The following is a 284,527-nucleotide window of genomic DNA, read 5'->3' as shown; positions in this document are numbered from 1 at the left end:
ACAGAGGAACAAGTTCCAAATGAAGGAACAATATAAAACCCCAAGAGAAGAACTAAGTGAACTGAAGAGAGGCAATATACCTGAGAAAGAGTTCAGCGTAATGATCATAAAGATACTCAAAGAACTCAGGAGATGAGTAGATGCACAGTGCAAGAAGCTAGAGATTTTTAACAAAGAGTTAGAAAATAAAAAGAACAACCAAACAGAGATAAAGAATACAATAACTGAAATAAAAAATAAACTAGGAGGGCTCATCAACTAAATGATACAGAGGAACAAGGGTCAGTGAGCTGGAAGGCAGTGTAGCAGAAATCAATGATGCTGAACAGAAAAAGAAAAAATATTGAAAAGAAATGAGGACAGGGAGTTCCCTGGTGGTCTAGTGGTTAGGATTCAGCACTTTCACTGCTGTGGCCCTGCAAGCTGTGTGGCAAGCCGAAGTAAAAAAAAAAAAGAGAGAAATGAGGACAGTTTAAGACACCCCCCTGACACAACATCAAGCACACTAATATACACATTACAAGGGTTCCAGAAGGAGAAGAGAGAGACAGAAAGGGGCTGAGAATATAACTGAAAACATTATACCTAAATACTACCCTAACCTGGGAAAGGAAACAGACATCCAATTCCAGGAAGTGCAGAGAGTCCTATACATGATGAACCCAAAGAGGAACACACCAAAACACATTGTAATTAAACTGGCAAAAGTTAAAAATAAAAAGAGAATATTAAAAACAGCAAGGGGAATGAGGAGACAAGATGGTGGAGCAGAAGACCTTGAGCTCACCTCCTCTCAGGAGAACACAAAGTTCACAACAAACTGATAAACAACCATCAATAAAAAAAAAAAAAAGACTGGAAGCTACCAAAAAAGATATTCTACATCTAAAGACATAAAGAAGGAACTCAATGAGATGACAGGAAGGGTTCATTCATGATACAACCAAATCCCACACCCTCAGGTGGCTGACCCACAAACTGGAGAATAATTAGATCACAGAAGTTCTCCCATAGGAAGGAGAGTTCTGAGCCCCACATCAGGCTTTCCAGCCTGGAGATCTGCCATCAGGAGGAGGAGCCTCCAGAGCATTTGGCTTAGAGGACCAGTGGGGCTTGATGGCAGGAGCTCCAGAGGACTGGGGGAAACAGTGACTCCACTCTTGGAGGGTGCACAGAAGGTCTCATGCGCACCAGGACCAAGGGCAAAAGCAGTGACTTCATAGGAGCCTGGGTTAGACCTAGCTGCTGGTCTTGGAGGGTCTACTGCAGAGGCAGAAAGGCAGGTGTGGCTGACGTTGGGGAGAAGGACAATGGTGGGAGGGAGAGGTATCAGGGAGTATTCATTGGCGTGAGTCTCCTGGAGGCTGACATTTTGGCACCAAGACCTGGCCCCACCCAAAAGCCTGTAGGCTCCAGTGCCAGGACGCCTCAAGCCAAACAACCAATAGGGCAGGAACACAGCCCCATCCATCATCAGATTGACTTCCTAAAGACTTCCTGAGCACACAGCCACCTCCAGACACACCACTTTACATGGCCCTGCCCACTAGAGGCTCAAGACCCAGCTCTACCACCAGTGAGTAGGCACCAGACCCTCCCACCAGGAAGCCTGCACAAGCGTCTAAGCCAGCATCACCCACCAAGGGGTAGACACCAAGAAAACTAATATCCAGCAGCCTTCAGAACCAAGTCCTCTAGCACAGGTCAGAACCTACTCTGGGACCAGCTGGTCTCTGGCCCTTGGGTGATGACAGGGGAGTGTACTGCAGAAACACATAAGATATCCCCTACAGAGGGCCATTTCACCAAGGTTGAGAAACATAACTAACCTTCCAAATACAAAATACAAATAAAAATAGAAATTTACAAATACAAATACAAATAGAAATTTAGACAAAGTGAAACAGCAGAGGAATATGTTCCAGAAGAAGAAACAAGATAAAACCCCAGAAGAACAACTAAGTGATGCAGAGATAGGCAATCTGCATGAGAAAGAGTTTACAGTGTTGATTGTACAGATGATCCAAGAACTCAGAAAAAGAATGGATGCACAGAGTGAGAAGTTACAAGAAGTTTTTAACAAAGAGTTAGAAAATATAAACAACAACAAACCAGAGTTGAAGAATGCAATGAAAGAAACGGAAAATATACTAGAAGGAGTCAACAGCAGCATAAAAGAGGCAGAAGAACAGATAAGTGAGCTGGAAGACAGAGTGCTGGAAATCACCACTGTGTAACAGAATAAAGAAAAAAGAATGAAAATAAATGAGGACAGTTTAAGAGACCTCTGGGACAACATCAAATGCAGCAACATTCATGTTATAGTGGTCCCAGAAGAAGAAGGGAGAGAAAAGGCCTGAGAAAATATTTGAAGAGATAATAGCTGAAAAATTCCCTAACATGGGAAAGGAAACAGTCACCCAAGTCCAGGAAATGCAGAGAGTCCCATACAGGATTAACCCAATGACGAACAAGCTGAGACACACTAATTGAATTGACAAAAGTTAAAGATAAAGAGAAAATATTAAAGGCAACAAGGGAGGACTTCCCTGGTGGCACAGTGGTTAAGAATCTGCCTGCCAATGCAGGAGACACAGGTTCAATCCCTGGTCCAGGAAGATCCCATATGCTGCGGAGCAACTAAGCCTATGTGCAACAACTACTGAGCCTGTGCTCTAGAGCCCGTGAGCCACAACTACTGAGCCCACATGCCACAGCTACTGAAGCGAACGCGCCTAGAGCCCGTGCTCCACAAGAGAAGCCACCGCAGTGAGAAGCCCGCGCACCGCCATGAAGAGTAGCCCCCCCTCACCACAACTAGAGAAAGCCCATGCGCAGCAAAGAAGACCCAATGCAGCCAAAAATTTTAAAAATTAAAAATAAATAGAAGAAAAAATTTTTTTAAACAGAAAATTAAAAAAACAACAACAACAAAAAAGGCAACAAGGGAAAAGTAACAAATAATATACAAGGGAAATCCCAAAAGGTTATCAGTTGATTTTTCAGCAGAAACCCTGAGGGCCAGAAGGGAGTGTCATGATATACTTAAGGTGATGAAAGGGAAAAATCTACAACCAAGAATACTCTACCAAGCAAGGCTCTCATTCAGATTCGACAGACAAATCAAAAGCTTCACACACAAGCAAATGCTAAAATAATTCAGCACCACCAAACCAGCTTTACAACAAATGCTGAAGGAACTTTTCTACATGGAAAAGAAAAGGCCACAACTAGAAACCAGAAAATTACAAAATGAGAAAGCTCACTGGTAAAGGCAACCACTGGTAGAGGTAGGAAATCATCCACACAAAAATACGATATCAAAGCCAATAATCTTGAGAGGAGGAGATTAAAAATGCAGGATATTTGAAATGCAATTGAATATAAGAGATCAGCAACTTAAAACAATCATGTACATACGTAGACGGCTATATAAAAGCCATATGGTAACCAAAAATTAAAAATCTATAATAGATATACACAGAAAAATGAATCCAAACACAACACTAAAGATAGTCATCAAATTGCAAGAAGAGAACAAAAGAGGAAAGGAAGAAAAAAGACCCACAAAAACAAATCCAAAACAGTTAACAAAATGGCAATAAGAACATACATATTGATAATTAACTTAAATGTAAATGGGTTAAATGTTCCAACCAAAAGACATAGACTAGCTGAATGGATGTCATCTATAGAACCCTTTACCCTATATTGAGGTACCTAAAAAAACAAATCAGTAAAGTATTTTTATCACTCTAAGACCCACGAGAAACAGCATCTATTCCACACAGTGCTGTATAAATGCTCGCAAATTCTTATTCTTTGGATATACTTTAAACTCAATGCAGATTACTCCTTCTGCTATAACAATATGTACAATTACCTAATAAGTATTTCATATAATACCTTTTTGTTTTGAACTATAGTCATATCACACCATCTCTTAGAACTGATTACAACTAGAAATGAATAGTCTTAGTTTCTATGTATTAACATTTTACTGGTTTGTATTTCAGAAGATAACCTTTTCCTGACTTTGGCCCCAGTCTCTGACTATAAAAGAACTGTCATAACAGACAAGGTAGAATGGAGTTGTATATTACTGTTGTGGTCCTATAGCAAGTCAACCAAACCTAAACCCAAAGTACAAATGTAAAAAACAAAAGTACAACTATAAGCATGTGTTTGCCAAGTCTTATAAAATGGTTGCAAATAAATAAACATCTTTCAGAAGATATTCCAGTAGAGTACAAAGTACAAACAAAACACATAAAATTAGAATTCTCCTGTATGTAAAGTGAATATACCAATTATATAAATGTTAAACATTCAATCCATAATAATTTGGTTTATCTTTTTCAGATTTAGGAGGGTTTTTGTGGCATTCATTTAGTAGACAATGTATCTTTAAAAGGATGTCTAACAAACTATGAACCGATGGCTTATTTTCTGTATTTTTTTACATTCTTATAACAAGCAAAGATATTAAAGATTATTCAACCAAAAATGAATAAATAAATAAAAGCACCAAGGGAAAAGCGACACATTATGTACATGGAACTCCCATAAGGCTATCAACTGATTTTTCAGAAGAATCTCTGCAGGCCAGAAGGGAGAAGCACATTATATTTAAGGTGAAGAAAGTAAAAAAGCTTCAACCAAGAACAGTCTACCCAGCAAGGCTCTTATTCCGATTTGATGGAGAGATAAACAGCTTCACAAACAAGCAAAAGCTAACGGAGTTCAGTACCACCAAACCAGCTTTACAAGAAATGTTAAAGGAACTTCTCTAAGCAAAAAACAAAAAAGGACACAAAAAGAAACATGAAAATAATGAAAGCAAAAAGGCCACCAGTAAAGGCAAGCATAAAGAATAGGAAGGAAATCATCCATGCACAAATCTAGTAGGAAGTTTAGAAGACAAAAGTAGTAAAACCATCTATATCCATAATAAGCAGTTAAGAAATTCAGAAAACAATTAGATGGAAAATATAACGTCAAAAACAGTAATCATGGGGGGAGGAAAGTACAAATACAGGATTGTTAAAAGGTATTTGAAATTAAGAGATAAGCAACTTAAGGGTTTCCCTGGTGGCACAGTGGTTAAGAATCCACCTGCCAATGTAGGGGACACAAATTCGAGCCCTGGTCCAGGAAGATCCCACATGCTGCGGAGCAACTAAGCCCATGTGCCACAACTACTGAGCCTGTGCTCTAGAGTCCGTGAGCCACAACTACTGAGCCCACGTGCTACAACTACTGAACTTGCGCGCCTAGAGCCCGTGCTCTGCAACAAGGGAAGCCACCGCAATGAGAAGCCCGCGCACTGCAACAAAGAGTAGCTCCCACTTGCCGCAGCTAGAGAAAGCCGGCGTGCAGCAATGAAGACCCAACGCAATTGAAAATAAATGAATAAATAAATAAAAAGAGATAAGCAACTTAAAACAATTTATATATATATACACTCACACACATATATACATATATATATTTTTTTACCTCATGTTATCCACAAACCAAAAATCTATAGTAGATTCACACACAAAGAAGAAAAAAAAATCCAAGTGTAATACTAAAGATAGTCATCAAATCACTGGGGAGAACAAAAGAAGAAGAAAAGACCTATAAAAACAACCCTAAAATGATTAACAAAATGGCAATACAAACATACTTATGAATAACTACTTTAAATGTAAAGGGACAAAAGGCTCCAATCAACATACAGAGTGGCCAAATGGATACAAAAACAAGACTCGTATACATGCTGCCTACAAGACACTCATTTCAAATCTAAAGACACACACAGACTGAAAGTTTGGGGGTGGAAAAAGGTATTCCTTGCAAATGGAAATCAAAAGCAAGCCAGGGTAGCAATACTGACATCAGACAAAATAGACTTTATGACAAAGACTGTTAGAAGACAAAGGACATTACATAATGATCAAGGGATAAATCCAAGAAGATGTAACAATTGTAAATATATATGCACCAACACAGGAGCACCTAAATACATAAAACACATATTAACAGACATACAACAGAAATTGACAGTAACACAATAACAGTAGAGTCCTTAATACCCCACTTACATTAATGGACAGATCATCCAGACAGAAAATCAATACAGAAGCACTGATTTAAATGACACATTACATCAGTTGGACTTAACAGATATGTATAGAACATTCCATCCAAAAGCCCCAGAATACACATTCTACAAGGCCAGCATCACCTGAATAGCATAACCAGACAAAGCTATCACACAAAAAATATTACAGGCCAATAACTCTTATGAACCTAGATGCAAAAGTTCTCAACAAAATATTAGCAAACTGAATCCAACAGTACAACAAAATGATCATAAACTATGATCAAGTGGGATTTATCCCACAGATGCAAGGATTTCTCAATATCTGCAAATAGATCAATGTGATACACATTTACAAACTGAAGAATAAAAACCATATGATCATCTCAATAGATGCAGAAAAACTTTTTGATAAATTCACCATCCATTTATGATAAAACCTCTCCAAAAAGTGGGCATGGAGGGAACATATCTCAACAAAATAAAGGCCATATATGCCAAACTCAGAGCTAACTAACATCATACTTGAAGGTGAAAAACTGAAAGCATTTTCTCTAAGATCAGGAGCAAGACAACACTTCCCACTATCACCAATTTTATTCAACATAGTACTGGGAAGTCCTAGCCAAGGCAATCAGACAAGAAAAAGAAATAAAAGGGATCCAAATTGGAAGAGAAGTAGTAAAACTGTCACTTTTTGCAGATGACATACTATACATACCTTGAACACATTACGTAATTATCTTTTTTTCGTGGTTAGAATAATTAAGTTCTAGTCTATTAGCAAGATTGTTGATTATAATACAATAATGTTGTCAATACAATCCATTAGATCACCAGGGCTTATTTACTACTCATAAATTCTGACCTTTAAACTTCATTTCTATTCAGTTTCCACATCAACCAACATGCTTTAGCAACACTGAATTTTATTCAGCTCCTCAAATAAGTTCAACTTTACAAATGCAGTTACCTTTGTTGAGCTTTTCCCCTCCGTTTCCTCCCGTTCATTGGAAGAGTTTCCTTTATTTTTCAGATCTGAGTCCATCTTGCAGGAAACCTTCCTTAAAATCTCATGTCAGAGTTAAGCCCTTCTCTGACGTTTTCTCAAAAAGGACCTAATACTGCTCCTTTCATAACACTTATGGTTTTGTATGTCAGTTGCTAGCTTAGTGTCTTTCTCCTTCACTTGTGAACTCCATGAGGACTGAGACTGTGCCCACCTTCCTCATGGGTGTAGCAATAGCCTGTCATGCCTGATACATGAGTGAGGTCCTGTGATGTTCCATAAATATTTGCTGAGGTAATAAGTAAAAGGAGGAGAACAGGAGGGCTGGAGATACAGATATGAAATGAATTATCACCCAGGAGGTTCAATGTAGAGAGGCAGAAACTTTAGAAATATGAGAAGCAACAAAGGGGGAAAACAATGGAGAAGAGCAGTAACAGAAGATAAAGAAAAGTCAAAACAATTTTGTGTGACAAAAGCACAGAGTTTATAACAGGAGAAGCAACAGATGCAACTACTGCTGGTTATCCCTTCACATTCCTCATACACATACACACACACACACACACACACACACACAGCACAAACACAGATGCTTCCTTGGACATAGTTACTAAAAAGGTTGAATTACTGTGGGATCTATGCTCATCATTGAACAATGGAATTACAGACATTTAAGGACGTTATTCAGAATTTTCAGTTCTTTTAATTAAAATGTTTATGTACTTACATTATTAAACTAATATTCTTTAGAAGACTCAGAAAAAATTAAAAAGGAGAAGCAATGAATAAGTATGAAAAAACATAAGAGAAAATCTGCCTGTAATGTAGAAGGACTGACTTAGGAACTCACAGGTTTCTTGGTTGGATGGTGGGTTTAACATAATACACACCCATTAACTCACCACCCAACCTGAGAGCTAGATCATTGAAAATGACTTATATTTACTTCTGTCCTTCTTCCCTATCATTTACCATGCTTCCCAACACCTGATGCTACCACTACCCTGAATCTTGTGTTTTCTCCATTAATTTTTTAAAATATAATTTTAGCACACACATTTATTTATAAAACACGTATTTTTTACTTATATTATTTGTCCCTTAAATCTTAACACTCCCACCTACCTTCAACACACTGAGGGCCAGGGCCAAAGTGAAGGAAATGAGGAGGGATCTAGATCAGAAAATGAGTGAGGAGGCACTCACTCTCAGGGTTGTACAAGTGCAGGGCTGCTTACCCATTAGAAAAGGTAGGCACAATGCTTAGACCTTGCAAAACTTTTAGAGACCCATAGCAATAGTTTAAGGCTAATCTCTATTAAAATCAGAGGAAAATGAACAGCATAATAATAATGAGTAAATAATAATGAATCAGCTTGGATTATATATGCCTATATATTAACCCAGTGGTAAACATAATTTTAAATATTTTTTGTGAAAGAAGGAGCCCAAGAAGGCAAAAGAGCCTGGGCCTCACAAAAGTCATAATGTGGCCCTGGAAACCTGCACAAACATACTGATCTAATTGTTTATATTAATCTAAAGTCTACCTGAAGGTATCACACTCCCTGACTTTGGACTATACTACAAAGCTATTTTAATGAAAACAGCATGGTACTGGCACAAAAACAGACACATAGCCCAAAGGAACTAAATAGAGAGCCCAGAACAAAACAATGCACATGGTCAATTAATCTACAACAAAGGAGGCAAAATTGTACACTGGGGAAAGACAGTCTCTTTAGTAACAGATGCTGGGAAAGCTAGACAGCTACATGTAAAAGAATGAAATTAGAACTTTTTCTCATACCAAATACAAAAAAAGACTCAAAATGGTTAAAGATCTAAATGTAAGAGAAGAAACCATAAAATGCCTCAAAGAAAATATAGGCAGAATACTCTTTGGCATAAGTCATAAAAAATTTTTTTGGATCTCTCCCCTCAAGCAAAGGAAACAAAAGGAAAAATAAACAAATGGAACTTAATTAAACTTAAAAGACTTCCACAGCAATGGAAATCATTGACAAAACAAAAACATAACCTACTAAATGGGAGAAAATATTTGCAAATGATATGACAGATAAGGGGTTAACAGGCAAAATATATTAACAGCTCATACAACTCAATAACAAAATAACACACAACAAAACTGAAGAATGTGCAGAAGATCTGAATAGACATTTTTCCAAAGAAGACATATGGGTGGACAACAGGCACATAAATAAGATGCTCAGTGCTGCTAATCATCAAGGAAATGCAAATCTAAACCACAATGAGATATCAGCTCACACCTGTCAGAATGGCTATCATCAAAAAGAACACAAATAACAAATATGTTGGTGAGGATATGCAGAAAAGAGAATTCTTATACACTGTTGGTGGGAATGTAAATTGGTGCAAACACTATGGAAAACAGTATGAAGTTTCCTCAGAAAACTAAAAATAGAACTAACATGATCCAGCAATTCCACTCCTGGTTATATCTCCAAATAAAACAAAAATACTAGTTCTAAAAGATATGTGTATCCCAATATTCACAGCAGCATTACATATAATACCCAAGATATGGAAGCAACAGCAACATCAACGTCCATCAGCAGATTAATGGATAAAGAAGATATGGAATATTACGCAGCCATAAAAAAGAATAAAATTTTGCCATTTGCACAACATGGATGGACCTGGAGAGTATTATGCTTAGAAAAATAAGTCAGACAGAAAAAGATAAATACTGTATGTTATGATTTATATGTGGAATCTAAAAAAGAAAACAAACAAATGGATATAACAAAACAGAAAGAGACTCAGAGATATAGAGAACTAGTGGTTACAAGTGGCCAGAGTGAAGGGGGAAGGAGGAAGGTAACGGTAGGGGATTCAAAGGTACACACTAATATGAATGAAATAAATGAGATACAAGGATATATTGTATAGAGCAGGGAATATATCCAATATTTTATAACTTTAAATGGAGTATAATCTATAAAAATATTGCATCACTATGTTGTATACCTGAAATTAATATGATATTGTAAATCAACTATACTTTCATAATGATAATAAACAAAATCTATCTAAACCATGGAAATATATAATTATATGAGAATCACTATGATTCTTTAAAAATGCATGTGCAAACTCCCAAAGAGTCTTTATTCCCATTTTTAGTAATCCTTAGTTCCTTCAACTGTTTTTCATGGGAAATGATTTTTAATTTCTTATCTATACTCCTTACTCTCCCCAGAACACTGTTTCAGAACCAAATGAAACACTCCAAAATCTGGTTGATGATCACAGAATGAAACTGGATACTCTTATTTCCTGTCCCAGAAGCAATTCTATTTTTTCATTTGTTTGCTTTGGTAATTCAATCCACTTCATCATTTAATCATCCCTTCAAGAAATATATTTTAAGTCTTTATTACGAGTACCATGACATTTCTGCAGCAGAGTACAAAGAACAATGTTTTTAGGAGTAGGAGAAAAAATTCTCTGTATTTGGAGGAGCTGGGAAATAATATTAAGAAAATGATTACAGAATCTGGAAATAAAGATTTGGAAGTCATCAGCAATCAAGTGGTATTTAAAATCACAAAAGCATGTTAAATAAACTAAGAAATAAATGAGAGATAGAACGTGGAAAACAACTTAAACAAACACAGTATTTTACGTTTCAGATAATGTGTATAGAAAATACACATACAAATAATGAAAGCAGAAAGAAGGAAACATAAAAATAGAATCATATTGTGAATACTACTTTGGGACACACTTTAAAAATAAATTAGCAATACATCATAAACAATTAGACCGTAGAGCAAGTCACTGCAGTCAGTTCACAAGGAGCACCTCATACATCCAGTTAATATTGGAGAGTTTCCTAAGAAGTTATTTATATTCCCTGAAAACTTATTTTATATATTTTTTCCTGTGGCTGCCTTGGTGAAGATATATTATGACTACAATGGGTAACTGGTAAGCATCATGCCTTCTGAAGAATTCCCAGGTTTTGATTTGACAGATTATACTTTTTCTTTAGAACAAAGCCAGACACATCATTTTGGCCTCTGACAGCACTGACTTTGTAAAATTCATTTTGTCATCATGTTACACAATTCATTGAGAGACATTAATAATTAACAAATGTATGAAATTATTGCAATTATTAAAAAGATGTTTTCCATAACCCAATAAATTGGATATAAGAAATACAGTATTAATGAATGAATTAACTATTGCCTAGAGCATAGTTCAGAGAAGAAATTTTTGTTTTAAACCATACTGTCAGTATCAAGAGTTCCAAGAATAGAGGGAAAACAAAACAAAACAAAACCACATTCATGTCTCCAAAGATCAAGCACACTGTGGATCCCGGAGCACTGAGTGGAAAAAACCAAGACCTGAGTTTAGGAAGGAGCCAGTAGAGAAGGTTTCAGGACATTGGGCCCAAAGCATCCTTAGATGGTGGAATGAGAACAGGGGTCTTAATATGACAAATTCTCTGGTCTACAGTCTGATTATTTTTGGTGATGGCATAGATATCACAAAGATTTAAGGGAACATATGAACAAATGTCTCTTCCCACCACTGCACAAGTTCCCCCTCTTGAAGCCAGAATCATGTCCAATGCCTGATGATTATAGAGCACCACTTGCTGGAGTTTCTGTAATTCTCTGGTGATGAAGTTGTTGGCTCTGGTAAGACTATTCACAGTCTTGGTTATTTCCCAGAGCACAGCATGAAAAATGAGGGTGTTTTGGAAAACTTCCTGAGTGATCCACACAGCAGCAGCTCTAGGCAAAAAGGTTGTCCATACATATTCTGCTGAAGTAGTCATCTTTTCAATTTACTCCCAATCACTGAGCCTCTTGTTCCAAGGCTTCCTGAGAACCAGGTGAGAAACAAATGTCACAGCCTCCTTCTGGGGTTGGGATTCTGCACCTAGATTTATAGCTGTAACACATATTTATAGACCTTTTGGATCATCTAGTGTCTAGAAAACTTAAATCAGAGGTAATAGAGTAGTTAAGATGCGAAAAGAAGGCAGTCTGGTTAAAGATTTGATAAGGAATAATTTGATTATCTAAATAACAGGATCCAGTCCAGTTAGCAGATAGATATCAGCAGGGACATCTACCACAAATAAAATATGTCTCACTAGAGGCTGTTCAAGGCTAGTGAAAATAATTGTCCATTGGATTTGCATCTTGGCACTTACATGAAACTCCCTGACAGAAAAGTTGTCCCATCCAATTGGGAAGAAAAAATTTAACAGGTTGTTCTTTGCAAGAGACAGTCCCAAGTGTCCCTGGTAAAATTATTCTTAGAATCATCTGGGTGTACAAGATGTATATAATAAGGCAAAGAATAAGTATTTTTGTCTCCCATTGTAATAGCATAGGTATTTGTATTGGTGGCAAAGAAAATGTGATTGCACATGCATATATCCATGAAAGAGCATGGTCACAGTGGAAGTATACATTGCCCTTTGTGAAAACTATTGAGATTGAAAGAGTTTCCTTTTGAAGTATAAAGCAAAAAGCAAAGGGCCCACGAGTGGTAACACGTATTTAACAATATTAATTTTTTAAATCCAAGAGCACGAGATATCGTTCCATTTCTTTGTATTATCTTCAATTTCCTTCATCAATGTTTTATAGTTTTCAGAGTATAGGTATTTCACCTCCTTCATTAAGTTTATTCCTAGGTATTTCACTCTTTTGGATGTGATTTTTTTTTCACCTTTATTGGAGTGTAAATGCTTTACAATGTTGTTAGTTTCTGCCACACAACAAAGTGAATCAGCTATATGTATACGTATATCCCCATATCCTCTCCCTCTTGCGTCTCCCTCCTACCCTCCCTATCCCACCCCTCTAGGTGGTCACAAAGCACCGAGCTGATCTCCCTGTGCTATGCAGCAGCTTCCCACTAGCCATCCATTTTACATTTGGTAGTATATATATATCAGTGCTATTCTCTCACTTCATCCCAGCTTCCCCTTCTCCCCCGTGCCCTCAAGTCCATTCTCTACGTCTTGTCTCTATTTCTGCCCTGCCACTAGGTTCATCAGTACAGTTTTTTTAAATATCATACATATACGCTAGCGTACGGTATCTGTTTTTCTCTTTCTGACTTACTTCACTCTGTATGACAGATTCTAGGTCCATCCACCTCACTACAAATAACTCAATTTTGTTTCTTTTTATGGCTGAGTAATATTCCATTGTATGTATGTGCCACATCTTCTTTATCCATGCATCTGTTGATGGACATTTAGGTTGCTTCTATGTCCTGGCAATTGTAAATAGTGCTGCAATGAACATTGTGGTACATGTATCTTTTTGAATTATGGTTTTCTCAGGGTATATTCCCAGTAGTGGGATTGCTGGGTCATATGGTAGTTCTATATTTAGTTTTTTTAAGGAACCTCCATACCGTTCTCCATAGCAGCTGTATCAATTTACATTCCCACCAGCAGTGCAGGAGGTTGGATGTGATTTTAAACAGGATTGCTTTTTCACTTTCTCTTTCTTGACCCATAATTACATCCATTTTAAACTGGTAGTCATTTAAGTTCAAACACATTCTAAAATACCTACTTTTTTATTCCCCTCCCCCTCATTTTGTTTTTGATATCATATTTTCCATCTTCATGCTTATCCCTTTACTATTTCTTGTGGTTATAGCTGCTTTTACAAATTTTTGTTTTTTAATCTACAGGTTTAAGTGATCTTCAATTCTTACTATATAGTTGTCTTTCCTGTTAGGATTTTCCCTTTCCTATAGATTCTTATTTCTTTTCCATTTAGTTAGAAGGGCCTTCAACATTTCTTTTAGGGTAGGTCTAGTGTTGCTGAATTATTTTAGTTTTTGCTTGTCTAAGAATTTCCTTATCTCTCCTTCTATTCTAAAAGACAATCTTGCTGGGTAGAGAATCTGGACTGCAGGATTTTCCCTTACAGCACTTGGAATATATCATGCCATTCCCTTCTAGCTGGCAAAGTTTCTGCAGAGAAATCAGCTGATAACAGGGGTTCCCTTGTATATGACTCTTACTCTGTTGCTGCCTTTAGAATTCCCTCTTTAACTACTGTCATTTTAATTATGATATGTCTTGGTGTGGGTCTGTTTGGGTTCATCTTGTTTGGGACCCTCTGTGCTTCCTATAACTGGATATCTGTTTTCTTCCTCAGGTTTGGGTTGTTTTCAGTCACAATTTCTTCAAATACATTTTCAATCTACTTCTCTCTCTTCTTCTGGAACCGCTATAATGTGAATGTTGGCACACAGTGATATCCCAGAAATCTCATAGATTTCTTACATTTTTTTATTTCAATTTTTTTCTGTTGTTCTGATTGGGAGATCTCCATTATTCTATCTTCTAGATCACTTGTGTTCTTCTGTATCACTTAGTCTGCTATTCCTTCCATCTGGTGTGTTTTTTATCTCAGACAGTGAATTATCTATTTTTGATTGGGTCTTTTTTATACTTCCTAGTACCTTATTGAAATGATCAATGTTTAGATCAATCATTTTCCCTTATTCAGTTAACATTTTTACTACCAATTTTTGAAATCTTTATCTGGTAAATTGTTTCTGTTTCATTATTTATTTTTTCCTGGAGTTGTCTCTTGCTCTTTGAGAGTAGTTCCTCTGCTTTTTATTTTGCTTAATATTCTCTGCTTCTATGAATTTAGGTGAAACAGCTACCTACTGTGGTCTTGAAGGGGGATTCTTTTGTGGAAGAATTTCTGTGTAGACTGAATATGTTCAGTGCCTTTGGTGCAGAGCTGGATTTGAAATGGACATCAGTTGCATTTCCTCAGGATGTGCTGGCAGCTATCACCTTGGTAGAGGTGGACCTGGAGATGAAGGAGCTACAGCCTGCACAGGGTGTAACATGGGGCTTCCTCTCTGCTCAGTGGCCATAGCACCCTTTCAGGGGTGGGGTGTGATCTCAAGTTGCTGGTTTGGAAGCCCTTGGGGTCAGTCTTGAGCTGGCTCTGTCCCCTTTAAGTGTATGTTTTTCCTTCTCCCTGATCCAGGACTTTGCCCCAAAGGAAGGAAATGCTGAAGTAAGTGGGGTTCATGTACCTACTGAAGTCCTATGCTCTGCCTTTGTAGGCGTCTGTGTCCCCATGCAGACACAGCCCACAGTCACATTTTTCCCAGTCACGGCTACCCCACATCTAGTGCCATGCTGTGGTGTGGAGTAGGGTGGAGCATTCACTTGGCTTGAGCCGGGGCACACAATGGGGCAGTCACGAGAAACCTGGCAGCTGCACTGCTGTCAGAAGTCTGGGCTGCTTGTGCGGAACCACTTGAGTAAGGGCCAAAAAAGGCTGCCACCTACCCACTTCTGCCCTGGGAACGGGCGGCCTCTGCATTCCAAGGTTGAGTTTTTTCCCTGGTCCTGGCAGCCCCAGGTTCAGTGCCACTGTGTGAAGTGAAGTGAGTGGGGTCAGGGTGTTCATTCCGACAGGGGCTGAGGAGTATGGCAAGGCAGTCATGGAAACACAGCAGCTACTAGGGCAGACCTCTCTCTACCCTTCATGGGGGCAAGTCAGCACCCATGCTCTCTTCACAAGTGGAACTGAGGTTTCTCCAGCCTTTTTATCTGTTGCACTAGTTCTGCAACCAGCCAATGGGGCTCATCCCCTAAGCATAGGACCTCAGGATAATGATGCCAAGTCTGTACCTCAACATTCTCACTCCCCAGGGTGGATGTCCACCTGTGCACTCTCCCTTTTCCTCTGAATCCCCTCCCAGAAGCCCAGGTCCCAACCTGATCACTTTTCTTCCCAACCTACCTGACTACTTGGGTATTTTTCTTACAGCCTTGGTTGTACAGGAGTCTTTCTGCTAGTTTCCAGTTAGGTTTCAGTGAGAATTGTTCCACATGTAGATGAATTTCTGATGTGTTCATTGGGAGCGGTGAGCTCCACATCCTCCTACTCTACTATCTTGATCTCTCCCAGGATATAGTTTCATGGTAGAACCAAGAATTGGTTGAATTGGATATGTAAACAATATAGCTGGGTTCACAAGTTTGAGGGTTCAAAAATATTCCCCCAAAATTGTATCCCAAATTACATCAAATCCAAATCTCTATTTGACTAAACTAACAAAAATCTTGGATCTCTTTCCCCTGGCAAGCAAATCTCTTTCCCCTCCTCTGGCAAGCAAATTTCCCCCTCAAATATGACCCCAAACCCCAGGGGTACCATTAGTGATTAGCAATCTCTTCTAATGCTCTCAATATTCACTAGTGGTACCAGAATGCAGTTGAATCCCCAGCAGAGTCAGCAAAGTCCACAATTGCTGCCATATTACTGGAAGCTCTTCCCTAAGTCCATCCCTACCACTTCCCTGGTGGCCACTCTTTGAGTTAAGCTTCTGACTTGATTGCCCTTTATACTCTACCTGGCCATGCTGAAGATTCCTCAGGATCCTCTACAATGGGGGCCACCCTAAATCCCCATCCACTACGAATTCTCTACATTGACACTTCCAGATCTTTATTGGTGGATGTTTACCCTGGATCCTAAAGTACTCAATACCATCAATTATAGGAAATGTCATAATGTCTAGAAACGTATAAGAGGTTTTCCCCTTGGCTTAGTGAAGGAAGTTTCCTTGAATTCCATCTTCTGTTTTGCATTCCTACATGAAGCTGAGATGGAATTTACACTAGAGGGTCCGTTAAGCAAGACTTAAGTGGAAAGAAGAGATGGAAAGAATTAATTTTTTGAGTCCCTACTTCAAGTTAGGCCCTGAAATTATCTCCTTTGATCAAGACAATAAAAAGTGGTAAGATGAAAAACTGAAAGATGAAATGAGTAACCCAAGATCACACAGTTAGAAAGTAGTGAGAAAAGAGTCTAAGTCCACTTTCCATGTAAATACATCACTTTAGGGGACTAATGACAATAGCTCTCTCTTAACTGGACAAATTAGCCCAAATTTTCATATCCCTGTCATCTGTGACAGTAATGCCATGCGATAATTTCCTCAGAACTTCATGTTTTCTGAAGTGACTAGGATGGAGGTATGATCAGATAGCAGAAATAGGAAAAACTCAGTGTTCACAGGAGAAGAAGAGGATGCTCTTCCTTTCTACCTCCTCTGGCAAGCAAAGCCCTACTGGCTACAGCTGGGCACCGCCCTGAGAGGTAGGGAGAGAAGTCCACTGAAGGCAGGATCCGATGCCTCTGTGTCTTACCCTGGTGTGATATTGTGATTTATAATAAGAAACGTATATTTGATCTTTGTCCCAGTTCCTGACACAGGGTTCCTCAAACCCTTATAAACTCCCAAGTTAAAAGAGTGGCAGGAGCATCTTTTGTTCTCATGAGGCAACTCTGGGTGGGCCCCTGGATGGCTCCTGGGTGTGGGCTGGTCACCAGAAAGACAAAGCCATGGTTAAAAGTTTGGTATTTTCAGCCCCTCCCACCCCATCATTCTTCAGAGAGGGGAGAGAGATTGGAAACGGAGTTAATAATAGATAACACCTATGTGAGAAAGCCTCCATGAAATCCCAATAGCGTGGGGTTTGGAGAGCTTCCAGGTTGGTGAACACATATACCTTGGAGGGTGATATACACGAACTCTATGGGGAAGCTCCTGCACTCAGAACCCACCCAGACCTCATCCTATGTATCTCTTCATCTGACTGTTTATCTTTATCATATACTTCTAAAAAAACTGCTAAACATTAGTGAGTGTTCCCTGAGTTCTGTGAGCTGCTTTAGCAAATTAATCAAAACCAAGGGTGGGGGATTGTGGTAGGTTCCAATTTGTAGCCAAGTTAGAATTTGCGGGTAACCTGGGAACCTACTACTTGCAAATGGCATCTGAATCTGGGGGCAGTCTCATGGGACTGAGCCCTTACCCTGTGGAATGTGGCACTATATCCAGGTAGATAAGTGTCAGAATTGAGTTAAAATGTAGGACAACCGGCTGGTGTTGCAGAATTGCTTGGTGAGAGGTAAAACCCCCATGCATCTGGTGCTGAAACCAAGGAAGACTGGATTTATACTAAAACACCTGGGATATCTGATTTTTCTTATTCTTCTCCTCCTCTTTTTGCAGGGTTCAGGGTAGGTTGCCCCAAGATGTGCCCCTCTCACATGAAGATTATTTTAAACTGAAAACAAGCAAGGCCCAAAAGACTCAGGAAGAACTTCTGAACACCTCCCTAACTGCCTGAAAGAATTTAAGATAGATGATCTGTTCTAGGAAGGAGCTATCACCATAAAGAGCTATAGTATACTATGAACTAGGCATGGTAGACAGGGAGGAACTTAGCAAGGCAGGTTTGATCCAAGTCCTCTCTGTGTCCCACTGTCTCTAGATGGCCCAGCAAACATTTACTTAACAAAAATTAACTCTTCGTCTTCCTGTGAATTGCCTTACTTCCCTTTGAAGTTCCAGTCCCCTACCTCCTTCTCCTTAGTACAGTATGATATATAAATATACCTCATCTTGCCTTATTGTCTCTGGAATTCCTCATGATTATGTTAATTCTTCATACCTATGTACTAACTTTGATTTTCTCCTGTTATTGTCTCATGGCATTTAAATTAGTTGGCAGCCAAAAGAACGAAGACCGGACGAGGAGAAATATTGTCCTCCCCCACCCTTTCTTTGTTGGCAAGTGTCTCCCACCAGATTTCAGAAGAAGCTAACAGAGTCCCATAAAAGACATTTTCTCTTAGCTAAAGATGAGCCACTTGAAAGGAAAGGATCAGGGGTAATGTCAGGCAGGAGAAACTCAGTGATCTCAGCTGCCCTCGTCTCTGTAATCAATGGATAGAGATGGAGTGGCCCACTCCTCAGGATTTTCAGTTGAAGCTGAAAGTAGGGCTGAAATTCAGGTGAAGCAAGTTAGATACCCAGACTACAAAATTTAAACACTCCCTCACTCTCAACTTCCTTTGTGCCCTAGGCTTCTCTCCTGCCTCACCCTAGTTCCAGTCCTGGATGGAACCCTGGATGGGTCACTGGCTCTCTGTACTATCACTGCAGAGATCTGGATGAATTCCTTTTCCCTCAGTTTATTCAGAATAAGTCTTGAATTTTTCAAAGAGAACTTAAATTAGGAAACTGGCAGTTAAAAAAGGAAACAGGAAAGCAAAGAGAAAACATTTTACAAAAAACATTTACTAATCACTTAACAAACATTTATGTTAAAAACAAACATTTTTGGGACTTGACATAAGACTGAGAAATGAAACCAAAAGTCTGTTCTCAGCATTGGGAGTTGACCTGAGTAACAGGAAGCAGCTATGTGGTGAAATAAACTTGTTTGTGAATCTGATTTTGAGCCCATGGGATTGCTTTAACCCCTTAATTAATTTATACATTTCCTGAAATCTTAACCATATACAGAAAGTGTTCTCACACTGTGAGAGAATCTGAGGTGGTCAGACACAGACTCTATGATCTCTAGATCCACAGCATAGCAATAGAGAAGAGACAGGCACTGATACAAGGCCCAGCATAAGAATGTAAAAAAAACAAAAACAAAAAATCCACTCATATAGAAATACTCAGGTTCAAATTAAACACTGAAAGGAACACTGCAGCTGAAGACCCTCCACTTGATGTCTCTTGTTCTGAAAGATTTGATCTTCAAACAAATTATGTGCTGGGGAGAAAAGAATTCATATTTGAATATCTGTTTCAGGCCAAGCACTGGGTGAGATTAACCTATCTCGTTTTATCCTCATTAATGTTATGTGAGGTACATAGTGTGACGGGCACAAATTCATTCCACCACTCAGCTGCTTCTCCTTACTTAAGTGGTCCCCCACACCCAAGACTTAAGTAAATATAGCTACTAACTACTGGATCATGGACTCAAACTGAAGCCGCAAAACAGGTTTTGGGACTCAGTAAAGCATACCGTTCTTTTGCCTTGGCACAGAAAGAATTCAGTGACGGGCAGAGCAACAGAAAAGAGAGTTTATTAGTATAGGATGCTTGTGAGAGATACAAACGGGCAGGCAAGAGAGTGCTGCCCTGAGAGCTAAGTGGGCTACAACTTTATAATCAAAGGAACTTTATAATCACCTTTCCCCTACATTCCCTGTCTTGGGATGTGTAGGGGAGCATATCCTAAGAGTCATTAACTTGCCGACTTCAACCAGCAGGATGTAGGTCTCATTTCTTCACTATTGCCTTATTGTTTTGAGGTATGTGTTTCGCTTTTATTGCTAAGCAGGCATGCTCGGTTTCAAGATGTTCAGATTGTTGCCTGGTTTCAAGATGCTCTGATTGTTTTCTTGAGTGATAACTGACTTATGGTGGTCTCCCAAAGCTCCCTCTCTATCTACGATCCCCTTGTGGGATTTGTGAACTAGCTGTTTAATTATCCTACTCTATCCCTAACAAAACCTGTCTCAGACATTGAAACTTCATAATTGAAAACACCTATGCTCCTACTTTGAAGGAAAAGAAAAAGGTAAGCCTTGTTGGAAGGACACCATGCCAGCCCTCCTCATACCTTCTTGGTGTCTCATGTTAACTTACTGAAATACCTATTAATATCCTCAAATATAACTGAGGAAACAACCTGAGACAGATATGCTAATCTCCTTATTCAATCATCACACATTTTGTTCATCTATATATTTTATGCACTATGTCTGGAACTAGGAATATAAAGATAAATAAGACAGATCCCCCCAGGACTTCCCTGGTGGCTCAATGGTTAAGAATCCACCTGCCCAATGCAGGAGACACGGGTTCAAGCCCTGGTCCAGGAAGAGCCCACATGCCACAGAGCAACTAAGCCCGTGTGCCACAACTACTGAGCCTGCAAGCCACAACTACTGAGCCCTCGTGCCACAACTACTGAAGCCCACAAGCCTAGAGCCCATGCTTTCCAACAAAGAGAAGCCACTGCAATGAGAAGCTTGCACACTGCAACGAAGAGTAGCCCCGCACACCGCAACTAGAGAAAAGCCCGCACGCATCAACGAAGACCCAGCACAGCCAAAAATAAATAAAGACAGATCTCCCCCGCACCTGGGAGGAGCACAGGGAGGTGGGATGTATGAGGTTTGGGGGATGGGAGAAATAATATAGACAAGCAATAGCTACAGTGTAGCACATTGTGATAGGAGCATTATAAGAGTGGAATTAAGTATTCTGAGAACACAGCACAGAAGAGCTCAGTATAGGTCTGTGGACAAAGAATGTTGCCACAGTAAACAAAGAATGTTGTGACCATCCAGCCAGTAGCCACTGCAGCCACCCCCAACTGTGCACTCTGAAGGGATTCAGGATGGAGAAAAGCAGGATACTGGCCCTAGATAGTTAAGGTGCATATCAAAGATATTATTTCAGTGAGCCCAGACTCTTGAATCTTCCCATACATAGAAAAACACAAAATTCATTAACTTGAGATGTCTGGTTTTTCTTTAATTAACAGTAATCTTGATGTTTCAACTACATGGTCTTTGTTGCAAAAACTCCTATATATCCTGGCTCCTCCCTTACCTCTCCAGAGCAGCCCCTTAGAGTTATCGAAGACATTGCGTCCTGGGCTTAAGTCCTCAGTTTTATCCGCCAAATAAAACATAACTCTCAACTTTTAGGTTGTAATTTTTTTTTTTTTTAGTCGACAACAGTTAATTCAAGAAAAAAAGGTCTAAAAAAAAAAAAAAGAAAAAAAGGTCTTTTATGGGAAATAAAAAAATAAGTTTAATTAGCACTGGGAGCATGCTTCTCTTTGTCCTTGGGTGACTTAGGAACTAGAACAATAAAGCAGTTAAAGCCTTTTCGTAGGAAAAACTCTAATGTGCCCACATCTCCTCCCCAATTCTTTCCCTTTCCTGTTCTCCTATGTTCATTACCTGGTGCTTACCCCATCTCATCATTGATACGCACACACATTAGTCTTCTATCCACAGTAATATTAACACCCAGCAAACACAATATATAAATAATAAATAAATAAGCAAGCAAGCAAGCAAGCCAGTATTCCTTTAAATCAGCTGAATTTTTTAAAAGATAAAAACCAAAACAAAAGTGAAACCAGTTTTTCACTTCCTGTTTGGAGGATAAAATAAGGCCCTTTTACCACAGAGGGAACTGAAGTCTAGGCTGAAGATTCAGTTAGCAAACTACCAGACTCAGGGAAGGAATCTACTCTACTTTCTCTCTAATATCGTTGGAGCAACCTGAAGACAGGAACTTGGCCTCAAGGAAATAGGTAGGTGAAGGAAAAGGAGAGAAATGGGGTAGACAGAGAGATACAACAACATACTCAGAGACTAAAATAGAAACAGGAATTGATGAAAATAGGCACGGGAACAGCCAGAGACACAGGCAGATTAAGGCATGCTAAGAACACAAATATGAATCTAACATTCTCATTGCTCCAATAAACTGCTCCAAATCTGGGGGAAAGGGAGTACATTATTGAAACAATTAAACAATTTGGTAATTTCTATTGTCAAATAAAAATAAACCTAGATTTAGGTTAAAAGAGACTTTATTTGAAAGAATTATTGCAATAAGGGGAAAGAGACTATTGTAATAGAGAAAACAATCCAAACATAAAGCTGCAAGCATCTCAAAGGCCAGGCAGAAAGGAATTTTCTTTTATGGGAAGGAGTCAACAAGAACACAGTATAGTGGAAGTGGGATACTCAGGGAATGTTTTATTCTTAGGAGGGATCATTAAGGAAGAGTTGTATGCTGGGTCAGGAGGAGGGTGGGTCAAAGTTCGAGGGACTGCAGAAAGGAGATAAGCTTAACTAATGTTTAGTTTCAAGCACTTTTCAACTGAACAGTGGGGGAAAAACAGCTCAGCTAATCTTTTATGAGGCAAAGAATGGGAATTTAAAGGGTCTGTGTCTGCCTCACTGTAAGTAAAAAAGGGAGACATGGGTGAGTCTTATCTAAGTTATATGGTGGTTCTTTGAGGCAAGCTGTTTTTCAGAATACAAAAGGATGAATGGATTCCTTTAACCATCACTGCTTTCCAGGAGTAAAGGACTCAGGAAAAGTTTAACACTTATTATGATTCATGTAAGTAACAGGTGGTACGGTAAACACAGAGAAGTACTGACTCAACCTGCAAGATAATGGAAGGCTTCACAAATAAGGAGAAACTTGAATTGGGTAGGAGTATAGCATACTGGGAAGCATTCATGTAATATAATATAGGGGAGGAAAAAATTTCCCTTCTTCCCTTCTAGATTATTTGGCTTGTCTGATAATTGAATTGATTTAAGACAGATTAATAAGTGAAAAAAAATTTAATTATATATCTATGGGAGCCCACCAAAACATGAAGACTCAAAAGCAGTCAGACAATCTAGCCTTATAAAACATCCTGAGATAAGAAAGAGGGGGTAGGGATGTGGTGCTTCAATGGGGAGGAAGACAATAGACCAGAAGATGAGAAGAGCAAATGTTTGGCAAACATTTTGAAACAATGTTTGAAACAAGTGTTTTCAATGCCATGCAGATAAGTCTTTCTGATATAAAAAGATATCTCTGGTAATAGCTCTCTTTCTGGTAGAGGATCTCTACATAAATTCTTTTAGGCAGATAAGGGAGAGGTAAAAAGCTTTTCCTAAGGCTGCTGAGTCTTAAGTGCATTCTGCCAAAACAATCCCCATGACAAAGTGACACATCATGCAGTGGTGTATTCTGCTCTCCCTCAAAAAACAGAGTTAAGAAAACTAAGAGCTTGAGGAAAGATGACAGAGTGTAGTTTCTACGGGAAGAAAGTGAACTAGAAGGTAAGAAAAAGAAAAAGAGTAGTTTTAAAAGGAATTACGTTGACTGTTGCCAGACAAGAGGTCTTGAATGCCAGGGCCAAGTAATATGATGATACAACAAACCAATTATAACATATGTGTAAATAACACAATTTGTTGATTTGTTTAACCTTTAAACTGTTTACCCTTTATTCTAAGAGTGTAATAATATTGAAACCGTGCACCTCAGATTAGGACTTGAACCCACGTGCTGGGACTCGAACCCAGCCAAAACCCAGACTTGGACTTGAACCCACACGGCTGGCACTCGAACTGGGCCAAAACCAAGATTGGGACTTGAACCCACATGGCCAAGACTCGAACCTGGCCAAAACCCACAGTTTTCCAACTGAGATCACGTGCCTGGTTTCAGGATTTAATGAAGCTTAGGTTCTTGATGTCTCATCACAGAAAGAATTCAGTGAGAGACAAAGTGATAGGTAAGAAGTGGTTTTATTTAGAGAGAAACACACTGCACAGAGTGTGGGCCATCTCAGAAGGTGAGAGTGGCCTTGGGAGAAACACACTGCACAGACAGAATATGGGCCATCTCAGAAGGTGAGAAAGGCACCAGGGTATGGGGTTGTCAGTTTTTATAGGGGTGGGTAATTTCATAGGCTAATGAGTGGGAGGAGTATTCCAGCTATTTTAGGAAGGGGAGGGAATTTCTAGGAATTGGGCCACCACCCACTTTTTGATCCTTATGGTTGGTCTTGGAACTGTCATGGCGCCTGTGGGTGTGTCATTTAGCTTGCTGATGTGAGCGTATACTGAGGCTCAAGTTCTAGTGGAAGTCGACTTGTCCACCATCTTGGACCCACTTGGTTCTAATCAGTTTATGTCATGTCCTCGGGCTATATCATTCTTTCAAAGGTTGTGCCCTGACTCCTTCCCTCCTGTTTCAATATTTCCGGGCTTCCTGGACAAGATGGCAGAGTAGAAGGGACCTTGAGCTCACCTACTCACAGGAGCACATCAAAAATCACAACTGCTGAACAACCATCAATAAAAAAGACTGGGACCTACCTAAAAAGATATTCTACATCCGAAGACATAAAGAAGGAACCCAATGAGACAGTAGGAGGGGCAAACTCGTGATCTAATCAAGTCCCATACACCCCCCCCCCAACCCGAGAATAATTATATCGCAGGAGTTCTCCCACAGGAGTGAGAGTTCTGAGCCCCATGTCAGCCTTCACAGCCTGTGGGTCTGGCATCGGGAGGAGGAGCCCCCAGAGCATTTGGCTTTGAAGGCCAGCGGGGCAGCTCCACAGGACTTGGGGAAACAGAGACTCCACTCTTGGAGAGTGCACACAAGGTCTTGTCCACACCGGGACCAAGGACAAAAGCAGTGACTTCATAGGAGCCTGAGCCAGACCTACCTGCTGCTCTTGGAGGGTCTCCTGCAGAGGCGAGGGCTGCAGTGCCTCAGTCTGGGGACAAGGACACTGGTAGCAGAAGTATTGGGTAGTATTCATTTGTATGAGATCTCCTGGAGGCTAATATTTTGGCACCAAGACCTGGCCCCACCCAAAAGCCTGTAGGCTCCAGTGCTGGAATGCCTCAGGCTAAACAATCAACAGGACAGAACACAGCCCCACCCATCACCAGACAGGCTGTAAAGACTTCCTGAGTCCACAGCTGCCTCTACACATGCCCTTAGACATGGTCCTGCCCACCAGAGGGTGTGGAAAGAAAGGAACCCTCCTACACTGTTGGTGGGAATGCAAATTGGTGCAGCCACTATGGAGAACAGTACGGAGGCTCCTTAAAAAACTAAAAATAGAGTTACCATATGATCCAGCACTCCCATTCCTGGGCACATATCCATAGAAGACTCTAATTCAAAAAGATACATGCACCCCAACGTAAACAGCAGCACTATTTACAATAGCCAGGACATGGAAGGAACCTAAATGTCCATCCACAGATGAATGGATAAAGAAGATGTGAGATAGACAGATAAATAGATAGATAGATATATGTATATTACTCAGCCATAAAAGATAATGAAATAATGCCATTTGCAGCAACATGAATGGAACTAGAGATTATTATACTAAGTGACGTAAGCCAGACAAAGACAATACCATGTGATATCGCTTGTAAGTGGAATCTAAAAAAAAGATACAAATGAACTTATATATCAATACAAAACAGAAATAGACCCACAGACATAGAAAACAAACCATGGTTACCAAGGGAAAAGGTGGGGGTGATAAATTAGGAGTTTGGGATTAATATATACACACTAATATATATAAAATAAGGGACTTCCCTGGTGGTGCAGCGGCTAGGAATCTGCCTGCCAATGCGGGGGACACGCGTTCGATCCCTGGTCCGGGAAGATCTCACATGCCACGGAGCAACTAAGCCTGTGTGCCACAACTAGTGAGCCTGCACTCTAGAGCCCGTGAGCCACAACTACTGAAGTCCGCATGCCTAGAGCCTATGCTCTGCAACAAGAGAAGCCACCACAATGAGAAGCCCACGCACCATGACGAAGAGTAGCTCCAGCTCGCCACAACCAGAGAAAGGCCGCATGCGGCAACGAAGACCCAACGCAGCTAAAAATGAATAAAGAAATTTATTTTTAAAAATACATAAATAAATAAAATAGATAACCAACAAGGACCTACTGTATAGCACAGGGGACTATACTCGGTATTTTGCAATAACTTATAAGGAGATAGAATGTGAAAAAGCATAGACACATATATAAGTGAATCACTTTGCTGTACATCTGAAACTAACACAACATTGTAAATCAACTATACTTCAATTAAAAAAGAAAAAGAAAAAAGAAAGAAAAAAAGAAAATAGAGCATTTTGAGGACATATATAAACAGAGTTATTATTATTAATAGTAGCATGAGGAATATTATTATTTCTGTACAACTTTTTTTTTTAAGATTTATTTTATTTATTTATTTATTTACTTTTTGTCTGCATTGGGTCTTTTGTTGCTGCGCGCGGGCTTTCTCTAGTTGCGGCAAGCAGGGGCTACTCTTTGTTGCAGTGTGAGGGCTTCTCATTGCGGTGGCTTCTCTTGTTGCGGAGCACAGGCTCTAGGCACACAGGCTTCAGTAGTTGTGGCACAAGGGCTTCAGTAGTTGTGGTTTGCGGGCTCTAGAGCGCAGACTCAGTAGTTGTGGCTCACGGGCTGAGTTGTTGCCCCGTGGCATGTGGGATCTTCCCGGACCAGGGCTCAAACCTGTGTCCCCTGCATTGGCAGGTGGATTCCTAACCACTGTGCCACCACTGTGCCACCCTGTACAACATTTGATGTATATTTTCTTTAGAAACAATCAGGTCACATGCGGCTCTGAGATATGTTCTTCTATTGTTTCTTTGATAATATTTCTCCAATATTCTTTCTGATCCCTCCTCTGGAAACCATATTACAGTCAGTCCCATGTTGGCAGCACTTCTGGATCTAGCCTACATGTCTCCTTTCTAGCTCTTTACAGCCCTTTTCATTTCTTTATCCTTTGAAGCTAAATTCTGAAAAGCCCCTCAGTTGAACATTCTAGCAAAGTAGTTGAACCTTCAGGTGTATTCATTCAAATACTGAAAGGGAAAGAATACTTCAGTTGAAAACTAGGAAGCAAAAAGTCTCAAGTGAGTTATCTTCATGTCCAGGGCAACAGGAAGGGCAATTTTTTTTTTTTACACTCTCACCTTTTCTCCACTAAAAATGTCTCCTTAGAATAGTGTTTTTTCAAAATGTGACTGAAAACTTAGCAGTGTTTATAAAGTGAAAGTTGGATTGTTTATAAAAAATGATAGTTCCTGAGCAATAAGCTAGACATTCCATGTCAGATTCTCTGTGAGTGCAGCTGGGAATCCACATTTTTAATATGTCCTCTAGTTATCATCATGCAAAATAAAGACTGAGAACAACCACTTTGAAATATTAACTCATACTTTAAATTCTAAATCAGTTTAAAACCAAGTCCAGTTCAATCAGTAAGACGAGTGAGGACATTTCAATCCTCAACACCCCCATTAATTCGCTGAAAGTTTTGCCTTGCTTTGACTAGATCCCTGCCTTCTTTAAATCTAGGCCCATTACTTGGTATTCAAATAGACCAAACTATAAGCTACAAGTAGAAACCATTGTCAAAATCTTTCCAGCACAGCAAAGTACAGGCAAATAATCTATCTCCAGCACACAAGTCCTTTTCTGTAAGCAACAGTAAAGCTGATGAGAACTAAGGAACATTTTCTTGCTTCTGCTCATCCTTCTTCCTACCACTCATGTCTCTACCTCTTTCTCATTTATACAACCCCACCATCAGCTCTGAGGCACACAAAGCTACAAAGAACGGCTTGTTGACTTTGGAAACCATCAGAACAAGTGCCTTATACACAATGCTCAGATATACACACTATTTTATATGTACTTTTCTTAGAGAATAAGTCAGTGAAAAGACAAAACATGGTCTTGAACAAGGATGTAAGTCTGTGACTGTTAATAGATCCTTGCTGGAACTGACAAAGTTGACTTTCTATGTGACTTTAAAGGATTTCTTCCCAGACACTCTAGCCTGGGATGGGAAAAGGGGATTCTGGTACACTCCTTAACTGTAAACATGACTTCTTCCTGAGGAAAATACTAGTGTGTTGGGACCTACCTACACCTAATAAAGGGTTTTGCATTATTCTTCAGAAGAAATCATCTTATCAGACTTCATAAATACCAGGGACTACATCTTTAGCAAGGACTAAATATATGGATTGATTTCCACATTACACTTTGTCTAGTCAATATAAAACTTTACTTCTACCATTCTGCTTGGTGATCAAAGGTTGTGTCCACTGGTTGGGTATAAACCAATGCTCCCAAATCACTGGTAGATCATCTCCTACTGTGAGGATGTATCAATAGTCTGCCAGCTCCCTTCATGGAAGGTCATCTTACAGAATGTCTTCTGACACATTCAGCTCCTACCCAGTGCCCAATAGAGCTTACTCATGTGGAGTCCAGAATGAGAAGAGCCTGACAGTGTAACAGGACACAATGACTCCCTAGCTCCCAGTGCCAGATCTGAACTATCTCCAGATAGTCCAGTGGAGACAATCATCATTGAGGAGTCTACCCTCCTCCCTATGTGCCTTTATCTGTGCCCTTGAACTGACACCCATGAGAATTCCAGGTCAGTAGGCTTAATCCTAAGTCTTAGAAAAAGCAACTTCAGCTTCTGTCCTACCTTTTTGGTTCCTTCCTAACCGATCTGGAGGTCAATAGCTATGGAATTTCAAAGGCAGAAGAGGCCTTCTTTGGGTCACAATTTCTCACATCTTCTAGAGGGAAAGGTAACCCCATTTTGAGACAAGAAAATAACAGAACGGGCTTCCCTGGTGGCGCAGTGGTTGAGAGTCTGCCTGCCAATGCAGGGGACACAGGTTCGAGCCCTGGTCTGGGAAGATCCCACATGCCGCGGTGCGGCTAGGCCCGTGAGCCACAACTACTGAGCCTGCGCGTCTGGAGCCTGTGCTCCGCAATGGAGGCCGCGACAGTGAGAAGCCCGCGCACCGCGATGAAGAGTGGCCCCCGCTCGCCGCAACTGGAGAAAGCCCTCACACAGAAACGAAGACCCAACACAGCCAAAAATAAATAAATTAATTAATTAAATTAAAAAAAATTTAAAGAAAATAACAGAACTTGCTAAAACATTAGCAGAAAAGAGACACTGCATCTCGCTTAACTTTCAGTCTACAACAAAATGATTAAAGTCATTCTCCATGGTGCAGCAACTTCCATAGCTAATATCTCCTATTATCTCATGGCAGAAGTAACAGGAGATGGAAAACTACCTCCCAAAGTTAACCTACTGGATCAGTGTCCCTGATGACAGCTGTGGTATGTAGTTTTAAGTTAAAAAAAAAAAAGGCATGGACTTAATTTAGGCCTTTCTGTCTTGATCATTTCTTTCATTCCCCAATGTAAGCTTTTCAGTCTTTATTGTAACTTGATATGTGGTCATCACAATCCTATATTTATGCTCCCTGGAGTGGCTGGTCTACCATACTACTTTCAGTTTTCATGGTCTCCTAGAGATAAGTGCTCCTGTATATTGGGAGCTTCTCTTTTTCCTACGTTTTCCTTCCCAGTCCTATAGGATTCTCTGGTCCTCTGGCCTTTTTCATCTAATTCAAGCAGACTTTGTCTCTTCATTTTTGGGGGGTTTTTGTTTCTTGGGGTTTTTTTCCCCTGCTACACTTGCCAGTTATCTGCTTACTTTGGTTCCTAGGCCAATCTTAACTAGAAATCATCTCTGAAAATTTGCCTCTACCACCTGGAATAGGCGTAGGCACCAAATGAATTCCATGTACAGAATAGCCCAGTTACAATTCCCGAGCCATTTAAACCCCAAGTCTCTCCTACCAACTAGATTTCAGATTAGGAGCGATAAAGGATGTGTTGAAGGTTATATGTATCTCCAGGTAACAGCCACACCTACACATTTGGATGGGATACACTGTTTAGGGCTATGCTTCTCTCTTAATTCCTTCTGGCACTCCACCTTGTCACACTGAAAAATTCCCTGGAACCTAATCTGCATATGTATTCCCTCTAATTTCTCTGATTTAGTTCTTCAAGTCCCCACTAACAGCTCCCCTCTCCAGATTTTCCTAAGCTGTGAGGCATGCTGTTATCACTAGTAGAATCAGATTCTCCCTTGGCTTGGTGGTGGCAAACTCCTTTAGGTCCTCCTCCCCCTCAGTGGGATTTACCTCATTGAGTCCCAATCCCTCTGGGCACTGAGATTGTGGTTCCACAGGGGCTTCAAAAAAATTAAAAGATAGGAGGAGTTAACATTTATTGAGCCCTTAGTATAGGTCAAATACTGTGCTAAGCACTTTACACAGTTTGTCACTTGGCACAAATATGAGGGTAGCGCCATGATTCAAGCCCTGTGTAATGCCCTCCCCTTTCTTCAAGCCTATGACAAAGTTGACGGAATTTTTCAGATGCATCAAGGTCACACACCAGTTGATTTTATGTTAACCAGAGGATAATCGGGGGTGGGGTGGGGGAGGCTTGACTTTATCAGGTGAAAGCCCTTAAAGAGAGACTGAGCCTTTTTTAAGGTGAGATACTTTTCCCTCCTACTGGCTTGAGAAGTAAGCTGCCATGTTGAGAGAGGGCTTATGGAGATGGCCATGTGGCAAGGAACTGTGGACAGTCTTTAGGAGCTGACAGCAGCCCCAAATGAGAGCCAGGAAGAAAATGGGACCTTGGTCCTACAACCCCAAGGAGACGAATTCTGCCAACATGTATAAGCTTGAAAGCAGCTTTTCTCCAGTTGAGACTCTAGATGAGCATACAGTTGAGTCAACACCTGGATTGTTGCCTTTTGATACCTTGAGAGAGGACCCAGCTAAGCCATGCCAGACTCCTGACAGAAACTGTGATGTAACATGTGTGTTGTTTTAGATATACTAAGTTTGTGGTAATCTATTATAAACAATATAAAAATAACACAGATTTTAGTACCTAGAAGTGGTACTGTAAGCAGATAGGGTAAGGGTTCCCTGGGAAAAGAGAACCAAGCATGGCTTCTTGACAGAAGAGAAGCCATTTTTGACCTAAGCCATTTTGTGATCTAAGCCTGGCCACAATGCTTGCCCTTGACAGGTCTCAGTAATTAATGATCTTAAGGGAACAAAAGAATGCAGAAATCAATGACTGTTATCAAGCAAGAGAAGTAACAATAGCAAAGATAATATACCAGTTGTAAAGACTCCCAGTTCTCTTACAATGGTAAAGATTAGCCTGAAGAGCTCAACCACTAGATCAACTGGAACCTAAGGGATGATGATGTTGACCTTTTCTGACCCTCATGACTTCAATCAACTAAAGCTTGGGCTCTGTCAATCTCCCAATACCCTTCATGAATATGCATGTACCATTAGCTTAAAACTTCCCCAATTTTGCTTTTCGGGAGACACTGCTTTAGGAAAGATCCCCAGTGTTGTCCTTACTTGCTGGAGGTAATAAACCCTTCCTTCTCCCATGCTTTGGCTTGGTGTGTCTTTCAACTGGACACCAACCAAAAGGCAAGCCATTTTCAGGTTACAGTACCTAAAACCAAGGGAACAGCTTGGGAATCAGACAAGTGAGCAGAGGCTAGGAGAATTAAATCCTATGACCTGATTCCTCATAGACAGTGTCTGTTCATTTTTCTATGAATGGGCCTTATTTTCTTGTTTTTTTGTATGCTTTTAAATTTTTCTGTGGAAAACTGTACCTTTTGACTATTATAAGGTGATAACTCTGGAAATCATATTCTTCTTCATGCTCAGGGATTGTTTTCATTGGTTGCTATGGGTTTTGTTCTTTAGTACTTTCCTACTTTTTTCTGTAAAGACTGTATTTGTGGTGTGTGGTCTCTGAAGTGCATTCCTTTAGCTTAGAGTCAGCTCATATGTTGATAGAGATTTTCTTGAATACCCGGAGGGGGAAAGAAAATAAAAACTTTGCATATTGGTTCATTCCTCCAATGCCTACAAAAGCCCTTTACAACTCTGCATTAGCCTTTCTGCTTACCCTGAGCCTAAGGATCAGTTAGAGGTAAAAGCTTTAGTCTCTCAAGAATTTTCTGAGCATATATTCTGCCCAGAGTTTGCACATGACTTTCTAAATTGCTATACAAAGGGAGTTTTTTAATGTTCTACTTCACACAAAATCTCTCACCAGACTTTCCTCCCAGGTTTACAGCATGTCTATTATTTGTCTGAACCTTAATATCTTCCCCCAGACAGTAGGGATTGTTCATTAACCTTTCTTGTTTGCAAGAAATGCCCTCCACTTGACTGCTTTTCGGCCCTGAAGAAGTTCTCTGCTAGGAGAAACAAAAACAAAACTGCCTTTTATTTGTCCTTCAGATAGCCCCCAGAGAGCTCCAAACAGACAAACACAATTCTTTGAGAACAAGGTCAGCTCTTCTCCCTTTGGAAGCAGGGACCAGGGTCTCACATTGAAGATATGCACTGATATCTTCACGACCTCTGTCAAGCTGGGGATGGGATGGTCCAAAGACAAGTAAAAATGACACAACATTCCCCTACCATTCTTTTTATCATTATATAATGTCCTTCTTTGTTTTTCTTTATGGATTTTATTTTGTCTGATATGAGTATTACTACCCCTGCTTTCTTGTCATTTCTACTTGCATGAAATATCTTTATACATCCCCTCACTTTCTGTGTGTGTCTTTCACCCTGCAGTGAGTCTCTCTCTTGTAGTTCTTGTTTTTTTATCCAATCTGTCACACTGTCTTTTGATCAGAGCATTTAGTCCATTGACATTTAAAGTAATTACCAATAGGTATGCACTTATTGCCATTTTAAAACTTGTTTACCACTTGTGTTTGTAGTTCTTCTTTGTTCATTTCTTCTTATTTTTGTTTCCGTTTTGTGGTTTGATGGTTTTCTTTTGTAGTATGCTTAAATTTCTTTCTTTCTGTTTTTCGTGACTCTACTGTGTGTTTTTCCCCTACCATTTTTAAGTTGCCCTTTTCTTCAGTACTCATTTGGTAGCTATAAACCTTTTTCATTTTCCAGAGTTTCAGCAAAGTTGATTCTGATGGTTCATCTCTTGCTTATTCATTGTATCAGCAAAATGATGAGCCTTGGAGATATTTATCCCTTCCTACTTGCTGACGTGACTCCCATATAATTTATCTTTCATAATGGCTGTGCTTAATAACTGCCTAACAAAATTCCTGAGCAATTAACATTTGGTTCTCATGAGCCAGTATAGGCTAGTTCCAGCATATCATGAAATATATGGTCAATAAAGGCATAACAGAGGTTTACAGAGATCTCTGAGAAAGCACTGAGAGGGTGTCTGTAGGAAAGGTCCCCCAACCCAGCCAAGATGAGGTGACCCATGATGGAGATTTATTCCTTTCTAAAAATGCTCTTGGATTCTTTTCTAACTCTGTTATCAACTATTTTCCCCTTTTGCAGCTAAACCATTTCTGATCTTGATGATAGCTTCTCACAGAATATTGACCCTCATCCACTCTCTCAGTTATCAGAGCTTCTAAAGATTTTAGGCACTTTTTAGCAGGCAAAGTGATAAAAGACTGCACTGTTGCTATATGATAAATGTCAAATGATACCCTAAACCAATCTTTTGTGGAAGAAAATACAAGCACAAAAATTTTGTAGGCTTTATTATAATGTTAGACATGCATAATTATAGTTATAATTAGGGTCATAGTATGTAAAAACATACTTACCAAGCAAAAATGTTTATTTCCAGGAACTTAAAAGAAAATTAGTAAGATAAAATTAAAATTCTGTTGCAAAAATGAAATCAAGACAAAATCTATAATACATTGCAACATTTCCTTATGAGGAAAACTTTTCTACCCTTGCTGAAGCACTACTGACTTTAAAGGGGAAAAAAAGTATTGTTTCTGAAAAATGAGAGAGACAAAGAAATAAAACTGAAAGCCTTTTCACAGCACTGGGTAAGAGAGAAGGAGGGGGTGACCCTGACAGCTCGGTGATTTCCAGGGATTATATGTGTGATGCCCCACCCAGGGGCACATACAGACATAAAACAACCAATTTTATAAACAGGAGTCCTCTTTGTATGATAATTTTTAAATTTAAGTCATTATTAAACACATAATTAAAGGTCCTTGAGCCTTAACAAGATAATAACAAATGTTAAAACAAGGTGAAACCACTTTTTTTTACTTCGAGGCCTTACTTTAAAATCAGGCCCTCTGCCACACAGGAAGCAAAAGCCTCGACTAAAAGTTGTGAGCCATAACTCTAAGAGACTCAAGGAAAGAATCCACTTTATATCCACATATCTCTGGAGTGACCTGAAAATGGGACCTTGGCCTGAAGCATTCAAGTGGTTGAGAAGGAAGGGAAATGGAAGAGAAAGAGGTATAAAAACTGACACAGAGACTGAAAAAGAAACAGTGATGAAAAAGTCAAAAGAAGCCGAGATTAAAACAGAGACACAAGGATAGACTGAAGACTTGTTAAGGATGAAATACATATTTGACATGGTCATTGGTCCATAACAGCTACAAATATGAGAAGAAAGTACATGATCTAAACAGATAATTAATGAACAGTTAGAAAATCTATGTAATATATATATAAGCACAAGGTACTACTGATAGCACAGAAAAGAAAGCTACTAACTCAACCTAGAAGAGAAAAGGAAGGGTTCATAAATAAGGATAAACTTGAACTAGGGCAGAAGGAATATAGAGCCCATGGTAGAAAAGGTGGAGAAAGGCTCATGTAATGTAATATTTAGAGTCTAGAAATGCCATAAAAATGAAGGAAGATGGCAGAATGTGACTTCTAAGGGAGAGAGTGAGGTAAGTACTAGGAAAAGGAAAAGGAGTGGTTGTGAAAGGAACTTTAGAGTATGATTGTTGTTAAATTGTTGAATGTCAGGGTAAGTCATTTTAATTTTATCACAAGGCAATGTAGAGTTTTCAAAGTTTTGTAAACAAGGCAATAAATAATTTAAATTTGGATGTCAGTAGGATGACTCTGGATGCAATGTGGAAAAGGAAATAAAAGAGAGAAAAAAAAATTATTGAATACACCAGAGCAGAAAGATGAGGACCCAAAAGCCATGTGGGTATAGAATAGGTAACAGATTCAAGAGCAAACTGATACAGGTGATTAAATAGGATTACCTATGCCTGATATATAGTAGATGCCCAGCAAGAAATGAAAAATTATAGATGGAAAACTAAGAAATAAGTTGTCCAGGGGCTTCCCTGGTGGCGCAGTGGTTGAGAATCTGCCTGCCAATGCAGGGGACACGGGTTCGAGCCCTGGTCTGGGAAGATCCCACATGCTGCGGAGCAACTAGGCCCGCGAGCCACAACTACTGAGCCTGCGCGTCTGGAGCCTGTGCTCCGCAACGGGAGAGGCCACGACAGTGAGAGGCCCGCGCACCGCGATGAAGAGTGGCCCCCACTCGCCGCAACTGGAGAAAGCCCTCACACAGAAACGAAGACCCAACACACCCAAAAATAAATAAATAAATAAATTTAAAAAAAAAGAAATAAGTTGTCCAGAAAACAAATGTGCCCATATTACCATACCCTCATTCTAACTGGGGGATATATATAGCCCTAAAGGGGAATCTGGATAGAAGTCTGAAGCCAGAATTGAAAATGAATCTCTAACTAGAGTGAGCAATATTCCTACACATAGCAGTTAATCCAATAAGACCAAATACCAACAACAAGTCCAAAGTGAAAGAACTGGATCACAGATAGAAAGTGGGCACCATAACCATACAATCTCTAACAGAAACAAGAGAAACAACCAAGAAAAGCCTCAAATACTTCCATGATCAGCACCAGAACTATGACATGATTCCAGTGTCAATTTCTCAAAAAGGCATTCCCTAACCACTTAATCCAAAGTGGCCACATTCCCTCTGAAGTTGCTCTCAGTGAAATCACTCTTTTCACTTCCTTCATAGCATGAATCACAGGCAAATTATCTTGTGTACTTATTTATTTATGTGGGAATTTTCTGTCTACCCTACCCTGTATGAGCAAGTACCATGTCTCTCTTATTCAGCAGACAATCCATATACCTAAAACACTACCTAGCACAAGTTAAGTCTTGGTAAACACTGTGAAATAAATGTTTGAACATCTTTGTTTTATTTTTGCTAACTCTGGTCTATGATACTTAAGTGTATCAGACTAGCCTAGATGATGATAAACACAAGAAAGTACAAAAGGGTTTCACTGGTCTTAATGATCAGTAAGATGAAGACAGCATACCAAGAAAAGGTTATTTAACTTGGTAACTAGAGCTTGAAGGACAGGATTGTGAAAAGCAGTTTTAGAGAAGATAGAAATAGAAGACATACGGCACAATGTTAACTTATGAAGAAATAGGACAGTGAATGTTCATTAGTTCATTTAGCCATCATATAGTCATGTTTACTAAGATAATGTTTCAACTTTTTAGAAATATTATAGTGAAGAAAAATTACAGTGAATGAGGAGATAAAATCAGGCCTCATCTATTTTGAATAGGAATACCTGAGCATGTTTGGAGGCTGCTGTGTAACAACCAGGCAAACAAGATAGATGCAAGGTGTGCAAGAAAGGATAAGTGAGAGTGCGAGAAAGGAAGGTGGATGGAGCTTCTGCATTCTTCAGAGAATGAAGAAATGAAGTCATCAAGTGAGTATTAGGGGAGCTCCAATTATAGCATTCTTTATTCCACCTCCTAGACTACTCTTCTGTTTCTCCTTCCTCCTAGACTGATGCAGGACCCTCTCTGACTCTGTCTTATTCATGCCTGTAACCCCACTTTCTAGCAAAACACCTGGCACAAAGTCTATGATATATTCATGGGTTTAAATTGGATGGGAAATTTTGAGAATATGATGTCTGATTGTAGGAAGATAAAGAGAGAAAGAAGTCAAAGATGATTGAGACACTAGAAAAATTAGAATAGGATGAGTGTGATGGGAAAACAAAAGAAGAGGTTTAGAAATCAAGTGATGAGTGCAATTTGGGACACCCTGTTTTGATCCACCTTCATGGGGAGTTCTGGCTGGTGAAGACCACATCTCTGTCCTAGGCTGATGACTAGATTGGCTCTCCAAATGCATATCTTCATGCCTTCACCCCAGGTATTCAACTTTCTTCTCCTCTCTCCTCAACTATCCACCAACAATCCCCAAACACGTGGCTGTCCCCTGCCCAGATGAGCAATTCCTTTGTGCCCAGCTTAAGGATTTTCTACAAACCATTAGAAACACAATGACAACAATGTTGTGAGCAGTGTTCTACATGTGGACATTAGGTTGGGTTGTTAATAATATTGTTCAAGTGCTGTTTATATTTACTAATTTTTTGCTAGTGTGCTTTATCAGGTACTAAAAAACTTACTAAGCATTCTAAAGTAATTGTGGATTGTTAATTTCATCAAGTAATTTTGTAAATTGTTTTTTTTAATAAATAATTTTTAAAGCTGTTCTAAGTTTATGCAAAATTGAGCATAAGGTACAGAGATTTCCCATATATCTCCTGCACCCACACGTGCGTGGTCTCCCCCATGATCAATATCCCCCACCAAAGTGGTACATTTGTTACAATTGATGAACCTACATTGACATATCAACATCACCCAAAGTACATAGTTTACATTGGGATTCACTCTTGGTCTTGGCCATTCTACGAGATTTGAAAAAATGTCTAATGAAATGTAACTAACCTTAAAATATACAGAATAGTTTCACTGCCCTAAAAATCCTCTGTGCTCCGCTTACTCATCCATTCCTCCATCTACCCCCTGGCAACCACTCATCTTTCTGCTATCCCCATAGTTTTGTCTTTTCCAGAATGCTATACACTTCAAATCATATAGTATGTAGCCTTTTCAGTCTGACTTTTTACACTAAGTAATATGCATTAAGTTTCCTCCGTGTCTTCTCATTTCCTTTTATTTCATTTCTTTCTTTTCAGTTCTTCTTAGAACTGAATAATATTTCATCGTCTAGATGTACCACAGTTTATTTATCCATTCACCTACTGAAGAACATCTTGGCCTCTTCCATGCTTTCGAAATTATGAATAAAGCTAATATAAAGATCTGTGTGCAGGTTTTTGTGAGGACATAAATTTTCAAATCATTTGAGTGTCAAGGGAGAGCACAATTGCTCTTTGTATGGTAAAACTCTCTTTAGTTTTGTTAAAATCAACCAACTATCTTCCACTGTGGCTTTACCATTTTGAATTACTTGCAGCAATACATGAGAGTTCTTTTTGATCCACTCCTTGCCAGCATTTGGTGTTTTCAGTGATCTGGATTTTGGCCTTTCTGCTGGTGTACAGGCATACCTCATTTTATTGCACTTCATTTTATTGTGCTTCCCAGATACTATGTATTTTACAAACCGTAGGTTTGTGGCAACCCTGCATCAAGCAAGTCTATCAGCACCATTTTTCCAACAGCTTTTGCTCACTTCATATCTCTGTGTCAAATTTTGATAATCCTCGCAATATTTCAAACTTTTTCATTGCTATTATATTTGTTATGGTGATCTTTGATCAGTGATCTTTGATGTTACTATTGTAAATATTCTGGGGTGCCACAAACTGGGCCCAGATAAAAGAGCAAACTTAACTAATTGCTGAAATAGCAACAAAGGACTTAGAATATTGTGTAAACTTACTTGTTAAAGAGGAGGCAGGGTTTAAGAAGATTGACTCCAATTTTGAAATAAGTTCTACTGTGGGTAAAGTGCTATCAAACAACACGGTATGCTACTGAGAAATCATTCGTGAAAGGAAGAATCCATCAGTATAGCAAACTTTGTTGTTTTCTTATTTTAAGAAATTGCCACAGCCACCCCAACCTGAGCAGCCACCATCCTGATCAGTCAGCAGCCATCAACATCAAGACAAGACCATCCACCAGGAAAAAGATTATGACTTCCTAAAGAATCAGATGATATTTAGCATTTTTTAGCAATATTTTTTAATTAAGCTATGTACATTGATTTTTTAGACATAATGCTATTGCACACCTAATAGACTATGGTATAGTGTAAACATAAATTTGTTTTTGTTTTGTTTTGGCTGCATTGGGTCTTCGTTGCTGCGCGTGGACTTTCTCCAGTTGCAGCAAGCAGGGGCTATTCTCTGTTGCACCGTGCAGGCTTCTTCTCATTGTGTTGGCTTCTCTTGTTGCAGATCCTGGGCTCTAGGTGCACAGGCTTCAGTAGTTGCAGCACGCAGGCTCAGGAGTTGCAGCATGTGGGCCCTAGAGCATGCCGGCTTCAGTAGTCGTGGCGCGTGGGCTCTAGAGCACAGGCTCAGTAGTTGTGGCGCACGGGCTTAGTTGCTCCGCGGAATGTGGGATCTTCCTGGACCAGGGCTCTAACCTGTGCCCCCTGCGTTGGCAGGTGGATTCTTAACCACTGCGCCACGAGGGAAGTCCCCATAAGTTTTATATACACCGGGAAACCAAAAAAAATCATGTGACTAGCTTTACTGTGGTCTGGAATGAAACGTGCAATATTTCGGAAGTATGCCTGTATACTGGTATCTCATTGTTGCTTTTTTTTTTCTTTTAAGATGTTAGCTATGAGTTTTTCTTTTTTTTTTTTTTAATTTATTTATTTATTTATTTATTTTTGGCTGTGTTGGGTCTTCGTTTCTGTGCGAGGGCTTTCTCTAGTTGCGGCAAGCAGGGGCCACTCTTCATCGCGGTGCGCGGGCCTCTCATCATCGTGGCCTCTCTTGTTGTGGAGCACAGGCTCCAGACGCACAGGCTCAGTAATTGTGGCTCACGGGCCTAGTTGCTCCACGGCATGTGGGATCTTCCCAGACCAGGGCTTGAACCCGTGTCTCCTACACTAGCAGGCAGATTCTCAACCACTGCGCCATCAGGGAAGCCCGCTTTTTTTTTAAAATATTTATTTATTTGGCTGTGTGAGGTCTTAGTTGCAGCACACAGGATCTTCGTTGCAGCATACGGGATCCTTCACTGTGGCGTGTGGGCTCTTTGTTGTGGTGTGCGGGCTTCTCTCTAGTTGTGGCATGTGGGCTCCAGAGCATGCAGGCTCAGTAGTTGCAGTATGTGAGCTTAGTAGCCCCGCAGCACGTGGGATCTTAGTTCCCCAATCAGGGATCGAACCCAAGTCCCCTGCATTGGAAGGCGGATTCTTAACCACTGGACCACCAGAGAAGTCCCCGTCTCATTGTTGCTTTAATTCATATTTTCCTAATGACATATGATGTGGAACATCTTTTCATATGCTTATTTGCCACTGTATATCTTTATTGAGATGTCTGTTAAGGTCTTTGGCCCAATTTTAATAGGGTTCGTCTTTTTTGTTGTTGTTGTTGAGTTTTAAACGTTCTTTGGATATTTATGACAACAGCCTTTTATCAGATTTTGCAAATGTTTTCCCCAATCTGTGCCTTGTCTTTTCATTTTCTTCACAACTTCTCTTGCAGAGGAGAAATTTTACATTGCTACTAATGTAGTCCAGTGTATCTATTCTTTCTTTCATGGACCATGTCTTTGGAGTTATCTCTCAAATATCATTGCCATACCCCAGGTCATCTAGGTTTCTCCAGTATTCTTCAAAGAGTTTTCTAGTTTTGCATTTTACATTCTGGTCTATGATCCATTTTAAGTTAATTTTTGTGAAGGATGCAACACTGTGTCTAGATTCATTTTTTCTCATGTGGATGTCCAATTGTTCCAGCACCATTTCTTCAAAAAACCATCTTGCTCCATTCTATTGCCTTTGCTCATTTTTCAAAGTTCAGTTGACTATCTTTATGTGGCTCTTCTTCTGGGCTCTCTCTTTTGTTCCATTTGTTTTTTTGTATACTCTTTCACCAATCCATAATATCTTGATCACTGTTTCTTTATATTTAAGTCTAGAAGTCCAGAGGTGTTAGTCCTCCGATTTTGTCCTCTTTTTTTTTTTAATCATGAAAGAACTTATTATAATGGTAGCTTTTGGAACCATGTTTTTTTATTTTTATTTTATATTGGAGTATAGTTGATTAACAATGTTGTGTTAGTTTCAGGTGTACAGCAAAGTGATTTGGTTATACATATACATGTACCTATTCTTTTTCTAATTCTTTTTCCATTTAGGTTATCACAGAATACTGAGCAGAATTCAGTGTGCTGTACAGTAGATCCTTGTTGGTTATCTATTTTAAATGTACCAGTGTGTACGTGTGGTGTCCATTGTTAACTTCTCCTTTTTCATTCCTAATTTTATTGATTTGAGCCCTCTCCCCTTTTTTCCTGATTAGTCTGGCAAAAGGTTTATCAATTTTGTTTATCTTTTCAAAGAACCAGCTTTTAGTTTCATTGATCTTTTCTGTTGTTTTCTTCATTTCTATTTATTTCTGCTCTGATCTTTATGATTTCTTTCTTTTTATTCACTTTGGGTTTTGTTCTTCTTTCTCTAGTTGCTTTAGGTGTAAGGTTAGGTTGTTTATTTGTGATTTTTCTGGTTTCCTGAGGTAAGATTGTATTGCTATAAACTTCCCTCTCAGAACTGCTTTTGCCACATCCTATAGGTTTTGGAATGTCATGCTTTCATTATCCTTTTTCTCTAGGTATTTTTTGATTTCCTCTTTGATTTCTTCAGTGAACCATCGGTTGTTTAGTAGCATATTGTTTAGCCTCCACGTGTTTGTGTTTTTAGTTTTTTTTTTTTTCTTGTAGTTGATTTCTAATCTCAGAGCATTGTGGTTGGAAAAAATGCTTGATATGATTTCAGTTTTCTTAAATTTACTGAGGCTCACTTTGTGGGCCAGCATGTGATCATTCGTGGAGAATGTTCCATGTGCACTTGAGAAGAATATGTATTCTGCTGCTTTCGGATGGAATGCCCTATAAATGTCTATTAAGTCTATCTGGTCTAATGTGTCATTTAAGGTCTGTGTTTCTTATTGATCTTCTGTCTGGATGATTTGTCCATTGATCAAAGTGGGGTGTTAACATCCCCCACTGTTATTGCGTTACTGTCAATTTCTCCTTTTATGGCTGTTAGTATTCGACTGGGATGCTCCTATGTTGGGTGCATTTATATTTACAATTGATATATCTTCTTCTTGGATTGATCATTGATCATTATGTAGTGTCCTTTGTTTCTTGTAACCGTCTTCATTTTAAACTCTATTTTGTCTGATATGAGAATTGCTACTCCAGCTTTCTTTTGATTTCCAGTTGCATGGAATACCATTTTCCATCACCTCACTTTCAGTCTGTATGTGTCTCTAGATCTGAAGTGGGTCTCTTATAGACAGTATATATACCGGTCTTGTTTTTGTATCCATTCAGCCAGTCTATGTCTTTTGGTCAGAGCATTTAATCAGTTTACATTTAAGGTAATTATCGATATGTATGTTCCTACTGTCATTTTGTAAATTGTTTTGGATTTGTTTTTGTAGGTGTTTTTTCTTCCCTTCCTCTTTTGTTCTCTTCTCTTTTGATTTGATGACTAACTTTAGTGTTGTGTTGGGATTCCTTTTTCTTTTTTGTGTGTTTATCTATTGTAGATTTTTGGTTTGCTGTTACTATGAGGTTCTAATATAGCAGCATATATAAACAAGATTGTTTTAAGTTGCTGGTCTTTTAATTTCAAATGCATTTCCAATATCCTGCATTTGTGCTCTCTTCTTCCCACAATTGCTGGTTTTGATATCGTATTTGTGTGCAGATGATTTCCTGCCTTTACTGTATGTTTGCCAGTAAGCATTTCCATTCATAACTTTCTTGTTTCTAGTACTGGCCTTTTCATTTCCACTTAGAGTAGTTTCTTTAGCATTTGTTGCAAAGCTGGTCCGGTGGTGCTGAATTCTTTTAGCTTCTGCTTGTCTGTAAAGCTCTTGATTTCTCCACTGAATCTAAACGAGCACCTTTCTGGGTAGAGTATTCCTGGTTGTGGGTTATTCCCTTTCATCACTTTAAATATATATTGTCACTCCCTTTTGGCCTGAATAGTTACTGCTGAGAAATCAGCTGATAACTTTATAGAAGTTCCCTGGTATGTTATTTGTCGCTTTTCCCTTGTTCCTTTTCATATCTTTTTGTCTTTAATTTTTGTCAGTTTGATTACTATGTGTTTCAGCATGTTCCTCCTTGGGTTTATCCTGCATGGGACTCTCTGTGCTTCCTGGACTTGGGTGATTGTTTCCTTTCCTATGTTAGGGAAGTTTCAGCTGTTATCTCTTCAGATATTTTCTCAGGTCCTTTCTCTCTCTCTTCTCCTTCAGGGACCCCTATAATGCACATGTTGGTGCATTTAATGTTGTCCCAGAGATCTTTTAGACTGTCTTCATTTCTTTTCATTCCTTTTTCTTTATTCTGTTCCATGGCAGTGATTTCCACCATTCTCTATTTCAGCTGACTTATCCATTCTTCTGCCTCAGTTACTCTGCTATTGATACCTTCTAGTGTATTTTTCATTTCAGTTATTGTATTGTTCATCTCTGTTTGTTCTTTAGTTCTTCTAGGTCTTTGCTTAACATTTCTTGCACTTTCTCGATCTGTTCCTCCATTCTTTTTCTGAGATATCATCTTCACTACCATTACTCTGAATTCTTTTTCCAGTAGATTGCCTATCTCCACTTCACTTAGTTGTTTTTCTGGGGTTTTATCTTGTTCCTTCATCTGGACATATTTCTCTGCTGTCTCATTTTATCTAACTTTCTGTGATTGCATTTTCCATTCCGCAGGCTGCAGGATTGTAGTTCTTCTGGCTTCTGCTGGCTTCCCTCTGATGGATGAGGCTGAATAAGAGGCTTGTGCAGGCTTCCTGTTGTGAGGGACTGGTTCCTGCCCACTGGTGGGTGGAGTTGGGTCTTGTCCCCCTGGTGAGTCAGACTGAGTCAAGGGGTGTCTTTAGCGAGCAGCTGTGGGGCTATGTTCCTGCCCTGTTGGTTGTTTGACCTGAGGCATTCCAGCACTGGAGCCTACAGGCTGTTGGGTGGGGCCAGGTCTTGGTAAGAAAACGGTGGCCTCTGAGAGGGCTCACGCCAATGAGTACTCACCGGAACTGCCACTACCAGTGTCTTTGTCCCCACAGTGAGCCACAGCCACTCCCTGCCTCTGCATGAGATCCTCCAATACTAGCAGGTAGGTCTGGCCCAGTTTCTTATGAGGTCACAGCTTTTTTCCCTGGGTCCTGGTGCACATGGGACCTTGTGTGCACCCTCCAAGAGTGGAGTTTCTGTTTCCCCCAGTTATGTGGAATTCCTGCAATCAAACCCCACTGTCCTTCAAAGACAGTGTCTCTGGGGTTCCTCCTTCCATTGCCAGACCCCCAGGCTCGGAAGCCTGACATGGGGCTCAGGACTTTCATTCCTGTGGGAGAACTTCTGTGATATAATTATTTTCCAGTGTGTGGGTCACCCACCCAGCGGATATAGGGTTTGATTTTATCATGATTGCACCCTCCTACCACCTGTTTGTGGCTTCTTGTCTTTGTCTTCTTCTTTGTCTTTGTAGGGTATCTTTTTTGGTAGGTTCCAACGGTTTTGTTTGTTTTTTGTCAATGTTTGTTCAACAGTTAGTTGTGTTTGTTCTTTTAAGAAGGGGTGAGCTCACATCCTTCTACTCTGCCATCTTGCAACTTCCTGAAACCACCTCTTTTATCAGAAACATGGATTCCAAAGGAGATGGGTTCTCACAGGAATGGAGGATGAAGATACACAAGGAGTTTTAGTAGTATATTAACTTTAAGCAGTAGACAAGGTGAGAGTAGATTTTGGCACTTTGTTTCATTTTGTTTTCTGTTTCTTTTAACATGCCCCCATCACTGGGGGCATGGGAGGGTCATGGCAGGGCAGGGCCCCAATTTTGTTCTTCTCCTTCAATGTTGTGTTGGCTGTTCTAGGTCTTTTGCCTCTCCATATAAACTTTAGATTCAGTTTGTCAATATCTTCAAAACAACTTGCTAAGATTTTGATTGAGATTGCATTAAATCTACAGAGAAAGGTGGGATAAACTGATATCTTGACAATAGTGAGTCTTCCCTTTGATGAGCATAGAATATCTCCCCAGTTATTTAATTTTCTTTGATTTCTTTCATCAGAGTCGTCTAGTTTTCCTCATACAGATCTTGTACATATTTTGTTAAATATACACCTAAGTATTTAACTTTAGGGGTGCTAATGTAAAAGGCATTGTGTTTTACCTTTTTGTACTAATCTTAGTATCCTGTAACTTGGTATAATTACTTATTAGTTCCAGGGATTTTGTTGCTGTTGACTCTCTGGATTTTCTTCAGACAGTAATGTCCCCTGCAAATAGTTTTATTTCTTCCTTCCCAATCTATATATGTTTAACTTCATTTTCTTATCTTAATTCATTAGCTAGAACCTCCAGTAAGATGCTTAACAGGAGTTGTGAGAGGGGACATCCTTGACTGTTCCTGAATTTAGGGGGAAAGCTCCTAGTGTCTCACCATTAAGATTTTTGTAGGTATGCTTTATCAATTTGAGGAAGTTCCCCTCTATTTCTAGTTTGCCAGGAGTTTTGATAATGAATGAGTGTTAGATTTCATCAAACACTTTTTCTCCACCTATTTATTGGACCATGTTATTTCTCTTCTTTAGCTTGTTGATGTGATGTATTACATTAATTGATGTTCAAATTCTGAACCAGCCTTGCATACCTGAGATAAACCCCAACTGGTTGTGGTATAGAATTCCTTTTATACACTGTTGGATTTTTTTCATATGTGCATGAGAAATATTAGCTATCAGTTTTTGATCTGACTTGTCTGGTTTTGGTATTTGGGTAACACTAACCACATCAAATGAGTCAAGAAGTACTCCCTCTGCTTCTATTCTCTGAAAGATACAACTAATCCAAATTCTTTTTTTTTTCTATCCAAATTGGTTTTGCTATTAATAGTAAAGTCTATTTACATATGGGTTGCAAACCGTATAGATACAAAAATTATAAAAATAAACCAGTAGATATTTAAAGGCAAATGCAAAGTTTGCACATTAGGTCATTAAAGATTTTGTATATTTTTTTACACTGTAAGTTATTATAAACTAGATATATTAAGCAAAACAAAAAAACACGATGCAAACTGGCAAATATTATATGCCATCATTTGTTTTTAAAATGAGAGATATAGACAGATGCCCTTAGATATGCATAGAATACCTCTGGAAGAATGCTTAAACTGCTATCAATGGCTGCCTAAGGGACTGGATAAGGGCTGGTAAGGAAACTCACTTTTCATTAAATAGCCTTTGGTACAATTTAAAAAAATTAGAATCCTATTAATGTACAAATTTGTTTAAAATTTTTGATTAGTAAATATACTTAAGACTAAACCCCTTAATACATGGATTTAACATAAAATTACTTTGTTATATGACACAAAGAAATGATTTTTTAAATTTTGGGAAATATTTTCCATAAAAGGTATTTACAAAATTGAAAAATGAGTGAAAAATGCTGATGCAGTATATATTACAGTGACATTTTAAGGAAGAATTTCATTTTTAAGTATGAAATATTTCAGGGAATATATGAAAACTACCAGCTGCCTACAGTGGCCAAGGTTAGCCTTTTTTTCTTTCCTAAGAAAAAAGGCTTGTGTGAGTATTTAGGAGGCTTGAAATTGTCACTTGAAGAAAAAAACTGAAATCCCTTACAGTGAGTTTTAGGCCTACATGATAGAGAAATCAAGATTAATTTAAAGTCAGCCATTAATATGCTACTCATCTGCATGTTATTCAAGAAAAGAAAAATATGCTTATATACAGGAATGGTTAATTTTTTATTTACTGTTGCCTTAGAAAAAATGACTACCAGAGATGATATTATTCCTAATTTTTTGAGGACCTTTTAACATTCCTGGAGCTGACTATTTGGAAATGTGCTTGTTCCAAAGTGCGGAAGTACAAAGACATTGGCATCATGTAAATCAGTTTTATTTGCTATTCCATGTGTCAGAATTGATGAGTATACTAGAGAAAGCAGGTCATCTCTTATGGTTTCTGAAATGGCTTAACAAAATGTGTAAGATTGGGGAAAAATAGGTGATCCAGCTTTCTCCTTTTGGATTTAGGCTACATACTGGTAGAGGAAGAGGGAGCATGACACTATTAGTTGGGATAGTGGGAAAAACGTAATGAGTATATAGGTTGTATACCCATCCCAGAAAGCACATGAACAATAACAGATCATGCTACTCAGAACAGTTAATGTCTGGGCCATCACCTTTATGATACAAGTGAGAAGCCAGGCTAGAGAAACACAATCCTGAGCTACGTTTTAGTCATGTTTTCCAAGGCAACACAAACCCACTTTTAAAGAGCATTATAGTACTTCATGGGTAGTGCAAGTACCTTGTAATAAGACAATATGAATTCTGACCTTCTGTCCCTTATATCACTGTTACCAATTCACTTCACTTTCAATAAGCATTCATAACCTATACTCACAAAATATGTATACATAAGCATACATACTGAAATATATTCTTGCTATTTCTTTTAACATCTTTATTGGAGTATAATTGCTTTACAATGTTGTGTTAGTTTCTGCTGTATAAAAAAGTGAATCAGCTATACATACACATATATCCCCATATCCCCTCCCTCCTGCGACTGCCTCCCACCCCTCTAGGTGGTCACAAAGCACCGAGCTGATCTCCCCGTGCGATGCAGCTGCTTCCCACTAGCTATCTATTTTACATTTGGTAGTGTATATATGTCAACGCCACTCTCTCACATCGTCCCATCTTACCCTTCCCCCTCCCCATGTCTTCAAGTCCATTCTCTATATCTGCTTCTTTATTTTGAACAAATTTATCTATTAGGTCAGTTAAGACTAAATAAAAATAAGTTGTGTTTTTTTTGTTTGTTTTGTTTTACCTTTATTTGTTCCTTCTCCAAAGCTCTTCCTTTCTTTATATAGATCTAAGTTTCTGATGTCTGTGAAAGTATTTCTACTTTACTTCTGAAGAATAATTTTTCAGGGTACACAACTCTAAGTCAGTGGATTTTTTCTCTCAACACTTTAAATATTTCACTCCAGTCTCTTCTTGCTTGCATGGTTTCTAAGGAGAACTCAGATACATTTTTTATCTTTGCTTCTCTATAGGTGAGGTCTTCATTTTTCTGGCAAATTTTTAACTTTTCTGTCTTCAATTTTCAGCAGTATGAATATGATAAGCTTTGGTGAGGTCTGGGGGTGGGGCATTTATCCTTCTTGGTGTTCTGGTTCCTGGATCTATGACAAATTTGGCAAACTTCTTAGTCATTATTGCTTCAAATATTTCTTCTGTTCTTTTCTTTCTTCGCCTTTTGGTATTCTCATTATGCATATGTTATACCTTCCAGAGTGATCTCACAGTTCTTGGATACTCTGGTGGGTTTTTTTGTTTGGTTTTTTTTTTAGTCTTCTTTTCTCTTTGCTTTCAAGTTTTGGAAGTTTCTACTGAAGTACTCCCAAGCCCAGAGAATCTTTCCTTGGCTGTTGCCAGTCTACTAATGAACCTAGCAAGAGCAATCTTCATTTCTCTTGCTGCGTTTCTAACTCTGGCATGTCTACTTTATTCTTTCTTAGAATTTCCAACTCTCTGCTTACAATGTCCATCTTTTCTTGCATGAATTCAACTACATCCATTAGAGGCCTTAGGATAGTAACCATAGTTGTTTTAAATTCCCAATCTGATAATTCTAATATTCCTGCCATGTCTGAGTCTTGGTCTGATGCTTGCTCTATCTCCTCAAACTGGTTTTTTCTGTTTTGTCTTCTTGTATGCCTTATAATTTTTCTTGACAGACATGATGTACTGGGTAAAGGAAACTGCTGTAAACAGGTCATTAATAATGTGGTGATGAGGTATAGGGGAGGGGAAATGTGCTATAATCCAGTGATTGGGTCTCAGTCTTTTAGTGAGCCTGTGTCTCTGTACTGTGAACTTCAGAAATGCTTCTCCTAGCTTTATTACCCCCGTGGGTGGGAGATGATGGCTAGAGTGGTCTGGAGTTCGGTATTTCCCTTCTCCCTCATGGAAGGCTACAGTAGGCTGTACTTGGGTATTTTCTTTTCCCCATGTGGAATGCTAGAATAAACGGGAGTTGGGTATTTCACTTTCCCCAGGTTGGTTCAACGCTGAAAAAAATCCTAATAGTTTACAGTCTGAAAATATAGTTTCTCTCAGGACAGGCCTTATTAAGAAAAACAAAATGCTCTGAACTATTTCAAAATGGTTACTTTCCCCCTCCCTCTGCACAAGTGGATTTTTCTCCAGTATTCACTGTGAGAACCTGGTCAACCTCCTGGAGATAAAGTAAAGGTATGGAGAGCCTCTATTACAGGGTCCTCTTGGAGTTTCAGACACTCAGACTTGTCCACAGAGCCCCCAGCAATTTGTCAATTACAGTTTAGGTTTTCCTACGTCATGGAGGTTTCTCCTCATAAGTTTCACCTCCAGTAAGTCATGATTCTCTACATTTGCCTATCTGTCTCTACAATTTGGGGGGCAGCAGTTTGCCTTGTGACTTCATTTATCTGTCATATCTAAGAAGAGTTGTTGGTTTTTCAGTTTGTACAGCATTTTAGTTGTTGTTAGGATGGAGTGTTGACTTCCAAGCTTCTTACATGCCAGACTGGAAACTGGATGACTTGCTTTTTACTTTGAGGCCATGTTATTAGATGATATTCATGTAGACTGTTACATCTTCTTTGTGAAAAACCTTTGTCATTACAACTTAAGAACTTGTGTTACAGGAAGCTTTTCAAGTTAATTTCTACTTCTCTAATATTAATATAACTAGCTACTCTAGCTTTCTTTTGGTGTCTGAATTTTCCCATCCTTTACTTTCACACATCCTCTATCCTTATGTTTTAGATATGTTAGTTTTGTCAATAGCAACAAAAGTTGGATTTTCTTTATTAATTCATTCCAATAATCTTTGTCTTTTACTGAAACATGCAGTGCACTTATACTTAATATGATTAGTGATATCTTTGTGTTTGCAATCTTACTACGTGATTTCTACTTGAACCGCAAGGTTTGTGTTCTTTTTTCCTGGCTTGCCAACTTTCATATTAATGAAGTATTTAATAAATAATTAGATTATCTTCTTAGACCTGTTTATATTTACAAAAAATTTAATGGAAAGTACAGAGTTGCATATACTCCCAGCCCATACATTTTATTAACATCTTTCTTTAGTGTTGCACATTTGTTACAAATGATGAAATAATACTGATACTCCATTATTAACTAAAGGCTCACTCTTGTTTTGTACAGTCTATGGGTTTTGACAAATGTATAACGATATGATAAAACTTTACACATTATTAAAAAAAAGTTTCACTAACCCTGAAAATGCTGTCTCCACCTATTCTCCCCTGCCTCTCTCCAACCCCTGACAGCCACTGATCTTTTTACAGTCTCCATAATTTTGGCTTGCACAATGTCATATACTTGGTTTATTTATTTTATACATAGTAATTTGTACCTCTTAATTCCTTATCCCTATCTTGCCCCTCCACCTATTGGTAACCATTAGTTTATTCTCTACATCTATGAGTATGTTTCTTTTTGTTATATACATTAGTTTGTTTTATTTTTTGGATTTCAGGTGTAAGTGATAACATGCAGCATTTGATTTTCTCTGTCTGACTTATTTCACTAAACATGTTACCCTCCAGGTCCATCCATGTTGTTGCAAATAGCAAATTTGATTATTTTTTACGGCTGAGTAGTATTCCATCGTGTGTGTGTGAGCGTGTGTGTGTGTGTATACGTGAAACATCTTTTCCATTCATCTGTTGATGGACACTTAGGTTGCTTCCACATCTTGGCAACTGTAAATAATGCTACTACGAACACCAGGGTGCATGTATTTTTTAAAAAGTGTTTCCATTGTCTTCAGCTATATACTGAAGAGTGGAATTGCTAGATAAGGGTAATTCTGTTTTTAGTTTTTTGAGAAATCTCCATACTGTTTTCCACAGTGGCTTCACCAAGTTACATTCCCACCAACTGTGTACACAGGATCCCTTTTCTCCACATCCTTGCCAACATTTGTTATTTGTGTTCCTTTCAATGACAGCCAATCTGACAGGTGTGAAGTTTTGATTTGCATTTCCCTGATGATTAACAATGTTGAGCATCTTTTAATGTGCTGGTTGGCCATCTTTACGCCTTCTACGAAAAAATGTCTATTCAGGTCTTCTGCGTATTTTTTCATACGTTTTTCTGGTTTTTCTGATGTTGAGTTTGTATGAATTACTTACATATTTTGAATATTAACCCCTTATTGGTCATATCATTTGCAAATATTTTCTCCCATTCAGTAGGTTGTCTTTCATTTTGTTGATGGCTTTCTTTGCTTTGCAAAAGCTTTTGAGTTTAATTAGATTCCTTGGTTTATTTTTGCTTTGGTTTCCTTAGCCTTAGGAAATATTGCTACAATTTATGTCAAAGACTGTTCCTCCTATGTTTTCCTCTAGGAATTTTATGGTTTCTGGTCTTGCATTTAGGTCTTTAATCCTTTTGAGTTTATTATATATATGGTGTGAGAAAAATTTCTAATTTCATTCTTTTACAAATAGCTCTCCAGTTTTCCCAGCAGCACTTACTGAAGAGACTGTCTTTTCTGCATTGTATATTCTTGCCTCCTTTGTCAAAGATTACTTGACCACAAGTGTGTGGGTTTATTTCTGAGCTCTCTATTCTATTCCACCAATCTATGTGTGTGCTTTAGTGCCAGTACAATACTGTTTTGATTACTGTAGCTTTGTAGTATGGTCTGAAGTCAGGGACTCTGATACCTCCAGCTCTCTTCTTTTTGCCCAAGACTGTTTTAGCTATTCAGGGTCTTTTTTTGTAAATATAAGGTATAAATGTGTGTTGATTTGATACATTTACATACCATAACATGATTACCACTGAAGAGTTAACTAAAGCATCTGTCATGTCACATCATCATCATTTCATTATTGGGGTCAAAACAATTTCGATCTAGAATCTTAGCAACTTTGAAGTTTATAATACAGTATTGCTGTTTATAATATGCTAAGCATTAGATATTCAGGGTTTATTTATCTAATGATTACAGGTTTGAACCCTTAAACAATGTCTCCCCAATTGCCACACTCACCAGCCCCTGGTAAACACCATTCTACTCAAAATTTTTACATGTTTGGCTTTCTTAGATTCTACCTACAAATGATATCCTACAATATTTGTCTTTGTCTGATTTATCTTAGGATAATGCCCTCAAGGTCCATCCATGTTGTCACAAATGGAAAGATTTCATTCTTTCTCATGGAGATAGATAGATGGATAGAGATAGGTAGATAGATAGATATCTTTATTATCCATTCAGCAGTTGACTGACACTTAGGCTATTTCAACATCTTGGTTACTATGAATAATGCTGTCATAAACATGGGAGTGCATATATCCTTCAATATCTTGTTTTCACTTGTTAGATATATACCCAGAAATGGAGTTACTAGATAATATGATAGTTCTTTTATAAATTTTTGAGGAACCTCCATACTCTTTCCCATAGTGGCTGAAACAATTTACATTCACATCAACACTGGGATTCCCTTTTCTCCACATCCTCACAAACACTTGTTATCTCTTGTCTTCTTGATGAAAGCCATTCTACTGAGAGTGAGGTAATAGCTCATTGTGGTCTTGATTTGCATTTCTCTGATGACCATTAGTGTTGAGCATCATTTCATATATCTGTTGGCCATCTGACTGTCTTCTTTGGAAAAAAATGTCTATTTAGCTTCTCTGCTCATTTTTTCAACTGAAATTTTTAGGGGTTTGTTATTCAGTTGAACGAGTTTTTATATATTTTTATTAGCAGGTCCTTATTCAATATTTGGATGGCAAATATTTTCTCCCTTTCTGAAGGTTACCTTGCATTTTTTTTAATTATTTCTTTTACTGTGTAAAACATTTTAGTTTGATGTAGTCCTACATGTTGACTTCAGCTTTTGTTGCTTAAGTTTTGATGTCATATCCAAAAAATCATTGCAAAGAACAATGTCAAGGAGATTCTTTACTATGTTTACTTTTTTGAGTTTTACGTTATCAGGTTTTCTCTTTAAGTCTTTAATCGATTTTGAATTAATTTTTGTGAGTGGTGTAAGATAAGGGCCTAATTTCTTTATCCAGTTTTTCCAGCATCATTTGTTGGAGAGACAATCCATTCCCCACTGAGTATTCATGGCTCCCTTGTCAAATATAAATTGACCACACATACAGAGTATTCTTTCTGGGCTCTCTGCTCTGTTTCATTAGTCTATGTGTCTATTTATATGCCAGTACTATACTGTTTTAATTATTACAGATTTATAACATAGTTGGAAGTAAGGAATTGTGATGCCTCTGGCTTTGTTATTCTTTATCAAGATTGCTTTGGGTAATGGGGATATTTTGTGATTCTGTACATATTTTAGGATTGTTTTTGACTATTTTGGTGAAAAAACGTCATTAGAATTATAATAAGGATTATGTTGAATCTATAGATGGCTTTGTGAGGTATATACATTTTAACAATGTTAACACTTCCAATTCATGAACATGAGATATCTTTCCATTTATCTGTGTCTTTCAATTTATTTCATCATTGTCTTTCCGAGTTTTCTGTAGCTTACTGAGTTTTCTTAAAACAGCTACTTTGAAGGGCGTGAGCCACTGCTATCAGCATGGACACCAGAGGCGGGCATGAAACGCTAAGGCTGCTGCTGCAGCCACCAAGAACACTGTGTGCAAGCACAGGTCACTATCCACACCTCCCCTCCCGGGAGCCTGCGCAGCCCACCAGTGCCAGGATCCCGTGATCCAGGGACAACTTCCCCGGGAAAACACACAGCGCACCTCAGGCTGTTACAACGTCACTCCAGCCTCTGCCGCTGCAGGATCGCCCTGCATTCCGTACCCCTCCCTCTCTCAGGCCTGAGTGAGCCAGAGCCCCATAATCGCTGCTACTTTAACCCCGTCCTGTCTGAGCAAAGAACAGATGCCCTCAGGTGACCTACACGCTTAGGCAGGGCCAGATCCAAAGCTGAACCCCAGGAGCGTGTGAACAACAAAGAGAAAGGGAAATCTCCCCCAGCAGCCTCAGAAGCAGCGGATCAAATCTCCACAATCAACATCTGTGGAATACCTGAATACACAACGAATCATCCCCAAATTGAGGCGGTGGACTTCAGGAGCAACGATATATATATATTTTTCCTTTTTCGCTTTTTGTGAGTGTGTATGTGTATGATTCTTTGTGTGATTTTGCCTGTATAGCTTTGCTTTTACCATTTGTCCTAGGGTTCTGCCTGTCCGTTCTTGGGTTTTTATTTGTTTGTTTTTTAGTATAGTTTTTAGCGCTTGTTATCATTGGTGGATTTGTTTTTTGGTTTGGTTGCTCTCTTTCTTTCTTTCCTTTTATTTTTCTTTATTACTTTAAAAAATTATGTTAATAATTCTTTTTTAGTTTTTATTTTAATAACTTTCTTTTCTTTTCCTTCTTTCCTTCTTTCCTTCTTTATTTCTCCCCTTTCTTCTGAGCCACGTGGCTGACAGGGTCTTGGTGCTCCGGCCGTGTGTCAGGCCAGTGCCTCTGAAGTGGGAGAGCCAAGTTCAGGACATTGGTCCACCAGAGACCTCCCGGCTCCACATAATATCAAATGGCGAAAGCTCTCCCAGAGATCTCCAGTTCAATACTAAGCCCCAGCTCCACACACGACCAGCAAGCTACAGTGCTGGACACCCTATGCCAAACAACTAGCAAGACATGAACACAACCCCACCCATTAGCAGAGAGGCTGCCTAAAATCATAATAAGGTCACACACAGCCCAAAATACACCATCAGACATGGACCTGCCCACCAGACAGACAAGATCCAGCCTCATCCACCAGAACACAGGCACTAGTCCCCTACACCAGGAAGCCTACACAACCCACTGGACTAACCTTAGCCACTGGGGGCAGACACCAAAAACAACAGGAAATATGAACCTGCAGCCTGTGAAAAGGAACTCCAAACACAGTAAGTTAAGCAAAATGAGAAGACAGAGAAACACACAGCAGATGAAGGAGCAAGGTAAAAACCCACCAGACCAAACAAATAAAGAGGAAATAGGCAGTCTACCTGAAAAAGAATTCAGAGTAAGGACAGTAAAGATGATCCAAAATCTTGGAAATAGAATGGAGAAAATACAAGAAATGTATAACAAGGACCTAGAAGAACTAATGAGCAAACAAACAATGATGAACAACACAATAAATGAAATTAAAAATTCTCTAGAAGGCATCAATAGCAGAATAACTGAGACAGAAGAACAGATAAGTGACCTGGAAGATAAAACAGTGGCAATAACTACCACAGAACAAAGAAAAAAGAATGAAAAGAAGTGAGGACAGTCTCAGAGACCTCTGGGACAACATTAAAAGCACCAACATTCGAATTATAGGGGTCCAGAAGAAAAAGAGAAAAAGAAAGGGACTGAGAAAACATTTGAAGAGATTATAGTTGAAAACTTCCCTAACATGGGAAAGGAAATAGTTAATCAAGTCCAAGAAGCGCAGAGAGTACCATACAGGATAAAACCAAGGAGAAACACACCAAGACACATATTAATCAAACTATCAAAAATTAAACACAAAGAAAAAATATTAAAAGCAGCAGGGAAAAACAACAAATAATATACAAGGGAATCCCCATAAGGTTAACAGCTGATCTCTGTAAGCCATGCAAATGGAAATCAAAAGAAAGCTGGAGTAACAATTCTTGTATCAGACAAAATAGGCTTTAAGATAAAGACTATTACAAGAGACAAAGAAGGACACTATATAACGATCAAGGGATCGATCCAAGAAGAAGATATAACAATTGTAAATATTTATGCACCCAACACAGGAGCACCTCAATACATAAGGCAAATGCTAACAGCCATAAAAGGGGAATCGACAGTAACACAAATCATAGTATAGGGGACTTTAACATCCCACTTTCACCAGTGGACAGATCATCCAAAGTGAAAATAAATAAGGAAACACAAGCTTTAAATGATACATTAAACAAGATGGACTTAATTGATATTTATAGGACATTCTACCCAGAAACAACAGAATACACGTTCTTCTCAAGGGCTCATGGAACATTCTCCAGGATAGATCATATCTTGGGTCACAAATCAAGCCTTGGTAAATTTAAGAAAATTGAAATCGTATCAAGTATCTTTTCCGACCACAATGCTCTGAGACTAGATATCAATTACAAGGAAAAATCTGTAAAAAATACAAACACACGAAGGCTAAACAATACACTACTTAATAACCAAAAAATCACTGAAGAAATCAAAGAGGAAATCAAATATAACTAGAAACAAATGACAATGAAAACATGACGACCCAAAACCTATGGGATACAGCAAAAGCAGTTCTAAGAGGGAAGTTTATAGCAATACAATCCTACCTCAAGAAACAAGAAACATCTCAAATAAACAACCTAACTTTACACCTAAAGCAATTAGAGAAAGAAGAACAAAAAAACACCGAAGTTAGCAGAAGGAAAGAAATCATACAAGATCAGATCAAAAAGAAATGAAAAAGAAATGAAGGAAACAATAGCAAAGGTAAATAAAACTAAAAACTGGTTCTTTGAGAAGAAAAACAAAACTGATAAACCATCAGCCAGACTCATCAAGAAAAAAAGGGAGAAGACTCAAATCAATAGAATTAGAAATGAAAAAGGAGAAGTAACCACTGACACTGCAGAAATACAAAGGATCGTGAGAGATTACTACAAGCAACTATATGCCAATAAAATGGACAACCTGGAAGAAATGGACAAATTCTTAGAAAAGCACAACCTTCCAAGACTGAACCAGGAAGAAACGAAAATATGAACAGACCAATCACAAGGACTGAAATTCAGACTGTGTTTAAAAATCTTCAAACAAACAAAAGCCCAGGACCACATGGCTTCACAGGCAAATTCTATCAAACATTTAGAGAAGAGCTAACACCTATCCTTCTCAAACTCTTCCAAAATATAGCAGAGGGAGGAACACTCCCAAACTCATTCTATGAGGCCACCATCACCCTGATACCAAAACCAGAAAAAGATATCACAAAGAAAGAAAACTACAGGCCAATATTACTGATGAACATAGATGCAAAAATCCTCAACAAAATACTAGCAAACAGAATCCAACAGCGCACTAAAAGAATCATAGACCATGAGCAAGTGGGGTTTATCCCAGGAATGCAAGGATTCTTCAATATACACAAACCAATCAACGTGATACACCATATTAACAAATTGAAGGATAAAAACCATATGATCATCTCAATAGATGCAGAAGAAGCTTTCGACAAAATTCAACACCCATTTATGATAAAAACCCTCCAGAAAGTAGGCATAGCGGGAACTTGCCTCAACATAATAAAAGCCATATATGACAAACCCACAGCCAACAACGTCCTCAATGGTGAAAAACTGAAACCACTTCCACTAAGATCAGGGACAAGACAAGGATGCCCACTCTCACCACTATTATTCAACATAGTTTTGACAGTTTTAGCCACAACAATCAGAGAAGAAAAAGAAATAAAAGGAATCCAAATAGGAAAAGAAGTAAAGCTGTCACTGTTTACAGATGATATGATATGATACACAGACAATCCTAAAGACGCTACCAGAAAACTACTAGAGCTAATCAATGAATTTGGTAAAGTAGCAGGATACACAATTAATGCACAGAAATCCCTTGCATTCCTATACACTAATGATAAAAAATCTGAAAGAGAAATTAAGGAAACACTCCCATTTACCACTGCAACAAAAAGAATAAAATACCGAGGAATAAACCTACTTAAGGAGACAAAAGACCTGTATGCAGAAAACTATAAGACACTAATGAAAGAAATTAAAGATGATACAAACTGATGGAGAGATATACCATGTTCTTAGATTGGAAGAATCAACATTGTGAAAATGACTATACTACCCAAAGCAATCTACATATTCAATGCCATCCCTATCAAACTACCACTGGCATTTTTCACAGAACTAGAACAAAAAATTGCACAATTTGTATGGAAACACAAAAGACCCCGAATAGCCAAAGCAATCTTGAGAAAGAAAAATGGAGCTGGAGGAATCAGGCTCCCAGACTTCAGACTGTACTACAAAGCTACATTAATCAAGAGAGTATGGTACTGGCACAAAAACAGAAATATAGATCAATGGAACAGGATAGAAAGCCCAGAGATAAACCCATGCACATATGGTCACCTTATTTTTGATAAAGGAGGCAAGAATATACAATAGAGAAAAGACAGTCTCTTCAATAAGTGGTGCTGGGAAAACTGGACGGCTACATATAAAAGAATGAAATTAGAACACTCCCTAACACCATACACAAAAATAAACGCAAAATGGATTAAAGACCTAAATGTAAGGCCAGACACTATAAAACTCTTAGAGGAAAACATAGGCAGAACACTTTATGACATAAATCACAGCAAGATCCTTTTTGACCCACCTCCTAGAGAAATGGAAATAAAAACTAAAATAAACAAATGGCACCTAATGAAACTTAAAAGCTTTTGCACAGCAAAGGAAAACATAAACAAGATGAAAAGACAACTCTCAGAATAGGAGAAAATATTTACAAATGAAGCAACTGACAAAGAATTAATCTCCAAAATATACAAGCAGCTCATGCAGCTCAATATTAAAAAAACAAACAACCCAATCCAAAAATGGGCAGAAGACCTAAATAGACATTTCTCCAAAGAAGATATACAGATTTCCAACAAACACATGAAAAGATGCTCAACATCACTAATCATTAGAGAAATACAAGTCAAAACTACAATGAGGTATCACCTCACACCGGTCAGAGTAGCCATCATCAAAAAATCTACAAACAATAAATCCTGGAGAGGGTGTGGGGAAAAGCGAACCCTCTTGAACTGTTGGTGGGAATGTAAAGTGATACAGCCACTATGGAGAACAGTATGGAGGTTACTTAAAAACTAAAAATAGAACTACCATATGACCCAGCAATCCCACTACTGGGCGTATACCCTGAGAAAACCATAATTCAAAAAGAATCATGTACCACAATGTTCACTGCAGCACTATTTACAATAGCCAGGACATGGAAGCAACCTAAATGTTCATCGACAGATGAATGGATAAAGAAGATGTGGGACATATATACAATGGAATATTACTCAGCCATAAAAAGAAACAAAATTGAGTTATTTGTAGTGAGGTGGATGGACCTAGAGTCTGTCATACAGAGTGAAATAAGTCAGAAAGAGAAAAACAAATACCATATGCTAACACATATATATGGAATCTAAAAAAAAAAAAAAATGGTTCTGATGAACCTAGTTGCAGGGCAGGAATAAACAGGTAGACATAGAAAATGGACTTGAGGACATGGGGTGGGAGGGTGAAGCTGGGGCGAAGTGAGAGTAGCATGGACATACATACACTACCGAATGTAAAATAGTCCGTTGGTGGGAAGCAGCTGCATAGCACAGGGAGATTGGCTCAGTGCTTTGCGATGACCTAGAGGGGTGGGATAGGGAGGATGGGAGGGAGGCTCAAGAGGGAGGGGATATGGGGACATGTGTATGCATGTGGCTGATTCGCTCTGTTGTGCAAGAGAAACTAACATAGTATTGTGAAGCAATTATACTCCAATAAAGATCTTTTTAAAAATATAAATAAATAAATAAATCTAATTTTTAAAAAAAGTTGGCTTGGGGTCCAATCGACAATTGCTTTTCACCATCATCATTAAATCGCTGATTGAACACTTGCTGAGCTCCCTGTACAGGCTCCCAGGACATTGCTTCATGAAGGCATCAGTAGAAGAGGATGCCGTTATTTCAGAGTAAAGAAGAAAGCTTGTTTTTCTATTTACAATAGTTCTGACACCAAAGCAATTATCCTAGTCCCAAAATCTCTCAAAGCCAGTGGGCACCAAGGGTTGGGAGGTAGATGTAGCCTGGCCCAATGCAAGCATAAGGAGGTGAATTTTCTGTAAAGAATTTTAAAATAGTAATAAAACTAACTAAAAGTCAATCTGATTTTTATCACATTGCATGCTAAACAGTGTTAGTGATATAATAACCCTCAAAGAAAAATCTTTTGTTGGTCTAAGTTCTAAACAATTGATATGGTTACTGTTGCATTAAAATAAAATACATGTAAGCTTCAAACTATCACTTTTTAAAACTAATCCACTAAAACATTTTATTCCACATGCAAGTTAATTTGGAAAACTATCAGTTACATAGTCAGATTCGGCCACATGTATTATTTTTCATAGTATTGATAAATTCATAACAATTTGTGATCTTTCAAGCTCACTTGAGGCACATTTTGTACCTCCAACCCTTGTGGTAGAACACAGCCCTGCTTCTAAAACTATAAATTTAAAATGAACAGTCCTAGTTGTATGAGATTTTTCTTTCCTGAGTTGTTTTTGTTTTAAGGTGAAGTTTCAGATGAGATCAACCAGACACAAAAGTATCTACAAACAGCCAGAATATGCCTTGAACAACATACAGTAAGACACCAAGGTTTAAAATGGTTCCTTGAACATCATTCCTCAAAAATTGTAGAGAAAGCCATTAACTATGCACCAACAAAATGTAAAGAAACTGACATAGACAAAAAGAATTAAGTTTGAATACTGTCAGGAGAACAAACAAGAGATGATGATCCTGAAGCAGGAGACAGATGGGACCCCAGGGGCAAATGGTCAAAGTTCATTCCCTGTGGACCAATACTCCAAGACGGAAATAACAAGACAATTGAGAGAGGAGGCTGGGCCCTGCCCAGATAGAAGGTAAGAGACCACATATTTCTCATTCTCGGCGTCAGGAGACCTCTCCGACTACATATGCACAGAAAGGCTCCTTGGAGGCCGAAAGGGGAGTGATGCTAACTGATGCCAACTGATGCTCACTAACCATAGGCCTCTTCGGTAGAATCTATCTTGGTTAAGAGATGCGTGTGCATACACGGGAAGATCCCGAGATACACCCAATATGGACTCTGAACCAGACAAACCAAAATGATTGGCCATAGGAAACACAGAAGAAATGCCCCATAAAAGTGATTTAAACTGCCACAAGGGCGTGGCTCTCTGAGCCCACCCGTGTGTCTATCCACATGTACTGTACTTCTTTTTTTCCTAATAAATACTTTACTTGTTTCACTACTTTCCATCTTTGTGGAAATTCTTTTTCTGCAAAGCCATAGGGCCAGGGCCTTGTAACTGACCACTGGTCTAGTGGCTAGGATTCGGCGCTCTCACCACCGCGACCCGACCTCAATCACTGGCCGGTAACTGAAACCCTGCTTCAAGCCGCTGCAGGCCGAGGCCACCCTAGATCAGCCTCACATAACCAAAAAAATAAATACGAACAATGTTTGACGCTGTACATTTTGACCAAATGGACATTCCTTTTCTAAAGCAATAGGTCAAATAACACCAGTGTCAATGTTCATTTTCTCTGACTTTTGCAAAGAAGAAAATCTTCCCAAGTTTTACCAGTAGAAATTTATGATGAATTTTCTGATGACGATGTTACAGTGAAATGTGGAGATAACTGAAAGCTGCAAGAATCGATCCCAAAGAAACAAGACACAGACAGTATTGTAATTTCTGGAATTTATTGTGAAGTGTGGTTTGTATAAATTTCTGCCAACATATCCATATGTTTAAGACTTTTCCTATTTGCATGTATGTTGCTTCAGACAAAAGAAACTTTTCAAAATTAAAATTAGCAAGAGGTGTTCTCTGGTCACCTAAGAGGAAGACAGAATGACAAATCTAAATATGCTTTCTAACAAACATGAATATGTGTCTAGGGCTTCTGTAACAAAGTGTCACAAACAGAGCAGAAATTTACTGTCTTGTAGTTCTGAAGGCTAGAAGTCCAAAATCAACCTGTCAGCTAGGCCATGCATTCTCTGAAGGATCTAGGGAAGAATCTGTTCCATATCTTGCTCTTAGCTTCTGATGTTTGCCAGAAATCCTTGGCTTGCAACTAGGCAACTCTGATCTCTGCCTTCCCGGTCACATGGCATTCTGTGTGTCTCTGTCTCTCCACAGGTGTTCTTTTTATAAGGCCATCAGAAACTTTGGATTAGGCACCCACCCTAATCCAGTATGACCTCATCTTAACTAATTACATCTGCAAGGACCCTATTTCCAAATAAAGTCACATCATGAGGTACTGGGTGAGGGAGATGCAGGCTATATGGGGGTGGGGTAGGTCTTAGCATATCTTTTTTGTGTGGGGGACATATCTGAATCCGTAACAAAGAGCAATTTTGACTAGATCATTGCAAATCGGCAGACACTAAGGCTCAAAACCAGAAACTATAATGTTACTGTTCATTACTTTAACACATAAACGCATAGGTATGGTTTTCCCGTTTTAAAATAAAAAAACACACTGATGTAATTTAAAAGTATTAGCCCATTATTTTTCCTTGGAGTGTGGTAATTCTTCTTGAACCGGGATGATTATATGTACTTTCTGAACTAAAAATGCCACCTGCCATATCAGTAAACAAAGGATGTTGCAGCCATCAGCCACTACAGCCACCCCGGACAGCACACCCTGAGGAGACTCAGGATGAGAAAACACAGGATACTGGTCCCAAATAGCTGAGGTGCAGATCAAAAGAATGATTTCAGTGAGCCCAGATTCTTGCATCGTCTCATACATAGAAAAGCGCTAAATTCCTTAACCTGAGATGTCTGGTTTTCTTTTATGAACAGTAGTTTTTTGATGCTCCAACTACCTGGTCTTTGCTGCAAAAACTCCTATGTATCCTGGTCCCCACGCCACCCCACCCCCACCCCTTGCCTCTTCAGAGCAGCCTCTCAAAGTTATCTGAGCTGCTGTGTCCCCGGCTTAAGTCCTCAGTTTTGTCTGACAAATAAAACATAACTCTCAACTTTTATGTTGTGCTTTTTTTCAGTCAACAACTTAAACCAAAGAAAATTTTCACCACCTGCGTTTCTTTCATATCATTGTTAGCCCACTCATTTCACCATTACTACTGAAAACAATATTCTTTTAAAAATGATACGCTCAGGGTGTGGGACGCGCCGCGCCTCAGGGAGGGCAGGGCAGCCAGCCTGAGGGACCAGGACCCCGCCAGGCACTTTCCCCTCAGGTACTCACTTTTCTAGCCGACACCAGGCGGACCTTGCCAGCGCCCTACCGGCCACAAGACGAATGACGCAGCACCAGAGAAACCAGACAGCCGGGTCACTCCACACCAGGGGGCGCCTGGTTCCCCGGCCGACAGGGAGCGTTCCCGGAGGCCAAACCCCACCAGGCTCGCTTCCCCTGGAAGAAGTCAACGCCCCTTCCCCGCCCTCCCCCAGGCTGCCAACAAGGCAGGCTCTGATACACATGCGCAAACACGTCCACCACGCACCAAAGTATGGCGCATGCGTCCTCTAAGCTCCGCCTCTCCGCCGCGTCTACCCTGGAGTTTCCAGTTCCGGCCTCACAGAGGCTGGAAGAAGTTGGGAACATGCGGCTGTCGGTCGCCGCTGCCATCTCTCACGGCCGCGTATTCCGCCGCCTGGGCCTTGGTCCCGAGTCCCGCATCCACCTGCTGCAGAACTTGCTCACGGGGCTGGTGCGACACGAACGCATCGAGGCGTCATGGGCACGCGTGGATGAGCTGAGGGGCTACGCGGAGAAGGTGAGGGGCGGGACCCTCTTGTTCCTCTCGCCGGTCTGGCTTGGGGAGGCGGGATCCGGCTGGAGTTGGGGAAGAATTGGGACCGCCCTGGTAAGCTGTGCCCGAAGGCTGATTCCCCTAATACAGTGAGCTGAACCTACTCCTCCGGCCCCTCTCATTGAAGACTGGTTAGGGCTGCGGAGTTAGAGGTTGCCTGAATTGGCGAGATGCTTTGCTAGTGTATGAAATGAGTAGATTGAAGTCCGGCATTTAAGGAGTAAGATTGACGGCCTCCTCTCTTGCTGGGGTTGGGTCAGTGATGTTATGTCCTCACAGCTCATCGACTGTGGGAAGCTGGGAGACACCAACGAACGAGCCATGCGCATGGCTGACTTCTGGCTCACGGTGAGTGCATCCTGTCTGCCTCCCAAATCTCATCCTTTGCTCCCTAAGTGGGAGGGGGTTGTTAGAGGAAAGGGAACTGGGCAGAATTAAGATAAGGCACAGGCTTATGGACAAATGTGAACTAAATTAGAGATCTGTGTCCTAAGTTGAATTCAGTGTGAATCTCAATCTGCACAACTGCCTGTAACTGATCCACTCTGTGTAATTTTGACTCTACCACATCAGCGGGTGAGGGAAGGGGTGTGTGTGTGTGTGTGTGTGTGTGTGTGTGTGTGTGTGTGTGTGTGTGTGGACCCTACCTTTGGGAGTGCTGAAAGTTAAATGTCTCTGCGGTGGTGCCTGACTCTGCTGTCTCCTGGATAACTCTCCCCTTCCAGGAGAAAGACTTGATCCCAAAGCTGTTTCACGTACTGGTCCCTCGGTACCAAGGTCAGAATGGGGGCTACACGAGAATGCTGCAGATCCCAAATCGGAATAAGCAGGATCGGGCCAAGATGGCAGTGATCGAGTATAAAGGGAACTGCCTCCCACCCCTGCCCCTTCCTCACAGAGACAGCAACCTCACACTCCTAAACCAGCTGCTTCAGGGGCTGCGGAAGGATCAGGAAGCAAGCACCCACAGCTCCCACACAGTTCAAACACCAGAGATTTAACTGGAGCCAAAGGGTATGTGGCCCTCATCAGTGCCCATGATCCACAGGCCTTGGGAGCTCTTTTAATCTCTAAGAAGAACTGGAGCTTGAGTTGTAAAATGAACTGTCTGATTGGAGCCCAAAACCTTCTGGGAGCCAGATAACCCTCTCTTTGCACAATAGATAAAATTCATTGTATGAATATATGTAAACTGATTTTTTTTCCCCTCCCCTTGGGATTTCTGGAGAATGAGAACTAGCCACATGCTTGGTCTGTGTGGGATAGTAAATTCATGGTGTATGTTTCTGATTCTTAAATCTGGGTTGGGTTGGGTTAGCACAGTTTTGTTTTTTTTAATGCTAGATTATATGAGGTATATATCCTGTAATTCCAAACTAGCCCCCAGAGGTGATTGAGTTTTGATATCTAGCATAGAGACTGAGCCCCAGGGATTTCTTAGAGAAGGATTACCACCTGACAGGGATGGGAGGGTGAACATCTAGAAGCGAACTTTCTGTAATAATCTGGTACTCTAGGAACCTACAAGGTTCCATTCCTCTGTTTCTGGACAGGATCACATATTACCCTTAAGTGTTCACCTCAAGCCCCGAATAGGCCTCAGAGGAGAGGACCTGAGAACTCAGATGTACGACCACCCTGGCCAAGGGAGTGGAAGTGTTCAGCAGAGGATGTTGACTCCAGGATAAGCTCCTTCCTCTTGGGGTGGGAGTGGAAGGGTGAAGGAGAGGGTTGAAGTGGGAGGAAGATTAGGAAGTTAAACCTGTGGGAATTTCCTGGAAGTTTTCAATCTGGGCCTCTCCGGGAACTCGGAAAAAGGAAATCCGGCTTAAGAATGGTCAGGGCATGTGAAAAGTAGGAAGTTCCTTTATGTGCACTAGTTACTGTGAAGCCAGACTTGGCCCAGGCAGGCTGCCCATCCCTCACACTCAGGCTTGACAGGGGTGATAGTCGTGGGAGGACTTGGAGCCATCATCCCTGCATGAGCACGTGACAGCAGGGCCTAGCAAATCCCATCTTTCTAGTAAAGTGGAAAAAACAGATTTTTATCTTAGGTCAGACCTACAGAGGGTGTTTGGCCCACCAAACCCATCCACTGTCTGAGATAATGAGGGTGTGGGTGGAGGGGTCACTGGTCTAGCAGACAGATATTAGCTTCAGTGACAGAGCTATTCTGGTACTATTTCAGTACAGCTGCCCTAGTCTGAGACTCATCTGCTCCCAACAGGGATCTCATCTCTTTTACTCTACTCCAGTTGGTCTTTCACACTATTGCCAGAAAGCTCTTTCTGACATTATATTTTGAGTGACATATAGTAGACACTCAAAACATTTATTGAATAAACCTACAACTCTGAATGCTTCTCTAAAAAAATTTGCCCTCTTTCTGTCTTTTTGGTACGAACATTCACCTCAGCCAGATGTCTTGGAGTCATCCTTGACTTCTAGAGAAAGCTCTTTCCTTAAAATTAAAACCACATCTTTAAGTAACGATTAACAGGTGAGTTATGGCTGGACTCTCACAGCTTTTCCTCCTGGCGCCCAGAAATATAACTTCCTTTGGGGCTTTCAGTAGTTCCCTAAGTGCTTATTCAGCATCTGCTAGTACCCAGCATCATTTTAGGCACTAGGGATATACCAGTTTAACAAGTGGCAGCCATGTGTCGGGCCCTGGGCTAGATACTGGGATATAGAAATGAGAAGAAACAGGCTTTGCCATCAAGGAGCTCACAGTCTAATGGGCCACTTCTACTGCCACAGTGGTCTCAAGAGACACTGCATCCCCTTTAATATTTTGGAGCACATGAATCCTAGAACGTTTACTAAAGGCTCAGGGATTAACACAAGGGAAATAAACAACAATGTAGCAGTTTTACTAATCTGGCCTATAAATGGTAACTCTTCACCTAAATTGGTGGAATATGCCCCCAAGTCCACCCAGGCAGCTCTTTAATAAATTCCAAACTTCCAAGAGAGACCTGGATACACTGAAATTCCCTCTTACTTTCAAAGGTTCACTGTTCAGGCCCCAGTTCTTCACTACAAGGTTCACAGTTATGCCCATTCCCCTCAAAATGTAACAAATTTCCTCTAGCCTCAATAGATCAATGACACACTGTAAGCCCAAGATCTAGAGGAGACACAATTACAAAAGTCAGAGACTGTTTCCTTACACTCATCTTCGGCAGTCAAATTAGCACATCATGTGGATTTTATCAATCTGCAGACACCTCTCCCTAGTCTGAGATCCAAGACATCCCTATCCTGGATTACTGCAACAGCCTCCTAACTTGCCTTCCTCCCCACTGCAGCCATGGTGATAGGAATCTGCTGTCTTAATTCTCTGCTTGATGGTCTCCAGTGGCTCTTCTCTTCCTGTAGGGATAGAGTCCAGATTCCTTACCATGACTCCCCTCGGTGAGTAGGCACCTGCTCGTTGCTCCAACTTCTTCCCTTGCCTCTAATTTTATGCTCCAGAGGCTTGGAAGGCCTTATTTTGACTGTTTCCCTATGCAGGTCTCTCCCTAACACCTTCTGTTCATCTACTACCCAGAAAACCCTCCCCCTTTTACCTACCTGCCTTGTACACAAACTTTTGGCATCTCCTGGGTGACTGCTCTGACCATTTCCACACCTAAGTTCATTACTTTGTGACTGGAGGTGCCACTATGGTATTCCCATAACGCACTGGATTTACCACATTGCATTACAATTCCCTGCAGTGGGTTAATTCCCAAACATCCACCCCAGATTAGTCTAAGGCAGTCCTACTTCCATCCCCTAGCTATTGATGGATTCAGGGATGGACAGGCCTTAAATAATTTGAGGCAATGAGAATCCAGGCTCTACTCTGCTAGATAAGAGTAAGATTGCTTGTTATTCTGATAAACACAGGGAACTGGCTCTAGGCTGAAGATGACACTTAGAGTGGCAGGTCAGAACAACTAAAAGATACTATATAGTAAGAATCTTTAGTGACTACTCCCATTTGTGCCTGAGTTTTCTGTTAATTGCTACTGAAAGTAATCTGGTAAATTATTTTGTACTGTTGAATCTTTAGGCTAGTGTTTCCCCAAATTTTTTTTACTATGACCCACAGATCAAAAAACACATCAGAACACGAAATTGACATGTATATATATAACTGAAACAAAAGCATCACAAAACATTATTTATTTGTACAAATATCATGTGCACTGATATTGTCTACTCTTTTCTAGTTTACTCTTTTAAAATGATGGTCCCAATTCACTAAGTTGATTTTACAACTCACTAATGTTTTACAACCTTCTCTGAGAAACACTGATCTAAACCAGCATTACAGTGATTCACCATTACCTTTGCTGGATAAAATCCAGGCTTCTATCATGGCACAAAGGCCACCTATGGCCTGGTCTCAGTCACCTCTCAGGCTCGTCTCCTACCATTACCTGCTACCACCCTTCACAGGAAATTAACTTGTTATTCTCTGAATGTATCATACCTTTTTGCATGATGGTGCCTTTACTATTGTGCTTGCCCTGTTTCAAATTACCTCCTACACGTCGTTCAAATCTCTACTCAAAGTCACTTCTTTGAGGCCTTCTCCAAACTCCACATCATCCTCCAGATGGGACTAGGTCCATTCCTGGGTGCAGTAATAGCCCTTGGGTCATATGTCTGTCAAAGCATTCATTACACTCTGCTACAGTTGCCTGTCTGCTTGACTGACTCCTTCACTCAACTGAGCTCCCAAAGCCAGGAACTGGGACTCATTCTTCTGGGTAACTCTATACCTACCATTGGACCTGATTCAATATATGTTTATTAAATGAGGAGTAAGCTACATGTTGTCTATGACATAATCAACTCCCTGGCTTAGCTGTATAAAACCATAAACATGGTACTGTGTGCAGGGACAGTGCTAAGCTACACTGCTGAGTATACCAAGGCTGAAGAAATGGGCTCCTTCCTCTCCAGGGATTTAAATGTTCATAATGACAGTCAAGAATGTAAGCATGTGTCTAATTCATTTCCCAGACATTTCATATTTCAATTTCCTGAAATATTTCTAACCTACCTACAGACAGAAAATACCTATACATTTTCCAAGACATAGCCAAAAGCTGATCTGATGCCTCTTCTGAGAAGTAGTCACTGAATTCTGCAAGCTAAGTTAGGGACTTTTCCAGTGGTCCAGTTTCACACGTACATCCTTCATTGTAGCAATGGCACAATTACATTGTTCAACACCCATAACTAGCTGATTTATTCCTAGAGGGTAGGGGACATACCTAATCAACTCTTGGGCTACCCAGTAGAGAACATGGAACAAAATAGGCGTCTATAAATGTCTGTTGTACTAAGTTCTTCAGCCAAGCTCTGCCTTTTAGGTTTACTAACTCCTCCCTTCCCCAGTTTCCTCTTACTTCATCTGAAAATGAACTTCCTGCAACACTGATTCCCCATTGTTCACTACTGGGTAACGTCTGTACCCTTAAGGTTTTCCTCTCCGTGCCCTTAAATGTGGGGGCAGATTGTAGCTCTCTGACTCAGGGACATGAATTTGGCAGTTAAATTTGAGATGCCCTAATAATAAAAATGGTCTGTGTGCTTATATTTCGAGGAAAGGAGTTTCAACTTTTCTGATATTTTGCATTCTGTTCCACAGTATATCTGTTTAATATAAAAGTAATGTTTTTAGCTCTTACAAGTTAAATATTGTACATTGCACACATACATACACACACAATTCTATCAAAATTGATCCTCTAAGCTCTAAGATGAGCCTTGTTTACACTGTGGCTTCACATATGCCTTGGCACACCACCATGTAGCCCAGCATGGGAAACACAGCATTAAAGTTCTACTGCTATTCACTTCAAGGAGATGAAAATGCAAAAGCTGTACCTAGAGATGTCACTGAACACTCAATACCATTGTTCTGACTTAATTTCTAACTTCTTTTCCTTAAAATGGTCTCAGAAGCTTTCCTACAGTTATCTTTTCCTTTTATCCCAAAAGGAACAAAAGAAAGGAAAAATAGTTGTTTTGTATGTGCTGAGTTTGAGATGCCTGGGAGCATGTGGAGTTTAGGAAAGAGTTCTTCGCCGGGAAAAGAGATTTGGGAGTTCTTGGCAATTAAAGCTAAGGAAATGGATGGGATGACTCAGAGTGTATATGTAGAGGGAAAGGAGACTGAGGTCAGACATTAGAGGACAGACAGGATGCAGAATCTATGAAGGAGACTGAGAAATTGCCTTACAGAGAGGAAAGAGAACCTGCAAAATTCATCACAGTACCCAGTACAGTGTCTTCCTTGTACATAGGAGACACTCAAAAAATAATTATCAAATGAATTTAGCAAGCATAGTCCTTTTTCATTCAAAGCACTGTGCTAGTATAGAGAATACAGGGATGATTCCTCCTGGGCCCATCAGGCCAGTTGGAGAGACAGATCATGAATAAGTATAAGATAGTAAGACAGGTAGCTAAGAAAGTGGTGTGCACAAGGCATACTGGAGTACCAAGAAAAGAGAGGTCAATAAGGAACTTTTCAGAGGAAACAATGCTAGGGCTGCATCTTGAAGAATGAATAGGCATTCATCAAGCTTTGGGTAGAGAGGTCCTCTGGGAGGGCATTCCAGGCAGCAAGATCTGCAGGTAGAAGTGCACTGAATTATGAAACAGAATGGAGTGGTTGAGAAATTCCAAGTAAGTAATTTGGTACAGCTGGGATTTAGTTTTGAGGAAGAAGTGGAGGAAATGAAGCAGGAAAGCCAGGCAAGATCAGGTTACAAAGGACCCTGTAAGACATGATAAAGTGCTTGGATTTTATCCTGAAGACCAGGGGAAGCCACTGAAGGATTTTTAAATGGAGAGAAAAGGGATCAGATTTACAATTCAGAAATATCATTCTTCCATCAGACCGGAAGATGGGTTAGGGGCCAAGACTAGAAGCAAGGAAACCAAATTGGAGGCTAGTTAAGGAATCCAAGGGGAGTTGAGGGAAGGCTAGACTAGGCCTGAAGCAGGGGGGAAGGAGAGAAGCCAACAGATCAAACAGATATACAGGAGATAGAATAGACTAGACATCGTGTGTGACTACATGAGATAGAGGAAGAAGTTAAGAGTCAAGCACGATACCAAGTTTCTACTTGGGCAGTTGGGTGAAGTAATTCCATTCACAGAGAATGAGGATAGCAGAGGAGAAGCAGATCTGAGATTCTGTGATGAGCTTTGTTGTAAACGTATTCATGTTACAGAGTTGTCTTGTGAACAGTTGTTCTGGATCTCAAAGGATATAGGTAAGCCAGCAATCCAGATGTGCTATTCACACATAGGAGGAAATTGAAGCAATTGGACTAGATGAGATTTCCCAGACAAAAAATATAGAGTAAAAGTAAAAGAAAAAGGATAGAGCCAACATTCAAAGGCCAGACAGAAAAAAAAGAGAAGCCCTCAGAGAAGGGTGAAAAGAAGGACTACAGCTAGAACACTGGTGTCTCAAAATCCAAGGGAGGTGGGGTCAAAAACATCTCCCTCAGATTCTGAGGTCCTAAGGACAGACACTAGATGATTTTTGTATTCTTAGAACCTAATGTTGGCCAGGCTCCGGAATAGTGGTTTAATGAGTATCTTTGGCCATTGGACTTAAAAATTAGGATGTTCACTGTTGACCTCTAATGGAGCAGTCTCTTGAGAGGGGCAAAAGCAGAAACCATAAAGACAACTGGAGAAGTTTGGTGACAATGAAAAGAGAAGATACGGCAGCAACTTGAGAGGAAAGGAGATTTAAAAAGTGAATTTTGAAGATTAATATATTTATTTTTTGCTATGGTCTGAATGTTTGTGTCCCCCCCCCACCCAGATTCATATGTTGAAATCCTAATGCCCAATTTGATGGTATTGGGAGGTGGGGCCTTTGGAAGGTGCTTAGGTCATGAGGGTGGAAGCCTTACAAATGGGAATATTGTTCTTATAAAGGAGACCCCACAGAGATCCCTTGTTGCCTCCACCATGAGAGGGCACAGTGAGAAGGTGCTGGCTGTGAACCTGCACAAGGGTCCTCACCAGAACTCAGCCTTGCTAGTACCTCGATCTTGGACTTCCCATCCTCCAGAACTATGAGAAATTTCTATTGTTTATAAATTACCCAGTCTGTGGTATTTTGTAATAACAGCCCAAATAGACTAAGACAATTTTGTAATGAGTACTTTTGCCAGGCCTTAGTTATGGAGATAGACACTTAAGGGTTTGTATAGGTTTGAGGGAAAAGTCCAAAATCTTGTGTTGAGGGCAAAGGGGATGGAAGAGAGCTTTCTCGTTCGCCACTGTGGCTTCCATGGCTCCTCCACCTTTATATAAAGCCTCTTTTCTTTGGGGACTCGAGACCTTGGTTGACCACCTCCTCCTGATGTTCTTGGCCTTAGCTTCTACAGGATGCCTAAAGCACCTGCTGGCCCAACGTACAGGAAGTCAGTTGGCAAGCTTGCAGTTTGAACTTGTCTGCCTTTGAGGAGAAAACATACACAGTGTATATAGCCCAGAGCTAGTCACAAAATGAATCGTTAAATTCCGTCAGTCTCAGACCTAACAGGATGGGCTAGAGCAGACAGACAAAATATCAGGAATTCCGAATGTGACTGAGAAGTCAGCATGGAGCTAGCAGAGATAAAAGCAAGTACAGGAAAGTCAAAACTCTGAAGGGGTTTTGTAACACTGAGAACCCTACCCCACATCTGTCTTTTTTATAACAGACTGGGCCATTCATGCCAGGCTGACTGGGGGTGAAGGTGGGGGAAGACAGCTTCTGATCACTCACACATTCATTCAAGTCTTAGGCCCAGAGTCTTACTCACCATCCCAACCTTGGATGCCCCATTCAAGACTCTGCCCCTGGGACTTCCCTGGTGGCGCAGTGGTTAAGAATCCGCCTGCCAATGCAGGGGACACAGGTTCGATCCCTGGTCCGGGAAGATCCCACATGCCGCGGAGCAACTAAGCCCGTGTGCCACAACTACTGGGCCCACACGCCACAATTACTGAAGCCTGAGCATTCTAGGGCCTGCGTGCTGCAACTACTGAGCCCATGTGCTGCAACTACTGAAGCCTGTGTGCCTAGAGCCCGTGCTCCACAACAAGAGAAGCCACCACAATAAGAAGCCCATGCACTGCAACGAAGAGTAGCCTCCACTTGCCGCAACTAGAGAAAGCCCGTGCTCGGCAACGAAGACCCAATGCAGCCAAAAAAATAAATAAATAAATAAATAAATTTTTAAAAATTTTATTGAAAAAACGACTCTGGCCCCATAGTTCTTTATTGTTCTCTCCTACTGAAGCCCATCAATCCAGCCCACTCTGTTTACCACGCCTTTGACCCTTTCATGACCAGATCTACTTTACCCCTGAAGCTTTATCCTCCAGAATCTCACTCTCTAAACCCAGCTTCTTGCCTCTGGGTCTCCCTTTGCACACATATCAAATTTTCAAACTCTAGAAACTCTAGTCCTCTGAACTCTTTTCTCCCTGTATATACCAGGCCTTTCTTCGTTTTCAACCCAGCCTGGATATCATGATCCAACTTCACCTGTTCTCATGGCAGCCCCTACTCAACCCCATGTCTTTCTCTCCCACCCACTTATTAATTACCAGATTTCTCTACTCCTGTGCCCTCATCACTAAGAGCTCCTAGGAACAAAAAATATCACACAACCACTCGCACTGGGATCAACAGAACCAGGCCCTGAACACAACAAGCCTGGATTGCTCAATCCTACCATCTCTTTGACCCCTGCAAACTTTCTCCACTTTTCTTAAACTCTTTGTATCATCTTCATCTCTTAGTATAAGCACTTAACTTCACCTCCTACTTCCCAGAATTAAAAAAAAAGGAGGCTGTAGGCATGGTCTTCTCAATTCCCTATCCTCCTGATCTTTATCTATATCTAGGAACTAGGCAATAAGTTGAAAATCTATTTACTGAAGACAGTTCACCCAATGACCACGCTCCCAAAAGCTCAATTAATCAAATTTTCCAAAGTTATCAAGTTTAAAAATTGTTGATTTTGAGCACCAAAATCTATTTGGTAGAGTTATCAATTCACCAAAAATTTGTTTCTATCAATAATGTATAAAATTTATAGAAATTGTGTTGTGTGGAAAGATTTAATAACCTTATGGATTCACTCTTTTTTCTTTTGCTTTTTTTTTTTAGTTTTAGTTTTCAATTAATTTCAGCTTGATTTAGTTTAGTTTTAGTTTAACCAGAGTCTTCTCATTAGGTCTGTTGTATAACCAGATTTCAATCAAACTGTTGAATGTCACTTTTGTGTGTGATACTCATATCAGAAACTTAGGATTCAGATGCCTAAAATGAATATATAATACTCGTTTGATCAAGCTGATAAAAAAATCTAGGAATTAAACAAAGTTAAAAACAGCACTAACTCATTCTGTGAAGCCATTATTACCATGATACTAAAACCAGAAAAAGACATTGCAAGAAAAGATCAATATCCCTTATGAATATAGATGCAAAATTTGCCAACAGAATACTAGCAAACTGTATCCAATAACATAAAAAAAGAATTATACACTAGGACCAAGTGAGCTTTACACCAGAAATACAAGATTGGTTACCATTCTGAAATCAATCAGTATACAAAAATCAATTATATTTCTACACACTAGCAAGGAACGATCCAAAAAATAAATTAAGAAAACAATTCCATTTACAATAGCATCAAAAAGAATAAAATGTTTAGGAATAAATTTAACAAAAGAAGTACAAGACTCACACACTGAAAACTACAAAAGATTATTGAGAGAAAATGTAAAACGCCTAAATAATGTAAAGATAACACATGTTCATGGATTTGAAGACTTAATATTGTTAAGATGCAGATACTCTCCAAATTGATTTAGAGATTCAACACCATCCCTATCAAAGTCATGCTTTTTTTTTTTTTGCAGAAATACTAAAATTCATATGGAAATTCAAGAGACTCAGAATAGCCACACAAAATAATCTTGAAAAAGAACAAAGTGGGAGGACTCATACTTCCTCATTTTAAAACTTCTACAAAGTAATCAAGACTCTGTGGTACTGGCATAAGGACAGACATGTAGATCAAGGGAACAGAATTGAGAGGTCAGAAATAAACCCTTAGATTTATAGTCATTTTTTTTTCTTAACAAGAATGACAAGAAAATCAAATAAGGAAAGACAAGTCTTTTTAACAAATAATGATAGAACCAGCTATCCACATGTAAAAAATTAAAGTTGGACCGCTACCTCACACCACATACAAAAATTAATTCAAATGGATCATAGAGCTAAATGTAAGAGCTAAAACTATAAAACTGTTACAAAAAAATAGCAGTAAATCTTGTCCTTGGATTAGATGATGATTTCTTAGATAGAATGCCAAAAACACAAGCAACAAAAGGAAAATAAGAGGGAGAAGGGGCAACATAGGGGTGGGGAAAAAAAGGGTTATTTAATGTGATTATATGAAATCGTGTGTGAAACTTGAAAATTTAAAGCGCTACAGAATTTAAAGAATCATTTAATTTAAAAAAGTTTTTAAAAAAGGAAAATAAGATAATTATTTAAGGAACAGAATATCCAAGAACTGTGGGACAATAACAAGAACTATGGAACAATAACAAAATGTATGTAATGGGAATACCAGAGGAGAAGAAAGAGAGAGAGAAACAGAAGAAACATTTGAAGTAATAATCACTGAGAATTTTCTGAAATTAATGACAGACACAAAACCACAGATCCAGAAAGCTCAGAAGACATCAAAATAGACACTGAAAAAAATCTACACCTAGGTGTACAAAACTGCAGAATATTTAAACTACAGAAAATATTCAAACCACAGAAAATCAAAGGCATAGAAAATCTTGAAAGAAGCCAGAGAAGAAGTTATACAATGGCCAATAAGCATACAAAGAGAGGCTGAACATCATTAGTCATTAGAGAAATGTAAATCAAAACCACAATGAGATACCACTTCATGCCCGCTAAGATGATTATAATAAAAAAAGATAAACAATAACAAGTGTTGGCAAGGATGTAGAGAAATTGGAACCCTCATACACTCCTGGTAGAAAGGTAAAATGGTGAAGTTGCTGTAGGAAAGTCTGGCCACATTTCCTCAAACATTTCCTCAAAATGGTGAACATAGTTTATAATACATAGTTACAATGTGTATCATACCAGCAATTCCACTCCTAGGTATATACCCAAGGATATTGAAAAAGTACGTCTACACAAAAACTTGTATGCAAATGTTCACAGCAGCATTATTCATAATAGCCAAAAAGGGCAAAAAATCTAAATGTCCATCAACTGATGAATGAATAAACAGAATGTGATATATCCATAGAATGGAATATTATTCTGCCATAAAAAAGAATGAAATACTGATGTATTCTACAACATAGATGAACTTCAAAAATAGGATAAGTGAAAGAAGCCAGACACAAAAGGCTGCCTATTGTATGATTCCAGTTATATGAAATACCCAAAAAAAGCAAATCCACAGAAACAGAAAACAGATTATTAGTTGCCATGGGCTGAAGGGAGAAGGAAATGGGGAGTAACTGCTAGTGAGTATGGGGTTTCTTTTGGAACAATGAAAACATTCTGGAATTTGATTGTGGTTGATGGATATACAACTGTGAATATACTAAAAACCACTGTGAACTATACAGTTTAAAAGGATGAACTTGGGCTTCCCTGATGGCGCAGTGGTTAAGAATCCACCTGCCAATGCAGGGGACACGGGTTCGAGCCCTGGTCCAGGAAGATCCCACATGCCGCGGAGCAACTAAGCCCGTGCACCACAACTACTGAGCCTGAGCTCTAGAGCCCGCAAGCCACAACTACTGAGCCCACGTGCCACAACTACTGAAGCCCGCACGCCTAGAGCCCGTGCTCCGCAACAAGAGAAGCCATGACAATGAGAAGCCCACGCACCACAACGAAGAGTAGCCCCTGCTCACCGCAACTAAAGAAAGCTCGTGCGCAGCAACGAAGACCCAACACAGCCAAAAATAAATAAATAAATAAATTTATTAAAAAAAAAAAGGATGAACTTTATGGTATATAAATTGTATCTCAATAAAACTGTTACTTAAACAAATAAAAAATAAAATCAAAGTAAAAACTTTATTTAGAAGTAGTAGCAACTACATAATCAAGGATAAGAATAAGCAGAGATATTCCTAAAGTACAGTCATCCTATTGTGACGTGAATGGGACTGGCAGAAATTCTACAAATGTTTCTTTGATGTCACTATGGCAGGAGGCCCATTCATCAATGGTCATCATGAGATCTTAGAACAATTATCTTTAACTAATGAACTTATATAATTAATTGTAGCACTTACTGTAGTAACTATTAATTCCATTTACCAACCAGTATGGAAATACAGTATGGCCATATTTCAGCCCATATCTATATACCTATTAAAATTATAAGTGCACAAAAAAGTGTTTTTAAGAAGGAAAATTATGAGATTGAAAATGTTTTGAAAGAGAGAACCACCCCCCCCCCCGCAAGATTGTTTATATTTGACATTTGAGTCATTGCACAACACTTGTAGAACAAAATACACAAGAACTTCTCAGTCTCAAAAGTTTAGATTCAAAGTAAGGAAAATTTTAGATTACACTGAACTTTGGCTAGCCATTGCAAAATGACTTCAGTGAAACAGCAAATAAATTAAAACTAAAACTGAGCTAAACTACACTTCAAATGAGTCAACTGATAATTTGTAGAAATGTTCAAAAGTAGTTAAAATCCATACAACCATGCAATTGTTGTAAACTTTACACATAATTAAAAGAAACAAAATTTTGGTAAATTGAGAAAATTGGTGAATTTCAGCAAATTGATCATTCTGTGAACTGAAATTCAGAGAACTGGCTCTCCTTACTTCCTATCCCAGAGGATAGGAGTCCTTCCTCTTCTCCACATTTAATCCTTCCACCTGTGTTCTAGATTCCATCTGGTTCTACCTTCTCTGGCTCCTGCCCTGTGGGAGAGAATCGAGAGTCTCCTTTTTCCTTTCCTAGAGTCTCTGCAGGGAATTGAAATCCTTCAGAGCCTGGAAAACATACTTGGTCTTGGAAGATCCCAACTCAAACAGTGCTGGACTCTGGCCATTTTTTTAATACTCCTGCTCACTTTCTCCAGGGCTGGGCTCTACTGAAGAGTGCTAATGACCGTGGTCTCTCATGAGCATTTGAACGGGGGGCTCAGTCTCAGAGCAGTATGCAACCAAGCAATGATGCTACCCGGTGCCTCCTCCCGCACTAAGAAGGAACAATTGGATAACAGAGCCAGTGAGAATTGTTAGCCTCCCATCCTGTCATTCAGGATCATCATTTACAAGGCAGGCCTTTTGGGTCATCTTTCCTTTTCCATTCGATCTTCCCCACATTCATCTGTCCTTCCTTGCCCCTGGTTAATTTGTCCTTCCACTGCTTCCCAGAGTTTAGCCCTTTCCATCGTGGACTCTCCTCCCAATCTCTCCTGTTCTGAAACCACTAAATTCTCAGCCCCATTATACACCCCTGAGTCTCCACTTCCTCTAAGAGAGTTGGCTTTGTTTAAGTACATCATTTCCTCACATTCTTCCACAAGTCTAGGGAGGAGAGAGAAGTTATCTCCACTCTTGGGGCTCCCTAAGGCCCAAACACACATAAGTACTTTTCCACACCTCCCCCCAGTCTTTGAGAATCATACCATCTTGTTATTCAAGCCTCTACCCTCCTCAGTGTTGTCATGAAATGACCTTTCTTTTTCATCAAAGACTTTAGTATAGCTGTGCCTGTACCCTTTGTTCTCTCACCAGCATCCTCAACTCCATGGTCCTTTAAGCCTGTAAGGCCACCAGCCATCATTCCTCTTAACAGTGTCTCCATTCCTTTAACATTTTCCTCAAAATCACTAACATACTGCCTCCCTCAAGCCCCATTTTTCACAAACTCCAACTCCTCTCCAGAGAGAATGGGATCACCAGGTATGATGGCCTCAAATTCCCACCCTGTCCGCCCTCCTTCTGCACTGCCATCATACCCTCATGCATGCACTTATCTGCATCCTCACCCATCTTCCCTTTCAGTCTTGAAGGAGGAGGTACCTCTCTAGGTTAAAAACCAATTCCTTCCTGTAGCCATGGTTAATTCCTCAGACCCTCCTCTCTCCTCTGGGACCTTGCTCCACTAGCCATTGCCTGTCCATCAGCTCTTTATCTGCGGTGTTAAACGAGGTCCCAGTGCTTACTTCCCAGCAAATGTTCCTCAATCCTTCCCTTCCCCTCCCCACTCCTCCTCTCAGCCTCCTGTTACCTATCCTTTCTCTCTTTCCTTGCTGCACTCACTGAGTAGTAGTTCTTCATCCTCCTGTCTCACTAGCATCCTTTCTTTATTCTGGAAAAAATATTTCTATTCTTTCTTATATTCAGCATAAATGAATATTATTTATTCAGTTATCCATCAGTGAACACTTAGGTTGTTTCCATGTCTTGGCTTTTGTGAATAATGCTGCAATGGACGTGAGGTGCAGATATCTCTTTGAGATAGTGATTTCATTTCCTTTGGATATACCCAGAAGCAGAATTGCTGGATCATATGGTGGTTCTATTTTAAAATTTCTTGAGGAACCTCCATAATGTTTGCCATAGTGGCTGTACCAGTTTACATTGCCACCAGCGGTGTCCAAGGGTTCACTGTTTCTCCACATCCTTGCCAGCATTTTTGATGTCTTGTTTTCTGATAACAGCAATCCTAACAGGTATAAGGTGGTATCTCATTGTGGTTTTGATTTGCATTTTCGTGATGATTAGTGATGTTGAACAACTTTTCATGTGCCTATTGGGCATTTGTATATTTTCTTTGGAAAAAGATCTATTAAGATCCCTTGCCTGGGGCTTCCCTGGTGGCACAGTGGTTGAGAATCTGCCTGCTAATGCAGGGGACACGGGTTTGAGCCCTGGTCTGGGAAGATCCCACATGCCACGGAGCAACTGGGCCTGTGAGCCACAACTACGGAGCCTGCGCGTCTGGAGCCTGTGCTCCACAACAAGAGAGGCCACGATAGTGAGAGGCCCGCGCACCGCAATGAAGAGTGGCCCCCGCTTGCCGCAACTAGAGGAAGCCCTCGCACAGAAACGAAGACCCGACACAGCCAAAAAAATAAATAAATAAATAAATAAATAATAATTAAAAGGTGATAATAATTTTAAAAAAAAATCCCTTGCCTATTTTTAAATTGGATTATTTGGTTTTTTGCTCTTGAGTTGTATGGGTTCCTTGTATATTTTGGATATTAACCCCTTAGCTGATATGTAGTTTGCAAATATTTTCTCCCCTTCCATAGGTTGCCTTTTCATTTTGTTGACGGTCTCCTTTGATATGCAGAAGATTCTCAGTTTGATGTGGCCCACTTGTTAATTTTTGCTTTTGTTCCCTTTGCTTTTAGTGTCAAATCCAAAAAAGTAATTGCCAAGACCAATGTCAAGCAGCTTACCCCCTATGTTGAAATTCTCCTAGGAGTTTTATCATTCCAGGTCCTAATGTTCAAATCTAATCCACTTTGAGTTGATTTTTGAGTATGGTGTCAGATAAGGGTCTGGTTTCATTCTTTCGCCCATGGATATCCAGTTTTCCCAGCACCATTTATTAAAGACACTATCCTCTCCCCATTGTGTATTCTTGGCACCTTTGTTGAAAATTAATTGACCACAGGGACTTGGTGGTCCAGTGGCTAAGGTTCTGCGCTCCCAATGCAGGGGGCCCGGGTTCTATCCCTGGTCAGGGAACTAGATCCCACATGCCGCAACTAAGAGTTCGCATGCCGCAACTAAGAAAAATTAAAAAAAAAAAAAAAAGATCCCGCATGCTGCAACGAAGATCCTGCAAGATCCCGCACGTGGCAACGAAGATGCCGTGTGCCACAACTAAGACCTGGTGCAGCCAAATAAATAAATAATTTTATTTTTAAATATTAAAAAAAAATTGACCACATATGCATGGGTTTATTTCTGGGTTCTCTATTCTGTTCCATTGATCTATGTGTCTTCTTTTATGCAGATATCATACTGTTCTGATTACTATAGCTGTGTAATACAGTTTGAAATCAGGAAGTGTGATGCCTCCAGCTTTTTTCTTCTTCCTCTCCTGTCTTTGAATCATTAAGATCATCAGCCACATCCTAATTTCAAAGTCTAATGGAGACCTATCAGACCTCATATTACTGTGGTATTTTTACTCTGTTGACGACTCTCATTCTAGTAGCTGTTTCCTTCCTTGGCTTCTATGATAACACATTGGACACTACTCTCTTGTTCAATTCTTACCTCATTGGCTACTCTTCCCAATCCCCTTCATGGCTCTTCTTTTGTTATCCACCTTTAATGCTGCCCAGGCCCTCCTTTCACTACATATTCTCTGGAGGTGACAACATCCATTCTCATGGTTCCACTTAACCACTATAGACTGACAGACTGATGTCTCCAAAATATCTATCCTCAGCTCACCTGAGCTCCAAATTTTATACTCAACCACATCCTAGACATCTTCATTTGGATAGCTCACATACATCTTAAAGTCATCATGTACAAAACCAAATTCATTATGGTATGTCTCTCCTCTCAAACCTGTTCATCCTTTCCTTCCCAAACATCATGAGTAACGTCACTAATGTACGTCCCAGGAAGACAGAAGTCATCTTACACTACACTCCTCCCGCACCACCACTCCTCACATCTAGTCAGCCACCAAGAATTGTAGTCTCTGTAACTTCTCTCATATCTTACTCCTCTTTTCTAATCCTATGACCACTTAGTTTAGATCCTCATTACAAGCTGGGCAATTGAAACTGACTCTTGTCTATCTTCCTTTGATCCTTAGTATTGAAGCCAAAATGATGCTGATGTTACATAACCTGATCACTTCCCTTATTAAATAAACCTTACAATGGCTCCTCAGAGCCTGGACTATATGCATGATAGGTAATATCCTCCATGATTTGGCCCCATTTACCTTTCTTGTTTTCTCCTTTCACACCAGCCCGTATGCCTTACACTCCAGCCAAGTCAGTGTACTCAGGAACCACCAACACTTACCACCTGTACACCAGCCTCCACGGCCAAAGGCTATTTTCTTTCATGCTCTTGTGATTTTGAACATGGTGCTGTTTACTCTGCCTGAAAGTCCTTTCTCCAACTTCTCCCTCTGCTATGATTCTACTCATCTTTCAAGATCCAGTTCCAGCATCATCTTTGTGACACCATTTGCTGACATCCCAACCCCGGGCTAGATTAAGAATCTTCTCTATGCCCACAATCCCATGCTTTCCTCTATCATTATACTACCCAGTGCCAATGTGCAGATCGGTCTTCACAGCTTACTATGAGCTCCTTAGTCATATCCTAACTATGTATCTTAAGTATAAAGCTGGCCACTTATATGTGTCTTAAGTAAATAGAAGGAAGTAAGAAAATTTAGGTTCTCCTATTGGAAAAGCTCTCTGGCCCCCTAAAACACCTGTCCCCTCCCCCTGCTATAGATCTCTCTCCTTTCCTGTAGTCCAGCCTCTTTAAAGAACAGGCTCTACTCCATGTCTTCAGTCCCCCCCTCCACCCTACCCAACTCCTTTACTGAGTGCTGACTAGTTTCCACCCCGACCTCTCCACCCACCCCATTGTCCCCAAGGTCACCAGTGGTCTCCCTCTGGCCAAATCCAATGGATACGTATCAGTCCTTGCCTCCCTGGCCTCCTCTGTGTCAGTCAACCCTGATGAACACTCTCTGTCGCATGGCTTCCTTTGGCTTTCCCTTGGCTTCATTGGCACTGCCTCCTCCCCTTCTTCTCCCTCTCTGGCTACTCCTTCTCACTCTCCTTTGAAGGCTGTGCCTCCTCTCCTCAACCTTTAAGTGCTGGAGCTTCTTAGGGTCTGTCCTAGCCCCCTTCTCTTCCCAGTGTACATGCTGTTCCTGAGAAATCTTATTCACTCCCTTAGCTTCATTTACCATTTATCACATTTCCCATATAAGCCAACCCAAACCTAAGGTGATTCCTCATTTTCCCAATGAGAAAATCCAAAAAGCTTTTTGACCAACCTGAAACTGTATACCTTCAGGGATGAGGATGAAACAACGAAAAGTTTACTTCTATCAGTTAATGGACTTTATTATATATATATTTAAATTCACATATCATCATGAAGTATAAATATTTATAAATAATATATTGATTTATAAATATTGCTTTCTTTCCATTCTCATAATTCCATAAACAATTTAATGCATACTTTTAACATGAATTCTCCAAAGGAGTGTCTTTCTCATTATTAGGGTCACTTTTTCAGCCATCTTACCTATTTTCCAGAACAGATGATCTTCTCTTCAGTCTAAGTGGAGAATTTGGGAGAGGACACAGCACAATTTGAATCCATTTGTGATGCAGTCATTGGAAACTGTATCCCAAGTCACAGGTCCCCATTTGCATCACTCTAGGGCAGCTGGTGTTTGGCATGCATCCTGCAAGAATATAGTCATGACCTCTAACAATCACTTAATGTTTTGCCTTTTAAAAATAACTTTTTAATTGTTAATTTTTTTACTGAAGTATAATATTCATACAGAAAATGGCCCAAGTCATAAGTGTTTGGCTCAATGTATTGTCACAAAGTAAAACATCCATATAACATCACTCAGGTCAAGAAAGAGAATATTTCCAGCAGCCTAGAAGCCCCTCCCAAGTACTACAGTATTACTGTTAAAGGCACTTTTTATAAAGCATATTTAGAAACATTCAACACATGCAGTTGTGAGACTATTACCAGGAATAGCTATCAAAGCTGTGACTATTGATTCTGTGGCAAATGACCTATACAGGCATCCAAAATAGCATTGTTGAGGGCATTTCAGGTTAATGGGTCTTGCCCAAACAGTAAAAATAGTTAGCATTTATGGAGCACTCACTATATGCCAGGTATGAAGTACTTTATATATATTAAATACTTTAACCCTTAGCCCCACTTTATAGATGAGAAAACTGAGGCAGAGACAGGTTAAGTAACTTTTTAAAAGCCACACAGCTTGTAAATGGCAGGGTCTGGACCCCAAGCCAGGCAGTCTGGCCCCAGAGTCCACAAGCTTAGTCACCATACCATACTGCTCTATCCAGTGGTTTGTTGTTCAAAATAAAGTAAATGAGAGCAAACCCTGTAATATGAGAGACTTTGTAAGGACTCAAATGTAAGGTTACTCCCTCTTTCCTTGGGATGATTTTAGAAAAACAAAACAGCAAAAACCTCACCCTATATTCAAGCTTATACGGTATTTGCGGATGACTCCCAAATATTTATGTCCATCCCAGACCACTCTTCTAAGCTGCAAACCTACCTACCCGACAGGCACTTCAAAGTTAGCAGCCCAAATCGAAAGTCATCATCTTTCTAAATCAGCCTCCTGCAAGCAACTCCTGTTCCTTTTGTCCAACACAGCGAATGTCACCACCATCCACCCAGCTGCCCAAGCCAGAAACCTGGATGTTATCAAGGATTCCAGCCTCTTCTTCACTCCTCTATTTCAAAATCACACTCTCTTCTGCTTTAACTGAAAGTGTGTTCTCTCACCCCAGAAGTTCCTGATTTCTTTGTACCATCTGCACATGTCTCAAGTCAGAATACCTTTGGACTCACAGCCTATACTCAGTCACAGGAAGGACAGAGGAGGGATCAAAACTCTTCCAGTTCTTTAATACTGTCTTCCTCCATCTGATTTACTTCTTTCCATTTTCTCTGCCAGTTGGCCCCTCAAGCCCCTTCCCACCTCCTTGCCTAGTTTCCATCTCGCTTTCCTTTTCTGAGGAGTATACCCTGAGTGAGACCACCATCCCTAAATCTCCTCGTTCCAATACCCTCCATCTGGAGCCTCAACTTTGGGATGAAAGAGGAAGTGAGGGAAGGAGAACTAATAAAGAGCATGGGTTAAACAGAAGTGACCAGGAGGAGAGAATGGAGAGATTAATATGGAAGAAGAGGATGAGGAAAGAGGGATGACAGAAGGAAACTGGGAGGGAAAGCCATGTGGGGAAGAGACAGGGAGAAAGGGACAGGGAGAAGGGGTTGGGGGAAAAGAGGTGAAGAGAAGAGGTGGGAGCCAGAGAAAGGAGAAGGGCAGGCAAAGGACATGGGGAGAACTGGTGTGGAGAAGAGGCTGAGGAGAAAGGATCGAGAAGGGATGGGGACAAGGGGCTGGAGAGGAAAGATGGGAGATGGGGCGAGAAGAAGAGGGTAGGGAGAAGGGAGAGGGGAATGGAGAGAAAAGGGTTGGGAGGGAGAATAGGGCAGTGAGGGAGAAGAGGGGACGGTGGAGGAATGGGGGGTAGGAAAGAAGATGGAAGAGCAGGACGAGAAGGAGAAGGGGACGAGGAGAGAGGATGTAGAGAACAGGATGGGAGAAGGGGACAGGGCGCTTGGACCAGGAGAAGGGAAGAGAACGGGGACGCGGGAACCGCGCAGCGCTGGGGCCGGATCCGGCCGGGGACTGGGGCCGGGAAGTCTAGGGGCGGAGGGAAGACTGGCGGGCGCTGGGGGGGCAGCGGCGCGGAGCGCGGGTGGGGGCGGGGGCGGGGGCTCGCGGGCGGAGGGGCGGGGGCTCGGGTTACCGCGCGGAGGGCGGGGGAGGGGAGGGGGGGGGGCGCGGGGCCGCGGCGGCGAATCTCGCTTCCTCCTCGGGGCGGCTGTGGAGGAGGCGGCGCCCCGGCGGCGGCGGCGGCGGCGGACGGACCGATCGACGGGCGGGGGCTTGCGAACCGACGGCCGGCCGCCCGCCCGGAGCTGCTCGCTGGCCGGGAGACAGCGGTGGCGGACGATGCGCGGCCCCAGGCCCCGCGCAGGCGGGCGCTGCCCAGGGGGCTGACCGCGCCGGACGGCGCCCCAGGACCGGGCAAGGGAGCCCGCGCCGCGCGGAGGTCAGTGCCCGCGGTCGCCCGGCCCGTCCGGCCGCACCCGCCGGGCCGCCGGCCTCTCCTGGGCGGCGGTGGCGGCGACGGAGCCGGGGGCTTTGTTCTGAGCCGGAGACAATGGGGGAGGGGGGGGCCTGGGCCTGCGGGACGAGGACGAGCGTGAACGTGAGCGTGGGGGCAGGGCCTGGGGGTCTTTGTGTGCGTGTGTCATCGAGTCGGATGTGTGGCGGCGTGAGTGTGCCGGGGGTGTGGGCAGGGTGTGTGTGTGCTCCTCCGAATGTGAGTGTGAGCGCGAGTGCATCGCCTAGTGTGAGTCAGTGCGTGTCACTGGGGAGTTTGTGTGCGTGTGTGTGTGTGTTTGGCCGTGTGTACATGCGTGTCACTCCGAGGGTGTGTGGGTCAGAGTGAGTATGTGTCTGGTGAGCCAGTCCCTGTGAGGGAGTGTGTGTGTGTGTGTGTGTGTGCGCGCGTGTTTGTGTGTGTTGCCTGCCTCTGTGGGAGCCATGTGTCAGAATGTGGAGGATGGGTGTGTGACAGAGACAAACTGAGACAGAAACAAAGAAACTGAGGGGGGAGAAGTAAAGAGAAACAGAGGAGAGACAGGCGAAGCCCGAACTGGAGGTCTGTCACCCAGACTGGTGTTGAGTTTGTGTCCGGGATGCCTAGATGGGAATCCTGTGCAGGGGACGGAGGGAGGTCACTGCGGGCCTAGTCCCACGTGGAGGGGGTGGGGAAATGGAGGTCTAGAAGTACAATGAGCTCAGTGTGGCGTGGGCCGGGCTCACAGCCACGGGGTCATAGGCCAGAAAAATATTGTTGCTTATGTCAACTCCTCAAATACCCACAGGGGACACAGTTGCAGGCAGCACACATCCACAAGAGATGCCTTCACAGCCATCACACAACCCCCGGAAGCACTGTCAGAGCCACTACACATTTACAGAGGGTGCTTTCAGAACAGCATACACCCAGGACAGAAATGGTGCAGCCAACACATTCCCACAGGATCACTGTCAAGGCCACCAAAAACCATGGGAGACACCACTGCTGCCAGCACCTTTCCGGAGACACTGCCACAGCAATATACATCCAATGGTAACCCTGTCACAGCCAAGCCATCATCTAGGTTATACTTCATCAGGACTGCCTGTACATCGCAGGTGTCTCAGAGACCTGACACTAACAGGAGGCTGTGTTGCAGTCACCCTTACCAACACCCATGTGTATATCCCATAGGAAACACAGTTTTAGGTGTCTTGCATACACCACAGACTGAGCTGTCCCAACTGCTGAATAAACTCCCATTAACTTATGATACTCACACCATGGCTTCTTCTCACTCATAGACTTCGCAGGCTTACCTTCTGGGAAGTTCCCTGAAAACTTGGGGACCTACATCAGTCTTCCCCTCACCCTATACCCTGCTATGGTTCCAAGTGTCCCTCCAAGTGTAGCCTCACAATTTCTTGAGCTCTTTAGCTCCTGTTACCTTCTCCCCTCCCACGACCACTCTGTATAATTGGTCCATCTCTAAAATTCTGAACTCCTACATTCCACTCTGCCCACAGCCTCCAGTGTCCTTCGAGCTCCCAGATGCCCTCGCTCCCATTCCACTTACTCTTCAACCTCATAATGACTCCTTGCCCTTGACCTCTTTGCTTTGTCCTAATCTGCCCCTTTCTAGCTTTGTGCTCTCCTTCCAGTTTATATGCCCAGGACCACCACTTCACCCACTCCTTGGCCACTCTTTGTTCCGTTTTATTGCTGTCCTTGAGACCACCCATCCCACAAAGTCTCAATCCTAGCTGCAATGATTTCTCAACCACACCAAGTTATGCTTCTATAAATTCACGCTTCTATAAATTGCACCCTCAACTGGGCCCTCCATAAATAAATAGATGAAATTTTTTCTATTTTTTCACATCCCTCATTGTTTTCAGCAGATTAATTAGTCAACTCGCTGGATGATTTATTCTGCAAACACCTACTAAGCACCTACTCTGTGCCAGGCAGTGTGGTAGGTGCTGGCATTACAAGGGTGAACAAAATAGACATGGTCCTTGCCCATATGGAGCTTACAGGCTATGGGGTGAGCTCTGTACCATGGCAGCACATAGCAGGGAAACCTGAGCCCTTGTAGGGAGACCAGAAGAGGCTTTTGGAAGGAAGTGACATTTAAGCTGAAGCTTGATAGATACATAGGGAGTCTACCAAGCAAAGGAGAGGTGGAGGTGAGGTGGAGTGGGTGGAAAATATGCCAAGCCTAGGGAGCCGCAATGGAAAGCCCACATGTAAGAAAGTATTGTATGTCTGAGGGAAAAAGCAATCCAGTGAGCCTGGCACTAGTAGCATGACGTGAGGGCAGGTCACAGAGTCTGGGAGAGGTAATGAAGGGTTAGTTAGGTCATGCAGTTCTTGTAGGTCATATGAGAGCTTATGGAAGCCAAGAATAATTGAAAATCACCAAATCATTTGAAGCTGTGGTGTGATATGATCAGATCTGTCTTATAAATACCACTCTGACAGCAGTGTGGTGACTGGAGGGAGGAGTCTGAAAAGAAAGGGATAGTTGGCTGTTGCAAGAACCCAGGAGGGGATAATGCTGGTCTGAACTGGAGGAGTGGCAGTAGAGGACGAGGAAGTAGATAGTTTCAAGAATTCTTTAGGCAGTGGGGTCAGAAGGGCTCAGTGACAGAATGGATGTGGAGGCTGAAGGAAAGGGGGGAAGGAAGAGTAGACATGACAGACACACCTGGTCTGTCGGCCACTCGGAAAATTGAGGCCATCCAGTTTGAATTCCCTCGGCTGTTGCAGATCCCACCCCCTTCGGCCTCACTTGACAAATTACTCTGAGTCTTATCCATGTGTCTAGTTTCTCCCTCTGTACCCGTTCCTCCTGTGAGCACATGAAGAGCCTCCAGGCTCTCCTACCTTCTAGGTTATAATACCTCTCCAGGTATTAACCCCGTAATACCTGACTAGCTAAGACGCTTTCTCACGTTGCCTCACTGCCACATTTTGTGAAAGGGTCTTCCGCACAGAGCTGTTCCCACCTCCTCACTTCCCATTTACTCCTGCCCCATCCAATGTAACTGCTCTCCCTAAGAGAACATGACCTCTCACCTGCCAAATTTAGGGGCTCTTTTCAAAACTCCTCAACTGCTTGACCTCTTGGCAGGGTCCAGCATTGTTGACTGTTTTTTTCTCTTTGAATCATTCTTATGCCTTTTGAGCCACTATTTTATTCTGTCAATATTTAATGAGCTCACTGCTAGGTGGTGGGGATACTGTAATAGAAGACACTATTCTATACCTACCCTTGGCAAGGGAGACAGACAAACAGATAATACAGTAGGGTGGGATCTGTGCATCTCTCTTTCAGAGCACCTCCTGGCTGTTCCTTCTCAGTCTGCTTTGGGGGCTCCCTTGGGTGGCCCCTAAATGTTACTGTTTATTAGGGTTCTGGCTTGGACCTTCTTATTGTCTCACTGTATACACCCCTCTTGGTCATCTGTCTCATTCATTTTCAGGGCTTTAATTATCATCTGTATAAGCTGATGACTCCCAAATATCTATCTCTTCCAGACCTCTCTTCTGACCCCCAGACCTGCAGGTCTGCTTCCTACCTGATCTTTACTATAGAGTCCATAAACCCCTTAACATGTCCAGACCTCATCTCATCATTCCTTCCTCCCCCAAGCCACCATCCCCACTCAGTTATCAAGCTACCAACCCAGAAATTAACCGTAGCCACTCCCTTCTCCACATGTCCCATAACCCAGAAAGTCATTGGGACCTGTTGGTTCTACTTCCTTTCCAGCTGTCTCTGATATCCCATCCTCTTTTATCCATGGCCTCAGCTACTGCCTTCACCATCTTTTCACATGAATTACTTCAAGAGCCTCTTAACTTGTCTCCCTAGACGTCTACTCTTCCCTCTTCCAATCCAGTCTTCTCATTGCGGCTCTCCCTAAAGTGCAAATCCAGCCACGGCATTCCCTGCTCAGCATTCTTTAGTATCCTACCACTGTCTTGGGTGAGATCTCTACTTTAAGGAGGCTTAGGAGGTCTGTCATGACCTGACTCCCCCAGCCTCCCCACCCTCTCCCATTTCCATAGCTCCCTCACATTGCAAGTTCCAGCCATACTGAATTCCTTGTAGTTCCCCAAAGACACTGCATTCTTCCATGCTTCTGGCCCTTTGCACATACTGCCTGGAAAAGCCTTTTACTCCCTTTGTCTCCTGGCTAACCCCTTCCCATCCTCAGCTCTAGTCTCAAACCCTGCCTCTCCTGACCACCAGGCAAGCCTGGGACCCTCTTGTCTCACTGTTGTCATTACCTCTTCCCTTTCTGTCTCTCTGCCTGGGCTGGGATATCCTTAATGACAAGGTTGTATATTATTCATCTTCATGTCCCCGGACCCCTCTACAGATGCTTGGCAATGAACAGATGAATGAATGAATGAGGCACCTCACAGCACCTCCCTCACCCTCATTCACTCTTCAGAAGACTCACCCCTGGTCTCAGCTGCCCACACAGTAGAGACATTTTCACACACGCCCACTTACCCACTAGAGACATTTCCACTCCCCTCCCCCACAAGTTGTCCTTCCTCACCCTACTGTCTCTCCTCTTCTCTCTCTTTCACCTGGACTTCTCTTTTCCTGGATCCTCTTCCTCTCCCCTATTGTACTTTATTTCCCTTTCATTCAGCTAGCAAATATTTAACAAACACCAGAAATTTGCAGATCCAAATCTACTGGGCCACGTGCCTGTTGGGGTTCTTGGAGGGAGTGGAAGACGAGGAAGCTGTGACATGCCACCAGGCCACAGGACTACAGTGCCTCTCCATCTGCTCTACTCCACCAGGCCCCCTTCCCTGGGGGTGCCACGGGCTGCTCCTTCCTCTAACACCCCCTCACATACAGCACTCTGAGCCCTCCTACTCCTGGCACCCAGGCCCCTGCTCCTCCCTGTATCAGGTTCCCAGATACTTGTGCCCTCTTCTTCCTCTTCCTTTTGCCTGTCAGTGGTGACAGAAGCAAGACTGGACTATCTGATGCCCCGGTACCTGCAAGCAAAAGCCCCTCCCATGGGTTCATGGTATTGGATCCCATCTTTTTCCTGGTTTCCTGCTGCCTGCCCCTTCCTTCAGCTCCGGTGTCAGTGTTTCCAGGTAATCCTCTGACTTCCGGGCATTTCAACCTCTGCCACTTAGGAGAGGCTTCTCGGTTCCTGTGTCCCCTGGTGAGAGGGCACCTCCTTCCAGCAGTCCCACCTAGAACCCCCAGGCCTGAGTCAGGATGCCCCTCTGTGTTCGCTTAGCACAGTGGAGTGCCCTGTTTATGTTTTTCTGTCTAAGCTGCTCCGTGGAAGTAGCTGTTTCCTCTCAGAGCCTAGAACACACTCTCATATGCTTGGTGAGGAAGGAGGAAAGGGAGGAAAGGAAGCGGGGGTGGGGGGTACACCTCACACCTTCCAGCCTCACCATTTACCACCTGGATGACCTTAGCTTCTCTGAGCTTCCCTTTCCTCAGCTGAATATGGAGGTAACAGTAAGAGAGTTGTTCTGAGGATTGAGAAAGAAAACAACTATTAAGTGCTCAACTCTTAACTTAGTTCATTTTACTTCCAAGATCTCAGTCCCTCTACTACTCTCTCCTTCTCCTCCACCTCTTGCTTCCCCAGACTCGTTCTTCCCTCTACGTCTCCAGCTTCTCTGCTAGCTCCAGCCTCATTGGCCTCCTCTGCAGCCCGGACTCTACTTGTGAGAGTCAGATCTTAAGACCAGGTCCTTGCTGCTCATCCCACCACTGTAGCTCCCTCCCCCTGCCCTGCCCATCCCTGCCCAGGCCTCCCTACCTGTGAACACCATGAAGGCAGGGACGCGATCTGTCCAGGTCACTGCTATGTCTCTAGTGCCTAGTATGGTGTCTGGCACATGGTAGGTCTTCAATAGGTACTTATTGAATAAATCTATTAGTGAATCATTTCACACACATGCCCTGGGCCCACCTCTCCTATTTTTCCCTTTGTCTCCTGGAGACCTCCAAGCATCCTCTGGTCACTTCCCCTCTAACCACCTGACCCCATGCCCACCTGACCCTCAACCTGGACTCAGAACTGCCTCGTCACTGATCACCTCCTGCTCCGACCCACCTTGCATATACTGCTGGAGTTACTCTCCTACACGCAGCTCTGCTCAGGCTGCTTCCCTGTTTGGTTGCCTGGCCACTTACATGAACGTTTATCAGGCTGTTCCGAGCCCTCCAGCAGAGAAGCAATATTGTGGAAGAGAAAGCACTAGCTTTGGAGTCCATCAGAGCTATGTTCCAGATGTTTCTCTGCTACCTAGTCTGAGCCTCAGTCTCCTCATCTGTAGAATAACACTTATCCCAGGGTTATTGTGAGTGTCTGGCACGCAATAGCAGCCAACATTTATTGAGCCTTCACTGTATACCAGCCACTGCTAAGTTTTTTGTCATTCTTTCATATCAACCATATAAAGTAGGCACTTTAATCCCCATTTTACAAAAGAAGAAACTTAGGTCTAGAAAGGTTAAACGGTTTTCCCAGGATTTCACTGTAAGTGGCGGAGTCAGAATTTGAACTCGAGTCTGTCAGACAGCAGAGCCCATCTTCTTAACCACTGTAATAATAGTTCATGCTTGTGTACTTACACAAGCATGTTTGTGTTCACGCTTATGTGTGCTTACTGTGTGCAACACACTATTCTAACTGCGAATACACTGTAGTATTATTATTGTCCCTATTTTTTTTATGTGGACCATTTTTTTAAAGTCTTTATTGAATTTGTTACAACACTGCTTCTGTTTTATGTTTTTCTGTTTTTTGGCCATGAGGTGTGTGGGATCCTAGCTCCCTGACCAAGGGTCGAACCCGCCCCCCCTGCATTGGAAGGCGAAATCCTAACCACTGGACCACCAGGGAAGTCCCTGTCCCTATTTTATAAATGAGGAAATGGAAGCACTGAGCATTTCAGTGGCTCACCCAAGATTACACAGCTAGCAAGTGAGAAGCTGGGGAGAAATCCCAGAGTTGGTTTACCCCCAGAGTCCATGTCTTCATCACTGTCTGGTCCTACCTCACTATGATACATTGCCTCCATTTTCTAGGAGTGCAGTAAGCATGTGTTGATGAATGAATCTATACTGACATCTGGTCTATGGCTAGTTGTTAGTTGATTCATTCTCTATCAGTTCCCATTGCAGGAGGCTTGCTCCCTTAGGACTCTCCTGAAACGATTCTCCCCAAGATCACTATGACCTCCTGACTGCTAAAACCAGTGGCCGCTTCTCAGTCTTCATCTTTCTTGACCTTTCAGCAGCATTGGACACTATCGCTCTCTCCGTCCTTGTTGAAATGCTCCCTCCTTTAACTTCTGAGCTACGGCCTCCTTCTCTTTCTCCTCCAAGAAGAATAACGCTCTCCTCAGTCTGCCCCTTGAATGTGACTTTTCCCCAGGGCTCTGTCGTAGACTCTCTTTTCGCTCTACATGTCCTACCTGATGGATCTCCATACCCATGGCTATGAGTTACTCCTTGATTGGTCCAAATCCATCTCCAACCCAGACCTCTCTCCTAAGCTCCAGACCTGCAAATCCAACTGTGTTTGGGACATCTCCATGGGGAGACCTCAACAGGAACCCCGAAAATGGCTTCTCTTCTGTGGTGTCCTAATGGCACCACATTAGTAATCAGGCCAGAACCCTGGAGTCAGTCTAGAGCCCTTCCATTCCCTCACCCTTCCTGAAGGGCTGGTGGCCAAATCTTGTTAACTTCACCTCCTCACATCTTTCTTCTCTGTGTCCTCTCTGTCCCGCTACTGCTGACCTGGGTTACAAACACCTTGTCCTTGGTGTCCCTCCTCCCATAGGTTCTCTTCTCCAGGCCTCCATTGTCTTCCTAGGTCTCTCCCCTGAAATTTCTTCCTCTCTTCATCTTTCCCTTCTCCATGAATCTCAGGCAGTATGGAGTGCATAGTCCTGGGATCAAATCAAGGCTGTGTTAACTCAGGACAGTTGTTTCACTCCGAGCCCCAGTTTCCTCAGTGGAAGGTGGGATGCCTTCTTCACGCGGTTGTTACGATGATAAAATAAGGCACCGTCTATGAATTGCCAGCACACTAACAGTTCAGAAAAGAAACTTTCCCTCTGCCTTCTCTGCTCACATCCATCCCCGGCCTCTCCCTGAGGTGCCTAATGGGACCAGTCCTCAGGAGGGACAGAGCCAGGCCCGGACACTGCCCTGGCCACCCATCCATGAGGTTGTCCTGGGGACATCCAAGAAGCCAGCTTGTCAGCCTTCTCCTCCCTCCTCCCCTACTAACGCCTCCTCTCCTCTTTACCCCCTTCCACCCACTCCCCAGCCCTAGCTCCCGCCTTTATTTACCGACCCCCACCTCTCCAGCCCAGCTGTTCCTGTCTCTGACGTGCCTCCCCTTTCTGTATGAACTCCGCTCACTCTTTCCTTTGCTGACACACGCTCTCCCTCAGTCCTGCTCCGAGTCATCCCCCATGAGAACTCTCGCCTCTCTTCCTCTCCTTTATGCCTGGCCCTGTATCTCCACCTCCCTTTGCTCACCAAAGCTACCCTCTTCTTCCTCCACTTCTGGGCCAATCTGCCTTTTGCAGCCCCCTCCTCACCCTGTTGTCTTTCTGGTCTCAGCCCCTCCCTGGCTCTGGGACAGGAAGTTGAGGGAGGAGACCTGTGAGGTACCAGCTCCCCCAGCCTGCTTCCCCTCTGCACCTTGGGCCATTCCTCTGCGTCCTTCTGGAGCACCCTTTCCCTTATGGTCCCCCTACGACTCCCCCACAGCCCACCTCTTTCCTCTCCCATGTTCTCCCTGCTCCCAGGTCCTATAGACGCACAGCCTGCTGGTGGGGTGGGGGGGAGATTGACATCACATTGCAGGCCCCAATGAACAGTCTCGCCCCTCCCCCTCCTAATGAGAACCAGCTGTGGTTCCAGAGGCCCAGATGTGGGGCTAGAGGGGGAGAGCAGGATGGAGCCAGAGGACAGAGTAACAGGACCGGGACAGGGTGAGGGCATGTAGCAAGGCAGAACTGGGTGGGGGAAGAGATGTGACCAATCTGGGGGCAGAAAGAAGACAGATCTGGGTAGGAGGCAGGACAGATTGGGGAAAGAGACAAGATGGATGGCTTAGGCCAGGTCTGGGGGAAGGGATGGGACAAACCTGGAGAGGGAAAGAGACAGGAACAGAGAGGAGGAGCAAGTCTTGGGGAAGAAGCAGTGAGAAACAGTGGACAGATGGGGAGATGGTGCTGAGAAGAGAGTTGGAGAGAGGATGAGACAGTCTCGGGAGAGAGTCTGGAGTTCGAGTTTGGAACTAGAAGCCCTGGAGCAGGAAGTGATGAAGCATAGTCCAGACAGGCCCCAGGGACCTCGAGGTCACAGCTGCAGCCGCAGAGCTGACCACGAGTGCCCCAACAGCGTGTGTGAGAGCGTGCCGGCGTGTGGGTGCATCTGCAAGTGTGTGCGCGGGCCTGCCAGCGTGAGTCTGTGCAGGGGTGAAAGTGGTTTGTCTGTGTCCATGAGAGGGAGGGGGTGTGAGTGTGCCTGTGTGTATGTGTGCGTGTGCATGTGTGCGCGCGCCTGTTTGAGGCCCGCGAGAAAGTGTCTTTCTGTGTGTATGTGTCTGTGTGGGCAAAAGCATGCCTGTGTGTGTTTGCATGTGTGCCTGCATGTGTGTGGGGGGTGGGGGAAGGTTCCAGGTGAATGAACATGCCCATCTGTGTGAGTGAGCATCTGTGTGATGCTCCTCTGTGAGGCTGGGTGTCTCTGTGTATGTCAGAGTAGCTCCTGTCTATGTGAGTATGTGTGTTGAGTGTGCCCGTCTGCATGTAAGTCTGTGCATCTGTGTGCCTGGCTGTGTGTGGGTCTGTGACTTCGTGAGTAGGCACCTTTGTGCATCCACTGTGAGGGTGTATGGGGGAGTTTGCATTGAACAGGGACCCAGGAGGGCACCAGGGTCTACACGGGTTGGGAGAAGGGACATCTGCCTGGGCCTGAATCCCTCCTCCTCAAGGCTGATCATTCACCTGAGTTTTATCTCATACCATTCATACATCCTTTCATTCAGAAAATGTATTGATCATGTGCTATGTGCCATGCTCTGTGCTACACACAAAGGTGAATAAGATACAGTCCTGGCCCTCAAACAGCTGACATTCTGGGTTGGGGACAAAGAATCCTAACACAGAATGTAAGAAGTACATTGACCTCACTATCCATTATCCCCACTCTGCTTTCTCTCCACTGACTGATTAAATGAATAGGACCAATTCCTAACCCTTGACCCCTAACCCAGTCTCTAGGCCTAGATCCCTGCCCCGGCCACTGCGCCATCTCTCTACACACAGCCTCTCCCCTCTCTGAGTCAGGCCTGTGTTCACTCTGACCTTCTTGTTCTGAATTCCTCTGATCTGTTATTCCATGTGGAAGCTCCACAGACTTCACAGACTTGAGCCTTGGGGAGAGGGGTCTTAGTAAATCTTAGAACTCTGAAGCCAGGGATGGTGTTGGGAACCGAGGAGAGAGCATCTACCAAATGCCCAACTCTGAGCTCCTTGTTTCCATTGCCTGTAACTCTCCTAAAACCCCACAAAGTAGGCATTAACATGGCCATTATATAGCTTAGGAAAATAACACTCAGATTGGACTCAAAGCCAGCTCAAGCTCCAGAGTCCCAGCTCTTTTCATTGCCTCACACAGATGGGAGAGATGGGGGTTGGAAGTGTAAGCAGAGGGTCAGAAACTCTCATCCCTTGGGAGGACAGGAAGTCCTAGAGCAGAGCGAATCTAGAAAGACCAAAGGACACACTTCTGCAGCCATTTCTACGGCCACACTCCTGACCATGGTGCCTCAGGGGCACGGGCTCACACGCGTTTGTGTGTGTTGTCTGAGTTGGCGTGTCCAGGGACGTTTCTCCCTGTGTCAGTAGGTGAGGGTGGTGGTGTGCAGTTATGAGGTTCTGCACATTTGTTCAGCACTGATTGCCTGCTCTCGTGATACCTCTACGAACTGCTGGAGAACCAGAAACTAACTAAGACCCTCAAGCTGCTGTCCTCAAGGAGCTTTCAGTTCGGTGTAGGGGGAGGGGTGTGACGGGCAGACACATGAACAAATCAGGGCTGCTGTGCAATTTATGGTCAGTGTGCATCAAAAGCAGTGAGAGCCCAGTAGGGGCTACCATAGGCACTGCAGGGAGGTCAGCGAGATATCATAGAAGAGTCCACAGAAGACAGGATATTTGAATGGGATCTTGAAGTTTGAGTAGGGGATGGCCAATTGGACAGGACTTTTAAAGGATATCTCAGGACAAGAGCATGGTGCATACAAGGCAAGGAGTTGGGAAGGATCAGGTGATGGATTTAGTGTTGGAATGCAGGGTGCAGTGGGGGAAGGTGAGTGTGGGGCACAGTGGAGAGGTTGGCAGGGCTCAGGTCAGGAAGATATATTAAGGAGGTTGGGCTTTGTCTTGCGAAAAGAAGTTCTATACCTAGTGTCCATGAACCCGTGAAACTGCAGACACAGTTTGGGTGTATGTGCATCTGCATTTTTTTGTCCGTAATGGGCAGCAGTTTTCTGCCGTCAGTAATGGCAAACCAGTGGAAGCCTTTTGTCGGGACTGGTTTGGTGAGAGTTGTGAGGATAGCTCTGGTCAGGTGGACATGGATCAGAGGGTCCAATCCAGGAGGCATGGGGGCCAGGAAAGGGCAGTGGCAGGAATCGAAAAGAGGGATGACAGTGCTTGGACTGGGACAGCAGCAGTGTGGAAACATAGGAAAGGGCAGACTTGAGACATGTCTAGTTAAGATGGTCAGGTTCTGAAGACTAATTGGAAATCAGGACTGAAGAAAAGCAAGGAAAGCAAGGAGAGTTTCTGAGCGGTGGTGCTGTTCACAGGAAAGGGAATGGAGGAAGAAAATCAGGTTGAGGTGAAGGTTGGGGATACATTGTAAGGAAGTCCATTGTATGGATGGACATGTGTCTCCAGTGCTCTCCAGAGCTGGAGATTGCAAAGTCATCAGCACATAGACGGTACATAAAATGATTGATACATTTGAACTGAAGGCATGGGAGTGGATAAGATCACCCAGGCAGTGTGGTAAGTGGGAAAACATGCGGCCCTGGACTGAGTCCTGAGGAGCACCAGTTTTTAAGGGCAGAGGAAGAACTTGCCCAGGGGACTTTAGAGTGGACATAGAAGTACAATGGAAGCAAGAGGTGGGGGGTCACCATGGGAGGCCAGGAGGGCTAGGCTTCAAGAAGCCAGTGATCAGTGTTTCAGTGTTCCAGAATGATCCAGCAAGAAGATAACAAAGTGTCCATTGGATGTAGAGTATAGCGATGATTTGAAGCTTAGTGAAAGCAGTGTCACAGGAGAGGAAGACTCTCTGTGTAGATGGAGGAGGGGGTGAGAGGTGAGAAATTGGAGGAAGTGAACAAACCTTTCAGAGAGGGCAACGTCTCCACGGATTCTGCTCTCACTCAGTCCTTAAAGGCCTTCATGGGGCTTTAGGCCTCCTCCTTCTTGAACGTCAGCAGCATTTGAAGCCCTGGCTCCCTTAGTCACAGAGGCACCGCCCTTCCCTGGATTTCTTTCTCTGTCTCTCTCTCTCTGGCCAGTTAATGCTGCCTTTGTCCAGCTAATGGTTCAGGCCTGAAATCTGCCCATCATCCTTGACTCCTCCCACTCCCTCATCCCCTGCCTCAAGCCATCATCAAGCCCTGCCTGTTCTACCTGCGAAACGTCCCGCAGAGCTATCCGCTTCTCCCCATTTTCATTGCTAACACTCAACCAATTCACCGTCAGTTCACCCTCACCTGGACTCCCCCAAGTGTGTTATCAGGGCTGTCCTAAGATAACCTTCCCATCTGTGTGATCCTTGTTTACAAAGGGGCAGCAATAGAGATCTTCACAAGACGTAAGTCATATTGCAGCACCCACTCTTAAGATGCTTTCATGGCTTCCATTTGTCCTCGGCATAAAGTCAGAATCATCAGTATGGCCTACGAGCCCCTGCCCATTTCATACCTTCTACCCCAGCACTCTACACCTCACACACATTGTGCCCTACCTGCCCCCAGACACCCTCAGCCCTTTCTTGACTGCAGACTCTAAGCCTCCCATTCAGTTCCCTCTTCTGAATGTTCTTCTCTCGTTTCTGTATCTCCCTTCTCCGCCCACCATTGTCTAGCAAACACCTACATTAAGTAGATCCTGACTTGAATGTCGCTTCCTCAGAGAAGCACTCCCTGATTCCCTGACTCCCTGACTGTGGTAAGCCCCTCCTATACCTATGCCTTCACAGCTCCCCGCACTTCTCCCTCACAGCTCTTATCACACTTCTAATTACTTGTCCAATTCCTGGACTGTTTCCTTTATTCTGAGGTGTCTCCAGTGCCTCCACATAATAGGTGCTCAATCTCTTGTTGAATAGAGAGGGAAGTAGGGCTAAAGGTATATATATATAGAGAGAGAGAGAGAGAGAAGAGAGAAAGAGAGAGAGAGAGAGACTTCAGCATAGTTAAATGTTGGTAGAAGGCTCTGGCAGAGAGGACAATGTTGAGATTCGGGTGAGGTTGCCAAGCACATGATTACTGAGGTATTAATCCTGGATGAGAAGAAAAATGAGAAAGAATTGGCCACATGTTTAAGTCTACAGATGGAAGGAAGGGAGTCTGAAGGCATTTAGGTCTGAACAATAGGAAAAAACAATCTGCTGGGGGGTGGAGGGGGGACAGGAATCAGAGTGGGATGGGACCTGCCAGGTAAAGACTGGAGGGGGTCCTGAGGAGCTTCCTGGGCCCCAGACGGTATGAGGCAGCACAAGGGCCCGCGGGGGGACTGAGCATGCTTGAGTCCTGGTGTGGCCTAGACCCCAGCCTGGACGGTTGATTCCTCCTCCATCATGACCTTTTTGCTTCCGATTTTCTCCCAGGTCAGGAATCGTGAGCTGGAGTCGGGGTCCAAGTTGGATCTGATCCAAAGCCTGAGATCAAGCTGGGCCCGGAGCCTGGCCTGGAGCTGGAGCCCAAGCCACAGCTGGACTGGCCCTGTCATGCAGAAGGAGCGGGGCATTGCACCTTCTTGCCCAGGCATGCAGAGCCCCAGGCCCCTACCCCTGCTATCACTGCTGCTGCTGCTCCTGGGTGCGGGGGTGCCAGGCGCCTGGGGTCAGGCTGGGAGCTTGGACCTGCAGATTGATGAGGAGCAGCCAGCGGGCACACTGATCGGGGACATCAGTGCAGGGCTTCCAGCAGGCACGGCAGCACCTCCCATGTACTTCATCTCCGCCCAGGAGGGCAGCGGTGTGGGCACAGACCTGGCCATTGACGAACACAGTGGGGTGGTCCGTACAGCCCGAGTCTTGGACCGCGAGCGGCGGGATCGCTACCGCTTCACTGCAGTCACTCCTGATGGCGCCACCGTGGAAGTTACCGTGCGAGTGGCTGACATCAATGACCACGCTCCAGCCTTCCCACAGGCTCGAGCTGTCCTGCAGATACCTGAGCATACAGCTCTTGGCACCCGCTACCCACTGGAGCCTGCTCGTGATGCAGACGCTGGCCGCCTAGGAACCCAGGGCTATGCGCTGTCTGGTGATGGGGCTGGAGAGATCTTCCGGCTGGAGACACGTCCTGGTCCAGATGGGGCCCCAGTGCCTGAGCTGGTAGTTACCGGGGAGCTGGACCGAGAGAACCGCTCACACTACGTGCTGCAACTGGAGGCCTACGACGGTGGTTCACCACCCCGGAGGGCCCAGGCCCTACTGGACGTGACATTGCTGGACATCAATGACCATGCCCCAGCTTTCAATCAGAGCCGCTACCACGCTGTGGTGTCCGAGAGCCTGGCCCCCGGCAGTCCTGTCTTGCAGGTGTATGCCTCTGATGCCGATGCCGGTGCCAATGGGGCTGTAACTTACGAGATCAACCGGAGGCAGAGCGAGGGTGACGGACCCTTCTCCATCGACGCACACACGGGGCTCCTGCGGCTGGAGCGGCCACTGGACTTCGAGCAACGGCGGGTCCATGAACTGGTGGTACAGGCACGGGATGGAGGGGCTCACCCTGAGCTGGGCTCGGCCTTTGTGACCGTGCACGTGCGAGATGCCAATGACAATCAGCCCTCTATGACTGTCATCTTCCTGAGTGCGGATGGCTCCCCCCGAGTGTCTGAGGCTGCCCCCCCTGGCCAGCTTGTTGCTCGAATCTCTGTGTCAGACCCAGATGATGGTGACTTTGCCCATGTCAATGTGTCCCTGGAGGGTGGAGAGGGCCACTTTGCGCTCAGCACCCAGGACAGCGTCATCTACCTGGTGTGCGTGGCTCGGCAGCTGGATCGAGAGGAAAGGGATGCCTATAACTTGCGAGTTACTGCCACAGACTCAGGCTCACCCCCGCTGCGAGCCGAGGCTGCCTTTGTGCTGCATGTCACTGATGTCAACGACAACGCCCCTGCCTTTGACCGCCAGCTCTACCGACCCGAGCCCCTGCCTGAGGTTGCGCTGCCTGGGAGCTTCGTGGTGCGAGTGATGGCCCGGGATCCTGACCAGGGCACCAACGGTCAGGTCACCTATAGCCTGGTCCCAGGTGCCCACACCCGCTGGTTCTCCATCGATCCCACTTCAGGCATCATCACCACAGCTGCTTCACTGGACTATGAGTTGGAACCACAGCCACAGCTAATTGTGGTGGCCACGGATGGGGGCTTGCCCCCTCTCACCTCCTCTGCCACAGTGAGTGTGGCCTTGCAGGATGTGAATGATAATGAGCCGCAGTTCCAGAGGACTTTCTACAATGCCTCCTTGCCTGAGGGCACCCAGCCCGGAACCTGCTTCCTGCAGGTGGGTAAGCCCCCGCACACAGCAGGATGATTCTGTGGGCAGGAGTGGATCAGAGGGTCACAGGGGACCTCAGAGCAGGAACCAAGCCTTGCAGGTGCCATCTGTTGATGGTGACATATGCCAGAGGGTTCGGTCCTACTTGGTGAGCTCCACAGTCTGTGCAGAGGGTGAGGATTAATGAGAAGATAAGAAAGCAGGGTGCAAGAGCTGGGCCAGGTAATCTTGGCAGTTGAGAGAATTAAGATTGGATATAGAGAAAATGTGTCCTGTGGTGGCAGGAAGTGAGAGAGGACTCTTTAAAGTTTCAAAGTTGTTCTGCAGGGCAGAGACGGAGATTCTGCACACCCATGTGGCTCCTGTTCCCCAAGGGAGATGCCAGCATTTACAGAGCTCTCCAACCCTAGTCTAGTGCTGAGGTGTCCTGGAATACACTCCCATCCCTGCCCTTGGAACTGAGCCTTGATGGGACACTTGGGCTCAGGCACGAGGATGAGAGACAACAAGAAGTATCGAGTGAGATCCCAATGTCCAGAGCAGGAAGACCTCTCAGAGGAAAAGGCAGGAGCCCTGGACAGGCTGTGGGAGCCACAGACTTCCTGCAAGTCAGGCTTGGAGGAGATGGGTGGAGCATGAAACTGGAGAGGCAGGCTGAGGCCAAACTGCAGAAGTCCTTGGACACCAAGCCATGAGGGGTTAGGACTTTACTTGGAAGGCAAAAGAGGTCACTGAACTTCTTTGAGGCAGAAAAGGCATGATCAGATTCGGTTTCGGTTTTTTTTCAGGACTTTATGTTTTGGGGGCAGTTTTAGATTCATAGCAATATTGAGTGGAGGGTACAGATTTCTCATATACCCCATGCCCCCACTCATAGCCTCACGCATTATCAACATCCCACACCAGAGTGGTACATTTGTTACAACAGATGAACCTACATTGACACATCATTGTCAGCCAAGTCCATAGTTTACATTAGAGTTCACTCTTGGTGTTATACATTCTATGGGTTTCGACAAAAGTATAAAGTATATGTATAATGGACATATATAATGACATACACTATAGTATTATAGAGAGTAGTTTCACTGCCCTAAAAATCCTCTGTTCTCTACCTATTCATCCCTCCCTCCTCACTACAGATTGTTTTTTTGTTTGTTTTTTGGCCATGCCACACAGCATATGGGATCTTAGTTCCCAACCAGGGATCAAACCCGTGCTCCCTGCATGGAAGTGCACAGTCTTAACTACTGGGACCGCCAGGGAAGTCCCATTTTTGTATTTTTTTTTTTTGGGGGAAGCTAACTTGCTTTAGCTTTAGTGAAAGAGAGATTAGATCAATGGTAAGTGATACATTCAAAAATTAACTTACCCACTGTAAGCTTGGCACTCTGCTGGGCCCTGAGAACAAAGAAAGGAAACAGTCTTATTCCCAGGCCAGTCCCAGTCTAGGCAAGGAGACACACCAGTAACTAGTAATGCATCAGGCTGCATATGAGGTGCTATGGAAGCCTAAAGGCAGACCTTTGCAGAAGCAATGAGACTTTGCCAAGTGAATAACATGGGGTATGAGGACAGGGACTCCAAGGCCACAGAAAGAGCTACAGAACATCATGATGTGTTCACGGAACTGCGTTGTTCAAGTTGGCCTCGACTGTGCTGATGAAAAAGAGTTATGGGGAGATGAGACAAGCGAGTAGACAGGGAACAGATGACAAGCTTTGACTTTATTTTAAAAATCATAGGGAGCCATTGAGAGGCTCTAGGCAAATCTGATATGTCTTTTGGAAAGATTGCTTTGGCTGCCCCATGGAATTTGGATGCAGAAGAGGAGACTGGAGGCAGGGTGGTCTCTTAGGAGATTCGTGCTTGAAGTCTTTATGTCTCAGAAGTCCACCAGATCCCTGAGCATCTTCTAGGAGCTGCCTGTTGGCCTAGACTTTCAGGCCAGTGCCTAGGCCTGGCTGACCTCCTGTCTGGCCAGACTCTGGGTACTTGCCTGCCTACTGCTGTCCAGCTCCCACCCACTCTCCCATGTGTTTACTCTCCCTCTTGGCCCAGGACCAATGGGCTGTGGCTTCCAAACGTCTTCCCTCCTCACTAGTGCCTGAAGCAAGAGGGCATCTCTCCAGGTGGTTTCCTGGAGTTTTTACTAGTAGTAATCACAGGGAAGCAGGGGTAAAAATGACCGTTGGGTGTTCATAACTGTTACAAGAAGTCTTAATATTTGATTTATTCAATATTCATTTATCAACTATCTGCCATGTGCCTGTCATTGTATTAGGGACACAGAATACAGTAATGACTGAGTAACCCCTACCTAATTCATGGAGTTTATAGTCTAGAGGTGAGATTCATATGCAGAGAAACAGTTTTATTCCAATAATAAAAACTTCTATATGGGGATATTCATGAGGTACAGATAGGCAGTTGGAATGTTTTCTCAAAAGAAAGGACCTTTGAGCTGAGACTTAAAAGATGAGCAGGAGCTGATGAGGGGACGAGATAAGGGAAGGGTTGAAGCAGAGGTGACACGCAGAGAGAAGTGGAAGAGCTTGACTTGTCTGACTCGTTCAAGGGCCTACAAGTGGCTCGGTATCTCTGGAATTTAAGGTGGGAGATGAGACTGCAGGAGGCCAGACAGTGAGGAGTCAAGCCAAGCCAAGGAGTTTGAGCATTTTTCTTTAGGGGACACTGAAGATATTTGGGTAGAGGAATAATATGATATTTGTTTTCTCAAAAGATGCTTTTATTAGTTAGTGTAGAGCAGTGGTTCACAACGGCTGGTGATTTTGCCCTCTGGAGGGGACATTTGGCAATGTTTAGAGACATTTTTGGTTGTCACAACTGGTGGGATCTATTGGTATCTAGTGGATAGAGATGCTGTCAACATCCTATAAATGCATATGACAGCACCACAACAAAGAATTATCTGATCCAAAATGTCAGTCATGCCAAGGTTGAGAAGTCCTGGTATGGAGGACAGATTGGAGGGTCAGACACCTATGAGAAGGGAGCTACAGTAGTCCAGGGGAGAGATGACTCAGGCCCAAGTCAGGACAGTGATAACGGCGATGGAGAGGAACAGACAAATAGGAGGGATAATGAGGATTTACTTAGTCCCTGCTTGACTGATATGCCAAGAGAGGAAAAGGGAAGAACAGATTTCTGGCTCGAGCAACTGCGTGGATGGAGGAATCATTAGAGAGGGGTTGGAATTATCATGAGTTTAGTTTAGGACAGGTTGGATTTAAGGTGCTTGTGGGACGTCCAAGTGGAGATGTTGAGCAGGCATCTGGATGTACAAGTTTGGAGCACAGAGGAGTGGTCTGGGTCAAAGTACAGATGATGGTCAAAGCCACAGCAGTGGAAGAGAAGGCCCTCAGAGTGTGTAGAATGAGAAGAGGCCAAGGAAAGATTCCAGAGAACAACAGTGTATAACATACAGAGTAAGGAGAGGTGGAGGAAGGCTGGGGGTGGGGAAGCAGTGGGAGGAGAAGCAGGAGAGCACAGTATCAAAGTGTCAAAGCAGGAGCGACACCTGGGAAGGATGTCAGCATGGGGCAGATGAAGTAAGTTTGTGGTCTGCTAGGAATTTTAGAGAGTTCACAGATGAGGGTCTTTATTTTCTCCTTGCACTAGTGCATTTGATGAGAGCTAGGGGTGGGGTGGGGACAAGAGGAGAGAGATGAGGTTAGTTACAGCTTTCAGGCAGAGCTGGAAGCGGGAGCTGACCAAGGTTGGACTATGAAGCAAGGCTGAGAGTCTGCTGAAAATGGAGACTGCATTTGCACTAGGACCTCCGAGCAGGGGCTGCACAGGCCAGAAAATTCACTTCTGCCTTGGTCATTTCCAGTCAACGGCCCCTGCGCCTTTTGGGGTCACTTCCTGACAACTTCTCTTGACCACTATTTATTGCTTTCTTCCTGCAGCGAGTCAGAGGGCAGAGGTCTTTAACAGCTTCTGGAGATGGTGCGGCAGCTGTGCCGCAGCCCGCCAGGCTGATCCAGGGGCAAGTTTGTCTCCTGGGATATCCAGGCCCACGGCCACAGTAAAGAGTTGGGGCAGGAGCTGTTTCCAGGATTCAGCACGGCAAGGTCTTAGTGTCTCTCAGGAGGGTAAACAATGGCACAAATCACTTCTGTCAAAGGCCTGGGCAACAATCAGAAGTCCTTGGCTAGGCTTCTCTCTGAGCAACATTTTCTGGCCAAGAAAGGGGAACTCTCCAGCTTCCTTTTGCAGCATATCATGACCCTGAGGCCCGTGTAGCCACAAAGAGTACTTTGTCACAAGCTACAGCAGTCTGCACCAGCTAACCCACTATTGAGGGCCTAATGTACACCCAATTTATAAAACTTAGTTTGAAAGAAGCTTTTGTTGTAAGGCAGGGCAATCCGAATGTCTGTTTACTCAATGAACAAATATACATAGAGTACCTACTGTGTGCCTGGCCCTGTCCTAGGCTCAGAAGCTTTCGGAATTTTGTCTCCTGCTGATCTGGCTCTGAAATGTTCAGAGGCTCCTGACATTGGTGTCCAGTCATGAACTCTTCCTGAGCCAGTCTGGGAGATGCCTGAGAAGTCACCAGGAAAACCTTCCCCTATTTCTTAGTTTTGGGGAGCCCCTGGAACGTAATGACCTCGGTATTCTCCTATAGACCTGCAGTTCTCCCTTTCTCATTTCCAGTGAGGTTGGCTTGAGAGATGAAGGGGTGCTAAAGGTGCATGAGCCACACCCCATAAATTCACAGTGCAGATCCTGATCACTCCAGTTACCAGAGCTGAGTATCCATCAGATCCCACTTTATAACCAAACTCAGTAAAGAGAAGGCCTGTAACATCAGTCTCAATAACTCTGTTGGTCAGCCAGTTCTCTGACTGGAGTGATTATGAGACTCGGTGATGGTTATTAACTCCCTGTGACCCACCTGGAATTTGCTATCACAGCCCTTAGCACTCCCCTTTTAAGTACAGTTGGTCCTCATCATTTGCAGATTCTGTATTTGTGAATTCGCCAACTCTCTAAAATTTATTTGTAACCCTGAATCAATACTCATGGAGCTTTCGCAGTCATTCCCGGACATGTGCAGAAGGATGGAAAATTCAAGTCTCTCAACAAGCACATTCCCGGCTGAGGTCGAACAAGGCAATGCTCTGCCTTCATGTTACAGCTCTTACATGGTAAACAAGGGTCCTTTTCGTGGTCTATTTAATGCCACGTTTTTTGCATTTTTGTGCTTTTTGTTTGGTGATTTTGCTGTATAAAATGGTCCCCAACTGTAGTGCTGAAGTGATGTCTGTTTTCCTAAACACAAGAAGGCTGTGCTGTGCCTTATGGAGAAAATACATGTGTTAGATAAGTTTCATTTAGTTATGAGTTGTGCCATTGGCCATGAATTCAGTGTTAATGAACCAACAATATATATTAAATAAGGTGCCTTTAAACAGAAACACACATAAAACAAAGTTCTATATTGACCAGTTGACAAAAATGTTGTGATCAGAGTCTCACAGGAACCTAACGCAGGTGGTGAGGTCTGAGCTGGGTTTGGATTTTGGCCCGTGTCCTACTAGTCCCTTCTGTGTGTCCACCATCCAAAGACTCTGGGCACCAACTGGCCCAGGGCCTTCTCCTTCCAATTGCCACTTAGTTATGGCTTTTCTGGCCAAGAAGATGGGGCATTACTCACCCCAGCCTCTCCCCAGGTGACAGCCACAGATGCAGACAGTGGCCCATTTGGCCTCCTCTCCTATTCCTTGGGTGCCGGACTTGGGGCCTCGGGGTCTCCCCCATTCCGCATCGATGCCCACAGTGGCGACGTGTGCACGACCCGGACCCTGGACCGCGATCAGGGGCCCTCAAGCTTCGACTTCACTGTGACAGCTGTGGATGGGGTGAGTGGACAGTCTGTGGGCAGACTGGGGTAGGGCATTCACCAGGGCCAATCAAGGGCCACCTGACTTAATGGCTGCATGTCTCACCAGGGAGGCCTCAAGTCTATGGTGTATGTGAAGGTGTTTGTGTCAGACGAGAATGACAACCCACCTCAGTTTTATCCACGGGAGTATGCTGCCAGTCTGAGCGCCCACAGTACACCAGGCACAGCTGTGCTGAGGGTGCGTGCCCATGACCCTGACCAGGGACCCCATGGGCGACTCTCCTACCACATCCTGGCTGGCAATAGCCCCCCACTATTTGCCTTGGATCAGCACTCAGGTGAGGATCTTCACATTCCCAGGGCTTGCCTCCCCATCTGCCTAAATGAAGTACTGCCTGCACCCCACCCCGCAACCTTTCCAGCTCTATTCTGTTTCCCTATACATCTCCACTTCTGTCCCTCCTCTCAGGGCTGTTGACGGTAGCCTGGCCCTTGGCCAGACGGGCCAATTCCGTGGTGCAGCTGGAGATCGGGGCTCAGGATGGAGGTGGCCTGCAGGCAGAGCCCAGTGCCCGAGTCAACATCAGCATTGTGCCTGGAACTCCCATACCACCAGTATTTGAGCAACTACAGTATGTCTTTTCTGTGCCAGAGGATGTGCCACCAGGCACCAGTGTGGGCGTAGTCCAAGCACACAATCCATCAGGTATCACTTATCATTATATCCATTCGGTGCCATACCCAGACACCCCAACATAACCCTCGAGTATCACACCACTGATAGCCCCAATACAAAACACTCTGGTTCCAATCCCCGCCACCTCCTTGGGCATGGTACAGGCACTCTGCTTCATCCCCAGGTACATGAATATCACCCTGGTGCCACCCGGCTTCTCTGCCAACACCTGCCCCTCCCCCTAATACTTTGAAAGGCCCAGGTGTGGGCACTGCCTAGCCCTTTCGGGGATCAGAGTCTGGGCCCCAACTCAATAGGTGCCCCCCCATCTCTTTTCTGACCCTTCTTTCCTCTTCCCTAGGTCGCCTGGGGCCTGTGACCCTCACCCTATCAGGTGGGGATCCCCGAGGACTCTTCTCCCTAGATGGGGCCACAGGGCTGTTACAAACGCTTCGAGCTCTGGACCGGGAGCTGCTGGGACCAGTGCTAGAGCTGGAGGTACGGGCAGGCAGTGGAGTGCCCCCGGCTTTCGCTGTAGCTCGGGTGCGTGTGCTGCTGGATGATGTGAATGACAACTCCCCTGCCTTCCCTGCACCTGAAGACACGGTGTTGCTGCCACCAAGCACTGCCCCAGGGACCCCCATCTATACACTGCGGGCTCTGGACCCCGACTCAGGCGTTAACAGTCGAGTCACCTTTACCCTGCTTGCTGGGGGTGGTGGGGCCTTCACTGTGGACCCCACCACAGGCCACATACTGCTTATGGGACCTCTGGGGCCTCCAGGGGGGCCAGCCCATGAACTGGAGCTGGAAGCCCGGGATGGCGGCTCCCCACCCCGCACCAGCCACTTTCGACTGCGGGTGGTGGTACAGGACTTGGGGACCCGTGGGCTGGCTCCCCACTTCGACAGCCCAACCTACCGTGTGGACCTGCCCTCAGGCACCACCCCTGGAACTCAAGTCCTGCAAGTGCAGGCTCGAGCACCAGATGGGGGCCCTGTCACCTACCGCCTTGCAGCAGATGGGCCAAGTAGCCCCTTTGGCCTGGAACCACAGAGTGGGTGGCTATGGGTGCGAGCAGCACTGGACCGTGAGGCCCAGGAGTTATACACACTGAAAGTAATGGCAGTGTCTGGGTCCAAAGCTGAGTTGGGGCAGCAGACAGCCACAGCCACCGTGAGGGTCAGCATCCTCAACCAGAATGACCACAGTCCCCGCTTGTCTGAGGAGCCCACCTTCCTGGCTGTGGCTGAGAACCAGCCCCCAGGGACCAGTGTGGGCCGGGTCTTTGCCACTGACCGAGACTCAGGACCCAATGGACGTCTGACCTACAGCCTGCGACAGCTGTCAGAAGACAGCAAGGCCTTCCGCATCCACCCCCAGACTGGTGAGCACTGGAACCCAAAATCTGAGACCCCATAGCCTCATCCTCAGACTGGTGAACACCCAGACACGCTCCCCAGAGCCTGGCCATGAGGACCAGGACTGAGCTGGAGTTTTACCCGGGCATTCCCTTCCACACTCCCCAAACCCCGGCCTCTCACGGACCTCAGGCTCTGCATCCCTAGCTACCCCATACATGATCTCTATCTGTCCTGCACTCCCAGGAGAGGTTACCACACTCCAAACTCTGGACCGTGAGCGGCAGAGCAGCTACCAGCTCCTGGTGCAGGTGCAGGATGGGGGGAGCCCACCCCGCAGTGTCACAGGCACCGTACACATTGCAGTGCTCGACCTCAATGACAACAGCCCCACCTTCCTGCAGGCTTCAGGGGCTGCTGGTGGGGGCCTCCCTGTACAGGTATGTGAAGCTGCAGGACTCTGCCCTGAAGAAGTAAGAGGGTATGTGGGTCTCTGCTTAGAGCTGTAGGTGTAAGTAAGAGAGACAGCGTCTTGGAACAGGTTTGAGAGCAAAAAAGGGGCTCTGCCTGCACATAGGTGATGGGAACTCCATCCTGAGTAGTCTCAAGAACAGGAAGGAGACAACTGTAGATGAGCTGTGTTCCCACAGGTACCAGATGGTGTGCCTCCAGGAACACTGGTGACAACTCTGCAGGCCAGGGATCCGGATGAGGGGGAGAATGGAACAATCCTGTACATGCTAACTGGTATGGGGGCTGGAGAGAAGGGAGTTGGTGGGTGATGGCAGGCCCTCATGACATGCCCAGCTCTGGAACCCGAGGCCTCACCCTTCCTCTGCCTGTCCCCAGGTCCTGGCTCAGAGCTCTTCTCTCTGCACCCTCACTCAGGGGAGCTGCTCACTGCAGCACCCCTGGTCCGAGCAGAGCGGCCTCACTATGTGCTGACGCTAAGCGCTCACGACCAAGGGAGCCCCCCCTCGGAGCTCCAGCCTCCAGCTGCCTGGTGCAGTATGGCTTGCCCTTCCTCCATCTGTACACGTTCTCCTTGGTCACCAGTGTGGGCACCCCCCTCCAAGAGAGCATCTTCCTAAGTCCTTGCACCCTCTCCTCTAGTCAGGCCACTCTGACCGCCCTTCCTGCTATCAGCAGGCCAGCCCAGATTCCCGTTTACATGGGTCCGCCTGATTCCGTACTCCCTCCTGGGTTCACAACAGGTGCTTCCCTCAGCTCGCTCGGCTGAGCTCCACCGGAAACCTCAGACCAAGACCCGGCCGAACCTGTGCCTGTCGTGCTGACCGTGAAAGCAGCCGAGGGGCTCCAGCCCGCTCTCTGTTGGGCTCGGTGGCGCCGCCAGAGCCGGCGGGGTGGGCGCACTCACCTACACACTGGTGGGCGGCGCCGACCCGGAGGGCACATTCGCGCTGGACGCGGCGTCTGGGCGCTTTGTACCTGGCGCGGACCCATGGACTTCGAGGCGGGCCCGGCGTGGCGCGCGCTCACAGTGCGCGCCGAGGGGCACGGGAGGCGCGGGCGCGCGGCATGCTGCGAGTGCAGGTACGCGTGCAGGACGAGAACGAGCATGCGCCGGCCTTCGCGCGTGACCCACTGGCTCTGGCGCTTCCGGAGAACCCAGAGCCGGGCGCAGCGCTGTACACTTTCCGGGCGTCGGACGCCGACGGCCCGGGCCCCAACAGCGACGTGCGCTACCGTCTGCTGCGCCAGGAGCCGCCCGTGCCCGCGCTTCGCCTGGACTCACGCACCGGGGCGCTCAGCGCCCCGAGAGGCCTGGACCGGGAGACCACTCCCGCTCTGCTGCTGCTCGTGGAAGCCACCGACCGGCCTGCCAATGCCAGCCGCCGCCGCGCAGCACGCGTTTCCGCGCGCGTCTTTGTCACGGATGAGAATGACAACGCCCCGGTCTTTGCGTCGCCCTCACGTGTGCGCCTCTCGGAGGATCAGCCGCCGGGGCCCGCAGCGCTGCATGTGGTAGCCCGGGACCCGGACCTGGGCGAGGCTGCACGCGTGTCATATCGCCTGGCAGCTGGTGGGGACGGCTACTTCCGGCTACACCCCAGTACCGGGGAGTTGGGCCGGCGGTGGCGGGGGACGAGGAGGGTGCTGACGTGGGGCGAGTGTTGAGGTTTCCTTCCAACCCGCCCTACCGCTCCACTAGGAGCGCTGTCCGTGGTGCGGTCCCTGGACCGTGAACAGCGAGCTGAGTTCGTGCTGACTGTGGTGGCCTCCGACCATGGCTCCCCGCCGCGCTCAGCCACGCAGCTCCTGACTGTCAGTGTCGCCGACGTCAACGACGAGGCACCCGCTTTCCAACAGCAGGAGTACAGCGTCCTCTTGCGTGAGAACAGCCCGCCTGGCACATCTCTGCTCACTCTGCAGGCAACCGACCCAGACCTGGGTAAGGCCTGGGGGGATGAGTTGAAAGAGGGATGGACTGGGTCAAGAAAGGGTATATTCACCCTCTGATCTTCCCCCACGCTGCCCCTCCTCAGGGGCCAATGGGCAAGTGACTTATGGAGGCATCTCTGGCGAAAGCTTCTCCCTGGACCCAGACACTGGAGTTCTTACAACTCTTCGGGCCCTGGATCGGGAGGAGCAGGAGGAGATCAATCTGACAGGTATACGTTGACAGGATGCCCAAAGCCTGAGGTGGTGTAAACAGCAGTGTTACATGGGCAGGACCCCCAAAGTACATTTTATAAGCTTCCACCTCTTACAGCACAGTTTCTATTATATTTTTAATCCTTTTGGGGAGTCAAGAGTTTGGCAGAGTCCAAGTTGAACTGCCATCTAGGCTGTCACCAGTGTGATCACACTAACTCTCAAATGCGTAATGTCACAGCTATGCCCTCTAGGATTCCCTCAGATTACACTGCAGCCATTTAACAGAGTAGCATGTGGATATTGAGTACCAGAGAGATTAAGTAACTTGCTTAGGCTAACACAGCTTGGAAGTGGCAGAGCTGGGACTTGAACTCAGATCTTTTGTTACCTCATTTAGTGCCTTTTCTGTCACACCACCACATATACGTATGTGTGCCTGTGTGCTTGTGGGGTGTGGAGGGAGGGACATATTCTGATTTTTGTGTGCACCTGGTGAACACATGTGAACACTATGTGGTGTGGATTCCTCCATGGGATGAGAGCAGGCTAGATCTCACTGATTTTGCTTCCCGATAGTGTATGCCCGGGATGGGGGCTCGCCTCCGCTGTTGACCCATGTCACAGTGCGAGTGGCTGTGGAGGATGAGAATGACCACGCCCCAGCCTTTGGGAGTGCCCATCTCTCCCTGGAGGTGCCTGAGGGCCAGGACCCACAGACCCTTACCACGCTGCGGGCCTCTGACCCGGATGTGGGAGCCAACGGGCAGCTGCAGTACCGCATCCTGGGTGAGAACCTTCCCGCACCCACTTGCCCAGGGGTACTCCTTGTTGGCCTGTGTCAGACCCAATGTGCCTGGTCTCCTTTTCCTTCTCTTTATGTTTCTGTGTCTCCAAGCATCTATTTCTGTTCCCCTCCAGTTCTTGATCTCCTCTTTGTCTCTTTTTATCTTTTTGTTTCTTTTCTTTCTTTTTCTTTCTTGATTGTCTCTCCCTGTAGAGCAGTTGTTCTCAAACTTTTTCGTCTCAGGAACCCTTAACATTCTTAATTTTTGAGAACTGTAAAGAACTTTGGCTTATATGATATCAGCATTTATTGATATAATAAAATGTGAAATAATAATTTAATAAATATATAAATATATAGTAAACAAATTATATCAGTATTTACAATATTTATATTAAAGATGAGAAAATTTTAAAATATCATTGCAAAACAAGCCAATGAAGTATACCACTTGCCATATTTCTGCATAGGCCCAAGGAAATTTTAGGATTTCAACTAACAATTTGTTGGACAGTAATGAGGTTACAAAGATTATAGCAGGTATAACTGAACACAAGCCAGCAAAAACTGAGTGAATCTCTGAAAACAACACATATTTATGCTCTAAACTTTCTACCTAGAATATTCTGGGAAACACAAGACTACACAAGCACACACATTCCATTAAGCATCCAAGTCATGATGTCATCACATGTCAGGTAGCATCTGGACCCCACTCTGCATTTATGAGTTGATGAGAATGAAAAAGTCATATAATGTCTTAGTATTACTATGAAAATAGTTTTGATCTTATGTACTCTCCAAAAGGGTCTCAGGGGAATCCCTGGGGTCCGCAGACCACACTCTTAGAAAAGCTACTTTGCAGTATCTTTCTTTACCTTCTGTGTTTCTCTTTGTTTCTCTGCCTTTATCCCACTTTCCCTCTTTTCTCTCTCCCTCTCTCTTTCTCTTTCTTTGCCAGGTTGCCTGTAAATCACCCCCACTCCCATGGGCTGACACATGTATGTTTATGTGCGCATGCCCTTCTCTGCAGATGGGGACCCATCAGAAGCCTTTGTCCTGGACCTAGCTTCTGGGGAGTTTGGCACCATGAGGCCACTAGACCGGGAGGTGGAGCCAGCATTCCAGCTGCAGATAGAAGCCCGGGACGGAGGCCAGCCAGCTCTCAGTGCTACTCTGCTTGTGACAGTGACAGTGCTGGATGCTAATGACCATGCCCCCGCCTTCCCTGTGCCTGCCTACTCTGTGGAGGTGCCTGAGGATGCACCTGCAGGGACCCTGCTGCTGCAGCTACAGGCTCATGATCCTGATGCTGGGCCCAATGGCCGCGTGACCTACTACCTGGGTGCAGGTGCAGCAGGAGCCTTCCTGCTGGAGCCCAGCTCTGGGGAATTGCGCACAGCCACAGCCCTGGACAGAGAGCAGTGTCCCAGTTACGCCTTTACCGTGAATGCAGTGGATGGTGCAGCTGCTGGACCCCTAAGCACCACAGTGCCTATCACCATCATGGTGCGCGATGTCAATGACCACGCGCCCACCTTCCCCACCAGTCCCCTGAGGCTGCGCCTGCCCCGCCCAGGCCCTAGCCTCAGCACCCCAACCCTGGCTCTGGCCACTCTGCGAGCTGAAGACCGTGATGCTGGTGCCAATGCCTCCATCCTATACCGGCTGGCAGGCACACCACCTCCTGGCACCACTGTGGACTCTTACACCGGTGAAATCCGTGTGGCCCGCTCCCCTGTATCCCTGGGTCCCCAGGATCGTGTCCTCTTCATCGTGGCAACCGACCTTGGCCGTCCAGCTCGCTCTGCCACTGGTGTGGTCATTGTTGGGCTGCAGGGGGAGTCTGAGCGTGGACCCCGCTTTCCCCGGGCTAGTAGCGAAACCATGCTCCGTGAGAATGCACCCCCAGGTGGGTGCCCAACCATGTCTCCCAGCTTTGTATCCCTGGATGGGTTGGGGTTACTAACTAAAAATAGTCCCCAGACTCCCTCAGTCTAGTGCTCACATTTCAACCAATATCATCCCCTCTGCAGGGACTCCCATTGTCTCCCCCAAGGCTATCCATACAGGGGGCTCAAGTGGACCCATCACATACAGCATTCTCAGTGGGAATGAGAAAGGGACATTCTCCATCCAGCCTAGTACAGGTAAGGGGCAGGAGCAGGGGGCTCTGTGAGGGGACAGGCTCCTGGCGGGGCTCCTCTTTGGGCCCGAAGAGACTCTGGTTGGGGAGAGGCTGCCCTTGAGTAGCGGGCCTCAGACAGGGAGGCTCTAGGGCAAGCAAGAGGTCTGTCAGTGATGTACATTCCACCTCCCTCCAGGAGCCGTCACAGTTCGCTCAGCAGAGGGGCTGGACTTTGAGGCAAGCCCACGGCTGCGACTGGTGCTGCAGGCGGAGAGTGGAGGAGCCTTTGCCTTCTCCGTGCTGACCCTAACCCTGCAAGATGCCAATGACAATGCTCCCCGCTTCCTGCGGCCCCACTACGTGGCCTTCTTGCCTGAGTCTAGGCCCTTGGAGGGACCCCTGCTGCAGGTGTGGGGTGTGACGGGAAGATGGGGGGCAGGGCTGGGCGGACTTTGTCTGTGGCCAGCCGAGTGCCAGCAGCCTCCTACTTTCACCAGGTCGAAGCAGATGACCTGGATCAAGGCCCCAGTGGACAGATCTCCTACAGTCTGGCCGCATCCCAGCCAGCCCGGGGATTGTTCCATGTAGACTCAGCCACAGGCACTATCACTACCACAGCTATCCTGGACCGTGAGATCTGGGCCGAAACACGGTGAGGCTTGGGTCTGTAGACCCTGAGACTCCATCCCAGGTCCATCCAGTTTTGAGCCCCGCATGGAATCCCCTTCAATCCCTAGGCCACGTCCTGAGTTCCCCACCCCCCAGCCTGTCCTGAGCCCTCCTATCCCTGCACAAGGTTCTCCCTTATCCCCAGGTCCCACCCCGATTGTGCTCTGTGTTCAGGCTGGTGCTGATGGCCACAGACAGAGGAAGCCCAGCCCTGGTGGGCTCAGCTACCCTGACGGTGATGGTCATCGACACCAATGACAATCGCCCCACCATCCCCCAGCCCTGGGAGCTCCGAGTATCGGAAGGTGAGGACTGTGTGAAGTGAGGGGTACAAAGGGTGGTAGGGAAGCACTTTTCCCCACTCTGGGGCTCCAGGGGCCTCTGGGACCATGCCAAACACACTTGTCCCATGTATTGCAGATGCACTATTGGGCTCAGAGATTGCACAGGTAACAGGGAATGATGTGGACTCAGGACCAGTACTGTGGTATGTGCTGAGCCCTTCTGGGCCTCAGGATCCCTTCAGTGTAGGCCGCTATGGTGGCCGCCTCTCCCTCACGGGCCCCTTGGATTTCGAGCAGCGTGACCGCTACCACCTGCAGCTCCTGGCACATGACGGGCCTCACGAGGGCCGTGCCAACCTCACGGTGCTCGTGGAGGATGTCAATGACAATGCACCCGCCTTCTCACAGACCCTCTACCAGGTACTGATGCCCCCACCTCTGGGCCCAGGGTTGTTCACAACGGAGGGGAGTGACAAGGCTAGAAGGATCTGAGGTGGGTTGGATGTCGGGACTGACTTGGGGACGGATCTTTGGGGATATAAGACCAGCCTTATAAGTCCTGGGAACTGTGTCCAGGTTCTTCTTCCAGTGCCCACAAATGGGGGAAGGTGCACAATCCAAATTCTAAGGGGTAGATGGGCTCCAAGCTGGGACGGATGCCAAGCGGAGCTCATGAGACCAAGCTCCAGAACATAGGCTGAGTGGGCAGCTGGGATGCTTGGCCATAAACCCTTGTCCTCACACCTCAGGTGATGCTGCTTGAGCACACACCCCCAGGCAGTGCCATTCTCTCCGTCTCTGCCACTGACCGGGACTCAGGTGCCAATGGTCACGTCTCCTACCACCTGGCTTCCCCTGCTGAGGGCTTCAGTGTTGACCCCAACAACGGTGCGTCCTTCCTGGGATCTACCCCCTTATCCTTGACTGTGCTGGGCCATGTTTTGACCTCATTCCTGGAATTTCTTGCCTGAACTCTTTAACTCCTAGATCTCTAACCCAGGGAGGACATTTTCCGCCCTTTGTCTCTATTTTAAGCACTGTCCTGACTGCATGCCTAGAAGCCATTCTCTGAATCCTGGAGGCCACTCCGTAATCTCCTAGCACACAGGCCACTCCCTGGAGTCTGACTTCCGAGGCCATTTCCCAGTCCCCGAAGGGTCACTCTGCTCACCCACAGCCTCTGCTGATGGCATATTTCTCTTCATTCCCTTCTCATCTCAGGGACCTTGTTCACAACAGTGGGGACAATGGCCTTGGGCCATGAAGGGCCAGGAGTGGTGGACGTGGTGCTGGAAGCACGAGATCATGGGACGCCGGCTCGGGCAGCACGCACCACAGTGCACGTGCAGCTGCAGGACCAGAACGACCATGCCCCGAGCTTCACGTTGCCACACTACCGTGTGGCAGTAACTGAAGATCTGCCCCTGGCCCCCTGTCCACCTGCTCACCCTGGAGGCCACAGATGCCGACGGAAGCCGCACCCACGCCACCGTGGACTACAGCATCGTCAGTGGCAACCGGGGCCGAGTCTTCCAGCTGGAACCCCGGCTGGCTGAGGCTGGGGAGGGTGATGGATTAGGCCCCCGGGCCCTGGGCTGCCTGGTGTTGCTTGAGCCTCTAGACTTCGAAAGCCTAACCCAGTACAATCTAACTGTGGCTGCAGCTGACCGGGGACAGCCACCTCGAAGCTCGGCTGTGCCGGTCACCATCACTGTGCTGGATGTCAATGATAACCCACCTGTCTTCACCCGAGCATCCTACCGTGTGGCAGTACCCGAGGACACACCTGTTGGAGCCGAGCTGCTGCACGTGGAGGCCTCCGACGCTGACCCAGGCCCGCATGGCCTTGTGCGTTTCACCCTCAGCTCAGGCGACCCTTTTGGGCTCTTTCAGCTGGATGAGAGCTCGGGTGACTTGCGACTGGCCCACCCCTTGGACTGTGAGACCCAAGCTCGACATCAGCTTGTCGTGCGGGCTGCCGACCCTGCCGGGGCACACTTTGCTCTGGCACCAGTGACCATCGAGGTCCAGGATGTGAATGACCACAGGCCGGCCTTCCCTCTGAGCTTGCTCAGCACCAGCCTGGCAGAGAACCAGCCTCCGGGCACTCTCGTGACTACTCTGCACGCGATCGATGGGGATGCTGGGGCTTTCGGAAGGCTCCGCTACAACCTGCTGGAGGCTGGGCCAGGGCCTGAGGGCCGTGAGGCATTTGCGCTGAACAGCTCAACAGGGGAGCTGCGGGCACGAGTGGCCTTTGACTATGAGCACACAGGAAGCTTCCAGTTGCTGGTGGGTGCTACCGACGCTGGGAATTTGTCAGCCTCAGTCACTGTGTCAGTGCTGGTGACTGGTGAGGATGAGTATGACCCGGTATTCTTGGCTCCAGCTTTCCACTTCCAAGTGCCAGAGGGTGCCCGGCGTGGCCACAGCCTGGGTCACGTGCAAGCCACAGATGAGGATGGAGGTGCTGATGGCCTGGTGCTCTATTCCCTTGCCACCTCTTCCCCCTATTTTGGTATCAACCAGACTACAGGTGCCCTGTACCTGCGGGTGGACAGCCGGGCACCAGGCAGCGGAACAGGCACCTCTGGGGGTGGGGGCCGGACCCGACGTGAGGCACCACGGGAGCTGAGGCTGGAGGTGGTAGCACGGGGGCCTCTGCCTGGTTCCCGGAGTGCCACGGTGCCCGTAACTGTGGACATCACCCACACTGCACTGGGCCTGGCACCTGACCTCAACCTGCTATTGGTGGGGGCTGTGGCGGCCTCCCTGGGAGTCGTGGTGGTGCTCGCACTGGCAGCCCTGGTCCTAGGGCTGGTGCGGGCCCGGAGCCGCAAGGCTGAGGCGGCACCTGGGCCAATGTCACAGGCAGCACCCCTGGCCAGTGGTTCTCTACAGAAACTGGGCCGAGAGCCACCCAGCCCACCGCCTTCAGAGCACCTGTATCACCAGACTCTCCCCAGCTATGGTGGGCCAGGAGCTGGAGGACCCTACCCCCGTGGTGGCTCCCTGGACCCTTCACACTCAAGCGGCCGAGGCTCAGCGGAGGCTGCAGAGGATGACGAGATCCGCATGATCAACGAGTTCCCCCGTGTGGCCAGTGTGGCTTCCTCTCTGGCTGCCCGTGGCCCTGACTCCGGCATCCAGCAGGATGCAGATGGACTGAGTGACACATCCTGCGAGCCACCTGCCCCCGACACCTGGTATAAGGGCCGCAAGGCAGGGCTGCTGCTGCCGGGTGCAGGGGCCACTCTGTACCGAGAAGAGGGCCCCCCAGCCGCTGCCACAGCCTTCCTGGGGGGCTGTGGCCTAAGCCCTGCACCCACTGGGGACTATGGCTTTCCAGCAGATGGCAAGCCATGTGTGGCAGGAGCACTGACGGCCATTGTGGCTGGTGAGGAGGAGCTCCGTGGCAGCTATAACTGGGACTACCTGCTGAGCTGGTGCCCTCAGTTCCAGCCGCTGGCCAGCGTCTTCACAGAGATCGCCCGGCTCAAGGATGAGGCTCGGCCATGTCCCCCGGCTCCCCGTATTGACCCACCCCCCCTCATCACTGCCGTGGCCCACCCAGGAGCCAAGTCTGTGCCCCCCAAGCCAGCCAGCACGGCCACAACCCGGGCCATCTTCCCACCAGCCTCTCACCGCTCCCCCATCAGCCATGAAGGTTCCCTGTCCTCAGCTGCCATGTCCCCCAGCTTCTCACCCTCACTGTCTCCTCTGGCTGCTCGCTCACCTGTTGTCTCACCATTTGGGGTGGCCCAGGGCCCCTCAGCCTCAGCACTGAGTGCAGAGTCCGGCCTGGAGCCACCCGATGACACGGAGCTGCATATCTAGCTGTGGCCCGGGCTGGGCCCCGACCTGGGATGCACACAGTGTCCCCAATGCAGGCCCCATCTGAGCCTGCCCTGGGCAGCCTCGGACCATGATTGGCCGTGGGGGAGGCCAGCGCCCCACCCCAGAGTCCTCCAGTGGGGACAGGTCTCACATCTCACCCCGGCCCTGTCAGAGCACCAGCACCACGAGGCCCTGTTGGGCACTGACCTGTGGCCAGGTCCAGTGTGGAGAGAAAGATGATGAAGGAGGCAGCAGCCCTGGGTCCTCCTCAGTGAGGGCTTCTTGCCCTGTGCCAGCACCCTGAGATGGAGCTGAGACTTTATTTATTGGGGGGTAGGGGGAATGGGGGCAGTCCCTCTAACTTGTTTGGGCCCAGCTCCTTTGGGTTCCACTGACACCCCTGCCCCTGCCCAGAATCAAGTGCCAATTCTCACTCTGGAGCCTTAATAAACTGCAGTTTGTATCCAGTGTCCGGCTCTGTTCTGTGGGGGCCGTAGGGGTGGGGGGGATGATGGGAAAGCACCTGGCGCACTGTGGACACCTCAGAAGTCACAGAAGGTGGTGGACATAGGAGCATCTAGGGTGGGAGCGAGTGGGGATGGCACTGGGAGCCCGAGCCCAGCCTGAGGCTGACTATCACATCTCTCTGCAGTCGACCTTTCCCTCTAACATGGGCAGGAGGCCAGAAGATGGCAGACAGCAGGGGCTTGCTTGTGGCAGTGACCTAGAGAGGGATTGGCTGGCTGGGGAGAGATCTTGGAGATGACCAGCTCTAGGCCTGAGGGTCTTCAGGGAGGTGGGGGTGGGTACAAGAGCAGCCACGTGGTGTATTTGTTTTCCGTGGGGCCCCTATATACTCACGTGTAATAAGAGCTCACATTTGTTGAGCCTTTGCCATGTGAGGCTCTCTGCTGAGGGGTTTGCCAGCTTTACCTCTGTAAATTTTCACTGCAACCCTCTGAGGCAGAGCACTTTTAACATAATAGTCTCCATATTCTACATGAAGAAACCTAGGCTCCGAGAAGTTAAGTGACTTTCTGATATCATACAGCTAGTAAGAACCTGGGTCTGTGGGTCTGTGGGCCTCCAAAGCCCCTTTCTTAAGCACCCCCTACACTGTGGTGAGTCCTGGATTCTGGCAGCAGGTAGGGAGCCCTGAGCTTACCCAGGGTTTGACAGTCCACAGAGGGAGAATCCGAGGGGCAGCCCCTCCCCTTCTTCAGCATTCAGGACCACCCATTCAAGGGAGGAGCCAGCATCGTCACTAGTTTCTAGGCAGAGACGGGTGGTGGTGCACTATAGGGCTCATGTGATCTGTCACATGACAGCGGATCTGCAGAAACGCAGAATGGGCCCCCGAGCCTGGTAAGAAACTAGGGGGCCCTGGGAGAAGGGAATCATGTTGGAGGGAGTATATTTTGGAGGGTGGGAACACGATGACAGTCCAGCTCCTGCTGAAACCCATGTGCTGCCCCTGCAGCCTCCTAGGGCTCCTTGCCCTCTTCGTCGCCGGCAAATGCAGTTACAGCCCAGAGCCTGACCAGCAGCGGACGTGAGTTGACTTAGCACTGACACCCCCTACCCCATGGCCTCTCCTGTACCCGTTTTCCTGGTTCTAACCTCCCTCACCCCCCTTACCAGCTCCTGGTACCCACTCCATAGCCTTATTCCCAGGTTCCCAGACTCAGTCCCCGATAATCCACCTCCTGTGATCCATATCTGCTTCTGGAATCCTCCCCAAGGTCTAGGTCTAATGCTGAACCTTCCCATCCCTACTCTAATGAAGGCCATGTGCCTGACCCCTGACCCTGCAGGCTGCCACCAGGCTGGGTGTCTCTGGGCCGTGTGGACCCTGAGGAAGAGCTGAGTCTCACGTTTGCCCTGAGACAGCAGAACCTGGAGAGACTGTCCGAGCTGGTGCAGGCTGTGTCGGATCCCGGCTCTTCTCGCTACGGTGCCTGATGGGACTGGGGGCGGGATGTGGGATGCAGTGGAGGGACACAGGACTGGGCTGAGCGTGGGACGGTGCAGGTCATGTCAGGGACGTGCTCTTGGGGCCTGTCGAGGGGGTGGTATAGGACAGATGAATGGCAGTGACCCTTATTAAAGAGTTTCTGAATAAAAAGGTGAATTGGAAGTAGAGTGTCCAAAACTAATTCACATTCTTTCCTCCAAAACTTTCCACCTCTGTTCATCAGGCTAAAAAACTGAAAGTGGGTATGGTTAAGAGCACAGGCTTGGTGATCAGATCTGGATTCAAATTCTGACTCTACTGTTTACCAACTACCAGACAAATGGGGAAGTAGCATCCAGTACGTATAAGTGCTCATTACCTCAAATTTCACCTCCCCCCACTAAATTCACTCTCATTTACTCCTCCATTCGACCCTAAGTCTGCCAGTTGCAGCTCTGAAATACGCCACTGTCTCACCATTCCTTGTTGCCACCAACTCAGTTGATTACTCTTTCACCTGGACTGCTGCCAGCCCCCATACTGGTCTGCAGTCTCTTCCCCTCCACTCTTCTCCCTGCTTTACTCCCCACTCTGCTCCAGAAGGTCCATGTTTTGCTTCAATGGTCAAGCTGGATTGTGGGCTTCCCCTGCTGGAAGCCCTTCGTGGTGAGGGGGGCAATCTAAGGTTCACCCAGGAGGTGTATGCATGAGCCACACAGGAGAGCAGTGACTCGCCATCATGTTAAGCTCCAATGTCTCCTGGTTAAGGTTCAAAAAGGGCAGCTTAGAAAAGCAAGGAATGAAGGCAAAAGCCTCTACTGAATCCCTGCAGGAAAGTACCTGACCCTAGAGGATGTGGCTGAACTGGTCCGGCCATCACCACTGACCCTCCACACAGTCCAGAAATGGCTTTTGGCTGCTGGAGCCCGGAACTGCCACTCAGTGACCACACAGGACTTTCTGACTTGCTGGCTGAGTGTCCGGTAAGAGGGAGTAATTGCCTCATGGAGGGCACCGATCATCCCATCAGGGAGATTTGTCACCGCAGTGGAAGGGAGCTGAGAGCTTGCCAGGGCCTGTGGGTGAAAACACATGGGGAGATAACGACTAACTGCCCAGTGATGCTCAGGCAGCCTCCTCTGCTCTGTTCCACGCTTTCTGACCTCTGTTCTCTGATCTCTGACTTCAGACAAGCAGAGCTGCTGCTCTCTGGGGCTGAGTTTCATCGCTATATGGGGGGACCTGCAGAGACCCATGTTGTAAGGTCCCCACGTCCCTACCGGCTCCCGAAGGCCTTGGCCTCCCACGTGGACTTTGGTAACACCCAGGGGGGTTGGTGGGGGGGGGGGTCAGTGATAAAATGGGGGTTGGAGGCTAAAGGATCTCTTCCTCAAGCCTGACTCCTCCCCACAGTGGGGGGGCTGCACCGCTTTCCCCCCACATCAACCCTGAGGCAACGCCCCGAGCCACAGGTGCCAGGTACTGTTGGCCTGCACCTGGGGGTGACCCCATCTGTGATCCGTGAGCGTTACAACTTGACGGCACAAGACGTGGGCTCTGGCACGACCAACAACAGTCAAGCCTGTGCCCAGGTGAGCCACGCAGAGAGCCTCAGGGTCCTTACCGCCTCCCCAAGGTGCCTGACCAGCCTGGGGCTGACTCTCTTGACTCTAACCCCTGGGCTCTCACCCCCAATCCTGCGATTTGGGACAGTATCCCCTGACCTGACCCTTGGGGCTGTGTCCTCTGACCCATGATATCTGCTCTGATACCCTCCATAGTTCCTGGAGCAGTATTTCCATGATTCAGACCTGGCTGAGTTCATGCACCTCTTCGGTGGGAACTTCGCACACCACGCATCAGTAGCCCGTGTGGTCGGACAGCAGGGCCGGGGCAAGGCCGGAATCGAGGCCAGCCTAGATGTGGAGTACCTGATGAGTGCTGGCGCCAACATCTCCACCTGGGTCTACAGTAGCCCTGGTACTGCCAAGGGGACTGGCTGGTGGGGATAGAGGTGGGGGTGAGTGGTGATCTTTGCTTCCCCAAGGGAATCCCATGAGCTACAGGGAGATCCTGACAACCTCCCAAATGACTGCCCTTGTTCCCTCTTCTCCAAAAAAAAATCCAGGCCGGCATGAGTCACAGGAGCCCTTCCTACAGTGGCTCCTGCTGCTCAGTAATGAGTCAGCCCTGCCACATGTGCACACCGTGAGCTACGGAGATGATGAGGACTCCCTCAGCAGCGCCTACATCCAACGGGTCAACACCGAGCTCATGAAGGCTGCTGCTCGGGGTCTCACCCTGCTCTTTGCCTCAGGTGACCTCCTACTCTAAACTTAGACCCCCACACCCACCCAGCCTCAGAACTTTGACCGCGCAGTGACTCCTGGACCTGATCTCTATCTCATAATCTGAACTCAACAGGGACCACTGACCTGACCTCAACTCTGACCTCTTGCAGTAATGACTAACACTTGAATTTCCTCTCTGACATCTGAACCCACATTCCAAGCTCTGACCAATTAAACTGAGTGGCAAACTTGGTCTCTCTCCCAGGTGACAGTGGGGCTGGGTGTTGGTCTGTCTCTGGAAGACACCAGTTCCGTCCCAGCTTCCCTGCCTCCAGGTAAGCACCCCAGCCCACCACTTACCTGTGACCACCAATTCATCTATAACCTCATGATCTGGAACCTTTGTCTTGATCACACCAGGTGCTCCTGTGGCTCAACCCTCAACTTTACCTGCGCCCCCCTCTTCTTCCTGTAGGTCGCAGGCCCCGAGTCTCCTGAGTAGGACATAGCTCCCAGTGTTCCGCTTCCTCAGTCCCCAGGCATTTTAGGGGGAGATTTGGTGGGTGTTCCGTAGGGAAAAGTGTGCACAGTCACCTCAGGTCATGCCTTGAGGGCCCAAAATCTCTCAGTCATCCCCATGTACATACTTCACCAGAGTGCTTCCCCAGTCCCTCCAGCAAGACCCAGACCCATACTCACCCATCCCCATGCATTTTGGAGGTGCCCTTAGGACCCTGCAATCTGAGTGCTGTCTTCTGCCCTCAGCCCCTATGTCACCACGGTGGGAGGCACATCCTTCCAGAATCCTTTCCGAGTCACAGATGAGGTTGTTGACTATATCAGTGGTGGCGGCTTCAGCAATGTGTTCCGACGGCCTTCATACCAGGTACGTGTGTGTTTGTGTGGATGGAGGGGGGAACGGGTGGGATCCTCAGTGCAGCAGATGATACTCACTCAAGAATGCCTTTTAGGAGGAAGCTGTAGCCCAGTACCTGAGCTCCAGTCCCCACTTGCCACCATCCAGTTACTTCAATGCCAGCGGCCGTGCCTACCCAGACGTGGCTGCACTCTCTGATGGCTACTGGGTGGTCAGCAACCGTGTGCCCATTCCATGGGTGTCTGGCACCTCGGTGAGAATGAGCCTGGCTCCAAACCCCCACCCAGGGACTACCCGCACCCTCCACCCCCAAGACCTTACACCCAGAACCCCGATTCCTCAGAGACCTCTGATCCATCCCTCCCAAAAAGTCCAATCACTCTGAACCCGTAACCTCTACTTGTACCCTCACCCTTGCAGGCCTCGACTCCAGTGTTTGGGGGACTCCTATCCCTGATAAATGAACACAGAATCCTCAGAGGCCTCCCCCCCTCTTGGTTTTCTCAACCCACGGCTCTACCAGCAGCATGGGGCAGGGCTCTTTGATGTGAGTATGGAAGCGAGGGGTGTGGCCACTTTCGTAAGAGTATGTGGAGTGCTAAGATGAACTTGAGGACAATTCTGACGGGGTGGGATAGCCTCTGGAATGTGAATACAAGGTGAGGTGCTGTAGTCTGCTAGTATCAGCAAGCCGGGATCTGATGCCCACCTTCTCCCTAGGTAACACATGGCTGCCATGAGTCCTGTCTGAATGAAGAGGTGGAGGGTCAAGGTTTCTGCTCTGGCCCTGGCTGGTGACTGTGACCGGCTGGGGAACACCCAACTTCCCAGCTCTGCTGAAGACACTAATTAACCCTTGATCCTTTCTTGCTAGAAGAGTGGGCCTGTCCACTGCCCCACAGCTGGTGGCTCGGTCCCTGATTCTGCACTGTTGGAAGCCCTGCTAAACCCTCAACTGTTGACTGCCGCAGCTTATTTCCCTAACCCAGAAATGCTGTGAGCTTGACTTGACTCCCAACGCTACCTGCTCCCTCATACTCAGGTCCCCCTGCCCCTTCCCCAGGTTCCTCTACAGATGCTATAACCTGCACTGTTTGGGAGCCTCCCCCGCACACCGCCCCCTCTTCCATTTTTTCTTTTTTTTTTCAGTTGTTTACACTGTCTGTGTAGTACACTATTTCACTTCATCTTCACTCCTCAATTCATTGCCATGAGACCTCTGCTCTTACTTTTTCACTCTTTCCTCCCCTGAGAAACACTGAGAAATGAAGGCCTCCCTGCTGCTTCATCCAGTGGACACTTCCCAATCTTTGCTTTGTGGGCTCTCTGTCACAGTAGTCTACTGCCTCTCCTTCCTTAGCGTCCAGGGCTTAACTTCTCCTCTGACGACTCCCTATTCCTCCTTCATTCCCTCTTCCCTCTTTCTCTTTCTCTCCCTCTTCTCTTCTTCTTCTCTTTCTCTCGCTTCCTCCTCCATCGAATGTTGTTGTATTTCATTGCTCCATCCTTAGTCTTTTGCTCTTCTCGCTCTACTCATTGACCCTGGAACAAATCAATCACTGGCATCCACAGCCATCACCATCTCACTATATCAGACTTTTCATCCAACAGTGATTGATACCTCAAAAGTAGTATGTGTGATACTCAATATTTCATCTCCCTTCTTCCCAATCCCAAACTGTTCTCTTCTGTTTCTTCTTTGTAAATGACACTATGCTTCTTCCAACCAAGCCAGAAACCTAAAGTGTCATCCTAGACTCCCTTTTCCTCACCTCCTCCCATCATCATCTTCAATCAACAAGTCCTACTGACTTTACCTCTTAAATACATCTTTATCAATCCACAAGTCCTGCCATTTGTATTTCCTAAGTATATCTAGAACTCATCGAATTCTCTCCATCTCTATTGCTACTACATTAGCCCTGAGCCATATTCCCTCTCCTCTGAATTGAGAAGGCCCTTGCAAGAAGTGTCCTTACTTTCCGCCCTTCCCTAAACCATCTACCAGAGTAAGATGCAAATCTCATAAGGTCATTTACTTGATTAAGACCCTTCAAAGATTACTGGATATAGTTCAGGCTTTTTATCATTACTTAAAAACCTAATCCCTTACTTGCCATTTGTTCCTGAGTAACAAATTGTTTATCCTTTCCTGCCCTCCCCACAGACACTTTCACTTTTGCTCAAGATATTCTGGGCCCTAACATTACACCTGGCTCCCTTTGCCTGGTTGATTTCCAGAATTCTTTCGAGACTCAGCTCAGAAGTCACCTTCTCGTGTGAACCTTTTGGCTCCCTGAAGCTAGTTGATTTTGGTATGACAGAAAAATACTAGATTCTTGAAAACAAACCTGTTTGATTCTTGGTTCTGATATAGACTAGGCGAGAGCCTTGGGCAAAAAAGTTCAACTCTCTGAGCCTTTTTCCTCATCTGTTACATGAGGATATTGATACCTGCCTCTAATATTCAGGGAATCATTAAATGGGATAAAGTTAATAGAATGCCTGACACAGATATAGGCAGCAGCTGTTAGTTCCCTTCCTCTCTTGCACTGTACACTCTGTGTCTACCTCCAGTATTTAAACCCCCATATATTGTTGAAATGGCCAGTTTAACTGTTTGCCTCCCTTTCCAAGACTATTGGTGCCTAGAGGACTAGAACCTTGTCCTACTTAACTTTGTATTTGCAGGCCCTAGCTCAGGACTGACAAATAGGAATTAAATAAATGTTTGCTGCATTGAAAACCCCACTCTTTCACTAGGTGTGATTTTGCATATCTTGTTTATTCAGGCTGAAAGACAGCCGTCCCTCTGTATCCTCACATACCACAGCCACAGATTCAACCAACCATGAATTGATATTAAAAAAAAAAAAAAATTCCAGGAAGTTATAAAAAGCAAAACTTGAATTTACCAGCAACAATTTACATAGCATTTACATTGTATTAGATATTATAAGTAATCTAGAGATGATTTAAAGTATACAGTGCAAATACTATGCCATTTCATATAAGGGACTTGAGCATCCATGGGTTTTGGTATCCAGGGTGGGGGGGGGAAGGGGGTTGAGGGGAGGGTCCTGGAACCAGTCCTGCCCACCCCTCACCACCTATACGGAGGGTGGACTGTACCTCCCTCCCCATCTGCAGCAGCACTGAGTTCTCCTGTTGCCCTCACTTCTTTGGGCAGCTGCCAGGGAGAGAGGCTATCCAACTCCACTACAAACCCGTAAAAGGCTGAATAAAGGGACTAGAAAGGATGCAGACTGGCAGGCAACCAACGGTCGAGAGGTGTCGGGGCGATGGGCCCCAAAGCAAGGTTTTCGGGCGTCAGGCTGGGTGAGGGGTCCCAGACCTACGGAAGAGATTCCTCGACATTCAAGCATTCCCATCCCAGCGGATCGGCCTAGGAGAACCGCGGGGTGGGAGGAGAAATGTTCGCGCTACCGCAGTTCTCCAACACTTGGTCTCCGCCCATCGGCCTTTCTCATCTAGCCGCCCGAGGGGCCGCGAAAAGAGGCGGGCGGCCTAAGGGAGGAGCGAACGTGGCGTGGGAGGGGCGAGTCGCGAGGCGTGTGACGTCAACCCTGGTGCGTGCGTAACGTGAACGGAAGCGGAAGCGGCTCTGTTCGCCGCCTCTCCCACCGGCCCGATGAGCTGCAGCGGCTCCGGCGCGGACCCCGAGGCGGCGCCGGCCTCCGCCGCCTCGGCCTCGGGCCCGGCACCCGCGGTCTCGGCCCCCGCCGCGCTGCCCGCCGGCGTCGCTGCGGAGAACAAGGCCAGCCCCGCGGGGACAGCTGGGGGGCCTGGGGCTGGAGCCGCGGCAGGGGGCACGGGAGCCGTGGCGGCGCGGGCCGGGGAGCCGGCCGAGCGGCGCGGGGCGGGTGAGGGCCGGGACGGGTGAGGGCGAGGGCCGCGCCTTGGGCTGGGCTCAGCGGCGGTTGAGGGCAGAGGGTTAAGGCAGACCTAGCTGGGCCCCCGCGCCTCCCACCTCCATGTCTCAGTTTGCTGGTTCTCCTCCAGCTCCGGTGACGGCGGGCGGCGCGGCGCCCCCGGAGGGGGCCATGTCTAACGGGGTTTACGTGCTGCCAAGCGCGGCCAACGGAGATGTGAAGCCGGTGGTGTCCAGCACGCCTCTGGTGGACTTCCTGATGCAGCTGGAGGATTACACGCCTACGGTGGGCTTCCCGCCTGAACAGGCTGCTGGCCCGCTGTCACGTCAGCTTCTGCCACACCACCTGTATTTGCAGCGTCCTCCTGCGTGTACTCCCCTACTAGCTCTTGTGATTTATCCCTTCTGCCCACCCAAACGAGGAGCTTCCTGGTAGCCAGGCTTGCCCTCCATTTCCCTTACCCTCCCACTCTCAGCCCCACAGTACACAGGGCTAACACTGACAGTCGTCTAATTGATTTCTCAGATCCCCGATGCAGTGACTGGTTACTACTTGAACCGTGCTGGCTTTGAGGCCTCGGACCCACGCATGTGAGTAAACTCCGGGCAGGTTAGAGCCTTGGGTGCTTGTGTGGAGTTTGCTGTCCACCTCCTTCTCATACCATCTTTCTCTCTCTAGAATTCGGCTCATCTCCCTAGCTGCCCAGAAATTCATCTCAGATATTGCCAACGATGCCCTACAGCACTGCAAAATGAAGGGTACAGCCTCTGGCAGTTCCCGAAGCAAGAGCAAGGTGTGAGGGGAGGCTCATTGAGTCAGTTATTACCTCCTACAGCAGCAGAGGCTTAAATTATCCTGAAACCCCTTTGAGGGAAACTAAGCCCTAGGGGAGGTGAAAGACCTACTCAGGGTCACCCACCTGGGATTGAAATCTGGAATTCCTGTGTTCAGCTGGTGCTCTTCCCTCTTCCCTCAGGACCGCAAGTACACTCTAACCATGGAGGACTTGACCCCTGCCCTCAGCGAGTATGGCATCAATGTGAAGAAGCCGCACTACTTCACCTGAGCCACCCAATCTAAATGTACTTGTCCATCCCCTTGTCCCCACACCAGCCTGTTTTCATAATAAACTTTATTGTGACAGGCAGGGCTGATCCCTCCCATGCTGGGAGACACCGTGTGGCAAGTGACAAAGCTTTAAGCCCATTCCCTTTTTGGGCCACAGTGGTAGGGATGGGGGCAGGGGATGGGCCCCATGGCTGGGGTAGTACCATGACTAGAGGCAGGGGAGGCAACCAGAGGCCTGCTGCTTTGGGGAGGTGCACTCCCCTAACCGTGTCCTGACACCTCTGGAGTTTAGACAAGGACTCTCCAGCCCTACTTGTCCTGCATCTTCTCCAGGATAGGCACAATCATGTCAAACTTGGGCCGCTTAGCAGGGTCTTCATTCATGCAGATCTTCATGAGTTTACATACATGGGGGGAAATGCCTGGTGGGATGGTAGGCCGAAGGCCTTCCAATGCCACCTGCAAGCACAAGGAAAAACAACGTGGGTCTCAGAACTTGAGTCTCATGTGGGGATCGGTCTCTAGCCCTCAGGACAGGATTCTGTATATTTGAACAAATGTAGGAAGAGTCCAGCCCCACTACAATTATTGTCACTACCACCACCATTCCCCCAACACAAGTATATCCAGTTATGCTCTCACCTTCATTCCAATTTCCATGTTGGAGAGGTCAGCAAAGGGTACCTCCCGTGTCACCAGTTCCCACAGAAGCACTGCAAAACTCCACATGTCTGCTGAGCGTCTGTTTGTGTCTTCAGGCTTCTTTTGCAGAGCTGGAGGGACAGGACTTAACTGTTCCAGCTGCCTATCCTGTCTCTGCTCCCTTCCGTTACTACTGAGCTGCCCCTTCTCTGCCTCCCAACATAATGCACTCACTCACCTTCAGGGGCCACCCAGGCAGGTGCATACATGCGTCCGGGGCACTGGAAGGAGAACTTGACGTCGGCCATACTGATTCGAGCAGTCATGTCCTCATCAATCTGAGGAAGAGAAGATAGTTGTGTGGAAGGAGGTAAGTCCTATTCTAGATAGGGAAAGGGCTTCTGGGGCCTGGGCCAGGAGTGAAGTTGTGACCTCACCATTACACTACGACTGTTGAGTGCATGTCGTGGGATGAGGGGCTCTAGTGTGTGTAGGAAGGCCATGCCCCTTGCCATGTCCAGTGCAAACTTCACAGCCTGGCTCTGGTCCACAACGAAATCTAAAAGAGGAGGCAAGAGTTAAATAGTTTGGAGAGGCTTACACTTCTCTCCCCTCCCCTGCCACAACGAGATTTGGCATCCCCTACTCACTGGTGCCTTCGTGTAGCACATTGTACAGGGATCCATATGGCATCCAGTGTGTGATGAGGGTGGGGTGAGGAGCAGGTGGAGACTGACAGGCACCGAGCACTGGGAGCACATTCGGATGGGAGAAGATCCTGGAAGAGGGAGAGAATGTCCCTGGCTGAGACCCAGCATAAAAGATCTCCCTCTGGGTGCTGGGCAGGGTTCCTTGGAACCAAGGCTTCCAGTTTAGACCTTGCCGCACCTGAGCCGGGGACACTCCTCGTTGAAGTCCCTACTCTTCCTTGTACTCCAGTCTCGAACCTTGAGCATCTTCACAACGATGTCGTTGCCCTGCCAGCGGCCCTTCCATAGCTGGGGGACAGATATGGGTTAGAAGGCTTTAACTAAGGCCACTGCTTTCCTGCCCACTAACTGGAGGAAAAACTTAAAACGAGTGCAGAGCAGGTAATATGTGGGGGGGTGGGAGGGCAAGGGCAGGGGTCACCTCTCCAGAGTGATTCTCGTTGAGCTTTGCCAGGAAGTTGAGCTGTTTGAAGTCAATGCCAGAGTGTTTGTTCAGAGTCCCATTTCCTGAGAGTACGGGCAGGTCAGGTACTTCCCTCTAACCAGCCTCCCTCTCACCCAGCCCCAGGAGCCCAGGATTATTCTCTATCACCACCCCTCCCCTCACAACTGACTCACGGGGCCGAGTGCGGGTAGTCCCCTTCCAGAATGTGTCCTTGTATGGAATACGGTTCAGATTCTGGCCCATCTTCTCTGCCCGCTCTAGGGAAGAAAGACAAACAGTCTTGGCCTCAGCTGTTGTGTGCTGGGAGGAGATAGGCTGAAATATGATAAGACACGAGCGGTGGGTGGGGACAGACCTCGGAGAAGCTCTCTCAAGGGTGCCTTGGCTTTGTCCACAGGCATCTCTCCATACTTGTTACAGATGCTGACAAGGGCCCCATTAGCCACGAGGTCCTGGAATTAAAAGGTGGCTGTGATGAGGGCAGTCACAACCAACCATGAATGTAGATGCAGTACAAACCCTGTGAATGTCGTGAGTACTGGGCAGTACTCATAGGATGGATTGAGGGTTCTAGAATCTCCCATTCCAGCTCAGACTTTGCTTCCCACCCATCCCGGAACTCGGGGCCTGAGCACTCACCTCTGCCACCTGATCTTGGCCCCAAAAACAGGCATAGTGCAGGGGCACATTCCCATGCTCATTCACTGCATTGATGTCAGCTTTGTACTGCAGCAGCTGGTCCCCATGGCCAAACAGAAAGAGGCAGAAGGTACAGTCAGTCCCAAATGAGAGATGTGTGTTGAGGCATGCAAGGAGGGAGAAGAGTATACATACTTTCTACGGTATGTTATAGTGCCTGTGGCTGACTTCCAGGCAGGTACGTCAAGTAGATGACAGAAGCAGGGGTTCATACATACCTTCTGTACAATATCACGGTGCCCATGACTGGCTGCCAGGTGCAGAGGGGTGTCATCCCCACGGTTCATCACATTGATTCGTGCCCCGCGCATGATCAGCATCTCGACCACAGCAGATCGGCCTTCTCGGCAGGCCCAGTGCAAGGGGGAGAAGCCATGATCGTCCCTTTGAGGAAGGGGCAATGGTCATTGATCTGGAGGTGGGATGGGGGCAAAGGCTTTGATACAAAAAAAACTGATAGTCACTCTGCATACTCTCCCCGAGAAACTTTACCTCTAGGACTTTGATTCTCATTCATGCCAGCAACTCCCAAAGCTGTCCAATTCAGACCTTCCCCTGAGCTTCAAACCCAACCAACCACTACCTGAAATCCCAACACATCCATATGATTCATTGTCTTCATCACCATCTCCCACTAGCCTTTCTTACCTGGCATGCCCTATCTCATTAAGTGGTAACATTCTTCATCTGGTTTCCTTTGCACCCCTTTTGCAACATCTGTTGGTCCTTTCTGTTTTCCACTGCATCTGGCACACCCCCCTACTACAGTACTTGTCACACTGGATTGTAAAATCTTTTAGTGGTCTGTCTTGTCTATTAGACTGTAAGCTTCTTGAGAGAAAGGAGTGAGGGCAGCTGTTCAGTGCATGTTAATGGGAAGGAGGGGTAGCTTTGAGAAGGAAAGCCGCAGCTCATGGGAGAGGAAGCAAGCTTACTGATTGGTTCTGATACTGAAATTAAGATCTAAAAAGGGAATGGAATTAAAATGATGGTTTGGAAGGGTTTATAATGAAAAGGAGAAATGCTTTTGATAAGTCATTCATGATGAAGTAGATACCACCATATAAGACAGGATTCCTCTACTCAAGCAATCCTGGGCAAAGAAAACAAGAAAATGAGAATGGCTTCTTTAGAAAGAAAGCTATACCTGACTTTTTTCTTTTCCCAAGAACTTGTACAAAAAAACACAAACAAACAAACAAAAAAAACAACTGGGTGGAAGCTAGGCCGGCCTGACAGCCTGGGGCCATAAAAGGAAATTCCCTCCAGTCCTGGGCTGCAGATCCAAGGGGCGGAGCCGGGGGGCAGTCCGTGGTCTGGGCCGGCAGCCTCGGGATGCCTTAGCGCTGCGGTCACTTCCCGTGTGTGGGCTCTGGGCGGGGCCTGGAGCCGCCACCGCGGGCCACCCAGATGTCCCCACAGCCAATGTGGGTGGTGGGTGTGGCCTTTAACTTAGATTTCCCTCCACAGCTGCCCTCATCTGCTCGCAAAGATAGCCAAAACCTTTCCTGGGAGGTGGGTGTTCCCCTCCCTCTTCCTAAAGCAATCACCACCCCCTGCTTATCAGTCAGTTTTGCATCCCAGCTCTTTAATTTGTGCCCCAGCTTATCAGCCTCTGGCAGTCTGTAGCCCCAGAGCAGGCCACAGCCTGAGAGCAAAAGTATGGGCACAAGGGTTCTGCCCACTGTCAGGCTGCCGGTCACCTCAGAACCTGAACTTTAGTCCCGAAGAGGCCAGCAGGAAGTTCACCCTCACTTCATATCCAGCATATAGCCAGTTGGGCCCCCAAAGCCTATCCACTCAAACCAGCACCAGTTTCACTAATGCCACCCCTTCACCTTTTGGCAGCTGAGTCTTCCTAGATGCCAGGCTCACTGGACAACCTCACCTGACCCGTTATAACCCCACCAACAAAATACTAACTGCGCTCGCTGTCTTTATCAGAGCACCCTTTGAAGAATTACATGAAAAACGGAAGGAGTGACTGCGAATTATGGAGAAATAGCATAGAGCCTAATAGGGACCTGTAAAGCCTGGATGAAGATAACAGGTGATCCTTACCTCTCAAACCTAAAAAATAAATTCTCCCAACCTCAAAAACTAAAATTTTAAAATAAAATTAAAATCCACCATCCTGAATCAACATCACTACTGCTTTTCTTGTCCTCCTGTCTCAGCCAACCTTAAAGAACTTGTCTACATTCACTTTCTCTACCTCCCATTCAACCTGTCACAGGGCTGCTGCCTTGAAGGCAAGCACTATGTCTGATTCTGGACCTCTAGCACCCAGCACAGAAGTTCAGTATAGTTCCTTAAATGAAGGAACCAAGTATAGTCTGGTTTCTTCACCTGTTTTCCTCTGAAACAGCCCTCACAGAGATCATCAAATATATAACTGTAAATTCAGTGGTTACTTTAAAGTGCTCAAGTTCTTTGACCTTTCAGCAGCCTATAGTACCGTTGACCACTCCCCTTTTTTTGAAACAGTCACTTCTCCAAGCCTTACTAGCATCTTTTCCTTCCTTCAACCTCCAGTTGCTCCTTTTTGGTCTTGTAGGTTTCTCATCCCCTCTGTTTCACACCCACCTCTTCAGGTGCCACCTACCTGCTAACATCTCCCAAATCTGTCTCCAAGTCAGATCTCTCTTGAAATCCAACAGCCTACTCAACATTTCCACTTCACTGTACTGTCACTTTAACATGTCCAGAGTGGAGCTCATCACCTTTCAGTCTTGTCCATGTCAGTAAAAGGAACCACCATCTACCCAAGTGCCCAAGCCAGAACCCTGGTCATCATCTTTGACCTTCCTCACTTCTCACACCAAGTCTCACCAATTCTTTATCCTAAAGGTTTCAGGAATTTGATCATTTTTTTCTTTTTTACCTGCCCCAATTCCAGTCCAAGCTATCACCACTGCTGGTGCCTCTCTTCACATCACCACCTGCTCTTCACAAAGCATCCAAGACCCTTAACAAATGGACAGTCTCATCATATCATTACTTGGCCTTAAACCCTCGTTCTTGGAATAAATACATTATTTTTTTTTTTTTTTAAGATTTTTAGAAATTTCATGTAATGTCTGAAACATTTATATTAACATATTTCCATACAAATAACCCAATGAAAGTTTAGTATTAGTTGTTTTGTTTGTTTTTTTATACTGCAGGTTCTTATTAGGCATCAGTTTTATACACATCAGTGTATACATGTCAATCCCAATTGCCCAATTCAGCACACCACCATCCCCACCTCACCGCAGTTTTCCCCCCTTGGTGTCCATATGACCATTCTCTACATTTGTGTCTCAACTGGAATAAATACATTATTATAGTCTAAATATTCTTGCATGATCTGGCTGACCCTTGCAGACCTTTCCAATCTTATCTCCTGTCGTTCTCCGCTTGTACCCAGTGCTTCAGCCCACAGAAGCCCACAGAGGTCTTCTATCCTCTAGCCATATGGAACTCCGGACAATTTCCGGGCACCCTCTTCTGGGTGTCTTGCCCCCTAGCTTTTGCCCATGCAGTTTACTGAGGCTAGAAAAGTTCTCTGCAGCCTCTGCCTGTGAAATTCTTATTCAGTCCAGATTCAGCTCAAACAACAGTTTCCTGTGTGGAGACCCTGCGCCCGCTGACTGGCTGTGCTTAGCCCTCATCACACTGGATAGGAAAGTCGGCAGCCCGCACCAGACGTGAGCACCCCCACATCGCGGAGAGGCGCATGTCTTCGCCCTTCCTCTCCCCCACTAGCCACCTCAGCTCACCCCTGGTTGAGGTCGTTCTCCGTGTTGTCCAGCCACAGGCGGACGGCAACCGCATTGCCCTCCCGGCACTGAGTGAAAATGTCGTCCATAGCAGCGTCCCGGCGCTCAGTCCCCTCGATTGGGAAAGCGTGGGGACTGTAGAAGGATCCAGGGAAGGGGGGGGGTGAGCCCCAAGCTTTGTCCCTTAAAGGAGAGAAGTGTTTGTGTTGGGGTGGGGGTCTGGGCACTGCGTCCCCGGCTACTGGAGGTCTGTGAAGGGGTTAGGGGGGCAGCGGGATGATCCCGTACTGTGTCCCCTGGGCGCGAGGGAAAGGCGGGTCGGGCGAAGTAGGGGGTGATTAAGAGGTAGTACCTCCCGAAGGGACGTCAGAGAGCAAGCACAGAGACCCTACCCGCGGACAGAGCTGGGGGGAGGGGGGAGTTTAGGCGCCCTATACCCTGGGGGAGGGGACCGGAGGTCGTTCCCGGGGATGGCCCTCGTTCCCCACTCGGAACGGAGTAGGCGGAGTGAGGGGTGACCGCCTGGTAGAGCTCGAGCCTTGGGGAGGGGGCACGGGTGCTCCCACACTCACCGGGACTCGGGCTGGAGGAGCCTTCTCCGGGGAACTCCCGTCCGGCCGCGCCCGCCGCCCGGCCCCGCCCCTGGCCCTCTCTGGCTAGCGCGGGCCTCCTTCCCCCAGCCCTCCAGCCCGCCTTCCTTGACCTTCTAGCCCACCAGTGTCTAAACTCGATGGTTTTCGGCGCTGCGCCGGCTGCTCTAGCCGCCTTAGCTTTCACTCTTTGGTTTCCGGCCCTGTTCTGGAGGCTCTGAGCGATTTGATTCCTGGAGACGAGCTGGGCACGTGGAGAGGCTGGTGGACCGCGCGACCTCGCTCTCGCCAGCCCCATGTTCGAGGAGCCGGAGTGGGCCGAGGAGGCCCCAGTAGTCGCGGACCTCGGGTCTGTAGCCTTACGGCCTCAGACCACGGCCGACTCGCAAATCAAGGTGAGTGGACCCGCAGGGGCACTCGGAACGGACCCCGCTGGATCCCAGAGCTGGGGCGCGCCGCATGTGTATTAGGGGGAGGCGGGAGCCTGCGGCCGCCCGAAAATCCCGGAATTTCCAAAAGAAAGTGACGTTGGAACTGAGAGAGACTTGGTGAGTAGAAGTTAGTGAAGCAAAGAGGGTTTCTTGGAAGGAGAAGCACGTGTAGAGACCGTGGTGTGAGAGAGCATGTTCTGCTAGGGTCACACACCTACACAGAAATAATCTGTGTAGTTGGAACGGAGAGAGTGAGAGGGGGTGCCGTAGAAATTGGAGAGCTAGATTAGAAGCTTTGCATACAGTAAAGATAGAAGCCAGTGGAGTGTTTTAGCAGAGGAATGATTTCTTCAGATTTGAATTTTGAAAAGGTCATTGGGTGCTGTGTGGAGATAGGAGAGAGCAAGAGTGAACGACGATGAAGGGTTGTCAGTACTACTTTTCAAAGGGAGGTGGTGCTGAGGGGAGCTCCAAGACAAGTGCCTGGCTTAGGACCGCCCAGTAGGACTTCAACCTAGAATGGCCTCCCAGACAGCAGACCTTCTCCTTTAAGCTTTTGCCGATGTGAGGGCTGCTGCACTTGCTCAGGCTCTTTCTATCCTTCGGTCAGCCTCCAACATGGAATCTGTCTGCTTTATTCCCTCCTCTTCAACCCCTCAACCCATTGCTGTAGTCCGTGCCACTGGCCTCTGTCTACAGCTTGTCCTTTTCAGTTTGTTCTCTACACTACAACTATTAAAGGAGGCACCTTTAATACACGCACGTGTGATCCTGTTACTCTTGTTTTCAGAAACCTTCCTAACTTTTATAAAAAGGTATTAGTTAGAGGTAGAAGCCTGAGATTGAGGGTTGGAACTCCTGGTCCCTGGCCTTGATCTTGTAGCTTGTGACCTTATCGCATTTCTCTGGGGAACCCCATTACCTCATCTGCACAAGGAAGAAAGTGGGGTGGATGATTTATCTGCCCTCCTTGGGATGGCGACTTGAAAGTTCTTCAGGGTCTGGCAGTCTTCATGACGAGTTAAGTTGATTGGGAATAATCCAGAGATGCCTCTAACCAGCGTCTGAATGAGGTCCCCATCTCTCCTTTCTTATTCTCCAGGCCCCATCCATTCTCTTCGCCCCTGCTCTCATCCCTTGTTTTCCCCCAGGGCTCCAAGCGCCGCCAGCTCTTGGCCACATTACGGGCCCTGGAGGCAGCATCTCTTCCCCAGCAGCCCCCCAGTCTGCCTGGCAGTGACGAGGAGGACGAGGAGGAGGTGGTGGAAAGAAAGAAGAAACGCCCAAAAAAGGTCTTGTTTGCCAGCGCTTCTCCTGAAGTAGAGAAGAAAAGGAAGAAGAAACGTCAAAAACAGGGCCCACCTAGCAGTGACGCCAAGGAAGAGGAAGTGGAAAGGAAGAAGTTCCACAAAGGGGCTCTTCTTGGAAATGACTTTGCTGAAGAAGAGAAGAGAAAGAGGAAATGCCAGAAACAGGACCCTTCAAATCCTGCCCAGCCCCTGGACAATGTTGACCAAACTGGTATTAGTGCATGTGGGACAGGGAGGGGGGATCAGCTGATCCTACATATGACAGAGGTTATCTGCCACCACTAGGTTTGGGGTTAGGGAATAAGAAGTACTTTCGTCTGGGCCACAACCTCTGTCTCAGGTTTTAGTCTCTTGCTAAGCCTCTGAATTCAGGGGATATTGCCCCAAATATGCCTTCCCATCTCACTCCCTGCAGGTTCCAAAGCTTGGAATTCTAGTGCTGCAAATGACTTCACCAAGCCAAGCCGTGAGACCCCTTGCTCTAATCCTCCGCATACCTTGAGTCGCAAGCAGTGGCGGAACCGGCAGAAGAACAAGCGTAGACAGAAGAACAAGTTTCGGCTTCCTCAGCCACCAGAGCAGGCCTCAGTCACAGCCGCCGCAGAGGAGACAGAGGTGCCTCCTGCCCCCAGTCCAGACAGCCATGGAGCCCGGGCGGAGGCTCTGCGAGCCCGCATGGCCCAGCGGCTGGATGGTGCCCGGTTCCGCTACCTCAATGAACAGCTGTACTCAGGGCCCAGCAGTGCTGCACAGCGCCTCTTCCAGGAAGACCCTGAGGCCTTTCTCCTCTACCACCGTGGCTTCCAGAGCCAAGTTAAGAAGTGGCCACTGCAGCCAGTGGACCGCATTGCCAGGGATCTTCACCGGCGGTGAGTGGGAGTTGGGCATTGTGAGAAGCGAGGTGTGTCAGTCACGGGCTCAGACCAGACCAGTGAGCTATTCCTCCCTTCCACTTCCAGGCCTGCGTCCCTCGTGGTGGCTGACTTTGGCTGTGGGGACTGCCGCCTGGCTTCAAGTATCCGGAACCCTGTGCACTGCTTCGACTTGGCCTCTCTGGACCCCCGGGTCACTGTGTGTGACATGGCCCAGGTAAACCCCACTCCTTCCACATATCTGGCCTGTGCCCTAGGCCCAAACTCCATGTGCTAATCTCTAACATGCCGTCTCTGCCCGGCATCCTTGTGTCCACCCCTAGCACTCAGTGCTGGCTTTCTCCTCCCCATAATGTGTGCTTCATACAATACTCTCACTCTGCACAGGTGCCTCTGGAGGATGAATCTGTAGATGTGGCTGTGTTCTGCCTTTCACTGATGGGAACCAACATCAGAGACTTCCTAGAGGAGGCAAATCGAGTGCTGAAGCCAGGGTAGGAGTCCCCAGGAAACAGATGCATGTATATGTGCACATGCGTGTGTCTGTGCATTTACCCAGAACTTTCCATCCTTTGCAGGGGTCTCCTGAAAGTGGCTGAGGTCAGCAGCCGCTTTGAAGATGTTCGGACCTTTCTGGGGGCTGTCACCAAACTGGGCTTCAAGGTCATCTCCAAGGTGAGGGCCCTAAGAAGTCTGTCCGTATTTTTGTCACATGTGTGGCCCTTCAGGGTAATAGTGGTGTTCAGGAAGGAGGTCATAATCAGACACAGACGTTTGTTCCTTGAAGGCATGACTCGTGGGAGAGCCCTGGGAAGCTTTCTGAGCAGGGACGGGATGTGGACGGAGGTGGTTTGAGGAGCTGGGGTGAGGATTTAGAGCTCACTGGGTCTTTTATGTCCGTAGGACCTGACCAACAGCCACTTCTTCTTGTTTGACTTTGAAAAGACTGGGCCTCCTCGGGTCGGGCCCAAGGCTCAACTCTCAGGCCTGAAGCTCCAGCCTTGTCTCTACAAGCGCAGGTGACCTCTGGACCCCCCTTGAAAGGGAAGGCAAGTCTTGAACTCCAGGCTCAGTACTCTGAAGACTGTATCCAGCCAGGCTGTGACCCGGGGCCTGGTACCACCCTTACTCCATCCCAAGAACAAAATGTAATGAAACCCCTGGCTCAGCCCTGCTCTAATGAAGGCTTCTTGGTTCCAGGAAGCATAAAGTCATTTGGGCTAGCTAAAGAATAAGGAGTTTATTGTGAGAATGCAGGAGTATCTGGGAATTATGGATCCCCTCAGTGTCATGGAAACGACATGGTTTGGAATTCAAGGCATCTCTGGGTTTGGCTCCTCTTTCCATCTCTCAGGAGCCACATGGGCTTTCTGTCCTAGCATCTCCACTCTCCTCTATTCTGCTTTTCCTGTTTGAGCACCAGCTCCTGCTTACCCATAGCTTCTGCAGCTTTGGTCTGCCCAGGCCTTGAAGGCCTGGGGCAGGCATTGCTTCTTGGCTCTGGGGCAGCTGGTAGCCCGCCAACATCCTGGCTGAGCACATCAGTCTGGGCTTCTAGGTCAGGATGGTTTGATTGTCCCTGTACTGAGTTCTTCTTGCCCCTGATCCTCATCTCCATCTTGGGAGCTGTATGGCCCAAACTACTCCTAGTATCTATTGTCCCATAGGGCCCTGGTGTGTGTCTGGCTGAGGGCACAGATTTTGGAATCAGGTAGGCCTGCCACTGATTGCTGAGAGTCTTTTAATCTTTGAATGTCATATTACTCATTTGGAAAATGGTAGGATTCTTGTCTCATGGGATTGTTGTGTGGTGTGGGTTAATGAGGAAATCTGTAGCTAGGGCTGGGTGCACAGGAGGTGCACAATAAACTGTAGCTGTGGCTGATGTGTGTTGTAAGCGTTACTGTTTTCTAAAGACCTTCTCCAGGCAGGGTTAGGGGTTGAAGAGTAAAGAATGGATTTGTTGACTGAGGAAGACTGGGAGAGCTCAAGATAGGCCTTTCAACAGGCTTATTTTATAGGATTTTTAGAGATTCTTGACAGATTGTGAGCTGTTCTTGGAGGGGGGGTGGTGCAGGAGCTGGGTCTCTTCATAAATCACAACTGATTGATGCTATTTGGGGTGGAGATTGGTCTGTTCATTGGCAGAAGGGTCTGTCTGTTGTTTCTGCCTTGTAGTGGGCCCAAATCAGCATGTCCTAGGAAAGCTATGGACAGGGAAGGCTAGTGCTGGGAGAAGATGAACTGAGATGATAGGTCCTTGGCCTCTTCCAGAAGGCATCTGCCATGGGCCCAGGTATAAAGATAGAGCCTGTTCTACCTATTTCAAAGAACAAGAACTGAGAGTGACCACTGGGACACAGGTTCCGGGGCTCTGAGGCAGTTGGGTGCCTCCAGTAAGGTGGGTGTTTTGAGGCAGGCTGTGTAGGCCAGAGGGCATGTTTGGAGGCTGGGCTATGAACCATCCAGCAGATACTGCTCAGTACCTTTGCATGTGCTTCTCTCTGCTGAATACTCATCTGATTGGCAGAGTCTTACTCATCCTTCCAAACAGCCTAGTTGTTTCCTACTCCGTTACTCCCAAAGCAGAACTAACCTCTTCATCCGCACTCTCAAAGTGCTACGTGAAGAGTGCAATTTCAGCACTTAAATACTGTGTGGCAATTGCTTTGTGCATTAGGCTGCAGTCTTCTCAACTCATATTTATCTTTGTATTCCCGAGCTGGTCACTTGAGATCCATCTAAGGAGGTGATAAGGATGACAGGGTCCAGTTGAGTGGGACCGATGAGAAGCAGGGGTGTTGCAGGAACCCAGGTTCGGGCACATGATGAGGGCACAGTGGACTAGTGACGGTGGAATAGGCGGAGGCGGTTGGGAGAGCTTCAGTGAGTAGAACCGGTGGGACATTGCGGCTTGGTGAGAGAAAGGAATCTGAAGCAAGTCTTGGGTTTCTGGCTTGAGCAACTGGTTGGGCTGGTGATGCCATTCAAGGTTGGGTTTTTGGTACCTAGATGTTCATTTGGAAGTGGGACAGAAACTCAGCAGCCAGAGGAGGTAATTCAAGTCATAGGAATAGATAAGATATCCAAAGTAAGATAATGAGAAGAGAAAATGGCTTGGAATAGAATTCTCAGGAGCACTTAATGGATGAGTAAAGGAAAATGAACCAATAAAGGGGACAAGAAGAGAAGGTGGGGCCAGAGATGGAGGAGTAAAACCAGGAGAATGGATTTCTTAATGTGGAAGGAGTGGGGAGGTTTCTGGCTGTCAGATGCTGTTGAAAGGTCTATTAAGATGAGAGAGAGGTCAGATCGCAGCAGGGAGAGGATTGCTGCATAATGTTGAGGGCCTGGGGTTTGAATTTATAGTGGTATTATTCATGAATTTATAGTGAGCCCAATCAGCCCAATGCTGTGGTTATCTCTACCTACTCAGGAATCTAGGTGTAGCTGTGGAAAAAGTGAGTACTGAGGGATCATCCAGAGTTGGAAACTTGCCATGCAATTGAAATAAACGAGCAAAGGAATTTCAGACCGTTCGTAAGTAAGTGATTGCTATGCTGGACCATGGAATTTGGTAGAACAGGTGAGTGGAGTAAAGACAGGAGTAGGTTGTTGCATTGGGGGTAACTGAACAAGTAACCTGGAAGGATGGGAGACTGTGGTCAGAAACTGGAATGCCTGAATAATTCATATTGGAAGCAGAGCAGCTCCAGGCAATGGCCAAGTTTAGAGTGTAGTTATAGGGGTGAGTGCCTGAGAGGTGTGCAAGGGAGGTTGCCAGGAGATTGGTTAATGCATGGAGGCCTCAGGTATTGAGAGAGGTTCTGCGTGGACTTTGAAATTCTCCAGTATGATGGTAGACATAAGCATGGAACAGGTGCCAACCTCTTGAAGAAGGGGGCAGATCCAGGAGATCTGCAAAGAGTAGGAGAGGCGGGATAGCATGAATTTCAAAGGGACAGAGGGTTCACACAGCCTACTAGAGAGACTTCCATCTTGGATCTTGGGGGTGATGTGAGGCTGGTGAGTGGAGCTGGCTGCCAGGCAGCCAAGACAAAATACCCTGACAGTCCTCTCCAGCTTGTCGGGATTCACTGGGGATTGTTGGAGAGACAACTGTTGTGGCAGCTCCATGGGGCAGGAATCACCTGGGATAACAGGGAGGCAAGCCATAAAGTCTAAGGGATGTTTTGGAGTAACAGGGCATCTGTCTCACTGTAGGACACACATCACCTTTTTATAGTTCCACATCTCTGTTTCCCAAGTGTTATTTATATTCCTAGATCTTGATTAATTTTCCCTGCTTTATTATTATGCTCAGCAGGACAGCTGGGGTCTGCCTTCCTCCCTCTTTTGCTTTCCTCCCTTACTTAAAATTTGGATTCTTTCTTTGCCTGTTCTGGCTCCAGCCACCTATATAAACATCTTTCTGGGTCTGACTCAGGCCCCCGGCTCCCCCTAACTCAGCCAAGCCTCTTATCTGCATTTCTATCAATTCTGAAAGCAGGACTTTCCTGCGTCTGGGTCCTCCCTGCTCCATCATCAGCTTCAGGACAAGCTGTTCTTCAAGTCCATGCCTGGGCTTCAGTGTCTAATGTTGAGAGCCTAGACTGAAGAGAGAACAATATATATTTCTTTTAAGAAATAAAAGCATGCCAGCTGTTTAAGGAACAATGAGATCAGTTTAAGGAACAATTGGAGAACAGAATGAAGGAGTGCAGTCATAGTAAGAGGTAAACAGGAGTGGGTAAGAGTGTAATTGGAGATTCCACTGGGAGCATTTGGGAAGCTTGAGGTATTTATTCCTAAAGCCAAGAAATGGTGAACCTGGAATCTGACTCCTGCCCTGGAAATGCGGAGGGCAAACAGAGATTCATTAACTGTTTCAGGGGTGGAGCCAGGGGAGTGCTGCTGCTTTTGCATTGGCCTGTGTTCCCAGAATTTGCTGTGGTAAGCCATGCATGAGTGTATCCTTTGCACCTTGCAGGAGAGGGAAGCGTCAGCTGGTCTTGAGTCCTGTCCGGTAGGACCATTTGAAGAGGCAAGGAGACCTCAGCACAAAGAAGCTAGGAGTGTGCCATGTGGGCTGAGAAGGGAGGCTCAGGAGACCACCCAGAGTAAAGCTGCCTCCACCAAGGTAAAGGGGACTGCAGAAAAGGGACAGCATGATGCTCCCTTTAAATATGTAGCAGGCTCATGGGGCACAGAAACATCCAGTCAAGCAAGAACTGTTTTATCCCCTTCCTTCTCTGCAGTTGGGCCCAGAGCAGTCAGCAGCTCTTAGGCGGAGAGGAGGTGAGAAGAGCAGAGAGCATCCAGATTGTTCCTCCCTTCCCCAGTGCAGGCTCCTTGACTTAAGTGGGACAGAGCTGGGAGGCGAAATAGTTAAAGCTACAATAGGTGCAGATTATTTATTGTAACGTAGGATTAGACATTGCAATCATTTTTTTAAAATTAATTAATTAATTTATTTTTGGCTGTGTTGGGTCTTCGTTTCTGTGCGAGGGCTTTCTCTAGTTGTGGCGAGCGGGGGCCATTCATCGCGGTGCGCGGGCCTCTCACTCTCGCGGCCTCTCTTGTTGCGGAGCACAGGCTCCAGACGCGCAGGCTCAGTAGTTGTGGCTCACGGGCCTAGTTGCTCCACGGCACATGGGATCTTCCCAGACCAGGGCTCGAACCCGTGTCCCCTGCATTAGCAGGCAGATTCTCAACCACCGCGCCACCAGGGAAGCCCCACTGCAATCATTTGAGATTGGTTTTGTATCTTAAACTGATTCTAAGACATCTGTGAACTAAGAATGAGCTGAAAAGTCACAGGCTTGCTGCAGCTTTTCTCTAAATGAAAAAGGGTTGGTGGGTGGTGAGAGACAAGAATAAAGTTGGGTTTGGATAGCAGTCTGTGCTCATGCTTCCTCAGCATCCCTTTTAGAGGCTTATTGCCCCTGCAGTCATCGTGGTGCTCCAGCTTTTGTTCCTGTTAACACTGTTCTAAGGGAGCACAGTTCCCAAAGAAGCAACGCGGTCTTGGCAGAGACACAGCTTGGCTCCAGTCACTCAACCACTTATGTAATTGCACGAAGCCCTTTACAGATTCTCACAGAGACCTCTAATTACGTCGTCCTCCATCCCTGTTTTTTTTGTTTTTTTGTTTTTTTTAAACATTAGCTTTTTTTTTTTTTTTTAAACTTTGGGTTTATTTATTTATTTATGGCTGTGTTGGGTGTTCGTTTCTGTGCGAGGGCTTTCTCCAGTTGCGGCAAGTGGGGGCCACTCTTCATCGCGGTGCGCGGGCCTCTCACTATCGCGGCCTCTCTTGTTGTGGAGCACAGGCTCCAAACGCGCAGGCTCAGCAACTGTGGCTCACGGGCCTAGCTGCTCCGCGGCATGTGGGATCTTCCCAGACCAGGGCTCGAACCCGTGTCCCCTGCATTGGCAGGCAGATTCTCAACCACTGCGCCACCAGGGAAGCCCCTCCATCCCTGTTGACTTCTCAGGCTGGCCACCTGGTTCTAGGACATTCGACTACTGCAGTAACCACCTTACTGGTCCAGTTGCTTCCACTCCTGTCCCCAGAGCAATTCATTTTCCACTCAGCCAAGTGAGCTTTTTAAAATGTAAGTCAGATATGTCACTTCTCTGCTGAAAATCCTTCAATGGATTCACAGTGCTCTGAGAACAAAAGGCAAACTCCTTCCCAGGCCCTATGTGATCTTGCCCAGGCCTCCCTCTCCAACTGCACCTTAACCCACTGCTTCCACACGAAACTGCAGCCACACAGGCTTTCTTTCCATTCCTCAAGTGTTCCAAGCCATTTCTACTTCTGGGTCGTTACATTTGCCACTCCATCTTCTCAGGATACTTTTCCCTGGTGAGTTCATTTTCATCTTCCAGATCTTCACACCAGCATCACCTTTTCTTCGGAGGAAAAAACGGGCTAGATGCTCACCAAAATGTCCTTTTCCTGGACACACAGTTAAATTACATTTCCCAGCTCCTTGCATCAGGGTGGGGCTGTGTGCATAGTCCTTCCCAGTGGAAAGTGAGTAGAAGTGATGTTTCACTGCCAGACCAAGACAGTTAAAGAGTGGACGAGTCTTCTCCGTATTCTCCACCCCCTCCTCTGCCTTCCAGGGTGACCCTGAAGCACGTGTTTTGAAGATGGAGTCAGAGCATAGAAGGAGTCTGGATATTTAAGTCCCTGCTTAGAGGAGAATTGCTTGACCAAGAATATCCACATTTCTTTGAACAAGGAATAACCTCTGTTGCGTTAATGTTTAGCATGATATGCCCTGGCTAATATATCTTCTCTGGCCATACTGTCCACCTTATCTTGATCACAAAACCCTTTTTGTTTCCTTCAGGTGCTTCAGACATTTAATTAGCTTACCAGATGCCAGTCAACACTTCCCCCAGTCCTATGAATTGGACTCCTAACTGGGGAAAAAATGCTCACATGAGGAAGTTGAGATACTGATTTTATCAGTTTATCAGTTACATTTTGATTGTGACCAAAAAAAAAAGGAAATCCCCCTAAAGAGTATCTTAAACAAATTAGAGTTTTCTTCTTGTAAAACTAAAAACCTAATGGTTGATGGTTGTTGGCATTGGTTCAGGAATTCAAGGATGTTAGCAGTTAGGTCTGTGTGATTCTCTTGATCTCTTGATCCTCATGGTCACAAGATGATGTGTTTTGATTAAGCAGAGACACCCTACTTACCGTTACCCTTCTCAGGAGTCTCACAGGTAGCCACAGCCCCTATCTTTTTGGCCTTACTTCAAGGGTCCTTCTACATTGTTAGTACTCTGGTGTAAATATGTTCCATTACTCCCTGTAACGTGGCTGAGACCAATCTGAAATATTACTATTTTAAATATATTTGTCTCCCCCGCCCCTTCCCACATCTCAGTGGCCTGTCAGCAACTCATCCAATTCAAAGCTGTTCTCCCTCCAGCTCAGTGGGGTGGGGAAACCTTCATGGTCTGTTTCTTTCACTCATTCTTTACCTCCTCTGTCACTTCTAGGATTGGGATGGGGGAAGGCATGTTAGAGGCAAAAAGGCTAAACTGATTTAGTTTAGCTTCATCAGTGTGTTCTACCAAGACAGGCATTTAAATGTTGGCTCAGTGTGTGAGGTATTGGGGTTCTTTGGAGTCCCGCCATGGGGACTTGCGTGCTAACTGGTTTTGGTTCCCTCCTTATGATACTCAGCCCACACTCCCCCTCGGCTCCTCAGCTCCTGACGCTGACAGTGTATGCACAGCGTCCCAGTGCTAAAGTCCCTCACCCTGGTGGGCAGCCCTCCTGGGAGAGGTCCCAACAAATACCTTAAGAGTGGTTACCTTTCCGGGAGCTCCCAGGAAACTCATGCATGTTGGTCCTGCCAAACAGCCCAAGTGCAGCCCAGCCAGCAGCTGACTCCCCTCCCCTTGCCCTGTCCCAGCTAGCCTGACTCTGAGCTCTCCATATCTCTCTCTCTGGCTCCAAACCCTCACAAGTGATTCAGGTTACTTTCTCCTAAGAAGCCTCTGCCCCAGGCTCCACCCCAGTGGCCATATGGAGCTGGGTCTATAAGTTTCTGAGTATAGCAAGCGTCTTGCTAGAGAATGTAGTGCTGAATGAATATAAGGTCTCTCCCTCTCATGGGAACATGAAATGACAATAAGTGGTTCTGTTGGAGCCCTCCTCGCTTGATTTAGGATGGAGGGAACAGCACTGCTTCTTTACCTTTCAGGGAGAAGTTCTCTCTATTCCTAAAAATTCCCATCAATGAAGCTTGCATTTCTAACTTCATGTACAGTAGGAAGGTTGGTGGGCCCTGGATCACCTTTATTACCTTAGAGTAAATTCTATTTAGGTATATCTAGCACCCTTATTTAACATCTTCTTACTTGTGCAAGTATTCTTGTAAAATGTGAATTGTTCTCGTGCATGTGCTTTATTTATAGAGTATTGTCAACAAATCTTGTCTTCTTTTTTTCCATCACTCAACTGTGTTTTTAATATCCATCTATGTTATCAATCAGGGCCCACTCAGGAAAATAGAAACCATACTAAGTGTTTCAATTAGAGGGCATTTAATGCAGAGAATTGACTACAAGTGGTAGAGGCTGAGACAAAAGAAGATGCTTGATGTAATTAAAAATTAAGAACTGGAGAAATCAGATAATGTCCTAAGGCGTGGGAAAACAAAAGGGAAGAAGGGAAATGATTACCAGAAACTAGGAGCTCAGAAAAGGGGCCACTTTTGACTGGTCAGTACTCAGATCTTTGTGGGGAGGCTCCCGCCACATACCTGGTGCTTGGACTTCCGAGGAAGGAAATGGCCTTGAGGGTGAGGGAGCAAGGTCTGACTGTTCTCTGACTGCCAAGCGGGGAGCTGATCTGCTGCTGGTGTCTCAGAAGTGTAGCAAAGCTGCTGCTGAGTGCAAAAGAAGCTAGTAGCCAGAGACAACTGTCTGCAGCTGAAATACTGTGACAGCAACTGGAAAACCGGAATGAAGACTCTCCCCCTGTGTTTCATTTTCAGTTTCCCTCTATGGCATCCCTTTGGCAAAACCTAATGGAACCACCTGCCAGTGGATTCTGGGAAATACACTTTGCAGAATCACAGCTGCAACAACACAACTCCAGAGTGTGTGTACGTGGGGGCTGAGAGGGAGGTGTGTTGCAGAGGGAGATATGGAGAGTGTAGGAGCCAAAAGAAAACAGGTAAATAGCCAGTATATTCCATGTAGCTGCTCATACATCTAGATTGTTGCTTCTGTCAGCTGTGAAGTACTTCATAATATGCATCCACCATAGTAAACTTATATATTGGCCTGGCTGCCTCAAATTCTTTGCCATCTGGAGAAATTAAAATCCTTGCAGCTAGGGTTCTGAGTACAAAATAAGTGCCCCTGACTAGATGCACTCATTTGAGATTTGGGAGGTAAGGGTCATCTTCCTGCCGCTTGGCTGTGATTGCTGGAGGCAGGTGTAGGCGCTGGGTTTCTACAGCAGCGTCCCGCTGAAGCCAGGGACAAAATAGGGTGCCTGCTGTAGGGGCGAAAGTTCAGCGTATTCTGGAAGTTCAGTAGGTAAAATAAATCTGCTCTGTACAAATTTGGCTTTAATAAGATGGTTAAGAAGAAAAATTATTGGAAGGGTGTCAATAAGTTACTCAGAGAACTAATGGAAAGTCCAAGGAGTGAGGCTTAGAGAACAGACAGGAGCCAAGGGAGGATGAACAGCTGCAAAATCTAAGGTCAACTTTAGTCAGTCTGGTTAGGATGGCACTGCTGTCACCATTGCTACTTGACTTTTCTCTCACTGTTGTTGGTACATAGATTGATGCTGAGAATTGAGTTAATCCTCCTCTATGTTCATGGCGCTATATTAGGACTGGCTCAGAAAGGCCTCTCTCCTGTTCTTTGTTATTTTGTTTGTTTACTTTATTCCTGATTCATACTTCTGCCCCTCTTGTACCCCACAATGTGTTTGTCGTGTGCCCCTGGACACCTGTGTTTCTTTGGCAAAATAGATGGTGGTTTTGGTATATGCATGCTGTGGCAGAGACTTGCCTAGCTGTTCCTCACACCGATTTTCTTCCTCTTGGGAAATTAGCTGTACTCTTTCCCGGCTTCCCTTATTCTTAAGTGTGGCCATGTGATTGAATCTAGCCAATTGGATGGTAGTGGAACTAAGGTGCGCTACTTCTGTGACTTGGGTCCTTAAATTTTCCTATGCACAGTCCCCCATGTTATTTCCACTTTGGCCTTTGAGCATATGACCTTGAAAGCTACACATTGAAGATGATGGAGCCAAAAGGTGGAAGGAGCCTGAACATCACCTAGAGGAGAGCCACCCACCAATTAGGAACATCTGTTTTAGATTTCACATGAGTGAAAAATAAATCTCTATCTTTTTGAGCCATTATACCCTTGGTTTGTTGTTACAGCGACTAGTAATCTTTTTTTAAAATCCCTTTTAATTGAACACATCAGAAAAGTAAACAAAACACGCACCCATACAGAAAAGTGAACAAAAATGTTAAGCCTAATGGTTTATCACGAGGCCAGTACCTGTGTACATGCCACCTAGACTAAGAAACAGAAGGCTGTCAACACCCAGAAGCCTCTTTTATGTCACCTCCCAACTTTCTTCTCTTGACTTCGCAAAGTTACCACCATCCTAACTTTCATGACATTGACTTCCTTGCTTTTCTTTATAGTCTTACCAGTTGAGCATCCATACCTGAATTGTATATATTTCCATGTGTCTGGCTTCTTCCACTCAGCATTGGATTTATGGGATTCATCCATGTGTTGAGTGCAGCTGAATTTCATTCATTTTTATTTCTGTAGAAATATATCCCATTCTGTGAAGAAACCACAGTTTATTGATTGATTCAACTGTTGATGTACATTTGAGTTATGTATCAATCAGAATGGGCTGGATCATGCTACAGGAAATAAAAACCCAAAATATTAATGGCTTAACCCCACAAAAGATAATTTTTTATTATTGCTGTAGGTTGGCAGGGACTCTGTTCCTAGTCACTAAGGTACTCAAGCTAATGAAACTCCATTGCAATACATGCTTCCATAATCACTAGGCGAGAAAAGGGAACAAGACAGATCACACCCTGGCACCAAAAGCTTCACCCTGGAAGCAACACATGTCCTTTTTGCCCCGTTTAATTGGCCAAAACAAGTCTCATTGCCATGTATACCTCCCGTACAAGCCTACCGTGTACCCAGAAGGAAGAGAAACAGAATGTGAACTGCCTAATGATTAGTTTGTGGTTCCTACAAACAATGCTGCTGTGAACAATCTTGCAAGTGCCTCTTGTGCATGTGCACATGCTTCCTTTGGGAATATAACTAGGACAAAACTGGTCATAAAGTATGTATATCCTCAACTTTAATAGTTAATGCCAGGCTGTTTACAAATTTTTCAATTTATACTCCCTTCACCAGGGAAATGAGTGTTCACATAATCCACGTGAGAATTCACTTTATTCCATATCTTTGCTATCTTGTGGCATTGTCCCCCAGTTCCAGTATATGTGTTATGTTATGCCCTTTGGTTTAACTTTTCATTTCCCTGATTACTAATGGGATTGACCTTTTCATGGGTCTTACTGGCTGTTTGAAAATCCTCTTCTATCAAGTGCCTGTTTAAGTCTCTTGCCCATTTTTTCTAATGGATTGTCTTTTCTTTGTTGATTGTTGTAGTTATATATATATATATATATATATATATATATATAATCCCTTTTGGTTATATGTACCGCATGTATCTTCTCCCATTCTGTGGTTTGCTTTTTCACTCTCTTAATGGGTGTTTATTGATGAACAGAAGTTTAATGTAGCCTGGTCTATCGATTGTTCATGGTTAATGCTGTGTGTGCCTATTTAAAGAATCATTCCTACTGCAAAATGATGAAGATATCTTACTAAATTATCTTCTGGACGTGTTAGTATTTTGCTTTTCATAGTTCTACAACCCATGTGCAACTGATTTTTCTGTGTGGTTAGAATAGGAGCCAAGTTTAATTTTATTTCCATCTAGATATCCAATTAATACGAAACTGTTAATTGAAAAAAAAAATTTCCTGTTGCTCTCTACCTTTCCATATTTTTCTATATAAGTGCGAGTTTGTTTCTGGGCACCCTAATCCATTCCTTGGTCTGTACGTCTATCTTCACAGCAGTACCTCACTGTTTTAACTACAGTAGCTTTCTAATAAGTCTTAGTATGTGGTACAGCAAGTCCCACACGTTTTTCATCTCCAGAAGGACTATTGTTGGACCTTTGCATTTCCATGATTGTCAAGTTCCCCGAACACCCTGATGGGATTTTCTTATGCTGGATCAGTTTGGTGCGATTTGATACATTTGTAATACTGAGGCTTCCAAATCTGTGGTCTGTGTGCTCCATTTCATTAATTGCTGTCAATAATGTTTACAGATTTATGTGCAAAGTTCTTCTTGCACATCTTTTGTTAGATTTATTCCTAGGCATTTACTGTTTCTTTTTTAAACATCTTGCAAATGGGATCTTTAGAAATTTCATTTTCTGCTTGCTTGTATATAGAAATATCACCAATTTTTGTGTGTTGACCATGGGGCAGCACCCTTGCTAAGTAACCTCACTTACTAACTGTAATAATTTATCTGTATTCTTTTATTTTCTACATATATTATACTCATATCATCTCTGAACATCGTATCAGTTTATTTTATCCTTTCTAATTCTATATCATTTATTCTTATCCATGCTATACTCCACTGGCCAGGAGATCCATCACTGTGTTCAAGAAAAGTGATGTTGGTGGAAGTGTGACTCATTATCAGACTTGAAGGAAAAGCTTTCAGTATTTCATCACTGAGCGTGATATTTGAAGTGAGATTCTGATTAATGGTTGTCAGATCAGTAATGTGCTCTACTTGCTATTACTTGTATCATGAATTGGATTTTATTTATTTATTTATTTATTTATTTTTGGCTGTGTTGGGTCTTCGTTTCTGTGTGAGGGCTTTCTCTAGTTGCGGCGAGCGGGGGCCACTCTTCATCGCGGTGCGCGGGCCTCTCACTATCGCGGCCTCTCTTGTTGTGGAGCACAGTCTCCAGTCGCGCAGGCTCAGTAGTTGTGGCTCAGGGCCTCGTTGCTCCGCAGCATGTGGGATCTTCCCAGACCATGGCTCGAACCCGTCTCCCCTGTATTGGCAGGCAGATTCTCAACCACTGCGTCACCAGGGAAGCCCCCATGAATTGGATTTTGAATTTTGTCAAATGCTGCTTCTGAATTGAGATGATCATATGTTTTTAAAAATTCTGTCAGTGTAGCAAGTAAAAGATTTATTTCCATATGTGAAATCAACCTTGAGTTTTTGGAATAAAATCAGCTTAGTTGATTATATCTTTTTTATATATTGATGAAATCAGTTTAATAATACTTTGTATAGGACTTTTTAATCTGTGCTCATGAGTGAACATAAGTGATATCTTCCTATAAATCTTCCTTTTCCCACTCAACACGGTGCTTTTAGTTCTCTTCGTGTTGCTATATGTACCTATAACTCACTTTAACCTCTTTTTCAAATGCTCTAATGGCTTCCCATCTCATTCATAATATAGCCCACAGTTCTTTACTATAACCGAAAAGCCCCTTGTATTATCTGGATTCCAATTATCTCTCTAACACTCGCCCCCTTCATGCACACCTTTTCAGCCACACTGTCCACTTTGCTATTTATTGAATATTCTAGGCATGCCCCTGCCTCAGGGCCATTGTACTATTTCATCTACCTGGCATATATTTTCACAGTTATCTTTATGGCCTACTTCCACACTATATTTGGGTCTCTGTTCAAATGTCAGTCTATCAGATAATCTCTCTCTCTAGCCAATACTTTTTTTTTTTAACTTTTTTTTTTAAGCCAATACTTTCTACTGTCTTACCATGCTTAGTGTTTCTTCAGGGGACTAATCACCACCTTTTAAATTACATATTTATTTGTTTATGTAGTTATTGTGTATTTCCCCACACTAGAATGTAAATTCCAAGAGAGCAGGGACTTATCTGTTTTATTTAATACTGTATCCCTGGGATCTAGTACATACTTGCATCTGACATCTGTTTAGTGTTCCAACATGTATTTGTTTAGAACATTTAACATAGCCATTCCTCTAAAGACATTTAGATTATCCAAATCCTTGTGACTACAAAAAAATGGGGGAAGGATTTTCTTATAAATGTTCTCTTAAATGTATACAGTGTATATATGAGTCTTGGTTCCAGATTTCAAGTTAATTTGTCAGGCCAGTTATGCCACAATTAACAACTATAAAATCTGAGCAAAATACACACAAAAACCAATATTTGAAGGCCCTGGAAAGTGAACAAAAGCAGGCAGAAAGCACAGGAGAATTTACCCATGAAAGACTTTAGCTGCAGTGGGTAAGAATTGTGATTTTTGTGGTCTTTCTGTCTGAAGGTTTTCCTTCCCCACCCCATTTTCCAGCCCCACCCTATCCCCCAGTTCCAAACGCAGAAAACCACAGCCTTACTCAAAACAGCAGAGGACAGAGTTCAAGGCTGGTAAAAATGCTGGAAATTTAAGAGCAGAAATCCTGGAAGAGAGAGTGGTATAAGGGGTGAAACCAAAATTTGGACAAACTCAACCCAAATCTTTGGATGACTACTAAATTACACATGCAAAGGGGAGACTCAAGGGGACCTAGCAAAAATAGCTGGCAGAATCCAGCGTGGAGCCTATCTTCAAATGACAGAAATGCACTGGAGTAAGATGTGCAAATTTGCTGCTTTTTTTGCCTGAATACATTCCTCAATTCATGTCCAGCTTGGGTGGCAGCTGAAGTGTCAGAAGACAGGGTTTGGCAGTGGAGAGCAGCTGGAAATTTAAAAGGAAAATCCCAGAAGCAAAAGAACTATAGAGGAGATGAACCCCCAAAATCTGTCCAAGTCTTTGGCCAGTGACTAACCTATGTAAATGCAGGTGAGATGCTCTGAGGCTAGGCTAAAAAAGCAGCTGCTAGAAGCCGAAAGAACTAAGTAGATATGTCAACTGTTGTATGCACAACATAGGAAATATGAAATTTGCATTTTGAGGCCCCCCCCATCCCAAAATTCCTTCATAACAACACCAACAACAAATCTTCAGAACATAACAGAATGAAAATTTCCATTTGGTTCTTTCTTGTAGTTTCTGTGTTTCTACAACATATTATTCACGATATCCAGTTTTTAACCAAAATTACGAGACATGCAAATATATAGGAAATTATAGCCCTATTATAATTATAAAAATATGAAATTATAAACAGTAATTTATACTCAAGGGAAAAGACACTCAATAGAAACTGACTCTAATGGGCTCAGATATTGGATTTAGTTGTCACAGAGTTCAAAGTAGCTGTTATTAATGTGTCTAAATAATAAAATGAAAATATGGATAAGAAATTCAAGGAAAATATGGCCTCAACGAATATACAGATGGGAAACCTTGCCAGAACATAGAAACTACAAGAAAGAACCAAATGGAAATTCTAGAACTGAAAAATATAAATAACTAAAAGGGGGGAAAAAAAAGGATAATACAAAGTACTTGATTTGTACAACAGAGAAAATAGAATGAAAAAATTGATGGGACCTGTGGGATTATAACAAAAGATCTAACATTGTGTCATTGAAGTCCCAGAAGAAGATGAGAAGGAGGATGTAGCTGAGAAAGCACTTGATGGAAAATATCCAGAAACTTCCCAAGTTTGGTAAGAAATCCATATGGATTCAAGAAGCAAGTGAACCCCAAACAGAATAAACATGAAGAAATCCATTTAAAACATATATAATTAAACTTATGAAAACTAAATAAAAAGAAAAAATTTGAAACAACTAAAGAAAAATGACACCTTACCTAAAGGGGGGAAACAATTGAATGACAGCAGAGTTCTTATCAGAAACCATGGAAGCTATAGGGGAGTGGCACAATTTTTCTCAGATTTTGAAATAAAAGAACTGTTAACCCAGAAACTTATACCCAGTGAAAATAAAATATCCTTTAGGAGTGAAGGGGAAATTTGGATATTCTCAGATGAAGGGAAACTAGGAGAATTTGTCATCAGCAGACCTACCCTAAAAGAATGGCTAAAAGAAGTTCTCCAAATAGAAAGGGAATGATAAAAGAAGAAGTCTTAGAACATCAGGAAAGATGAAAGGGCACAAATATATGTGTAAACAAACATGTGTGCATGTACAGCTAGCTTTCCTTCTCTTGAGTTCTCTGAATTGTGTTTGATGGTTGAAGCAAAGTTTATAACATTGTCTGATGTGGTTCTAAATGTATTAAGACAATTACATTATAAACAGGGAAGGATAAAGGGAAGTAAGGTTTCAATACTTCACTTGAACAAGATGACAACACCAGTAAACCATGTTAAGTAATATATATATAATGTAATACATAAAACAACTACTAAAAAGCTATATAAAGATATAAACTCAAAAACACTATAGAGAACTCAAAATGGAGTGCTAAAAAATATTCAGTTAACTCATAGAAAGCAGAAAAAAGAAAACAGACAAAAATCAGAGAGAGTAAACAGAAAAACAAACAAAAGCAGATTTACTCCCTAGCATATCAATAATTATATGTTAATGAACTGAATACACCAATTAAACAACAAAGATGGGCAGAGTGATTTGAAAAAAAAAGACCCAAATATATGTTGTCTACAAGAAACTCACTTTAAATATAGCAATATAGGCAAATTGAAAGTAAGAGGAAGAAAAAGATATATCATGCAAACATTATTTAAAAGGAACCAGGAGTGGCTATATTGATATCAGATAAAGTAGACCTCAGAGGAAAAGATTTTGACAGAGGGAGAAAGGGACATTATATAATAATAAATGGGTCAATGCAGCAAGAAAACATAGCAATCCTAAATGTGTACACACCAAACAACAGTGTGCAAAGTACATGAAGTAGATCTGATATAACTGAAAGGAGAAATATACAAATCCAAACTTGCAGTTGGAGACTCTCAACAATCGGTAAAACAACTAGACAAAATCAACAACACTCGCAGGATTGTTAAAAGGATTAAAGGAGAGAACCGATTTGAAAGTGACTCCTCCAGTACCTGGCATATGGCGTGTAGGATCTGCTCCCCCAAATGAGTTAATCTGTTCAATCTAAAAAGACTAAACACTCAAAAGGCCCATGTCTCTACCTTCAGTGCTGGCACCAACCAGTCTTCCAGCAGACCCATACTCTCCAGGGATGGGCTAATCGTTCATCCAAGACGAAAGAGGGGCCTCCTTCCCCCAACTCACATACACCTAGAGAAAGCCATATTCAGTGGGGCGAACTTGAATCCCCATTCTAACCGGTGGCTCAGATCCTCAGGGCCAGTGACGACTGTGCTGGATGTTTACTATATTCTTTCATGCAGAAAAAAGTTCAGTATAAAGTAGTGCTGTCTTAGGTCCCATCCAAGAGGATTTGTCATCCTGAAGTTTTTAAAAGTACTCTTATTCAAAATGCCATTCCTTGCATGGCTCTCAAGCACAGGCTCATAGTCATATGGTCTAAAATGGTCCAATTTTCTCTCACAAAGTGAGAAAAGTATGTCAAGCAGAGTAAGAACTTGAAACCTGAGTAAGAGTACACTTTGCCTAAAATAAGACCCAGGTATGATTTTGTTGTAATAACTACTGACTAAATTTTTTTAGAGAAAGAAATATAGACAATAAAGGTAAAAAACAAACAAACTGGCTCTGACTTTATGACCTTGAATAACTGACTGAATTTGTATCTCAGTTTCCTGATCTGTAGCACGGAATAATAATAGTACCTATTATAGCTACTATTATAGTTACCAGGGCTTCTTAGGCATTAGTGGGTGAACTGGCACTTTTTTTTTTTCTATTTCAGACATTTCTCCTATATATCCTATTTCTGAATGAGGATTTCAAATTAGACTGAAAAGCTGAAAAAATATGAGTTTCAGGTGAGCTGCAGAGCACTAGTGAATGAAATTTTTGGTTTTTGGATTTATTAGTGCATATAGTGTACAGAGCAGGATCACAGATTTCCTCACAAATTTGGATATGCAAATAAAATTTAGCTCCTTTCTCAATTACTGGTCTGATTTTCCTCACAAGTCTCACTCCCATTCTCCACTCCGCTGGATAGTAGAAGAGGCTAGAAATAAATTTGTTTCACTCTCTTTAGGTTTCATTTATTCTCTTTGAAATACAGACTCAGAATTTCAAATTCTGAGCATTCTACCTTTGCTCCTCTCCAAAGTGGCATCTAGGTGTAGAGAGGAGGGCTTGTGTGGCATTTTGATGTTCAGAAGGAAGGGGTCCCTGGCCTAATACTGGTTCTTGGGTGTGCACAAGCTGGAATTCTCTGGGTATGGTTGGCCCAGCTCCACCCCTGGGCATCCTGCCAGAATTTGCTTCTAAAGCTGATGAATTCGTGGTCTTGTCTTTTTCAGCTGTCAGGGCCTTTTGCTCCTCCCTGCCAATTTGGCCTCCTCTCAACAACTCTGTTTGGTGCTGCAGACCCTAGTGATTCTCTGCCTCATATTCCCTCGAGCCTAACAGGTCTCTATTCAGTTTCCACACCATGTAGGGATCAAGGGATACTTCTTCCTTTCCATGTCACTCTGCCTTCTTTATCCTCTTGGGGCCACAGTAGGTCCATGCTGCAGAGCAGTTCCCTTCTAAAGTCCCAGTTAGGGAAAAGGGCAAAAGCCTCTGCCCTCAGTACCTCAGTTTACTGCTGAAGTCCCAGATCAGGTTGATTTTGTCATATTCCTCCCTCCCTTGATTCCACTCCTTCATCCATCCCCCCAACCCCTGCCACCCCATCTGTCCAGACAGGATGGGACATATTTCTCTCCTTTGTCATGTGTCTTACTTCCTCCTGACTTACATTGAGACTTTACTTCCCTGATGAGATTTTTTTGGGCCACACCTAGCAGCATGAAGAATCTTAGTTTGCCGACCAGGGATCAAACCCAGGCCCTGGCAGTGAAAGCACTGAGTCCTATCCACTGGACTGCCAGGGAATTCTCCCTAATGAGATTTTAATTTACCTGCTAGACAATTTCAACAGTGAAACTGTCAAATCTGGAACATTTTTACATGCAGTCATTGTATTTGAGCTATGCTGTCACTTGGTACTTATTTTATAATCTCTGATTGACTAAGTTTAATAATTTGCTGGGCATAATTCAAGAATGAATTTCAGTCAATTATGCATCAATAAAGCTGAAATTTAAAAAAATAAAAGAAATGCTAGGTTACAAAAAAGAATAAATTTTGGTCTCGAGAAGGATGTGGATTTGTAGAAACTATTCTGTGCTAACCAATTTCAGATGGTTTTACTCGTATATCACTATTGTTCCCTGTTCCCACTGTGGAAAATAGTACTGATGGTAAATATGGACAGAGGGTTCATTTATCCAGAAGGACTTCTTTAGTACTCTGCTAATCTCCTCTCCTGAAGGAGTAGGCATGCCCCTGGTTGAGTGTGGAAAGGAAAAGGGAAGAGTTGCTGAGGACAGAGAAAGCTTTTGCCTCTTTGCTTAGCCTTTCGTTAAAGGAAATCAGTTGCAGCGCAGTCACCAGCAAGTGGGATGACTGTGAAGAGGGTGTGCACTGATGCTCAGTATACACCTCTGTTTGCATTTCCTTCCACCACGTAGCTTGTACCGAATCATACAGCAAGGGGAGTAAGTTGTACCTAGTAAGTTTTGGTGCTTGGGGGCAAGGAGAGGAGCTCTTGTTGGCTTTTAGCTGGTGTTGTCTGCTATACTCTAACCCAGCTTTTGTCAGAGAGGTTTGCCCTGGGGTAGCAAGCAATCACGCAACTAATAATAACTGAACGTATCAAAGCAGAACTCCTCTGATTCCCTACCTCCAACCTGTCTCTCAGATTTCTCATCTCAGTTAGTGACACCATGATCCACCCAGTTGCTCAGTCATCCTGCGGTAGATTTGCCCTTTTCCCTCGCTCTTCACATTCAATCCATCAGCAAGTTCTGCTGGCTTTGCCTCCAGAATATTTCCTAAATCCATTAATTCTCCATCTCCACTGTTAATGACCTTAGTCCAAACTCCATCATCTCTCACTTGAATTACTTCAATAGCCTCCAAACAAATCTTCCTCCTTGTTACTCTGGATTTCCTTGCATCCATCCACCCACCATAGAACAGCCAGAGTGATCTTTGAGAAAGCTCATTTCCCAACTAATACTCTCTAATAGATTCCTTCTTTTAAAAAAGACAAGCTCATTGTCATGAAAAGGCTCTACGTGATCTGCCGCTTTCTATCCCTTTCCATCCTTTTGGCTTACTCTGACCCTCACTCACAGTGCTCCAGCTATATGTTCTGTTCCTTGAACACCCCAAGGTTGTTCCTGCCTCAGCACCTTTGCACCTACTGAGGGCTCTACCTGAAACCCTCCTAGATCTTCAAATAGCTCTCTTTCAAATATTCAGCAAGGCTTCCCTGACCACCCAAACTAGATTAACTGCTCCCCTTTAGTCACTCTCTAACACATCAGCCTGCTTTGGTTTTTTTTATAGCACTTAAAAGTCATCAAATTTAACTCATTTGTATGTTGGCCTTTTATTTTCTGTCTCCCGGCATTAGAACAGCCTCATCAGTGCCTGGCAGAGCACCTCGTTCAGAGGAGTGCTCATAACCAATCGTTGAATGAACATATGACCTTGTGTCTTATTTTGCTTTTGTGTGTGTGTGTGTGTGTATGACTCACTCAGGATCCATTCTGGGGGAGGGGATGACTAGTAGGGCAGGATTGGGGCATTCCCAATAATACTGCTAAGTGCCTGAAGAAATTATCTTGAGTTCTAATGTTCTCCCTTTAAAAATATCGCTTGTGGGTTTAGCACAGTTGAGAGCTGGGTAGGGATTCCAAGTCCTGTGTGTTAGCCATCCTGAGATCTGCCTAGCCCCTTGGATACGTGACTAACCCCAGGCCCATCTCCCCCACAGTGTACCCACACTCCCCTCTCCCCATCGCCAGGCACACACCCTCTTCTACCTTCAGTGCGAACAGACCACCTCTCTCTCAGTTGTGTACACTGTGCTTTCCCCTCAGTGTGTCACATTATCAGTGGGCACACACCTGCATTCCTTATTAAGTCTCAGAAATCTTTCATCAAAGCACTCCAACTTTATTTTGGCTGAGGGCTCAGGGCAACGGTGGGCTGCACACATGGACTCTCCGTTGGGCACAGGTGGCGGGGCTGAGCTTCGTGGGCAGGGCCAGGTGCATCAGGATCTTCTTGCCGTGCAGCCTAGTGGTGCCGAGGGGCCCTTCCAAGTACACAGGACAGGAATACACGGCCAGGCCGGCTGGGGGTGGCACGTCATTGGCTCCCGGGGCCTGGGCGCTGACTCTGACCGGAGGCAGAGGGCTGGGCTGACAGGAAGAACTGTCCTGCAAGGCCCCTGTGAGCGGGTCCCACTCGGCGTTCCAGAGCTGTAGCCCAATCAGCAGCAGCCCCACCTCTGGAACCCTGGGGTTTGGGCCGTTCACCACCTGGGGGCGCCAGAAACTGGTCAGGCAAGGCTAAGAAGCTGAGGGGTCGTGGTGGAGCGGGATCAGAGAAGCAGATGGGGCTAGAGGGAGTAAACTCAAGAAGAGGCAAGGTGCGGTAACGAAGAGGTGTAATCAGGGACTTCAAGGGGCGGAATTGGAAATGAAGGGGCAGCACGAGGATACCTGGAGGTGCAGAGAGCTGTTTAGCTCCTGACGTTTATGGGGGAGCTGACTGGAGTTAGAGCCTTGGCAACCAGGGAAATTCGTCAGGTCAACCCCAGCAAAGGCAGCCTCCCAACGCAGTGACAGCAGCAGGCGGCGCGGGTGGCAAAAGGCTGACAGGTGAAAGATGCGCTCTGGTACTTGGGTTCCCACACCCAGGTAGCGAACCAACAGCTGCCCACGGCGCGACAGCTGTCGCAGCCAGTGCCAGGGCGGCTGAGGCCCGGCAGGCGCGTGGGGTCGCCAAGGCGAGGGTAGGCGGCCAGTCCAGAGAGCGTGAGCCACCGCGGCACAGCGCCGGGAGGCACACGGGGGCGCGCCCTTCAGCTGCTGCAATAGGCAATCAAGGTCCCGTTGCAGCGCGCCCACCAGCTGGCTCAGTTCCAGCACCTCCGTCTTGAGGAAGCCCTCCAGAGGCCGCGGCGCACTCAGCCCCAGCTCCCCCCACCCCGCGCAGGACTCAGCTTGGCGAGTGGTCTCGGTCAGCAGGGCCTGCAATGACTCCAGCCTCCGCTTGGCTTGCACCAGGCGTTGCCGCAGCCGCCTTTCGGCGCGCCGGGAGCCTCCGTGGGCCGCCGGAACCCAAGTGGGCGAACACCGCTGCAGCGCGCTCAGGACAGCGCGACTCTGGCGTCGCAGCAGCCAGGTCTGGGGGCCAGCACTCAGTCCGCAGATCCGGGGTTCAGGTGGTGTGGGCAGTAGGTGCATCTGGGCCTTGCACTCTTCCATAGCATCCAGCTCCCCTAGTTCTTGGGGGTGGAGGTGAGTGAGGGGTGAGAGAGACGACTGTCTCTTCCCACCCCAGACCCAAGGGAGTAGGCCTTTCTCTGACACTTTAAGCCATCATCATCCCATAACTGTGAATATTGCCCCCTTCTACACCTTTATTGGTACCTCTGTTATATTCCCTTGAGCAAGGTGGTATTACTGCGCTGTTCCCCACCTCAACGCAGATACCTGACTGGAGCTTACCTGGGCTGGGCATCAGAGTGGCCAGCAGACACTGGGGTGTGTGTGGTTGGGCCTGGTTCCCGCTGCTGGAGCTCAGGCAGGCTTGCGTGAGGCTAGTCAGGACCTCCCTGTCCTTCTCGTCTCCCACGGGACCCCCATAGAAAACTGAAGCTGAGGATGAGGTCAGAGCCCCTCAGTTACAGCCCCTCCAGTTTCCACCACCTCCCAAACCAAAGTCGTAGATTATGTCCCCATCTCAGTGCTCCCCTCCCTACCCCTTTCTGGGCTCTCCTGGGGGCTGGTGACTGCATGGGGGACAGGAGGAGTCTCACCAGCCAGCTCCTGCATGGCAGCACTGGGATTGCTCAGGCTGGCCCACAGCTGGTCTTGGATCTGCAGGACCCGGGTCAGCGTCACTTGACTCCTGGGGGTGGAGAGCAGGAAGTAGGGTTTCAAAACCATCTATATGCTGAGGACTTTCACATCTTTCTCTCCAGCCCAAACCTCTCTCCTGAGCTCCAGACCCATGAGGGCTCACTAGTCATCGCCACTTGGCACCACAAATACGACTTCCTTTCAACTGAAATCATCATTTCCTCCCACACCACCCACCCAGTTGTCCAAGGCAGAAATCTGAGAGCCATCCTTGACTCTTCCCTCTTCCTCACCCCATATTTACTCTCTCCCCACTGTGACTACCCTAGTCCCTACCACCCATACCATGATCTCGTTCCTCAAGACTGCCAGAGCCTCCCAAAACTATTATGCTTGCCTCCAGCCCTGCCCCATCTGGTCCATTCTCCAGGCTGCAGCCAGAGTGACCTTTCCAACAGACAGATGGGATCATGTGTCTTCTACTTAAAACCGTTCAGTGGCTTCCCACTGTCCTCAGGATCCAATCAGGTCCCTTGTGATGGTCTTAAAGGCCCTTTACCACAAGCCTCGCCTCTCCCCACTCAACCCCCAGCATGTCCACGTCAGCCACACTGAAGTCCTCTCTCCTGCTAAGCTTAGTTCCTTCTGCTCAGAAAGGCCTCATCTCCACCTCATCTGCCTCTGCAGTCAGGACTCAGTTCAAAGCGAGATCCCTAAGTCCTTGGAGAAGCCTTCCTTGACTTCCCCCTGCCCTCACATTTTGGAGCTCCCCAGAGATGAACCCCAGCATGTGAAAAATATTCAGTGTTTGCTGAGTGGCTGACAGAGTAGGATGGGTGGGGTCCCTCACCAGCACCCCCTGTGAGCCTGCAGCTTCATGCCGTAGAGCTGCCGGTATAGCAGGAGGCCATGTAGGAGGAGCAGAGGCAGCACCCTGGTTGGGGGTTGCACACAGAGTCCTTGCTGGACTAGCTCCACACTGTCGACCAAGACATGGCCCAGCTCCAGGGACTGGTCCCAGAAAATAGGCATGGAGTGCTGAGTCAGCACAGCTAGGGGGGAAGGAAAGTGCTGAGTCAGCACAATACAGTTACCTCCCCACTCCAATCTGAGAGCCTAAGGGGGGAAGCTCCTCACCTGGTAAGGAAGCAATAGCCTCTGCAGACACAATAAGCCAAAGATGGAAATCTCTGTGGACAGTGGCCACATTCTCTCTTGCTTGTTGAGCATAAAGCAGTTCTAACTCCAGGTCCGAGACCACTAGGGGTCAGACATGGGGCTGAGATCAATCGCTGGGTAAAGGGTCAGACGTAAGCCTAGAGATCAGACTTAAGGCTAGGGGGTTAGGAGTCAGACACAAAGGGGATTAGGGGATCAGCCATGAGATCTGAGTTCAAGCTCAGGCCCAAGTGTAGGATAGGGTCCTAGAAGCCATCTCTAGGCAGCAAACCCACCCTTGGCTCTGGCCAACAGCCCCAGCAAGGGCTGTAGCAGCTCTTTTGGCCAGTGAGGCATCAGATGACAGTTCTCCAGCACCAGCCAGTGCCCGCTGTGCATAGCCTTGCGGAGAATGCTGACCACAACCGAGACCGGGTCCCAAGCTTCAGAGCCCAGAGCTATCACCTTCAGGTGCTTCTGCCCCTGAGGACCAACAGCAGAATGGCAGAGTAACTCAAAGGGATCCCAGGGTGACCCAAGGGGCCCAGAGTAATGCCGTAGATGACCTGAAAAGTCCCTGAGTAATCCAGAAGGATCCATGAGAATGCTGGGAGGGGAGACCCACACCCCATCCCAGCCCTAAGAGCCTGGTGGCTCTGTGGCCAAGAGGCTAGGCTCAAACCTGCTCGTGTTTGGCAGCCAGTTTCTGGATGACGGTCAGGGGATGCACAGTGGCGGTGGGGTGACCAGGTGGTGGCAACAAAATCAGCGTGGGCTGAGTGGCCTGACTGTGTTCAAAGGGTATGGTGGGAGCACACATGTTTTCATCCAGGGGCCGGCCCAGGAGGCTGGTGGTGAAGGTTGCCAGGGCATTGGCCAGGCACTCGGGTCGCAGCACACGCCACAGGATCAGCTTCTGGAGGAGGCTGAATGGGTCAGTCCCAGGCCCCGGTGCAGGACCTAGCACTGTGGATGACAGTGACAAGTAAGCCTGCCAAACATTGGAGTGGCCTGCCAGGGATGCACACAGCCCAGCATATGGGGGCAGTACCTCTAACATCTCACATTCGTGCCAGGCTCTCAGCCCTAGCCAGGCCGGTCGAGCCACACCTGGGACTGGTTTTCTGTAGCCTGTGCTGGGAGAGGCTGCCAGTCCAGGCCAGAGGGCCAGCCTCTCCAGCTCTGGTGCCTTCCTTGCCACTTGCAGCAGAGCCAGAGCACCCAAGGCACCCACCAAGGGTACTTGGGTCAGGCCCAGTGTAGCAACAGTACTGCCCAGTAGCTGGAGGGTCAGCTGTCTTTTTAACTGCAGCAGACGGCAGGGTAGTTCTTCCTGTTGATGAATCTCACCTTTCATGCTGTTCAGAGCCCGCTTGGTGGCTGCCAGACAGTTCTCTGGACTCATACGGAAAAGCGGTAGCAGGTTCTGCAGTGAGCTAAGAGCCTTTATAATGGCCATTCCATGCCAGACCACATGCCGATAGGGTGCCCACAATGCCACCTCCTGCATCCTCAGCTCTTCTAACTCCTCGAAATGGGCACGCAGCCGACACAGCTCTGCCTGGGCCCTCACCATGTCTCGCAGGAACTTGGCTGGTTTCTGATGCCCTGGGTTCTGGAGCAGCAGCGTCGTCAGCAGCCGCTCCTGCAAACAGTCGCCTGTTGCGTGGATCCGGCCCTTTCCCACGTAGCTCCCAATCAGCAGCACTCATCTCCACCCCCGTACCTGGGCCCCTGCAAAGCTCATCCCAACCCGCAGACTGGACCCCCCCAAGCACCTCAGCAGCCTGCACAGCTTCCCAGGCGTCCAGGAATCTGATCCTCAGGTCCTGCCAGTGGCTCTCAAGCTCAGGACGCTCTGTGCACAAGATTTCACGCAGCAGCTGTTCTTCTAGGATTTCCATGTTCATGCCCAGGTCCAGCACATTCAGCCCTTTCAGCAATTCACAGCCTAGCACTTGGAATCACATGGGAGACGCTTAACCTCTTCCCCTTGGCAGAGCCAGGGGTGAGAGGCACAGGGAGCATGGCTCCCTGCTACGGTCCTGAGCCCGCTCTGGGCCAGACTGACTGAGTGAAGCTCAGGCCCTGGTGTTCCCACAAAGCTGTTCTGGCAACTTACCCACTGGGCCTCACCTTTTTCCAAAGAACTGAGGGGAAGGGTCGTGCTCAGATAGAGACAGAAGCCAGGCTGCAACTGGGGTGGGCACAGCTGTTCCCGCTGCAGTAGCCATTGCAGTTCTGGGCACTCTAGGCCCAGCTCCATGTTGGTCAGTAGCACCGGCAGGCCTGCGAGGGGGAGGCAAGGATACCCTACCCACCATGCCAGCACCTGGGCACCCCCATGCACAAAATCTGGCTCCGACTTGCTCCCCTCCGACAGGATGGCTCCCTCAGGGCTCTTCCACAGAGTTAGTGACCAGGGTAAAGGTGGGAGCTGAGGTCAGACTGGGTTGCTGGAGTCCTGCGGGGCCACAGAGTAGGGGGAGGACACAGGAGACACGCGGGTGGAGGGGACGAGTTCTCACCACCGGCAGCTGCCTCCTGGAGCTGAGGCCCCAGCTCTGGGTCAGCACCCGAGAAGATGCGGAGTTTGGGAGGGGGCGGGGACTGCGACTCAGTCCCCGCCCCCTCCTCCTGTTCTGTCTCCTCTCGCTCCTGCTGCCCTTCCTCTTCCTTGTTCTTCTCCTCGATTCCCCTTTCTTCTGCCGTCTGCTCTTTTGTCTTATAACACTCATCGCTCTCATCACCTTCGTCTTCCGCGTCCTCCTCTTTAGACTCTTCTCCTTGATTTCTCCTGAAGCCCTTCCCTGTGGCAGAAAGATGAAGAGGAGCTCTTCTCAGGGAGGGACTCAGGCTCCTGGGGAGCGCCGTTCACCCAAGGGCTCCAGCTCATGAAGGAAGTTCTGCGAGAAGACACCTTAGGAAAGTCACTTAAGCTCTCTATGACGCAACTCCGTCATCTGCAAAATGGGGTTGATAGTAGTGAGTACCTCATAGGGTTACTGTGAAGATGACATGGAACAATGCATAGAAAGCACTCTGCTGGCACCTACCAAGCACTCAATAAAGGGTAGCTCTCATTATTGCTACTCTAAAATTCCAGGGAGGGGTTCTAGTCACCCCTGAAATCAGCTCCATTTCTGCTTTTCTGTAGGTTGATTAGAAGAGTCAGTGCATTTCCCTTTTTGCCTAAGCAAAGTCTGGCACTGACAACTACAAGAGTCATCACTAGCATAGAGGCCAGTGCCTGGAAGTAACAACTTGTAGGAGAAAGGCCGTAAACTGTGGCAATAGCCACGTCATGGACAGTGCTGTGCACGAGGTGGTCAGCTGACCAGCTGCCGTCTGCAGCCCCCTTCTCCTTTGCCTCCTCTACTGCAGGATCTGGAAAACATAAATACTTATTTTTTTAATTGTCAAGAAATTTAAGAATTTTAAGGATTTTTTAAAATATTAAGTGTTCAAGAAGTGGGCAAGTGGAGGTTGCCAGGTCCACAATTTGGTATGTTCGTTTCCTATTGCTTAACAAGTTACTGCAAACTTAGCTAAAAACAACACCCCATTTATTATCTCTCACTTCAGTAGCTTAGAAGCCTGATCAGGCACTCTGCTCAGAGTTACACTGGGCTAAAATCAAGGCTAGAACCGGGCTTCCCTGGTGGCGCAGTGGTTAAGAATCCGCCTGCCAGTGCAGGGGACGTGGGTTCGAGCCCTGGTCCAGGAAGATCCCACATGCCGTGGAGCAACTAAGCCTGTGCGCCACAAGTACTGAGCCTGCGCTCTAGAGCCCACAAGCCACAACTACTGAAGCCCACGTGCCTAGATCCTGTGCTCTGCAACAAGAGAAGCCACCGCAACGAGAAGCCCGCGCACTACAACGAAGAGTAGCCCCCTGCTCGCCGCAACTAGAGAAAGCCCGCGTGCAGCAACAAAGACCCAACTCAGCCAAAAATAAATAAATTAATTAATTTTTTTAAAAAAGACTAAAATCACTGGGGCTGCAGTGCTCATCTGGGACTTGCGTGCTCTTCCAGGCTTACTATTTTGGAGTTTTTTGTTTGTTTTTGTTGTTTTATTGAAGTATTGAAGTATAGCTTATTTACAATGTTGTGATAGTTTCAGGTGTACAGCAAAGTGATTCAGATATATATATATATATATGTATATACACATATATACATATATATATTTATTCTTTTTCAGATTCTTTTCCATTATAGGTTATTATAAGATATTGAATATAGTTCCCTGTGCTATACTGTAGGTCCTTGTTGTTTATCTATTTTATATATAGTGGTGTATATCTGTTAATCCCAAACTCCTAATTTATCCTCCCCGCTCCTTCCCCTTTGGTAACCATGACTTTGTTTTCTATGTCTGTATGTCTATTTCTGTTTTGTAAATAAGTTCGTTTGTATATTTTTTTATTGATTCCACATATAAGTGATGTCATATGATATTTGTCTTTCTCTGTCTGACTTGCTTCACTTAGTATGATAATCTCTAGGTCCATCCATGTTGCTGCAAATGGCATTATTTGCGCATGTATATATATGTGTGTGTATATATATATATATATATATATATACACACACACACATCTTCTTTATCTGTCAATGGACATTTAGGTTGCTTCCATGTCTTGTCTATTGTAAATAGTGCTGCTATGCATACTGGGGTGCATATATCTTTTCAACAAGTGATTAATATCCAAAATATACAAACAGCTCATATAGCTCAATATCAAAAAACAAACAAACAGACAAAAAACAGGGACTTCCCTGGTGGCACAGTGGTTAAGAATCTGCCTGCCAATGCAGGGTACATGGGTTCAAGCCCTGGTCCAGGAAGATCCCACATGCCGTGGAGCAACTAAGCCCGTGCGCCACAAGTACCAAGCCTGCGCTCTAGATCCCACAAGCCACAACTACTGAAGCCTGCGTGCCTAGATCCTGTGCTCTGCAACAAGAGAAGCCACCGCAACGAGACGCCCACGCACTACAACGAAGAGTAGCCCCTGCTCGCCGCAGCTACAGAAAGCCCGCATGCAGCAACGAAGACCCAGCTCAGCCAAAAATAAATTAATTAATTTTTTTTTAAAAAGGCTAAAATCACTGGGGCTGCAGTGCTCATCTGGGACTTGCGTGCTCTTCCAGGCTTACTATTTTGGAGTTTTTTGTTTGTTTTTGTTGTTTTATTGAAGTATAGCTTATTTACAATGTTGTGATAGTTTCAGGTGTAGAGCAAAGTGATTCAGATATATATATACACATATATACTTATATATTTATTTATTCTTTTTCAGATTCTTTTCCATTATAGGTTATTATAAGATATTGAATATAGTTCCCTGTGCTATACTGTAGGTCCTTGTTGTTTATCTATTTTATATATAGTGGTGTGTATCTGTTAGTCCCAAACTCCTAATTTATACTCCCCACTCCTTCCCCTTTGGTAACCATAACTTTGTTTTCTATGTCTGTATGGCTATTTCTGTTTTGTAAATAAGTTTGTTTGTATGTTTTTTTATTGATTCCACATATAAGTGATGTCATATGATATTTGTCTTTCTCTGTCTGACTTGCTTCACTTAGTATGATAATCTCTAGGTCCATCCATGTTGCTGCAAATGGCATTATTTGTGCATGTATATATATATATACACACACACACACACCACATCTTCTTTATCTGTTGATGGACATTTAGGTTGCTTCCATGTCTTGTCTATTGTAAATAGTGCGGCTATGCACACTGGGGTGCATATATCTTTTCAACAAGGGATTAATATCCAAAACATACAAACAGCTCATATAGCTCAATATATATATATTATATATTATTATATATTATATAATATATATATATTATATATATTATATATATAATAATATATAATATATATATTATATATATAATAATATATATAATATATATAATATATCTTTTCAACAAGGGATTAATATCCAAAACATACAAACAGTTCATATAGCTCAATATATATATATTATATATATATATATTATATATATAATAATATATATATCAAAAAACAAACAAACAAACAAAAAACAGGGACTTCCCTGGTGGCGCAGTGGTTAAGAATCTGCCTGCCAATGCAGGGGACACGGGTTCAAGCCCTGGTCCAGGAAGATCCCACATGCCGTGGAGCAACTAAGCCCATGCGCCACAACTACTGAGCCTGCACTCTAGAGCCCGTGAGCCACAACTACTGAGCCCGTGTGCCACAACTACTGAAGCCTGCCCGCCTAGAACCCTTGCTCTGCAACAAGAGAAGCCACCGCAATGAGAAGCCCGTGCACTGCAACGAAGAGTAACCCTGCTTGCCGCAAACAGAGAAAGCCTGCACACCGCAACTAGAGAAAGCCTGCACGCAGCAACGAAGACTCAAAGCAGCCAAAACAAAAACCCAACCCAATCAAAAAATGGGCATTTTAAGGTCAATTGATTAACAACCTTAATTACATCTGCAAAGTCTCTCTTGCCATGTAACATAATTATGGAGTAACATCAGAGGACAAAGGTGATGGGGGCCAAATTCTGCCTAGTGCATTTTGCTGTTGAGATTTCTGGAAGATCTTTTGTTTTTCTGATGAAGGGGACAGAATTGGCTAGGAGAAACTCTGGCACGATGCTTGGAGAGAGAGCAGCATTTGATAGCAAATATGGTGGCTTAAAACAACAGAAACTTATTCTCTCAGATTTCTGGAGGCCAGAAATCCAAAATCAAGGCGTTGGCAAGGCTGTACTTCTTCGGAAGGCTTTAAGTAAGACTCCTTTCTTGCCTCCTCCAGCTTCTGGTGGTTCTAGGAGTTCCTTGGCTCATAGCTACGTAATTCCACTAGCTCTCCATCTTCACACGGCCTTCCTCTGTGTACCTATGCCTTCTCTTCTGTCTCTTATAAGGACACTTGTCATTGGACTTAGGCCAACCCTTGGAAATCTAGGATGGTCTCATTACAAGACCCTGAACTTAATTACGTCTGCAAAGATTCTTTTTCCAAAAAAAGGTCACATTCATAGGTTCTGGAGGTTAAGATGTGGATATATCTTTTGGGTGTACACCATTCAACCCACTACAATGTGATAAATGAACATACCAAGGATCATAGGTCAGAAAGGTAGAAGATTCTGGGTGCTTGAAGTCAACACTGAAGCCCTGTACCTGTTTATCCCAGTCCATCTTATAATGTGAGATGAATAAATCCCATGGTGAGTTGGATTTTTGTTACTGGTAGTGAGAGCATTCCTAACTGATAGAGCACACTGGGGAGTAAGGGCAAATGAGGATTTTTCTTTTCCCTACTGGGAAGGTAGTTAGGCTATGTGTTGGGTAAGAAGTTAGCTTATCTCATGGGACTTGGACCATGTGCTCACTGAACTTTAGTGGATTTAGTAGAAAATACTGGAGCATGCTGGCTACTTCTCTACTTAGATGAGAGAAACAACCTCCAGAAAAAACTTTCAGGGAATTCCTTTCTTCTCATATCAAGAAATTTCAGATCACACATGATCAGATACTCATGCAACTTGCTGATTTATAAAAAATGATTTTGTATATCATGTCACATGGAATAGGAAATTATGGGCTATTGGAGGAGCCTGGAAAATCAGGGAAGCCTCCAGGTTCATCCGAAGCACTTTTCTCTATGCATTCCCTGCTTGACAAGAAATAGTCTCCCTCCCCCTTTTGATTTGCATACAGCCCAAATAGGGGCTCCATTCCATGGCCAGTTAGCCTAAGCTCACTACTCAGACTATTTTCTTACTACAGCTCTGAGGTGAAGGCCAAGGTTTAGATGGATGACAGTTACACTAAGGCTTAGTGGAATTTGTGGAGCCCCCAGAACCAATATTAAGAGACAGAAGCCAGAAGCTGGGGTTTAAATTCAATAATGAGAATGTATCAAGATTTCTGGCATCTGTTAATAGCTAATAGAGTCCTTACAAATGAAATCTGCAGGAAAAAAGATGAGAGATTTTAAGGGATTAGCCGGAAAATCTCCCATCTGGTAACAAGTGATCTGTGTTTGCTTAATTTTAAGGCAAATCCTAAGCCCCCATACCCATTCCAATAGGAAGCGGACATTTATGGCATAACGGCTATGAACAGGGGACTTTTGCCCAACTTTCCTCTCACAGGTAGCCCTGGGGACAATGGGCAAGGAAAATTATGCTATTCATCAGAACTCAGGGCAGCTGAACTGGCTGTCCAAGAACTCACTCCAGTGAGTTCCATTAGCCAGTGAAATGATGCTAATCATTTGTCTTACTATATCTGTCTAGCATTGTACAGTACATGCTAGAGACCAATATACAGCGTGCACTTCTTACCCTTTCCAAGTTTCTAAACAGAAGTTTATTATAGTTATCTTGATTTGATTTTGCTTCACTTTGCATATCAGGTGTATTGGTATGGTGAGATTCAGCGTGTCATGTAGCATAGGTTACAGAATCATGAAGAGCCACATCCAGATCTGATCAAGAGCAACAAACATCATTCAGAGTTTCAGCACTCAGAATTGGGTATAGCAGCTAGATGTTTCTTTCAGGGTGTCTCTTATTAGAGAGGGGGTAAATTAATTTATAGATACACATGTGCTAGCTGTATAATGGACGTTTTTGTAATGGTGTATGGGAACAACAGAGAGACAGAAAGTTGTGCTGGACAGCCAAGGGATGGACGGGAAGAATGATAGCAGTAATATATTGGTAGTAATAATGACTAATGTTTAGAGAACTTATTATGTATTAGGCACTGTGTGAACTCTTTCTTCATGAAATATCTTACTTAATACTCACAGCAGTTTATGAGATGGGTATAATTAAGATCCTCATTTTATTGGCAAATAAACTTGGGCATAGAGAGGTTAAATACCTTGCCTGGGTCACACAGCTAGCAAAGGACAGATATTTGACCCAGATAGTCCGCTTATGGAGCCCCTGTTACAGACAAATTTATTATACACCTTCTATTCTGGATGTCTATTGCTCTTACCAGTAAAACCCTCAACCCCTTCTTCTGGGAAATAAACACTCTCCCTTCCCCTAGGAAATGCTCCTTCTGATGCTCTACCCAGATGGGTCCCTGATCCAAGCAGGACCAATAGAAATATTTCCCCAGAATTCCTGAACATGCGATAAATTTGGGTAGTAAAGCTCTGAGTTGTAGTTCAAGTTTCTAATAGTGCTGAGCAGATCAGGATGCGGAAGATCATGGTCAGCCGCGTAGATTCAGAATCATTGCAATATGGGCCCAAAAATGTAAATGTGACCTAATTTATTAATACCATGTTGGCTGGGGACTTCCCTGGTGGTCCAGTGGGTAAGACTCCGTGCTCCCAATGCAGGGGGCCCGGGTTCGATCCCTGGTCAGGGGACTAGACCCCGCATGCATGCCGCAGCTAAGAGTCTGCGTGCTGCAACTAAAAGATCCTGCATGCCGCAACTAAAGATCCCGCGTGCCGCAACCAAGACCCGGCAGAGCCAAAATAAATAAATAAATATTTTTAAAAAATATCATGTTGGCTAATGAAATCTGGGATACCCTGGCCATAAAAATTTAGTGTCTTCATTATGAAAGGGAAGAGCACATGTGGCTGAGAGTGTTGGGCAGCTCAGACACCCAAAATGCACTGGGTTTACTATCCCTGGCTTTACCTCTGCCTTTGGTGGGACCTGTGGCCAAGCATCCAGCCTCTTCTAGAGGCAGTGGGTTCAGCCAGATGAGGGCCTGGTTGCTGGGGTCAAGCAGCAGGGGCCAACGGCAACTGAAGTAGTGAGTGTGACTTCGCAGAAGCAGGCCTGCCAGGCGGGCTGACTTTGCCTTGGGCTTCAGGTCTCGGTCCCAATGTAACTGTTCAGATTCAGAGCTCAGCAAGGCCAGAAGGCTGAAGGGAGAGCGTGTGGAGAGCAGGGGTTTCTTTGGTGGCGTGATGACAGATTTCTGCATCTGCTTCAGTGCCTGTGCCACGTCATCTGGGCCCAGCGGCTCCTGACAGCCCCTACAGAGAGCCAGCCACTTGTCAAGTAGCTCCTGGCGCCGCATTGGTGGGAAGGGACCCAGGTAGCTGATGGCAGCTGAACACAAGACAGCATCTCCGAACACAGTCGTGCAGTGCCCCTTCAACTTCTGGTGTGGAAGGGAAGACCAGAGGGTGTGTAGGCCAGCGGGGAGGGTAGAGGCAGAGGGTCTGGCAGAGAGGGAGCAAGGCAGGGTGTGGAGGAAAGCGTGGCAAGGAGGGCAGAGTGGGACAGAAGAAGGCAGTGAGGGCACAGGGAGGAGCAGAGGAGTGGGACTGTGGTGCCGAAATGGACTTTAGGGGGCAGCCTAGGAGGGGCTGGTTACCTGGAGCTCTGTAGTCCAGGAATGCATGGGCGTGAGCAGTGCAGCCTTGATGGGCCACTTGTGATGATGGCCACACTGTGCCTGACCGAGTTTCTCTGCCACATGCTTGTGGGAAGCCTGGGCATCTTCCAGCTTCTTGGACAGGGCCAAACTGTACGCTAGGATCTCCTGGGCCTGGAACTGGTACTGGCCCAGGCGGGCCTGCTCCCGAGCCAGTGTCGCCTCCACCTGCCGCAACAGCAGGCCCGTGGGCAGTCCTCGGCGCCGTGCCAGCCCGTAGCACAGAACGGCCCAGAGCCAGGCTGCCAGCCTTGCTGCAGGTGTGCTCACTGCCCGCAAGGCTGCATCGCTCATGCCTGGAGCCTTCAGAGCTAGGTTTAACTTTATCATCTCTGAGTCTGTCATCTTCTCCTTGGGGAAGAACACCAGCTCCTGGGAGAGTGTGTGTTAAGAAGGGTGGGGGGGAAGACATAGGTGCTCTGAACCTTGCCCCACAGCCTTGCCAAGTCTCCCCTCCATGCCTCCACTCTCCTCCTCCATTGCGCCCCACATTCCCTACCTGATAAAAATCCTCAGTGCATAGCAGCTGCTTGGCACTGGCCCAGCCTGTTTCGCGGTGGAAGAGGTCACACAGAGCATTGGTCACCTGGACCACAGATTCTGGTGGCGCTCGATAGCTCCGTATCTCCTCAAAGTCAGCCACCTGCAGCTGGCTCAGGGGCCCCAGAAATGCCTTGCCCATCTGAATGAGGAGAGATGGGCTCTTGAAGTGAGCTCCCAGAATGTCCTCTTTCTTCAGTGTATTTCCAGGAGGGATCATCTTCTCCTAGGGTCCCCTAAGGGACCATACCCCAAGCCATCTTATTACCTTTCCCCCTCCCCCAGGAGACTTCATGAGAAGTCAACCCATCCTCTCCTCTGGGCATCCTATGAGGGGTTGTCCTCTTCCAAGAGAGGAGCAGTGCCGGGCAGGCAGCAGGAAGAGCCCACCTGCTCCAGGAAAGCCTCATGCTGAGCCCGCAGGGCATCCCGCTGCTTGGTCAGGTTCTCAATGAGGTTCTCCTGCTGCCGACACTCTGCCAGCTGCCGCTTGTGCAGAAGCTTGTTTTGGTCTAGCTGATGATGCAGTCTGCTGAGGCTCTGTGAACAGAGTTCAGGCTCTGTAGCTCTAGATCCCGGGCCAGGTGGGACTACCCCAAGGGAAGACCCCATGGGCTTGGACTCAGGCGTACTCCTCACTCGATAGTCAGGGTGACCAAGCTGAACTCCAAATAGGCCACAGATACATGCTGAGCTCTGAAAGTGTCATTTTCTCATCTGTGAGTTATACATGTAGTAATGCAGCCCCGAGTGGGTGGGTGCTTCTCCTGACCTACCATACAGGCCCAGGAAGTCTGAGTCCAAAGCCTGCACACTAACCACCGGGCTACACTCTTACTTGACCCATTAGTGGCATTTGCCACAGAGGACAGCTCCCCCCTCTTGAACATTCTCCTCCCTTGACTTTCATGAGCCCGTGTTCTTCTTTGGCTTTCTCCAGCTTCTGTGGCTGCTCTTTCTCAGTCTCTTCCTCTGCCATCCCTTAAATATTTCTCAGAAATTTTTTCAGGGCCCCCTTCTCTTCTCAGCCTACACTTCTGGGCACCCTCCTTAATCTCATGGCTCTGAGTACCACTTACACCGTAACAACTTCCAAATCTTCATATCTAGCCAGATCCTTTCCCAAGACCCACACCCCTGTATCCATCCGCTTAGTGGGAATCTCCTCTTCGGTGTCTCACAGGCCCCTCAGACTCCATGTGTCCAGAAGTGAACATATTAGCTATGCCTCCTCAGATGTCTTGCAATCTTACCCATCTTTTCATGTGTTCTTTTCTCAGAGAACTGTGGCAAAATACATTGAAGTTTCCCAAGGAAGAAACCTAATTGTTACCCTGACTCCATCTCTTCTAGTCCCCCAAACCCAACCCATCTTCAAGGCCTTTCGGTTCCACCTCCTAAACGTCTCTCGTATCTACTCCCATCCCCAACACCATCATTCACGCCCATGCTCTCTCACTCCTGACCTTCTGCACTGGCTTCCTAACTCCTACTCCCCATCCTCTAACTGGCTTTTCATGCTGCAGCCTAATTGGTTTTCTCAAAGCCAAATATCGTATCATCATGTCCCTTAACACTCGCCACTTTTTTCATTTGGTTTACAATGCCTCCATGACCAGGAGGCCTCTATTCATCTTTCCAACCTCATTTCCTTTTCCTCTCCCAGCACTCTGCTCTCCAGCCATTCCTGACTTTTAGCTCCTCCAACGTGGCACACATCCTCTTGCCTCTGGGCCTTTGCACCTGCTGTTACTTCAGCTTGTGACACTCTTCCCAAACCCTTTTATACATAATCTTACCTAACCTTCAGGTATCAACCTTGATACTTCATTCATTTGTTTACATATTTAAGGAATGCTTTTGAACACCTGCCGTGTTCTACACGTGCCTCTGTGCTACATACTGTGTGGCACTGTGCTTTCTCTAGAAAGTCTTTCTTGATACTTCAGAGCACCCTGGACTTGCTCTGTCATAACACACTGTTTTGTAATCACCTGCATGAGCCTATCTCTTCCAGTAGACTAGGCACCACGAAGGCAAGGGCAATGTCTTATCTTTCTTATTAGGAGGCAATCTAATACATGATAACATTTATTGGGCTCTTGCTATGTGCCGGCACTTTGAAGTGCTTTACATGTAATATCTCATTTAATTCTCATCCTAACCTCTCTGGATCTGAGTTTTCTCATCTGTAAAATGGAAGAAAGGATGGCTTCCTTAGAAAAGTTGAGGTGAAAATTCTATCTATCTATCTAGATGTAAGCATAGATGTAGACATGGACAAAAATATTAATGAGTGCTCGGACAAAAAATATGGAGTTCAATTAATTTTTGTTGAGTACAGTAATAAATAAATGAACCAATTGAATATGAGAAGGAAAAGAGATGGAGGGGTCCAGAATGACTCCTGGGATTTAGCTTAAATGACTAAGTGGATGGTGGTGCCATTTCCTGAGGTAGACAACATTGAAAGAAGTACACACCATTATGGCTGTTGAGTGAATGCCCCTGAGACTATGAAAATCTCATATCCAGATTTTGGGGTTCTTATGTTGTGCTCTGATGTAACTGACCCAGGGATCAAAGAATAATAACACCCCTAAGCCATATCAACAATTCCTGGTATTATCCATTTTGGGAAAACATAAGGCCCAAGACAAGAAACTGGAATTTGGAAAACATGGGAAAGAGGACTCCTGTCCATCTATGAACTTCTCAATTTTTTTGCATCTCAACTGAGTCTTCATGTTTAATCTAAGCTAGTGATCCTCTGTGGCTGATGGTAGGCGGGCACCAGTACTATGAGAACTGCACAGAACACATGGGGAGTAGATACATGTACTTAGACACAATGTAAGCCATGCCCCTGGAGTTGTGCAACACTGGATGACAGCCCTGAGGGCACCCATCAGAAGAGGCGGGTTACGCATTGGGAGCTGGAAGCCCTGAAAGCCCAGTAGAAAGTAACTCAGATTATCTGCTCATAAGTTAATCACTAGTTTACTTCACTGTAGTTATCCCTGAACCTTCATCAAAAAGTCTTGTGTAGCAGGAAGGAAAAAAAAAATGCAATTTCAGAATTCCTCTTATTAAAAACAAAAGAAAAAAGTCTCTTTATTTTAGGAAAACACTATTAACTAAGAGTGTTTGACTGTAGAAGGCGTGATGACCCCACTGCTACCAGTTTTAGCTAGATATGAGCGGTTTGTTTATTCAAAGAAGAAAATTGCTCTGTATAAGAAAGCAACAGGATTTAGGGTTTGGACTAGAAAGAAAAATCTCTTATTACATGAGCACTGTATTTGGGGAGCTCTAAAGGAAAAGTGGGGTGGCTGAATAGCATTGCGGAACAGTATTGTGGAGGTGGGAGGAGGAGGGAAAAGTCCGTCACTAGCAAATGCCCTGTAGAGGAAGGTGACAGAGAAAAATTCAGGACACTGAGGTCTAGGATGCCATTTAATCTATTTCTGGTTCTGTTCTAGAATGTAAATGGCCCCCACAGCCATCTCCCATCCGCTGTACATAACAGTGTATATTTTTATATATACAGTGTATATATTTGTGTATTTGGTGCTTTTGTGGAAGGAAGCCGTGCAGGGACAAAGCAGCATGGGAAGAGAGGACAGCTACAAGAGGTGTGCCAACTAGCAGTGATAGAGAATCCAGGAGAAGAGGATTACAATGAGAGGGGACCATGAGGATGTAATCCTGCCCCATCCCCAGTGGGGATCTCTGGAGAGCTTGGGGAGCATACTGAAATTCACACAGTCAAGGTACTAGGGACAACCAGAAGCAGACACTTGGGTTTCATGTGTTTAGAGGAACCAGCCCGATCCCAGCTGCGCCATGGGGAACTTTGAGCCTGAGCTCTAAAGGAGGAGGTGGCAGGAATTAGAGAGATCCCCTGGGGAAAGGGGGACTCTCAGGAGACAAGAACTAAGGTTCCGTCTGTATGGTTCCTCCAAAGTCCCCGTTTGGGCTCCTGCTTTGACCCTACTGTGCACGCCTCAAAATCCTCTCCCCTTTACCTTGCGGGAGTCTTTCAGCTGCTGCTCCAAGCTGACGACCAGGTTGGCGTGGGCACTGTGCTGCTCAGTCAGCATCCTGAGGTTTCCCAGGGCATCCTGGATCCTGAAGACACAGTGTGCCAGTGAGTGGACCTGAGGGAGCAGAAGGAGGTACGGGGGAGGGAATGGGGCCACTCACCGCTGGGCCTTGTTCTTAATCTGCAGGGTCATCTGTTGCTGCAGCAGCACGAAGTTGTTCAGGAAGTCCAGGAAGGCCTTGGGGGTGACGAGAGGCAATTCCGGGCACAGGTGCCCGTGGTAGCTGGCAGCCGAAAGGTGGATGAGAGCCATGGATTTGGCCACACTGGGAATTGAGGCCTGAAGGTCTGGGCACTTCAAGAAGCCTGCAACAGGCATGGCTTTAGCCTGGACTTGTGAGTTCGTAGGGGAAGAAATGACAGAGACCCTCTCCTGGCTCAGGAAGGAGGGCAGAAAAGGTGAAGGGGGCTCAACTAGGTTCTAGAGAGAGAGACTGAGCTAAGTAATAATCCTCTTTAGAACCTGGTCAAGATGAGTGGCAAGGACAGGTAAAAAGGGCTCACCGTCATCAAGGGGTGGGCTCTGAGCACCCTCTAGATGGTGCTGGGCCACACTGACCAGGGAATCTTGGTCCCAGGGTTCATAGCAGTCAGTGCTGGCGATGGCCAGTTGAAGGAGCCTCAGGAAAAGGGTGGAGGGCAGCTGTTTGTGGGCCTGGTCATCTCCGATCAGGATGAACATGTGCAGGTGGCTGCACACCTGCTGGTAGAACCTGTGGGGCAGGAGCTCAGATACCGTCCTCCGCTTTATCCCTGTTTGCCCATCTAGGTCCCCATCCCAACCTGACGCCTCCGCCCTGCTCTCCTGTGCCCTCACAGTAGCCCTTCGGTTTTGTGGGGGGTTTTGGCCTTTGGCCAGGGTGGGGCAAGAGCAGAGCAGCCCCTAGCTTGGGGTTCTTGGCCTCACCTCTGCAGCAGCATTTCCTTCTTGACGTTCTGCTTGACACTAAGGTTGTCCCTGGGGAGATGTTCTTCAATGTTGTCCAGATCTGCCTCTGTGTACTGGTCAGGGAACCTGCCTGAGGTTGCCAGGGCCAGCAGGCGATGAAGGGTAGTGAGATTCACACCCTTGGGCACCAGCAGGGCCACTGGCTGGCCTAACATGCCAGCATGCCAGCTGGCATCCCGTAGACACTGGAGAATGGCCTCCTCTGATCCACGTGGCAGATGGAAGAGGTGGGCCTGACAAATGCTAGCAGCCAGAGTGACGGCAGTACGGCGCCCAGTCCCCTGAGCCCCCGAGAGCAGGAGGCCATGCTGCCTGGGCCTGGCTAGCACCCGGACCAGGCGGGCCACGTGCTGGGCCATCAAGTGGCACCGGGCCAGGTGGGGGCTCAGCTTCAGCTGCGCAGCTGATGTGGCCAGCTGCTCCTCCAGGCTCACCCACTGCCGTTCCAGGTACAAGTTGGAGCTCTCCGAGTTGGACCGTAGTATCAGTTCCTGACTGAAGACCAGGTCTGAGGGCTTTTCCTGAGGACAGAGCAGTAGCACTGGGAACAACAGGGGGGAGGTCACGTCTGCCTGGGTTGTCTTCTGCCACCAGTTCTTGGATCTGTTATTCAGCTGGAGTTTGTAGCTGGAGGTCCCTGTGCCTTCCTCCTGGCTTATCTTCTGACTTAAGCTCCCTGTGGTCGCCCTCTTTACTGGTGCTCTGGACGGTGCTGAACCATTGGACAGTGAGCCTGTGGCCTGAAGGCCGCACGGGTCCTCCTCCTCCTCGGTCTCACCGCCGCTGTTGCTCAAGTCCTCCCACTGGGCCAGCTCCCCTTCGGATTCCACTTCAGGCACCCTCTCTTCCTCCTCCTCCTCCTCGTAGCCCTTGCCCAAGCTCTGGGGCGCTGGCCCACAGCAGAAAACATTCTGAGCTACCTCTAGGAGCAGGTTGGCACAGAAGGAGCGTTCCCTGGGGCTGTCCAGCCGGTCACAAAAGGTCCTCTGTGCCTCATGCAACCAAAGACGCACTATGTTGCGCGTGGCCATCATGATTGCCAGGTGGGTGCCACGTAAGCCGGACACCCGGCGCAGGTGCTCCTGGTGGTTGGGACAATCCACAAAACCCCGGGAGCCCACCCTGATGGGCAGCAGCTGCAGGCTGCCCAGCAGCTGGCTCACAGAGTGCAGGGAGAAGCGGTAGTGTGGGCGGAGGGGTGAGGGCAGAAAGCAGTTGCCCACCGCCTCCCAGGCCTCCACTGAGGCCCGGACCAGGGCTCTTGCTAGAACGCTCTCCCGCTCCACAGAGCGGAAGCTCTCGAGCCAGGCCTGGATGCTGGGCACGTGCCTGCTCAGCAGCGTGGCCAGGGTCACGCTGCCCAAGGCCAGCACGGTGAAGAGCCGAGAGAGGCGTGGGCACAGCGGGAGCTCGCAGAAGCCTGGCACTGTGGCAGTGGCGAGGAAGTTGACTATAGGCTGCAGCGTCTGCACCTCCAAGGTGCTGTGGGCATACACGGTGCCGTCTATGGCCTGGCGCAGAGTCTCCAACACTGGCTGACAGCTCTTCTTTGGGTCTGTGGGCCGTGAAGAATAACAGAGAGAACAGGCGTAAGTCCGCATGACAGTGTCACCCCACTCCTCCTCTCCCTGCCTCGCTGGGTCTGCTCCTGGCACACACAGGGTTCTAAGGAATTTATGCATCTGGTGTGTTGGGACTTGGTCATGTCTGAGTAAGTTCTTCTCTCTCCCTCGCACTCTCCTTAGGAGTGAGTGATTTTTTCCCCTCTTCTGCCCCAAATCCTACCTCTAAGACCAATTACATATTCCTTAACTGAAGGTTAATGAGTAGGAAGGTTTGGAAACTGAGACTGATGGAAACATGATCTGACCACAATAGAGGGAAAAGTGCAATCACCACAGTCAAACATAGTTGAGTTATATCTCATGCACACTTTTATAAAGTCAACTTTATTAAGAAATTATTTATATAAAATAAAATGTACATATTTTAAATAGTTCAATGAGTTTTGACAAATGTGTATGCCTGTGTAACCACCACCCCAATGATACTTAGGACACTTTCATTGCCCCAGAAAGTTCCCTCATGCCCCGTCACAGTCAATCCCCTGTCACACTGTCCCAGGAATTTCTATCTGATCTGATTTCTATCACTATGGATTAGCTTTGCCTGTTCTAGAATTTCATATAAGGGAATCATACAGTATGTAGTTTACCGTGTCTGGCTTCTTTCACTCAGCGTGATTTTGAGATTCATCCGTGTTTGGCGTGTATCAGTAGTTTGTTCTATTTCATTGCTGAGTGATGTTTCATTATGAAAATGTCACAATTTGTAGATCCACTGACACATTGATGGACTTTTACGTTGTTTCCAGGTTTTGACTATTCAGAATAATGCTATGAACATTCATGTATAAGTTTATTTGAGAACATACATGTGCTTTCATTTCACTTGGGTAAATACCTATGAGAAGAACAGCTGGGTCATATAGTAAGCATACATTTAATTTGTAAGAACTGTCACACTTTTTTTTTCATAGTGGTTGTATCATTTTACACTACCAGCAAAGTGTGAGGGTTTCACTTTCTCCACATTTCACAATTATTATCGGTCTTTCTAATTATAATCTTTCTAGGTGTGAAGTACTGTCCCACGGTGGTTTTAATTTGCAGTTCACTGATGCCTAATAATATCGAGCACCTTTTCATGTGCTATTGGCCACTCATATATTTTTCTTTTGTGAAGTGTCTATTCAAGTCTTTTCTCCATTTTTTTAATGAAATTTTTCTTACTGAGTTATAAGAGCTTTTTATGTATTCTAGGTATAAGTCCTTTGTCAGATATATGTATCATGAATTTTTTCTATGGCTTATTTTTTCATTTTCTTAACAGTGTCTTGAAGGACATAGGTTTTTAATTTTGGTAAAATACAATTTTTGTATCTTAAGAAATCACTGCTTCTAACCAAGTTCACACAGATTTTTCTCCAATATTTTTTTAAGTTTTATAGTTTTAGCTTTTGCATTTAGGTCTATAATCCATTTATAATTGATTTTTGTGGATGTTGTGAGGTAGGATTCAAGGTTCATTTTTTTCCCCCCACACAGACATACAGTTGTTTCTGCCCCATTCACTGAAAAGACTATCCTTTCCCTCATTGAATTATCTTGGCACACTTGTTGAAAACCAAATGATTGTATATCTGTTCCTTTAAGCTGTATCCATGTCCTTATATCAATATTACACTTTCTTGATTACTGTAACTGTATATAGCAAGTCTTGAAATCACTAGTGTAAGCCCTCCAACTTTGTTCTTCTTTTTCAAAGTTGTTTTGGCCCTTCTAGGTCTTTAGCATTTCCATATAAGTCTCAGAATGAGTCTGTCAATTCCTAAAAAAAAAAAAAAAGAAAAAGCCTGCCCAGATTTAGACTGGGATTACAGTTAATTTGTAGATCAATTTGGGGAGAATGAGCACCTTAACGATGTTGACTCTTCTGATCTATGAACATGGTATAGCTCTTCATTTACTTAAATCTCCTTTATCTCAGCAATATTTAGTAATTTTCAGTGTATATCTTTCACTAAGTTTATTCCTAAATACTTTGAGCTTTTAGATGATATTTTAAATATTTAAAAATTTTGATTTCCAATTGTTTGTAATTAGGATATAGAAATAATAATGATTCAACAGATTGACTTTGTATGCTGTGACCCTGCTAAATTCACTTATTTATTCTAATAGTTTTGTAGTTTGTTTTTTTTTTTTGATAGATTCCTTAGGACTCTCCGTGTAGTAAATCATGTTATATGCTAGTAGAGACAGTATTACTTTGTCTTTTCCAGTTTTAAAGGCTTTTATTTCTTTTTCTTATTGCACTGATGTGGGTCTCTGGTGCACTATTGAATAGAAGCAGTGAGAGTGGACATTCTTGCTTGTGACTGATCTTATGGAGAAAGTGTTCAATATTTCACAATTAAGTATGTATTAGTTGTAGATTTTAATAGATGCCCTTCATCAAATTGAGAAAATTCCCTTCTTTTCCTAGTTTGCTGGGAGTTACCATAGTGTTGATCTTTTTTTTTTTTGGCCGCACCGCAGCATGCAGGATCTTAGTTTCCCAACCAGGGATCAAACCCATGCCTCCTGCAATGGAAGCATGGAGTCCTAACCACTGGACCACCAGGGAATTCCCAATAGTGTTGAATTTTATCAAATGCATTTTCTTTATCTAATGAGGCGATGTTACACTTTTTCTCCTTTATTCTGTTAATGTCATGAATTACATTGATTTTTGAATGTTGAGTCAACTTTGCATTCTTGGGATATACCCTACTTGATCATAATGTGTTGTTCTTTTTATATGTTGCTGAATTTTACTTAATATCTCATTGAGGATTTTTTAAAATAAATTTATTTATTTTATTTATTTATTTTTGGCTGCATTGGGTCTTCATTGCTGCACGTGGGCTTTCTCTAGTTACGGCGAGTGGGGGCTACTCTTTGTTGCAGTGTACAGGCTTCTCATTGCGGTCGCTTCTCTTGTTGAGGATTCCAGGCTCTAGGCGCACGGGCTTCAGTAGTTGTGGCACGCGGGCTCAGTAGTTGTGGCTCGCAGGCTCTAGAGCACAAGCTGAGTAGTTGTGGTGTACGGGCTTAGTTGCTCCACGGCATGTGGGATCTTCCCTGACTAGGGCTCAAATCCGTGTACCCTGCATTGGCAGGCGGATTCTTAACCACGGTGCCACCAGGGAAGTCCCTGAGGATTTATTTTTGCATTTATACTTATGAAAGATCATGGTCTATAATTTATTTTCTTGAAATATCTTTTCAGAACTTGGTATTAGGGTTATGGTGGCCTTATAAAATGAGTGGAAAAGCATTTACTCCATTTTCTGAAAACCTGTGTGTAAGTTTCCATTGTTTTCTTAAATATTGGATATAATTTAACTGTGTAACCTTCCGGGACTGGGGATGTTTATTATTATGAATTCAAATTTTTAATAGACGTATAGGGCTATTCATTTTCTATTCTTTTTCCTCTCGAGTCAGACTTTGATAAGTTGTGTTTATCAAGGCATCTGTCCATTTCATCTAAATTGCTAAATTTATTAGTATAAAGTTTTTCTCAATATTCCCTTGTTATCTTTTTTAACATCTTTAAAATAAAACCTCTTTCATTCCTGATGTTGATAATTTATATTTTCTCATTTTATTTCTTGATTTGTGTTACTTGGCGATTCATTTGATTTATCTTTTTCAAATTTTGGCTGTATTGATATTTTCTGTTGTTTGTGCTTTATTCCGTTTCATTGATCTTTATTATTTATCTCCTTCTAATTACTTTGGGCTTAACTTGCTCTTCTTTTTCTAGGTTCTTAAGCTGAAAATACAGATCACTGATTCCAAATTTTTCTTCTTTTCTAATATAAGCATTTAAAGCTATAAACTCTCTGAGCACTGCTTTAGCTACATCCTGCAAATTTTGATGTGTTGTGTTTTCATTATTTTTCAGTTCAAAATATTTTCTGATTTCCCTTGGAGTTTCTTCTTTGATGCATGAGTTATTTAGAAGTGTGCTGTTTAATTTCAAAGAACTGGGGATTTTCTAGGTATCTTATTATTACTGGTTTTTATTGTTACAGTCAGAGAAAAATATTCTGTAAATTTTAATCCTTTGAAATTTATTGAGACTTATTTTATGCATATGGTCTGTCTTGGTGGATGTTCCATGTGCACTTGAAAAGAAAGTGCATTTTGCAGTTAGTGGGTATAATGTTCTCTAAATGTCAATATGGTTGATAGTGTTATTCAGATCTATATCCTTATTTTCTCTATCCTTGTTCTATAAATTATTAAGAGAGGAGTGTTAAATCTCCTACTATGATTTTGAAGCATTACTTTTTAAAAAATATTTATTTATTTATTTTTGGCTGTGTTGGGTCTTTGTTGCCGCGCGTGGGCTTTCTCTAGTTGTGGCGAGAGGGGGCTGCTCTTCATTGCAGTGAGTGGGCTTCTCATTGCAGTGGCTTCTCTTGTTGCGGAGCATGGGCTCTAGGCAGCGCGGGCTTCAGTAGTTGTGGCTCGCGGGCTCTGGAGTGCAGGCTCAGTAGTTATGGTGCACAGACTTAGTTGCTCCACGGCATGTGGGACCTTCCCAGACCAGGGATTGAACCCGTGTCCCCTGCATTGGCAGGCAGATTCTTAATCACTGAGCCACCAGGGAAGGCCCCTTACTGTGATTTTGGACTTGTTATTTCTCCCTCATTTCTGTCCGTTTTTTTTCTTCATATATTTTGAAGCTCTGTTTTAGGTGCATACACATTTTTGACTTTTATGTCTTTCTGATTAATTGAATCTTTTGGTTATGAGATCTCCAGCTCTCTATAATATACTTTGTCTTGAAGGACTTTCATATTATTATAGCCACACAACTTTCTTATGCATACTAGTTGTATGGTAAATATTTTGCCTTTAAAAGCATCTATCTGTGTTTTTAATTTAAAGTATATCTCTTAGATAGCATATAGCTACTTCTTACCTTTTCATCTAGTCTAACAAAGCTGTCCTTTTATTTAGAGTGTTAGTCCATTTACATTTAATGTAATTACTGATATGGTTGGTTTAAAGTCCACCATATTGAGGCTCTTTAAAAAACTAAAAATAGAGTTACCACATGATCCAGCAATCCCACTCATGGGCATATACCTGGAGAAAACCATAATTTGAAAAGATACATGCACCCCAGTGTTCACTGCAGCACTATTTACAATAGCCAGGACATGGAAGCAACCTAAATGTCCATTGACAGAGGAATGGATAAAGAAGATGTGGTACATATATACAATGGAATATTACTCAGCCATAAAAAAGAACAAAATAAGGCCATTTGCAGCAACATGGATGGACCCAGAGATTGTCACATTGAGTGAAGTAAGTCAGACAGCGAAGGACAAATATCGTATGCTATCACGTATGTGGAGTCTAAAACAAATGGTACAAATGAACTTATCTGCAAAACAGAAATGGAGTTACAGATTTAGAAAACAATCTTATGGTTACCAGGGGGGAAGTGTGGGAGGGATAAATTGGGAGATTGGGATTGACATATACATCACTACTATATATAAAATAGATAACTAATAAGGACCTACTGTATAGCACAGGGAACTCTACTCAATACTCTGTAATGACCTATATGGGAAAAGAATCGAAAAAAGAGTGGATATATGTATATGTATAACTGATTCACTTTGTTGTACAGCTGAAAGTAACACAACGTTGTAAATCACCTATACTCCAATCAAAAATTTTAAAAAGTCCACCATATTGTTGTCTTCTATTTTTTTTATTCCACTGTTGCTCATTTCCTGCTTTCTTTCACATAACTTAAATATTTTTATACCCCACTGTATTTCCTTTATTGGCTTTTTTAGTTATACTCTTTGTTATTAGTATTTAGTGATTTCTCTAGGGCTAACAATATGCCTCCTTAACTTCTCAGTACTTAGAAGTAGCACTGTACCACTTCACACCTCATACCTAACCTTTCCCACTTCCTATTTCACCTTCCTATTTCACATTTCACAAATGTAAGAACCTTAGAATGGTATAATTCAGTTTACTCACTGCTCCCCACCCTGTCCTTTTACTACTGTTCCAATTTTTTTCACTTCTACTTACATTGCCAACTCTATCTAACAATATTATTATTTTTGTTTTAAACTACCAGCTATCTTTAGAAGAAATTAAGAGACAAAAAATGGTTACTTATATGTACCCACATATTTACTGTCCCTGATGCTCTTCATTCTCTTCTGTAGATATGAGTTTCCATATGATATTATTTCCCTTCTACCTAAAGAAAATCTTTTAGCATTTCTTGTAGTACAATTCTAGCAGCAATGAATTTTCTCAGCTTTCGTGTATCTGAAATATCTTTATTTTATCCTCATTTATAAAGGTTTCTTTACTCAGTAGAGAATTAGGGTGACAGGGTTTTGTTTTGTTTTTTCCCTTTTAGTACTTTAAAGATGTTGTACTGGGACTTCCCTGGTGGTCCAGTGGTAAAGAATCCACCTTCCAATACAGGGGACAAGGGTTCAATCCCAGGTCAGGGAACTAAGACCCCACATGCCGCGGGGCGACTAAGTCCACGCTCCACAACTACTGAGCTTGCCCGCCTCAGCTAGAGAGCCTGCGTGCCACAAACTACAGAGCTCACATGCTCTGGAACCTGCATGCCACACCTACAGAGCCCACACACACTGAAGCCTGCATGCCACAACTAGAGATGAGAAAACCCACACACCACAACTAGAGAGAAGCCCTCCTGCCCGCCGCAACGAAAGATCCCCCATGCCTCAACGAAGATCCCGTATGCTGCAACTAAGAGCCAACACAGCCAAAAATAAGTTAAAAAAAAAAGATGTTGTACCACCACCCTCAGGACTCTGTTATTTCTGATGAGAAGTTAACCATTTTTAATGTTGTTCATGTGTACATTATGTGTCTTTTTTTCCCTCTACTTTCAAAGTTTTTCTTTCTTTGGTTTTTCAGCAAGTTGACTAAGATGTTCCTAGATATGTTTTTCTTTTTATTATCCTACTTGGGGATAACTGAGATTTCTATATCTGAAAGTCAATATTTTTATAGAAATTTGGGAAAATGTAGGCCATTATTTCCTCAAAGATATTTTTCTGCCCTAGTCTCACTCTTCTTTCCTTCTGAAACTCCAACTATATATACATTGGATTGAAGCTCTTTTCATAGTCAATATTTTTCCATGCTTCAGGGTTCACTGACTCTTTCTTTTGCCATTTCCAATGTGCTGTTAAGCTACCCAGTAAATTTTTCATTTCAGTTATTGTATTTTCCAGTTCTACAATTTCCATTTAGTTGTTTTTAGTAGTTTCCATTCCTTTGCTGAGATTACCTCTATGTCCACTCATTAAGCTCATATTTTCCTTTCAGTACTTGAATGCTCTGAAACTCAACTTCTAGACCGTCTCAGGCTCAGTTTTTTATTGACCATTTTCTCTTGACAGTGGGTCAGTTTTCTGTTTTGTTGTATGTATATTAATTTTTTACTTTATACTGGATGTTTTGGTGGCTTTCACCCAAGGACAGCTTTTACACTGCCAGCTGTGTATACTTCACTCTACAACATTGCTTACAATGTTTTCAACCTTGCTGTTGAAATCTTGTCTTGGTTGCCATTCACAGATCTGGCAGTACCACCTTTTACTCTTCCTATTATCCACTGACATCCTGATTTCTTGTGTGAATTCACTGAGAAGGCCAAATAATTTAGTTGGAAGAAATTGCTGGTTTTTAGCCAAGCAGGCTTAAATTTTAATCTTGGTCTGATACTTACTGGCTAGAGTGTCTTGGTCAAGTTATAAAATCTCCCAGTTTCTTTATCTTTAAAATAATCATAACAAATCTCCATCTTATTAGGCTTTTATGAACACTAAAGATGACATAGATAAAGCATGTAGCATATAGTACTCAATAAATTATACCAAATATTATTAAGTACTTATACCACCTGGTTCAAGTTTCTACATTGCATAAGGACTCCAGTGTCTAACTGGACAATCCATCTAAAGCTTTAGCCCACTGACTTCCTTGACTTCAATAACCTGTACCTATACTTCATTTTTGCCCATTCCCATGGCCATATTTGGAAACTGTCATCATCTGGATTTGACGTCATATTGCTTTAGAAACATTAAACTTTAATAACCCAAACTTTCATCACAATTTCTCCCCTTTCCTTCCTTATCTTTTCTTCTACAAACTCTTACTGAGAACTTACTTCCTGCTGGGTCTATCAAAATGAGTGAAACAACTCTCTGTTCTGATGAAGCTCAGAGTGGGATGGCAGGGACAGGCCAGTAAACGTACAGTCATAAAACCATATTTGTCATAGATTTTTGTACAGAGCACAGAATGAGTATCGAACCTAGCCTGGAGGCCCAGACTTCCTGGAGGAGATATTGCCTGAGATTATTTGTAAAGAATAAGTAGGATTTAGCTAGATAAATGCAGGAGAGAAGGCCGAGAGGATGCCGATCCCAGAGGCTAGAGGAAGCCTAACTTACTGGATGCCTGCATTACAAAGTTGAATCCAGTTAGAGCACAGAGCATAAAAATCTAGAGAAGACTCATCACAAGAAAATTTGCCAGAGTTCCCGGTAATGACTGCCTGAACCAGGGAAGATGGAATGGAAATAGGTGGAGAGGTTTGAGAGATACTTAGGAGGCAAAATTAAGACACATGGTGACTGGATATTGGTGAGGGAGGGGAAGATGTCAACAGGATTTCTGGCTACAGTGACTGGATGGATGGTGGTACCAGGTACTGAGAGGGCACATGAGAGCAGGGTTTTGGGGGAGGATGATGAGTTCAGAGTTGGATCTGTGGTGTTAATGGGACAACAAGGTAGAGATATATAGCAGACTGTTAGATAAACAGATCTGGTGCTTAGAAGAGGATCTTGGAGATGGAGATTTAGCAGTCAGAGCATAGAGATGGTGGATGAGGCCATGCAAGGGACAGGATTATTCAGGGAGTGTACGTAGACTGAGAAGATATTAAGAATGGAACACTGAAGTTTGGTCTGTAGGTGTATGTTTGAGAGTTGAATATTGCTAGGGCTTTTCCAGTCTCAAGAGTTGACAATGACTCCTTCCCTCCTCCCAGCTCCTTACCGGAAGCAGCCAGGTGCAGATCTTCCAGCAGGAAGAGGAGAAAGCCTTTGGAATCCACGTGCCGCCCAGGCCACGGGCTGGCTTGTGATTGGCCCTGGACCCCCCGGCTCAGCAGGAGGCGAAGGTGGGTGGGACTGACGGCAGGGTGGATGGGGCTGGACGTGTAAGGGTGCTGTGGCTCCACTAGCACCTCCAAAAAGGCTGACTTCCCCGTGGCTGCCTCTCCAGCCAGCAGCACCGGGTGTCCCTCTGACAGAAGCAGGTCCACCACGTACAAGAGCCGTTCGGTCTACAGGACAGGAGCAGGGCTTACTGTGGCAGCTCCAGGTTAGCACAGTAATCTAGCCGAAAGTAAAGGTCTAGGAATCTGTATTAAAGCTGTATTTGCAGAACACTGCATGCATTCTGGAGACTGTGAAAACATTTCAAGGAATGGGAGCAGGTAGGCCTAGGACATGGACCGCCCCAGGATATCTTTTTGAGCCCCAACCCCAGCTACTGCCCCACTGTCCTCACACCTGAGGAGAAGGGTTGAAGGTGCCCTGAGTTCCCTTGATGCGGCTGCCCAGGTATTGGCCATTGAAGGGGGCCAGCGTCCCATCTTCAGGGCACACGTGTAGATCAAACACCAAGGCTGAGGCTGGTAGCTCAGGGTAGTTGGAGAGGCAACTAATAGAATCCCTCAGGAAGGTATCAAAGAGGGGCCAGAACCTGCTCAGATGGACATACAGGCAAAAGTGTCAGACAGTTACAACAGTTCCATTTGTGATACACTCACACACTCCACCCTCCCCCAACAATGTCACCTGGGTTTTGACTCCCATGGGCCATTCATTCCATCTCAGCCCTCTGCATCCCCCATCCCCCATCCCTGTAGATACCTGGAGGGAAGGTGGGCTCCAAAGCCCCAGATCAAAGCAAAAAGAAAGCTGCTGACAGCCAGCAAGTGCTCCCTGCGCTTACTAGGCACAGCGTCACTGTCAACCTGGTACCGGTGCAGAGAGCTGCTTTTCGAGGAGTTGAAGCTTCGGGCCACAGGATCACTATAGCTGAGTTCCTCTGCAAAGGTCACCATGGCCAGAATCGGAGCCCCAGGAGGAAAAAGGGGAGGGAGGTGGGGGAAGAGAGTAGAGGTTGGCTATTACTTCTCACTTTCAGTCCCCAGGCCCCAGTCCACCTAACAACCTGGGCCACAGGCTCGAGCTATATCCCAGCTATCCTCAAGGCCACATAGCTCTCAAATCAGCCCTTCCCTTCACCTGGGATATGTGCCTTCTCCTCATCTATGCGCAGGTGTGGGTCAAGCAGACAACGCAAGATGCGGGCCAAGCTGGTGACTTCAGCCACACCTGGGCAAACGGCCCGCTGCCCATGTACCTGCAGCAGAGAGCTGGCACCCTGGCAGGTGAGGAATCGGAATGTTGCAGGTACCAGCACTTCTGCCAGGTGGTTGAGTGCAGTGACAGTCTGGAGCTGCAGGCGGTACTCCCGGGGCAGGGCTGCCATCAGGACGCTCAGCATACCCTGCCAAGTCTGCTCCCCACCGCACCAGACTAGGGCACAACGGCCCACCACTGTGGGAGACATGGCTGTTGCATCTCCCACCTCCATCAAAAGAAAAGTACCTGGGGGTCGTGCTATTTGCTGACCATTGGGGAGGCTAAGCTGGGGGGGGTCACCCAGGAGGCAAGTGATGGAGTCCAGCCAAGCAGCACTGGGAGCCCCATCACATATTATCCAGTGATGAATCCCCACTGATTCCTGCACCTTCCCCCTTGGGCCCACAGTCTTACACCGACTGGCTTCACGAAGCAGCCTGGGGAAGACACCATGGTGCCAGCAGGGGCCCTCCAGCCATCCCAGGAACTCCTGGGGACTGAGGACACTGGGATACAGGTGAGTAATTTCCACAGGCTGGCAGCTCTGGGTTGGGGGGTCCTCCATGGCTGCCAACCGATTCTGGATCTTAAATAAGCTGCGCCAACATGTGGTCTTGCCACTGCCTGCAGGGCCCAGGAGCAAAACACCTGAGGCCTGGCCCAGGGCCTGACTCAGCTGCTCCAGGGACCCCAAAACATCAGGGCTGGGATGCAGGCCTCCTTGCTGCAACTCCTCCACCAGCAGTGACTTCCTCAGCCTGGGGGTTACAGGCTCTGCCAGCACCTCATTGGCGGTAGGGAAGAGCCCACAGAGCAGCTTTTGGAGGTTGTGCAGGTGGACCCCATCCAGTATGCTGAACAGTGGGGAGCGCAGCAGGGCACGCAGTAGGGCGGCCTCCTCGATGGCGGCTAGGCTGCGGGGCTGCTCGGACTCGAGATCCTCCTTGGTCACGGTTAGAGCCTGTATCATGTCTTCCAGCACCTTCTTCAGCAGGGGCAAGCGGCAGGGCAGGGGCCCAGACACCAGCTCACACTCAAGGGAGAAGAATTTGGATAGGCGGGTAGCCATGCGGGAGGCGTCCCGTATCCCCGCACCCAGCAGGGTCAGCTCTGCCACTTGCCGCAGGTCAGGCAGTGTCAATGCCACAGGCCTCAGTAGTTGGCGCAGGTTGGCAGGCACGGCAGGGCTCAGGGCACGCAGCGTCAGGAGACAGCCATAGCCAAGGCGCACGTCCACGTGCCGTTTCTCAAAGAAGCCACTGCCAAGGAGCTGGGGGTGGGTGGGGTCGACGGTGCTGGTACTTCGGGAAGCTTCCTGGTACAGTGGGGCATAGAGGTGGCGCAGTTCGGCCAAGCGCTGGCCCAGGGCGGAGAGTAAGCCAAGGGGCAAGTGCTGAGCTGCTTCTAACAGCAGCCAGCCGCCACCCTGCAGGGCTCCGTTCAGGTAATTGCTCAGGCTTTGGGCCTCCATCTGAGGCAAGCAGTGCACCACCACCAGCTGGCGCCCCAGGGCCTGCGCTAGTGTCTTCACCATAGCTGCCTTGCCCACACCATCAGGGCCCAGTAGGGTCCCACAGGCCACCTCTTCCAGGGCCAGTAACAGCACTAGGGCCGGCCGCTCAGGAAGCAGGCTGGGGAGAGACCCCAGTCTGGGACCCAGGTACTCGTAATTGTACAGGAAAGACCGACCCAGCACATCTATCCAGCATGCAGCTGGTGACAGAGAAGTCTCAGTAGGTGCAGGAGACTTGGGACTCTGCAGGGGGCTTTGGGGAGTGGGGTGAGGCGAAGCCAGGTGGTACTTGAGTTGGCGGGCCCAGTGGAAGTCCGTCAGATCACTGACCTGGTGCTCCTGCAGCAGCTGCGCTATATCCCGGTGAGTCACTGTCATGACCAACAGGGCGCTGAGCAGGCTGGTCTGGCGGACAGAGGGCAGGGGCTGCTCACCCTGAGAGGCCCTCTGGGCCCGCAAAAAATTCACCAGTACCTCAAGCTTGTGCACGTGCATGGGGACCGCGGCCAGGGCCTTCCCTTCAAGCAGAGCCTCCTCCATGTTGGTCCGCCATACCACCTCCTCTGCCACCAGCACACACTGCCACGGGAAGGCCTGGACTAGGTCCAGCCAGTGCTGGACATACATCTGCGGGGGCGACTGGCTTTGCTGGGGCGGCTGCCCGAAGGCCTTGTCTAGGGACGGGCCCAGAGCAAGACGGGCAGCTACACAGTCCTGCAGCATGTGCACCAGGGCCAGACGCAGACACTCCTCCAGGGAGGCCAGCCAGCTGGGGAGATCTGGATGCAGAGGAAGGGACCCCGGCAGCTTCACCTCCTCCCCACCTGCCCCGAGCACTGCAAGTGCCTCCACCTGAGTCTGTGGGCTTGGGCTTGACTCCCGGTCATCCGTGTTTCTATCAGTTCGGCTGGACTTGAAGCTCACGGCATGCACGTGAGGAAAACAGCGTCGTGCCCATAGCTGGGCCTCACAGGGCTCCAGCGGGGCAGCTAGCAGGGCCACCAGCTCACTGTCACTGAGGAAGAAGAGGCGGGGGAAGTGAGCACACGTGGCATAGAGCACGCTCTCCAGAGCCACGATGATGCCCTCCAGCTCCACGGAGCCCGCTTGCAGCAGTTGTTGCAGCTGCTGGCCTTGGAAGGAAGGGCTCCGCTTGGCACTGGGCACTATAAGTGACAGAACCAGGGGGTCAGCTACAGAGATCCTCATCAGGGTCCGATACTGCTCATCCATGGCCGCGAAACGGGAGCGCTGTGGTGAGAGAGAAGGTAAGAGTGAGGGCGGCATCCCCCTCCCGCCCCGAGCCCCACTGTCCAGTAGCACTTGCCCACCCTGCCACACCCCCCTTCCCTACCAGGTCAGAACTAGGAAACTGGATCTTCATCTCATGCAGAACTTTATTCAAAAAGATCCACTTCTGCTGGAAAGTCACCCACACCTGCAGCAGGGCACCTGTGAGAAGCAGCCAGGGGAACACTGGAGGGAGACTAGGGCTCTAGCTTCTGCGAGGGGGTCCAGCCTGCTCCTGCCCTCTTGGGATGCCCCACCCCCCAAAAACTCTGCTTAGCAGGACCCAGGGACCTTGCTCGAAGGAGAGAAAACCTGCAGCGTGAATAAAGACCTGGTCACTTCAGCCCAAGAAGTGGCCCTGAAGGAGGTCCTCACTCTGTCCTCACCCACCCCCGACCTCTCTCCCCATCCTTCTGGGCCATCTCACCTCAGGACCCACCCACCAGCCCAGCTAGAGGCCTGCACTCACTCAGGCCATGCATGATAGTCACCCACTCCAAAGCCATTTTGTTTAAGTCTCCTGACTTCTGGATGGCCAGGATCTTGAACAACACCTGAAGACTTTCCTGGATAGAATCCTGCAGGTTGCTGTAATCTAAGGAAGAGTGGGCTCGAGCTGAGCTGAGCTGGCAGTCAGATGGGGCAAGGGCAGGGGTGACTGATACCCAAAATAAACTGAAACTCACAGATCTCAAACTACTCTCTAGAAGACACAAACTTTTTTTCTTCTACTAGTTGAACCTAGTTGCTCACCAAGAGCCAGAGTGTGTTTGCAAACTTGTTTATGTGAGTTCTGTTTGTGTGAGTTATAATTTTAAGTACAGAATTTAATCTTATATCATGTTAACCACTGAAATATGGGTGGTAAAATAGTTGCTGGATCTATGGAAACTATGGAAGGGCTTCAGTAAACTAATAAAAACATGATATTAAATTAGATATAGGCAAGTCGATATTTTAAGATTGTGAAATTATAATAAAAATCTAGAAAAGTTCTGGATTCAGATAGCTTTACAAGTGTCCTCATGTCACTTCTCAACTTTACAGAAACTGAAAGTGGAAATAGCAGATGATGTATTAACGCAAGAAAGGCAGTGAGGAGCTTCTATCACTTGACTGCAAATCAAAGAAAATCTCTTGTCTTTAGGTTAAAAGGTTAGTAAATAAATGTACATTATATGATTTAAGCTAAAATAAAAATCTTAAGCCATGTATGCATATTTTATGATTTCCCTGTTTAACTTTTGGAATTCGCCAGTTGGGTTTCAATTAGGCTGGATAAGAGAATTTCTACTTTACTTCCCTAATTATACCATCTTGAGTACCCGTACATACGCTGCTCCCTCTGCGTGGCATGCCCTTCTCCCCTTGCAAATTTGGCAAACTCCTACTCCTTCAGAAGTCAGAATGAGGCCTTTGCCTAAGGGAAGGGAAGATTTCTCTAACTCTGCTGGTCCCTTGATGTTGGTCCTCTTTCTGAGATGCTACTGCCCTCAGTTAGGTGCTCTGTCATGCACCTGTCTCTATTCTCTTGTCCCTCTCTCACTGGACTGGGAGTCCGCAAGGGACGGGACTTCGGTCTGTAAATCTCAGAGTCTCCTGCATTTGGCTCAGAAGAGGCAGGTGAGTTCGATGAGGGAATGACAAAGGAATTAATGAGTGGGTGCAGTCTGGAGGACAGAGCATTGAAAGCTGGAGAGACGTGACCATGAGGAATTTCTTAGCACACGCAGAAAGGGGAGGACCTTTGCTGAAGAGGCCAGGCATTGGGTGGGAGGGAGTGGGTGGGGGGCTCCCAAGAAGATTAAGACTGTACGAGAGCTACGTGGAAGATATTGTCTCAGAACAGACTGATGGCTCAGGCTGTCCAGGGGGGAGGGGGCCCTGGCTAGAGAAGCCAGATCCGGCAGGGCTTGGGGGATGAATACGCTCCCCAGCAGCAGGGGCTTTCACTGGGCCGCGAGGGCTGGGTCTCACCTGAAAGGATGAAGGTGCCACTATCCTTGCCCACCACCTGCCACTGGGGGCTGCGGGGCGCTTGTCTCTTGGAGCGCTCTGAAGCTGGGGGCTCGTACGGCACGTGCAGGATGAAGTTGAGCAGTCGCAGCTGTCGTGCTTCCCAGGCCCGCTGCAGCTGCAGTAGGGCCTCTTGGGCATGAGTCCGTATGTTTTCACACCGCCAGATCTGGAACAGTTGGGTCTCAGGAACCAGGACTGGCTAATGGCTCAGGGGATAGCCTTGGAGCTGGGACTCGAGGGCCAGGGCCCAGGAGAGTGGAGGTCTCAGAGATGGAGAGTGGGACCATCAGGCTTCAAAGACAGGCCACCAGCATCACACTGTGACCAAGGGCTGCTGCCCTGAAACCCACTTTTTTGCAAGGCTCCAGCTGAGCAGACAATGCCTCAGTCAGCTCATGCTCTTTTGGGCCAGGGTAAGTGTTGGGGGACATCTGCCATCCTGTGTGCCCACAACTTCAGGGCTGCCACCCACTTCCTTCCCCTGGGAGGGAAGGGACATACTTTCCATCACAGAGCATCTGGAACCACCCATCAGATCCCCATACCCTCCAGGCAGGCTAGCAATCTCAACCCCACCCCACTACAAGCCAATACCCACTGTCCTCCTTGTCTCAAGGGGCTGCTAAGCCTTAACTGGCTCTATTAGAGCTTAGCAAACAGGCCCTGGGCTTGGACCACCTTTCCTTTGTGGGCGGACAGCGGGGGGGAGCCCACCTCTTTGATTCGATCTGTAAACTCCAGCAGGGGACAAGAGAGCAGCTGGCCCACTGTTAGGAGCTCTATGTTGTGGAGATCGCCTAACCCTAAGTCTGGAGGGGGAGGGACAACAAGTCAGAGCAACTCTCGGTCTTTGGCAGAGACCAGCCCAGCCCAGCCCAGCTCCCAGACAGCATGTCTCAGAGCACGACACAGAGGCAAGGGCCCAGAACCTAAGGTCCAGAGCACAATTCAGAGTCCAGAGGTAAGACTCCAGCCCAGCCCAGCCCAAGTCAGCAGAGAGGACCCACATGGTAGTGCGAGAGGTTAAGAATGTTTGTCCCTGTGGGGGAAAGGAGGCTGTGGTCCGTGAGGGAAGACCAGGGCAACCTGAGGAGGAAAGGTGTTTCCAAAAAGAGCAATAGGGAACTTAGTTGTCCCATTGTTCAAACCCTACGTACTTCCCTTCCCCTCCCTTCTGACTCTACCCAAACCCACCTCGCAGGAGGGCTTGGCAGTTGACGTTCTGCAGCTGGAGGCTGCCCAGCCTGGTGAGCAATGGCAGGAGGCTGCGGAACTCCTCCAGCACGTGCATGCAGCGCTGCAGAACTGGGCTGTGCAGCCCCAGGGTTGCACTCATCTGGGCCGCCTCTGTCAGCCAGCCATCTGTCTTCTCCTGGGCCACAGCCAGATTGAACTGTAGGGAGAAAGGCACACTGGCAGCTGGAGACCCTTCCCCACCCCGACCCCTGCAGACTCTCCACTCCCAGGCAGGGGGTCCAAGGAGGGTGTCAGCACCTTGGCAAAAGCCATGCACTTCCATTCGCTGATATTTTCAGAGATGACTCGGTACAGGTGCCAGATGCACTGCTGCTGCACAATAGGACAGGTCCCACAGACTGGCAAGGGCACAGGACTCTCGTCCCCTGTGGGATAGGGCTTGCTGAGGCCCAGGCTATGTGCAGGGCTGGGGGTGGGGGCATGATGGGGGATGGTCAGTCAAGAGCCCATAATGACAGAAGGGAGGGTCCTGAAAGTGCCAGGGACAGGGCAGGTGGGGTTGCCCAAAATTGTTCAGTACAATAATCCAAGGGAGAGTTAGTCCAAGGAAAGAATATCTAGGAAAATGTGATAGTGATGAAAGGGAAGGATTCCTCTTCTATTAGTTTCTGTCTCACTTATGCCACTCTGGCCACACCACACTCTTTACTGTTGCTCAGATACACCAGGCGTGCTCCCTCCTGCTGAGGGCCTTTGACTGGCAGTTCATTCTTTCTGGAACACACTTCCCCTAGAAAACCACATGGCTCAGTCCCTCACCACATTCAAGTCCTTGCTCAAATATCACCTTCCGAATGAGGCCTATGCAGTCCACCTCATTAAGAACTGCTAGCCACCCTCCCGGGCATTCCCAACCCCTCCTAGCCTGCTCTACTTTTTTTCTATACCATTTATCACTTTCTAACATATTCCATCATTTGGTTATATTTTATGTTTATTATTTGTTGTCTTTCTCTCCCAGCTAGAACGTTCAGTTCATGAGGGCAGGGGTTCTGTCATTTGTTCATTGATATACCTCAAGCATGGTGCACAGTAGGCACTCAACAAATATGTGTTGGACAAATGAATGAGTTCAGTGGGATGCATATGAAAAAAGATCTGGCCCACAGGGAGGACCGTAAGGGGTAAATGGTGATGTTCCCTATTTTGTCTGTCTCTGACCATTATTCCCTCCCTTCATCTCACAAGCTTCTGCATTAGTTCTTAACCAAAATTTATATTCATTTTTGAGATATGTGTCAAAAATAATTTGTTATTAATAATAATTATAGTACTGAGGTTTGCAATTTACTTAAAAGACATCAGACCAGATTCAAGAATATTGCAATAAAACTGTCACTCTCATTCACTTGAATTCCACTGTACCTTCTTGAGTGAGAGAAAAAGTGAAAAAGCTACACCCAAATGCTGAGAACCATGCATCTTACATGATGCATCATCCATCATGCAGGTCTGAGAATCACTAGGCTATCAGAGCTCTGATCTAACCAAAACACAAAACAAAACCAAACCCGAAAAACCACACACACAAAGTAAATTAAACTCTTTAAATCTTCCTTTGTCTGAACTCAAAAGATCCAGCTAGAAACCCATATAATCTTTTTTTTTTGGCTGCGCCATGAGGCTTGAGGATCTCAATTCCCAGACCAGGGACTGAACCCGGGCCAGAGCAGTGGGAGAGTTCGGAAGTCTAACCACAAGACCGCCAGGGAACTCCCCCCGTATAATCTTTGATAGCAGTTGTCTTAACATTAAATATTGAACAAGTAAAGAACTCTCTTTGTAAGAAGGAGCAGACATAGTATCTCCAGACACACGAGAAAATAAAGACAAACTTGAGGATTGTCTATTCTGTAAATTCCATTGCATGTTAAAACTTTTTATTTGGAAATGCTATCAAACTTTTTAAAGTTGCAAAAAAAAAATAGTAAAAAGAATTCCTGTATACCCTTTATCAAGATCACCTTTTGTTAACATTTTACCCATTCTCTTTACCATTTGTGTTTACATGCTCTGTGGGTGTCTGGGCAGGTGTGTATACACACACAAATGCATAATTCTTCTCTGAACTATTTAAACTAAGTTACATATATCATGTCCCTTTACCCCTGAATACTCAAGTGTGTATTTACTAAGAAAAGGGATATTCTCTTCTACAACGTTGGTACAATTATCAACTTCATATATTACATTGATATAATACTTTTATCTGATCTACTGTCTATACTTCCATTTTGTCAGTTGGCCTAGTAATGTCCTCTATAGCATTTTTTTTCCCCTCAAGTACAGCATCCAGTCTAGGGTCAAGTACCATATTTACTTGTCATGTCTCCTCAACTTCTTTTAATCTGGAACATTCCCCACAGTCTTTTGTAACATAGACATTTTTGAAGTAGACAGTCCGCTTTCTCCCTTTTTTGTTAACAGAAAGTTTCTTGTGCTGTGTTTCTATGCTTCTTTTCATGGCTGAGGTTGTAAAATCACTCTCAGCTGGACTGTTGAATCGGTAATGCTGGACTGTTGAATCGGTAATGTTGTGTCCTCTGGGTATCACGTCTGGAGGTACGTGATGTCCATTTGTGTCTCATCTGTCCCTCATTGGCGATATTAATTTTGATCACCTTCAAAATGTTGCCCAATTTCTCCACTGAATTATTACCTTTGCAACTAATAAGTAGTCTCTGAGGGATACTCTCTAAGACAGTGCAAATATTCTGTTCCTCATCAAATTTGCCCCCGAATTTGGCATTCATTGATGATCCTCTCCCAATATTTACCATGATGGTTGGCAAAATGAGGGCCCTCTCCAGCCCTCCCTTCACACTGCCCAGCTGGCTCCGGCATTCTACTGTAAGCACAAGTCCTCATTTCTCCCTCACTGATTTATCTACTTAGTATTAGTATGGATAATACATTCCTGTTTTTTTCAGTAGTTTACTTTGTACTTCCACTGGTGGTCAAATTGTCCCAGATTTGTCCAGTTGGCATCCCTTCTGTGTCCTTGTGCCATGTCCCATCACTTTTAAAAAGAACTTAACACTTCCTTACTTTCTGGCTTAAAAAGATATTCCACTCTCATCTTGTACCTACGCTGCCATGGCCCTGGAATCATTCATTCTCTGAGGAGCCCTGATTCCTTTTAGTGGGGAATGGTATTAGAAACTACGATCTGGGCACAATGTGGCTCCTTGCTATTGGAGTGTATTTCCTTCTTGGACTCTTCAGTAGACAGAGCTAGGAAATATGTTCATGTATATATACACATATACATACACTTATATACATATACATGTGCACTTAATCAAACAAATACAACATGTGTATGTGTGTTTTAAAATGCAATGGAAATTGCAGGGACTGCCCTGGTGGCACAGTGGTTAAGAATCCGCCTGCCAATGCAGGGGACACGGGTTCGAGCCCTGGTCTTGGAAGATCTAACATGCCACGGAGCAACTAAGCCCATGCGCCACAACTACTGAGGCTGCACTCTAAAGCCCACGAGCCACAACTACTGAGCCCGTGTGCCACAACTACTGAAGCCCGTGCACCTAGAGCCCATGCTCCGCAACAAGAGAAGCCACCTCAATGAGAAGCCAGTGCACCGCAACGAAGAGTAACCCCCACTCGTCACAACTACAGAAAGCCCACGCGCAGCAACGAAGACCCAATGCAGCCAAAAATAAATAAATAAATTTATTTTTTTAAAAAAAGAAAGAAATTACAGAGTAGACACCACAGAAAATGGAAGCTTATTAAGATAAATTCACATTTCCCCAGAACTCAAAAAAAAAAAAAAAAGAATAAAAGAAATAATGATGAAGCAGATGAAAGAAATGGAGGAGAGATCCAGAAAATCCAACATACAAATAAAAATTCTGAAAGGGGAGCAGAGCAATTGTAAGAGCCATTATCAAATAATCGAAAAAAAGATTACCTACAAAGGAAGAAAATCAGATTGATATCAGATTTGTCCAAAATGATAAATGTCAGAAGACAGTGATGTAATATCTAAGTCTGGACAAAAAAAATTTGTGACTTCAGAAGTCAATATTTAGCCAAGCTGTGATATAAGGACATTATACAGTCATTCTTAGCCATAAGAAGTTTAGAAATTTTAACACCTCCAACTCCCTTCTTAGGAAAAAGAAATACTCAAAGAATTATTGCAGCCATCCAAGGAAGGAGTGAAAATAATGAAAAGATGTGGTACTTTAAAAATTGGCAGTGGGTAAACAAAACCATTAAACCTTAGATATCAAAATAGTTGTTAACACAGTTATAGAACAAAGCAAATGTCAAAGGTAGTAAGTAAAATAAAAGATACGTAGTGGAGAATAAAGAGTAGTATTAATGGTCTTGATCTAAGACCCTAGATTATTTTTAAAACTGGGAGTTTGGTGAGGAGACAGGGACGGAAGAAAGAAGTAAAAGCAATGCTGTGGGGTTTCCTGGGCCTAACCCCACAAGGCCTGAGTCCCCTACTCTGCTTTTCCACAAATGTCCCAACCACTAGCAGGAAAGGTCAAGGTCTGGTCTACATCAGTTACAGTATAGGATGAGGGTCTCCCAATACTTGACCAAAGAAAAAGCCCCTTGTTTGAGGATGGTCCCACAGTGTCTTCCACCTCACATTTGGTCAAATGGCCCTCCCTGGGATTGAGGATCCCACAGGCAGAGATGGTAACGGTTGGCGGTTGGCCAAGAGGCAAGTCAGAAGCAGTGTGCCCTTCCAAGGGATACAAGTGACCAACAGAACTGACTGCACCTGAGAAAAGAAACTGGAGCCTACAAAGTTTTTTACGTGCAGAGGGGAGCCAGCCTAGCTACACCACTGCACAGAAGGGCTAAGGCCAATAGTTCTGTCCCGGTCTCCTCCTAGGGGCCGGTGAGGCCTTTAGTAGCCACCTCTCTCCACCACATTGGCTGGAAGCAGTGGCCGTGGAGCATCAAGACCCCTTTTTATCTGGGACCTGCTGCCTGGTGTAGGACTGGGTTGAACAGGGCTACACAAAGGCTAAGGACTACGATGAGGACACCTTTACATTTCTCCTGCACAGGCTTTTAGCCCTCTGACCCCATCACATTCTGATGGAACGCTCACCTATTTGCCTTCTCTACCAGACTGTGTGCCCCTGTATCCCCACCCTAAGCACAACACTTGACATACCCAATGTATTTAGATTTTGTCCTGCAGTTTTCACATATAAAAGAGACTAAAATGAAGGTATATGATTCCCAAGACTTGCTTAGGGTCACCCAAGATGCAGGTCCCTGAGTCCCAACCCTGATCTCAGTGGGAGGGGGCATCCCAGGGTGGCGATGGAGGGGGCGGGGCCCTCGGTACCAGTGAAGGTGGTGTAGGCATGGTGCAGTTCCCTGAGGCTGCTGGCTGTGTTCTGGAACTGACGCTCCAGGGAGATGAGCTGCCGTTCAGTGCTCCTCTGCTCCTGAGCAGGGTCCATGAAGGGACCGGACAGGGCCTTCCCAATCAGGCCCTCCAGCTCCGCCAGCGCCGCCGCCATCAGCTGCTGCAGCTTAGGCACAATGGCATGTTGCTCACTGAGCAGGAGCCCTGAGGCCTGGCTTTTCTCAAACTGGAATGACTCCCACGTGTCCAGAAGCTGCGGGGCGGGCAGAGGGCAGTCAAGCAGAGGTGGTTATGGGGGAGGGGCACTGGGAGAGACGGGAGAGGTGCCTTCTCACCGAGATGTCCAGTGCCTCATTCTCAGCACTGAAGACGCCAAAGTCGTTGCGGACGAGCTCATAGAGTGACCGCGTATATTCCATTCGCTCCTCCAGCTCTGGGTACCGCTCGTTGGCCTCGTTCAGCTGCAGGGACTACAGTATGAGACCAGCACTCCCACAGCCCTTTGCACTTCTCTAGGCCCATCCTGAGGGGCACTCCCACCTGCTAGAGGCTCCAGGCCCCAGCAGCCACCTTTTAACCAACTGGGATCAGGGCAATCTGGGATCAGATCCCCCATCTGACCTAGGTCTCCCTGAAGACAGCACAGTTCCTCCCCCATCAGATCGTTGCCCTGATGGCAGGGTATGGATCCCTACTTGACTGTACAGAGAGCAGAACTCGGTCTCTGAAAGCCAGACTTTATCTCTCTCAAGACACCAGGGCCTCCCCCTCTCATGATGATATTGAGGGCCACGTGAGCAGGATGAGAACTGGCAAGGGCAGACCACACATGTGAGCACAGTTTAAGAGCATCAAGCCCCGTCGAGAGCTCAGCTGAGACTTGAAGGGAGTGTGCTGGGCATGCGAGCGGGACGGCCCTGGATAAGCTGGGAAAGGAGAATGGGGAGAGCCCACCTTCTGGGAGCACCACGTGAGGGCGTGGATGTCTGAGTTGATGCTTTGGAAGGCCTTCATGAAATCTGTGAGCTCTGTTATTAGCTGCTGACCGCGGCTCCGGCATTCGTTCTGGACCTGTTCAAGAAGGTCCTTCCTGATGCTCACCAGCTTGGATTCTGAAGACAGGAGAGAGTTAGGCATGAGGGGGTGAAGTGCCAGGGGAGCGTGGCGGGGCCGGAGTGGGAGCAGGTTGAAGGGGCAGCCAGAGCATGAATTCGTTCCCTCAGTCACTGAACACTTACTGGACCCCTGCTTGGTGTCCAGTCAGCTGCAGTGCACTTGGGCCTGTGCTGGGCACTAGTAGACAAGAGTGATGAGTGAGACAGAAAGTGTTCCCACCCTCAGAAGCTCACAATATGGCAGCAGAGACAGACATATAAGGGGATAATCACATACCAGTGTGATAAATGCTCTTCAAAGAGCCCTCAACCTGGCTCAGTGAAGGGGCAGGAGGCCTGAGGATGCTGGGGAAGGCCTCCTCAGGGAAGGGGACGCCAAGTGGATGAAACTGTGTGCAAAGCCACAGGGATGCCGTGTCCATGAAGAGCAGAATGCCCACCACAGATAAACATTTTCTATCTGAGAAGTCTTACTGCCTCTGCTCTAGTAGAAGAGGTACCAAGAAGAGTGTGTCATCTGCCTTTTGGTTTTAAGGATTAAAGGAAAGAGGCTGTCAGGTGGATTTGGGGCTAGAAGATAATCTTGGAAGCTGGCTTTGGCAATATGAACACCTCCACTGTCGCCGAGGACAGGAATAATACCAACATGATACCTCGTCAAATCTAAGATAACACTGATTGTAAGAAGCACCATTATTTTACATACACCACGAAAAAAGAAAAGATGATGCCATCAATTATAATACACCTCTTAAGTTCAGAGATGTTAAAATATGCACAGAGCAGCAAAATACGATATAGAAATAGGGTCTGGAGTATGCCACAAAAATATAGTATAGAGTGCTTACTACATGCCAGACGCAGTGTCAACTACTTTACCTGTATTAACCCATTTAATCCTCACAAAACCCTTTGAGGTAGATACTATTATTGCCCCTGTTTTAAAGATAAGCAAAGTGAGACTCAGAGAGGTTAAATATCAACATCACACAATGCTTAGAGCAAGGATTCAAACTCTGGCAGCCTGGCTCCACTGTGTTATATTTTATGCTTTGAAGGGTGAAAAGTAAATTAACTCATCCTCCATGAGCATCTCTGCAACTGGAAAGTAGGACAGTGAGTTCCAGGCACAGGTAATTGAGACATACAGGGAATGGACCTGTTGGAGCTTTGGAGGAGGTAACGAATAGGACTTGGCACCCAGAGCTGAGACTGAGAAAACCAAGACAAGGGAACTTCTGAGGGGTACCCAAGGTTGAACAGAACACAAAGATGTGCACTTATCCTTTTTCAAACTATCCCATTGACCTATGACAGTAGCTAGGCCATTGCAATGGTGCCACTTTCTGACCAGCAGCACGGGGCCAGTGAAGACAGAGAGGAGCTCAACAGTGACACTGTGTGGTATAAGGGAGCAACGGACTGATAAAGTACCAGGGCTCCTCGGGGTTGGAAGTTGGAGATGGATGGGAAAACACATTTGAGAGGTATTTAGGGGGCAGAAGAATGGAAAGGATTTGGTGACAGGCTGGACGTGGTGGAGTTAGGGAGAGGGAAGAGTAAAGTATGAACTCAAGTTTCTGGTGAGGCCAACTTATAACAGTAGGTAATTCAAGTATTCAAGGGAGCCCAAGTAGAAGAGGAACAAAGTTGCAGGATAAGAAGATAGAATTAGATCAGCAAGAAGGATGAGAGTGGACAGAAGGGAATAAGGTGAAATGAAAAAAATTAAGCATCTACTGCATGCCACACTCAGTGCTAGGAACATTGCAAATAATATCTCATTTAATCCTCCTTCCCATAACCCTGTGAGCGACTACATTGTTATGCCTGTGTTACAAATAAAGAAACTGAAGCTCAGTGATCTGAAGTCATGCAAACCAGTAAAAAACAGAGCCAGGATTCTGAACCCTGTGCTTTTATCTCTCCATCTGCTCCTCTTGAAGAGGCCAGTTGAACCTGGACTAAGGACCAAGAAGCCAACAAACTAGAAAGAACACTGACTTCCTGAGCAAGAGTGGAGCAAAGCCTGCCCAAAACAGGGTCAGAAAGAAAGCAGGCCAATCACAGGTCCTCCTGTTCCTGCCTTGCCAGCCTGAATCCCCTGTGCATTTAGGAGCAAGGGTTGGGGAAAAAGCAGGGAGCTCTGTGGTCTAGAAGATGCCTAAGGAGGTATGGGCTTTCATCTGTGGAAGAGCAAAGGCAGGGAGGGCTAGGCAGGCAAGCACTTTCAAGCAAACTCTTTCAGGCCCACCTCCAAGGCCTCCCACCTTATAAAGAAAGCAGGGCTGGGGACTTCCCTGGCGGCGCAGTGGATAAGACTCTGCGCTCCCAATGCAGGGGGCCCGGGTTCGATACCTGGTCAAGGAACTAGATCCCACATGCACGCTGCAACTAAGAGTTCACATGCCACAACTAAAGAGCCTGCCTGCCGCAACTAAGGAGCAGGCGAGCCGCAACTAAGGAGCCCGCCTGCTGCAACTAAGACCTGGTGCAACCAAAGAAAGAAAGAAAGCAGGCCTGGAGGCCATGGATCTGAGAGTATCTAGTCTCTGCAGGAAGCAGACACGATTGGTTACTGCCATTCATGGGTGTTAGGTGACAAAACCTCTCTGTTTCCCAGAAGAACAAATCACCAGCTTCCCAATCTACCCCTCTGTGTGTTTCTCCACAGCCATCTCCTGCGTGGAGGCACTTAGCTAGTAACCAGTAGCATGAGACATCCTTCCCATGGAAAGGGAGGAAGAGAAAAGAGGAACAAGACTAGGTCTTAAACCAGATTTCTCAGAGACCCAGGGAGACCAGCTGGGCCTTGGCCTCGTGCGGGTAGGTAGACACATGAGGTGGGAAACTGAGATGGGCTGAGCGGGGAACAGACAGCAGAGTGGGCTTGAGCTCCACTTTCCATGTATCACTTTGGGAAGATACCCCCTTGCAGGGTGCCCTCATGCTCATATGACATGAGATAGGCACAGCAGAGCAGAAATCATGGTGTGATGTGTTGTGGCAGAAAGAGGTCCAAATATAATGTTCCCAAGCCCGCCACAGCTCCCAAATGGCAGGAGATACAGGAGATAGTGGAGAGTTGATAGCCAGTGGGCCCAGATGGGGTTCCTGTGTTGAGGGGCGAGGGACCCTTAAGCAGAAGCTATGGGGTGGCCAGCCTAAGACAAAGACTGGTTGAAGGGTTCACTAAAACCCTAAGGATATGTAATGTCAGCAGGAGCCAATGCAGAGCCGAGTCAGCAAAGGTAGACACTCTGGGCTCCTATTAGCCAGGAGAACACACGCCAGCTACACCAGCTCAGGACACAGCTGCACCAGGAGCAGCAAGGTCACAAGGAGGGCAGAGACCTCAGGGAAGGCAACAGAAGCCAGCAAAGAAGAGCACACAGCCCAGAAGCCCTCTCTAATGCCGGGGCCACCTTGGGGAGGAAAAGGAGTAGAGGACACTTGAAAATCAAAACAATCCAGAACTGTAGTATGAATTTTGAATTGACCAAATACCCAAAATAGACTGAATTAGACCAAAAGTGCTGCTTTAAATTAAAAAAAAGTGCACTTTCAATTGGAATACAGTTGTCCCTTCGGGGGACTGGTTCTAGGATCCCTGAGGATACCAAAATCCACACATTTTATAAATGGCATAGTATTTGCATATAACCTATATATGTCCTCCTGTATACTTTAAATCATCTCTAGTTTACTTATAATACCTAAAATGATGTAAATGCTATGTAAATAGTTGTAAATACAATGTAAATGCTATATAAACAGTTATTGGTTCAAGTTTTGCTTTTTGGAACTCTCTGGAATTTTATCCACAGACACAGAACACGCAGATTGGAAGGGCCAACTGTCTCTTTTTTCACCATCAGCAGAATTTAGGGCTACAGACTAAGCCAAGATCAGTTAAAGAGAGTAACTTTTTATACATGCAAATTGTAGTGTCAATTTTGACTTCTACATGTGGGGAGAGGGCACCCTTGATTCCTAGCCTGAGTTCTCCTAGCCTAAGGAGCAGGCTAGGATTTTTCTCAGTCACATTTGATTCGAACTACTTCCACACCATAAGAATAGAAAGTGCTAGGTGACAGGGACACAATTCCTAGGGAGTATGGTGAATGAGTAGAGCCAAGACAGGCGGAGAGGCTGTCCTCTGCAGTGATCACACCTTCAGTTGCAAAGGGAAGGGCCTGGGACCTGGGGCTTTGGGAGGCTGTACAGGTCCAATGAGGGGCCTGCACCAAAGGTCCCTGGAGGACACTGAAGGCCCAAGAAGGGCTGTGTGGATAAGGTACAGAAGGCAAAGGAAAGGAGGGAAGATAAGCAGCACTCACCCATCTCTACCTGTATGTCACGGCAGCTCAGCAGCAGCAGCCCGCCTTTTGTGATCAGCTCCATGGGTATGCTGGAGACACGGGCCTGCCAACCGTTTAGGCAGCTCACCAGCATCGCGTAGTTCTTGACAGGACAACCTCTCATAGACTCCAGCTTCTGAGGCCCCCAGGCTTGCAGGAACTCATAAATGCCTTTCATCCAGTGATGGTCCCTGCAGAATTCCTGCACCTCCCGCAGCATGCCCTAGGGGCAGACAAGGTGTTTAGGGCAGAGGTGGGTGGCTTTGATGGGAATTGGTGGCCACCATCCCATTCTTTAAACCTCTGTCCTCACCTCCAGCAGGGCCTGTTGTATAGCCAGTGCCTGCTGGATTCGAGGGCTGTTGTCCAGGTCCTCTTGCAGCTGCTTATAATTGGGGGGCAAGTACTGGCCCCGCAGCCGGTGCCCACAGACCTCCAGGGCTTCAGTAACTGTGTGAGACTTCCAGGGCCACACCAATCCTATACTCGGGCCGCAGAAGATGTCCACAGCGTCGCTGGGTTGGCCCTGGAACTTGGGCATCATGAAGTCCGTGTCCGAGTCCTCCTCTTCATGTTCTTCTAGGGGGGTACATGCCATAATTTTCCCTGGTCCTCCAGGGACCACACACAACCTCTCCCTCTACCCTGAGTGTGTACACACACATACAAACACACACACACACACACATTCTCTGTTCATGAGTGAGTTTACACATACATCTACATCATAAACACAGTACCAGACCCACCAAGGGAATTTATTAGTTAGGGTTCAGGTGCAGAGAACAGAATTCAGTCTAGCTAGTAAAAGCAGGGAGGAAATTATTATAGATTATTACATGGGTTGTGAATAACTGCAAGAGCTGAAAAACAAAAACACTCTAGGCCAAGTGTCTAGGGCTCTGTGCTGCCTGGTAAATTGGGATGTCATTGCCATACCACTAGCTACATAAGCACATGATCATGTGATTACGAGCCCCACCAGCAGAATGGATGGCATATGCCCTGCCTCTCTCCCCTACTTACCTCAATTCTGAGCTGAAGTCACATATAGATCTAAATCACATATGACTCCCAGCCGCAAGGGGGTCTGAGAAACACAGTTTATAGCACTCTAGCCTCTGCAGAACAGAGGAGGAGGTGAGAAAGGAAGCTGAGCAAGCCCGTCCTCAGTATCCGTCTTAAGGAATATCCTTGAACTTGGCCTCCCCCTTAATTCTTAGAAACTGTTTAACTGCCAATTTTAGTATTTGTGTTAAAACTTTGCACAAAAAGGGAGAAGAAGCATCGAAACGTTCAGAAATTAGATCCATACTGCCAACACCTAAACACCACAGTGCCCGCAAGGGCCCATCCTCAGATCTCTTCTCTTCCCCATCAGTACTCACTTTCTAGGAGAGCTCATCCAGTTTCATGGTTTTAAATACCACCTATTTGCTCTGAAACTTATGTCTAGCTCAGATCTCTCCCTGAATCCCAATCCCACTTAAACAACTGCCTAGTCTACATCTCTACTTAGATGCCTAATATGCACCTCAAACTTTTAACAGCCCAAAATGAGCTCTGATCTCTATCTGCCCCCCCAGATTGCTCCTCATGCAGTCCTCCAACGTCAGTAAATGGGAACTCCATTCTTCCGGGTGCTCCAGTCAAAAACTTTAAAGCTATCTTTGACTCTTCTCTCACATATGACACAGCCAGCCATCAGAAAATCCCATTGGCTCTATGTTCAAAATATATCCAAAATCCAACCGATTCTCACCACCTGTACCACTGCCTTCCCCTCTTTCCCCAGCCCAAGTCACCATCAAATCTCACAGCATTATTGAAATACCCTTCTAACTCGTCTCCCTGCTTTGGTCCTTGCCTCTATCACTTTGCAGTCTGCCCTGTATAACCAGAATGATCCTTTAAAAATAATGCCAGAAGGAGTTCTAGGAAGATGGTGGAAGTGGCAGCATAATTTTGAAATCTATTCCAAATTCCCACATGAATTTGGTATATAAAATTGACAGAGCAATTAGACAGTAAAACGAAAAACCCATCTGGATAACATTTTTTAACAAAATGAAGACAAAGGATCCTTACAAACACTAAAATATAAGTGGGTGGGAACAAACCACCTACAGCCTCAAGACTCAAGTGGCATCGCCATTTATGGGGAAGGAAGCAGAGGAGAGCAATGGTATACCAGACTGACCTGAGACTAGGAAAACTCTGCAACAGCCAACAGGCATTTTGTGGAAAGAAGAGGGCTAATTCGAGAACAGCAGGTAAAAATGGAAGGGGATTTGCCCGCTCCAGTAGCAGGTAGGTAAGGTCCGTAGAAGCTTTAGCAGTCTATGCCCAATGAGCTCCTAAAACCAACCGGCGAGGGCTCCCTTCTGGGACAGTGCTCAGCACTAAGGTGAAACTGCTGGGGGTAAAGTAAAAAGTGAGCAGAATGGAAGCAATAGAGAAAAAGAAAAGGTCCGAATAAAAGTGGGAGAGAGAAACAGAAACCAGGAAATCTCAGAAAGTTAGCCCCCGTTTTTTAAACACTACAGAAAATCAACAGAAAAGGAAATTGAAAGGTTAGAAAACTATTCTTGAACCAAGCTGTCTCCTAAAAGTTAGTAAAAGAGAACTTTTCAGAAATGAGTAACAGAAAAGTACCAACATCAAACACCATACAAAGCTAGTATAAGAAAAAAGAGAACGGGGAGTAGAATAACATCTTTATAGACAATGAAAGCATGTCAGGAAACAGATCAAAACAAGCCCATTTCAAAACAAGTCAAAAGACACCCCGAAAATGGCATAACGCATGAAAGAAAACCACATATCAGAATTAGAAAAACTCAGAAATTATGCAACAGAACTCAGGAAAGAATTAGAAATAAAAGAAAACATAATTTTGGAATGGAAACTGAACTAAAAGGAAGATAAGAGCAAATAAACTTAACAGGTAAATAATGCCTTAAGAAAAATAGAAGGTAAAAATAAGGATAATTACAAAATAAAAAAGAAATAAGGATTTAAAAAAAAATATTTCAAGAGAAAGGAACATACATTGGGAGAAAAGTGATAAGGATCTAAAACACATGTAATAGGAGTCCCTGAAGAAAAATCCAAAGCAAGGGAAGAGAACAATACTAAAAGCCTTAATTCAAGAATACTTTCCTGAAATAAAAAATACTTAAAGCTACTTTATAAAGGAGCATACCTGAGAATACTATCTTAGAATGTTCAATACCAAGACATATTCTACTAAAATTACTAAATTTCAAGGAAAAAGGAAAAAATATTTTAGGTATCTAGGCAAAAAAAAAAAAGCAAGTGATTAATAAAGGAAATAAAATTAGATTATTATCAGATTTTTGGACAACTTTTAATGCCAGAAGAAAATGGAGTAATATCTTTAAGATATGGAAAAGAAGAATATATGAGGCAATGATTTTACAACTGGTAATACTAACTTTCAAAGGGTACAAACTACTATCAACATAGAAGAACTTGAGAATTCTGCTCCCACAAGCCCATCCTGAGGAATCTAAATAGAGAATAAACTTTGGGCAAACAAAATGACTAAAAGAGACATCAACATAAGGACTGCTGGTGAGCATAAATATATTGTTACTTGTAGAACTAAACTTAAATGAGGTTTTATTCAATAATAAAATTATTAAAAGGGTAAGAATATAGCAGAAATGACAATGTAGAGAATGCTGGTGATTCTCTTGCTTGCCAGGAGGAGAGAGCCTATCTGAAGAATGAAACCTTGGAAGGTATATTGCTTGACCAACTAATAGCCATTTGCTTCTCCCTTCTTCCATGGTGGTAGAGCCTATCTTCCATGAGAAACTAAAAATATCAGCCATTTGATTTTCCACACCTAGATTTTTACAATGAGATGTAACAGTGCATCTGCTGGGGAGTTTCTGGAGAAGATTTATTTTCCTGATAATAAGTGAGAGTCAGGCAAGGAGAGCTTTCTCTTTAACCTTGCCTCCCCTTTTTTAAAACATGACTTTGCTTGAGAATGGGATGCATGGAGCTGCAACTTGTCTTGCAACTACAATGCAATAGCCTGAGGATGAAAAAAGATTTTTGATTGCAGCCTACACTAGCACATATACCCTTCCAAGAGGATCTGTCCTTACCTACAGCTAAACCCAGAATGGAATCAGGGAAGGATATAAAGAGCCTGGTACTTGATGACATTTCTGAGCCACTGAACCAACCCTGGAAGCTACCTGGAGACTTCTTGTTATGTGAGATGATTGTATTGTTTAGGCTACTCTTAGGTCTTCTGTTACTTCCAGCTGACAGCATTCTCACTGACTTAGAATTCAAACTCACAAGTAAAATCAAAGGACTAAGAGAGAGAGATAAAGCCTTGATGACATTGCCTTAGCCCTGAATCCAGCTGAGCCTGAATCCAGCTGTATTCATTAATTTCTTAGTTATAGGAGCCAGTAAAAAATCTCCCCTTTTCCTTAGCTAGCTTTGAGTTAGGAAATGTAATCCAAAACCAACTTGCACATTTAGGCCCATATAATAGATGTTTATAGCCAGGACAAGCATAGCTGAAGGTTGGAGCCTCCTCCACCATATACACCCTTCTAAAAGGATATGCTCTGACCTATAGTGAAAACCAATTAATTTGTACCATGACCCATTGCTCTTGCCAGATCTTATGGATACATGACTCTCTATAGGATAGGCTGAATCAATCATATTTCTTGTCTGGAAAATTTGAACTAAGTCACACAATCAGGAAAACTTAACTGAAAGATCATACATAGAGTCAAGAATGGAGTTGGTGCCATAGAAAGTCTAAGTCATCTGGAAGCAATGGTTATAAGGGAGCAGAAAGTTCAAAGGAAGCAGAGACAGCTAGTGTTAGGAGAGAATCAGGGGAATTGGGAAGAAGCACAGACAGAAGTATAGATGAAAGGATAATCACTAATTTGAGAGACAGGGACTCTCTTCCTGACTTTCTAGTTTCAATTTCTCTGAAGTTTGGTGCTGCTACATCTTTTCTGCCTTTGAATTTGGTAACTCTCTGTTTTGTGAGCTCCAAAACAAAGATGGGGTTGAAGAACTGTGATTCAAGGTGCCAAGACCCATGAGAGCACTCAGGCAATATGATGCTGTATAGTCAATTCATGTGTGGTTCTGAGCAATGGAAAGAAAAGCTAGTGCATTTTTAATATAATTTGGCAAATGCAATATCCCAACAGAACAGAACACTAATGACTTCTTAGCCAGAGTAAGAGTGAAATAAAGAGACCTGATATCAAGTAAATCAAAGAAATATAAGTTACCTGTCACTGCTAAGTGATTTGGGCTTCCATTTAAAATATATATGTTTTAGTATAATACATATGAGTCAACATGGAGCTGCATTTTAAAATATCCATCCAACTTGAAAGACCTAAATAATGATAGATCTTTACAGTAGGTTTCCTTGAATGAGTAACTCAGACATTTCACACAGAGCAAAGCATCTTGTCAAACATACTTATAGGACTTTTCATCGTTTCAAAATTTCTTACAGAGTGGCAAGAAAAAAACCTCCTTCCCCTCTCATCTATGAATCCGCTTACTGTTACACTGCTTCCATCTATACTTCCTCTTGCTGGTCATGCTGTTCACACCTCACATTCCCAAGAGACCCTCCCTGCCATATGCAGCCCCCTGGAAAAATATATAGTAAGGACAGTTTCATTTTTTGCATTATATCTCTAAGCTAACTTCAACACCATTCCAACAAAAATCTACTTCAAGAGATTTTTATAATAAAAATGAAGCAATCCTTTGTCCCTTTTCAGGGTTACAGATTTATCTTACCACAAATATCAGAAATGTATTCTTTTTTTTAAAATATCTTTATTGGAGTATAATTGCTTTACAGTGTTGTGTTAGTTTCTGCTGTATGACAAAGTGAATCACCTATATGCATATGTATATCCCCATATCCCCTCCCTCTTATGTCTCCCTCCCACCCTCCTTATCCCACCCCTCTAGGTGGTCACAAAACACCGAGCTGATCTCCCTGTGCTATGCAGCTGCTTCCCACTAGCTATCTATTTTACATTTGGTAGTGTATATATGTCCATGCTACTCTCTCACTTCATCCCAGCTTACCCTTCCCCCTCCCCATGTCCTCAAGTCCATTCTCTACGTCTGTGTCTTTATTCCTGTCCTGCCTTTAGGTTCATCAGAACCATTTTTTTGTTGTTGTTTACATTCCATATATATGTGTTAGCATATGGTATTTGTTTTTCTCTTTCTGACTTACTTCACTCTGTATGACAGACTCTAGGTCCATCCACCTCACTACAAATAACTCAATTTCGTTTCCTTTTATGGCTGAGTAATATTCCATTGTATATATGTGCCACATCTTCTTTATCCATTCATCTGTCGATGGACATTTAGGTTGCTTCCATGTCCTGGCTATTGTAAATAGTGTTGCAATTTGAACTTTGTGGTACATGACTCTTTTTGAATTATGGTTTTCTCAGGGTATATGCCCAGTAGTGGGATTGCTAGGTCATATGGTAGTTCTATTTTTAGTTTTTTAAGGAACCTCCATACTGTTCTCCATAGTGGCTGTATCATTTACATTACCACCAACAGTGCAAGAGGGTTCCCTTTTCTCCACACCCTCTCCAGCATTAATTGTTTGTAGATTTTTTGATGATGGCTATTCTGACCGGTGTGAGGTGATACCTCATTGTAGTTTTGATTTGCATTTCTCTAATGATTAGTGATGTTGAGCATCATTTCATGTGTTTGTTAGCAATCTGTATATCTTCTTTGGAGAAATGTCTATTTAGGTCTTCTGCCCATTTTTCGATTGGGTTGTTTGTTTTTTTGATATTGAGCTGCATGAGCTGCTTGTATATTTTAGAGATTAATCCTTTGTCAGTTGCTTCGTTTGCAAATATTTTCTCCCATTCTGAGGGTTGTCTTTTTGTCTTTTTTATTGTTTCCTTTGCTGTGCAAAAGCTTTTAAGTTTCATTAGGTCCCATTTGTTTATTTTAGTTTTTATTTCCATTTCTCTAGGAGGTGGGTCAAAAAGGATCTTGCTGTGATTTATGTCATAGAGTGTTCTGCCTATGTTTTCCTCTAAGAGTTTTATAGTGTCTGGCCTTACATTTAGGTCATTAATTCATTTTGAATTTATTTTTGTGTATGGTGTTAGGAAGTGTTCTAATTTCATTCTTTTACATGTAGCCGTCCAGTTTTCCCAGCACCACTTATTGAAGAGGCTGTCTTTTCTCCATTGTATATTCTTGCCTCCTTTGTCAAAGATAAGGTGACCATAGGTGTGTGGGTTTATCTCTGGGCTTTCTATCCTGTTCCATTGATCTATATTTCTGTTTTTGTGCCAGTACCATACTATCTTGATTACTGTAGCTTTGTAGTATAGTCTGAAGTCCAGGAGTCTGATTCCTCCAGCTCCGTTTTTCTTTCTCAAGATTGTTTTGGCTATTCAGGGTCTTTTCTGTTTCCATACAAATTGTGAAACTTTTTGTTCTAGTTCTGTGAAAAATGCCATTGGTAGTTTAATAGGGATTGCATTGAATCTGTAGATTGCTTTGGGTAGTATAGTCATTTTCACAATGTTGATTCTTCCAATCCAAGAACATGGTATATCTCTCCATCTGTTGGTATCATCTTTACTTTCTTTCATCAGTGTCTTATAGTTTTCTGCATACAGGTCTTTTGTTTCGTTAGGTAGGTTTATTCCTAGGTATTTTATTCTTTTTGTTGTAATGGTAAATGGGAGTGTTTCCTTAATTTCTCTTTCAGATTTTTTATCATTAGTGTACAGGAATGCAAGAGATTTCTGTGCATTAATTTTGTATTCTGCTACTCTATCAAATTCATTGATTAGCTCTAGTTGTTTTCTGGTAGCATCTTTAGGATTCTCTATGTATAGTATCATGTCATCTGCAAACAGTGACATTTTTAATTCTTCTTTTCTGATTTGGATTCCTTTTATTTCTTTTTCTTCTCTGATTGCTGTAGCTAAAACTTCCAAAACTACATTGAATAATAGTGGTGAGAGTGGGCACCCTTGTCTTGTTCCTGATCTTAGAGGAAATGCTTTCAGTTTTTCACCATTGAGAACGATGTTGGCTGTGGGTTTGTCATATATGGCCTTTATTATGTTGAGGTAGGTTCCCTCTATGCCTACTTTCTAGAGAGTTTTTATCATAAATGGGTGCTGAATTTTGTCGAAAGCTTTTTCTGCATCTATTGAGATGATCATATGGTTTTTCTCCTTCAATTTGTTAATATGGTTTATCACGTTGATTGATTTGCATATATTGGAGAATCCTTGCATTCAAGGGATAAACCCCACTTGATCATGGTGTATGATCCTTTTAATGTGCTGTTGGATTCTGTTTGCTAGTATTTTGTTGAGGATTTTTGCATCTATGTTCATCAGTGATATTGGTCTGTAGTTTTCTTTTTTTGTGACATCTTTGTCTGGTTTTGCTATCAGGGTGATGGTGGCCTCATAGAATGAGTTTGGGAGTGTTCCTCCGTCTGCTGTATTTTGGAAATTTTGAGAAGGATGGGTGTTAGCTCTTCTCTAAATGTTTGATAGAATTCACCTGTGAAGCCATCTGGTCCTGGACTTTTGTTTGTTGGAAGATTCTTAATCACAGTTTCAATTTCATTACTTGTGATTGGTGTGTTCGTATTTTCTATTTCTTCCTGGTTCAGTCTTGGAAGGTTGTGCTTTTCTAAGAATTTGTCCATTTCTCCCAGGTTGTCCATTTTATTGGCATATAGTTGCTTGTAGTAATCCCTCATGATTCTGTGTATTTCTGCAGTGTCAGTTGTTACTTCTCCTTTTTCATTTCTAATTCTGTTGATTTGAGTCTTCTCCCTTTTTTTTCTTGATGAGTCTGGCTAATGGTTTATCAATTTTGTTTATCTTCTCAAAGAACCAGCTTTTAGTTTTGTTGATCTTTGCTATTGTTTCCTTCATTTCTCAAAGAGATATTCCGATCTTGGTAGGATATTGCTATAGTAAAGTTAAAGTAAGAACTTTAAGGTAATAGTTCCTGAACTTGACACCTGCCAGATGAGAAAAATGATTATCTGATTGTATTTCTCAGTTTTAAACTGCAGAATATTCCTGATAAGACTGTAAGAGCATCCGATAGTAACATTAATAACCTCTTTTTGGTCTCAATATGTTCCAGTTCTAAGACTGCCCTCTGGAAAATGTCATAGAACATAGCTTATGAACAGAGACTATGTTACAATCACTTTATTAGTAAAGCACTGGGTATTCCTTTAGGGACTAGGATCTAGTAAATATATAATTTTCTGTTATAAGGGGCTTATTTTTCATATTTTTGGGTATAAATGGAGGTACTGAAATCATTTTGTAATTTGGTTAAAATGCCATATAAATTTTGCCTCATTTAAGTAAAAGATTTCTCAGATGAATATATTTCTTAAAGACTACTTATAGTGTTTTACCTGCTACATGTTTATTGTATATTACTCTAATTTTCATAAAGAACTTACAGAAAAATCCCAAATCAGAACTTTGATTCTGGTTCCTCCACGATATTAACTTGATTTTCCATGCTGATCTTGTTTTTTTCCTTCAAATTCTGATTTTGAAAAATCTCAAACATGCAGAAAAGTTTAAAGGTTCTACACACTCCTTTCTTTATCTATCTACTTAGACTCAACAATTATTAACATTTTGCCACATTGCTTTTTTTGTTTTTCCTTCTATTTTTCTTTTCCCTAAACTATTGGTTTGGCCAAAAAGTTCATTCAGGATTTTCCGTAGTTATGGAAAACCCCAAATGAACTTTTTGGCCAACCCAATACTTGCAAGATATGAGTATCGTGACACTTCACCCCTATATACATCAGTCCCTGCTGCTTTTCTAAAAGTAGAAGGGATAACCCAAGACATTGCAAGTGAATATTCTCACTTTCACTAGAATTTAGAATAAAAGTTTAAGGGGTTTTTGTTTGTTTGTTTTGCCATTCAAAGGAAAATACTGGAGCATATGCATAGTATGAATTAGTACATCATATAATGAGGAAGCACTGTGAAATGTATGATTTACCTAAATTTTTAATACTACTACTAATAAGATACTATCTGTAACACGTACTACTATGTGCTGAGCACTATTCTAAACATATTACTCTTTTATTCTTCAAAACAATGCAACTGAGGTATTTTTGTTTTCCCATTTTACAGATTAGTGAACTAGCCTGTCTGATTTCAGAGCCCTTCCTTTTTCCACTGTACCATGTAAAACAAACATCAATAATCTCTATTGATTAATCTAGATTCACTTGAGAAAAAAATGTGCCACAACTGGTGTGATTTGTTAAAGACACAGGCTCGGGAATTCCCTGGTGGTCCAGTGGTTAGGACTCCGAGTTTCCACTGCAGGGGGCACTGGTTCGATCCCTGGTCACGGAACTAAGATCCTGCATGCTGCGAGGTGCGGCCAAAAAACAAAGAAAAGAAAAACACAGGCTCCTTTCAATGACCCTTTTTCTTCCTTGTCACCTAATTCCTAAAATTAACCTGGTGTCTTTATGTCATCTTAATGAAAACGTACTAGTTGAATGGGAAAATGAAAAAGCACCTACATGTCAGAGGTGACTGAATGCATTTGATGGTTTTATCTGTGACGGCGTGAGTATTCCAAATAAAGGGAATGTGAAGGTGTATTTCCTCCCTGATGATTTACTAGTTTGAGGATTGATAATCAATGATAACTGGTAACTATAAAATAGCTCAGTAATACTAATGAATTATTCTATATGAAATGAAAAAGAGCTGCATGAAATAAAGCAAATATTGAACAGGCAGAGTTCTTCAAACAAGTACAAATTAACTTAGCAATCAAATCCAATTGTAAATGAAACGCCATTATGACATTAGAGAAAAACCTCATGGAGTTAGGACAAATAGAGGACAATGTACTCACACTCTTTCATACACCTCTCACTACACTCAGATGCGTGCACATACATACACATAGGCACATGCACGAGTAAGCAAAAACATGTCTCTACTCTCCTACCGCCCAACACATGTGCAGACCCAGGTTAGAGCTGTTCCATCCATGCCCAGTGCCCAACTCTCTGGCCATTAGGACACTGCATGTGCCCTTCTCCCTCCTTCCACCCTTCCTCCCCGCTGCCTAGGGCTCCTTAAATACCTTCAAAGTACAGGGAATCCCAGAAGGTCTTCGGGTCTGTACACTGCATTACCTTCAGGCCAAGGTACAGAGAAGGGGCAGAAATAGCAAACAATGAGAGTTCAGACCAGGCTGAGAGCTTCTGATTATACAGAGGATACGAACTGGGAATTCCTACAGCCAGCCCCCTGTCCAATCCAGAATACCTTCAGGGCAGAGGCCTTCATAGACCTTAGGCCCCCAGTTATAATCTGGATCATATTTTCAATACAGGGTTCATGAGACAGCTGGCCACAACTGTCAAAGACCAGCTGCGCTGAGAGAAAGGGTTTCTGCCTTGGGGCCTGTAAAGGAGGGTCAGGAGAGGTTGTGGGGCTAGATGTCAGTATCCGTTCCCTACCAGCTGGCCCCTGACTGCCCGCCAACCTCCACATATGACACCCACCACCTCACTTGCAAGACGTTGGCCACAAAAGAGGTTATCTCGTCCTCTATGATGGACACGAGGTTCTGGCAAATCATGTAGTCTACCAGGCGGGCCAGCGGCCCCATCTGCAGCAGCCAAGCTTCTACCTGCATCAGCTTCTGCTCTAGCTGCTGGCACTGCACCCTCTGAAGGTACAGGGAGCCCTGGCCTGTCCTGATCCTCTTGCAGTTTCTCACTTGCTCCTGCAGGCCCTGTTGCATGTGGTATGTATCCTCGTGAATCTGTCAGAATAGAGAGTGGAAAATTCACTGGAGAAAAGGGGATGGAGACCAAACTGGCCACCCACTGGCCTGTTGCAAAGCTCTCAGGTCATGGAGCCTAAAACCTAGATATACACATGAATGGCTGCTTTTTAGTAGAGATCGGCCCTGGAGATCTTTAAGTGACCAGAGAAGATGTGAAATGGAGAACATATATTGAGAGGCCACAGTGAGTTAGTTTGATAGGCCAGGCCTGTCTGCTAAAAGCCCCCAGGATGGAACTCAAATAGAAAATTTGTGCATGTGTAAATAGAGAGATTCACAATGCATAGATCAGACAAAGGAAAAGAGAGACTGGCTAAGTAAGGCTCAGCAATCATTCCAGGATATGGAGTCCAATCACCAGGCCTGGGTGATATGGCCTGCTGACCAGCACAACACTGCCTTCTGCGAGAGTAGAAGCTGTCTCCGGCTACTGACACAGACTTTCTAGTGGCGGACAGGGAATAGGGTTAAAAGCTTGGGGACCTCTTTGTGGGTTCTTCTCACAACTGGGAAGTTCCTCAGCCTACAAAGGCTGATGATAGTTGCCACCTCTGGGCCTGTCCTGTTGAGGAACAGAGGGGAGACACCAGAAAGACATATTTGGCCAGATGGGCCTTTTGTCCTCGCTGCTCTCCTATTCTTTCTGATGTTCAACAGAGCTTGTGATTAGAACTACGAGTTGTCTGTGGATTGTATTCTGCTAACTCTGAGCTCAGAACCCAGTCTTCTGAGATCCAGGCACAAGGCAGTTGAGACCTAAGCTAGGCGTGTCATATACGGACATGCCTTGGACTTGGCGAGGTTCTTAACCACTGCGCCACCAGGGAAGCCCCACCACGAATTAATTTTTGTGTATGGTATAGCAACTATTAGAAAACAATAATGCTTTAAAATTCCTTTTATAACAGCAACAAAAAATATCAAATATCTAGTAATAAATCTAATGAAATATTTTCAAGACCTCTAAAGGAAACCTACAAAACCTTGTTAAGAGTAATTAAAGAGGGACTTCCCTGGTGGTGCAGTGGTTAACAATCCTCCTGCCAATCCTCCTGTAGGGGACATGGGTTCGAGCCCTGGTCCGGGAAGATCCCACATGCCGCGGAGCAACTAAGCCCATGCGCCACAACTACTGAGCCTGTGCTCTAGAGCCCACAAGCCATAACTACTGAGCCCACGTGCCACAACTACTGAAGCCTGCGTGCCTAGAGCCCATGCTCCACAACAAAGAGAAGCCACCACAATGAGAAGCCCGCGCACAACAACGGAGAGTAGCCCCCACTCGCCGCAACTAGAGAAAGCCCGCGTGCAGCAACGAAGACCCAACGCAGCCAAAAATAAAATTAATTAATTAATTTAAAAAAAGAACATTAATTAAAAGAAAGAATAAAGAAATCAAAATAAATCAAGAGATCCATGTTCACGGATTAGGAAACTAAATATTGTTAGGATATCAATTCTCCCCCAAATTGATCCATAGATTCAAAGCAAGCTAATAAAAAAAATTCCAGTAAATTACTTTGTGGAAATTAACAAGCTGACCCTAAAATGTATATGGAAATTCAAAGAACCTAGAATAGCTAGGGAAATCTTGAATAACAAAAAGCTGTAGGACCTAACAACACCAGATATTAAGACTTATTATAAAGCTACAATAATTAAGATAGCATGACACTGACAAATAGACAGACAAATAGATTAATGGTACAGAACAGAGTCCAGAAACAGACCCACACATACACAATCATCTGATTTAAAAGACAACACTGTCATTCAGTGGGGAAATGGAAGTCTTTTCAATAAATGAGAAAAATAAACCTTGACTCTTACCTCACACCATGCATAAAAATTAATTTGAAATGGATCATACACCTAAATGTAAAAGATAAGGTAATAAAATTTCTAGAAGAAAACATAGTAGAATATGGGGTAGGCAAAGATTTCTTAAACCAGAACCCAAAGGACACTGACCAAAAAATAAATAAATAAATAATAATAATAATAAAGTGAACTTCAAGAAAATTAAGAACTTCTGCTCATCAAAAGATACCATTAAAATAGTAAAAAGGTAAGCCACAGACTAGGATAAAATGTCCACAATATGTATATATTTGATACCAACTCATATCCAGAATATATAAAGAACTCCTACAAATTAGTAGGAAAAAACCCAGACAACCCAATCAAAAATGAGCAAAAGTTTGACACTTCAGAGAAGAGGGTACCAAAATGGCCAATAAAAATATGAAAGGAGGGGCTTCCCTGGTGGCACAGTGGTTGAGAGTCTGCCTGCTAATGCAGGGGACACGGGTTCGAGCCCTGGTCTGGGAGGATCCCACATGCGGCGGAGCAATTGGGCCCGTGAGCCACAACTGCTGAGCCTGCACGTCTGGAGCCTGTGCCCCGCAACGGGAGGGGCCGCGACAGTGAGAGGCCCGCGCACTGCGATGAAGAGTGGCCCCCGCACCACGATGAAGAGTGGCCCCCACTTGCCGCAACTAGAGAAAGCCCTCGCACGAAACAAAGACCCAACACAGCTAAAAATAAATAAATAAAAAAAATATATATATATGAAAGGATGCTTAACATCACTGGTGATCACGGAAACACAAATTAAAACCACAATGAAATACCACTGTACACTCACCAATTTGGCTAAGATTAAAAACCTTTACACTCCCAAGTGCTGATGAGATCACAGGACAACTATAAGTCGGATGGGAATGTAAACTGATACAACTACTCTAGAAAACTGTTTGGCACTGTAAAACATACATAAACCCTATTCCAGCAATTCCACTCCTAGAATATATACCTCAAAGAAATGAGTGTTTATGTCCATCAAAAGACATACAAAAATGTTCATAACAGTTATTCACAATAGTAAAAAACTGGAACCAACATAAATGTCCATCAATAGGAGAATTAACAAATAAATTGTGGTACATTTTTATAGTAAAACACTACATAGCAATACAAAAGAGTGAACCACTACTACCTGCAATGTTATGGATAAATCTCACTAACATAATGTGGAGTGAAAAAAAGCCAGACGAAGAAGAGCACATGCTGTCTGATTCCATTTACATGAAATTCCAAATTGGACAAAATTAATCTATGGTGACAGAGGTCAGAGTAGTGGTTACCTTTGTGGAGGCACTGATGAGAGAGGTACCAGGGAGCTTGCTGAGGTGCTATAAATGTTCTATATCTTGACCCACTGGTAGTTACATGGGTGTATACATATGCAAAAATTTCAATAAACTGTACTTAGGTGGCATGTACCACAGATACAAAGTAGGCACACGAAGGAAGGACTCCATGACTGGATGGTTCTACCAGCCACAGCGGCCTGTCAAAGGTTCAAGATATGCTCAGAGATGAGCCTAGCAGCACAAAAGATCAGGATTCCAACTCTCAAATTCTCTAAGGCTCCTGGCACGAACAACTGAAAAAAACAGACGTTGTTATGTTCCTCTTCCTCTCTGCTCAAGGCCTTAGGAAACGGTTGAGTCCAAGTCTCTGCCTGCCTGTTATTAATCCATCCACCTAGAGCAGAGACTGTTGTTGCTGGACAGGACAATGGCTCTGAGCCAACTGCAGAGTCCAGAACACACAGGGAAGCTTAAGCCAAGAGAAGGCTGAAACACTGGCGAGTTCAGCTTGGAGAAAAAGCTCACAATAAATCGGAGCCTCTTACCAGATAAAGGATGGATGTGCAGAGACGCAGGCCGCGATGGAGCAGCCGCAGAGCGTTGTGGTTTTCCTTGGCTAGAGCCCGCCGCAGGTCCAACAACTCGTAGCACTGATCTGCTTCATGGGGGAGCCAGGACACAGAGCGCAGCTCCTGCAGAAGCCTGGAATCAAGGACTAAACTGCTCAGAGCCAGCGACTCTGCCCTCTTACCTTGGACACCTTTGACTTCCTCCTAGCCCAGCTCACCTCAGAATGAGCAAAGGTTTAGAGAGATTATAATATTCCCAGTGACCAACAGTGCAGCCTCCTCTTGAGGGTTCTTTGGAAGAGTTTAAGCCCAGGAAGTTGCTGGCTGGGGAACTCTTTGGGAAAGGCTTGGGGTATGTGCAAATGCTTTTTGGTTTTGGGTTTTTTCTCTTTTATTTATTTAATTTTTAAAAAAAATTTTTGGATTTTATTTATTTTTTTATGCAGCAGGTTCTTATTAGTTATCTATTGCAAATGTTTACACTGAGTTACCTTTCCGCCAGGAAAGAGGGTCAGAGAGATCCCAAGGTGTGACTTAGAAGAAGAGACTGCAGCGGCTTCTTCTGTGGAATAGGGGAAGCCAAGGGCCCTAACAGTCTAGATGGACAGGTAGGTTTTATTTTATTTTTTCTTTCTTTCTTTATGTTTTACTATTTTTAAAACATCTTTATTGGAGTATAATTGCTTTACAATGTTGTGTTAGTTTCTGCTGTACAACAAAGTGAGTCAGCTATATGTATACATATATTCCCATATCTCCTCCCTCTTGCGCCTCCCTCCCACCCTCCCTATCCCACCCCTCTAGGTGGTCACAAAGCACCGAGCTGATCTCCCTGTGCTATGCGGCTGCTTCCCACTAGCTAGCTATTTTATATTTGGTAGTGTATATAGGACAGGTAGGTTTTAGAATCAAAGGTGAGGAACCTCCAACTTCCCTACAGGGAAGTTTCATCCCTGATGAAACCCACTTCTGTTATTCATTCCCCAAACAACCACCCTGAAAAATCTACATCTCTAAATATCCTTGAAAAAATGAAGGACCCCCCCCTAATAAGCAGAGGATGATCATAATGGATGTAATTTATTCAGTACCTATTGGGGCACTGAACATGGTACTTTACATTCACAATCTCATTTAATTCTCACTACAGCTGTGAGTAGCAGAAATCTTCCTCTCTTGTTTTCAGATCAGGAAACTGGGGCTCAAAGAGTAAAGTCCCTTGCTAGTGTTCAGGACTTAAATTCAGATCTGTGCAGCCCAATTATGCCATGATGATTAAGCTAGACTGGGAGGATACCTAGAGTAGAGGTTGCAAACTGGTAGCCCATGGGACGAATTCAGACTGAAAAGGTTTTTATATGTACCACTAAGAGTTGGCCAGCACAGTGTTTTAATAAAAATTTTCACTAACCAGGTAAAATTAAGAGATTTGACAACAAAATGTGGATTCCCAGGTCATCCTGAAAAAATAATGTGGCTGACGCACTGGACCCATATTCCCCATGGCAACAGTCAGTTGGAACTGAGTAGTGACTGTCCTTTTTAGATGCAATCTCCAAACTGACTGCAGTCCCACACTCCCTAAAGTCTTGAATCGAACCCATTGCATTTCCTCCATAGCTCCTACTTGGGCCCTGTAGGCATCTGAGCTTGCAACTCCTATCACAGAACATAACTGGAGTGGTTGAAGAGTTGTGCAGAGAAAGCAAGAAAGTACTGAAAATAGGAGTAACTAAGATTTTCTTAAAAAAAAAAAAAAGAATCCAAGTAATACCATAGTAAGAGCAGAGTTTCAAACACCTGCATTACATCCTCAAATTTGATATTTAATAATTGTATGATCTGGGGCAAGTTGATGTAGAAATTCATTAATACATAGAGCTACATTCAGAATATATTATTCAGAGAAAAAAACTGGTTACTTAACAATATGTAAAGTATGATCACATTGGTATATGTGATGGAAAAAAAGACTACAAGGATATGCAACAAAATGTTTGTCATGGTTATTTGTAGATGGTGAGACTGAAGATTTTTTTCCTTTGTGCTTTTTTTTTTATATTTTCCAAATCTTCTACAATGAACGTGTTGTTACTTCTTGTAAAATAATTTTTTAAAGGCCACTGAAGTTGTGTTTTGAAGACCTCACCTGCTAATATGGAGTAGCCCAGCTCCAAAGTGGGGCACGGCAAAGAGCAGATGCTTCTCTAGGAAAGTCTGGTGCCGGTGCAGCCTCTGCAACTTCACACCCTTCTTCCAGCTACAGATCAGAGGGCAGTGAGAGTGGCTGTTGCTCTTTGTGACACTTCTTCCCAAATCCCATACCCGTCATCACCTACCAGGCCAAGGCCTTGCGTAAGAGGCAATACTTAAAGAACGGAATGAACTGGAGCTGTTGCCAGAGGACAGAGTGGTGGTGCCAGGTACCCAGCGTCATTGCCTCACTGCCCTCTACAGGATGTATGTGCAGGACCCCAAAGGGAGAGAAGATGTAGTGCTCAGAATTCACCTTGTTGGGTGGTACCACCATCAGGCTGTAAGGTCTTTAAGAAAGGGCACAGATCAGTGGGAGCCTTGCAAACTTGTGCAGACTCCAGGGAGGGACAAAAGAAGGACAGGAAGGGGGAAAGAAGGAGGCAGGAAAGAAGGCAGAAGAAAGTGGGAAGAGGGGAAAGAGAGCAGAATGATCTTCAAACCAGAAAGATGGAATATTAAGAAGAAACAGCAGCCAAAAATAGGTGGGAAGAAAGAAAAAGACCCTTAGCCAGTCCCAAGAAGTTCCTATCTCCAGACCCAGAGAGCTAACATCCCATCAAATCTAAGATGCCATCAACTGTAAGCTCACAGCATTTTAAAAATTTATTTATTTATTTATTTATTTATTTATTTATTTATTTAGGCCATGTCAGGTCCTAGTTGCAGCATGCACGCGGGATCTAGTTCCCCAACCAGGGATTGAACCTGCGCCCCCTGCATTGGGAGTGAGGAGTCCCACCCACTGGCCCACCAGGGAAGTCCCTAGTTGCAACATTTTCTTATGAAATGCTAAAATTAAAAAATGCCGCCAATATGATATGCCACCAATTTGTAACATGAGATGCTTCGGAGATGTTGAAATGTGAAAAAAAATGTGCATCTTAGAAATGATAAAATACGTATATCCCTAGATGCTAAAATAACATGCAGAGATAATCAGGGAATGCCGTTTGGAGTAACTGAGAATGGGGAAAAGCAAGAGTAACTAGAAGACTAGACACAGGCCAATAAAGAGAAAAACTGCCACCTAGTGAACCAGACAAGTACCTCCAGAGCCATCTTAAAATCCTACTAAGTTGTCTTATTTCAAGAAAATGCACCTACATCCCACATTAAATACAATTTATATGTAACTATATAATAGTTGTACCTAGTTGCAGAAAACTAGTTGCCATAATGCTATGTTTGGGCACATTTAATAAAGCATTTATTAATTTTTTAAAATATTTATTTTTGGCTGTGTCAGGTCTTAGTTGTGGCAGGCGGGATCTTCATTGTGACATGCGGGATCCTCCGCTGTGGCGTAAGGCCTCCTCGTTGTGGCGCGTGGGCTTTCTAGTTGTGGCGCGTGGGCTTTCTAGTTGTGGCACGTGGGCTTAGTTGCCCCGTGGCATGTGGGATCTTAGTTCCCCGACCAGAGATCGAACCTGCGTCCCCTGCATTGGTACCACTGGACCACCAGGGAAGTCCCAAGCATTTATTAATTTTTATCTTGCAGGTTTTTTTTCATAACTTGGAACCAGTAATACTTTTAAGCACTAAATATATTTTTAAGCCCTTTAAAGGCAGTGTGTCCCAGGTCCCATGCATATAATGCCTAAAAGATGAAACGACCCTTCTCTCTCTCTCTCTAGAATACATAGCAAACGACTCAAGAGCATTTACATGGATACCAGAATAAATTCACTAAGTCAAGTCATATAAAAACTTTATTTCAGGGCTTCCCTGGTGGCACAGTGGTTGAGAATCTGCCTGCCAATGCAGGGGACACAGGTTCGAGCCCTGGTCTGGGAGGATCCCACATGCCGTGGAGCAACTGAGCCCATGAGCCACAACTACTGAGCCTGAGTGTCTGGAGCCTGTGCTCTGCAACAAGAGAGGCTGCGATAGTGAGAGGCCCCCGCTTGCCGCAACTAGAGAAAGCTCTAGCACAGAAACAAAGACCCAACACAGCCAAAAATAAATAAATAATTAAAAACTTTATTTCATTTCTGACAAAGTGACTAGATCTTCTCAAGTACTATTATCCCCAAATTACAGATGAGAAAACTGAAAAGAGGTCATAACTTTGCACAAGGCAGTTAAGGAAAGAATACAGGACTTAAAAACCAAATCTACCTGACTCAAGCACCCTCTCTTAACCACTGGGTCATTTGGCATCCCACAGGATAGCTACCTACCCTAACTGAGGCCTGACTTCCCAAGGGAACACTCCTTCCCCTGTGGCCTTCTTAATGGAGGCTACTCTTCCTGCACAGGACCAGGAGTCAGGGATAGCTGAGCAAAGACTCTAGGGAAGTGAAGGAATATATTCTCCCCTAAGTATAAATCAAAATCTAGGACAGGGAGTTCCCTGGTGGCCTAGTGGTTAGGATTCCTGGCTTTCACTGCTGTGGCCTGGGTTCAATCCCTGGTCAGGGAACTGAGATCCCACAAGCCACGTGGTATGACAAAAAAAAAAAAAAATCTAGGACAAGTACAAGAAAAAAATTTTTTTAATAAATTTATTTATTTTATTTATTTATTTTTGGCTGCGTTGGGTCTTCGTTGTTGCGCGCGGGCTTTCTCTAGTTGCAGGGAGTGGAGGCTACTCTTCGTTGTGGTGCACGGGCTTCTCATTGTGGTGGCTTCTCTTGCTGCGGAGCACGGGCTCTAGGTGCACAGGCTTCAGTAGTTGTGGCATGAGGGCTCACTAGTTGTGGCGTGCGGGCTCTAGAGCGCAGGCTCAGTAGTTGTGGCGCACAGGCTTAGTTGCTCCGCGGCATGTGGGATATTCCCGAACCAGGTATCGAACCTGTGTCCCCTGCATTGGCAGGAGGATTCTTAACCACTGTGCCACCAGGGAAGTACCAAGAAAATTTTGATAAATGCAAATACTTTGAAAGAAAACCTGTTACATGGCAAATAAATAAAGTGAAACAAAAAATGCCAGTTTCCACTTTTACTGATGGTGCACTTGAAATTTGGACCAACACTCCTACTTGAGAACAACTAGAAAAACTGGGCAAAGTATCTGGGTAAAATATGAAAATCATCAGAGAACCCACAAATTAAATCCCCTGGGCTTCCAGCTGGGACCCTGGTTACAACACAGGTTGAACCAGAAAACACCTCCCTCCTTGGTGTGGGCCCCCAGCTGCAACTTCTGCTGTTTAGCTTTCTGAGTCTGTTGAAAGCTCAGCTCCTCTTCTCCATCTTTCAGGAGCATATAGTAAAACTGACACACCATTGCCTCTACTGGAATCTCCGGGGAAAAGCAGAACCAAGTGCGAAACTCACTTCACTGGGTTCCTTCTTTGACAGATGTTGGCCCTGTGATTATTCACTGCCTTTTTAGTTCTCTTGCTCATGGTTTCTTGTCTCTCTCTGTGCCTAATTATCTTTGATTGTGCTGCTTCTCTGACTATGACTGAGCTGATAGTTGAAAGCCCTAAGCTTGTAATTTTCTTTCTGTAGGCTCTCCACCATGGTCAACAGGCATCTCATCCAACATTGCTACCATTACTATCACTACTGCTGGACAGTCAAGTGTAGCAGCCACTAAGTGTCAGTAGGTAGGTTATCACTTTCAACCACAGTGACTAATTAATTGTGATGCCACTATAGGTCATGGATTACTAGTATACTATTTCCCATTAACAAGGAGGCCGGTACTGTCCAAGGCCAAGGACATTACCAAAATAATATCAAAATCCCATATTTGAGGATTGTTTCCTGGGACCACTCATAATATCAGGTACTATATCAGAGTCCAGTCAGGAAAACATAAATTGCATTAGGAATTTCAACAAAGTGAATTTAACAGAGAAAATGTGTTTTAGAAAAAGTGTCATAGGACACCTAAAAAGCAAAAAGGGAATACTAAGTGCAGAGACAATAACTGCAGGAAATGGACGCCAGCCCTAGAACTAGAGGAACAAAAGGAAGAGGTTTCTCTAAGAAGGAGATGCTGCCTGGCTATTACTAGTATATAAGGAGTTTGGAGGGGGGGGTGGTGCGCCTTGCAGAGCGGTGACTCACAACTCTGATGGGAAGATGCTACCCAGCTGGCATTGGTCCCTCTCAGGATCAGAGGAGGCTGATTCAGAAACTGCCAGCCGCTGCCACAGTGAAGGACAATTTCCGGGGCAGTGACATGAAGAGCAAGCAAAGGAAGGACAAAGTCCCTTCTCCTCTTATCCTGGTGTCCAGTCTCCTTCTAGCACCCCCTATTGATCAAACCTAACAGGAAGCTAGCTGAAAAAGGAGAAATGAAGTTTGCAGTCCCAGCCCCAGTATTACAAAGCAGGGAGAGAAGAGCAGAACTAGAGCCAAGAGACAATTGCTTAATAACTGGCCCAAGGCTCTCAGTGAACTTTCGTTAAATGAACTGATCAGTAAATCAATGGATGGTACAGCTCATTAGTGCCACCTAAGTTCAGGAGAATGAGGTCAGTGTATGCAGGAAATAAGGCTCCCTGGGAGTGGGTATCAGATACTGCTTAACAGTGTGGACTTTTGAGTTAAGACAGTCCTAGGTTTAAGTCCTGTTTCCATCACTTACTATGTGGTCTTGGACCAGTTACTTAACCTCTCTATGCATCAGTCTATTCATCTCATACATGGAAATAATAATGGCACCTGTCTGGTAGGTGGGGATTAAATCACAGATGTATATAGAAAAGCTTGATTAATGGTAATTGTTATTGTTATTTCTGGGAAGAGAAGAGACTTGAATAAAGCATTTAAAAATACTAAGATTTGGACCTAATAGAGGAAAGTGAATGAATGCCTCTCAAGTCATGTGGATTGAGACTTGTTTTTATCGCACAGAGATAAAATTAGGACGAAAATGTAGAAGTTAAAAGAAAGTTGTCTAAGGAACAGGATGCCTTGCAAAACACAAAGCTTCCCTGAGAGTGTAAAGATTTAAACAAACACCAGGGTTCTTGCATTGGAGTTAGAAGAGACCACCATTAAATTCCCTTCTGAGGTGATGACCAAATGTTTCTATCACTCTAGGACAGAACAAAGAAGACAGAGAAAAAAGTAGAAAAGAATGACTAAGACAAAAAGCTATGAGAGCAAAGGGAAGCAAGAGGAGGTGAAGAGTGGACAGGAGGCTGAGGAGAAGGGAAGACAGAGGGAAACCAGGAGACAGAGGAGAAATGAGAGGGGAGAGGAGAAAGATAGGAGAGGAACGGGTCTGGAGAGGAGGAGGAGGGGGAAGACAGCACGGAAGGAAGTCAGGGAGTGGGAGGAGTAGGACAAGGGTCTGGGCATGGGCTCTCACCGAAAGTAGCGGCTGGGAGCCACGTTGAGATAGAGGAAGTGTATCTTCTTCAGGTATCTCTCTGTCTTCATTATGGTCCTTATCTGGCTTCCCAGGAGGGAAGTCTGCGGTAAGAAGCCAGTGCTTCTTTTCTGGAAGATCTCCTCCCCAGGAACTTCTGAGTCAAGCTGAGACCTGTATGATAAAAAATCAGGAGAGAAGAGGCAGAGCAAAGTGTCAGGTGGCCACTGTCAGCCAGTGACTAAAGGTGCTAGGTCAGGTGCCTGAGAGGACCTGATGTGACCTTGTCAGAGCCTGTCGACCATCTACACCCGAAGGTTCACATACTGAGCAAATACAGCCCATGAGGAGATACAGTCAGGCAACTATATCCGTACACCTGTGTGTGAGTAACCTCTCCCTTTCTGATAAGTGAATAATCATTCTGGGTTGATTGTGATTACTATGACGTCAGTATTACATAATACTGAGTAAAAGTAATGGGAATACTTGGCTGTCCCAACTCATCACCTTGCCAGCCCACGGTCCTGGATTTCTTCTCTCTGGCAGCCCTCCTAACGTTCTTGATCTCCTGTCTTTGCCCCCATTATACCTGCTTTCCAACCCTGTGTGATCTCCATGCTTGTGATTCTTTCTTACTCTTCCTCCATCATCACCCAACTTCCAGCTTCACATCCATCTCTTCCCAGCCGGGATCCGATGATGCATCCTTCAGCCCACTCAAGCCTGCACCAGTACCATCAATATTCCTACACTTCTACCATACCAGTCAATAAAATTGGTATTAAAATTAATTATTCAAGAAGCCAAAAGTCAATTACCTGGACTAATAATTTTGGTTACAGCACAAAAATAAAACAAACCAAAAACTCTCTGAAAAATTAATCAGTCAAAATATATTCGTGTCATTAATTGGCCCAAATCTAGATCAACAGAACAAGTTACCCCAGGGATACAATGCAATCCTATTCTAAAGTTCACATCAACAGTAGGGTTTATGATTTTGACGTCAGATCAGGACATCTTAATGGTGTAACTGCTATTAAAGATTCATTTCCTCAATAAAAAGTGCTACATGATCTAAGTAGGTTCAGAAGATCTTAGAACAAAAGAATATCATCAGCTCCCCTATAGATTCCTGGTGTCCAGTCTCATCTGTGGGCTCACTCTGCTCGACGTCTTAGTACAAGCTCTCAGGCAGCTACCCCTTGCAGTCTCCTCAGCTGCTATTCCAGGCCTCAACCTACCCACTCCCCCACCTATGCCCAGCCCTGCTGAGCTCCCGGTCCCCTTCTCTGCCTCCATCTCTGCCCAGGGAAAACTGAGGCTCTCAGCCATGAAGTAACTCCCTCAAGCTCAGCTGCCTTTCCACACATTTATCTGTACATATTTCCATCCTAATCTTGTCTCCTAATTTGCGAGGAAGGAGTGACTTTCTTCTCTGCAAGGTTAATTCCTCCATTTGTGCTCGGGATCACTTATCCCGTCTTCATGATGTATTTTTGCTTTTTTTAAGATTTTTTTTTTTTGATGTGGACCATTTTTTTTTAAATCTTTATTGAATTTGTTACAATATTGTTTCTGTTTTATGTTTTGGTATTTTGGCCCCGAGGCATGTGGGATCTTAACTCCCCAACCAGGGATCGAATCCGCACCCCTTGCATTGGAAGGTGAAGTCTTAACCACTGGACCGCCAGGGAAGTTCCCTTCATGATGTATTTTCAATCTCTTCTTCTTTGACTGTTAGCCTATATTTAGTCATTAACTCTACAAATATTTACTGAGCACTTACTTCTCAAGCACTGTCTTAAAGACTATAAACATCTCTTCATTTTTTTGAGTCCTACTCAGATACCACTATTCTTTCAATCTGCTCTCCTAATCGCTCTCTTTCCCTTTCAAGCCAAGCTTCATGAAAGAATAACAAAACGTGATTTCCACTTCTTCACCTTCCATTCACTCCTGTACACACTACAATCTGCCTTCCTCCTCACAAAACTCCACTGAAACCACTCTCACCAACCTCTTCCTTATTGCTAAATTCAATGAGTATTTTTCAGATTTTTCTGACTTGCCTCAGTAGCATTTTACACTACTGACTGCTCCCTCCTCCTTGAAACTTTCCTCTTTATTTCACCTCCTAATCTTCAAGATATTTTGTTAACCCTAATCTAAACCCAAACTCCTCTGATGTGCTTTCCCCTAACTCTGATGTGTATACACACACCCCCCCCCCCAGAGGAGCAGCCAGGGGAAAGGCAGTGTTCTTTGATTTTTATAGCACTTAACACAAATTGTAATGATATTTTACTTAAATCAACTTACTTAACATGATATTTTACTTAAATCAACTTACTTAACATGATATTTTACTTAAATCAACTTACTTAACATCTATCTCCCTTAACTAAGCTGTAAAACCCCAGGGAAGAGCTTGAGTCTATCTTACCACTTCTGTATCCTCACCATCTAGCAGTTCCTGATACATATTAGATAACCAATAATACTTCTTGAATGTATCAATGCCTGGGAGGCCAGTCCTGGGGAACATGGTACAAATTAAGTCACATTAGCTAGGCCTCAGAGGTTTACTGCCAGCTCCAAAGAGAGGACAAAGAACTTGGCTTCTTGCCAACATCTCAGCCCATTCTCACTCAAGTTAGGTTCCCCCAGGAAAGGAGACTTATACTTAGGGCACAGGGAAGATCTTTGAAGAAGAAGAGTCTGCTGGGGTTACTGAAGGCATACACTGTTGGCACTGGCCACCTGTCATCAGGCCCCCAGGAGCCTGCCTATCTGCCCACCATTAAGACTTCAGGAAAAACTTGACCCAGCCATTAACTTAGAGCAAAAATTGAGAAAGCCAAGCTAGATTAAACGTAAAACTACCCTTCTTCCCAGACAGTGAATATGTCACAGACAAGCTGGCCAGAGGACAGGGAGAAATTCCAAGATTAGAGTTAGAGAACTCTCAGAAGAGGGGGTCTCTGTAGGCATTCTGAAACCCTGAAGAGAGCAATGAGAGCCAGACTGGGGAGAAAATCACCACTCCAGGGGCCAGGATCCCCTCACTCACAGGGCAGGAAGAAGGCTCTGGAAGGTCAGAATGAAAGTCCTATCTGTCAGTGCTGCCAACTGTAATGTGCCGTGGAGCTGGCTTAGTTCACACAGACGTGAGTGGGAAGGGCCCTCAGACAAGCACTCACCTAGGAGCGTCCGGAGGGAAGGACCTGGATCAAACATCCAGCACGCAGCACTGGGTAGGCCCAGAGGCAAGACTCAGGGATTACGAACAAGTGAGAAAAACAACTAAGCGCTATATGAAAAAGAAGTCTAGAAACTCTGGAAACTCAAGCTATTGTCTGAAGCTTTGGCTTCCTCATCGTTGACTTTTGATTTCCATTAATTTCTGCATTTCCCTATGGGGATTAACACTGAGACCACTGGGTTTATTTTGCAGACAGAAGGGAAGAGGGTTCTGTCTCTCTTTTGCTCAAAGCCCCAGACTAGGTCCCTCACTTACTTAGTCTCTCTTCTTCCGACAGGCTCCTCTTCTGCGTTGTCACCATCACTGCTTTCATACTGTACAGGGATGTCCGTCGCTAGTGCCAAGGGCAGGAGGCTAAGGCCATCTAGCCAGTGGGCCTCTTCCAGGGCCACCTCAGTACCAACAATACCCAGGCTGTGCTGTAGCTCAGGCAGTGTCAGTGGTCGTAGCCATGTGGCCAACCCCTCCTCTACTTGCTGCCCTCCCCACCGGGCCTGCACAAAAGGGCAGGCTGGGCGTGGGGGCCCGTGATGGAACCTCTGCTTCTGGGGATAGCAGTCAACATGGGAGGTGCCCTCTAACAAAGAGGTGTCTCGGGGAAAGGCCTGGTCTATGGCATCTAGCAGGTCCAGCTGTAGCTGGGCCTGGACCCAGGGTGCCCAGCGGTACAGCCGCTCCACAAAAGGCAGCAAATCAAGGCGACCAACAAGCAGCGCACGATATGGAGGCAGCAGACCCAGCACTGCGTACATGTAGTACCAAGCTGCGGGGCTGCCATCCTGCAGCACTGCTGAGAACAGAGTTTGGAGCTCAGCTACCAGGAGCTCCAGCACTGCAGGCCGCCCTGACCGAGTCACTGCCTTCAGGAACTGCCTCTGTTTTCCCTGACAGGCCCAGGGCTGCTGTGCTTTGTCTAGGACACCTACAGAGTGCCGAGATTCAAGGGCTCTGGATGACGCCTCTTCATCCGAGACCAAGAGGAGCCAGGCATTCAACTGCTGTCGAACTGACCCCGCCCACTGCTCAGGATCCGACTGCCAGTTCCAGGTTCGTGGTTGCTGGATCTCACCTGCTTAGTTCAGCCCAAGAGAGGGCAAGAGAAAGGGGGCTTAGGCTCTGGGCAAGGTCAAAGGGATTGGGAGAAAGGGGAAGGGAGGGACTTAGGACAGGAAAATGGATGGAGCTGCAGGGCAGAGCTAGACCAGCAGAGGGCCTTTCCTGAGACCCTCAACCGACCCCACAGATTCCCCCAAAGACTGGTAAAAAGCGGGCCCAGGACAGAGGTAGGGCCCTCCCTGCACAAAAGTCCCTTCCCACTGCCCAGAACACTGTCCCCTCACCTGGCCTAAGAGGCACGGGAGGCAAGGGAAGGGAAGAGAGCGGTATCTGCTGGTGAGGTTTCATGGGGAAGTGCCTGCTGGAGAAATGGATGAACTTAGACTTGGGTCCTAGGCACAGGCTCGCTCTACTCACAGCCACCTCCACCCAGAGACTGGCACACACACGTGTGATCACTTGTAGACACACACACCGAAAGGGCTCACTCAGAGGACCTTAGGACAGCAGGGAACTGTCACTGGGACTGGAGCCTGGCGATCGCCTGAAGGGTCGCCTGAAGGGAGGAACAGGTCGTCACTCAGAGGCAGCAAAGCCGCAGTCCCATTTGCCCATGGGCTGAGGGATGTGTTGAGGACAGAAAGCAGAGGAGTGGGTACAGAGAACTACTTGGTTGGATGGAGTGGGGCGCGGGGTAGAGCGGAGAGGGCCGGGCTGGAAGAGGAAAGGAGAAGGAAGAGGAGGGGAAGGGAGGGGAGGGAGATCCGTAGGAGCGCAGGAGAAGGGTACATGCCTGGGGGCAGTGGCGAGAGTGGGTGTCTTGGGGGCGGTGCGGGGAGCGGTGCGAAAGGAAGCTGATGCCCAGCAGCAAACTCACCCGCAGCTCCACCCGCTCCCAGCGGTTAGAACAGTTACAGGATCGCTTGAGGCCCGAGCCTCCTTTCAGAGCGCGGGTGAAGCCAGAAAGGGGCGGGGCCTAGGGGGGAGGGGCCGAGCCCAGGCCGAACCTACGGCCTTGGGAACAGGCCGTCCGACCGGTTGGGTCTGGAAAAGAGCTACGTGGTTGATCTGGGGAAGTCGCAATCCTGAGGGCGTCGTGGGCAGGTGTAATGCATGTGCCTGTTTATCTATTACTGAGCCTGTAAGCTGCCACGGGCACCAGCAAGCTATGTCTTTGGGACACTCCCCAACCCAACACGCACTCGCACGAATCCGCCGAGCCCACCTCACCCCCTGCAAAAAACCCAAACAAGACAAACTCCTTGATCACAGGGAGCTCAAAATTGGGGTTGGAGGTGAGGGGAATGCCTGAATGATTACAATGAATAGAAATTCAGCATGTGATAGAGTCCTACCTCTGCTTTATATGTCTGATAAGAATCCCAAACTTAAAAACTTAAAATGCCCAAAACCAGACACCTAACTGCCTCCCTCCCAAATAAACCTGTTCCTTTCACTGTCTTCCCCATCTCAGTAAATAGCAAGTCCATTTTTCCAGTTGCTTGGGTCAAAATTTGGTGTCACCTTTGACTCCCCTCTCCCCCCCCACACATCCCATGTCTAATGCTTTAGCAAATTTTGTTAAGCTATAGCTTCAAAATATATCCAAAATCCAACTATTTCTCACCACCCTAAGAGCTAAACCTTGGTCTAGGCCACGATCACCTCTCACCTAGATTATTCCATAGACTTCTAACTGGTCTCTTTGTTTCCTCCCTTGCCCCTACAATCTGCTCTTTTCAGAGCAGCCAGTGACCTTTTTCAAATACAGGCAGATCCTATCACTCCTCTGCTCAAAACTCACTAATGCCTTATCATCTCATTCCCTCAGGAAAGCCGAAGTCCTACACAGGCTACAGTTTGCTATCTGATCAGCCGGCTGCTACCTCTGTGGCCTTTTGTCCTTCTTTCCCTATTCACACCACCCCTCTGTGCCTGGCTCACACTGAGCATGCCCCCCCCCACCCCCAGAGCCTTCATACAGTACGTCTCTGCTTACAGTTCATTTAGAAGACAGAGAAGTTTTCTGTGGCTGTGTAACCAACTGCCACAAACTAAGCAGCTTTAAAACAACATCCATTTAGTATCTCACAGTTCTGTACATCGATGCCCAGCATGGCCTGACTGGGTTCTCTGTTCAGGATATCATAAGCCTGAAAGGTCAGCTGGGCTGAGTTCTTGTCTGGAGGCTCTGGGGGAAAAATCCTCCTCCAAGCTCATTCTTGTTGTTGACAGGATTCAGTTTCTTGCGGTTGTGGGACTGAGGTCCCTGTTTCCTCCTGGGCCTCAGTTAGGGGCCACTCTCAGGTCCTAGAGGCCACCTGTCTTCCTTGCCATATGGCACCTTCATCTTCAAACCAGCAACAGTGCCTCAAATCCTTCTTATGTTTCAAATCTTTCTGACATTCTCTTCTGCAACCAGCCAGAGAAAACTCCCTGCTTTTAAAAAGTTCATGTGGTTAGGCCAGGCCCACCCGGATAATCTCCCTTTCTTACAGTCAAGTATGTCATATAATACAACCTAGTCACAGAAGTAAAATCTGTCATATTCACAGTCCTAGGGATTATACAGGGTGTGTACACAGGGGGTGGGAAATCTTGGGCACCATGTTAACATTCTGTCTACTACACATATGCTGTAATAACAAAAAGACCCCAAAAATACGATGGCTTAAACATAATAGAAGCTTACTTTTTCTCTCACACAACTGTCCAGGAATAAGTACTCCAGGGCTAATATGGCAGACTTTTAGTTGTTCTGCCTTCTCCAAGGAAGTGGTCCTTATCTTCAAGGTCCAAGACAGTTCAACACCATGTGTGTTGGGCCCCATCCCAAGTAGTGAGATGGGGGAAAGAGTAGGAGAAGGCATACCCTTACCCTTAAGGGCACAACCTGACAATGCATGCATCACTCAATCACATGGACACACCTAGCTGCAAGGAAAGCTGCAAAATCTGATCTTTATTTTCAGCCACCATCTGCCCAGGTTGAAGTCAGGGGTTCTATTAGTAAAGGAAGAAGGGGACAATGGATGCTGTGGGCAAGTAGTGGCTGATACCACAGTGAACACTCTTTTTCCAGATGTCCACAAGGCTTACTCCCTCATTTCAAGTTTCTGCTTAAGGAGACCTCATTAGTGAGCTCTTCTCTGACAACCTAGCCTAAAATAGCAACACTCTCCCCACCTTCCTTATCCTTCTTACCCTGCATTCATTTTCCCCATAGCACTTATTACCATCTCATATCAATACTTACTTAACTGCTTATTGTCTGTTTCCCCTGACTAGAAGTATAAGCTCCACGGTGGCAGATTCTGACTGCTCTCTGCTGTACCCCCAGCCCCTAGTGCTAGGCACCATGCGTAGGTCATCAGAAAATATTTGTGGAACAAATGCATAAATGTATAGCAATCAATCTTCATTAGTGAGAAAGAGGACAGACTCTGGAAGTCACACTGACTGGATTGAAAACCTGACTCCACCACTTGCTAGTCGTGGGATATTTTACTGCAATTCTATTTTTTTTTGTAAAATGGAGATAATAGTAGTACCTACTTTACAGGGTTGTTGTGAGAATTAAATGAGTTAATGTATATAAAATGCTTAGACTAGAGCCTGGTAGAGAATACACACGTGATATAACTGATTTGTGTGAGCTATGTGTTTTTGTTGTTGTTTATGGCACTCTACCAAGTGCTGTGGACATAATGGTGAACGAGACATAAAAGGGTTCAATGAGGGCACAAATAAGAATCCTTCCTGGAAAGGGCAAGGAAGAGTTACAGTAGGCCTTAAAGTTTTAGGCCTCAAAATAATAGTTTTTTCCAGTTATAAAATAAATTAAGTTATGGGGATGTAATACACAGAAGAGGGAATACAGTCAATAATATTGTAATAACTTTAAATGGTGACAGATGGTGACTAGACTTATTGTGGTGATCATCTCATAAGGGATATAAATGTCAAATCACTATGTTGCACACCTGAAACTAATATAACGATGTGTATCAATTATACTTCAATTAAAAAAAGTTCCAGACAGACAAAGCCAAAAGGGAATTCTGTTCAGTAATCTCTACTGAGCCTTCAACACTACCTAATAATCTAATTATGTTCCTTTTGTCAGTTCACTCTCTCATTCTGTGCAATGACTATTTCAAACCTTCTGCTGTACTTTCTCATCTTCCATTTTCTTTGGCTTTACTCTCTGATGATAACTTCACTTCCAACTTAAAAAAAATGTAGATGCTGTATCAGTCAGGGTTCTCCAGAGAAAAAAAGCAGAGGAGGAATGGAGGGAGGGAGGGACGGACGGAGGAAGGAAGGAAGGAAGGAAGTGAGGGAGGGAGGGAGGAAGAAAGAGATATATATATATAGAGAGAGAGAGAGAGAGAGGGAGAGAGAGACTGATTTTAAGGAACTGGCTCACACAACTGTGGCGCTGGTAAGTCCAAAATCTATAGGGCAGGTCAGCATGCTAGAAACTCAGGCAGGAGTTAATGTTGCAATCTTGAGGCAGAATTTCTTTTCTGGGAAATCTCAGTTTTTGCTCTTGAGGCCTTCAACTAATTAGATGAAGCCCACCCACGTTATTGAGGGAAGTTTCTTTTGCTTAAAGTCAACTAATTATAGATGTTAACCACATCTATAAAATACGATCACAGCAATACCTCTATTATTAACGTTTGATGAAATAACTGGGTACTGTAACCTAGCCAAACTGACACATAAAACTAACTGTTACACAAGCTATTTAAAAGGAACTCTCAATCTTCCAAAACCAAATCAAAAAACTACTTTGATCTGATCTCATCCATTCCTCCCTCCTTCCTGTTACCAATAAGAGACGATCCTCCTCCCTCTAAAGCCAAGCTCTAGACCTTTGCTCTGGAAATATTCTCTCTTGCCTTCACTTATCAACAAATATTTGTGGAGTATCAATTGTGTTGGGCACCAATTTAGGTGTTTGGTTATATCAGTGTACAAAATAATAACACTGACAAAAATTCCTGATTTATGGAGCTGACTTTCTAGTGGGGGAGGACACAAATAATAAATAATAAACAAAATGAGCGAACTATGTAGTATGTGAGAAGTGACAGTGCTGTGGGAAAAAAAGAGGATCAGGAATGTCCAAGGAGAGGATGGGTTGCAATTTTAAATAGGGTAATCAGAGTAAGCCTTAATAAAAGGTGGCATCTAAGCAAAGACATGAAGGAAAGGAGGGCAGCCCTTTCCTCTGTCTATTGCCTGGTTAATTCTAATTCATCCTTCAAATCTCAGCTTCAAAATCACTTCCTCAGGGAAGTTCCTCTTCATCCCACACATGGGTTAAGTTAGTACTACTGTCTGTTCTCATTACAACACACATTTCTTCTTCCTGACATACGTCACGGTTGCAATTACTTGTTCTATATTGACCTTCACCATATCCATGTTAAGTTCCAAGAGAACGACGATTGAATCTTTCTCGTTCACCTCTGTATCTGCAGGGCTTAACAATGCTGGTAAAGGCAGTCTCTCAAGTATTTGTGAAATATATAAATATATGGATGAATGTGGGCCATACCCAGAAAAGGAAAGAGTCCAGAATTAGCATGATGTGTCTGAACACTACAAATAAATCAATTCTTTTATAACGAGGATAAGATAATCAAAAGCTGGCTGAAGATGAGGCCAGAGAGGTCATCTAGGACCTGATCAGAGAAAGCCTCCATTGTGAGGCTAAGGAGTCTGAAGGTCATGGAAGGCGTTAAGTAGATGAGTACCATAGTTAAATTTTATATTTTACATGAATCACTCTTGGTTAGTACGGAAAATGGATTGGCAGGTGTCTCCCAGTAACCATTCTCCTCTTCCTTCTTAGTAACAGAACCTCCAATTTTTAACTGGGTAAATGACTGGTAAGAATCCCTCATAACAAGATCTGAATGATTTGCTGCAGATGGAGGCTTTTAGGTGTTGACTTATCTGCTTAAGGGAGGAAGATACAAAAAGTGAAGGTTTGAATGAAAAACACCTCTAAATCATTGGCAAAAGGTCAAAGGTTAAATGCAGATTCATCGCTGTCCCTTCTGATAAAAAGCCTTTCTCTCATTATATAAACAGTTGATTGAGCTAGGAAGAGACTGAAAGATGCTCATTCAACAAATATTTATCAAGCACTTTTATGTGCCAGGCACTGTAATGAGGATACAACAGTGAGCAATACAGACAAGGACTCTGACCTCATGGGGTTTCTATTGATCATTACCAAGTGTACAAGTGCTACATGCCAAAAACATAAGCATTTATGGGAGCTGGAGTTTGGGAAGTGTTATTTGAGGACACAGTATTTGAACTAAGTACTCAAGAATGAGTAGAAATTAGGTAGGGAGAGTAAGGGGGAAAGCATTCCAAGTCAGGAGACAGCAGATAGGCCCTGAGACGGAGTAGTGTATGACTGGTTAGAGGAACTGAAAGGCCAGAGTGGTTAGAATACAGAGAGGGAGTGAGGTGTGGTTCAGTTCCATTCAATTCAGTTCAACAAACAGCATTAACTGTCCGGTGTTTGACAGTTACTGACAAGATTAAGCTGAGGTAGGTGGGCTGCGGGGCGGGGGGGGGGGGGGGTTGTTGCTGGATCATGCAAGGCCTTGTAGGTCATGTGTAGAATGTCAGTTTTGAATCCTAATGGGGAGGGAGCTACTGCAAGGTTTTAAGCCTCAGTTTGTGTCATCTGGCCAATGAATGGACAACAGATTGGAGGGGTGCAGAAGTGGATATGGGAAGAAGCAGGAATTGCAGTAATCTTGGTGGGAGATTGTGAAGATGGAGAGAAGCAGACAGAATCAAGGGACTTTTAGAAATGTAAACTGATAGGATTTGGTAATTGAGTGAGGTTTCTAGTTTCTGCAACTGGTTGAGTACCAGGCATAGGAGGAAAGTTTATGAGGAAACATGTTGAGTTGGGATGTTTCTGAAACACCTAAGTGGAGATGTCAAATCGAGTAGCTCAGAGGAGAGATCTGAATTATCAGTGACTAACGCTCAAAATGGGCATGAAACAATCCCAGAAAAATTACACTGAGAAATAACAGGACCTTGAGAAACTTTTAGATTTAATGGCTGGAGGTGGGTAAGCCTGCAAAGGAGGCTAAGAAGATGTGGCCAGAGGTAGCAGTGAAAACACGAGTGGAATCACAGACACCAGTGAGAGTGTCCATGAGGAACAAGTCGATAGTACCAGATGCCACTAAGAAGTGAAGTAAGCTGAGGAAATAACCACTGGATTCAGGGATATGAAGGTCACTTGGTGAGCTAGCGTGACCTCAGGAAGAACTATTTCAATAGAATAAAGGTTACAGAAGTCAAAATAGAGTGGGCGGAGAAGTGGGAATGGAGAAGACCAAAGTATCCACTGTTTTGAGTTTAGCTGTAAAATGGAAAAAAACTGGACGGTACCTGTGAGGTAGAGTGGTTTGTTTGTTGTAACGGGAGTCTTTGGCATGGTTAAACACTGATGAGAATTTAGTAAAGTGGGAAAAAGTCAGAGATCTCCAAAGAAGGAAGGACTAGGATTCAGTGCACAGGAATAGGCACTGGCCTTAAGAGGGATACTTGTCCTGTTTAGACGGGAGGGAAAGAGGAGAGAATGATGCAGATGTAGATGGGTGACCAAGTTTTGAGTTGCAAGATGTTGAGGGAGCTCCTAACTGATAGCTTCTACTTTTGCCTATGAAGTTAAAATAAGGTTACCTGCAGAAAGTGAAGAGAATCGTGGGGATAATAAGAGGCTTAAGAATATTGGTTTGGGGCTTCCCTGGCGGCGCAGTGGTTAAGAATCTGCCTGCCAATGCAGGGGACATGGGTTCGAGCCCTGGTCCGGGAAGATCCGTGGAGCAACTAAGCCTGTGAACCACAACTACTGAGCCTGTGCTCTAGAGCCCCATGCGCCACAAGCCTGTGCTCCGGAACGAGAAGCCACCGCAATGAGAAGCCCGCGCACCGCCAACGATCAGTAGCCCCCACTCACCGCAACTAAAGAAAGCCTATGCGCAGCAAAGAAGACCCAACGCAGCCAAAAAATAAATAAATAAAAATAAAATAAACTAAAAAAATTTATATAAAAAAAAAGAATATTGGTTTGAAATAGTCATTGCAGGGAACAGGAAAGACAACTAGAAAAATCTAGTGGGATTACAGGGCCTCAGACTCCATTTGAAGTTGATAACCATGGATTCATAGCGATATAAATCTGCTCTATAGTGATTACCTTGGGCAGTTTTTAGATGTCCAAATGCAGGCACAAATGTTTCATTTTGCCCAAGTCCAACAAAGAAATGAGAGGGAAGGAAATTTAGCCTATTCCAAAAGAATTACTAGAATTTAGTAAGGACTTTGTTTGTTTTTGGCCACGCCCCATGGCATTCGGGAGCTTAGTTCCTAGACCAGGGATCGAACCCAGGCCCCCTGCAGTGGAAATGCGGAGTCTCAACCACTGGACGACCAGCGAAGTCCCAAGAATGACTAGAATTTAAGCTCGACAGGAATCTAAAGACAGGAAGGTGTTAATGGAGAGAATGTAGAAGCAATGGTATGAATGCTGCAGTGAAATTAAATAAAAAAATGGTAGAGGAATAGTTCAATAAACAAAGTGGAAGGAATACAGTCAGTGAATAAGATGCAAGTAATAGTGCTTTGAAGATGGAGCAGTTTGGGGTGGTGACAATGGAAAGGATGTAAGTATGAGTAGCTGAGACAGAGTAGAAATCATTAGAGATTGGGTCAAGGAACTAAGAGAAACAGAACGGACTGTCTTGTGCAACATTAAAGTATCAAGAGGTGGATAGGAAGACCAAGAGCTAGCTATGTAGAGGAAAGTAGGAGAGTGGCAGTTACTACAGATAAGTAATAAGAGAGGGTGGTATAGTTGAATAGGCTCAAAGGAATTAGACTTTGCAAAGGAGTAGGCAGTTAAGTTCTGAAGCCACAATAGCAAGAACAACCCTGTCTCAAATACGTTTGTGATAAAGGGATAAAGCTTTGTCAACATTTACCCTCGTGTTGTGCCTGAAACATCACATTGCTCATTGTAACAATGGCTAAGACGTTATGGTAAGACCTGAAGGAGATTTCAGTGACAAGGGAAGACAGATAGTAGGAATAAGGTTCTTTTCATAAATATTGAACCTATTTATAAACAGAAAGGAAAAGAGATTAAAAAGTCTTGGTGGATCAGATTGAGAGACGCTTGTCTTTCCATGCCTAGGGAAAGGTTGACTGCAGATAAGCAGGCAAATATAAGCTCTGGAAGTTCAAAGGACACAGGCTTTAGAGTCAGACAGATCTGTGTTCCTAGCCCTTCTCCAGCAATTACTAATTATGTGACATGGAAACATAGATAATTCACAATGGAAGTTTATTGCAGGGATATACATAAATATCGATGTAGGGGGCTTCCCTGGTGGCGCAGTGATTGAGAATCTGCCTGCCAATGCAGGGGATACGGGTTCGAGCCCTGGTCTGGGAAGATCCCACATGCCGCAGAGCAACTGGGCCCGTGAGCCACAATTACTGAGCCTGCGCGTCTGGAGCCTGTGCTCCGCAACAAGAGAGGCCATGATAGTGAGAGGCCCGCGCACCGCGATGAAGAGTGGCCCCCGCTTGCCACAACTGGAGAAAAGCCCTCGCACAGAAACGAAGACCCAACACAGCCATAAATAAATAAATAAAATATAAACACTGGGTTCAATTAACTGCCCATCCATTTATAACAACAAAAAAAAGAAAACAAGGTACACAGCACACACTGAAATTAAAAAAAAAAAAAAAAATCAATGTAGAAGAATCCTCCCACCATCACAACAATATCCCAGGTCTCCATTCCTGTCTCTGGGAATTGCAAGGTTCACAAGCTGTTTTACCTGCATTTACTTTTCAAGGAGAGAACTTTATTGGGCAGACATGAAGCCACTCAGTAGGAAAGTTCCTGGTCAACAACTTTTTTATTAAGGAAGGGTCTTAGCAAGCCTTTCTGTTCAAGATTTGTTCAGCTAATGAGGCAAAAAGCTGATTAGAGCCACTTTTCTCAATAGGTAACTGTGTATAAGGTGGGCTTCTGGTACATACTGAATTCTTGCTTCCTCATCTGTTAAGTGGGGATAATACCAAGATCAGAACCTATACAAAGCAGGTGCTCAACAGATATTTTGAAAGGCAGCCTGGTGTAGTAAAGGATTTTAAAGACAGGTCTGCATTTTCAGACAGGGTCTGCTACCAGAGAATAACATCCTGATCTGTACAGGAGAGAAAACATCTGCTTTGTGGATGGTTATAAGTTTTCTTTTATTTCCTTCTTTTTTTTTTTTTAATGATTGTGGAAACCAATGTCTAAGAAGTTCTACTTCCATTTTAAAAATCAAACATGGTCACCTGATGGGGAATAGTCGAGGGTGAGGTAGGGGATTAAGGAGAGCAATGAAGGTGTAAAATAACTGCCGTAGTGATTAGGAAAGCAAACAGACCAGGAACCCACAAAGGGTTGCTTGTTTGTAACGAGGGCTTGGTTGAGGTTGGAGACCTTGAATATTTAGTGGCATTCACTACACAGCTTTGTTTTTCTCTAGCAGTGTGAATAGAGGAACGGAAATGTTAAAACAGCTGATACAAAAAGGACACAAAAATGGCAAGAAAATTCAGTGATGGATAGGCCACTCAGATTGCTGAATACAGAAGTAAATTCCACACGGAGGGAAATAATGAGGGAAGAACAGACAGGTTGGAATTAGAAATCACAGAACAGGCACAGTGGGAACAATATGGGGTAGACAAAGAGATGGAATCAGGAGACTACAGACAAGCAGTGAGACATTAAGGTAACATTCAAGAAGTCCTGAAGATTTGGCTTTCTTCCTTTTTTTCCCATAACCATCACCATCTACTTCTCCCTTAGGTTTTTTTTTTTTTTAATTTTATTTATTTATTTAATTTATGGCTGTGTTGGGTCTTCGTTTCTGTGCGAGGGCTTTCTCTAGTTGCGGCAAGTGGGGGCCACCCTTCATCGCGGTGCACGGGCCTCTCACTGTTGCGGCCTCTCGTTGCGGAGCACAGGCTCCAGACGCGCAGGCTCAGTAATTGTGGCTCACGGGCCCAGATGCTCCGCGGCATGTGGGATCTTCCCAGACCAGGGCTCGAACCCGTGTCCCCTGCATTGGCAGGCAGATTCTCAACCACTGCGCCACCAGGGAAGCCCCTCCCTTAGGTTTTTATCCCTCGAGTCTGACTGTATTGCAGAATATGGTTCCACAAGTTTTCCCCTTTCTGACTGCTCCTGAAGACAAGTACACAGATCTTCTTTGTTTAAAGATTTTACTGCTCATCCTAAGAAGACAGAAAATATTAAGTAAGTAACAACTTGAGGAAGTGGTTGACTTTCCAGAACACTCCAGAATTCTTACAGGTTTCATCTCTGTCTGAGGCTACTGACTTCCCAGGAGGTAGCGCCTAAAAGCCCTGTGGATTCTTAATCTGCTGTCCTTAGATATCTCTAAGTGAGCCATTTAAGTCAGACAGATTTAAGGACAGCTAGACAGAGTTCCCATTTTCTGTCATCTGGGCAGAAACCAACTTCTTGTCGCTATTACCAGTCTTAAAGTTGTACCCACAGACGTCGCTTTAACCAGGTGCCTGGGAATGCTGAGGATTTTCTTCTACACATTGAAGGCAATTTCTCTGCTGCCAGGGCTGAAGCATCCTGACAGAATAATAAAGATGGTGCCAATCAAGTGGGCAAAGCTTCCTTGCCCAGAATATTAACCAAACAGAGTAAAAGTGGGTTTATTAGCTCCAGGAAAAGGAGCAACAGTACCCAGCTCTCAGGCAACTCCTCACTTACTATATACAGGTTGCACCCAGCCCAAGGTCCACTGGCTCCTTAAATTTGAGGGTCCATCCAGTGCCTCCCTTCCCGGGGTTGGGGACGGCTAGCTCCCTGATGGCGAGGTTTCGGGCTGTTCAGCAGCAACACCTGGCACAGATGAGGCAGCCTCGTAGTCTGCGATGCGGCGCTGTACCAGGGCAGGCATGAGCTGCACGTAAGCGGCCATGAGGCGGTGATTGGAATGGATCAACTTCCCAGCACAGCTGTGCAGACAGGCCTCCTGGAAGGAAGACAGGGTGGAAGTAGAAGCCAAAGGTGTCTTGTCAGGTCCGTCTCCTTCTTTCCCATCCCCAGCCTAGGGGCGAGGATCGTAGAAAGGCCAGGGCCAGAGGTAGGGGAAGTGGCAGAATAGGGAAGCAGTCTACGGTTAACTCTGAGGATCGAGGGTAATCTCCCTACTCAGTTCCCCCACCTAACCTCCTCAGCATCCAGAGCTCGGTGGTGCAGGCTGGGCACGCAGCGCTGGAAGCAGAGTTCCGTCATCCGATTGTAGACCAACAGGAAGTCCCGCAGCTGGGAAGAAAGGGGACAAGGAACTCAGCGAAGAGGGGCCACATCTCAATTCAAGGCCGCGCCGCCCGAGCTCTCCCAGGACCGCACCCCATGGCCCGACGTTCCCAGCCCTCTGATGCCTGGTTCCTTGGAGTTCCCGCCATGCAGACAGGGATGCTAGCTGAACGCATGGCCCTAAAGCTCCCACTCACGTTTCTGAGCTGCTGCTGCTGTTGCTGCTGCTGCTGCTCCATCACGCCACCGGCCCGTGCCCTACGTCACTTCCTTCACAGCTTCTCGGTCATGCCCCGGAAGTGACCTCTCGTGGCTCCCCAGGGACAGAGAGGTTGGCTCCAGGATCGCCCTGCCCCCAGATGCTAACGTCACTTCCGCCCTCATAATCTGCGACGTGGCCGGCTTCTTCTGCCCGGGAGAGGACGTCACTTCCGCCGAGTCCCTGACCTGCCGCTAGGATCGCGACGGGAACTGGAGCCCGAGGTCCCCGCGCGGCCCGGGCCTGGCGCCCTGAGGGGAAGAGCGGCCCGGCCCGAGGTGAGAGGGACGTGCATGGGCGAGGGCAAGTTGAATGCACGAACCTGACCTGAGGACAAGATGCCTCTGAACCCTGGGGAAGGATGAGGACACACCTGATGCCCAGGTGTATGGGGGGAGGGCGGAGACTCACACACCTGGGGAGACATAACTGACTTTGGAAGGGATCACCTACCTATGTACTGGGAAAAAGAGGCTTTTCCCAGAGGTCGGGAACTTATACCAACTGATTCAACTAAGGCCTGAGGGGGGAGGGCCCGAGGAAGAGGAGGTGCATGGGATGGAGGAGGGGGAGACCACCTGCAGGAAAGAGGAAGAAACACTAAAGGAGTGTGAAAGGCCAAGCAGTGGTGAACATACCTGAATGGGGGTACACACCTGAGCCCTGGGAAAGGGGTTCATCTCCTGATGGGGAGAAACACCTGCATGGGCATACGCTTCTTGAGAGCACAGACTTTATCTCTCTTGTTCACTGCTGTATTTCTATTGCCTCAAATAGTGCATGACACATAGTAGGCACTCATTAAATGTCTGTTGAGTGATTGAATGCATGAATGATCACCGGAGTCCTGGTAGGATGGGGGGTTCATGAGAACATGACCTCAGGTCAGGCACACCTGAGGCCTGGGTGTGCGTGTTACAAATATGCACCTTGGAGGGCAGAAATACATATACTTCAGGTAAGAGTAGTGGCCAAATGCCAGAACACTGAGGCCCTGGGACAACCTCCGAAATGGCAGGGGAGATCTTCCTCTTTGGAGTACTGGCCAGTTTCCAGAACTGTCTGTGTTGGGCTTTGCAGGGCGCTGGGGTAGAGACTTTGACTCCAGTCCCTTCGCTAGCCATGACGGACGGGATCCTAGGGAAGGCAGCCACAATGGAGATCCCCATCCACGGGAATGGTGAAGCTGGGCAGCTTCCTGAGGATGATGGGCTGGAGCAGGTGCTTCTGTTTGATTCTTCATATTGTTTCAATTGAGGAATCCCAACTCCTAAACCCTGAACTCTCGCCCCTATTCCAGTAGCCTTCCCCTAACTTACCTATCTCCCTTCAATCTTTTTACAAATCTTTGTTCTGATTCTGTGCAGACTTCCTTTGTGTGCTCTCTCTATGATGCTTCAATCCAAGCTTGTTTTCACCCCCAAAATGCTTCAGCTGCCCCTATGTTCCTGAAGCCCCCCTCTTCTCTGGCCTATAGGACCTCCAGCAGGTGATGGTGTCAGGACCCAACCTCAATGAAACCAGCATTGTGTCTGGTGGCTATGGGGGCTCTGGTGATGGACTCATCCCCACAGGTATGAATGATCAGAACAGGACAGGGAGCTTGAGTGGAGAGGGGGAGAGTGGTGGTTCTAGGGAGCATAGAGTATGTCTAAGGAGGCTTGAATTATGTCTGGAGATCCTGGGAACCTCTGCTAGTATGAACCCTACGGAATCTCATCCTAAGGCCAGTTCCCAGAGTTGTCCATCTGCTCCCACTTGTCATTTAGCCCCACTTGTCCTTTCTCTGCTGTCACCACCTAAGTCAAGCAAAGAACTCTGTTTCACAGGCCTCCCCCGCCTACTCTGGAGCCTGAATCTGATTTGGAACTTTGTGAGGCTTCTCAGAGTTTTACTTTAGACTCTAACATTTAGAGGAACAAACAGCTCTGAATCTCACACTGACTAGTACCCACATGGGAATGTCAGCCGGGTTTTCTGTTTGATGTACCCACTATCCTTGATCAGTCACCCCATACTCAGCCTATTTCCTGCTGTTTTCTCTACCCCTGTACACTAGCAACTCCCTCTTCCCTCCTTCTTCAATCCCCACCACCACTTCAGAAGGAGGCCGGATGTATATTGGGTTTTGGGTCTCAGGGCACAATATATGAGTTCCTCCTAGTGAGTAGGAGAATCTAATTGTCTCTAGCTTCTGCTCCTTCAGGGAAGTCATTTTCATGTGCTGGGAGGGAAGTATGGGCGGAACCACAGAGGTGTCTGATTGTATCTGAGAGAGGCTGGTGTCAGAGAACTTGGTCCTTTAGGGTCTGGCCGCCATCCATCTCACAATACCACTCCTACTGGCCCCGGAGATGAGGTGGCTCGGGGCATCGCTGGAGAGAAGTTTGACATCGTCAAGAAATGGGGCATCAACACATATAAGGTGGGATTCAAGTGCCTCTCCCTTCCCCCAAACTCCCCTGGGTACCTTTTCCCCATCTTCCAGATCCTAATGTCCCATCTATGGCTGAGACTAGGAGCCTGGGGATGCTGGGGTAGGTACCTTTTGGGAGGACAGGGTGCTAGGGTCTCTGACCTATTCCCTCACTTCCCAATCAGTGTACAAAACAGCTGTTATCAGAGCGATTTGGCCGAGGCTCCCGGACTGTGGACCTGGAGCTAGAGCTGCAGATTGAGCTGCTGCGTGAGACGAAGCGCAAGTATGAGAGTGTCCTGCAGCTGGGCCGGGCACTGACAGCCCACCTCTACAGCCTGCTGCAGACCCAGCATGCACTAGGGGATGCCTTTGCTGACCTCAGCCAGAAGTCCCCAGAGCTTCAGGTGCCTCAGCCAGGCCTGAGAGGGTTGGGGGCTGGGCCCGGGCCCGCCAGGCAGTCACCCCTCAGCCTCCCTCCCTCCTGCAGCCCAGAGGGAGAACCCCTCCAGGGCAGGCCCAGCTCTGCCCCCAGCAGCACCCACCTGTGGAGGCAGGGGCTTGTACGGAGGTCCAGAAGTTGGAGGGAGTGGGGCAGGCGGCACACCAGGTGCATCACAAGTATCCCTCTCTGCATTGACAAGAATGCCTTCAGTGCTCAGCCTAATCGGAGCCCCTCCTTTGCCTGCTTCACTAGCTTTCCCTATTCCACTCCTGTGAACTTCATCTGAGGCCCTCACTCCCACATTCCTGCCCCAGGCATCCCCAGGGCAGCCCCACTAACTTTCTGGCTAAGGGAGCCTTGCTGGAGGCAGTGCTGGGTTGTTCCACTTTCAATGGCTGGTTCCTCCCGGGACAGGAGGGCAAAGAAGGGCCCCCAACAGCCCCGACTGTTACTCAAGGCCTGTCCCTCCCTTCTGCCCTCAGGAGGAATTTGGCTACAATGCAGAGACGCAGAAGCTGCTGTGCAAGAACGGAGAGACGCTGCTAGGGGCTGTGAACTTCTTTGTCTCTAGCATCAATACGTTGGTAACCAAGACCATGGAAGACACACTCATGACTGTCAAACAGTATGAGGCTGCCAGGTGTGGGCACTGGCAGGGCCTAGGGTTTGGGGCGTTGGCTGGCATGGGTGGAAGTTTGAGCTTTAGGAGCATAAGAATTGAGAAAAGAAAGGAGAGTATGTGTGGAGGGCAAAGGGGTGGAGACCAGCCCATATCACCCCCTCCCCAGGCTGGAATACGATGCCTACCGGACAGACTTAGAGGAGCTGAGCCTAGGCCCCCGTGATGCAGGGATGCGTGGTCGACTTGAGAGTGCCCAGGCCACTTTCCAGGCCCATCGGGACAAATATGAGAAGCTGCGGGGAGACGTGGCCATCAAGCTCAAGTTCCTGGAAGAAAACAAGGTGCTAACCCCACCCCTTTGACCCAGCCCACCTTCCCATCTGTAACACTGACCTCACCCCCCCCCCAAAAAAAAGCCCTCCCCATTATTGGATGGGGAAATGCAGTCTGGCTAAGGAGTGGGATCTTCCCCCAGCCCACCCAGCCCCTGGACCTTTCCTGTCACCCTCCCTCTGATCCCCGGCCCTTTCCTATTGGACGATTTGGCTGCTGATCCCAAGAACATAACTGGGAAAAGTCCACCCCTTGAGCTTGGGTGCCAGAACCTCTGGCCCTGCCAATCAAGTCCGGTTTCTCCTATCACACTGGCTTTTATCCTTTGGCCCCCTTGATGGAGGTCAGCCCCCACTCCAAAAGCACCATCAGAGCAGAGTCCATGTGCCCCTGGTCTGGGCTCAGGCTCATAGCCCCTCAGGAAGGGTGTCTGAGTCCAGTCTCAGCTGACCTTGCTGGACCCCCAGATCAAGGTGATGCACAAGCAGCTGCTGCTCTTCCACAATGCCGTGTCAGCCTACTTTGCTGGGAACCAGAAACAACTGGAGCAGACCCTGCAGCAGTTCAACATCAAGCTGCGGCCTCCAGGAGCTGAGAAGCCCTCCTGGCTAGAGGAGCAGTGAGCCACTCCAGCCCAACCTGGCTGTCAAGAAGGACATTGGGAGGGGCAGTCCCAGGGTGGGGGAGATTTGGACATGGGACATCCCTTGCCACCTGCGCTCTGGCTTGGGTTCCCTTTCCCTGGCTGGGGCCTGACAGGAGGTCTGCAGGCCCAGCAGCTGCTACCCTGTCCTTTATCTTCCTGGCCACTGGGCTTCATTCCCAGATCTTTTCCTTCCACTCCACAGCCAAAGGCTATGACAAAAACCACTCCCTGGCCAATGGCATCACTCCTCAGGCCTATCCCAGTTCCTGGGGTGTGCCCCCTGACCAATGGCAGAGCCTCAAAAGGCCCTGTCAGCCAATGGCAGCTCTTCTTGGGCTCCCCTGGGCCAATGATGTTGCCTCCAATATCCTTTGTCCCTCCTCAATGCGTGCCCATTGCAGAGAAGGGGACTGGGACCAAAGGGGTGGGGATATGGGGAGCCCCATTTCTGGCCCTGCATCTGAATGGGTCTCCCCTCACCTACCCACCCAGTTTAATTGTGCTTAGAGCCCTGGAAGATTGGGACCTAGCACTAGGAATAAACCTTTCATAAAAGCAGGCCCAGTGAGGTCAATTTGTGGGGGACTCTAGGAGGGTGGTCTGGGTAGAGAAACACTCAGTCTAATTACACACCAAAATCCTATCATTTCAGGAGAGCTGGGGCCAGATAGCTGAAGTCACAGGTTTCGGGAACAATCTGAGGGCCTACTCTCCTCCCCCGGCCCCAGTAGGAGCCAAAGCTTTATTTGCCCTTTAGGCTAGCACCAAGATAACAATGGATCTTAAAACACAGGGCCCAGAGGGGGTTGGGCCCACTGACCTCCATCATCCAGTCATTCATACAGCAAATATTTACTGAGTGTTTTTATTTGCCAGGCACTGCGCTAGACCCTGGCGAAACATCAGGGAATAAAACATGGTCCCTGCCCACAATGCTTACGGCCTAGTGGGGGATAGAGGCAAGTAACTAGGCAACTACAATACAGTGATAAGTACTAGGATACAGAAATACAGAAGTACAGGGAGCTATGGGAGCACAGAGGAGGGGCATCTAGCCTAGATGGGTGGAGATGGGGATGTCAACTTGAAAGCTGAGACCTGAGGGTAACTAGAGGACAGCCAGGTAAAGAGTAGGGGGAAGAGCATCTTAGGCAAAGAGGCCAACATATGTGAAGGCCCTGAGTAGGAACAGGAAGGAATTCAGCTTGGGAAAAATGAAGGGGGAGTGGCTGAGAATGACTAGAGGTAAGGTAGTAAGTAGATCATGCTGAGCCTTTTCAGGCTGCTTAAGGACTTTTGCCCTTTGTTCAAAGGAGCTGTGAAGCCTTATCAGCAGACGTTTGATGACATGGGAGAAGTTTAGGATTGAGGAAAGAAGTCTTTATGAGGCTTAAAATAGTGTTATACAGACCGGAGTTGCCTCATATTGAGTGGTCTCTTAGCCCTGGCCCCATATTCCAAAGCAAGCGTGAACCCTGTCTGAGGCTCATTTACAAGCACCAGAGCACCTGTGCTGGGTGCCAGAACTGAGGCAGATGAGAAGTCAAGGCACTTCCCAGGGTCCCTGCTGCATCCAGGTGTTGAGCCCAAATCTGAACCTTGTGTGATGCGAGAAAGCTCCCCAATAGCACTTTGATTTACTCAGGGACCAGGTACCATCACCCTATGCTCCTTGACCAAGGAATGCTCCAGAATTTTTCAGCATTCTCCCCTACCTCTGGAAGGGTGCAGTTATCTGACTGGAGCTTCATTATAGAGGGGTGTGGTCCACATACAGGCCCCTCACTTTATGGGCCACTGGGGCTTTTTCAGCATGAAAGGTACTGAGGCTCCAAGTGACTGGAGGCAGAACCTATAAGCAGAGCTCAAACCCTGGTTCCAGCACTTTCTGCCTGAGTGATCAGGGTTAATGTCTGGGGAGCCAAGGGCCCTCAGTTATTTCCGTTGCAAAACACGGCTAATAAAAGAAGCTACCTATTAAGATTATGAGTACTAAAGAAGATAATATATGTAAAGTGATTCGTTATGTGTCTGGCACATAATAAGCACTCAGTCCTTGTTAACTGTTATACTTTTTATTATTTTCCACCGGGGCTGCTTTTCCACAAGGCGATGATTCTGAGAATTGCTCTGGTCTTTGGAGGGTGGAAGGGAGTCGCTGGATGGTCTGAACCATAATTGCCTCGCGAGGGGGCTCCTGAGGGAGAGCCAGGCACCTTGAGCCAAGTTAAGTCCCCCATCTTTCTACCCCGTCAGCCCCTTCTCCCAGAGCTCTGCGTACTGCCCTTCTACCCTGGGGCTCGTCCGCCGCCCAGAGATCCGTGCCGAGTCACCGGCGATCCCTGTCTCCCCCTACTCAGCAGAGACCACACTAACATAGTCCGTAGGAGCCCCCCAGGAAAGCCTGGAAGGGCACCTCCAGGAGACAGCCCTTACCGGCTCCCAGAGTCCGAACACCCTGCTGTCCAGCTGCCTTTCGTGACGGAGCGTCCGCCCAGTCCCTGAGACCCACTGCGCTGCCCTTTCCTGGAGCCGTCGGGAGCCAGAGGCAGCTGGCGGGGATCGAGGATCCGGGATCCGGGATCCGGGATCCTGCTCAAGGATTCCCCAGTCCGACAGGGGAGGCAGCTCCTGCAGAAGCCTCGGGAGAGTTGGAGGAGCGGTGCGGGTGGGGTAGGGGCGGGCGGGGCCTCCGTGGCGGCGGGCGGGGCGTGGGTGGGTCTTCGGTCTCCGAGCCGCCCCCTCCCCCGGCTGGTCCGCAGCCCCGCCCCGGCCCCTCCCTCCGTCCTGTGCGGCGGGTCCGGCGGCGGCGCCGGCGCGGGGACAGGCGGAGGCGCGGGACGTGGGGCGGCGCCGCGGGCAGAGCCGGGCGGACGGGCGCTGGCAGCAGCGGCAGCGCCGCGGGCCCTTCGGAGTGGCCGCAGTCCGGGTCTTGGCCCTCCCATCCTGCCTCGCCGCGGTGAGTGCGAAGGGCGGCCCCCAAGGGTGCGTTTGTATCCCTGTCTGCCCAGGTCCCGGTCCGGGTGCGAGCGGCGGTGTGTCTGTCCGAGTGTCTGTGGGTGAGGGCATAGATGCTTTTCAAAAGCTGTGCCTGTCTCTGTCCACGTGAGGCGTGTCCCTGTCCGTGAGAGCAGTGGGGGGATTCTTCGGGCTGTGGCTGCTCACGTGAGGTCCATGTTTGAGGGGGGAGGCGCGGGTGGATGGGTGATGCTTCCTTGGAGGAGCGCGGGGTTTGGGAGCTTGTGTATGTTGGCGGAGGGTGTCGAACGCTGCGGCCGAGGATGGTGGGGGGTGGGGGAGCGGGTGGGGCTGCTGAGTGGGACTCTGGAATCTTGTGGCCCAGCTTGTCCGAGGGTTCCTTTCTCCCTGGTGCAGACACTTCCACCCCTTGCTACCCCCTCCCTTCTCAGGCACCTAGAGGCCCACCGGCGGGTATAGAGGACACCCTTTCCTCCTCTAGCTCTGGCCTCTGGACAGGAAGCCGCATCCGGAGGCTGTTTCTTGTAGGAAAGGACCCTTCTGTTTCCCCTGCAGCCTGGGCCCCGCCTGGAGGACCCCAGGCTCCTCCCTGGTTCTGGCCTCCTCCCTTCTGGACTTGGCTTCAGATCATGGGCTGCAAACCTGCAGGGACAGATGGTTGCAGGTTGGAGGGGCAGGCTGCACCCCAGGGAGGTCAGTCCACTAAAGGCCAGCCCTGGGCTTGTTCCTGGTGTGGGGGTCTCCGATGTGGAAAGCAGAAACCCAGGACTGGCCCCTGTAGGAAGATGAGATCTGGGAGGTTGGAGCAGGTGCAGAGGTCTTTTTCACAGGTCTCTCCCTGCCTGTCTGTCCAGCTCGTCAGTGCCCATTCATCCCCTAAGCAGGGTTCTGATTTGCTGCAGAATTGGAATCAGAGCTGCAGGCCTGACAGGTGCCCTGCTTCTCTTGGCTTGCATGCCTCCAGTGACAGAGCACTTACTACTTCTGTTATGGGAAAGCTTCTTTATGTTAAGTAGAGGTCTTTTTCCTTGGAACTTCGTTCACTTGTCTTGTTATTGCCTTTGATTTTGCCTCTCTGTCTGGTGAGAGGATACTGCAGTGATTTAAACATGGCTCTCTTATCACCAACATATACTGAGCACCCTCTGTGTGCCGGGTGCTGCCTCAGCCACTTAGGGGACAATGGCGTTCTTGCTGAGAGAAGAGCTTGAGTAAAGGCCCATAGTTGATATAGTACAGCCTGTGTTCAGAAAAATGGAGCAAAACCATTTTGCTAGGCTAGGGTAGGGGGTGCCCAGAGGGAGTGTCATGGGTGCCCTAAACTCAGCAAACATTTATTTTGGAAGGGAGGTGGGGACAACTACAACCACTCTCTAACACACCTAGCCTTCCTGTGGAAACCAGCAATCATACTCAAGGTAGTACAAGATTGGATTTAATCATGGGTACATATTACAGTCTGTAGGGACCTTTGGCTGGACAGAAAACCTTGGGAATCTCAGATTTGGGGGAGAAAAAGACACCCTCCCCCAATTTGCAAGTAAGGGGATGGAGTAGGAACTTGTCCAGAGTCTTACCTTGCATTGGTGAAATTAGTGAGAGTCAGGACTAGCTCCTGGATCTCCTGACTTTTAACCTAGACACATTTTAGGAGCAGAAACAAGAATAATAGTCATACCTTATATCTGAAAGTTGAAAGAAGAGGAGGAATTGAAAAGACTCCCAGGATTCTGGCTGATGTGGCTAGGTGGATGGTGGTGGCTTTTATTGAGATGAGAGACGCAGCAAGATGAGTAGGTTAGGGGAAAGTGAGTTCAGTTTTAGACTAGTCTCTAGCATCACCCCTGTACAGATGTCCAAGGTACAGCTGGATATACAGGTGTGGTGGGTTCAAGAAGTTTTCTGCACAGGAGATAAGGCTTTAGGAGTCATTAGCAAGTGGGTGGTAACTGAAACCATGGGAGATGGTGAGATTTTTCCAGACAGTATGAAAGTGAGGGGAGAAGAGGCCCTAGAACAAAGCCCTGAGGAGCTAGACATATAAGGAATGGACAGTGAAGGAGCAGCCAGAGAGGCAAGTGGAGAACTCGCATCGAGTGGGTTGTGATAGCATCAAGTACAACCTCTGCCCTTTTGAGTCTTGCTCTCTTGCCCAACTGGTCCATGTTTCTTAATTTTTCATGCTTCTGTTCCATTACTCACTGTTTTCCCAGTGTACCTATCAAACTCCTATTTGTCCCCCAAGAGCCAGCTCATACATCCCTTCCTCTGCAAGTCTTCTTTATTCTCCACCACCTTCAGAGTTGGGTACTTCCTCCTCTTTGCTGCCATAGCAGTTTGAATATGTCAATATCATGACACTTATCACGTGGTAGTTGTGTATTTCCATGTCTGTTTCCCACACTAGTCTGAGAACTTGTGAAGGACAGGGAGTGTGTCTGTTTCAGCATTGTGTCTCCAGTAACCACTTTAAGGGCCTTGTCCAGAGTGCCCAGGAAGTTTGATTGTTTGATAGGTTGATCAGCTCATTGAATGGTTCATTCACCTACTTGCTCAGTCTGGCAGTAGGAGGTGGGAGAGATGGTACTGCAAATTTCATCATTTTCCTTCCCTGCGAATGTTATTGCAAGGATTCCTTGGCTTTGAGGACTTTACCTCCTCCAAGTCTTCATCTGTTTCAGAGGAAACCCAAAGACTGTATCCTGCAGTCATTTGTCATTTTGCTGAAGCCTCAAATGATCAAATACACTTGGAGGCTAGTGACCAGGAGTGAGTCATTTTCAGAAGCAAGTGAGCCTAACTGGCCTCTTGCATCCACTTTTTCACAATGCCTCGGTCACCTACCTTCACTCACAGCTGTGTCAATCATGTATACTGGGACTCTCATGAGGTTGTACGAGGAAGTCATGGAGGAAATTAGATGCTGTTCGAGAATTTGGAGAAACTGAAAAGCCTTGAAACACATCCTTTGCAGATGTCAAAGATCAGGTGGAATCAGCACTGGCTGTCCTCATCTGCTCACAATCAACTTCCTCTTCAGCCCCCTGGATCTGGCTTCCTTTCCTCCAGCCCTTAGAAACCACACTCCCTGAGGTTAATACCAGCTGCTTTTGGGCTTTAGATCATGGGAACTCTTTGCAGCATTTCACAATGAAGATTGTTCTCTTACTTGTGAAGCTCTCTTCTCCCTTGGCTTTCCTATCTCTTTCCTGATTCTCCTGCCTCTCTGGCCACACCTTTTCAATTTCTTTTCAGGCTTTGCTTTCTGGGCCTGTCCCTTAAATGTTGAGGTTCGTTGGGGCACAGTCAGAGGCTCTCCTTTCTCATCTTATGCCCTCTCTGGGTGATGTCATCCACTTCCATGCCTTCAGGTACCATCTCTACACCAACTCCCAAATCCATACCTCCAGGCCAGACCTCTTTCCTAGGCTCCAGCTTATCTTTCCAGCTGCCAGCTGGACCTCTCAAATGTCCCATAGGCACCTCAGATTCCTCTTACTAAACACTGAGCCTGTCACCCTCCCATCCAAACTGCTTGTCTTTCAGAGTTTTCAAGCCAGAAAACTAGGAATCATCTCTAATTCTTTCTTCTCCCTCTACTCTTCCTATCTAACTAACTGGTCACCAAGTTCTATTGATTCCTCCCTATAAAATCCACTTCTGTCAACCTCCCCTTTGCTACTCCCCTAATCAAGGCCACCATCACCTCTCCTCTACAATATCATGGCAGTCTCTTAACTTTTTACTCATGATACCCCTCACCTGTTTTCCACGGTGCAGTCAAAACTTTACTCTTTTTGCTCTCTCACTCTATACTTAAACCCTCTCCACCTTCCCCACCCTGCTCCTTTGCTCTTTGGATAAAGCCTTAATCCCCTAGCAGGGAAGGGTAAAGTCTCAACTCCTCAGTAAGGCCAACAAAGATTTGTATGATCTAGCTCCTGCCTACCACTGCATCTCATTTCTTAGTCCTCCCCTGTCACAGTGTTTGATTCAGTCTCCTGATGCAGAAGGCACCATTCTCTCTGTAACTCTTACCCATCCTGGAGCTCTTGAATGGCCCTTTCTTCAGGAGAACTCTCTGGACCTCCAGCCTCCTGTACATCCTTCCCTCGCCCCAGATCTAGGTTAGGTGACTCTTAGCAATCTGTGCTTCCCTGTCATAGCCCTCACCATATTGCACTACATTAATTGATTTATTAGATTGTGGAATCCATGAAGGCTGAGCTGCGAGTATGTATCTTTGTATTCCCAGGCCTAGCAGAGGTGTTGAATGAATGCTGAAAGAGGAAATGAAGTGCCTTTAGAACCTCAGTTAAAAGATGGGAAGGATAAGGGATGCAGAGGTGGCAGTAGGCAGCCCGAGGAAGGAGGGTGAAATCTCAGCTCTGAGTTCAAGATCTTCCAAGTACCTGCTGTGATAAACAGTCTGTTTAAACCATGGCCTGTAGGACCTTGGGGGCAGATCTCTTAAGGAGCAGCGAGATGGGAGAGGTGGGAGTAAAAGCCCAGGAGAGGAAGGGAATCTTGGTGATTTAGGCAGGGGTGTGACCTCAGCGGCTGTACGCCCAGCACGTCTGGGTGGGGAACTGAAGCAGGAAGGGGAAGGGAGGGAGCTGTCCGTGCTTGGATGTTGCCCAATCTCCGCCCCTGTGTGACAGGCTGGGAGAGCCCCTTGGGCTTGGAGAGAGGTGGAGCCTGACTTCCAGCTGCCCCAGAAGGGCCCAGCAGACCACTCCTACTCTTCCTCGCAGCCCTCCCCTTCGCCAAACAGAAGCTTCAGCTCGGCTCTGGCCTCCTGCTCCCTCTGCCAACCCTCAATCTGTCCTCCTCCTGCTATGTTGTTGTCTTTGTATTAAGTCTCCAGATTCAGAGCCCTGCACATCTGGAGGAAGAACCTCAGAATCCCAGTGTCCACATTCAGGGATGCCCTTCCTACCCTATCCATGCCCACCCTCACATAAACATAAGGCACATGCAGCTGAGCCCCTCTCCTGCCCCTCCGCAAACCTGGAGAGAGCTCTGCACTCTGGACTGGCCCCACTGCATTCATTCATTCGTTCTTCATTCATGCATTGTTTTTAGAGAGGGCCATGGTGCATCGAGCTGGGCACAGATAGTGGTGACCTGCTCCTAGTCACTGCCTGTTTTGAAGTAGTCTGACTGTCTTTCTGCTTCCCTTCATGGCCAGATTTCTCTCCTGAATTGTCTACAACTGCTGTGTTAATTTCTTCATTTCCATTCATCTTTCCATCACTCTGACCTGGCTTCTGCCCCTCCCGTTCCACCACAGCCAAATCTGGTGGACACTCTCCAGTCTTCATCTGACTTCACCGCTCCTTCTTTCTTGAATCCCCCCCCCCTCCCCTGACTTCCTTCATCCCACACACTCTTGGTCTTCCTCCCATCTCTCTGAGTTCTCCTTCACTCTTCACTCTCTATCCCTAGATGGTCCCATCTGTTATCATTGCCTTGTGTCATTAATATGCCAATGCTTCCAAGTCAAAAACCAGCCCAGACCTCTCCCTGGAGCTCCTATATTCTATTTAGTACTTGACATCTCTACCTGGGTATCACACAGGCACCTCTCAGATGTCTCATGGTTAAAATGGAATGGCCCAGATCAGCTCCTTAGCTTTCACTGTCTCTAGGCACAGCCCATCCTCCTCAGGGGAGAAACCTGGGAGTCCTTATTGTCATTCCTTTCCCCTCCCACATCCAGTCCATCGTGGTGTCCTTTTGACTCAACCTCACGGTTATTTCTCAAATCAATCCACTTTTTTGCCTATAGCTCTGCTAATAGCCAACATCAGCCTACCTGAAGAACTGGGGTAGCTTCCCAAGCGGTCTCCCTGCTTCCACCCTGGCTCCTCTTCAATCCTCATAGCTGCCAGTGTAGCTTTTTAATTTATTTTTATTTTTTGTAAATTGCATCATTTCCCTCCCAATTTGGGATAGAACCCAGATTCTTAACATCAAGGTCCTTTGTGATCTCATTCCAGCCTACCTTCCCAAACTCACCTGCGGCCTTTTATTCCCTTTGCTCTGACCACATGAACCCTTTCGGGTTCTCAGTGAGTCTCTGCCTAAGGACTTTCCTTCATGCTGTTCCTTCAGCCTAGAACGACTTCCCTCCCTCACTCTCTGATGCCCACACCCTCATGCCTACTATTTTCCTTCTAGTCCTCAAAGCTCTACTTAAAAGTTACCTGCTTGGAAAGGCCTTCCCCAATCACCCAATCAAAAAAGCATTCTTTCTCATAGTATCCTTTTCTTCTATATAGCACTCCCCTCCCCCAATTTGTAATTATATATTTATTCATTTATTTACTTTTCACTACCTCCCCACCACAAGGACAGTGACCATATCTGTTCTGTTTATCACTCTATCCCCAGCGCCTTACAGAGTAGGCACTTAATAAACATTTGTTGAATTACTGAATTAATTCAATAAATATAGACCAATCCTTATGTCAGGCTCTGTGCTAAGTGCTAGGAATAAAAAAGAAATAAAATATAATGCCTCTCCTCAAGAACTCTGCATATTATGGAAAAAGCAGAGAAGTAACAAGAAAATTACAGTATAGTGTATAAGGGCCAGGATGGAGGGAAGACAGGGTGCAGAATGACATAAAGGTGGAGCACCTCACCCAGACTTCAGGAAATCAGGGAAGGCCTTCTGGAGGAAGTGACATTTACGTGCAGACCTGAAAGATAAGCAAGAGTTAGCCAGACGAAGTGGGGGTGAGAAGAGGCTCTCAGGCAGAGGGAACAGAATGTGTGACTGCCCAGAAGCAAAAGAGAACAAGGAGTTTTCCGGGAACTGAAAAGAAAGAAACCAGTGTGACTACTCATAGAATCATGAGACGTGAGGTGGTAGAGGGAGGTATGGGCCAAAGCTAAGCTTTGTTGGCCAATTTAAGGAGTTTGGACTTTGTCCTCTGGACAATGGAGAACCATTGAAAGAATTTAAACAGGGAGTTAGTGACAAGATGGAATCTGTGTCTAGAAGCCTCATTCTGGCTGTGAGAGAGAGGGATGAGAAGGCATAGGCGAGGAGACAAGGACGCCAGTTAGGAGGCTGTTGCTGTATCGCTGGAGAGAATTGGTGGCACCTGAATTGGGGGTGGTATCTGTGCAGTTGGAGAAAAGGGGATAAGGTATTTGGGAGGCAGAATCCACGAGACCTGGATACTGATTGGATGTGGAAAAGAATGTGATCCCGGGCAGTTGTGCTGGGAGGTGGGTCAGAGCATAGGTAGAAGGGCTGCAGGTGGTCAGAGGAGAGACACTCCATCAGGAAAGTCTCCTGGGGGAGGGTTTGGGGGAGGCAGAGGAGATGAAGGGTGGGTGTGTCAGTGAAGGGCATCCCCGTACCACACACTTGACATACACTATCGCAAATTCTCAAAACAACCATTTGAGGTAGGGATTATTATTTCCATAACTGCAAATTAGGAAACTGAGGCTCAGAGAGGGTGTATGAATTGTGCAAGGTCACATAGCTGGTAAGAGGCTGAGCTGGGTTTGAAATCAATCTAACCTGACGCCTGTGCTTTTAACCAGAGCAGCAGGCTCGGAGGGTACTCAGTCCATGTTCTTCACGCTGCTCGGTCCCTGGCAGAGAAGAGATGGGGCTAGTGCTCTGCAGGGGTTTTGAGTGATGGGGATCAGGTGGAGGGAGGGATTGCTGGCTTCCCTGGTGCTGACCGTCTTTCCGTACACAGGCTGGTGTGAGTGGCAGGAGCCATCCGTGGGCACCATGGCGAAGAGGGAGGACAGCCCTGGCCCAGAGGTCCAGCCAATGGACAAGCAGTTCCTGGTGTGCAGCATCTGCCTGGATCGGTACCGGTGCCCCAAGGTGCTGCCCTGCCTGCACACCTTCTGTGAGAGGTGAGGGTGTGTGTACCGGGGAGGGATGAGGACCTTGCAGGCCCCCCGGAGAAGGGAGTGGCATGTGTAAACCTGTAAGAGGTGAGGGAGATGTGTGCACACATGGAGGGGAGCAGATGAACCCCAGCCTACAGGAGGTAAGGGTTCGGTGCAAGAACCTGTGAGAGGAACAGAGGTTCCTAACACTGGGCTGTGGCCCCTGCCCAGAACAGGGCCTTCTCTGCCCCTGTCCAAACGCCAAGGCAGCCTTCGACACCCCCAGAGAAATCAGGCAGAGCTGAGACTCTCAACCAGCTCTGGCCCCAGAACTTTCTGACCAGTGGGAAGATGTTCAAAGCTAGGTCTGTCCTCCCTGCCTGTCCTCACTGTTGTCCTGAGGCACTGAATGAAAGGCAACCCCTCCCAGCCTCTGGGCTTCTATCTATTATTCATTCACTTAACACATATTTATTTATCGAGCAACTACTATGTGCCAGACCTGTCCCAGGCGCTGGGCAAGCAGTGATAAGCAAAAACAGATATGATCCTTGCTCTTAAGGAGCTTACAGTATAGTGAAGGAGAAAGATAGTAATCAAATCATCATACAGTCAGACTACAGATAAATGTAGTCCTGTGCCACCTCAGTCAGACACCCTCCCAACGACGCCCTGCATCTTGCCATCACCCAGAATAATACCACTTCTTCTGTGGTTACAAACTCCAGGATCCCACTCTTGGCTTCCATTACCCCACTCTCACTACACCAGCTTTGACTGGATGTAGATGTCCAATGCCCTTGACTGCTCCGTCTTCTCCCAGCCTCCATCTCCTTCCTGGTCTCCCTTTCTTTCCTACCCATCCTGAATCCCATGGTGGACCATAGGCCTCTGCAATTCCCACACACCTTTGTCCTTTTCTAAACCCATGTGGCAGAAGCTCAATCCTGGATCTGAGCCGTAATTGGATATCTCCATACCTTCTCCTATACCCAGATCACTGAGCACTCTTGGAGAAAATCAGTGCCTGAGAAATTATAACAATAGCTACCGTGTATTGATTGCTTACTATTTGCCAGGGACTGGCTAAGTGATTTACATGTATTGATTTACTTAATCCTCACAACAGATACTTTATTATCCCCATTTTAGAGAGGAGGAAACTAGGGTTCAGAGTCATTAAGTAATTAAGAGATATTTCCGAGGCTCCGCAGCAAGTAAATAGTCGAGGTCTGAATCCAGGTTTAACTGCAGAGCCTTCTCTCTTAATGCTACTCATTCATTTATCCCTTGGTCCCTGCTCTCAAAGACTTATGCTCTAGTGGGAGGTGACAGACAGTAGGCAAGCAAATAATCAAACAGGAGAGTCACAGCTTGGACTAAGTGTTTTCCAGGAAATAAACAGGGAGTAAGTGAGGGCGGTTGGGCCAGGGGCTAGTCTACGTAGAGTCATCAGGGAAGGCTTCCCCGAGGAGGTGACATTTGACCTGAGACCTGAGGACGAGAAGGAAACAGACATGTACAGATTGTTCCAGGCAACAGGATTATCTTTGCGCTGTTCCATGCAAAGGCCTTAAGAAAGGAGTAAGTGGGGCATGTTCAGAGACCAGGGGAGAAGCCAGCGTGGCTGAGTGAGGAGGAAAGTGGGATGAAGTGAGGTCCGAAAGAGTCAGAACAGTTCACGGGGGAGCTTGGCAGTTTTAGGAAAGTTTTGGATTTTGTTTTATATGCAGTGGGAAACCACCAGAGGATTTTTTTTTTTCAGCAGGGAAATAATGTGACATAAATTAGACTTTTTTTTTTTGGCCGCGCCGCATGGCTTATGGGATTTTAGTTCCCCATCCAGGGATCAAACCCGAGCCCTCGGCAGTGAGAGCACGGAGTCCTAACAACTGGACTGCCAGGGAATTCCATAAATTAGATTTTTTTTAAAGCTCATTCTGGTTGCCGTTTGGAGAGTGGATTCTAGAGAAGCAAGAGTGGAAACAGGAAGCCAGTTAGGAAGCAGTCGTAAGCCAGGTATGTGCAACACGTAGGATGGAGATCTTGATGAGTTCAAAGGTATTCAGGGTGAACCCCAGATTCAGCAAAGCTGGGGAGAGAGTTACAGGGGAACTGAGTGGAATGGTTGAAATGCAGATTTCGTAGTTGATGCCGTGATGGGTGATGAGACATAGGTAGTGCCGGGAGCTTGGGAGTGGACAGCTGAGGTGAACTGGAGGAAAAGATCACTGGGGGAGGGGGTGAGAGGAAGCTTAGGAACTAAGAAATCTTGACGGTGGGTGGGTCACCCTGTGGATGTCAGAGCCACCGAGAATGATGGCAGGAGTGTGTGTGTTGGGGTGGGAGGGAGGGTAACAGAAGAGAGTGAGCCAGAAGAAAGACTTCGGCCAGTGGGGAAGCAACCGTTGAGTCAGCGGAGACATCAAGGAGGGGTGTTGTAGACAGAAGGCCTGAGCTTCCAAGGAGCTGAAGAAGAAGAATTTAGAAATGTTCCAGTTGGGGGCGGGGAGGACTCAACCCCACCTTCTGGTCCTGAGGAATGTGGAGTATGAGACAAAAACCACCCTCAACTCTAGAAGACTGAAGGGGAAACTAGGTCACAAATAAGTTAATATTTGTGAAGCACTTAGAATTGTGCCTGGCACATAGTGTTTGTTAAATAAATAAAAATTAATTAATTCAGATCAAGAAGTGTAGAGAACGTTAAGAGAAGAGATTGAGGATATGGGAAACTTTGCAACATGTAAATCTTCCCTCCACAAATTTGTGGTCTCCAAACACAGCTGCCGTCAGTCTGTTTCTAGTAAGATTCCTCTCCTCCTCCCTTCAGTGACTAATCCCAGCCTCCCTGTCCTCCTGGATTCCCACCACCACCCCACTCCTTCGCTTTCAGCAGCTGACCTTGCCCAAGGCAAGTTGGGCATCCTCTCTGTAATTTTGCCCCCTGTGCTCAAGTGCATCCACCTCATTTTCCCCTCCCTCCATCCAGAGGATGGGGTCTACTCCTCCTCTTCCAGCCAACCTAAGCCACTCTCCCATCCCCAGACCTCGTCCCATGTCTTCTAGTCTCTTCCCTCCCTCCTTCTCTACTGGCTCCTCAACTTACAAACATGCTCAAGCCTCGCATTACAAACAGATAAGAACACTCCTTTGTCCCTCTGTCCTTCCCAGCTGCCATCCAACCCATCAACCTCCTTTTTACTCAAACTTCCAACCTCCCATTCACTCTTCAACTGGCCAGAGTCAAGCCTTCCTTCCTCTACCCCTCCCTCCACTCACTGTTTTCTTCACAGACAAAAGTACTCTTACAGTTGCCAAATTCCATGGGCATTTTCCAGTCCTTACCTTCCCTGACTCCTCAGCTGCTTTTGACACTGATGACTACTCATTCCCTGCTTCTGAAATTGCACTACTCACTTTGCTGCCCTGACACTCTCTCTCCTCCTACCTCTCTGCCCGTTCCTCTTTGCTCGCCTCTTTCAGTACTTGCTGGGTGCTCTGGCACTGTAATCCGCTTCTTGGTGATCATATCCTCTCCCATGGCTACAGAAGCCACCTAAATGTTGATGGCCTCCCTGTCTTTTTTTTTTTTTTTTTTTAATTTTTTTAAAATTAATTAATTTATTTATGGCTGTGTTAGGTCTTTGTTTCTGTGCGAGGGCTTTCTCTAGTTGTGGCAAGCGGGGGCCACTCTTCATCGCGGTGCGCGGGCCTCTCACTATCGTGGCCTCTCTTGTTGCGGAGCACAGGCTCCAGATGCGCAGGCTCAGTAATTGTGGCTCACGGGCCCAGTTGCTCCGCGGCATGTGGGATCTTCCCAGACCAGGGCTCGAACCCGTGTTCCCTGCATTGGCAGGCAGACTCTCAACCACTGCGCCACCAGGGAAGCCCTGCACTTCTTAAATGCTTCTCAAATTTGTTCCACCTCAGTCTGCATTGCTGTTGCCTAAATCCAGGTCTTCCTCACCTCTTGCCTAGACTATTACAAGAGTACCTTGGTTAAGCACACGCTTTGCCTTGGATCTGGCTCTTGTGCTTACTAGCTTCGTTACTTTGGACCACTTACCCTTTCTGAGGCCATTAACAAACACCAAGTGCAAAGCACAGCCTGGCACACTGTGCTCAGTAAATGGTAGCTGGATGCTGAGGAGGATGCTCCTCCCCGTCGTCTGCTGTCTCATCATGTTCACGCTCACCCTCCACACAGAGGCAGTGAAGGGGGACTTGGTAAAATGTGAACCTGGCCGTACCATGCTCCTGCAACTCCCTCGTGCTGTTGAGATGACTTCTGAGCTCCTTGATGTGACCCAGGAGCCCTCCACGAGCTGGCCCATGCCTCTCTCTCCAGACTTCCCTTAGCATTCCTTGCCTTGGACGTTCTCTCCAGCCATCTTGAACTGCTTATAATTCCCTACTCATACTATGCTGTTTCTGGCCACCTTCTGTACCTGGAACACCCTTCCTCCTCTCCCTGCACCTTTCTTGGTCAGACTAACAATTATTTGTCCATGAAGATTTTGCTTACGTCACCTTCTCTTCAGCCTTTTCTGGCTACCCTCTCTACTACCAGAGGCCCCTTCCGTGCATTTCCTTATCACTGCATCTTCTGTGTTCCTTATATTGATGATAGGTAATACTAATAGCTATAATTAGTATTATAATAGTATTGTAATACTACAATATATCATACTTTCTGTACGATATATTGTACAGGCATGTCAGCACTTTACATTTAATTCTCCACACCTTGTGAAGCCTGTACTGTCTCCATCTTACAAAGGAGGGATTCTTGGCTCATAAAAGTCAAGTAACTTGTCAGGGGTCATACAGTATAAGAGTTGACTGACCTGGAAATTGAACCCAGGCAGCCTAGCTCCAGGACCCATGCCTTTAATCATCACACTGTTTACTTCTACAAACTCTAATTTTGTTACTTTTTTTCTCTACAAACGGGAAGTATTTTAGAGGTAGGCACTGTGCTTTATCTTTGTATCCCCAGAGCTTGGCATAAATTTGGCAAGAGTAGGCAGCCAGTAAATGTTTAATGAGTTAATGGTGCGGGGATAGGTAGTCACACATTTTCTGTGAGAAGGGATTGTAAACACCTGTGAAAGGTGAACTTGTGTCTGTGCACACTGTGAGGAATGTGGGTATGTCTGATCTTCTGAGAGACGTCAGGGATGTGTTGCCACTCAGTTGTGAGAGGTGAGGCCTTTTACCCCTGCTGTTAGGACAAGATGCGTGTGCCAGCCAGAGAGGTTTCAAAATGAATGTAACAGCACACCTGTGAGGAGAAGGATTGGCACCCATGGCAGGTGAGAGGAGGGGTGCACTGACACCGCTCCGCCCCTTCGTCCCTTTGACTTCCCCTCCTCCCTGGCCAGATGCCTCCAGAACTACATCCCTGCCCAGAGCCTGACGCTGTCCTGTCCAGTGTGTCGGCAGACGTCCATCCTCCCTGAGCAAGGCGTCTCTGCGCTGCAGAACAACTTCTTCATCAGCAGCCTCATGGAGGCCATGCAGCAGGCACCTGATGGGGCCCACGACCCCGAGGACCCCCACCCCCTCAGCGCAGTGGCTGGCCGCCCCCTCTCCTGCCCCAACCATGAAGGCAAGGTGGGCCCAAGCAGGCCCAGTGAGGCCAGGACTTGGGGTGGAGGGGGAGGAGAGGTCGGGGGAGGGGCCGAGTGGCTGTGGGTGAGAGGGTATTCTAAGTGGTCCAGGTGGGGGGGGGGTGCACCTGGAAGGTGAGAGGCAAGGAAGGCAGGTGGGGGGGGGAGGGGACAGAGAAGTGTGGTGTCTAGTCGTTGCCTGACGGGAGTCCTTACGCCGCCAGACGATGGAGTTTTACTGTGAGGCCTGTGAGACGGCCATGTGCGGCGAGTGCCGCGCCGGCGAGCATCGGGAGCACGGCACCGTGCTACTGCGCGACGTGGTGGAGCAGCACAAGGCCGCCCTGCAGCGCCAGCTCGAGGCGGTGCGCGGCCGGTAGGCGCCCGGCGGGAGCCCGCGCTGGTGGGGCCATCTGGGACGGTGCTTCAGCAGGGGCAGAGGAGGGACCTTCCGGAGGGTGGAGATAAAATTCTTGGGGAGGGGAAATCCTGGAGGGCGGCAGTAGGGTCTCCAGGGAGAAGGGACGGTTTGGTGAGGGCATCCTCAAGCAGCCCTGGTATGAGCTGTTTCCCCTCCCCAGACTACCACAGCTGTCCGCTGCCATCGCCTTAGTGGGGGGCATCAGCCAGCAGCTGCAGGAGCGCAAGGCGGAGGCCCTGGCCCAGATCAGCGCAGCCTTCGAGGACCTGGAGCAAGCGCTGCAGCAGCGCAAGCAGGCCCTGGTCAGCGACCTGGAGGCCATTTGTGGAGCCAAGCAGAAGGTGCGTCTGCTCACCCTTTCCCACCACCGTCCATCATGAGATGGCCTGTTGCCTCTATGCGTCCCCTGCTTCCCACACCCACGCACCCCTTCCCCTAGTCTATACTTGCCCCCTTCTGGCGTGGCCAGTAGGTACTGCGGGCATCTGTGTCCCTCGTCCACACTCACCCTCTTGTATTCCTTTCACGCCATAGCACAAGTTCATCAGGAATCACAGAGACGCCCCCCTCACCTTCCCCTCCACGAGCCTGCTTACCCAACCCTCCCCTAACCCCTCCTCAGGTGTTGCAGACCCAGTTAGACACACTGCGCCAGGGGCAGGAGCACATCGGCAGTAGCTGCAGCTTCGCTGAGCAGGCACTGCGCCTGGGCTCGGCCCCAGAGGTGTTGCTCGTGCGCAAGCACATGCGAGAGCGGCTGGCGGCGTTGGCAGCACAGGCCTTCCCGGAGCGGCCGCACGAGAACGCGCAGCTGGAACTGGTCCTCGAGGTCGACGGGCTGCGGCGATCGGTGCTCAATCTGGGTGCGCTGCTCACTACGAGCGCCACTGCACACGAGACGGTGGCCACTGGCGAGGGCCTGCGCCAGGCGCTGGTGGGCCAGCCCGCCTCTCTCACTGTCACTACCAAAGACAAGGATGGGCGGCTGGTGCGCACAGGCAGCGCCGAGCTGCGCGCGGAGATCACGGGCCCCGACGGCACACGCCTGCCGGTGCCCGTGGTGGACCACAAGAACGGCACGTACGAGCTGGTGTACACGGCGCGCACCGAAGGCGAGCTGCTCCTCTCGGTGCTGCTCTACGGACAGCCGGTGCGCGGCAGCCCCTTCCGCGTGCGGGCCCTGCGTCCTGGGGACCTGCCACCTTCCCCGGACGACGTCAAGCGCCGCGTCAAGTCCCCTGGCGGCCCGGGCAGCCACGTGCGCCAGAAGGCGGTGCGTCGGCCCAGCTCCATGTACAGCACCGGCGGCAAACGGAAGGACAACCCCATTGAGGACGAGCTCGTCTTCCGCGTTGGTACAGAGAGCCGGGGGCGGAGCTAGAGGGGGATGGGGCGGGGCCAGAGACTCAAAATGACCTCAGTGTGAATTTTTTGCTTCCACCCCGTTTCTTCCCCACAGGCAGTCGTGGAAGGGAGAAGGGTGAATTCACCAATTTACAGGGTGTGTCCGCAGCCAGCAGCGGCCGCATAGTGGTAGCAGACAGCAACAACCAGTGTATCCAGGTAAGCTCTCCCCTAACACCAAAATAGAAGCTCTCAAGCTACAGCCTACTAAAACAACAACAAAACAAACAAAGAAACAAAAACCCAACAAAGTATACAGGTCGCCTCCTGAAGGATGAAACCCTACAGATAGTACCTTTCCTTAAAGAGCAATGAATCATAGCACCACCCCTCACCCACTCACTCGCCATCCGTTCCACAAGGGCCACAGCCGTAACCAGCACCTTCACAGTTAGGCACCAGGGTTTACTGTGCTGGCAGCCTCTACCTCCCAGGCTGCGGCTCAGGCCAGACCTGCTCCTGGACCCCAAAGATCTGGCTCATTGTTCCCTCCCCTCTGCCTCCACCTGAGTCTCCACCTGGCTGGCTTGCTTTCTGCCCACCACAGTGGTCAGGATGCAGTCTCTGCACCTCCCCCACCATCTTCCAACATGCCTGCGTGGATCCGGAATGCGTGTCGTCCGTGCCCGTCTCCGCAAACGTCCAGTTGACTAGACGGTCAAACGGGGATAACTGGTGAAAAGGGGTGCCTTCCAGTGGCTAGACTATAGTGCATCCTCATAGGTGGTCCTGCCTCTGGCCCTCCCAGTGCCTCACACACCTGAGTAAAGCATCTGCCACTTGAAGGGACATGGCATCTGCTGCACTCTGAGCTCCATAAAGCCAGAAGATGCGGTTTTCTCTTTTCCTTGTAGTGAGCCTACAAACAGGCAGAGCCTAGTGACGGGCACCAGTGTGGTAGGCGCAGCAGAGCAGTTCAAAGCTCAGGCTCTGAAACCAGACACCTGGGCTTGAATCCTAGCTCTGCCACTTACTGACAAGTCATGTGACCTCCCTGAGCTTAGGTTAACTCATGTGTAAAATTAGGAAAAGAATACCTCAGAGGGTTGCTGGGAGCATTGAATGACATCATGTACTGTGCCTGACACCAAGTGAACCTTCTAACTGTTAGCTGTTGTTGAAAATACCATTGTCCAGGTGGGGACAAAAGCCAGGAGGTGGAAGGTGCTATAGGGCATTGTTCAGGGAACTGGAAGGATCCCAGGGCGGCTGGAGGGAGATTACTCTTAGGAGTGGAGTAGCTGAGGTCACGCTGTAAATGGTTGTGGAGAGGAAGCTGTGGAACTTTGATTTTATTCTGTACAGGATTGTTTCTAACTACTGTAAACTTTCAGTTCTTGGAAACATTTTGTCAGGTAGTAAAACTTTTCCCTGAAGATCCTTACTTCACATCTGTACGTTTAAACTTCTTCCTGACCCTCTGCCTGAGTACCCCTGTCACAGGTGCAGCTCTGCCAAAGACCTGTCACCTCAGTGTCTGCTCTCCTGGCCCTTGCTTTCCACCTAGCCTACTGAAGGAGCCAGGAACTCTTCCATGACTATATTCCCAAGCCTGTCTAGCCCGCCTTTATTCCCACCTTGTTCCTAAGAGCAGAGGAAAGGAGAGGCTCAGGTCAGCGCAGGGAGGCGTTTGGGTCCAGGCTGGATAGTGAGGAGTGGAGGGGTTTGGATGGGTAGGGGTGGTGCCGAGGCCCTACTCCATCACACCCTCCACCCTCCAACTCCGTTCCTCCTTCTTATGCCAAGGATGCTTTTTGGCACAAACGTTGAGGTTTGGGAAACTTCCCCTGGGGCGCACACACACAGGTACTCACATCCCCGGAAAGATGTGCCACTTTGTCTCCCTGACGAGGGGCTGTGTTTGTCTGTTGTTTCAGGGTGGGGACTTAAGAGGGAGGGCCTAGTGCAGCCCCTCCCCCCTCCAGACACTCCCTTCTACTACAGCCATCCTCCTTGCCCCTGCTGCCACCCACGCAGCAACCTCATAGCTGCTAGGAGCCTGGCTCTCGATTCCAAAGCTGAGGTTCTCTCACTCTGGGGTCCTCAGGTGTGCTGTGGGCCAGGCTGCCAGATGCACTGTGACCGCCCCCTCGGTTCGTGAGGATTGGGGTTCTCGTGAACTTCTCCTCCTTTGGACCTGGCTATGGTGGCAGCTGAGGCAGATCCTCTCCTTGTGCTGAATCAGCATCAGCTGACAGAAGAGAAGAAACGTTTTGTGATTCTGAATGAAGAATTTGATTTGGATGTATTACATCCTTGTGTAATTGTCTGAGTCCAGAAATTTTATCAGCTCTTCTGTGAAAACTTCCTCATTTCCTTCAGGCAGAATGCTAATCACACTCTCCTCCAAGCTCCCTCAGCCTTTTGCCATATAGCACTTTTCATTCTCTACCAGAATCCCTGGTTGGTTGGTTTTATTTTGTTTTGGTCTCTCCCCCAAGTAGACTCAGATCCTGAAGTTGCTTACTGCTACCATGGCAAAAGAGAGAGATGTTAAGGATCAAATTAAGGCACTGGCAGATTCTAGAGATAAGGAAGCAAATACGGCAGGTTTTGATGAGCCATCAGATGTCCAGGGAGAGGGAGGGATCAAGAATTGCAGGGCTTGGTGACCTGAGTAGGCGGTGTTGCCATTTGGGAGCGGGCCTGGGAATAAGTTGATGAATTCACTTTTGCGTGCGGTGAGTTTGAGATGGCTGTGCGGCCTCCAAGGGGAGGCGTCCGATTCTGGTCTGCGAGTGAGCTGACGGATTCGTTCATTTGTTGAATGTCTGCTGTGTGCCAGTTGCTATTCCGGTGCTGCAAATGCAGCAGCGAACAAAACAGACACAGTCCCTGCCCCACCTGGGGCTTACATCCTTAGATGGGGGACAAGGATATTTAGCAGTTATTTAGTGACAGGAGTGACAGTTGTTATGAAAAGAGCTAAAAAGCATATATCACGGAGACTTAACTTTATGTGTGTATATTGATATAGGAGATGGAGTTGATCATTAAAACCTTCTCTGAAGAAGTGACCTGGAAATTCTGAGAACTGGAGGATGAGTAGGAGTTGGCCAGGTGTAATGGGTGGGATAGGTTAGGATAGGATGGGAAGAGGAAGACCCCCTAAAGCCTCAGTGTTGAGCTAGAAACTAAGCTGCTCGGAGTGGAGGAGGCAGACACATTGCCTCACTACCCAGCTGGTGGTACAGCACCTCTTCAGCCCGTGGTGCCTGCCTTCTCATGCTGGCAAGTGCTGTCCAACCACAGGGGACCAGGGCAGCAGCCAGGGGCTGTTCTGATCAGCCAGGGGATGGCATGATGGGAGGTCCACATCAGGAGGAAGTGATGTCCATTGGTGAGACCAGTTCAAACAGCCCTGCGGGCCTAAGAAATGGGGATGGTGCAGGGGCAGGGGGCTCAGTCCACGCAGGAGGGAGAACATCTGGATCAAAGAACAAGGCCAAGGCCCATAACTCGAGTTCTCCAAGGCTGCTCCTGGCTCTGATTTATCTTGTGTCCCTAGAGTTATAACAAAGCAATGTGTGAGGCTTATGCAGTGAGTGATGTTGTGGCTGTGAAGGAGAAGCACGAAGGCTTAGCTATAGAGGAGAGGAGCGTTAAAATCGTAGGTGCTTTTAGGATGGTGAGACCTGAGCATGTTGCTAAGGTGGAAGAAGTAGAAGAGGGTGAGAGCTTGAAAGGTTTCCTCTGTCCAGATTACCTTATCAGCCTCATAGCCTGGATGGGCTAATCCTTGTCCATTCCCCCACCCTTACCTACCCCTTTCTTGTCTGCTGCTAAGTCCTTGTGGAGTCTTCCTCCTGTATGTCTCTTGATCCATCTGCTTCCCTCCAGCAAGTGCCCTGGTCCAAGCCATCATCAGTTCTCACCTGGACCACTGCAGCACCTCTGACTGGCCGGCCAGCTACCAGTCTCGACTCCTCCCTGCAGCCAGAGTGCTCTTTCTGAAAAAGCTCCCATGTGCTTTTTCCAACACCGCCAAGCAGTTCTCCAGTTCTCAGTGGACACCGACCAGGGATCCTATAAATTTAACTCAATTCCAACATGATCTACCTGGAGATGGCATCACATCCCACAGGTTGAGGGCTCAGTCCCATAACACTGCCCCTACTTCAGGTGCTAATCGAAAGTTCAGTTTGTCACCTGTAGTCTGACCAACCAGCTATAAATTGGAAGTTCCCACAACCCACTCCTTGTGCTCAATTAATTAGCTAGAGCAGCTCACAGATCTCAGACAAACATTTAATTATGTTTATCAGTTTACTATAACAGATATTATAAAAGATACAGATGAACAGCCAGGTAAGAGATACATAGGGTGAGGTCTGGAAGAGTCCCTAGTATAAGGAGCTTTGGTCCCTGTGGAACTGGGGTACACACCCTCCTGGCACCAACCCGGAAGCTCATCAAATCTTGTTGTTCAAGAATTTTTATAAAACTTAATCTGTGCTCCCCACCCCTTCTCCTTCCCAGAGGTTGGTGGGTAGAGCTGAAAGTTCCGACCCTTTAGTCAGATGGTCTTTCTGGTGACCAGCCCCATCCTGAAGCCATCTAGGGGCCCCGCCCTAAGTCACCTCATTAGCATGAACTCAAAAGGGACTCCTTATGAATGACAAAAGACACTCTTATTGATCAGGAAATTCTAAGGGTTTGAGGAGCTCTGTGCTAGGCACTGGGGACAAAGGCCAAATATATATATATATATTTTTTTTTTTTTTTTTTTCCCAAATTTATTTATTTGTTTATTTTTGGCTGCCTTGGGTCTTCGTTGCTGTGCGCGGGCTTCTCATTGCGGTGGTTTCTTTTGTTGCGGAGCACGGGTCCTAGGGTGCTCAGGCTTCAGTAGTTGTGGCACTCAGGCTCAGTAGTTGTGACTCGCAGGCTCTAGAGCGCAGGCTCAGTAGTTGTGACACACGGGCTTAGTTGCTCCGCGGCAGGTGGGATCTTACCGGACCAGGGCTTGAACCCGTGTCCCCTGTGTTGGCGGGCAGATTCTCAACCACTGTGCCACCAGGGAAGTCCCTCAAATATATTTCTTATTATACTACAAAGTCAAATCTCATCTTGTCACTTTCCTGCCCAGAAATTTTCAGTGAATTCTCATCATACCCAGAATAAAACCTTACTCCTTCTGTTCTTTACGGGAGTGCCCACTGCACTCCATCCACACTAGGCAAGTAGTGCCCATACTGAATTCAAGCAGTGCCCCTGTTGGACTCTGTGCCTTCTACATACTGCTGACTCTGCTTAAACACCTTTCTTCCTCCTTCTTTACTCGCCAACTTTGGTTCATCTCTTGGCATCCTTATTAGGCTATTAGCTCGGATTGCCCCTGCTCTGGGACCACCTCTCACCCCTTTCACGTTCTTACAGTCCCATTCACACCTCTGCTGCATGTCCCCTAAGGTCTGCGCTGGCAACGTCTGATTCTACCCACAGCAGGGTGTCAGGAAGTGCTTGTTGAGTGATGAATGAATGGGGGTGGGTCTCCTCCCTCAGGATCCTGCTCCCTTCCCTCTGTGCCCACAGTCTCTCCCCTCCTGCCCACTCCCTCCCTTGCTCCTCTGCTCCAGGTTTTCTCCAATGAAGGCCAGTTCAAGTTCCGCTTTGGGGTCCGAGGACGCTCGCCTGGGCAGCTGCAGCGTCCCACAGGTGTGGCCGTGGACACCAATGGAGACATTGTCGTGGCAGACTATGACAACCGTTGGGTCAGCATCTTCTCCCCTGAGGGCAAGTTCAAGGTGAGAGGCCTGCTGTCACTCTACTCTGCACCCTTGGGGCCAGCTGAGATGACCATTCTAGTGCCTCCTGGTGGTCAGGACCTGGACTGCTCGATCCATCCTCAGCCTAAGGTTCTGCTTTGGTGCCAGGCTGGGACTACTCTCCCCACCGGGCAGGATAAAGCCCCTAACGGATATCCCCTTCCTCCAGACCAAGATTGGAGCTGGGCGCCTCATGGGCCCCAAGGGAGTGGCTGTAGACCGGAATGGGCATATCATTGTGGTCGACAACAAGTCCTGCTGCGTCTTTACCTTCCAGCCCAATGGCAAGCTGGTTGGCCGTTTTGGGGGCCGTGGGGCCACTGACCGCCACTTTGCAGGTATTGGGAAAGAATTTAGAGACCTAGTCTCCGATACCCCAGTCCCAGAGAGCTCCCCTGGATGTCCCAGCTCTACGGACCCCCTCCTCCTATATTTTGGCCCTAGGGGACCCCGTCCCTTCACTATACCCTGGCACCATCATCCCAGAGACCCCACCCCTCTCCTCACACCGCAGCTTTGTCATCCCAGATGTTCTTCCCCATCCCACTCAGTATCCTGGCTTACTGCCAGAGAGTCCACTTTGTATTTTCAGGGCCCCATTTTGTGGCTGTGAACAACAAGAATGAGATTGTAGTGACGGATTTCCATAACCATTCCGTGAAGGTCAGTGTCCTCCCTCCCTCCACGACCACTGTTCCAACACCCTTTCCTCTCGCACAAGACTCCTCTCTCCCTCACCTCCCTTTTTTCCCCCTTGAGATCATTCATTTGAACAATTAACATCTATGGCGTGGCTGCGTTGTCCCAGGCACTATGCTAGAAGCTGGGAATACAGTGATGAATACAGCAAATACATTCCCTATCTTATTGGTTATGGTCTAGTGGGGAAGAGAAGAAGGTGCCAAGATATTACAGTGTGATGTGATAACATTCTGTGGTAGGAGAGTGCAGGGAAACTGGGTGAGGGTGTAGCAGGAGCATTTGATTCAGGTGAGACTAAGCACAAGTGGGAATTCACCAGAAGGTAGGGGGACAGGAGAAGCCAAGGAGGTGGGAACTCATACCATGTAGTCAAGAAACTACAAGTAGTTCAGATGAGGTTTGAAGAGGGCAGTGGTGCCAGGTGAGAATGAGGCTTGCTCATTCCCTTAAGGGGCTTGCTCTCTTCCTAAGAGCTATGGGGAGTCACTGAATGATTGCGGGCAGGAGGGTGATGCAGTCCTGTGTGTCTTAGAAAGATCGCTCTGGCTGGGGTGAGACTAGAGGCAGGAAGATCAGTCTTTTACAATAATCTAGCTGAGGACCATTGCAGTGGCAATATATGCATAGGGTACAGATTTGCAATACAGTCAGCGGGTTGTGGTAATTCATTGGCCGTCAAACAGAGGAGAAGGTGGAGTTGAGAATGACTCATGGCTACCTGGGTGTTGCCAGTCACTGGGAAGGAGAAAGAAGAACTACTTTCCCAGGGAAGATAAGCTGCCCAAGGGACATCAGCTGGAGGTGTCCAGTAGGCAGTGGCATGCGTGGACGTGAAGCCTGGGAAGAAGAACTGGTTTATAGCTGCAGATCTGGGGGTCCTCAGCCCTGGGGCTTCACCCCATCCTCCTCCAAGGCCCCGCCTTCTGCCTGAGGCCAGGTCCCCAGTCCCCAGCCCTTTCCCCTGCCAGGTGTACAGTGCCGACGGAGAGTTCCTCTTCAAGTTCGGCTCCCACGGTGAGGGCAATGGGCAGTTCAATGCCCCTACGGGAGTAGCTGTGGACTCCAATGGAAACATCATCGTGGCTGACTGGGGCAACAGCCGCATCCAGGTGAGGAAGGAAGGCCCAGGGTTGGCACCAGGGGTAGGTTTCCCGCTGGGCCCCATGCACCCCCTTCCCAAATGCCACTCATCTGCCTGATCTCACGGCTCCCTCCAATCTCCACTCGTTCCTCAGGTGTTCGACAGCTCTGGCTCCTTCCTGTCCTATATCAACACATCTGCAGAGCCGCTGTATGGCCCGCAGGGCCTGGCACTGACCTCGGATGGCCACGTGGTGGTGGCCGACGCGGGCAACCACTGCTTTAAGGCCTATCGCTACCTCCAGTAGCTGCACAGGGCCTGCCTGGCTCTTGGAGGGACGGACATAGGGGTGATTGGACAAGATGGTCTGGCCAGGAGGTGGGCCAGACCTGGCAGCACTGAATGTGGGCTGCGGGCGTGGGTGCGCCCGGTGCCCTCCCTCTCCCCACTCCCAGCCCCACGGTTGCACTTTATTTATTCGGTTCTTGCTTTGGTGACTGGGTGGGCCTGGACCATGGTCCCAAGGATGTGTGCAGAGCTTCACCCTGCCCTCCCCTCCTTACACACCACCCCATCCCCTCAGTCTGCTCCCCACCACCCCCAGCCTGGGGCCAGAACAGCCTCTTACTCCAGGGCAGAAGTCCCTCTGGTTGTCTCCCTACCAGCCCATACACACTGACAGAGACAGCAATACCCACCCCTCATATTAAATAAATGTGTTCACCACGATGGTTTTGTTGCTTTCTTGTGGGCCGGGGCTGGGAGGGGAGGGGAGGGTGCAACTACCTCTTGACGAAAAGGTGGGCAAGCAGCTGGGTAGGGGACCCAGCTTCCCAAATGTGCCCTGATGTTTTGAAGCTTCAGGAGAGGAGAGCAGAGAGGGGGAACGCCTGGGGCTCAGCCACCTCTAAATGCCTGTCCCCAGACCCACGTCTCCTGCAGAAATAGTGAGTCCTTTGGCTATCTGCTCTGGGGCTGAGAAATGACCCTGGCCTAGAACACAGCCAGCAGCTGTAGGGAGAACAGTTGTGGGGATGACAGCAATCCTTGAAACGCAGGCCTGGGTTAGGGACCTGGGGCGAGCCCAGGTGGAAGCTGGCTGTGGGAGACTCCGTGGCCCATTGGAGAACTCAGTCCTGAAGGCCTGGAGCTCTGCTTCATCCTCCTGCTCTTCATGCCAAGACTGCTGCCCTTTCCCCACAGTGGAACAAGGGTCCTGGCGTCCCCTCCTGAGCTCTGTTCTGCCAGGGTTTGGCTGCCAGTTCCAGAGAGAATTAGCACTAGCTCTCAGCGATTTGGGAGGCAGGGACTGTGGTTTCTCCCTCTCTACAGAAGGCTGAAGCTGCTCTTCATTGCTGAGTAAGAGCAGAGGCCAGTCTTGAATCTGTAGGTGTCATACTCCTAACTGGTAAGTTACAGCACCTTACTCATTCTTACGCCCCTTGCACCTAGCATGGTGACTGGCAGAGAAGGCACTCAACAATATTTGGGGAGTGATGGATCTGGGAAGGTTGGTTATAAGAGGCCATGGGGAAGCTCAAGACTTTGTCCTGGTGTAGCATGATTCCCAGCGCTAGGGTGGGAGGGCCTGTCCATGGACCCGTGGAAGACCATAGGGGCTTTGCAGAGATCAAAGGGACACCGTGTGGACCACATGGTGTGTTCACCTTCCTGGTGCTTTTTGGCCCCACTGGTTGGGACCTGGTAAGCAGGTGGAGGGACAGATGAACTCCCTGAAGGCTCTAGGGCAAGTGTTAACAGGCCCTGGCCCCAATTAGGAGGAGGATTGCCTGAGCCCATGCCCTGGCCAGCAGAGATGGTGTGCTCAGTCATCAGTCACTCAGCACCAGCCTAAGCCATGCAGAAGGCATCTCAAGCCAGGGTGGGGGGGGGGGTGGTGTGTGGGGGGCAGTCACTCACGTTTTCCTAGATCTGATCACAGTGGGCATTTCATTTCCGATTCAGACCTTGGGCCCAGAAGTAGATGGAAGGGGTGACAGGCAGTGGAAGCTATGACTTGACTCATTTGGCCTAAGTCTTAAACGATCTTTACAGACCTGGGGGTTGCAGCAGAGCCTCCTGCTGGGACAGGTCAGAAAGTTATTTTGCGGTCCTGCAAGAGCTCATACCTTGCTTATATAGGGCTGTCTGGAGATCAGAACAGCCCTATGGCCATATGTGGCCTACAGGTTCATTTATTCATTCAAAAAGTACTTCGGAAGACTTCCTATTGGTTGGGCAGAGTTTTGAGCCCTGGGAATACAGACAGAAATGGTCTTTTGCCCTTACGGAGCTTATAGTTTTGTGGGGAAGGCAGGCAAACCAGTAGACACAAGGAACTAAAGGTGTAATGAAAGTTTGTGTTAAATTGTGAAGGAAATGAATGGAACGCATTAAATAAAATAGAGAGTGAAATGGTGTTAAATAGGGTGGGCGAAGAAGGCCTCTTTGAGCAGTGACCTGCGGGTTGTTGCGGGGTGGGTAGGGAGCCAGCTGGGTTGAGAGAGGAGATAGAGATTTCCAGACAAAGGCGGAGCAGGTACAAAGGTCCTGAGGGGTCAAGATCTTGGTGTGTTGGAGGATCTGAAAGGAGGCCAGGGTGACTGGAGAGTCAGGCCTGAGTTGGATCATTTAACTCAGGTAAAGTGTTTGGATTTGATTTGCAGTATAACAGTAAGCCATGGAAAAGCTGAAGTGACAGGGATGAAAGGGATGCCTTACAGGATGAACTGGCAGCTGGACAGTGCTTCTGTGGGGTGGGAAGAGAAGTGAGACTGAAAAACAGAAGAAAATTAAACCTCTCTAAATTGCTCCTCTTTAAGACTTCGGATGCCTTAAAATCATCTCTAGTCTTGCAGTTCTAGGCATGTCTGCTAAGAAAATAATTGGGCAAATGCACAAAGAGGGTGTGTGCAGCAATGTGTATCAGAGCTTTATTTATAATAGAAAAAAAAAAATCCCGGAGAAACCTAAATGACCATCAGCAGGGAATGGTTATATAAAGTTCTGCTTACACATATAATGGAATTATATGCATCCTTTCAAAACACCAAAGTCTGAGATACACTGTTACAGAAAAAACGTTGGTTTTTTTTTTTTTTTTTGGTTTATTTTTGGCTGCGCTGGGTCTTCGTTGCTGCTTGAGGGCTTCTCGTTGCAGTGGCTTCTCTTGTTGTGGAGCACGGGCTCTAGGCGCACGGGCTTCAGTAGTTGCAGCACGTGGGCTCAGTAGTTGCGGCACACAGGCTTCAGTAGTTGTGGCTCACGGGCTTAGTTGCTCCGCGGCATGTGGGATCTTCCCGGACCAGGGCTCGAACCCGCGTGCCCTTGCATTGGCAGGCGGATTTTTTTTTTTTTTAACATCTTTATTGAAGTATAATTGCTTCACAATGGTGTGTTAGTTTCTGCTTTATAACAAAGTGAATCAGCTATACATATACATATATCCCCATATCTCCTCCCTCCCGCATCTCTCTCCCTCCCACCCTCCCCATCCCACCCCCCCAGGCGGTCACAAACCACCGAGCTGATCTCCCTGTGCCATGCGGCTGCTTCCCACTAGCTATCTATTTTACATTTGGTAGTGTATATATGTCCATGACACTCTCTCACCCTGTCACATCTCAACTCTCCCCCTCCCCATATCCTCAAGTCCATTCTTTAGTAGGTCTGTGTCTTTATTCCCATCTTGCCACTAGGTTCTTCATGACCTTTTTTTTTTTTCCTTAGGTTCCATATATATGTGTTAGCATATACAGCAAATATACTGTATTTGTTTTTCTCTTTCTGACTTACTTCACTCTGTATGACAGACTCTAACTCCATCCACCTCATTACAAATACCTCCATTTCATTTCTTTTTATGGCTGAGTAATATTCCATTGTATATATGTGCCACATCTTCTTTATCCATTCATCCGATGATGGACACTTAGGTTGCTTCCATGTCCTGGCTATTGTAAATAGAGCTGCAATGAACATTTTGGTACATGACTCTTTTTGAATTATGGTTTTCTCAGGATATATGCCCAGTAGTGGGATTGCTGGGTTGTATGGTAGTTCTATTTTTAGTTTTTTAAGGAACCTCCATACTGTTCTCCATAGTGGCTGTATCAATTTACATTCCCACCAACAGTGCAAGAGTGTTCCCTTTTCTCCACACCCTCTCCAGCATTTATTGTTTCTAGATTTTTTGATGATGGCCATTCTGACCGGTGTGAGATGATACCTCATTGTAGTTTTGATTTGCATTTCCCTAATGATTAATGATGTTGAGCATTCTTTCATGTGTCTGTTGGCCATCTGTATATCTTCTTTGGAGAAATGTCTGTT

The 284,527-nt window shown here is 46.0% G+C and overlaps 10 protein-coding genes across 20 annotated transcripts; 7 read left to right on the top strand and 3 right to left on the bottom strand.

Annotated features, from left to right (window-relative positions):
* The first annotated feature begins 63,950 nt into the window (after positions 1-63,950).
* MRPL17 (mitochondrial ribosomal protein L17) lies at positions 63,951-65,506 on the top strand. Its single transcript, XM_036861866.1, has 3 exons — positions 63,951-64,172; positions 64,488-64,556; positions 64,934-65,506. The coding sequence occupies exons 1-3, from the start codon at positions 63,999-64,001 to the stop codon at positions 65,207-65,209; spliced, it is 519 nt and encodes a 172-aa protein (XP_036717761.1). The 5' UTR covers positions 63,951-63,998; the 3' UTR covers positions 65,210-65,506.
* A 20,484-nt stretch (positions 65,507-85,990) lies between these two features.
* DCHS1 (dachsous cadherin-related 1) lies at positions 85,991-120,776 on the top strand. Its single transcript, XM_036860977.1, is given in 28 exon segments — positions 85,991-86,191; positions 100,176-102,083; positions 107,783-107,971; positions 108,062-108,293; positions 108,425-108,661; positions 108,993-110,018; positions 110,239-110,432; positions 110,643-110,739; positions 110,842-110,963; positions 110,965-111,000; positions 111,207-111,231; positions 111,234-111,314; positions 111,317-111,349; positions 111,352-111,449; positions 111,452-111,529; positions 111,532-112,072; positions 112,166-112,405; positions 112,500-112,625; positions 113,188-113,397; positions 114,429-115,307; positions 115,432-115,545; positions 115,720-115,931; positions 116,021-116,175; positions 116,367-116,497; positions 116,613-116,896; positions 117,226-117,364; positions 117,698-117,903; positions 117,905-120,776. Coding segments are annotated over 27 exon segments (9,882 nt in total). The 5' UTR covers positions 85,991-86,191; positions 100,176-100,295; the 3' UTR covers positions 120,314-120,776.
* Positions 120,777-121,602: 826 nt separating this feature from the next.
* Positions 121,603-126,447, top strand: TPP1 (tripeptidyl peptidase 1). The gene is given in 15 exon segments (XM_036861922.1): positions 121,603-121,678; positions 121,794-121,865; positions 122,128-122,267; positions 123,100-123,250; positions 123,457-123,584; positions 123,681-123,859; positions 124,049-124,247; positions 124,396-124,584; positions 124,824-124,893; positions 125,324-125,444; positions 125,530-125,688; positions 125,856-125,918; positions 125,920-125,982; positions 126,156-126,228; positions 126,231-126,447. Coding segments are annotated over 15 exon segments (1,716 nt in total). The 5' UTR covers positions 121,603-121,634; the 3' UTR covers positions 126,296-126,447.
* Positions 126,448-129,060: 2,613 nt separating this feature from the next.
* On the top strand, positions 129,061-130,475 carry TAF10 (TATA-box binding protein associated factor 10). Its single transcript, XM_036861267.1, has 5 exons — positions 129,061-129,319; positions 129,459-129,613; positions 129,854-129,918; positions 130,007-130,121; positions 130,305-130,475. The coding sequence occupies exons 1-5, from the start codon at positions 129,088-129,090 to the stop codon at positions 130,392-130,394; spliced, it is 657 nt and encodes a 218-aa protein (XP_036717162.1). The 5' UTR covers positions 129,061-129,087; the 3' UTR covers positions 130,395-130,475.
* ILK (integrin linked kinase) lies at positions 130,444-137,340 on the bottom strand. Of its 3 annotated transcripts, none has more exons than XM_036861264.1 (13): positions 137,229-137,340; positions 136,657-136,839; positions 133,111-133,276; positions 132,833-132,928; positions 132,549-132,645; positions 132,367-132,450; positions 132,170-132,255; positions 131,927-132,036; positions 131,689-131,816; positions 131,476-131,597; positions 131,277-131,376; positions 131,039-131,169; positions 130,444-130,855 (listed from the first exon to the last, which is right to left on the bottom strand). In XM_036861264.1, exons 2-13 carry the CDS (start codon positions 136,743-136,745, stop codon positions 130,706-130,708), a joined length of 1,359 nt encoding a protein of 452 aa, XP_036717159.1. In that variant the 5' UTR covers positions 136,746-136,839; positions 137,229-137,340; the 3' UTR covers positions 130,444-130,705. The 3 variants fall into 3 exon arrangements, with proteins under 3 accessions (XP_036717159.1, XP_036717161.1, XP_036717160.1); XM_036861266.1 differs by having other exon boundaries at positions 136,657-136,791; positions 137,229-137,327; XM_036861265.1 differs by lacking the exon at positions 137,229-137,340 and adding an exon at positions 137,094-137,182.
* Positions 137,341-137,442: 102 nt separating this feature from the next.
* On the top strand, positions 137,443-159,601 carry RRP8 (ribosomal RNA processing 8). Of its 4 annotated transcripts, none has more exons than XR_005020959.1 (8): positions 137,476-137,794; positions 138,780-139,198; positions 139,403-139,856; positions 139,947-140,076; positions 140,247-140,353; positions 140,438-140,534; positions 140,763-144,999; positions 158,307-159,601. XR_005020959.1 is itself a non-coding variant. In XM_036861263.1 (7 exons), exons 1-7 carry the CDS (start codon positions 137,543-137,545, stop codon positions 140,880-140,882), a joined length of 1,377 nt encoding a protein of 458 aa, XP_036717158.1. In that variant the 5' UTR covers positions 137,443-137,542; the 3' UTR covers positions 140,883-145,312. The 4 variants fall into 4 exon arrangements, 2 of the variants coding, with proteins under 2 accessions (XP_036717158.1, XP_036717156.1); XR_005020958.1 differs by lacking the exon at positions 158,307-159,601 and adding an exon at positions 149,390-150,777; XM_036861263.1 differs by lacking the exon at positions 158,307-159,601 and having other exon boundaries at positions 137,443-137,641; positions 138,829-139,198; positions 140,763-145,312.
* Positions 159,602-161,339: 1,738 nt separating this feature from the next.
* On the bottom strand, positions 161,340-239,325 carry DNHD1 (dynein heavy chain domain 1). Its single transcript, XM_036861305.1, is given in 46 exon segments — positions 161,340-161,952; positions 162,136-162,923; positions 163,147-163,296; positions 163,458-163,549; positions 164,351-164,552; positions 164,638-164,760; positions 164,955-165,141; positions 165,341-166,303; positions 166,437-166,615; positions 166,795-166,947; positions 167,187-167,468; positions 174,343-174,814; positions 175,031-175,462; positions 175,590-175,772; positions 176,021-176,170; positions 179,659-179,761; positions 179,837-180,041; positions 180,240-180,448; positions 180,643-182,239; positions 191,400-191,688; positions 191,918-192,110; positions 192,281-192,458; positions 192,659-195,542; positions 195,646-195,743; positions 196,051-196,176; positions 197,559-197,766; positions 198,315-198,409; positions 198,795-198,993; positions 199,095-199,222; positions 204,202-204,554; positions 204,556-204,686; positions 205,180-205,337; positions 209,681-209,924; positions 210,015-210,280; positions 220,922-220,973; positions 221,107-221,244; positions 221,354-221,608; positions 225,333-225,489; positions 227,506-227,616; positions 227,696-227,899; positions 232,885-233,058; positions 236,408-237,221; positions 237,493-237,497; positions 237,730-237,764; positions 238,086-238,184; positions 239,311-239,325. Coding segments are annotated over 46 exon segments (14,430 nt in total). The 3' UTR covers positions 161,340-161,601.
* TIMM10B (translocase of inner mitochondrial membrane 10B) lies at positions 232,928-249,931 on the bottom strand. 4 transcript variants are annotated; one of them, XR_005020961.1, is made up of 4 exons: positions 249,833-249,931; positions 249,546-249,641; positions 249,084-249,348; positions 232,928-233,058 (listed from the first exon to the last, which is right to left on the bottom strand). XR_005020961.1 is itself a non-coding variant. In XM_036861269.1 (4 exons), exons 1-4 carry the CDS (start codon positions 249,872-249,874, stop codon positions 248,565-248,567), a joined length of 276 nt encoding a protein of 91 aa, XP_036717164.1. In that variant the 5' UTR covers positions 249,875-249,931; the 3' UTR covers positions 248,328-248,564. The 4 variants fall into 4 exon arrangements, 2 of the variants coding, with proteins under 2 accessions (XP_036717164.1, XP_036717163.1); XM_036861269.1 differs by lacking the exon at positions 232,928-233,058 and adding an exon at positions 248,328-248,569 and having other exon boundaries at positions 249,216-249,348; XR_005020960.1 differs by lacking the exon at positions 232,928-233,058 and adding an exon at positions 248,332-248,569.
* Positions 249,932-250,062: 131 nt separating this feature from the next.
* On the top strand, positions 250,063-254,913 carry ARFIP2 (ADP ribosylation factor interacting protein 2). 2 transcript variants are annotated; one of them, XM_036862501.1, is made up of 8 exons: positions 250,063-250,172; positions 250,975-251,115; positions 251,372-251,468; positions 252,201-252,319; positions 252,496-252,717; positions 253,238-253,395; positions 253,544-253,718; positions 254,178-254,913. In XM_036862501.1, the coding sequence occupies exons 2-8, from the start codon at positions 251,017-251,019 to the stop codon at positions 254,331-254,333; spliced, it is 1,026 nt and encodes a 341-aa protein (XP_036718396.1). In that variant the 5' UTR covers positions 250,063-250,172; positions 250,975-251,016; the 3' UTR covers positions 254,334-254,913. The 2 variants fall into 2 exon arrangements, with proteins under 2 accessions (XP_036718396.1, XP_036718397.1); XM_036862502.1 differs by lacking the exon at positions 250,975-251,115 and having other exon boundaries at positions 250,066-250,172; positions 254,178-254,909.
* A 2,257-nt stretch (positions 254,914-257,170) lies between these two features.
* TRIM3 (tripartite motif containing 3) lies at positions 257,171-280,922 on the top strand. 2 transcript variants are annotated; one of them, XM_036861861.1, is made up of 12 exons: positions 257,171-257,315; positions 265,063-265,228; positions 270,592-270,823; positions 271,044-271,195; positions 271,401-271,581; positions 271,863-272,595; positions 272,700-272,803; positions 278,224-278,391; positions 278,582-278,750; positions 279,005-279,075; positions 280,083-280,223; positions 280,350-280,922. In XM_036861861.1, exons 2-12 carry the CDS (start codon positions 265,098-265,100, stop codon positions 280,500-280,502), a joined length of 2,235 nt encoding a protein of 744 aa, XP_036717756.1. In that variant the 5' UTR covers positions 257,171-257,315; positions 265,063-265,097; the 3' UTR covers positions 280,503-280,922. The 2 variants fall into 2 exon arrangements, with proteins under 2 accessions (XP_036717756.1, XP_036717757.1); XM_036861862.1 differs by having other exon boundaries at positions 257,171-257,341; positions 280,350-280,913.
* The last annotated feature ends 3,605 nt before the right edge of the window (positions 280,923-284,527 follow it).

The sequence above is a fragment of the Balaenoptera musculus genome, chromosome 8 (assembly GCF_009873245.2).
Source record: "Balaenoptera musculus isolate JJ_BM4_2016_0621 chromosome 8, mBalMus1.pri.v3, whole genome shotgun sequence".
Lineage (NCBI taxonomy): Eukaryota > Metazoa > Chordata > Mammalia > Artiodactyla > Balaenopteridae > Balaenoptera > Balaenoptera musculus.
This window is presented reverse-complemented; position numbering and strand designations above follow the sequence as displayed.

What these genes read in the sequence shown, in the direction of transcription:
- ILK (XM_036861264.1), bottom strand. Translation starts at nt 136,745, where the DNA reads ATGGACGACATTTTCACTCAGTGCCGGGAGGGCAATGCGGTTGCCGTC. An exon ending in ACCGTGATATTGTACAGAAG is followed by an intron (nt 132,929 to 133,110) that starts GTATGTATGAAC and finishes CATGGGGACCAG; the next exon opens with CTGCTGCAGTACAAAGCTGA. An exon ending in GACTACCCGCACTCGGCCCC is followed by an intron (nt 132,256 to 132,366) that starts GTGAGTCAGTTG and finishes CCGTACTCTCAG; the next exon opens with GAAATGGGACTCTGAACAAA.
- MRPL17 (XM_036861866.1), top strand. Translation starts at nt 63,999, where the DNA reads ATGCGGCTGTCGGTCGCCGCTGCCATCTCTCACGGCCGCGTATTCCGC. An exon ending in TGAGGGGCTACGCGGAGAAG is followed by an intron (nt 64,173 to 64,487) that starts GTGAGGGGCGGG and finishes ATGTCCTCACAG; the next exon opens with CTCATCGACTGTGGGAAGCT. An exon ending in TGGCTGACTTCTGGCTCACG is followed by an intron (nt 64,557 to 64,933) that starts GTGAGTGCATCC and finishes CTCCCCTTCCAG; the next exon opens with GAGAAAGACTTGATCCCAAA.
- TAF10 (XM_036861267.1), top strand. Translation starts at nt 129,088, where the DNA reads ATGAGCTGCAGCGGCTCCGGCGCGGACCCCGAGGCGGCGCCGGCCTCC. An exon ending in TGGAGGATTACACGCCTACG is followed by an intron (nt 129,614 to 129,853) that starts GTGGGCTTCCCG and finishes TTGATTTCTCAG; the next exon opens with ATCCCCGATGCAGTGACTGG. An exon ending in GAGGCCTCGGACCCACGCAT is followed by an intron (nt 129,919 to 130,006) that starts GTGAGTAAACTC and finishes TTCTCTCTCTAG; the next exon opens with AATTCGGCTCATCTCCCTAG.
- TIMM10B (XM_036861268.1), bottom strand. Translation starts at nt 249,874, where the DNA reads ATGGAGCAGCAGCAGCAGCAACAGCAGCAGCAGCTCAGAAAC. An exon ending in AGCAGCAGCAGCTCAGAAAC is followed by an intron (nt 249,642 to 249,832) that starts GTGAGTGGGAGC and finishes CTTTCTTCCCAG; the next exon opens with CTGCGGGACTTCCTGTTGGT. An exon ending in GAGCTCTGGATGCTGAGGAG is followed by an intron (nt 249,349 to 249,545) that starts GTTAGGTGGGGG and finishes TCTTCCTTCCAG; the next exon opens with GAGGCCTGTCTGCACAGCTG.
- ARFIP2 (XM_036862501.1), top strand. Translation starts at nt 251,017, where the DNA reads ATGACGGACGGGATCCTAGGGAAGGCAGCCACAATGGAGATCCCCATC. An exon ending in AGGATGATGGGCTGGAGCAG is followed by an intron (nt 251,116 to 251,371) that starts GTGCTTCTGTTT and finishes TCTGGCCTATAG; the next exon opens with GACCTCCAGCAGGTGATGGT. An exon ending in GGGGCATCAACACATATAAG is followed by an intron (nt 252,320 to 252,495) that starts GTGGGATTCAAG and finishes CTTCCCAATCAG; the next exon opens with TGTACAAAACAGCTGTTATC.
- TRIM3 (XM_036861861.1), top strand. Translation starts at nt 265,098, where the DNA reads ATGGCGAAGAGGGAGGACAGCCCTGGCCCAGAGGTCCAGCCAATGGAC. An exon ending in TTTGTGGAGCCAAGCAGAAG is followed by an intron (nt 271,582 to 271,862) that starts GTGCGTCTGCTC and finishes ACCCCTCCTCAG; the next exon opens with GTGTTGCAGACCCAGTTAGA. An exon ending in GCAACAACCAGTGTATCCAG is followed by an intron (nt 272,804 to 278,223) that starts GTAAGCTCTCCC and finishes CCTCTGCTCCAG; the next exon opens with GTTTTCTCCAATGAAGGCCA.
- RRP8 (XM_036861261.1), top strand. Translation starts at nt 137,706, where the DNA reads ATGTGTATTAGGGGGAGGCGGGAGCCTGCGGCCGCCCGAAAATCCCGG. An exon ending in CTGTGTGTGACATGGCCCAG is followed by an intron (nt 140,077 to 140,246) that starts GTAAACCCCACT and finishes CACTCTGCACAG; the next exon opens with GTGCCTCTGGAGGATGAATC. An exon ending in GCTTCAAGGTCATCTCCAAG is followed by an intron (nt 140,535 to 140,762) that starts GTGAGGGCCCTA and finishes TTATGTCCGTAG; the next exon opens with GACCTGACCAACAGCCACTT.